This window comes from Pituophis catenifer, unplaced genomic scaffold (assembly GCF_029215685.1).
Source record: "Pituophis catenifer annectens isolate HBS135680 unplaced genomic scaffold, rPitCat1.0.hap2 SCAF_2, whole genome shotgun sequence".
Taxonomy (NCBI): domain Eukaryota; kingdom Metazoa; phylum Chordata; class Lepidosauria; order Squamata; family Colubridae; genus Pituophis; species Pituophis catenifer.
Window position 1 is genome coordinate 138,491,355 of NW_027256882.1, and position 240,223 is coordinate 138,731,577.

The window sequence follows — 240,223 nt, forward strand, 5'->3', positions numbered from 1 at the left end:
CAACAGTGCCCCAAAGGGCCACATTGCCTATCCCTGATGTGTTGGGCTTAGAAACATACTATAAACCAGAATAGCTAGTACAACAGAGATGTCATATGATCAGCCATTTTTTTAAATATCAAGCTTCCTTAAAACGAATACATCCAAATATATTATATAATCCATCTTGGCGTCTTTAGAGCTTGGACAACTATATCCACACCTGCCCTCTTCAGATAAGGTTGCAATTAGTGTATTAACCTATAATAATAACTCCTGGCTATCTTAGTCACTTGATGTTTTGTAGTCAGCAATATGTCCAGGAGAACTCAGAAACCAAATACTTGAATCCCCTTGCAAAGAGTTGTAAGTCACCCTTCAGTTTGGTAGAATTTCCTTCCCACTTTGTATTACTTGCCAATTTGTCTATCCTCATCCAGCTTGAGGATTCTACTATCTACTTAAAATCAGTACAAAATGTAGTACTAGTAGGAATAGCGCAATACAAATGTATCTTGCCACATTTGATAAAACTACATTAATTTGTTACTAATGTGCTAGTACAATTCAAACTGTCATAATGTGGAAATTCAATACTGCAGCAACTTTTTTTTCCAGTAACAATCTGCTTTTTAAAATTAAATGTTTTTACTAAAATCTTTCACAGAGACAAGGGTTTCTACATGATGTAAAACAATCTAGAAGCTACATTTGCATCTCACTTTAACCTTGATTAATTTTAATCATGGTTGGAAGAGGCCTTAGACTGATGTGCAAAACTCAGCCTTTTTTATTTGGTGTGTAGTGTGAAGCCAGAAAAAGGGTCAAATCAGTTCAGTATGTTGTGTGAAAACAAGTAGTGTCACAATAAGTGGGTTACCACAAGAGGAACTATATTTTGAACCCTAAGACACAGGTGTTTTGCTGATATCAGGACTGAAATAACAAGGCTTTATGGATTTTTTGCTAGATAACAGATGGGATATGAAATAAAGAAAAGATAATTTGTGTTATTTTAAGTGAAGGTGATAAGTTACTAAAATTGTTTCTACTTGTGATGAAAGGAAAAGTCACTTGTTATGTATATTCTACTATTTCTCTTCCTATTTTTTCTATCTTTTCTGAATTTTTTTACTTTATTGTTTTTAGCTTGTATTAGTTTGTTGTTGTTGCAATGATACTTTTCATAAAACTACTCTACAAAAAAGAAAATCTACAAATTTAGCATAGAAAGTTTATTGTGCTTGCTTATGTAAAAAATATTTATGTGTCGATAACAGCTGTTTTTCACCAGTTTCTGAAAAGTTCAGGGATATATTTATGAAGAATGTTAGAGAAGTTTTGTAAAGCTTTCCTGATCAAGTGTGTGTGATTTTTTTTCTCCTGTTGATGCTGCAATCCTTGATTGGTGGTGCTAAAAGGTTGGAAAAGCCCTTTATTCCTTTCATCCCCTTTTTTTTTACAACTTTTCTTTCTTTCCCAAAATGCTAACTGTGATGTAGGAACAAAGAACTCTCCTTGAAGAGACCTTTTTCAAAGCACATATGAAATTAAATGCAGCTCACCAACACTGCTCTAGGCCATTGGTCTTTACCAGGTAGGTTAGAAATAAGTAGGTTTAGATCTGACCTTTAGGTGGCTGTATCTATCAGTGTCACAATGAATTAAGTGAGCTGCCCACATGCTGCTCCTTTTATTTATTTATTTTGCTATCAGTTAGCTGAAAAACAACTAGAGAATGGCTACATCTAAGTGGAAATAAATTAAATCTCCTGTATATCTAGCTTGACTCCTGAGGCATACAGTACATGGAAATATTCCATGTTGCTTCTTGATATCAGCCTGGAAATAGTTTGCTTTCTTCCTGCATTGGTTTTTTTCAACTTTCCTATCCAGTCAATGATCCTAAAATTTCCTGGTAGTCTCCCATTCAAGTGCCAACTAGATCTGACCCTAGATCAACTTTTTCAAGATCAACCAAGATCATCTAGGCTTCTAAAACCTGTGAGGTGGCATTGATTTCCAAAAAGGAATTCTTTACTGACAAAGAATGTAGTGAAATGAACTATGACTTGCTTTCTAATCGTATGATTCTAGAATTCCAAGATTTTCACAGCAAGCTGCTGTGTTTCTCCGAAAATAAGACCCTGTCTTATATTTTTCTGAACCCTGAAATAAGCGTTTGGCCTTATTGCCATGCGCTAAAAAGCCCTTTTTGAGGGGATGTCTTATTTTCAGGGAAACAGGGTACCTCTGCTGAAAATTCCTCCCCCCTCCCCTTTACATTATAGGAATTATATTGTGTTTCTTTGAACTTATTCATCCTAGAAAACTGCAAGAATATATAGTACTTAAACTGAGCAACATGCTGAAGTCTGAAAGTAGAAGATTTCTATTTTGGGAGTACGTATAGTATTCACCTTACGGGCGAAAGCGATAGACTTTTGGGGAAAATAATCAAAGGGTTAGTTTGGGCTGCAAAATCCTCTACTGTTGAATATGATATCTGAGAAGCTGTTGAAAAATTCTGGACTCTGATCTGGGAAATAAGAAAAATGATGTCCATGTCTTTGTGTGCAGTGAAAGCATCTTTATTGCCTATTTGTTAAATATGGTCCTCCTTTTCTCCCAGATATACTTCTATTTCTGAGACCATTCATAATTTCCCACTGCTAAAGGGCAACATTTATATTTTAAAAATGGCACATTTCCCCCCTGGGTAATAGAAACTATCTAGAATCCAGTTGTGTGAAAGTCTTTGACAATAGATACGTTATATATAGATATGGTATATATAGATAAGACCCATTTTCAGTGACAGTGTTCTACTCTGGCATATGCATTTTTCCACATTTTAAAAGATGGGTTATGACTGAAAAGTGCTACACCTCTCATTCTAACTCTTTCTCCTACTCCATCCATTGCATCACTTTACCATGATGTTATACTATCATGTGACCTCAAGAAAAAAGAATTGCACATAAAATATAGCAATGGTACACTTTACTTGAACTTGTGTTTGTAGTCAGCAGCAAAGACAAAAGCATTTTTTTTCTCCTTGTGAAACCACTGGAGGCCATTTGAGACAGTTTCTTTAAGAAAGAAGACACTTGGCACATGGTGCCTCCAAATTAGCTGTTCCCAGCTGTTTTGTCTAAAATAGAGGCTGGTTGTCTTTTAGATCTTCAATGAGGAGCTGAGTAGGTGAAACACACCAGTATTGAGGTTTAAAGCCTCTCTTCCAATAACTGAAGTATAGATAGTTGAAATACAGGTAGTGCACATTACATATGCAAGATGGGAAGTTAGGGCAGATCTTCCAAGAAATGCAGGAGAAACTAAATGGCCACCTCTTTGACTTTAAGGGAGCATGTCTCTGAATGTTGCTTCGTGGAAACACTGCCTTTGACTTCCCCAGAACAACCTTGTTAGTAGATGGAGCCTTGGGGGCTCGGTTAGTTTGCTTGGTTAGCAAAGAGCCCTTATAAAGCTCAAATAAAAAGCACAAGCTGGTCAGTTTGGGGCCATTCTCATACATGATCCTGCTGTTATTAAAGCAAATATAACCTGCCTAAAAATGAGGAGTGACATTGCGATAACCCTTCAAATTGTGGTGATTGCAAAGTCCTTTCTTCACAGGATTTGTCTTTTCCTTGCGAAGAAGTCTCCATAATGAAAGCAGGCATTTAACAGCACACTGGACCCATGCTAAGACAGCATGTTCATTTGGGGAGCATTGAGTTACCATCTGCCAGGAACATTCTGTTCCACTGTTTTACCTTTCCAGCACAAGGAAATCATATTCTCAGCTGGTCCTATGAGGCTATTGGTAAATGATTTTAGATTCTGTGGGGTAAACGCCCACCTGCGTCCTTCCTAACCAGAGGTTAAAGGATGGATTGGTACAAAGCCAAAGTTTCAGCTATTCTTCCCTTATATGTGCTGCTTTCTGCACTAAGAACAAGAGCCTGTTCTTAATTTTAAAGCAGATAATAAAATTTCTGCATGCCGAAAGAGAGGTAAGATTGGCAACAGGGTAAATAAATCACGGAGCATTTTCAGGGGGCAAGAATTTAAAAGCTGCCATAGATTACTGCTCACGGCCAAAAGAGAAGTGAGTTTGGGTTTGTGGCTGTGTTCGTACATACAGATGAGCCTATTTCTAGGAAATGGGTGGGGGGAGCACGATTCACTCCATCCCTATAGGAAGACTTGCAGGCAAGCAGCAATCTGGGACTAAAAAATGCCTTGTCTCAGCTATCTGGCCACTCCCCAGAGGACCCATCTATAACAAATCCATCTCAACAAAACATTGAGATGGATTTGGACACATCTGTAACAATTGCAATTACAAGAACTGCACTTAATTGGGACAAAGTTTATCCTTTATAGCAGTTGGGCTTTATGATTGAGGCCATACTTCTCTCATACTATTTGAATAACTCAACCATACATTTTTATGGCTTTCAACTCTTTGAAGCTCGTTCATAAGGATGCATTCCAGAATATACAAGGACATTATATTGACAATTAATAGCCTAACGGAGAGGGGAGACTCCTCCTGCACACAGTTCAGCATTAGAGGAAGCTCTCCTTGCCATTCTTCCTGAGGCTGGAAGAAGAGATGCTAGATGGAAAGAGAACCAGTGACCTCATAACCCATGATGGCCACCGATATCCTGCGGAAGGAAGGATTCTCAGACCAAGTCAGGAATATTCATTATTCATAGTTGACATTACTATAGGAAATGCAATAAAGTAGTAAAATTTAAGCATGATAGGGAGGGATCCTACCCCTTAATAGTGTCATACAACAACAATGGTGAGCTGGATTTTAGTATAAACAAACAACCAAACCTAAATGGGTACCTGTTTGCAAACAGAAGGGAAAATACGTTCATTGTAAATTGATAAGCAGGATAGTTTCCAGTTCCAGAAACACTAACCGAGGCAAGGGCAGTAGATCGGTATCATCTCGGAGCTCAACCTATTCACATTTGCTGCTGTTTTAAGTAACAGTTTAGTCAATACAAATACATTCATAAACATATCTTATTGTTAGAAAGTACACCTCATTTAGCTAATCGGATTTCTGCGTATACAGATGCACAAACTGTACTAGTTCAGCTCTTCAGAAAGTCTCATTACACGTTCCATACCATTAATATATATTTGGGAAGCACTCTGCTCTGGTATTTGTATAATTACATACTAAGGGACAATTAGGCAATTTTTGGCATAATAACATGGCCCGTGATGTGCATGGCAGAATCTCTCACCTTTTTCTGTTGACATACTAATTGTATATACAGCATTCCCATCTCTCTAGCATTTTATACAAGAAATGTGAGGGATGTTTCTTCTTCTTCTGGGTCTATATCAATGAATGATAGCCATCTTCTTGGCTTTGTCATTGGCCAAAAATAAGTCACTATTGGTACATTTCTGGTAGTAGCTGACATACCAGCAGATGGTCCGGGCTTTGTGTCTCTCTACAGTGCGTTGTCATCCACTAAGAGGCTCCACTTGAGCATATTTACACTTAGGCATTCCAACTCTCAACCTCTTCAGGGTCCTCCAAGTAGTATAAGGGAGGTCAGATTCTTCAACCATATCCTCCTTTAATGTTATTCCTTGCTGGTAGACTCCTTCCTCCATCTTTTAATTTGATTTTGTTCTTGTGTACTCTCAAGAATGTTTGTTCTTGCCATGAAAGTGTTCCTAGGTCTGAGTCAGTGGGCTTTGGGCATATGTCCATTCACAGGACATCAAGGATCCTTCTCTTGCTTAGTTCTCTTGGCATCTACTGCTATTTCTCTCCTGAACTTAGGTGGGGCAATGCCAGGAAGAGGATATATTTTCTCAATTGTTAGAGGTCACTAAGTGTACTGAGGGATGGTTGAACACCATCTATTCTAACTAAACAATAAGACATATTTAGGAATGTACTCTTACTGACAGAATTGATGCTTAAATTTGTGGAGTAATTGTTAAGCACTATGGTTAAGCACCAACAATATACAAACATCTACTTAACAGAGCAACTAGGGGAGGTAAGGCCGCTTTCAACTCCAGACTAATCTCTTGCACAGTATTTTAAGCACAAAAATTGAGAGGCTTCTTATCTTGTCTTAGTATTCCTAGAATATAATTCATCTCAAAAACCTGTCCCATCATTAGGTACCATCTTCTGTGGAAAAGGTTGTCCGGTGAAATACATTTGCATGAGCCCATTAGCAATATTCCCTTTTTTAGAGTAACAGTACACATTTATAGAACAATCCTAACATGTGCTCTTATGTTGTTTAAACATTGGCAATGGCAGCTACCATCTTTTAAAAAATGCAATAATCATCATCATCATCATCATCATCATCATCATCATCATCATCAATGCAAACTCAGGCTGACAGCTGGTGTAACAAAGCACTGCATGGACAGTTCCTTGAGAAGATCCAAGGAAAAGTAGATAAAGAAAAGACCTGGTTATGGCTGACCAACAGAACACTGAAGAAAGAAACAGAAGGCCTGATTTTTGCAGCCCAGGAACAAGCCATCAGAACGAATGTAATCAAAGCCAGAATAGAAAAATCTGCTGATGACCCCAAATGCAGACTCTGCAAAGAAGTGGATGAAATCATTTATCACATACTGAGCGGTTGCAAGACAATAGCTCAGACTGACTACAAACGTCACAACACAGTCGCTCAGATGGTCCACTGGAATTGTGTCACAACTACCATCTGCCTGTAGCAAAGAACTGGTGGGATCATAAGCCTGAAAAAGTGGTCGAAAACAAGCATGCAAAACTACTGTGGGACTTCCGAATATAGACTGATAAAGTTTTGGAACACAATACCCTGGATATCACGATTGTGGAGAAGAAAAAAGTGTGGATCATCAACATTGCCATACCTGGTGACAGCAGCTTGAAAAAGTCACCAGATATCAGGACTTGAGAATCAAACTGCAGAGACTCTGGCATAAACCAGTGCAGGTGGTTCCAGTGGTACTCGGCACACTGGGCGCTGTGCCTAAAGACCTAGGCAAGCACTTAAAAACAATTGGCACTGACAAGATCACCATTGGTCAGCTGCAGAAGGCCACCTTACTGGGATCTGCTCGCATAATCCGCCGATACATCATGCAGTCCTAAACGCTTGGGAAGTGTTCGACTAGTGATTTGAGATACGAAATCCAGCATGGTTATCTTGTTTGCTGTGTATACTGTCAAGTTTGTGTTAATAATAATAATAATAATAATAATAATAATAATAATAATAATAATAATAATAATAATAATAATAATAATATAATATTGGAGCAATACCCAAAGGGCTACCCCGCTATTTAGAAATTCTAAATTTGCCGGACTTGAACATTTTGACTCTACAAAAAACCACCTTACTCGGAACAGCTTACATCCTCCGACGATACCTTAACAGTTCCTAGGTCCTTGGTTAGGACTCGAGCTGCTGAGCTATTAACCAGCCTCAAAGGCTGTGAATCTCACTAAAGATTAACTAATAATAATAATAATAATAATAATAATAATAATAATAATAGTAATAGTAATAATAGTAATAATAATAATACTGTGATATAGAGTCAGCTCAACTGTGGCCAGTAGCCAGAAGGATGTTTGTGCTGGAATTACACCACAGTGTAATTATCTGTAAAGGGGGGGGGGCAGGAGGTAGGTGTAAATAGTGTAAAGGGGGTCGGGGGACGCGGAACTATCATAACTTTACATCCCGTGGACTTCGGCTCCCAGAATTCCTGAGCCAGCATGGTAGGCTCAGGAATTCTGGAAGTTGAAGTCCACAGGTTGTAAACTTGCCATAGTTGCCCACCGCGCCATAGCATAATCACCACTGAGCAGTAGAGCTTGCAGACAGTAGGTGGTGCTGTGTTCCTGTGACCTCCAGGAGATGTGAAGGAGGCCAACCCATAATATATTCCCTACCCAATGCAAGGGAAGCTGCTCCTTCAGAAATCTCTCTCTCACAGCCATCTCCAGCATGGCAGGGCTGAAATGAAATTAAAACAGCTCTTTCCCTCCTGACCTTGAAATCTGAAGAGCTTCCCCCTCCTCTCCCCCTCGGCCTCCCTCCCCATTTCTGTTGATATATGCAAACACAACCCCTTTGCTCCGATGACAAAGACAGGCTTGAATTTCTGTGAAGGAAGGAGAGGCTACAGGCAAACTGCTTTCAGATACATCAGGAATGCCTAAGGAAGGATTGGGATCCAGGCCTCCTCTCACTTGTCCCTGGTGACAAAGAATGGCTTAAATTGCAAATTCAGGAGCTGAGAAACAGATCCTGAAACAAACAGTGATACAGTAAAGAGGCTTCCATGCCAAACAACAACAACAAAAAAACCTCCCTTTGGTGGAGCTTCTGGGCCCCACCTCCTTTCACAGGACTCCCAAATCCCCTAGGAACACTTTAGAACAGGGTCCCCAACCTCTGGTCTGTGGCCTGGTGCTAGGCCTCAGACTGTTTGGAACTGGGCTGTGGAAATGCTGGGGGAGCGCACTTGAACCAGAAAGGTTGGAGACCGTTGCTTGAGAAAACTCAACTTTTATTGATTGCACCAAGAGCACATTCATGTTGTTTCTTAGCCATGACATGGAGTTGGTTCATCGTTCCTTTTTCAACTTCGTTCTCCTAGCTTGCCACTGTGGGATTTCCTGGTGGTCTCCCCTCCAGGTGCTAATCAGGTCTTAGCTTACTTAGCCTTTTCAAGGTCAGCCAATACATGCTGCCACCTGCTATGGTTTCTCATACCGTTTATTATTTCTCGGAGGGAGACCACCCCACCTGACCACCCCAATTCCTGTAGAGCAAGTGTTGAGACTTTTAAAAGCATCGACAAAAAACTTGGATGTGGACAAGAGGGCAGGGCGTTAAAGCACCAATGGTCATCTGTTCTCCAAGCGATCTGCTAATCCCCATTGATGGGGATGGTTGTGGGAAAGGGTCCTCAAGATGTAAGCAGCAACTGAAAAAGTTGAAAACAGCACTAGCATAAAGGACAGGCTACCTCAGCTCCGTTACAAGTGCAAAATGTGACTAATTCAGGTTTTCACACAGTATTTAGCTTCAGTCAGAGTCTAGATGCAACACCTTCTGCATGCAGGAGTAACAAGGAAGGGCCAGACTGCCAAAACCTGCATTCCAGTTTTCTGCCTTCAATTAGGTAGAAGATGCTGAAATTCACTGCAGAGTTGTTGATACTCTTGTTTTGGCCGCTGCTCCAGTTCAGATGCAATTTAAGCTACTGTGTTTAGTTCTGCTTCAGTTCAATAAATGTGCAGCGATTGATCTGGGATACAAAACATACCGGTTCACGTATGAGAATTAGGATATGAATTCATTTGCAAAATGGGGCAAAGAAAGCCAACGCTCTCTAAAGTCATTGCAGCAAATTTCCGCTCCACAGTCTATATAGCTGTGATGGCGAACCTATGGCACGTCTGCCCCAAGTGGCACGTGGAGCCATGTCGCCTGGCATGCGCCGCATCACCCGTTCCTCTTCTGGGTTTCTTGGGCACATGCGCATGTGATGACTGAGAACCCAGAAGAGTAGCTGGCAGAAACTGGAAGTTCAGTAGCTGAAACCGGAAGTTCATTTTCAGGCGCACACATGCGCGCTGGGCAACTCCTCTTCCGGGTTGTGGCCCAGACACGCACGCTCCCTTTTCGCCACTCGGTGCCAAAAAGGTATCGCCATCACTGCTACATAGGAAGAAAGACAAAAAAATAATCTCTGTGTTCTTAATAAATACAAGATTTTATTCAAATTTATTTGTACAATCGGAAACATGTGCAAATGAAGATGCCACTAAACCAATGTTAAAGAGGAAAAAAGGCGTCATTAAAGAATTACAGTGATTAATTGATTTAAATAAAACTAGAGGAATAAAAGTTACCAGCTTTCAACAAATTTAAAAGTTGCAATTTGTATATCGACCAGAACAGAACCCATCACAAAGCATAAGCTGGCCTTCAGTTTGACTCCAACCAAATACTGTACATCTCAGGCTGAAACTGAACTCATTAAAGAGGGAAAGTTGTGCTGTACAAATCCCAAATAACTGAGCTTCCCAGATGTACAATTTATTTTACAGGCTCCTTCTAATTCCTGTAGAGACAGTTAAGTATACACACGCAAGTCTTTTATTTCCTTCTAAAGTGGCAACCGGGAATTCTTCTGGTCCAAGTTGATTAGGGAATTTCAATAACGTTCCAAGTTCTGCTCTGGTTCAGTTGAAAAAAAATCCTGGTTTTTGTTTCCCAGTGAAAGTAACTCCTTAGTCTGCTGTGGGCTATACTCCTCCCTGCAATACAGGGATGGATCTGTCAAATTCACCCTATCAGTCTGCCACTGGGATTTCAATCTTAAAAAAATATACAGAGAAACCAGGCAAAACACTCAAATTCTGACTTGCAGCATTCATGTCAAATTATACTGTATTGCAAAGCTTCTTTATTTATCTTATCTGTTTTTAATTTATTTAATTTATATGCTGCTCATCTCACTCAGAAAAGCAAATCTGGGTGGCTTAGCAAGCTGTTAGAAACTACTCTTGCAATACAGCCCACTTACTGCCACAATTTGATGACAATTAAATTGCATTTGTTATGAAATGTCCATGCTGTTTTTTTAAAAATACCGTTTCTGGACAAAACACTGAAAAAAGATTTTATAACCCAGCCACCAGATTCCTTTCAGCTAGATTTGGAAATATTCCTCTTTTTCAAATGATAGATAATCTAATGTATCTGAAAGCTAAATATGACTCTTTTTTTTTGGTCATCTGTTTTTTTTTTTTTAAAAACAGGTGAAATTATCAGCACTTGGCAATTCCCATTTCCATATAAAGTAACAGGCTGCCTTTGGCTGAGGTGGGAAGGTGTTGTAAATTTTGCTGGTTTTGCTAGGGTTATAAAGGGGACAGCTGTGGCTTTTAACAAAGGTATTACTTCATATCTCTGAAAACACCTCACACTTCGCAACCTGTGTGAAGAGCCTTGTAGCTCATTCAGTGCAAGGCCTACATTTCAAAGCAACAGGTCCCAAGAGCTAGGTGGAGCTTCTCTCTTACAAGTTTTAATAGATTTAAAAAAAAACAAAAAAACAAAACCCAAGTAGCTGCCTTTGCTCACCCCTCTAGCTTGTGGATTTCCCCTAGGCCTAGATCCAAGTGTCCCCTTTGGGACAGATGTAGCAAGAACAGCTTCACTGACTTGCTATTTGACGATGAGCCAATTTTAAGGGCTGAAAATGTATATTGGCAATAATAGTGGGTACTATCTTTTTAGCTTGGCCTTCCTTCCTCTTTTATTTTTAAACAGTTAGTTAATTGTTTTCTTCTATACTGGTCTTCAACCTAAATAACTTTTGAACTGAACTAAGTGACTGAAATAATCCTCACGTTATTCAGGAAGGCATTCATTTCACCACCTCAGTATTTCAGGATGATCCTACCACTTGCAGTAAAGTGGTTTTTTATTGTTATTTTAAATAGGAAACAGTTAAATCAACAGCAGTAAAACTGGAGGAGGGTAGCTAAATGTAGGCTACTGGTTTGAAAGGAGAACGCAATGGGTCTGAAATTTGTAGCCGCCTTTCTCTGACCCCCAAGTCCTCACCGGAGAAGTTCTTAATGAAGCTAAATGAATCATAAAGTGATTCTTCTCACTGGGATACGGAGAAGAACTTTTTCCAGTTTGTTTTATTTGAGAAGTTTAAATCAAACAGACCATCTTGTATGAGGTGTGGTTTTGCATAATTTACATTCACAGTGAAGCTGTTGATTTTCACTTTCCTAATGCCGAATGTTTGATGTGTATATGGAGAAAAACTAAAGGCTTTTAAAATACAGTGACCAAGGTTTACACACACACACACACACACTGTAATGTTTCCTTTGGGAACCACAAAGTTTGTATTTTTATTGTTTTTTTTTTGGCAGACTATACTCCAGGTGGTCATCGTGGCTTTACATAAAGCCAGTGAGTGGTGCATTTTGGTTAAAGCAGTATCTGCATGCATAGGTGTGTGGGTGCACCTGGGCAAAGGGGCAAGGTTGACCCTGTCCCTTCACCTACCATCAGGGTTGCTGGTTGTGGATTCATTTTCTAAAGCAGTCACTATTCCCTACATGACAAGGGGGGGGGGCAGGGAATCCCGGGTCACTTTTGACTCCAATTTGCCAGCCTCAGCCTCTCTCTCCATTTGTTTCAAACTACAAAGCACCTCCATAGTCTGATCAACTCGCTTCCTGGTACGATGCACATCAAAATCCAGCTCTGATCACAAAGCAGGAAACTCTTCCATTCTGTATCGTTCCTGGTCTCCTCCCATGACCAGCTTTATTTTTGGATCAGAAGAAAAACTTTTTGTTCATTTTTTTGCTTGCCAGGCCCCGACTGTGCTGAGTTTTCTGTGCCCACTGCTGTGTAGTCCTCGAGTAGCTGATATACGATCCTGAACAGTCATTTCCGGAAAGCAAAAACCTCTCGTGTTTTAAGTCCCCTTCTGCAATCATTTCCTGACTTGGGAGATGGCTCATCCACCATGCCTCCATATGGGCAGCTATCTGAGTCAGGGTGATTTCCAGTACATTCCACGGCAGGGATATAGCCGCTGTCCCACATGCCTGTTCCGCAGAGTTTGCACAGGTCATGCAGACTGCAGGGGATCCGGGGTAGCAGGCGGAACTGATAGAGCAAACTCCTAGCCTGGAAGAGAGAGACAGCAGGAGATGTTTAGGTCCAATAAAGACAGCTATCTGGAATGGCTGAGCTTGTCTAAACCATGCCTATTGTAAGTTATAATGAAGGCTGATCACCAGGGGTGGTATTCACTTACTTTCCCTACCGGTTTGCACGCTTTGCTCGCACGCCGTCCATGCATGCACCCAGCTTCCTTGCATGCGCTTTGCTGGTGCAAGCGCCTTCCGCACTTACACCTGGCCTCAAAAACATGCCTAAATAGGATGGCATAGAGCCAGGGCGGGGGTGGGTGGATGGGTCCACCTGCAATTTCTGCTACCGGTTCAGATGAACCGGCTGAATACCACCTCTGCTGATCACACATAGACACTCCAAAATCCCCCTCACATTGGACACAATGTTGCATGTACTCCTTTAAGGCCTATACATTTCTTCCCAGAAGTTTTCACTTGAACCCTGGACATTGATTTACCTTCCTGAGTATGAGCTCCCCATTCATGTGCATGGCGAGGTTCCCAAAGTGTAGCAGCATCTGGTCCGTAGCCAGTTGCTGTTCAATGACATCATCCCCATAGATCACCACAATAGCCACACAGATGAAGAGATGGAAATAGTCTGTCTGCAGCAAAAGTAACCAAGAAGACAGTTTAGTACCAACAATGCTTTGAAGAGGTTTCTTGGGCTAAGAGAAAGCACCCAAAAAATGGCAACAGAATGAAAAGCAATTTATGGTGATCGTGAATTATAGGACAAGATGGAAGGGATACATTATTGCTCTTCTAATATAGCAGAAACTTTAAGACAAAAGAAAGCACTTCATGTAATGCAGAACTTGTGGGATGTTATGGCTTGAATTTCAGACTATGAATACAGTAGATTAATCCAGAGCTTTCATTTGCATTTCCGATTTTTTTTTCTCCTGTCCAATGAGGACAGCAAACTATTTTCTTTAAGGAAATACGGGGGGGGGGGGGGGGGGGGGGGCGGGGACGGGGGACGATCCACGGGAAAACAAATGTTTTGGAAAACTGGTTTTGGAGTCTGCAATCTCCAGCACAGGCACCATTGGCACTGTTTCCATCAGGGATATGTATCACTGAGTGGATGCTATATAGTCTAAGAATTTTTAACCTCTAGGATCCCCAGAGCAAAGGATGAATAAAACATTAGCTCGAATCTTGGGACCATGTGAAGGAAGGTTTTACACACTGGCTTTCCTTAAGCTGCTGCTTTCTGGCTGACTGGGGATCAAGGGAGATGGTGGCCATCCAGGTGAAGGACATCATTAGAGCAAGGCTGCTCACACACTAACTTGAGCCCCACTGAATTCAAAGGTATCTTCAGCTGAGAAGGCAGGTACCCAATTGTGCTGGAGATTGCATTAGGAAAGATCAGACCTGAAAGACAGTCAGCAATGACTAAGGGAAACTGAAGACTGCCATTCTGTCACACTGCTAACAATGAGTAGGATGTTATAAATGTCCACCCTGCTTTGACTGCAGCTTCTCTGAAATATTTCTGCAGCCACAATTAGCAGGAAACATGAAGGTTGCAATGCTGCCCCCTGCTGTCAGCTGAAGGAATCAAAACCAGGTGCCTCCAAAGCGTGAGTAGGCAACTACAGCTCATTTACAAGCCGTGGACTTCAATTCCCAGAATTCCTGAGCCAGCTGGGAATTGAAAACCACAGGTCACAAAAGGGCCGTAGTTGCCCACCCCTACTCAGAGGCAACACACCCATTTCATAATAGTCAAGCAACTGGAATGAGCTTCCACAGGGATTTTTAGAGAGTGCTATCAAAAGTATCGGAAATCTTACTTGAATGAGAGTTTAGGGGAGGGAGAGGGAAGCTAAAACTGGTAAATCAAGCTATAAAGCCTGGTGTAAGTAAGTAAAAAATAAGTTAAAAAATAATAATGATATACTTGAATAGAATGCAAATGTGACCACAACTTTATTAGATTTTTTTATCCTGCCTTTATTATTTTATAAATAACTTAAGGTGGTGAACATACATAATATCCCTTCCTCTTTTCCCCAAAACAACCATCCTATGAGGTGGGTTGGGCTGAAAGAGAATGACTGGTCCAAAATCACCCAACCAGCTTTCATGGCTAAGGCGGGACTAGAACTCACTGTCTCCTATGAAATCGATGCAGGATTTAACAGTCAGATTTATTTTTTTTAAGCCTATCAGTCTTTAGGGCTGGCCCCATACTTAAGAACTTTGGCATTTAACATCATATGCTTTATTAATGTATGATCAAAGCTCTGATCTTTCCCTTCTGAATTAGGTTTGGCTGCAGGATTCAGTTCGTCTTCGGTAACATGTTATTCCCACAGAAGTCTAGATCAGGCAGCTAAGAGGCAGCGAAGCCAGAGCTGGAGCCAAGAAGAGCAACCTTCCTGGCTGCTGCTCTGTGCTAATTTGAGGCAAGCTTGCTCCAGGCATTTTCTCCCCCCTTCACCTCCCCCTCCTTGGACCACCACCAGAGAGCAACTATTTGGCAGAGAGAAATGAGAGTTAGCAGCATATGGTGAACGTGGTTTGGTGGCAGCCTCCGTTTACAGGACAAGACCAGGTCCGACACAAACCATACGCTTGTTTTCCTGCTGTTGGGACCTGGGGCTAACCTCACAAGAGACGCTGTGGAAGTAGGGTAGGCCTGGCGCTGTCCATCTCTCTCTCTCTCTCTCTCTCTGGAGAGAGCTTGCACAGAGCAGGCATCAACGTTTACGCTTGGGAGGGGCAGGGCAGCCAAACTGCGGAGGCAACTGCACAGCAAGCAGAAGGCCTGTCAGGTTGATGGGTGGCCACAGCAACAAGAAAGGCCCAGGAGCTTCAAAATGAATCATCAGGAGGGAAATTTACATCCGTTTGTGTAATGTCAGAGGAGACAAAGGGGGCAGAGGGCACGGAAGGGAGGGCCAGAAGATCACTCAGAGGAGATCAGGAAGCATGTTCAGCTTATCCCCATCAAGACTGGGACAGGGAGCTGGAAAGCAGGGACTGCAACGGGCAGCAGAATGCAGGGCCCAGAGCAAGCTGCTCCCAGGCCTCACCTGATAATGAGCCCAGCAGGCTTCCCACATGCGCAGGGCTTCAGCATCCGGAAACTCTCGCTTAAAGCACAGGAGGATCCAGCGGTGACAAAAAAGCATCTGAAGGCCATCCTCCCCAAGGGAAGCCAGGTGCTGGTAAAAGCGTACGTGCATCAACCGCATCAGTTCTCGCAGGTACATCTGCAAAGAGACAATGGTGCTCGGCTCAGCCACAGCCAGGGAAGAAGAGAAAGAGGGACAGCCACAGTTGCGCCTTCTGGTTTTCCTAACATTCCTCTTTACACCCTCCTGGATCAATAGAAGCTCACAGGCCTACCCGGAGCTGGCTGCATCGGTTGTTGGATCCACCAATTCAAAAAATAACATGCTGACAACAAGAATGCTTGATCTGGGCAGGAAGCCCTGGGAGCTGCCAGGAAGTGGATATTTCTGCATTGCCAGGGCTTCTTGCGAGCACAACCTCCCCGTTTCTGCTTTTCTGACAGAACTCCTCACACCCTTCTGTTTTTCCTGTGGGGTACACAGGTGGTCTTTGGCAGCCCCAGGTATAGATTCCATGCTTGGGATTTCTTGGGGAATGACAGGGAAGGGAATGGAAAGGAAACAGAGAAGGCCCTCAGCTCCAAGCCTCACCAGCTGCTTCTCCATATCCTCATCCCGCGGGGAGCTGATAAAGATCGTGTTCTGCATCAAACCAACAAAGCACCAGAAAGTATCCGATTCATCCAGAACCTCAGCAAGGATGGGGGCCACGAGGTCAGACATTCCCTGGGAATAGCCAATGGCTGGGTTGTACACTGCATAGTTCAGCAAGATCCGCCTAAGAAGAGGACAATTTTAAAAAAAGAAAGAAAAAACAGAAAGTGAGATTAGGGATAATGGAAGTCATAGAGTTCCATTCTTCTCTTCCCAAGGAACCATTGGCCAGAAGTTTCTCTTAAAATGAAAGAAAATGGGGAGAAAAGGACAACCACGGCACAGAAAGTACATAACTTCCAGGAGAACAGGAACCCCTGAGCTACCTAGAGGCCTGAGGCAAAGCATTCTCTCTCTGTTTTAATCCTCCCCTGCAGTATTTTATTTATTTGTACTGGGCATAAAACTCACATCTTCCTAGGTTGCTGTCCAGCAGCCTTTCCCAACCTAATGCCCTTCTGTTAATGGCCTACAGCCCCCTTAATTCCCAGCCAGAACATAATTGGAACCTGCTAGCTACAAATTCAGAGACAGGCAAGCCATATTTGGAAGGCCTCAGAATGTGAAAGGCTTTTTAAAGAGACAAAGCATCCAAAACATTTGAAACTGCTTTACACTGAGTAAGATTAGCCACTTCAAGAGAAAAAGCCTGTGACTTTCTCAGTTTGCCTAGACATCCCTTTGAAGGATTTTCTCTAAGCAAGAATGAATTTGGATTTACCAATAAAGTGCACTCAGTTTGGTACTAATTGGGAAAAATGATCACCTCATAGTCTCCACGTTGGGGTTGTTCTCTCCTCGGAAAAACTGGTTACTGCGGTCAGTCCTCACCACATCTTTATCAACAGTGAACTGCACATTCCTCCAGAAGGCCTTTTGCTCATCTGGTGCCAGGGAGAGCCTGAGGAACACAGGAATTATTGCACACCTATGCTAGAACTTTGCAGTGTGTCAGATTCAATTGGAAAGAGATGCTTTGGAATGCTTGGGAGTATGTATCCAGCCCCTGCTGCTACTCATTAAAGCACCCGTATCTTTCTTTTAGGCCGCTGCAAAGCGTTTCCAATGCAGCTATGCCATCCTAGAAACTTCTTGAATGAGCTGCAGATGGGGGTGATGTTTGCATTCGAAAGCACTCTCTTCCTGATACAAAGCACTGCACAGCCCTAATGTGTACTACGAGGGCACACCGGAGTATAAACCAAACACAGCACACAAAATGATAAATAGCCTGATTTTTTTAAAAAAATAGTGATGCCTTTAAACAGTTTTGCATCAGCTTAAAATCGGTAAATACCATTCTCAAAATTAAACTCATCTGATTGTTGGCGGTGGAATGATCCCTGGCTCCTTTTGCAGGCTGCTACAAAAACAGCCAAAACAGCTTTCTTTTCAATTGCACCTAAATGTGCTTCTGATGATGACGATGGGACCAAGGGAAAAGCTTTGCCTGTTAAACCTAGGCAGTTCTAAAGCGAAGAATGCAGCCCTTCAACTAACCAAGTCCCAAAATATAATCCAATAAACTGAAAAATAGACCATGCAATAAGGGAGGCACGTGCATCCTACAACTCACCCTTGTCAATAGCCTGAATGAAGGGTTCTATATTTGCTGAAATTTCCAAATACTTTTCAAAGGCAGACCCATGAACAGTGTGCTACTATAACCCAAATAGGACAAAATATGTCAGGGTGCAAATCAAAGTGCTAATTTTCATTGTGTAAATACACTCCTGGTTGGGTTCAGTGGTGAGTTCACCATATGCAAATAGAAAAGCTTGAATTTTCACAGTGTATGTCACCTAACTAACAGTCTGAAACTGATTCCCTGTTCTTCCTTCCAATTGATCACAAAGCTTCAGGTTCTTCTTTTCAGCCCCTTTTGAAAAATATGTTCAGATACCTTGGAATTTGATAGAAAGTAGAGACAGACTGGCTGTCATCAGAGATTATGGATACTATCAAGCCCTAAAACTTTGGATGACTTTGCCAGCAGTTGTTGGTGTGTGTAAATACAGTCAGCACCTTAGATTTAACCGTTATGTCTGGATATTTATGATTTGGCATGTGTGATTTATTCAACACATCATATTTAAAGAAATTATGACTCAATGTGACATATGAATAAGGTCTGTGAAATACTTCACTTGGAATTCTTTCCCAGCCAAATCTCCCTCTCTCCACTAATATGGTACTGAGTATTCCCTACTCCTGTTTCTAATAACACAGATGCTTTTGTCCTTAGTTATGAGAGAATCAGTTTGGTATAATGGTCAAGGTGTTGGCCTAGAAACCAGGAGGTTGGGAGTTCTAGCCCTGCCTTAGGCATAATAGGCAGCAAGGGTGACTTTTGGACAAGGGTGACTTCATCTCAGCCCAACGCACCATACAGGGTTGGGGAAAAAACAGACATATCACCTTGAGGGATTTTGTATGTATGTACTGTAGATATGTGTTGGTAGCCCTCAATTTACAACAAAATTAGATTCCCGGTTGTTGCTACAGTCTGTGATTGCTAATTGGGTTCTAAGTAAAATCCTATTCTTTCAAATGGATGTTTTTCCCCCTGAAAGCTGGCTAAAATAGCAATAGCACTTAGACTTATATACCGCTTCACAGTGCTTTACAGTCCTCTCTAAGCAGTTTACAGAGTCAGCATATTGCCCCCAACAATCTGGGTCCTCATTTTACCGACCTCGAAAGGCTGGAAGGCTGAGTCTACCTTGCAAATCATGGTCATGTGTTCGCAAGACACTGCAACTGGATGTAAAGGTGAGATAGTTGCTTGAAATGTGGTCATGGCACTGTGTGTGTATTGGGGGGGGCACAACATTTTATGACAGAAGTGTTTTACTGTAAAACATCCATTATAGGCCTATCATAATTTTGGAAAGTTGAGAACTATATATGTGTGTGTGTGTAAAATATATAAATGAAAGGTGGTATAGAAAGATGATGAGGACGAGCATGAGGATAAGAGGATGGGAGAAGAGCAGGGCAAGGTAATTTTACAACAGTCTCTTGAGCCGTTAGTCATCTCTTCCTGGCCACCTTTTCTGTTGGATCTGAAAATATTCCTCTCTCTTTGCAATGCGGAGAGCCTCCCTCTCTTCCGAAGTGGATTCATAGCTATAGTAGCGCAACAAGAAGGGCCAAACTTCACCACGGATTGAGACATCGATCCCGCCAAAGAAAATAGCCTAGGGACAGAAGAAGAATGAGAACCTCGTTCAGAGAAAAGTGTCAGCCGTTTCTGAAACGGGAGCTCTTTTTACTCTGCCTGACAAGAGCTCCCTTGATTCAGGAGCCCACAATCTGCATATGCTGGGAGGGAAAGCAGAGCCCTCCCATTTCCCAGGGGAGATACAAATCAAGCTCATTTCAATGTCAATAAGTCCCCTGGAGGGCCCGTACAATTAACGCATCATTCTCACGTCATAGCTTAATCCCCAATCTTGGAAACGGTACACTTGGACCCAGCCTTGCACAGATATTCCACCACCTCCTATTTATTCGAAGCCAAACAGTTTTGAGCGCTTTCTTGGGGCCTGAGGAGAGAGGCACAAGCACCCGTGGCAATAGGTGCAGATCCTCCTAACTGACAGAGCAGTGATCAACAACGGTTTAGCAGCAATCTGACTTAGGAAGGAGGTTGTGTGTGTGTGTGTGTGTGTGTGTGTGTGTGTGTGTGTGTGTGTTTTCTGCTGCACTTAACTAGCTCCTTCCCTCTTGCCAGGATTAGGCCCAAACCAAGGACAATGGGCAGAATTCCTTAAACTGCAGGGTCTGGCAGAGGGAGGCTCTCTGTTGGAACCCGCAGAGCAAAACATGCCACCGTTGAGTCGCTTCTCACCTTCCTCAGCTTGTACTCTTCTTCGACTTGTCCAGCCTTGTTTAAATGACGAAGCCACCCAGAGACATCTAAGCGTTTATAAGCATTCTCCTCCGGGTGGGTCTCGGAGGAGGGGAGCTTGGGCCGGCGAATGGAGAACTGCATGCAGGTCTTCATGTCAGTGAGCTGCTAATTGGAAACAAAAAGAGGAAAGAGAAGGCTCGTGTCATGGCTGCATCGGCCTTAGGTCTCCAGCTCATCTTGATACCATTCCTGGAAAAACAGCCAACCAGGCAACCTCTGGAAACTGGGGGAAAGCCACTGGCTTGGAGGAATTAAGGTTCTGAGTCCCCTTAAAACTGCTTTGTGGTTGGCTTCCTTTCTCACCCCTCCTTGTCCAAGATCAGAGTTCACCCAGCTTGCAGCCATATCTTGAGTCTGCCCAGGAATGCATGTAATAAATTACATCTGATTGGCCACATACAAAAGCCCTGCTGTTAGGGAAGAGTGAAGCAGCGGTGCCAGGCTCTCTGAGGACGCTTGCCATTCCAGGGCAAAAACTGCAGCTGACATTTAATTTAAAAATCAAAAGGTTGCTCCACACAAATGCAAGCCCCTGTGGCACTATAATGAGAGGAAAGCAGCAGGAGAAATGTGTGTTGGGGGGAGGAGGTAGGGAATTTAGAAACCCTGTTTCTAACAAGCATCTCCGGTACCTTTAAACACATAATTAAGACCTTTGCAAAGTCTTTGTGCCAATTAAAGGAAGATATGGCAGTGGGTCTTGTCAAAACAGGATTGGAATGGACTGTAAAGAGCCACAGAATGAACAATTTCCAGAAGGGGCAGCTGTGCCATTTTGCCTCAACAATGAGTTTTGTAGCATATTAATGACTAATTTATTATAGTATAAGCTTTCATGAAGTACATCTGCTGGCATCAGCATACATCTAATGTTCAAGACCGTGAGGGGAGTGGGAGTTGAGGGACTTCTGGGGACAAAATGACAAACTGAAGTTTGTGGAGCTGACACTGCAGTGAATGAAAAACTAGTGAGGAGGATCAGCTCTTCGTTATTCCTCTCTGGACAAGATGATGACTTGAGATTGCCCACAAATGCTCTAAATTGTTATACCTTGCAAGGAGATTGCAAGACAGCAATCTTCGGTGGGTTTAGAGCTCTAGGAAACAAGGGAATAGCCATCTTGATCAAAGCGGGGTCAGCTTTGAAAGGACTCTGGGTTCACATATTTCCTTTTCTAATCACTTTCTGAAATGGATTGTTAATTGTTTTTCAGCTTTAGGAACTTTTGGACTAACATGTTTTACAGCACTAAGTGAGTTTCCTCCAAACCTTAGCAAAAGAAACTTTAAATACAACTTTAAGGACTGAAAAAAAATTGGAGGGGGGAATAAATACAAAAGGGTATCTTTGATTTTGTAAAGTTTTAGAAAGTTACAAATGGACTAAAGGTCCAGATAAATTTTAAATAAGATTATGGAAACATCCTTCCTGTGGGAAAACACTTTTGTATTGAATTCTTTTGTTAAAACTGTAAAATAAGGCTTTAAAAATTGGACACTATATACAACTGGAATGAGCTAAAGATTACAATTAAAGCAGAACAGTCAAATTTGACTTACAGATAGTCCTCAATCTATCGCCATTTGTTTAGTGACTATTCAGTATTTACAGTGGTGCTGAAAAAAAGTGACTAGCAACTGGTCCTTGCACTTACAAGCATCACGATAGTCCCATGATCACAATGATCATGATTTGGCCACTTAGCAACCTGCATGTATTTATGATGGTTGCAGAGTCCCAGGCTTATGTGATTGCTATTTGCAACCTTCCCAGCTGGCATGCACATCCGGCAAGCAAAGTTAATAGAGGAAGCCAGATTCGCTTCATGATTTTGTGATTTCCTTAATAACCATGGAAAAGAAGATAATAAAATCAGGTGTGGTCACAACTCATTTAATGACTGTATCGCTTAGCAAGTAGTTCTAATTCCAATTGCGGTTGTTAGTTGAGGACTACCTAAACAAATACAGAATGAGGCAAAATGTTTTAACATTGGACCTACTGAAGGATAGTTTTGAAAAATGGGGCCAGAAATTAACCTTAATAGTGTCGGCCTCTATAGACAGATTGTGCCTAAAAGATGTAATGGGAATAAATTCTCCCTCACAAGATTGAGACTGATTTGAAACTGGATTTAAAAATGATAGGCTAAAAGAATGATACAGCAAAAGATGTTACATTGGACATGCAAAGGAAAAAACAACAACAAACAAGCCAAGAGAGGATAATTTTCTTACATTGGATTTACTGAAGAGGCACGTTAAAGCTGTGAAGAATGTTATATGAAGGGACAAAGAAAAATGAAATCATAGTTCTAGGACATTTTGAAGAACCTAAAGATCAAAAGGGTTAGAAATAAAAGGAAGGAATATAAAGTTGGTTTAGTTGATCCAGGTTAAAAATAGATTATGTTGTTTTCTCTGATAAGACTTAATGGCCTTTTGCTGACATCGGTATTAAAATGACAGGGCTTAAAGGATTTGGCTATAGATAAGGAGATATCGGAAGAATGTATTTGTTGTATTTAAGAAAAGGTGATACGTTATTAAAATTGTAATTGTAACTTTTTTTCTCTACTACTGTATATTCTATTTTTTCTTTCTCTTCTATTTTTCTTTCAATTTATTCTCTTTTTTTCTTTTCTGAATCTTTTTTTATTTTTATTTTTGAGGGTTTTTTTTTAGTTTGTATTAGTTTTTAATTGTTGTCAATTGTAACCTTTAAAATAAATTACTATTAAAAAAGACCTTGTGCGCAGTAAACATGCTGATACATCCTAGACAGGAATTCAAATCCTTCCCCCTCCCCCTCCCAAGGATGCATGTTTTTCATCTCTCCTCACATCAAGCAAAATGGAAAAGACAAATGATTGCTTGTGCTGCTGTGCCCATGTTTATATATAGCCAACCTGTCATGCCCAATCACTGAGAGCAAATGGAACTAGGCTCAAATCTTCAACATCCAATAAAGCGTTCTAAGCCCCCCCTGCCCACCCCTCCCTAACCTTCTTTGGCATGTCTGTAGGCATGTTTATAATCCTGCCAGTTTACTCCAGTTATGTAAGGTGTTCTCTTTCCAGCCCAATTTTAGAAGAAATGAGCATTTTGGATGCCTCCATTATATCTAAAAGGAAGCCAGGAACTGCTGCTGTTCTTACTTCTCCAGTATAAGTTCTAGCTGAGCTTTCTGAGTTTACAAACCCAGAAATTATCCAGAGGCTTATGTCAGAAAGAAGGAGGGAATCTACTGAAGTTGATGGCCATCAGGTGAATTGGGGGTTTTCCTGCACCCCTCTGCCTGCTCTAGCCTAACTTACCTGGTCTTTGAGATGCGTCTCTGTGCAATACTTCCATTGCTGAAACACTTCGGAGAGTTTATCCAGGCCACCATGGTGAAAGTGAAAAATCTTATACTGACTCTCCCGGCTAGCAACCACCAACTGCCCGCTGGTGCAGGCCTCATCACTGAAGGAAAAGGTGCAGACAGAGATACAGGAGAGAGTCAGCAAAATTTATTAGCTAGGTGCCTTGTGCTTACTATGTTAACTGTATGCATTTTTTGTAGGCTTAAAAAGACTAAAAAATGTAAACATAGACGGTAACAGGAAAGGACCATGTGAAAAGGCCATGATAAGAAAGAAGGGTTTGCTAATAGAAGAGTAAAATTAATCAATCGATCTTATTTATCCAAAAAGGCCCAAAACCAAGTGACAAGCATAATCTATAGTTGACATAGAATAAAAAAAATATTAAGTACAATATTTAATAAATATTACATAACAGTCTTTAAACCCAAGTTCATTGACTGGTTATTCAAAGCCTTTTTTTTTAATAGCCATAGTTAAAAATCTGGCTTCTGCCACTGTAATCTTAGGATTTTCATCAACAAGTAGAATTTTTACATGCTCAAAAGTATTTCCTCCTGGTTTAGATTTTAAAAGAGGCCCAATAACTTCTACCGTTCCATCCCCCCTCCCACCATCAGAACTGATGAAGCTTCTTGGATGAGAAGTGAAATGTTTTCTTCTTCTTCCTCAAGGAGGAAAAAACAGCCCAGTTGCCTTTTGAAGAAGAAAAAAAAGCACCTTTGAGACAACTATGACTTGGATGACTGGGGAATCCACAGACATTCCTGCTGAAAACTTTTACAAAATTCACAATACAATAAAATATGTTCTAAAACCATTACAGACAACACATTTAATCTGGCTTTTAGAACTGCTGCCACAAACTAATGTTTGAGAAAGAAAACAGATGCTACTACCTGTCCAGCAGAGTCAGAAGCTTGGGTCCAAAGTAGTTCCTTCCCATTAGTGCCACGGTGCCACCCCTCCCCCCCCATCTCTTCCAAGGCCTCTCCTCATTCACCCGCTTGTTTTATCATCATTTCCCTGTGGAATGTGCCAGCAAAGACTGAAACAGCAAATTTCCTTGAGAACTCCAAACCGCAATCAAAATGAATTATGGAAATAATCTGACCTTACTTTGCATAATATATTCTGAGCACACACTTTGATTCCAGCCCCCCCTCCCCCCGGGGTTAGACGTTGCTTTTCATTTTCTCCCCTGCAGAGCACACACGGCTCTGATTATGAACCAGCATAGCCAAATTGTAGCTTGTGAGGTCTTGAAGAATCAGGGCATGCCACACACTTCTTGGTACCCAAGGAAGGGCCTGGCCTCCATCTGGTAGTACTTACCAGATTGTTTATGGCAATCAACCTGAGCCTTGGTATGCTCAGCAAATCCTACCAACATGGATCTGGGCAAAAGAACTGAGGGAGTGGCTGCCAAGGTCAGTTTGCTTCTCCCTTAAACTCCTCCTGGCAAGGCATACATAATTATCATGCTAGACGGACCTACAAGCGAGATAACAGGTGGATCCAAAGGATGATTGGATAGAAAATTACTCCTTTTAACCTTAAGCTTTTTTGGGTTAATGGTGGATAAGGAAGAATCTTGTGACAGTGGGACCACTGGATCCTGTGACTCATCAAATACCCAGCTTTGTTGGGAAAGAAGGCAACATGTTTCTAGCCCTTATGTTTTAACATGTCATCACTGGGACTGGTGACAATACAACTAAATAATGATAGTCAGAGATCAAGGGAGTGAAAAAAGAGAGAAAAATTAACTTGCTTGATAGTTCAACATTATAATTTTTGAAGTTTACATAATTATATTTTTTTAAATCTGAACTTTATGTGGATACGTATTTAAGAACAGCAGAAGAATCCTGTAGTATGAAAAACGTCTTCATATTTGTTTCCTGAAACGTGCACACCAATATTGTTAATTACCTGAAAATAATAAAAAGTTAACGTTTTTCAGTTCTCCCTGCTTTTAAATGAAAAGACTTCACCTTCTCATAGATTGCATTGGTTCTGGTTGTTATGGACCTGTCTTCTTTGTTTGTTTGTTTATATTTCACACTTTTTAACTGCCCATTTGCTTCAGAGAAGGGCTGGGGTTGGTTTACATGGCTTGCCTGGACCATGTCAACCTTATCTGCTCAAATGCATAGTCACTAGAGATCAAAGCAAAAAGGGAAAAGGATGACAGAGAAAGGATGAAGGGGCAGCGCTATAAATCTATATGAAATATTTAGGGCAAAGAGACCAGGGGTGGGTTCTACTTACCTTTACTACCGGTTCATAAAGGGGCCGCGCACGGTAGTAAAACCGGTAGTAAAACCTCCCGCCAGTTTTACTACCGGTTCTATAGCAGTGGTCCCCAACCTTTTTATCGCCGCGGACCAATCAGCCTTTGATAATTTTACCGTGGCCCGCTGAGCGCGCGCAGGGGTGGGGGCTTTGGGCCACACGTGCGTACCTGCGCAGGGCTCTCTTCCCTGGAGCCTTTGCGCACGGCCCAGGAGCTTTTGCGCACGGCCCAGGAGCTTTTGCGCACGGCCCAGGAGCCTTTGCGCTGCAGCGTTCATGTCCCCCGGCCGCTGCGCGGCCCGGTGCCAGGTACTCCACAGCCCGGCACCGGTCCGCGGACCGGGGGTTGGGAACCACTGTTCTATAGAACCGGTGCAAACCGGGGCAACCCACCACTGAAAGAGACCACCAAAACCTGTAGACAGGAAGGCAAGAAGCTAATCCCACAGCTGGGAAACAGAATGGATTGTATTGTTCCCAATTCTCAGCCATAATCATTAAGCAACAGCTAAGGTAATACGGCCTTTCACAGTGATGGCGCACCTTTTCGGCACCGAGTAACCAAACCGGAACACAGACACACACGTGCACGCATGCTCACTTGCCAGCTGGTCTTCATTCATGCGTGCCAGCCAACTGGTCTTCACACACGACAGAGCGCCGGAAACCCGAAGACCAGTTGATCAGTACGTGCATGTGCACCGGCCAACTGGTCTTCAGGTTTCCGGTGAAGGTCTTTGTGTTTCTGGCACTCCAGCGCCTGCGAAGACCTGCTGGCCAGCGTGCATGCGCATGCCGGAAACCAGAAGAGCAGCTGGCGATGGTGCATGTGCCCATAGAGAGAGCCACCTGTGTGCCACCTCTATTGCCATCATCTATTTTTATTTATTTATTTATTTTATTTTGAATTTGTATACCGCCCTTCTCCCTGAGGACTCAGGGCGGTGAACAGCCAAGTAAAAACATCAAGTACAAATATTAAAATACAGTTAAAATATACATATATAAATTTGGCCCCATTAATTAAAAACAATAAACAAAACACTTAAAAACACTTAAAAAATTAGGCCAGCCCGGCTTGCTGGAAAAGGAAGGTTTTAAGGGCACGGCGGAAGGCACCGAGGTCTTGGATTCTCCTTATCTCTGGAGGCAATTGATTCCAGAGGGTAGATGCCCCCACAGAGAAGGCCCTCCCCCTGGGGGTCACCAGCCTGCACTGTTTGGCTGATGGCACCCCGAGGAGGCCCTCTCTGTGGGAGCGCACGGGTCGATGGGAGATCGTCGGTGGCAGCAGGCGGTCTCGAAGATAGCTAGGCCCTATGCCATGGAGCGTTTTAAAGGTGATAACCAACACCTTGAAGCGCACCCGGAAGACCACTGGGAGCCAGTGCAGCTCGCGCAGGAGCGGTGTTACATGGGAGCGCCAGGCTGCTCCCGTCACTACCCGCGCTGCTGCATTTTGGACCAGTTGGAGCCTCCGGGTGCTCCTCAAGGGGAGCCCCATGTAGAGAGCGTTGCAGTAGTCAAGGCGAGAGGTGACGAGGGCATGAGTGACTGTGCACAGGGAATCCCGATCAAGAAAGGGCCGCAACTGGCGGATCAGGCGAACCTGACAAAAGGTCCCCCTGGTTACAGCCATCAGATGTTCCTCCAAGGACAGCTGCCTATCCAGGAGGACTCCCAGATTGCGAGCCCTCTTTGTGGGGGCCAACGACTCGCCCCCAATAGTCAGTGATGGAGTCAACTGACTATATCGGGATGCCGGGAGCCACAGCCACTCAGTCTTGGAAGGGTTGAGCTTGAGCCTGTTCCTCCCCATCCAGATCCGCACAGCCTCCAGGCACTGGGACATCACTTCAAGGGCATCGTTGGGGTGGCCTGGGGTGGAGATGTACAGCTGGGTGTCATCAGCGTACTGGTGGTATCTCACCCCAAAGCCACGGATGATCTCGCCCAGCGGCTTCACATAAATGTTGAACAGGAGGGGCGAGAGGACCGACCCCTGAGGCACTCCACATATAAGAGGCCTTGAGGTTGACCTCTGCCCCCCTGCCAACACGAACTGCGACCGGTTGGAGAGAAAGGAGGAGAACCACCGTAATACGGTGCCCCCCATCCCCAACTCTTCCAACCGGTGCAGCATGATACCATGGTCGATGGTATCAAAAGCCGCTGAGAGGTCTAACAGGACCAGAACAGAGGAACAACCCCTGTCCCGATCCCTCCAGAGATCATCAACCAACGCGACCAATGCCGTTTCTGTGCTGTGTCCAGGCCTGAAACCCGACTGGAACGGATCTAGATAGGATGTTTCCTCCAAGAATTGTGGAAACTGTCGCGCGACCACACTCTCAACAACCTTCGCCAGGAAGCGAAGGTTGGAGACAGGACGATAGTCCTGTCATGAGCCTATCACTTACCTGCCAGCCCATACAAAATAATTGTACCCATGTGGCACCCTCTGATGCATTGAACTACAATTTCAAAAGTTATCTCTTTGAACCTGAAGAATTTGGGGGACTTTTGTTCAGCATAACTGGGAGGACACGTTAAGAGAAACATGGCAAAAAAACATCCTAAATTTAAAATAGCACAGACTATATATTATTTAGGAAAATTATCAGGAAGTTATTTTCTTGTGCATTCAGACAAATCAGCCATCAATAGAGACATAGAAATAAACAATATTTGCACACCATTTTGCAACCCAGACCAGTCTTTCTCGGTCACTTATTCAAAATACACAAGAACACAGGGTAAATGTAGTTGGAAAGCCAACAGGTGAGTATAGATAATATCATCACTGTAAGGAACCATGATATTGGTTTTAACCTATGTGGCAGCATGAAATCTTTTTAAGCAACGTTCTCCAAAAGAAAAGCCAAGAATGAAAACTCATTCTGGTTTTGTTGTTGATATCACTTGTCTAGGTAACAGGGCAATGCCTGTCATGTCCGGACATAGTCAAATCTTACCTGAAAAAAAGGCGAAGAGATCTCATCTGTCCCAAGTCAACTCTGAAGACCCCACAGATCTGTTCCAAGGCAAAGACCTTCTGTTGCTCATCCCATCTGGAGGCCTGGACCTGCCCATTATTCTCCTGGAACTGGGAACTAGGGTCAAGGCTTGAACTGGAACTGGTTGAGCGAGTCATGTGGCTTTCACATGGGTCTCTACACCAAATGTAGAAATGGACAAATAAAAGAAAGGAGGTGGTGTGAGGCAGATCACTACTAATTGCAAGAAGCACTGGTACAGTTGAAAGGTGAATGGAGGAAATCCAGGTGGACTCCATTTTGCTACAAAGCCTGTTCTATTATCCTGTCTAGAAACCTCAACCTAAATTCACCCAGGAACATGCACGCATGCATATATATCTACTCACATGAAAAAATGCTCCTGGAAATTTGGAAACAAAATTATCTAACCCTACACGAATCATTAAATTTTATTTGAGTAGATAAAAGTTGTGAAGTAAATGTACATATGGAATCTATACAGCTTAGTTAATTGCTATTGCACATGAACACTGCTAATTCCACAAATAAACTTTTGTTATTTATTTCTCAACATTCTCTTTCCAACCCTAAATCAATAAACTACTCTGCTCAGTAAATATCTTTTCAAATAGATGAGGATTTAGTTCAACTTCAGACTGAAATAAAGAGTTACAAGGACAAAATAAAAAATATTGTAGTGGATGTCTCAACTACCTTTGCAAAGTTGGGAGCAAGAGACATGAAAAAGAGTGTGATTTCATGTCATTTCTTAATTGTGAATGGACAGGAGAATTTCAGTTTGTTCCATTTCTGCCACGGGGTCAGTGGACAAGTTTGGGTAAGCTTCCCAGTTATAGCAAAAGCTGCATTTTATAAAAGTGGCAATTTCTCAAAAAAGATGTTCCTAGTTGCCTTTTACACAAGATGGGTGAAACACAAATCTAATAAATAAATAACCTCCTGACAAAGAAAAAACAGTGCAGCTTTGGGCAGAACTATGAAACAACTGAAAGAAATACAACAAAAATGCAGTTTGGATAAAATAGATGGATAAGAGAGGAATCTTTCAAGGAGACCCACCAACAACATTATTGTTTGTCATTGTGTTGATTCCTCTGTCAACAATACCAAACAGGTCAAGCTATGGCTATCAAACCTCAAAAATATCTGCCAGGCTATCCATCTCCTTTACGTGGATGATCTGAAGTTGTATGGCAAAACACTTTCTGAAATAGAACTAAAAGACCTGGACAGGAAGACCAGAAAAATGACAATGAATCATATTCCTTCATCCACACAGCAATGTTGACAGATTTTACTTACTAAGGCACATACAATGGTATGGAACGTTGCAAATACACCTGACAGTTGAAGAAGAAGAAAAGACATTGGAAAAATATCTGAAGTGAAGATGAAACTAGTGAAGGCTTATTGAGTACTGAAAAGACCAAACTAGCCTATAAGTAAGACCAAATGAAGAATAGAAAAGTGACATGGTAAGGCAAAGTATTACACAGCCACTAGCAGATAACAAGAACTGGTAATGGTTTGAAGCAGGAAAGTTAAAAAAAAAAAGAGGGGCTAATTCTGGCCAAGTAAGGCCAAGCCTTGAGGATAAATGCATATTTAGTCAGACAGCAATAGATAGCAAATGCCATCTCTGCAAAAAAGCTGAAGAAACACTGGACCATATAGTTTAGCTGCTGCAAGAAGATTGCCCAGACGGACTTCAAACAATAAAATGACAAAATAGCAACAATGCATGAGATATATCTGCAAGAAATACTATTGCCTATAAGGAGGAACTACTAGTGGGACCACAAAATAGACAAAGTAATAGAAAATTAAGATGCCAAAGAGCTCTGGGATTTTAGAATTCAACTAGACAAACATGTGCTGCATAATTTCCCAGACTTAACAACTTTTGATAAAATAAAAAAGTCTGGACAGTGGCTGTTGTAGTATCTAGAGACAGCAGTATAGAAGAGAAAGAACTGAAAAAAAATTACAAAATACAAAGACCTGCAAATAGAAGTAGAACGACTATGGCAAAAGAAAGCAAACATAGTACCAATACTTGAATGTGCCTTGGGTGCAATTCCCAAACCACTGGAGCATCACTTGAGTACCACTGACATTGACAAAAACACCATCTGTCAATTGTAAAAATCAGCTTTACTTGGAATCGCAATGGTTCTTTTAAGTGCATCAAACAACAATATCTACCTATCCCAGGTCTTTGGGAATGACTTGATAGGCAAATAAAAATGCCAATTCCAATCTAAACAACTGTCTCTGTGTGACAACCATAATTGTTTAATAACTTTTTATTGTTATTACATCACCCAGAGTCTCATGTTGTGTGATAGGTAGCTATATAAATTTAGTAAATAAATAAATTATGCCAAACAGTTTCCCAGACAACACACACATACACACCAAGTTGTCACATCGTTATTTTTCCTATTTTTGCATCAAGCAAGATATCTGGAAAATATAGCGGCATACTTGCTTATTTAAGCATTTCTTAGCACATTCTCTTCCTATCAAAAGCTTTGTGAAGCACACAAAGAATCCCCGAACAGCCATTATTGTTCAATTGTCTTAATTATGTCAGCAGATGCTAAGCTGCCAGAGAATTTGCATTCACTTTTACCAAGGAATAGCAGCAACCCTGTTTATGTGTGGCCTGCATTGATTTTCATCGGGCTTCTGAAAGAACAGCAACAACTGCAACTCACAAATGTTCCACTGTCTCCATGCCTTTTAGAAAGGAAAATTAAAACAATCTACTTTTCAACGTCTCTCCAATTTAACTCTACGAAAATCTGGGACATGTCGACCTTTTGAGAAGCCATCTTAAAAATCAGAAAAGCTTCTAGCTTTTGTCTGTCATATCCCTGAAAGATGCAATTCAGGAAATACTTTTGGCTACTCCTTGTTGTAGCAATTTCAAATACCATTTTAAAGGCCATTTTCCCTTGTGGCTACTGTATCATATTTGGGGTACACGAAATGCTGCTACAGTGGAATGAACAAGAAGGGTAAAAAAAAATGATTTAAGAACAAAATTCTGCTGCTGTAGCTCCAAAACAGAGCAGAGTTTAAGTTTCAGAAATCTGTCCATTCCCACCCCTGTAAAATGCTAGTCCTCCTCCCGAAGAAAAATAAGAAAACCAGTAGTATGCTGGGAAATCAGTGAATCTGAAACTGTGACCTCCAGGATCTGGAAAAGGCCAATCTATTTGAGCAATCTGAAAGAGCTCTCTTGCAAAATGATGGATTGCAAAACAAGGGAAGGAGAAAATATAAAAGCAGCTCCCTGAAAGGTCAGTTTATGCAATGTTTTCTAATCCGCTTACTGAACAATGCAGGTGCTAAATGCTGAAGAAATCACACACTCAGCATGCCAGTGTGAACCTTTCTAACCTGACAACAATGCTCCCTGAGCAGGGGCCACATGAGGCCATTGGAAGAGCCTTATTTTTAGCATTCCCCAGCAGCTGGGGTCCCTTAGGCATTCTCCATAGTCAGCTGGAAGACCGCATTGTTCACAGAGCCCTTGGGAGAAGACCAAGTTCACCTCTGCAGCCAGAAACCAGACTCTGCATACACAGCTCCAGTACAGCCGCACTATTAGATGCAGCAGTTGATGCCCAATGTCCGCAAATGCGAGCTCTTTTCATTAAAATCAAGCTAATTTGGACTTTAAGTGACATGGTCTTATTTCTGGCAGATTCAAACTCTTGATTTTAGGGGCCACTGATGACGCTGCCCTTTTCCCATAACCAGGACAGAACTCATGTCTTTCTGTTCTATAGAAAGAGTTTCCTCTACTCCTAAACCTACCTAAACTTCACAGCACTATGACCAGGTGAACAAAAGCAGAAATCTATCTACATGCTCTACTACTAAAACTCTCGTTGTCATAAGGTTTAAGTGGGTGAATGGTACATCACAGGGCAACAATTTTCGAAGGAAGTACAGGTAATCCTTGATTTACAACAGTTCATTAACTGACCGTTTTCTCTTTTTTTTTAATTTAATTTTTTATTTTCAAATTACATAACAATAAACATTTTTTACTGTGTCATGTGTCTCTTACGGGTATTTACATTTATTCCTATACATTTTTATTTCTCTGTTCTAACCAGTTATACCACTTATCCCACACCTCATAAAATTCTTACTGTTTTATACCTACCTATGACTGGATCGAGACTTTGCTCTTGAAAGATATATTTTGTTTTATGTTGGAAAAAAATAAAAAAATACTTTTCAAAAAAAAATATTTTTTTTACTGTTTTCAAAGTTGCAATGGCTCTGAAAAAAAGTGACTTGTGACCATTTTTCCACACTTACGACCGCTGCAGCATCCCCATGATCATGTGATTATAATTTGTACGCTTGGCAATTGATTCATATTTATAGCCGTAGCAGTGTCCCGGGATCATGCGCACAGCTTTTGCAACCGTCTGAGAAGCAAAGTCAATGGGGAAGCCAAATTTACTTAACAATTGTGTTACTAATTTAACAACTGCAATGATTCACTTAACAAGTGTGGCTAGAAAGGTCGTAAAATGGGTCAAAACTCACTTTACAAATATCTCACTTAACAACATAAATTTTGGGCTCAATTGTGGTCATAAGTCGAGGACAGCCTGTATCTCAAAGTGGGCTAACTTTCAGAATGTCTTCAAAATCCATGACCCATGATTCCCAAGGGAATGAAATGTGGTGAAGCTACTGGCTGCTGCAGTCATGTGATTTTCATTTTCAAAAATTCTGTGACAATTTACCAGCCAGGCTTTTATTTTATTTTTTTTTAATTTGATTTATATGCCGCCCTTCTCAGGGCGGCTTACAATGTGTTCAGCAATATGTTCACTGCAAGCAAGGCTTGCAGTGCTTTGCTCCCTTCCCCAGCCAGCAGCAGCCACTTAGCTGGAAAGGGGAAGGAAAGGAAAGGAAGGGACTGAGGAAGATAATGAGAGACTGACAAGGAGCGAGGGAAATTTCTGATGCTCTCTGCCAGTTTCCTTCAACTCAGTGGGGAGGTTGGCAGGAAAACGGAAGTTCTTCCTGTTCCCACTGCTTTTTTGCCAATCTGTGATCATTCTGATTCTATGTTTAGCTAAGGAAATATCTCTTAAAATGATGACCTGTCAGAGTCTAGTGACAGATAAATCCAGCATTATACTGTAATTCAAGTACATATGGTGCTGCATCATGACTACACTATATCTAAATATTACTATTTATGTTTAGTCTAAACAGCATTTTTCTCCCTGCAAAGACCTGGAATAGGCCTCTTGATCTGTAGATGAATGAAATCACTCTCTGCTGAAGTTTTGTGAGAAACATTACTGTATAGCATAAAATCCCTTCCTTATATTCCTCAGGCTGGAATAAATGGCCAAGAATTATGGTGCTATGTAGCTTGGAAAAGACACAACACTTCTTTCCTGTAGCTGGCATATAATGTCATCTTTACAATGACAGTATTACATAAAAGCGGGCTGGAATACAGGTAGTTCTCGAGTTACGAGGATTCATTTAGTGACTGTTCAAAAGTTACAACAGCACTGAAAAAAGTGACTTATGATCGGTCCTTTAGTAGGTGATTCACTTAACAACCATGGCAAAAAATCAGATGTGATTCAATTAACAACCACCTTGCTTAGCAATGGAAATTCTGGGCCCAATTGTGGCCATAAATCGAGGACTGCCTGTATTAATTCCTTGTGGTCCAAAGAGGAAGAAACAACTTAAAATGCTATTACAGACAGGTTGTGGGAAAAGGCCATCTTTGTATCAGGGTTCCCACTTGTTCTACAACACTCTATATTTTCTATTATTGTCAAGCAGATCAATTAAAGATTTCTTGACTATATTTTAAAATGTGTTAATCTTGGTTAGTTTTACAGGCTCACTTGCATTGCATTACTGTTTCTTCTGGGGGCTAGATGTTATCAGCTTACAAGACTTCAAAAATAATAATAAAATAAAATAAAATAAAATAAAATAAAATAAAATAAAATAAAATAAAATAAAATAAAATAAAATAAAATAAAATAAAATAATAAAATAAAATAAAATAAAATAAAATAAAATAATAAAATAAATAACATAAAATAAAATAAAATAAAATAAAAAATAAAATAAAATAAAATTAAAATAAAATAAAATAAAATAAAATAAAATAAAATAAAATAAAATAAAATAAAATAAAATAAAATAAAATAAAATAAAATAAAATAAAATAAAATAAAATAAAATAAATTTCTGGCAGAGAGCCTTGGCAAACTAATGACCATAAGGCCATAAGGAGCTGGCAGTATTTGAATGACTGAACAATGGCAACAATATTAAATGAGTTGCCTGCTTTCTGAAAAACCTGCTGACCTATGAATATAGAAAATGTAAAAAAAGAACAGTACATGCAGTATCTGCCATTTGCCTTGCTAATCCAATTAACTCAGTTGGATTTCATGAAGAATCCAAAATGGCTCTTGAATCATTCAGAAGCTTGCTTACTAGCTAAGGACTCTCTAGAGCAGGGGTCAGGAACGATAGCCCTTTTATGACTTGTGGACTTCAACTCCCAGAATTAATGAGCTAATGGTTGGTTCAGGAATTCTGGGAATTGAAGTCCACAAGTCATAAAGGGGGTCATTGTTCCCCACTCTGCTCTAGAGATTATCTGTTTATTTCTTTATTTGATTACTATAGCCACTCATAATTCCACTGGAGTTGGGTAGCCAATATATTTAAACAAAAAAATAAATAATCTTACACAAGTGACTGTGGATGGCTTATAAGATTAAAACAGACAAACCCACCACATATAACAATGCTCTCCCATGTTACCACTCACCATCAAAGCTCATCATGACGCATTTGTTGATATGCACTATTTATATCCCCATAATCGAGAACTTGTTCATATTATGAAACACATTCAGAAAACAATTGCACGAGACAGTTTTATGAACACTCGGAATAAAGTACTGTATTAAAATTCTGCCTGGCACCATGGTGGACATTCCTATACCTCACCCTTTTGACAATGAAAAGGATTTACTATGGTAATCCAGGTCATGATGCTCTTATTGCTGCTAACTCATTAAAACAAGAGTACACAACTTTCATGCACTCTGCCTATTTGTTCAGCCAAAATAAACATTATGATTGGCTGCAGATCCTATGAAGATCTGCTGCCCTTTCTGGGATTTTGAAAGTGCCACAAACAAAGAAAGGAGGAAAGGAGAAGGAGGAAAATTTTATAACTATAATACCCAGATAATACAGAGATGTTTCAGTGTAATTTTTTTTAGGCAAAACATTTAAGGAACAAAACGAAAAGGAACCAAGCATACCTACCCAGACCACAAATGCAATTAGAATTTTAATGATTTCAAACATTTCCAATCATTCAAATAAACAAAATAAGATAAACTAAGCTAATTCATCCTTTTCATGAATCAGAGCCTTGATAGTACAAGGGTTTAGTGCACCCTGTTATTAACACAGCTGCCTGCAATTTCTGCTGGTTCGAATCTCTCCAAGGCTCAAGGTTGACTCAGCCTTCCATCCTTTCTAAGGTAGGTGAAATGAGGACCCAGTTTGTGGGGGCAATAAGCTGACTTTGTATAAAATATACAAAAGAATGAAGGCTATTGCTTAAAGCATTGTAAGCCGCCCTGAGTCTCCGGAGAAGGGCGGCATATAAATCAAATTTAAAAAAAAAAAATTAACCTTTAGACCAGGGGTCCCCTACCCCTACCCCTGGGCCGTGGACTGCTACCGATCTGTGATATGTTAGGAACTGGGCCGCGCAAGCGATGAGCGAGCAAATCTTCATCTGCACATACGTGGGATCTAACTTGCATGCAACACACACAAACACACACAGCGCCTGGAAGAACTGTCTTCTATGAAATTGGTCCCTGGTGCCAGAAAGATTGGGGACTGCTGCTTTAGACTACTTTTCCAGCTGATATTTTAGAGGCAAGCAGGGCCAATCATAGCCCTTGGACAGCTTTGTGGATCTATACCCAGAATTCCTTAAGACCCAGCTCACTGAAATTTGCCTGCGAATCTCTGAAAAACTGTGCTATCCTCCCCCACGAAATTTAAGGAAAGAAAAGCTCTCAGCATCTGAAAGGATCAATGCATGTCTTGGGGAATTTAAAAAATTCTAACTCCTCCCAAAATAGAAAAAAATATATCAGAAAATTCTACCTCTGACATTCTTACAGAAATCAATACATCACTGCTTGCCCTCTTCTTCTTTCTAGGGATCCCAGATGCTGAAAATGTTACAGGAAAAGAAAAGCTTTTGCATGCAACAAGGCTGTCCAACCATCTCTAAAGCGGAAGCAGTATGCTCCATCCCATAATTGGGTAGATCAGATTGCCCTGATAGACTGGTCTCACTGGAAAAAACACTTAACCATCTCTAAAATTCTCAATGGTTTGAAGACAGATGAAATTTCAGGTAAGTCATATAACAATATTATTTTTATTGCTTGCTGTGGTAGGAAAAGGCAGAGATCCTGGCAACTTTCCGAGGCAGGAACCATTCCTCTTCCTTACTATCTCACTAGCTCCTGGAACACCAGCAGAACATTTGTGATGTTGCCCCTAGGATCAAGATGCTGTGTTGTTTTTCTTTCTATTAAATTTATATGAAACAGCATCAGTACTGGTCAAACTCATGCATCGTTTTGGTACAAGGATTTTGTTGTCTTCTCCTCCTTTCAATTTCGAAGTTTAACTGCAGAAATTACAGATAGTAACTGGAAAACAAAATTGGCTGGAATCTTCCTTGAAATACAGCCAATAGCACACCTCCCTGTGGACTGACACGTAATTAGGTGTGGTGTATCAATATCCTTTTGTAATACTATGGTATACCAATTTCAGAAGGCTCCTTCTGTGCTCTCTTGCCCCAGGGCCCTTTCTATTAGCAGCCACATCAAATGGGAAGTTCATCAAAGCATCCACATCTTTGGTACATCCTTCTTCCCTAAGCTGCGGCGTGAGGCAATATGCCTGAATTTTGATGTCATACATTTATATATGGTTCAGGAAAATCTGGATTGTCCTGATAGTTTGTAATCAACTAGAAATGGGAAGTTAGGTAGGTCTGAAAAAATTGAACCAGACATCTCTAGGCTGGAATCTCACGTCATTCTAATCTTTAAAAAGTCTGGCTTAATCAATCTCTTCTTGCGAGTGGAAGTGGATTAACCAATAATATTTCCAAATCTGGTTTATAAGGCCAGAACAAAAATGGATCTAAGTTAGGCTGCCACAATAAATAATAAATAGAGATTCTGTGGTTGGTTTATCTTCCCCTGTTGCAGGGGGGAATAAGCAAAAGCAGTCAAGCAAATCAAGAACCAGAAATGGTGGTCTTTTTTGATGAATGCTAAAAAGTCTGGCTTAAAGTCATATGAAATCATAGACTGGACCAACTATTTCTTATTTGGGGTGGGATTTTATTATCAATCACTTTGAATATGTAAATGAAACATGAAAAAGGGTAAAATAATATAATACAAATGAATACATCAGGGATTTAAAGTGTCACGGCGATTATAGCTTTTAAAAATATCATTATGAGGATACATATGTGTTATACATATTAAGGGACTAAGAAACATTACTTAAATGTGAGCTAAAATGAGTCACAAAATCCATGGGCCACAACAATATAAATCATTGAATTGAACTTACAGCTTAGTAACTTCAGCCCATATGATTAAAAATAGATTCTGATTTAGATATTGCTGACTAACTATATCAACCTGAAAGGCAAAATATTTTAGGGTACCATTGCTGCATAAAGTGTATATACTGCTTTCCAGGAGAAAACAGATTCAGGTCTTCGCCCCAGACTGTTTGGAACCAGATATTTAATCAGTGATCTATAGAAGATGAGTACAGGTAGCCCAAAACATATATTGCCAGGCGAAATATTTGTTATTTGTGAATCACTGCAGTCATTAAATTAGTAACACAGTTGTTAAGTGAATCTAGTTTCCCCACTCTCTTTGCTTGTCAGAAGGTCACAAAAGATGATCACATGACCCCAGGACACTACAACCGTCATAAATATGAACCAGTTGCCAAGCATCCAAATTCTGATCATTTGACCATGAGGGCAATGCAACCTGTTGTAACCTTGAACAGTCACTAAATGAATGGTTGTAAGTCAAGGACCACTTATAATTTGGGTTGTATGCAGTAAGGGCGTTTTGCTTCCAAAGACACTTGGCTGGATTGGGAGGTGGAAAAAAAAACACCCCAGAAGAGAGCAATGGAAAAACCTCTTCCATATGAATGGATAGAAAACTAAATTACCAGCTGTACCTTGGTAATCTCTAGAAGTCAGAGATGACTGGGGATATCCTCCTTTTTTCATCCCCCCCCCCCCGCCATTTTTTTCCAAAATGAACCCAGATACATCTGAAAAGGAGAATGGAGGCATGGTCTATTACTGTCTCTTCTCCTATCACTAACCAAATGCATGCCTTTCTTCTGAAGAAGCACTGAAGCTCAAGAAGGCCAGCACAGATTAGCCCCTCCTCCCTCCTGCACAAATACACATGCACGCACACACACACAATGTGACCATTTCCCCCTAGCCAGTGGCACTAAACACTATTTAAGTAGCTAATTAACTTTCTGGGCTAGAAAAGCTTCTGTAATTGCGTTTCTTTCACCTTTATAGCTCCCCTCCCTCAAGGGAGCTAGAGCTGTCCTCTGGCATTTGTTCTGCTCCTTCCTACCACTCAGGCACAACTTCTACCTTGACAGCAGCCTGCCAATCACGGGCCGCAGAGGTCGCTGGGGACTAAATTAGGAAGATGCTTGTGATGGACAAATCCGCCTAGCTATGCACAAAGACAGTGCAAAAAGAAAATATGCTTACAAGTAATTTCTACATTACATTAGAACGTGGCTTCCACAGCCCCCATCAGAGCCAAAGATTTCTCCATCGTTGACTCCTTTTTCTTTTGTAAAGTAGATGGCAGAGATGTTCAAAACTTAGGACCGTTTATGTTTTGTTTGCACTGGCATCTGCTCCTCATCAAACTGAGGGGGGAAGGGCATAGAAAATATAAATACTTTGATGTTTCAAGCCATGACAGTCATATTTGGTTCCAAGGTGCTACATTAAGCACTTTGCATCTAACCTTAGTCGCTTGATCCAAAACTGCATATGTACACACACAGGCATAGACCAGGAACCAGAAGGTTCTCCTTTGGGGAGGACACAAGTGTCATAATCCTTGGTATTCTGACCCTGGTTTAAGCTTTTCAAGATTCTCGCTTCAAGCACACCTACGCCCACAATAACCGTGGCTGTACATTTTGGGTGGCACAGGTATTTCATGACAGACTAGAATCTCTGTCTTATTTTATTAAAAGAGAGCACCTACTGCAGCTCTGGTCAAGCTTAATGACACAGTTGTGCAAAATAAGGAAGTGAGGGAGGGAGAGACAAGAGCAGCAGCTGTTGTGGCATCCTAATTTCTCTCTAAATTAAAAATGAGAGGAGCCGGGGAAACAATACGAAAGAGCAATTTTACAGGAAACCACTTAACTAGGGTGAAGGGTTTTTTTCCCCTTCCATCTATTGGGTCATTTCAATGGTCACACTACATAGAAACTTTCAGCACCTTCTCTGTCCTGGCCACCCTCTTCCCAAGATTTTGGACTACAGTGCCTATCATCCACAGTCAAAAAACCTATGATGCTGGTTTGATATGAGAGGCGCTGTAGTCCAACACATTTGGCTATCACCGAATTAAGGACACTCTTCAATATGGAAGAAATAGAATGCAGCATTTGCTTCTATGAGGATATATATTAAGTTACTGCTAAACAAAGCGAGAAGTCCTTATTATTGGGTTTTTTAAAAACAATATGGACAACTTCTGCCAATACAACAGAATCCTGAAATAAAATTGCACATTTTTCTTCCCTATCTCCTAAAGATACCTTCTTGTTGTCCAGCAGGAATATTCACCCAAATGGAAGAAAAGCAGTTACTTTGCTTAATTCATGCTATACACTACATATTTTTTAGTAATTATTAACAGCTTAAAGGTCCTCTAAATTGAAACATCACCACCCTAAACCGAATATACAAGTTCCATAATGTACTCAATGAAAAGCATCTGCTTGCTACAAAATAGAAGCTAAGACTAAAAGTATTAATCTGTTGAGAAATGATCATTTAATCTGTTTTATCCTGTCAAATGCATCTATGTATATCCGAATATAGATGCTGCTTTTTGTCAGAGGAAAGAGAAAGAGAGAGGGAGGGAGAGGGAGAGGGAGGGAGATTTGAGATTAAAAATATTACCTAAACAGGTAAGGTATATTTTGGAAAATCCATAGAAAGGATTTTCTGAACATTTCTGTGGTACAGTTGTTTCATGGCGACAGGTTTGGTTGTTTCATACTTATGAATAAACACGCTCACACTGCCCTAAGCAGCTTAACACAGCTAACCATTGAGGGAAAACCCTGGGCATGAACCTGGCCTTTCTTTTAAAACAAGGCAAGTATTGCAAAAGCTCAATGATATATCTTTATGTTCAGGAGAGAAAGGTGGTTTTCAATCAATCGGTGAATGTGTATAAACTCCCACCCGCCCCAATCCTAGAGATGGAAAATGTGATTTCTTAGTGCAGCATGAAGACAAATGTTTACCTTCCAGCTGGACAAATCTGGAAAAGGAGAGCTTTCTTAGTAGTGTTTATTTTTATTTTTTTAAAAAGAATCAATGGGTCATTTTGCTTCGCTTTCCCTGCTGCCCTTCTCCCCATCCCTCCATGCAAAAGTAAAAGTCAACGCTCATTATGCTAATTACAATCAAGCCATCAGAAACCCAAGTCACTGGAAATCCCTGAAGATCCATTTTGTTTGGAGATGCTTGGCATTTAGCAGCGAATCTCTCAAAAGGTCTTTTGCCTGGCAAATTAAAGCAACGGCACTAAGGCCAATTCTGCGGAGACTTCTATCACTTACTGAGGCAATGCCATCCAAAGAGATTGGCATTCCTGTTCAAACCTACTAGAATAAGACACACAGTGTTTCCCAAGCAGAAAGAGGAATAAAAATGAGGAATGCAGGATACTGATGGTATTTCAAAAGCTGCATTCAGGGAAAAAGTCAGTTTTTGCTTACAGTACAAGTACCCCAGACAGAGGATCTCTTCTTAACCTCTGAATGTGGATTACACTTCCTACAATACCAGTAATTCTCTGCCTGGTGCTTTCCAAATATCCCAGATTAAGTCAGCCTTGCCCAAAGCACTGTCTCCCCCCCCCGCCCCCCCATATGTATTGCTTACATTTCCCATCATCCTTAATTGCATCTGGAGGATGGCTTATTCTGTCTAAAGATATTGTGGCAATAGGGCAAGAGTGGAGATTTTGAGTCAAATATCCCTTTGGGAATAAGGCAGCAGAGAAATTGAAGGAGATAAATAAGTAAGTAGATTTTGCATTGTGAAAGGAGTTTTTTTTTTTAAAAAAAAAATGAACTGAAGTAGCATAGGAAATTATGTTGCAATTGAAGGCTTAAAAAACAGCCATTCATCCTGAAAATAGGAACTGAGTCTGAATGATTGGCCAGGATATTTTGGTAAGTCTAATTATTTATTAATTAAGAAAATGTAAAAAGGGCCAAAATATGCATAAGGATACATAAGGCAAGGGCACTGATAAATATTGCTATTGGTCAGTACAAGTAAGTCCTCAATTTACAATCACAATAGGGATCAGAAAATTCATTGTTATGTGGTTGTTAGGCGAGATATCATGTGGCTGCACCTGATTTTTTGTCATGGTTGTTAAGTGAGTTATGTGACCATGAGTTGCAAACTTCTGCCGTCTTCCTCAACAACCTTGCTTGCCAGAAGCCAACTGGGAAGGTCACAAATGACAATCATGTGCCTGCAGAATGCTGCAATCAGTTGCCAAGTGCCTGGATTACAATCATGTGACTGTGGACATGTTGTGACAGTCGTAAGGTGTGAGGGCCATTTGTAACTAACTTTTTTCAGTGATGTTGTAACTTTGAACAGTCATTCAAATGAATGGTTGTTAAACAAGAAGTAGCTTTTTTTGTTCTGTAAGGTCCTATTAATTGGAAGGTCAGAGAAACTGAAAGAGGCAACAATCTATTGGTGGTAGTTTAGCCATTACAAAGTTGCAACAATGAATTTCATGAGTAGTTGTTGTTGTTCAGTCACTAAGTCATGTCTGATTCTTCATGACTCCATTGGCCATAGCACACCAGGCTCCCCTGTCCTCCATTATCTTCTGGAGTTTGCCTAATCATCTCATCCTCTGATATTGCCTTCTTCTTTTGCCTTCAATCATTCCCAACAACAGTGCTTTTTCCAGTGAGTCCTCTCTTCTCATTAGGTGGCCAAAGTATTTCAGCTTCAGTATCTGCCCTTCCAAAGAATTCACTAGCAGAGGCAAGGGTAAAGAAGAACAAGAAATGCCATTGTAAGGACACAAGGATACAAAGAAAATTCCAAGATTATGAGGGAATCATATCATTCAAAGAGAGCAGACTGATTGAATGAATTTGAGAAGCCATGCAGCTGAGACAAGGAAGAGGTGCTTCCATCCCCATTAGAGGCTTAAACCTATAATGGAGATAATTTCTTCATCCCACAGATTCCTGCCAATAGCCCAGATGATAGTTTGACCAAATTTGAATTGTTATTCCAATTTACACATGGCAGCTTTAGAGCAATTTTATTTTTCCCATTGTAACACAGTTCTTTCAATACTACCGGTAGGCTGGTCTAAAGCTGTTGCCATTCCAGGCCTGGAGCTGGTTTTCTTGATGTGTACATAATCCAGACTTCTCTTTATACTTCTCTTTTCCTTCCACCCTTAAGGTGGAATCCTCTGCTGATTTATCCAGGCTTCTTACTGATTTCTTCTGTTAATTGCAGCTCAGCAGGGAAAGGAATAAAAAATACCTTCAGTTTCCCTGTTATTCAACCAAGGTCAAATATCCTGTCGGAAAGAAGTAGGAGCAAAGGAAAGGCAGAGATGAAACTTAATAGGTAAATAAATAAAATTCCTGTCTTCTAACCGCTTCCAAACCCCGCTGATAGGCACTGATTCTTAAAGGCTCAAGATGCTGTTAAATATAATAGTAATTTGTTTTTCTTTTTCTCTTGATCCCCTCAAAAGCCAAGCCTCTAAAAGGTTGTGCATCTATCAGGACAACTCTATGAAAAATCAGGCTGATATCCTAGAGCTAGTAGCACCAATCACTGCCCCACAAGCCATCAAACAAGCCACCATGCAGCCTCATTCTTTCTGTGGATGCAACGATGGTCCTTCATAAACTCTGTCAGATATCAAGAATGAGGGGCACATGGTTACATTACATCAAACAGCACATTTTCTTGCTCCCCCCCCAGTCTTCTCTTTAAAGTGCACTTAGTTACTCATGTGGTTATTTAATCTTCGGTGAGCTTCCTGGGTTGATCAGTAAAATACACAGGTAACTGTTTCCTAAGTGATTTCTTACCACAGCATTTGTAGGTAACCACTAACTAAGCCAGCTGTCTTCATTAATCACCCTCATTGGACCTGCACAGGCCTGCACAGCAGAGACTGGGGCCATTCAAGAGGCTTCCTGAAATTTTGGATAAGATGCAGAGAGAGGATATGGGATCTCCATCAGCAGCAAAATTAGCAGACCGCTCAAGTTCTTCACTGCTGTTCCAGAGAAAATCACTCATAACAGCTCTCTCTATTACTGTGGCTTATACTTTCTGTTTTTTTTTTTAAATGTTAGGCTTAGCAAAGGAGTAGGGCCTATTTTGAGAAAGACACCCAGAGCTAGAAGTTCAAAGGGACAAAGGGAAAAAATCCCAGATGGCAGACCAGAATCTGGAAGAATCTGCCTAATTGCTTACATATAGCATTGTGAATTAAATTAAAGGGTGTGTGATTGGATTCCAGTTATATGTCAAAGCCAACTTGACTTGTGAATTTATCTAGTTGTGTTTCCACTTGGAAACCACTTCTGGATGTTGTACTCAAAAACTGGGGGGGGGGAATGAAAACTTAATTTTACACTTTGATGATTAGCATGATTTTGATGTTTTAGAAATAGTTTGAAACATTTAGAAATGTAAATCAAAAGATTGAGGCTATAATATTTTTTTGTATTCCACAGCCCTGAAAATTGTCGGAAGTCACTTCTTCTTTCTGCTCTTTTCTTTTTTATCTTTCTAATCTTCTTAATGTTTGTTTGTATTTGTATTTTATCCTAGGGCAATAACTTGGAGTTAGACCAGAATGACCTTATTTAATTCCATCGTTGCAAAATCTCTATGCAGAAATGACTTAAATATTCCTTAAACTATATAACCTCATTTAACAGAAACTAAATCAAAACTAATATAGACAAAGAAAGAATTGGCTGTTCTGAAAGAGAAAATAATGAGAGTCTGAACTGCCAAATAGGGAGGAAAGATAGCTAATATATTTAGATGTTGTTACAAAGCCAAATGTAATAAACTGAATAACTGAATGACAAAAAAAGAACAGTTGCCCTGGCACCATCGAATACTTCTATTAAATAATTAATAGCCTACACCATTCTCTTTTTCTTCAGGCATAGATCCATAACTTTCTTACAAGATTTTACATTAGAGCCCATGGCAGACTATGAGACAAATTGGCAATACTGACAGGAACAAACACAGAGAAAGGATCTTTAATCACCCTGTCCCTCATCCCACAAATGCTGAATTAGTTTTCTTCCAATGATATCAGTAATTAGATGAACTGGATTATTTATCCTCTAAATTCTTGCATGTCAGTTTTCTACACACAGATATTCCTTCCAAGCGAGGCATTCTAGGTCCTCTTACAAACATTGCCCTATCTCTCACTCAACTATATCAAGAATTGTCAACCTGTAGGCCACATACAACCCACAAACCCTCAGGATCACATTCTTTAGATTTGGCAGCAAATGGGAGGGGCATGTAGTTTCCACCAATTTTCTTCAGGAAACCAAGGAAATTAAACTTTCACATATGCAAAATTCATCTAGAACACTTTTTTTTTTTGAGAAATCATCCCCACTCAGTTGTATGACATCATGCTATCAACACTCCTCTGCCCAATTCTAAAAAGGTCAGCACCCTGCCAGGCTAAAATAGTGTAGCTCAAGAATAATGGGGTCCCATACAATCTGCCATGCACTCCCAACAGGATCCCATATGCTCTCACAGAAATTATAAATGCTTCCTACTTACTTTAAAATAAAACAATTACCTCAACCCTAAGGGCTAGAAACTTGTGTCTTTTAGATGTACAAACAGTGAAAGCAGCAAAGGAATCTGATGCAGCCGTCCAATTTTGTGCTGTGCAAATTGATGACATGCAAATTTCTAGACCCCCTGCAATGAGTCTCCATTAAAATGCACATACATCATGCTTTGAAAGCTTTCATGTTTAGACCATCTATTATCCAAGCTTCTATGGTATCCTATGGGAGAAAAGGAAATCAGGGGATTCTGCATTGTCCTCTGTTTGAAGGCACAGACACACTCCGGCTCTCTCAATCATCCTTTCTCCTAGGACAGGAGGTCAGAGGCCATGTCCCGAGAGAAGAATATGTTAGCCAACCACAGCACTGCAAGAAGGCTCTTGGATCAGCAAATTTGTTTAAGCATCAGAAGCCAGTTTTATCTTATAGTCTTCCTGCAGAAAATAGGAGGTACAGATATTGAGACTGGCTACTTATGAGGAGAGACACGATAATGTGCACAGAGAGGGCAAGAATGGTCATCAGCAACTGGACCTTCCAAACTGGAAAAAGCATCATGGATACCATTAGATGACATCAAGACTGAGGTCTGAAGCATTATCTATCATCCATCTATCTATCTATCTATCTATCTATCTATCTATCTATCTACCTACCTACCTACCTACCTACCTACCTACCTACCTACCTATCCCAGCTTCTAGATTCTTCTGAAGCAAAGCAGAAGGTTGGGACAATCCCCAGATATTTGTCATTTTAATGTAGATACCAGCTTCTTTCACCAGTTGTGCTAAGAAAAGTGTGCCATCTACTGGACTGACGAACAAGTTACCTCTTTCAAGAGCCCGGCAAAACAATTTAACACATGATGTGTGAGAAGGTAGGAAACGAGGTCACCCTTTTAATAAAGAGGTCAAGGGAAATCATGGAAAACAACTTAAGTTCATCAACATTCTAAAAACGTCATGGAGCAAAATGACAATAATAATATTTTACCTTCTTTATTTGCACTTTGGATATTCCCAGATCTACACAAAGATATCCAGAGGAAATCTTTTTGAGGAAAGGGGATATTCTGAGGTTAAATAAAGCCTGAGAACAGCCTTGTTCAAATAAATTATATACCTCATGCAAATTCACAATGGATCTAAGTCATGAGTATAGAAAAATTCAGGCTAGCAATTTAAGAAAGAACAAAGCAAACTCACAAGGGCCAAAATAACAGATTCAAGAAATTTCCACACTTTTAAAAGAATTTAAGAAAGACAGTTGTATCTACAAGTTGTGTCTACAAGAGGGCCCTGTAAGATCACCATATGGCAAATTATGACTTGCTGTTCTGTCAAGAGTGTGGTCTTATCTGTGAAGTGACTCCAAATGTTTGGGATTAATTGCCATAATCTCCAGCCAGAATGGCAAAAGGAGACACTGGACTGGGAAGTTGTTCTAGAAAAAGGAATGGTTAGGTTTTAAGTACTGCATTGTATTGATAACTGAGTTAATTTATTGTAAAATAATTGTCCATTATTTTATCTTTTTAAAAAATTTGCTAGCCAATGAAGAAGACGGAAAACTCACAGCCCAACAAATGTGGCTAAACTTCAATTTCCATAAACCGCAGCACCCTAGCCAATTCTGAAGATCATGCAGTTCAACATCTGGAGAGGTAAGGGTACTTTATGCCTGCTACAGAACACTGAAAAAATTAGTTGTAAATCCAATTCAAAATTAGTACTGTAACTGAAATGAAGAGAATATATAAATAAACTTGCCTTGATCATATTATTTTTGACCTTTTTATGAAAATTATCTTGCTTCCTCTTGAGATACTGGTAATTAGCCTAGATAAATTTCCCTATCCTATGGTAAAGGAAACCTGCAGTTTGTATTGCTCTGAAGAGTGAAAATGTTAGTCTCTATCTTTCCTTGTCTTCTGAATTTCCTAAGTCAAGATGTAACTTTTTCTTATCTGCCACCTTTATTTGTCCTTTATGTCCCATTTTGGCGCTAAGACACACAGCCACTGATGTAATGATGATACTGAGACAAACAAGAATTTTGAGATCTTAAAAACCTATTTTGTGCGTTCTTTTTACTCTAGAACAAATGTGGTCCAGCCCACAACCAACAGGCCACATGAAGTCCTGGACAGCTAGTAGTGTGGCCCCACAAGATAATAAAAATATTAAACAATAAAGGAAGTTTGTTATTTATATACATTAACTATATTACATATTTTATATGCAGCCCAAAACAATTCCTTTTCATTTAATATGTCCCAAGCAAGCCAAAAGGTTGGACAACCAACAGGGGTTCCCAAACCCTGGTCCGTGGACCAGTACTGGGCTGCATCATGTCAGAAACCGGTCCCCGTAAACAAGTGAAGTCCCATCCGCGAGATGCAGGCAGCACACGAAATCACGCCCCCTTTGGTCTGTGGAAAAACCCGTCTCTACTAAACCGGTCCCTGGTGCCCAAAAGGTTAAAGCAACCACTGCATCAGATTATATTTATAAACTAATAAATTATTGCACAAAACCAAGCTCCAAGCCATTGACCTTGCCCATTCAGAAAGACTCTGGGATCACAAATGGAGTACTACATCTTGTCACCAGCCACAGCTTGCCGATCTGTGCCTTAAGCACAAATTGCATTTGTGCTGCGATATACATTTCAACCCTCAGATGACAAAAGAATATGCAGACAAAGATTTACACAATATTACATTGCAAAAACAGGGCATAGCCAGAAAAAAAGCCAAATTTAAGAACAATTTGAACAAATGCCCTCCTCTTTTGTCATGTTCAAAATGACGATTCAGAAGCAATTTTTGAAGGGACAATTGGAGGGCCACACAAGGCCATTATAGAGAGTTGGAATTCATGTGTCACATGCATATCAGATTAGGACACTGAATCCTGTCATACATATCTATAATTCTGATGGAAGAATGTTGTCACCAGACCCCTCGGGTTATTTCTGCAGAAAGTCCCCCATTATTTGCCCCTCTCCCATATAGCAAAAGTAACAGCAACCGAAGAGAGTTGACATAAGCACTCCTCATTTTAAGATAGATTGAAGTATTCACATATTACCATAATGGATTTATAAAGCAAGGCTAAGCTTAATGTACCCTCTATATAGATGTTCATTCCTTCTTGTCCCTATTTCGTTTCTTTAGTAAGCATATCTATTAAGGAAAGACTATAAATTATACTGGTTTATTCAGGAGAATAGGCAGGGAGTGGGAAAGGCTTACAAACAAGAGGAGGAAGAACAGCCTCCCCTATGGTTTTCTGATCCATATTCAAATTGTATTTTTATTGTGTTTTATTGTAAACTGCCTAGCCAGTTTTGGCTTTTTTGAGCGACCTAAAACAATAAATGAATAAATCTGGAGGGCAAATATCTCTGACTACAGTCAGCTGGGCTAAGGGACCATATGGGAGAAGGCTGAACAAAGTCAAAAGAGCAAAGATAACAGAGACAGATGCAAAAGATGGAACGAAATAGAGCTTGTTGTCTGTCCTATTAAGGTCCAGAAATCCTGGAGGTCACCACGTTGGTGACCTCCCATGGCTTGATTTAAGATCAATTTTAATACTGGTTTGCTATTAATAAAATGAGAAATCAACCGCAATTATCATCTATGCTGCAGTTTATGTTAACAATCCAATGAAAACTGCCACTGCTTCCTTGTTATAGGAACTCAGGTATATATAAAGAGAAGTCACATGAAAAAGAGCCCAGCTAAAATAATCCTCCTGTCATTTAAATGTTTATCCTATCCATCACATTCCTCTGACATTTCCTGGTTTTGATGCCAGTTCCTTGAAGGGCATCAGTGACTGTCTTCTACTCCTTTTTCCCCCTTCCCCTGATAGACAAATATCAGCCCTGGCAAAGCCACAAACAGCTGCTCAACATATAAAAGAGGCAATATTTAAAACATGAATCAAAATGGATAGGCACTTAAAATCAAGGTTACACTTCTCAAAAATTCAAGAGTTCATAGAGTCACCCATATCAGAGGTGGAATAGGGGATAAAGGGCTGGAGATGGATTACACTTGTACAAAGTATAATTAAAAAACATAAAGATTGGAAAAGATTCATTTGCCGATTGAACTACTGATACCAGCACAGAATTCCTTTCAACAACAAAAAAATGCTCCCTTTACTGAATCTATTATTTGTTCTGCAAGTACCGTAACATTATTTATTTATTTTATATCATCATATTTCTGCAAGGAGTTGTTATACAGATTTCTGTCTGAAGGACGCCATCAGAGTGGATTACAAAATCCATATGTCTTTAGTTTATAGGCAAGTTAAGGACACAAAAATTCCACAGATAAGGCTGTAAAACGGGCTGGCTCATCTGCAAGCCAGTTGGAATTCATAAAGCAAAGCAAGGCCTCAGTTTGAAACAAAATTGAATGAAGTAAATACCATATTATTTGCATGTCTGTACCACTTTTTTCTCCAATTGCTCTGCCCATAATTCTGTCTCTTGCTTATTCTGCAGGGAGCCAAGCCACACCAACCTCTCAAGTGGATTGGCACAACAACATGATGCAAGGCCACAAGTCGTCTTGCTGCAAAGGAAGCAGCCAGTGGGAACCCCTCAGACGCTTGCCTACTCCCTTTCCAGTACACGCCCTGAACAAGAAAGCAATTTAATAATGAGAAAGGCAGCACAAAAAAAAAAAAAAAAAAAAAAAAAGCAAGGATCATGCAAGGATTTCATCAAGCCAAACTCAAGAGGGGCTGCCTCTGCAGGATAGCATTTTCTAGGCCTACGTCAATTCCTGCTCTCTGAATTGATGCCAATGGTTCTGCTAGAAACTACCAATGTAACACTACTGCAAGACTGCCATTGGTTGATCAGTCCAATCAACTGAATACCTGTGACTCTAAATACAATAACTCATTAGCAGGCTTTTTTAAAAGCAGCCTACCTTTCTTCCAGGTGACATATGCACAGATTGTGGTAGAGTCTAAAATACCACCTGCCACCTTGATTTCCATTCAAAAGTGATTTTGGAGCAAGCTATAGAATTACCTGCTGAAAATAACTCTCTTTTTTTTTTTTGCTGAATAGTGCCTCGTTTTTCTCTTAAGTTGCTTGCACGCAGCAGCCCTACTTGCTAAAGAAGCACCTTTAGCTACTTAGCTTGCTATTTGCTTTTGTCCAATTTTGTGTTCCACACACACACACACAAAATTAAAATTAGAGGATGTGCTCACAACCTCACATAAGAAAAATAGACCATATTCATATCCTCTTACTAATCAGGTTTGGTACACAGAATGGGTCTCCACCCACTTTCGTATGAGCCATCTGCATGTGTGGATGGTCCTCAATTTATGACAATTGACCCCAAAATATCTGTTGCTAAGTGAGACATTTGTTAAATGAATTTTCTCCATTTTATGACTTTTCTTGCCACAGCTGAATCACTGCGGATGTTAAAATTGGTAACACTGTTGCTAAGTGAGTCTGGCTTCCCCTTTGACTTTGACTGGCAGAAAATTGCAAAATGGGATTACATGACCCCAGGACACTGTAACCGTCATAAATATGAGTCAGTTGCCAAGGATCTGAAATTCACGTGACTATGGGGATCCTGAAATTATCATAAGTATGAAAAATGATCATAAGTCACTCTTTTCGGTGCCATTGTAACTTGGAACAATCATTAAATGAACTGTTGTAAGTCGAGGACTACCTGTGCAAGTAAAAAGGACATGGTGATCAGGAGCCAGGGGTGAACTCCAGCAGGTTCTGACAGGTTTTGGAGAACCGGTAGCGGAAATTTTGAGTAGTTTGGAGAACCGGCAAATACAATCTCTGGCTGGCCTCAGTGGGGTGGGAATGGAGATTTTGCAGTATCCTTCCCCTGCCATGCCCACCAAGCCACGCCCACCAAGCCACACCACGCCCACCAAGCCACGCTCACAGAACCGGTAGTAAAAAAAATTGGATTTCACCACTGTCAGGAGCTGCTATTTCCCCTCAGAATTCCCATGGTTATTTTGATTGGTTTTAGACTGTCCTAAATCTGGATTCTTTGGGAGGCTTACAGGTAACTTCAGCATAATAAACCATGAAAGAATGTTTAAAAAATGCTTGACAAAATGAATTTCAGAAAAACAAAGCACAGCTAGCATGAAAAGTTTTCAGCTGGAATGGACCGCCTCATGGACTCAGCATTGAGTAGGCAGGAATAGCAGCTGACGGTCCTTCAGGTAGTTTGACTCCAAGTTGTGGATGGCTTTAAAGTAGAAACAGGCAGCATTTTTAAAACTTTAAACCATTTTCTGGGAGGGGAGACTTCTAAGGAAAGGCCTCTGACAAATACAGAAGGAACAATATTGAAGTCAGTGAAATTTTTATCTGGTTTTTTTAAGCCTGCTTTCCTCCCATTGATATGTTAAAACCTATGGAAGCCTAATATACTATATATATGTATGTATGTATGTATGTATGTATGTATGTATGTATGTATGTATATATATATATATATATATATGTTGACAGCTTGCTGCCCAGTTTTATCAGTTTACGTTTGAGGGCTTCAGGCATCAGGAATCAATACGGTGTTGGGGGACCCACTCCCAATTTAAAAGGTTAAATGCAATACTTTACACTGAACTTGGACACATGTGAAGTAGATTGCCAAGGACAAGCATAATTGTACAGATCACTTCCAATTAAGTTTGGTTCCCCATTTTAAAGACTTAAAGTTTCCGACTACTTAATTAATTGGGCTTACATGTCAGTTCAATCCTTAGATTCTGTGCAACTAAACACTCTATAAAATAATTAGATTAAAAAATTACCAAAGAGAAACACTATAGCTCACTACTGTCCATCTAGTGTATTCCAACCTTAACATGGGGGCAGTTTCCACTAATGTCTCATGTTCCATTCACAAAAGCCCTGAGAACAACTAAGACTTAACCACCTTCAGAAATACCAAAAAAGGCAATTTTGTCTTTGGTGGCAAGCTGTTGCGGGAGGACGGGAGGGGGGTATAAAAAAGAAGACTCACCTCTGGAGCCCCTCCCATCAAAACCCATAACAAGGAGGAAGCACCCATAACATACCCTTTCAGATAGATATTTACCAGAAAGTCAGATTCCATGTGGAACAGACTTTCTTATAGATAGCCATGTCAAGTCATATAGGACTTTACAGGTGAAACTAGTGGTGGACTGCTGCAGATTGCAACAACTGGTTCACCCAGCACCAAAAATGCCAGCGCACGGCTTCAAAAACACGGCGATATCAGACGGGATAGCGCCGGGGCTAGTGGGCAGGCCCAACTGCGGGTCACAACTTCCGGTTTGTCCAAACTGGTCCGAACCACCAGCAGCCCACCTCTGGGTGAAACCTGACCCAAAGTTGCTCCTGGAGGCCAATTTTCAAGAGCAGCTCCAAGTACAGGTAATCCTTGATTTATGACTATAATTGGAACTGGAACTTCTGTTGCTAAGTGATGTAGTTATTGAGTGAGTTACATCCTATTTTATTGCTCTTACCACAGTTATTATTAGGTGAATCACACAGTCATTAAGTGAATCACAGTCATTAAGCAAATCCAGCTTCCCCCATTGACTTTGCTTGTCAGAAGGTCATAAATAGTGATTCACTGGGGCATGGCAATTGTTCTAAATATATGCCAGTTACCAAGAGCCTGAATTTTGATCACATGTCCAAGAGGATGTTGCAACAGTCATAAGGGCGAGGACTGATTGTCACTAACTGTTTTCAATGCTGTCAAAACTTCAAACGGTTGTAAAATGAATGGTCATAAATTAAAGACTACCTGTATAATAAACTACAATAGTCCAAGGTAAAACAGGTGATTGCTAGAACCAGAATATCAATTGCAAGATTATATACGCAACCTGACTCAAAAATTGTATTATAGGCTAAGTTATGACAGTTAGAACTACTGAAAGTATCTGTATTTCAAGAGGTAGCAATGAATCTAAGAGCACCTGCAGTTTATGAACCTAATCCTAATACATATCTCTTATGAGCTAATATTTTCATTTCCCCTGGATTTGCTTCACTTGCCCATCTGGGGCATTGCTGAGAAGTACAAGCAAAACATTATGAGCAAAAAGCCTACTGTCCTGTTTCACAAGCAAGTTCCTCAGATGTGTAGAACCGGATCCTTTCAAGAGAGCCATAGGGCTGCCTTGTGGGACATCAGCATAACTAAATGCTACCCTTCTAAGCACAGGGCCAATTAAGTCTGTCTTTCCCAATTCTGAGATTGTGGCTCAAGAACATAGAGGAGAGCAGTCTCAAATTAGAAATCCAAATTTTGGGGGGAGGGGGGCTTAGCACCCCAAGAGACGCACTGCACACCAGAACAACTAGACACAAGGACAGTTTTTTCCTGAATGCCATCACTCTGCTTAACAACTAATTCCTACAACACTGTCAAATAATTTACTAAAACTGTATTATTATTATTCTCTTCCTTCCTAGTATCTATCTCTTCCCACTTATTACTATAACCATTTGCTTGTATCTTTCAATTTATATTGTTTTTACTTGTTTCCTAGTACGATTTGATAGCTTATTAGTAACCTTGACTATCACTAAGTGTTGTATCTTTTTATTCTTGATGAATGTATTTTATTCTCCTTATGTACACTGGGAGCATATACACCAATGACAAATTCCTTGTGTGTCCAATCAGACTTGGCCAATAAAGAATTCTATTCTATTCTATTCTATTCTATTCTATTCTATTCTATTCTATTCTATTCTATTCTATTCTATTCTATTCTATTCTATTCTATCCTATCCTATCCTATCCTATCCTATCCTATCCTATCCTATCCTATCCTATTCTTGAAAAGAGGCAAGATGTTTCTTCCTTATGCTAGATTTTCATAAACAATCGAATGACTGTACTAGAAAACAATGGGGTCAATGTAATATTTCAATACTCTATGAATCGACTTAAATGGAAATACATACAGTAGCAGCACTTTCTCCATGCACTTGGTTGTCTGTTATTACTATTAGCTTTGGAACAATTTATCATAAGACATAATTTGGTACAGGTCTTAAGTTCTGTAACCCAGAAGTTCTGGTTAAAGACTTTTCTAAATTAATTGTGGCTCACGTGAAGAAAAAAAAAGGATAGGAAAAAACATCTTGATTAATAAAATTAAAAGATTACAATCAGAATGAGATGATTACTTTATTGTTTACATCTGTGCAATTACGGTGAGAGCAAAGAGATGTTGACCATTTTATTCAAAAAATCCCTTTGAAATCTTACTGTAACGTGGTCAACCACAAGAGGGCTTGTTTTGCTGAAAAACAAAAGGAGTAAAGGAGAACAAGCTAAAATCTGGCTTCCCCATTGACTTTGCTTGTTAGAAGCAAAGGTGATTGCATAATCTTGGGACACAGAAACGGTCATAAATATGAACCAATTGCCAAGCATATGAATTTTGATCATATGATCATGAGGATGCTGCAAAGGTCGTAACTTGGAAAAATGGTCATAAGTAGCTTTTTTTTCAGTGCCGTTGTAACTTTGAACAGTGACCGAATGACCTGCTGTAAGTCAAGGACCTCATGTACTTCTGCCAGATTGCTACTTTTTACCTTGAGGGTTTTCCTGACACCCAGAATTTACTAATTTGCGGAGCTTGAGATCATAATAAAAGTTCCCCTGTTGTAGGAATAAGTTATACCTACCAAATAATGCAGGTGCTGAGACGTGTCATTGATTACGCCTAAATTTCTTTCATTTTAAAATCAATAACTTAGCTTTTGTTTTGATATACAGTAGCGGTGTTTATTTTCCCCTCTCTGTAGAAGTTTGCTTTGATTGTAATTTGTCCAGTTTCATGGGTTATTTATTCTTGTGGTGTTTACCCAGCACGGCATTTGCATCATTCAAGATATATGTTGTTCATCTTGTCACTCCCACCATCCCAAACCCAGGTGGTCTCTTTCATGGAGATAGGTTATGTACCTCCCTCATCAGTGTGTGGTTTAACTATTCTAGGCTGAAAGGGGAGAGAGAGTTATTGTTTCCCCCCCACACACACATCTGTGTTCCTCTTTAGCATCCTTAGAGTAGCCAGTGCTCTACAAATAAACCTTCATTCACTTAACAACTGGGTTACTAACTTATCAACTGTAGTGACTCACTTAACAACTGAGGCAAGGAAGGTCATAAAATGAGGCAAAACTCACTTAACACCACAAATTTTGGGCTCAATTGTGGTCATAAGTCGAGGACTACCTGTATGCATATACAGGTTGTCCTTGTCTTACCCCATTTCTTTAGTGACCATTGAAGCTTACAGTGGCCCTGAAGAAAATGACTTACGATTGTTTTCACATTTACGACATTCTTGCAGTTTTGTGTGAAAGGGAACAGCATTTTAGATTTTGCATTTGGATGACCTACTTAACCAGTGCTAATGTGCAAGCCTGGTTTGGAAGCCTGACATCTCTTGGGCAAAGCCAGAGAAGCAGGTGGCAGTCTCAGGGCACCAGTGCAGTGGGTGTGCTTCTTAAACTGCTTGTGATTACATGCCATGGCCAGTGCAATAATTTTTAATCTAACCTTGAATGTAATCATTGAATACATGTAGTGCATTTAATAGGTGTAGTTCATTCATCTTTATAGGGGTATTTTTTAAAAATCCCTTATACCACAAAGAATATTAGTAGGACTTTGGTCTGTTCCAACACAAATCTTTTTAAAGTCTTCACTCAGTTTGAATGCTTAGGAGAAGCACAGGAAAAATCATCCCCTAATTAGAGTAGACTTCATCTACTCATCTACTTCCAAATATATATATTTTTCCTAAAACTCGTCTATTAGAGAGCATGGTAATTTTCATTCTTTTCAAAAGAGCCGAAATAGCCACGGTGGCCATGAGAAAAATACCACATATTATTAAATACATTCCATCTTTCATAGTCTATCTTTCATTGCCTATCAAGGCAATCTATAAAGCACTTTCTTCTATCTCCATGCCCACCCCCAACAATTTAATCCTGGGGGATAAGATGAGCTGAGAGAGTGACTGGCCCATCAGCTAGAGTAGTCACCAAGAGAGTTTCCTGCTTTGAATGTGGATTAGAATATGGGTATCCCTAGTCCCAGTCCAACAATCACCACTACACCAGCAATATTATAATCACCACACCAAATATTGATTATTTGGATTAAATTATGATTTTATTGTACTTGTTTCTTAACTTGTGTTCGCCGCCCTGAGTCCTTTGGGAGAATGACGGCATATAAATACATGTAATAAAAATAAATAAATAAATAAATATCTTTCTTTATTCACCCAACTGAAGTTTAAAAATAGTATAAAGGTAATCCTCGATTTATGACAAGTAACCCCAAAATTTCTGTTGTTAAGTGAAACATTTGTTAAGTGAGTTTTGCCCCATTTTATGACCTTTTTTGCCACAGTTGTTAAGTGAATCACTGCAGTTAGTAACCTGGTTCTTAAGTGAATCTGGCTTCCGCACTGACCTTGCTTGTGAGAAAAGCTGATCACATGACCTTGGGACACAGCAATGGTCATAAATGTGAACCAGCTGCCAAGCATCTGAATTTTGATGACAGGATCATGGGAATGCTGCAAAAGTCATAATTGTGAAAAATGGTCATAAGTCACATTTTTCAGTGCCGTTGTAACTTTGAATGGTCACTAAACAAACTAAATCAAGGATTACCTGCATAAGTTTTTAAGGCAATCAGTTGTGGGAACTTCATCACTGGAAGCTTTCAAGAAGAGACTGGACTGTCTTCTGTCAAAAATGGTGTAGGGTCTCCTGCTTGGGCGGGGAGGTTGGACTAGATGACCTACAAGGTCCCTTCCAACTCTGTTATTCTGTTCTGTTCTAAGAGTACTTATGTGGTAAAAAAAGTAATAACTTGGAGAAAATGGATGATAGGATGGAAGAAGATAGCATCCAAGTCACTCCTAGTCTAGGTTATAGTCTTGGATTGTGGGAATCCTCTATATGGACTGTTAATCAGCTACATTCTTGGCTTAACATGGATTTTCATTCTTTTCAAATAAGCAGGTTTTGCATTCTGCCTTGGCCTTTCCAAGGCTATTATCATATAAACCAAGGCAGTCTGGTGAATAAATATCAAGAAGATCTTAGAGCAACTGCTTGGGGGGGGGGGGAACTATAACCTGCATCAAAAACCCCATTTCCAATTAGCCATTTTGCAATATAACTGGTAGGCCGCATGAGGGCACTCGCCTCTTACACCGAACGTGAATAAACTCACAAGCAGGCAAGTGTATGACCCGGCACTAAATTGAAGCATTGCGACTTCAGTCACATTCTACAAATAAAATATACATCTTCACCCTAGAACAGCAGATGCTCAGTTCACCCCAGGCAAATTGTATTAGGAGAAGATCACAGCATTGAAACAATAATATGCCAAGCCACGGCATTGTAGCTCTGGAGGAAAGCAGAGAGAAATCAGCGAAGTCATTTTTATAAACCTGGCTGTCTAGACTACATAGTTGGGTAGTATTTATATAACCAAAATAGTTCAGAAGAGTGTGTAAATAACAGCGATCTTCTTGATTAGATGAGAAGTTACAAAATGCAACACAAAGGGAAGAAACAAGAAGGCCCTCAGAATAGATGAAATGCTCCGTGAGGCAAAGTCATACAACTCTTTTTAAAGTTACGCAGGTAACAGCATAATGAACATAAATCATAAAAACATATGCAGGGCAATGAACTATAATAATTATATTTTTTCATAAAAGTAAAAGTTATGTTGTACCATAGAACAGAAATTTCTCCAACATGGAATAATAGTTGCTTATAATCACAAAGGAATCGAGACAGCCATATAGAAATTATTTTTCATGTGAGGCTAATAATAATAATGGCAGGACCATAAAATATAGAAAGTAATAGAAAACAAAGAAGCTAAAATGCTCTGGGACTTTTGAATTCAACAGACAAGCATCTGTCCCATACACGCCAGACTTAATAACTGTTGATAACAAAAACAAAAAAAGTCTGGATGGTGGACATAGCAATACCTGAAGACAGCAGAATAAAAAGAGAAAACACCGGGGGGGGGGGGGTGTCACAAAATAAAAGACCTGCAAATAGAAGTAGAACAACTGTGGCAAAAGAAAGCAAAGATAGTGCCAATAGGTGCTTTGGGTGCAATCCCTAAACAACTGGAGCATCACTTGAATATTATCACCATTGACAAAATCACCATTAGTCAATTGCAAAAGGCAGCTTACATTCTGCAACCATACTCTTAACACCATCGAACAGCGACATTTGCTTATCCCAGGTCCTTGGGAAGAACTCAGTCGGTGGATGAAAATAAAGATCACTTTCTGATTGATAAAATTGTTTTGGAGAATTGCAAAAGGCAAAAAAACCAATTTGCACATGGTCTGGTTTGCTTATAAAAAGGCATTTGATTCTTTACCAGATAGCTGGACCATCAAATATCTGGAAACAATTAGTATCAGTAAAAACATTAGAATGTTTATAGAAAAAAATAATGAAACAGTGAAAGATGAATTGTGGGGGGGAATGAAAAATGTCGGCATCTTAACATTAGGAGAGGCATCTTCCAGGGTTACTCATTATCACCCTTATTATTTGTCGTTACTATGTTCCTGCTTTTAGTGATTTTAAAGAAAACAAATCTTGGCTACCACACAGCAAAAATGAACAGAATCTCACATTGGTTATATATGGATGAACTGAAACTTCATGGAAAATCAGAAATCCAATCATTGACAATTACAAGGATTTTTAGCACAGGTATAGCAGTGGAATTTGGCCGAGAGAAATGTGCTACACTAGCAATAAATTGGATAAAATCGTGAACAATAATAGAATTGAAATGCCAAATGGCCAAATCATTAGGATGAAGCCTACAGGTATTTAAGCATTTTACAGTTGGATAATATCAAGCATAGACAAGTTAAAAATGTGATTAGTAAGAAATGCATCCACATAAGGAACTTCTCCACAAGGGACCTTCTATGGCTGGGTACAGAAACAAAGCTCTAATCTTAAGGATCCAAGTTTCATTTCTGCAGCCCACTTTAGGATTTCCCCTCAGCTCCATGCACAGAAGAGAACTCCTGCAGTGGACTAGTGAAGTGAAGCTTGGGATTCTGGAGATTTGAGATTTCATTTCTGCAGCTGTCAGAGGAGTTTTTCTCCCCTTGATGTGGGGGAAGAGAACTACCCTGGCAGGCTGCAGGAACAGAGCTGGGATCTTCAGGATTTGAAGCTTCATTTCACTAGTCCATTGCAGGAGTTCCCTTCTGTGCATGGAGCTGAGGGGAAATCCTAAGGTGGGCTGCATTAATGATGAATTAAACCAGGGTGAAAATATATTAAGAGAGTGGGAAGATATGTTTGAAAGGAAGATAGGGACTTGGGTAGAAATTTTAGAAATTAGGCAGTGGAAGAGGGTAGAGGTGGGAGGAATGCCTAGATTGAACATCCAGAAGCAGACATAGACAGAGACAAAGATTTAAGAGAGGAATTTGGGAGGCAAGAAAAAAAAAAGCTTAGCAATTAAAGTATTAAAGCAGGCAAGAGATGACGGATAGATTTCGTATTAAATTATTCAATTTAATACAATCAAGGCCAGAATTGAAAAATCATCAAATGATTCAAAATGCAGATTGCGGAAACAGACAAAAGAAACAGTAGATCATATGCTTAGCTCATGCAAGAAGATCACATAAACTATGTATGTATAAACAATGACATAAAAGTCACCAAAATAGTTCCCCGGGCCATCTGTAAAATTATCATGTGCCAATAATGAAAAATTGGTGGGAACATAGAATTGAAAAAATAGCTGAAAATAAATAGGTTAAATTTCCAAATATAAGGTCTTGGTTCATAACACACCAGATTTGACTGTGATTGAAAAGAAGGAAGTATGGATAATTGATGTGGCAAAACCAGAACATAGAACAGAAGATAAAGATTTGGAGAAGATCAGAAAATATCAAGACCTGAAAATTGAAATGAAAGATTATGGCAAAAACCAGCCTGATGGTCCCAATTGTTATCAGCACACAATAAGATCTTGGACAGCACTTAAATGAAATTGATGTGAGTAGATGAAAATTCTACCTGTCAATTACAAAAGACCACACTGCAAAGATCCACATATATACTACACCAATATATTACAATATCCTAGATTCTTGGGAATGACTTGATGCATATGAAGGCCAAAAAAACTGGCTCAAGGTTGACTCAGCCTTCCATCCTTCCGAGGTGGGTAAAATGAGGACCCAGATTGTTGGGGGCAATATGCTATTTAGTATACTGTCTTTGGTGTAAGCTGCCCAGAGTCCTCGGAGAGTGGGCAGCATAGAAATATGACTAATAAAATAAAATAAATAAAATAAAATGAGCTAAAGGGCAACTGCAAATTCATTTTTCTATGTACACAATAATGACTTATTAAATTTGTATGCCACTGAACACTCAACAGTTCTGGGTGACTCACAACAATCATAGAAATTCCAATAAAATCAACAAAACATAAAAGATAAAGATAAAAGATGGCAAACATGATGAGGCAAGATGGTCTCATTTTCCTTGCAAAAGGTTTGGGTGAAGAATGAGGTCTTCATAGCTCTTCTAAATAAACTTTTTTTTTTAATCAATTAGGTATATTTGCTATGAAAATGTATGAAATACATATTTAAATAATTGTTGTGTGGTAAGCAGAACACCTTCAGACAATGTCTGGAATTGTATTTTCTTTGAAATGGACATCTCAAAACAAGTAAGTTGACAGCACCCCTGGCAGTATTTGATCTTCTGTCTACTGCATTAAAGGAATCACTAAGTTGAATGACAAGTTGATTCAGTCCTTTGATTTCTCTGTAGAATTCTTAAGACAGATTTCCATGGTAATCTTATAATCTTTTCATGAAGTAAACCTCAATGAGCTCAACAGAATTTACATCTGGGTAAGCATGTGTACTTGCTCTAATGAAAGCCACTATACCTCTCTGCATATAACTCAGAACAAATGATTCTAGAATCGGGTGACCTATATTTGTGGGCCTTACCCATTTTGTTTTGAACTGAACTCTGTTTGAGTAGCACAGGAAGGAACGTCAACTCACCGGTTTTCATTAACCAGGAACATAGAGCTAACATTTTCCACAAGTGCTTCGCTTATGGGTGAGAGGCAGAACGGAGAAGAAAAGGCATCTGAATCCGAGTCAAACGTGCTATCTTTGCTAACATCATCGGCAGACAACTCCAAAGAGCCTTCATCTTCTCCTGTCTCCAAATGGCCCTCCAGCCCTTCCTCTACGGACTCCTCTAATCGGTTCTGTTCATCCTGAGAACTGATTGTCGATAAAATTCCTGAGTCACTGTGAGCAGGCTGAGCGGAGCTGTGGATGTTGCATGTGGCCGAGCAGCTGTGGGACAATTTGTCCCCCTCTTCTGAAGGCGGGCTGACATGAGCCACATCCCTCATCAGCTGTGACACAGTCAAAATGTCCTCCTCATCCTTTGGGGTCTCAGCTTGCTTCTGCTCAACAGAAGAAGCCTGCATAGGGATGCCAAAACCCTGAGTGTGTCGGTTGCGCTTGCGGGGAGCCTTGCGGACAGGGGAGCTCTCGGGGGTGATGTAACGGAGAGCTTCTTCATCCTGCCTCTGAATACGGGAGTTGGGGACCCAGGCCAGGATAAGTGTGGTTCCAAGCAGCTCATCCTTCTCCATGTACAAGCACAAGTAGCCTGCAAAAGAAGACAAGGACTTAGACTTACAGTCAACCCTCAGCTTTCCAGACTTCAGATGATGTGGAAACACAGCTATTCCTTTAATTACTAGCAAGTGACTGACCTCTTCTCAATGCTACAAGTTTTCCCTCCTCATATAAGAGTACCCCTGAAGACGTCCTACATCAATATTTTCACTGACAGATTCCTTAATGATGTGTTTCCGATTATCCAAATAAACACACAGAACAAGCCAGTAACAATAACAGAGTTGGAAGGGACCTTGGAGGGCATCTAGTCCAACCCCCTGCTCACGCAGGAGACCTATAGTAGGGATTTGAATCGCCGAACTGCCGACCTTTCTGATTGACAAGCTCAGCGTCTTAGCCACTGAGCCACCTAGGCTCTGAGCCACCTAGGCAGTTGGAGTACGGGATGAGATTACATATTAGTCTTGATTCTTTCTACTGTTGTTTCTGCTGTTACTCTAAATTATTGTACGCATCATTTCATGATTCTTAATGCTTTTTTTTATGCTGTTGGCTACTTTGAGCAACTCCTTTCTGATCAAGTGCAACCTAGGTATTTAGGATGCAAATACCATGTATTAATTCACAATGTGTGTCATGTGTGTGTATCACAAGAACTTTTATTGATTTTTTTTTTCCTCTTCCGTTAGTTAGCTGCAAATTAGCCCTGTCAAAAACAAGCGACATGTTTCTTCTATAAGAGGAAAAATCACAGTAATCTTTGTTAAAATCAGTGAAATAGCTAATATTGTTGCGAATAAGGATGACACTGCGTGCTTTCCCAAGCTGTTCTAATTGGTACAATGGCTGCAATGGAGCTCTTTCATAGCTGTTCCACTTCTAAAGACTCACCTCTTTTTTATACAGAGGGTGACCTCTTGCTCCATAGAGGTACAGAAATCTTTTCCTTGAAATCCCCTGTACACAGAGTATCTGGCCAATATAAAACAATTTCCTGCTTCTAATTTTTCTTACTAAAATATACATAATATCTTTAAACTTTCTTTCTGATAAATACAGGTAGTCCTTGACTTACGGCCATTTGTTTTGTGACTGTTCAAAGTTACAAAAGCACTGAAAAAAGTGAACTATGACCATATTTCATACTTATGACCTCTGCAGCATCCCCATGGTCATATGATCAAAATTTAGATATTTGGCAATTGGCTCATATTTATACAATGTCCCATGATTATATGATTATCTTTTGGGACTTTCTGACACTCAAAATCAATGGGGAAGCCAGATTCACTTAACAACCATGTTACTAACTTAACAACTGCAGTGATTCACTTACCAACTGTGGCAAGAAAAGTTGTAAAATGGGGCAAAATTCACTTAACAAATGTCTTGCTTAGCAATAGAAATTCCAGACTCAATTGTGGTTATAAATCTAGGACTACCTGTAATGTTCTTTTTGGGTTTTTTTTTAAAGTAAGAATTAAAATAAATCTATTAAGCTCTATACACCCAGTGGTGGGTTGTTACTGGTTCGCTCCGGATCGGGTGAACTGGTAGCGGTGGCAGCGGGAGGCTCCACCCACCAGCTCAGACACTTCTGTGCATTGCATGCTCACGTGAGCGCACAAGCAAACCAGTAGCAAACTAAATTGAAACCCACTACTACATACACCCTAATGTTTTTCTTAAAATTCAGTCTATCCCAACAGTATAGGCACTTAACCACAATGACTTCAAAGTCATTGCACCTACTATCTGGAATGAGCTCCCCCCGGAGATACGTAGGATCCCGGACCTGCGCACTTTCCGCCGCGCTCTAAAGACCTTTCTATTTCAGCAAGCAGGCCTGGCCTGACCTTTTCCCCTTTTAATTTTAATTTTTAAATTTTTAAATTTAAATTGAAATTTTAAATTTGTTTTAAATTTTTGGGATGTTTTAAATTGTCTTGGACTCAAATATTTAATTTGGTTTTAATTCTGCTCTTAACTTTTGTATCTATGTGTTTTATTTTGTGCCTGTTCACCGCCCTGAGTCCTTCGCGAGTAGGGCGGTATACAAATTTGATCAAATAAAATAAATTAAAATAAATAAAGTGAAATGTGCACTCTGATGTTATGATCCAACCTCTGCCCCTTCATATTTATATCATCATTTCACAAGATATAAACATCTATAGAGTAGAGAGACCTGCTACCAAGGCAACGGTTAGATAAGCAGGGCTTGAGCCCAGGCCAAGGAAATAAGCTAAGAAAACAAGCCCCTCCTTCATTCATGGAAAGGGAGGGAGGGGAAGCACAACCTGACTTGCAAACTTCTGTTTATTAGAGCTGTTACAATAAAAGTACTCCTGACCTATATAATTATTGGTTTCTTGGTCTGGTCTTCCTTCTTGGGCTGTCAAAGGCAGTCTGAATTGCAATGCAAGTTTCATCACTTGCTCACTTTGTAGTTGCCTATGCCAAAGAAGGCCAAAATTTTGGGTTCTGTGGATGAGGTTGTCTTGTCCTGCAATACTCGGAAATTGATTAATAATAATAATAATAATAAAGAATGGCCTCTGTACACAAAAAGCTGGTTGCATTTGCTCTGAAGCAAAGCCAAGTGCTAGAAAGGTAATCAGAATCTAAACAAAATAAATACAGATAGTCCTCAAATTACAATGGCAATTGGGACCATTGCCACCGTTACCGTTGCTAAGTGATACGCTCATAAAATGCAACATCAAGTGACCGTATCACTTAGCAAAGAGAATCCAGGCAGTCCAAGTTGTCCCAAGAGATATAGGTCATTAAGCAGGAAATGGAGGGTGTCCCCAGTCAGGGCTGCCATGGGACGGGAGGCTATCATGGGAGAGGGAGGCCCTGACAGGTCTGGAACAGATCATGTGCAGGTTGTGGGATGATGCAGTGCACCATGAACTCAGGAAGGCAGGGAAAGAAGGCACTGGGTGCATACATGCATGTATGTGGACACAGGGAGTCCTGGAGAAAAAGAAAGTGGGGTACATACATGTGTTCAAGTGCAGGGAGAACAAGAAAAAAGGTCACAATGTGTGTCTGTGCAAGCACAGGGAAGCTGAGAAAAGAGAGTGTGAAGTGCATGTGTGTGGATACAGGGAAGCTGGGGAAAGACAGCAGGGGTTCATGTGTGCAAGAGCAGCAGGGAGACCAAGAAAAAAGGATATGGAGTGTGTACGTGCATGTTCAGGGCAACGGGGCTGGGGGAAGACTTATCCAACTGATTTGCAACCATACAAAATTTTGGTTGTATGAAGCTGTCAGAAATTGTCAGTAAGGTGATCATGTGACTGCAGGATGCTGCAACTGGCTGTAAGTGTGAGCTGGTACCTGAATTTGTTCACATGACTGCAAAGAGCATTGCAGCAGCCGGAACTTTGTTGAGATGGGTGGCTATAGAAATCAGTCTGTCAATCAATCAATCAATCAACCAATCAATCATATAAATAAATAAATACTCTGAGGACCGATTAAGTCCCTTTAGTCAGTCCCATCTTAACTTCTAACAGTCGCTAAACTCAACTAACTTGTGAACTACTTGTATGTCATATTCAAAGGAATATATGAAAAATATGAATTCATTTCAAATTCTACCTACTTTCTACACAAAACTATGCACAAGTAATTGGGGAACCAATATAAAACATTAACTTACATTTTACTAATACAAGAATTTTGATAAATGAAATGAGAACTTATAGTAGATACTTCTACTGCTGCTGATCTGTATCATAGCCAGTGCTACTAACTACATGTACTAAGAATAATCATCACGCTTTGAATTTATATGCCTGCTATAAAAGGCAGCCACTAACATGGAAACAAATGGGGTGAATACTAAATGCCACAAATGCACTGGGTTAGAATGCAAGAGACTGTGAGTTCAAGTCCCACATTAATTTTTTATTTATTTAATTAAAAACATTTAATTAATTTTAAATTATGTTTTTAATTATAAAAAGTAATATGTTTTCCCCCTTCAAGTTGCCTAATACGGCAAGTGAACAGTGGAATGGGTTTTATACAGGTATAAATTTTATTGTACACCATCCAGAGTCCCTCTGTAAAGGACATGGTCGGTTCTTAGATATGACATATAAATGAATAAAAATAAATTAAAATTTCATTTGTATTTTTCTGATATTTGCAAAATCACATAAAGATACTTGCTGGCTGAAAACATTCTTCTTTGTGTTAAAGCTTATGAAAGCAAAACAAACATTTCAAAATCTAATTCTGGATCTTCTTAATATACTTTAATCCTATAACGAGGTTCCCCTTTTAGAAGTTCTAATATAGCACATGCCACCTCATATCCAAGCTACAAAAACACCAAGGGAAGGAAATATTTTACACTGAACTAGGAAACTCAGACAAGGAATAGCTGAGACACACTATCTTGCTGGCAAGATTTAGCCACTCCCCCTGGATCCATAAACAAAGGAAATAGCAGCTGAAGGTACACAGGGTGAGAGATGAAATAGGCAGTAAGGAAAATTTAAGGAAATAGCTCAGAGGTATTCAAACTTGGCAGCTTTAAGACTTGTGGACTTCAACTCCCAGAATTCTCCAGCCAGCATAGCTTCATTCCTAACAGTCCGTGCTGATAGGGAAGGCTTGAAAAGGAATTACTCGCAACCCTACTGACTTAGCTCCAGTTCTCCAATCCCCAAGAGAACAGCAACTGTATTTAGAGTTATGCATTAACACTAGTCTTGAATATTGCTGATAACAAAGGGAGATCAGAGAGGAGCAGAGCAGGATTGAAGTGCATGCCTCAGTTCCCTCTACACTTAACAAGCATTAGATGCCTGAAGAGGGCTTCAGAGATTCTGCTACACACATAGTCCTAAAGAGACTTCTTGATGTTTGCTAGCCATCCTCACCTGGATGATGTTCCACAACACCTTGCAGCATCTCAGGGGGGTGGACACAAACATTGTTCTTGGAATAGATAATCTCTCCATCCAAGATGGAAGACGAACCACCACAGCTGCTGCTGGCATTTAAGGTCAGGAGATCAGATGCTTTGGAAGAGGCACGACGGAGGAGTCTTCCCAGAGACATTGCCAAGGAAATTTTTCCATTCTCTATCAGCTTCAGTCAAGCACTTAATTCAGAGAGTAAGGTCTGCCCAGGGAAAACAAAAAGCAAAACCACACACATACACAAATTAGAATAGATGCAATGAATAGGTAACAACAGAAAGACACATTCTCCCCTCTCCTCATTCAAATGAAGTACTTTGGTTGGGATGGTCTAAGAAGCTTCTGACTTTTATGGTGTCACTCACCCTACTAAAACTTGGTAAAGAAAACTCAACATTAAAGTAAAGTCTTCATAAAACAATTCCTATTTACAACTTTAGGTGACCTCTTGTACCTAACAAGTGCTCCCCAAGGCTTATAACATGAGCCTTTCTGAATTTGCCACATGTTTTACTGATTTTCCTTCAAGGTATTAGACTTGCCATTGATCTGGATTGTACAATATTAACCCCCATTTTTCTCATTCAAGCACTGCTAAACAAAATACCGCTTCACTTCTAGGTGTATGGCTTCAACCTCAGATTTTTAGTGCTACGTTTGACATAGACTTATTTTTTATCCTGCAGTTGAGCTGAGATGCAAAGACGCAAACTAATTTAGGAAATGTGTGAAACTCTCTCATAAATTAGTCATATAAGAAATAAATAAAAAACAGGCATTATGCAAAAGAAATTCCTTTGAATGCTGCAATAGTCTCTGAAACAAATATCCCCAGTGAAAAGTTAATTTTAGCTCAAAAAGATATTGACAGTAAACACATTTGCATCTGTTATTTATTTGCTTTGGTTCTTTATTGGATGAATTTGGGGAAGTGCCTTCAGACAATACCTTAAATGGATCAGCATAAGGATGTAGCCTGAACCCTAATGTAACTGCTCTAGCATAGCAACAAAGCTTTGTGAGCATTGCCTTTGAGTCCTGTTGAATATAGGCCTGAAATAGCTCACACCTGCCATCACCTGCACAATATATGAATTGACAAGTGGAAGGAAAGGTTGCCTCTTGAAGGCAGACGCAACCTTCCTCTTGTGCTCTAGAGAGTGCCAGCCTAGCTTCTTCTAATTTCCATGGCCTTTAAAGCAACCGTAAGATTTGGAGATACCAACCAAGGCACTGCAAAGCAGAAAGACCTTTTTGGCTTAAGAATGGCAAACCAAAAGAGGCAAGAAAAAGACAAACAGAAAAATACTGGCTTTAATTAAACTGTACTGTGTGTCTGACTTGTTAAATAATTCACAAGAAAGCCAGCTAAAGAGAATGGAGCTATAACTAAGAGATAGAAAGAATATAGTGTCTTGCCTGTGAGATGGGCAGTTATAATTAATAACTAACTGTATCACACTTTGTACAGGAATGAAAGAAGTAGGCATGTAGGAGCAAAAAGAGAGGTATATGGGTACAAAGAGAGAGGCATTCACAGCAATACTCCCCTTCAAATCAACAAAGCAATAAAAGAGGTCGTCCTTGTTTAATGACACTTGTTCTGCGCTGAATGAGTGGTAGCTACAACTGGGTACTCATGGTTATTTTCTCATGAGGCCTATACTTGAAAACCCATGCAGTCCTTGCTTAATGATGGCAACTGCCATCACTAAGTGGAGCAGTCACATGTTATGACTTTTGACAATGTCACTTAACAATGGACTTTCCATCCTGAATTAGCATCTTTAAGTGAGGTCTACCTATAGTGAAGATGTACTAATAAACAAATATTTCCTGCCCAAACTTTAATCTATGACCAGTTTTCTTCTTCTTCCAGGCACTTTCCCTCTTAAACCTTGCCAATCTTAACACCTAGCAGTTAATTTATGCAAACCCAAAGATGAAGCAGGAGGCTGTATCTTTTCTTCAGTATCCTTTCAGAGGTAGTGTTTGCTTAACTTAGTTACTGAATTAACCCTTCTTCTTCCAGGTTTATGGATTATTACAATGAACCGTCAAATAAAATGGGTTTGCATAAGGCACCAAGTTGTGAGAGAGCAAACCAAGGTTAAAATTAGCTTAATGTCCAAATGCAGCCCTTGGGTCTTTAGTAGACTTTGTTAAATGCATGGTGGGAATGCACAGACCACAGCATCTCAATCATCACTACTAAAATGAAGAAAGAAAGCTGCACAGGTTTGAGTGTAAATTCTTAGATATATTCTGGTTCTCAAAACTTAGGGCTTTGTAATGAGCTTTCAAAATTCTCCATCAAATGTATGGGAAGAGAAACTGAATGGAAGCAATGGCATATTGTAGGCTGGTTGACGTACATTCTGGAAAATATAATGAAATAAAGAAGTAAACATAAAGAAATATTGGGCCTTCCAAGAAGTAACCCAATTGGATTTCTGCAGTTGTTTCCCTAGATTCTTTTTTAAGAGGTCAGCCAGCGTGTAAATCCAAACTTTCAAGAAAAAGACGTCATCAAAGATACCTGAGCAAACTTCATGAACCATGAGATGGGATGGGTTATTCCTCACTAAAAACTAACTATGCATTGCCTAAATTGGCCCTGACATCTTGTTTCTGTTGATTCCATGACGCCATCTTCACCTCATCCACAGCACACCTAAGACAGGTTTAAGTTACTCTTAGCTGCTCCTAAAGTACACTTCCCCTCTTGTCACAAAAGCATCCAAAAGTACAGGGACTCCTTGACTTACAACCACAGATAAGCCCAACTTTTCCATTGCTGAGCCAGGCAATTGTTAAGAAAGCTGCACCTCATTTTATGACCTTTTTTGCCAATTGTTAAGCAAATCACTGCAGTTGTGAATTGTGAGGTTGTTAAGCAACCTCTGGCTTCTCCCACTGACTTTGTCAAAAGCCGGCTGGGAAGGTTACAAATGGTGATCATATGATCGTGGAGGCTGTAACCACTTTGGTAAATATATGACCCAAATTTTGATCATATGATCATGGGGATGCTGCAACACTGGTGGAAGCCAGTGACTTACACTTTTTAGTGCTGTTGTAACTTCGAACAGTCATTAAACGAATGTTTGTAAGTGGAGGACTACCTGTAGCCTCAAAATGTGTAAAATTTGTGATGTTTTGCCACGTTATACCAGAGGCAAGGTCAGAGAACCATGAACAGAAACAACAGAGGCAGAATATGGATCAACCACAATTTTCATACTAATACATTTTTTTTTGGCCAGTTCAAGGACAGTGACATTGTACCCTGGTTTAATAGTGGACAAAAAAACAACAACCCTGTCCCCAGGGCTCAACAGAACCAACAAGTTTTTACAGACTTTCTGAAAGTCTTTTCAAAGTAATAAAACAAAAACCAAAAATCATCTCCAAACTGGATAAATGAACCTTAAAATGGCAAAGGGAAACCAGAGAGTATTAACAATAAAACTCACATTTCTCAAATAAATTTTAATAAATGGCATCTGCGCTGGCTATGAGCAATCAGGAAAGGATATTGGATAAAATTGGAGGTTAAATGTACTTTTAGTGCAGTGTTTCTCAACCTTTGTCAATTTGAAGATCTGTGAACTTCATGTTCTGACCCAGCCTTAGCAGAACCAATAAACAGACTCCTTGTCCTACTGTGAATTCATGGCATTCACGCACAGAAAAGTCTAGGCAATAATCCTTCCAAGGATTAATTGCAGTAACAGACCTTATCAGTTCCTTGGATAATTGCCAGGCCGAGAGCTTCCAATCTGGCAAGCAGTCTCTGAGGCACGAACCATGATAAGCAACTTTTCCAAAAGAAATACAAATTGTTTCCTGCAACCACCACTCCCCTTTTGCTTCTATTTATTCCCCAGCCAGGGAGGGGTCATTCAGCGTCCATATCTGCCTTTCTTCCTGAGTCGGCTCCTGTTCCTCAGTTGTTCTTCTCTCCTGACAGCTCTGCGCATATGCGTATCTGGAACAAGCCCCAGCTGTTCTTCCTCCCCACTTATCTCCCACTCCAAAGACAGCTGGGAAATGTCGGAAGGCCCTGGCTCTATCTCTGCTTCCCACGCAGAGCATCCATCAGAGCCTTCCCCAGACTCCAGGACTGGCCCAAGTTCCTCCGCAACCTCCTCATTGTCTGAGTCTGCTGCCAGCTCCGCTTGGCAGCTGGCGGGTCATAACACTTCAACTCTCAGAATTGTGGCAGTTGAAGTTCACAGATGCTACAATTATTTGGTGCATGATTCCTATAAGGCAAATGCTACAAATTATTAGGAATAGAATAAAACTGAAAGAACTTGCAATACGGTAAAGGTAAAGGTTCCCCTTGCACATATGTGCTAGTCGTTCCTGACTCTAAGGGATGGTGCTCATCTCCATTTCAAAGCCAAAGAGTCACCACTGTCTCCGTGGTCATGTGGCCGGCATGACTAACTGCCAAAGGCGCATGAAACACTGTTACCTTCCCACCAAAGGTCGTTGGCAGAAGCTGGGACAAGTAACGGGAGCTCACCCCACTACGCGGCACTAGGAATTCGAACCACTCAACTGCCGACCTTTTGATCGACAAGCTCAGTGTCTTAGTCACTGAGCCACCGTGTCCCTCTTCCAATCTATATATATAAAAGTGAAAACCACTCACGCATTAATCACGAAATCTCCAGAACCATAAAGCCTACAAACCTGAAATTTGCCACGGATGTTCCTCTTGGCTTCTAGGTACTCACTAAGAAAGGATTTTTCGAAATGACCATCAGAGTATTAGTATTTACTATATTATTATAACATGCTCTGATGCTAGTTAGACGTTCTAGTCCCCCTCCCAACTTGAAAATAACTCTGGAGAGAATGGGATAGCATAGGACAGGCTTCTGTGGGGCAAGCCTCATGGAAAGAAGGGGCTAGAAAGCCTGAGGGAGAGAAGGGGATAGGATAGGGGAGGCTTCTGTGGTGCCAGCCTGAGGGAGAGAAGGGGATAGGAGAGGATCTATGGGGCCAGCCTGAGGGAGAGAAGGGGAGAGGAGAGGATCTATGGGGCCAGCCTAAGGGAGAGAACAGGAGAGGAGGCCGATCGTAACTACTCATTAATTTTCAAATTAATGAGTAGTCAGTAATCAATTTAATTTTAAATTGATAAGTCTCAATTTATCAAGCCCCATCACATAGTTTCGTAGCACGGGTATCCAGCTAGTACATTATAAATCCACAATATGACCATACTCTCAATGGGTCTCTTACAACAAAAGACTTAATTGTAGTTGGGTGTTTTACAATAGAATAAAGGAAGGTATGGAGAGCTATTACAATTTAAGTTGGGTCCAAATAAAAAGTGTTTGCTTTACACGGGCCAAAGTATAGCCAAAAATTTGTTTTGAGTGGGAAAAAAAAAAGATTACCAAGCCAGCTTGGCAGGAAGCAGCCTACATTCCTCACTTTTTTTTTTTTTTGCCTGAAATCTTGATCAGTAAAAACAGGAAAGGCTAATAAAATATAGGATGTTAAACCCCCTACGTACTTTATACATTCTTTAGCTATTCTGACCTTGAAGGAAAATGATAATCCCTTGTAAAAGGCAATGGAGGGATATTCCAGCAGCGGCATCATGTTATCTGTATAGCTCATTTCAGAATTGATAAAAATGCTTGACATTAGAATATTGTATGTGCAAAAATTGTATTATCTTATTCTTTTCTTTAATTTTGGTCAAACATGAGACAGGAATTAGCAAGTAAACAAATTATTTTTTTTAAAAAAGATTAAAGACAGAATAGAGGATAATGTCATTGCAATTCTCCAACTGAAGAAGGAAAGTTCTGTTTTCCTCTTCACCATTCCCTGGTGGTGCAGTGGTTAGAATGCAGTATTGCAGGCTAATTCTGCTGACTGCCAGCAGTTCAATTCTGACCAGCTCAAGATTGACCTTCTATCCTTCTAAGGTCGGTAAAATAAGGACCCAGATTGCTGGGGGGCAATATGCTGACTCTATAAACCGCTTAGAGAGGGCTGTAAAACACTAAGATGCGGTATATAAATCTAAGCGTTATTGCTATTGCCATTGTGTATAGATAGTCCTCACTTTATAACCACAATGGGCCCAAAATTTTGGTTATAAGTCATTGCAGTCATTAAACATGTGATGTGATCTAACTTGATTTTATGACTGTGTGAGAAGAGGACAAAGGGGTCGTGATTTTTGCTAAAATTGTATAAGCCTCAATATGATAGTAGGCCTCAAATGAATTGCTATATATTAAAGTACCAGCCAGAATGATTGCTCAAGAATAACACAATATATGTAATCAGCTATACTAAAGCAATTTTGTAATATGTATTTGCAAAGTAAATAGTTTTAGAGGCTATTTTGGCCTAGGAACATTAAGACGTGTTGGAAATAAGGAACTGAAATTAGCAGCTGATAGGAGATTTCACATGTACACGCAAGTATGTGCTAATTAATGAAATACAGGGAAGTAATTACAGTAAAATTCCATCTACTGAGGGGCTGTCTGAATAAAGGTATAAAAGAAGAAGGTGGGTCTCAGATCAGGGTCACTAGCTGTAGCTATTCCTTGCTGGACTTAGCTATCGTCTCTGGACCTCATTGCAATGGGTAATGGGTAATTGATGTAAGTGCCGTATTTTTTGGAGTATAAGACGCTCCAGACTATAAGACGCACCTACTTTTTTGGGGGAGGAAAACAAGAAAAAAACCTCTGCCTCTGCCTCCTAGCAATTTGCCTCCTTGCAGCAAACAGCCTGCTTTAGTTTCATTTTTATTTTCAGCACAGCCTAATTAGCACAAGAAAAAAAAATCTGCTTCTGCCTCCCAGCAATTTGCCTCCTTGCAGCAAATGGGGCACGTGGCAATAGAAAATGGCAATCCCTGCAGCCTGAAACTGCAGGGTTGGGAGGCTGATCCAACCGACAAATCAGCTGCTTGTGCTAATCAGGCTGTGCTGAAGCTGAAACAGGCTGTTTGCTGCAAGGAGGTAAATTGCTGGGAGGCAGAGGCCAAATGGTGGGGGCCAGTGGGTGCGCGGGGTTACATTTGGTATATAAGATGCACCCAAATTTTCACCCTCTTTTAGGAGGTAAAGTGCGTCTTATACTCTGAAAAATACGGTAATGTGATGGTTTTTCATGTTCCAAATTGCTCATGAAATAAACCTCTGAATCGTAAAGTAAGAATTGTTTCTTACTTTACGATTTCTGCTGGAAAATGACAAAAAAGTTTCAAATAATAGTCAGGTGACTAAAGATGGTCATAAATGAGTCGGCTGCCAAGCACCCAAAATTATGTGACTACAGAGTGTGTGTGTGTGTGTGTGTGTGTGTGTGTGTGTGTGTGTGTGTGTGAAGCAGTTGTAATTTTGAGCATGAGTCATATCTTTTTTTAACAGTCATAACTTTGAATGGTCTTTACATAATGGTCATTAAGTGAAGTCTACTTTGCAATGAGTCTCTTCATAGACCTTGATGTAAAAATGTGTCATTGACAAGACTATATCCTCATGTTCAACTATCTAATCTTTTGCTATGAGCATAGCAAACATAAAACATAGAATATAACAGATTTTAGCTTTAATCAACAGACTGTACAGGTAATTGATTTCTGATATCTGAGACTTTGGAAGATTACTTCAATATAGAGTAGCGAAGCAATACCTAGCACAGTGATGGCTAACCTTTTTGCCGTCGCGTGCCAAAGGCAGGGGAAGTGCGGGGGGGTTGCGCGCACATGTGCCCACACCCATAATTCAATGTGGCCAGCCCCCCGCATATGCATGTGCAACACCCTCCCCGCGCTCCCCCCGCTTTTGGCACGCGATGTCACGGTGGGACTGGGAGGCCTGTTTTTGCCCTCCCCAGGCTTCAAAGCCTTTCTAGGTGCCTGGGGAGGGCAAAAACTGCTTTCCTCAACCCCCTGGAGGCCCTCCGGAGGCCAGAAACAGCCCATTATCCAACTTCCAGTGAGTCCAGAAGGCCTGAAAATTAGCTGGCTGGCATGCACATGCGCGATGGAGCTGAGCTAGGGCAATGTTCACGTGCCCAGAGATATGACTCTGTGTGCCACCTGTGGCACGTGTGCCGTAGGTTTGCCATCACGGACCTAGTAATACCCCTACCTGGGCTCTGGGCAGTCTCCTCAGCATATTTACATGACACACTTCTTATGGCTCTGAAAACCTCATGACAATAATGTGTGAACCTTCAAGCTACAAGGTTCAGATGTGCTGCTTATTTACACAGTAAGTAGCAGCATTTCTATATTTGGGGAGGAAAGGGACATATAACCTGACAGCAATGACAAGATATTTTGTGCCTGAATCTCATAGAACCGTGATGGCGAACCTATGGCACACGTTCCACAGGTGGCACACAGAGCCATCTTTCCAGGCATGCGAGCTGTCGTCCAACTTACCTGCAGCTGCGCATATGCACGCACCCCATTTGGTGTTTAGGCCGATACGCATGCGCACAATTCAGGGGACCCAGCTGGTCGTCTGAGCTCTCCTGTGCATGCACGCGTGTTTGCACATGTGCACGTGAGTATTTGCGTGCAGCGAGTGCATGCATAGACAGTGTTCGTGCACATGCATTGCGCGTGTGAAAACCGTGCGCATGCGCAGATGGTGTGATTGTGCAATCAGTGCACAGGGGTGTCGTGTGTAACTTGCACGCACAACACAGGGGGGAGCCGCGTGTAAGACACACGCATGTGCAGATGGTGTGGTTGAGCATGCAGCGCATGGGGCACATGCACAAAAGCCATGCGCATGTGCAGATGGTGCAGTTGCGTGTGCAGCACACAGGGAAGGAGCCGCACATTAGCGCGGATAGCACAAGCACGTGCAAAGCACATACCTGTTCGGCATTCAGTGAGTAAAAGGTTCACCACCACTGTCGTAAAAGAACACTTACTTGAGGTATGAGTAAAGCAGTCTCAATATTATAAAGTCTGGACAATAAGTGTGATTGTATGCACCCTTTTCAAAATCCATGGGGATCCCTTAAGTACACATGGTTACAAAGTAGACAAAGTTTAAGGAACACTGAGGAAAAGCAACTTCAATTTTACAATCTAAATTACCGATTTCTCTCAATCTGGATTAGGAATTCAGACTTTCCAAAATAGAAGCAGCTCATTCTGAACATTAACTCGCATGGCACAAACTTCACCCTTCCACACTCCTTCGATATATATATATATAAGGATATCTGATTCGAAATGTTCCAGCTGCTATTTTAACAAATATTATGCAGTCTTTATTCAGACTTTTTCCGCATGACAACTCTTGTCCCTGAACAGCTCAACACTGTGGGGGTTTTAATCCATCCATCAGCTGTTTCATGGACCAAGCCCAAGACTGCCAGCACCCAGGCCAAGATAAACTGAGTCGCCAGCTGATTTGATCACATTCTCATTAAGTATTCAGTCAGCACAATCTCCCCCCCCCCACCCCACAAGCCTTTCCCTCCAGAACAAAAGGCCACAGGGCAACATCCCATTGGCAGGTTTTCTGCCACAATCTCCACTTGCTCCAATTGTGCCGTTTCTCCTTATCAGTGGGAACAATGGAGGAAAGCCTTTTGATAATGACTTGGCTGAAAGCATGATTTCTGATTGACGGCTTGGCAACCGTTACAAGGACCCAACCAGGACAGGCAGAAACTAGTTCTTCATAGAAAAACCCTGAAGATTTGCATAATTTGGTGAAAGGCATAAAAGATGCATGGCTGGAGAAGGGGTAGAACTATACACAGTCTTGAGAAAATACGCAAAACTCTTTCCTAGAACCATAATCTCAAGTAAAGAAACAGCGGGATTAAAAAAAAAAGGGGGGATAACGGAAGGGATAAAACATTGGACAGTGGCTCTTATCAAATTTTAATGCATAAACTGATTTTTCATGTTTCTTAAACAACTCTGTTTTTTTAGATATATATAGGCCACTTAATCTCCAGGAAAGAGAATGCAACACTTCTCCATTTTTCTTCACAGGTTTGGGAGTTAAACTAAGACAAATCAGAGGTTTATCTGCCTCATTAGAGCTCTTCAACAGGAACTGCCATAGTAGGTTAGAAGTTTTAGGAACATATTCCAAGGAAGGAAGCCATGACTGAGTTTAGCTGTCTGAGAACTGTAATGGGGATAATGCTCAGCAATAAACATGGATCAAGTAGCAAATCTCTAGCAAGTATGTGGGATTTTTGAGTTCCCACATCACTTTATATTATAGTGGAATTTGTTTAAACCCAGCAAGCTTAGGTCAATGGGCTTCATTAAGAAACTGTTCAAATCGCAACAATCTAAACACCAATCACTATAGCATTTTAGCACTTCCATAGTAAAAACAAAAGCCTTAAACGGGACTACTATCTGCAATCTTTATTTAAAATGCACTTTTTCAAAAAAAGGCCTTAAGGGATTCTTGTAGCTGCCATTTAAGCCATAAAATCCATATATAGGTAGTCCTCATCTTACAACAGTTCATTTAAGAATCGTTTGAAATTACAACGGCACTGAAAAAAAGGGATTTATATCAGTGGTGGGTTGCTACCGGTTTGCCCCGGATTGGGCAAACCTGTAGTGGCAGCGGGAGGCACTACCCACCTGCCCGGACGTCTCTGTGCATGCGCAGAAGTGTCGTGCACGCAGATGAGTGCCCGTGAGCAAACCAGTAGCAACCGCAATTGAAACCCACTACTGATTTATATCCTTTTTCACACTTATATACCATTGCAGCATCCCCATGGGCATGCGATCAGGTTGGCATCTGACTCATATTTATGATGGTTGCAGTGTCCCGGGATCATGTGATCACCTTTTGCAACCTTCTGACACACAAAGTCAATGGGGAAGCCAGATTCACTTAACAACCATGTTACTAACTTAATAACTGCAGTGATTCACTTAACAACTGTGGCACGAAAGATCATAAGATGGGGGAAAACTCACTTAACAAATGTTTCGCTTAGCAACATACGTTTTGGGCTCAGTTGTGGTCATAAGTCAAGGACTACCTGTAATACAAAACAGCAACTATAAAAATAAAGATTCTCTTGAAGTGACCACATGGAAGTCAATGTAATTTTTTTCAAAGGCTACAGAGAATGAGCCATAATGGAGTAGGCAATGAGTACAATTATAGAAGGAAAATCAAATTACACCTGCCATAATTCTAACAAAAACAAACACTTGAGCATGTCATCTGTAGATATTTTCATTATAGCAGATATCCATGAGCGCTTGAGAGACACTTGATAGATCGCTGAGGTTTTTCCAAAGCCACATAACTACACTCCAGATTTAGCTGCTGTTATGTGACAAATGCACCGTAACTTTAAAAGTACTTCCATAAAAGGATTCTGGAAAGAGACCTGCAGAAGATGTACCAGTATATTATCAACCATGTATACAAAGAATGATGATTATTCTGGAAAAGCCTGAGCATTTCATAACTTCAGATAGTCCTCAACTTACAACCATTCGTTTAGTCTCCATTTGAAATTATAAAAGCCCAGAAAAGAGTGATTTATGACTGTTTTTCACACTTAGGACTGTGGTAGCATCCCCATGGTCATGAGATCAAAATTCGGACATTTGGTAAGTGGCATGTATTCAATGTATTTAAGACTATCTTTACGCCAACTAACATAATAATAATGGTTTCATTATTCAAGGAAGAAACACGGAAGAATTTCAGAATTTCACTTAAGTCTATACAACTACACTTCAGAAGAGAATTTATCAATATTTGTTCTGCAAAGCAAACTTCCTGCTATGGGCAGTCTTGTCTTATACAGATATTGCACTTCTCTCTAACTCAGCTATTGTGATTTGACCAGATCAATGTTTGCACTTCTTGAGAAATGTACTGCATTCCTTAACAAAGTAGTTTTCAAACTGTGTCAGGAGAAGGTGAGAAGCCACCACTATTACATGCAATTGTAAAGGTTTGGGGGTATATTCTGAAGCACCTATTTTGGAAAAGACGGGAACAGTATAGCCCAAACTTCTGGCGGTCAGTTACTATCACAGAATATAAAGTGTGCCCTACTATAACGGTTCCATACCACCGGGCTGTGGCCCGTTCTGAACTGGGCTGCATAAGTGGCGGGTGCTTGCACGAGCATGTGAACCTCTATTTGTGTGAATGGCAGGCGCGCAAGCTTGCTGCTGGTGCAATTAGAGCTACGCAGCTACCACTCTCCCCCCCCCCCCGTTCTGTCACCACCAGTTTGCAAAACCGGAAAGGCTGCCCTACAGGACACATTCTCCATTAATACACAGAACTTTCTTGGAAGTTTCTCAAGTGACAGAATATCCTGGTTCACACATACTAAACTGTATTATGGTTCACTTGGTTAGGTGAAATCAGGAATAGTGTGCTGCTCAAAATTTCCACTACCGGTTCTCCAGAACCTGTCAGAACCTGCTGGATTTCACCCCTGGTGCAGATCCTGATTATGTGTGAGACAGATCACAAATAACTCATCAATTAGCAATGTGTTAAACAGCTATTGTGCTGCAAAGCAGACATCTAGGTTTGTTGTAGGCTAATTCAGGTCCCTCACAATTAACAGCACAATCGCAAGCCCAACAAACTCCCAAATGAGATGAGAGGTTCCCTCATCTGCTCTGTCTCTCATGTAATCTATGCCATTATCCGCTGGGAATGCTCCTTTGAATTTCATTTAAGGCAAACAGGGTCACACCAATTTTCATGGAAATAATAGACACAAGATGAAAACAAGATTCCAAATCAGGACCAAGTAATTTCAGAGCATTTCAACCTCCCAGGACACTCCATTACATTTCAGTAGCCATTTTAGAAAAAAAGAAACTTCACTTTCATAGTAGTACAAGATGTTCAACTCATATACATCAAAATACATCACATTACACCTGTCTCAGGAGGTCTCAATAGGTTTTTAACACATTACAGTTGTTAATTGATAAGGTGCTTGTAATATGAATTATAAATAACCTGTATCTGCATAATCACTCTTTTCCCCCAAAGCCCAACTTGAATCTTACCTGTGAAAATGAGAAAGGAGCAACAGCTCACAAAAAATTACATAATGACGACCTTGGTACTCAAAAGCAACTCAATTGCTTTGAAACTCATCGAATTTGATACTCAACTCATTTGACAAGAAAATTTTGTCCCAGTACTCGTTTGTTTGGTATTCAACGCACAAGCTAGAACTTGTGACTTGGCCGCCTTGTGACTCACTATATTATGCCTTATGGAAAAAAATTACGTGTTACTCATCATTTTTGGTACTCATTACACCTCTTGGAACCAACGAATACCTCTTAACAACGAATACCAAGATACTACTGTATTTTCATAAAATTAGTTAGCTGAAAAGGTGCTAAGTACTCCGCCTCTCACTTTGTAGTGCATGCATGCACTCATGAGCTTGCCTGCTGCCTCCACACCCTCCCCTGCCCAGCCACACTCCCTAGCACTCACCTATCTGCTGGCCTTCTTACAAGCTTCCATATTTGCGATTTTCCACCAGCAACCCCATTGACTTTGCTTGTTGAAAGGTGGCAGGGAAGTCACAAGCTGCAAAAATGCCAAGTCCTCACTTAACAACCAGATCCCTTACCAATGGAAATTCTGGTCCAAATTACTGTCATCCAGCAAGGACTACCTGTATATTATACTTAACACAGTGTATGATTGTAGGCATTTGAACATAGGTGTTCAGTACAAGCCAAAATGATGTCAAGTGCATCATATCATTATGCAAGTATTGTGATTAATATAATCTGAATATTTGAAAGTGACATTATGACATGTTTAATATCACTTGCTCCCCATCCTCTCCTGAAGATCCCCATGATATTGAGATCTGCCCAAGGCCCCTCCTGTTGTAGGTGCTGCAGGGTTTTACTCTCTCCCCTGTCTTTTTCAACTCTCTCCCCTGTCTTTTTCAACATCTACATGAAGACATTGAGGTCATCCCTGGATTGGGTTTGGTATCATCAGTATGCTGATAATACTCAATTGTATCTTTTGACTCTGGGTCAGCCTAGTGAAGATCTCAGTACCTTGATCCTGGCGGCTGGAGTGCCTGGAGACTATGTGGGTTTGGATGGGGAAAAACCATCTCTAAGTCAATCGTACCAAGACCAAGTGGCTGTTTGACCTGGCTGTCTTTGTCCTTGGATGGGGTTGCACTTCCCCCTTTAAGGTTGATACACATTATTGGGGACTTCCTGGATTTCCATCTGCTACTCAAAGAGCAGGTGTCAGCTGTGGCTACGACAGACTTTGCATAACTCCAACTAGTGTGTCTGTTATAGCATTTCCTAGATTACAGAGCCTTCAGGCAATCACTCGTGCCTAGTTACCTTGAGACTTGACTACTGCAATGCTTTCTACATATGCTTCCCTTGAAGATTATCCAGGCTCTTCAACAAGTCCAGAACATAGCACACATAACACATCTCACAAGCTATGCGGTTGCCATTTTGTTTCTGGATATGACTCAAGATGCTGGTTACCTGTAAAGCTCTAAATGGCATAAGGCCTTGTTATTTGAGGGACCACCAATCTCCCATAACATCACCCTGGCTGATTTGATCCTGCAGTGTTGGTGTACTTCAAGTTCGTTCAATTAAACAATGTCATCTATCAGGATTCTGGAAGCATTTTCTGCACTCAGGAAAGAGTGAGGAAAAGAACAACTAAGATAATTAGGGGCCTGGAATTTAAAATTTATGAGGAGTAGTTGCAAAAATTGGGTGTGGCTAGTCTAGTGAAAGAAGGACTAGGAGTGACATGATAACAGTGTTCAAATATTTGAGGGGCTGCCACAAAAAAGAGGGGGTCAATCTATTTTCCAAAGCACCAGAAGACAAGAAACAATGGATAGAAACTAATCAAGGAAAGAATAAACCTAGAACTAAGGAAACATTTCCTAACTGTGAGAACAATGATCCAGTGGAAAAGCTTGCCTTCGGAAGTTCTTGGTACGCCATCACTGGAGGTTTTTAAGAAGAGTCTGGACAGCCACTTGTCTGGAATGGTTTATATTTTATTTATTTATTTTATTTATTGGATTTATATACCGCCCTACTCCCGAAGGACTCAGGGCGGTGAACAGCCACAGAATAAAACACATAAATACAAAAATTTAAAATAGAATAAAAACGAATTAAATAATTTGGCTGAGACAAATTTAAAATACCCAATAATTTAAAAAACAGATTAAAATTTACATTCAAAAGGGGAAAAGATTTAGGCCAGGCCAGCTTGATGAAAGGTTTAAGGTCTCCTACTTGAGCAGTGAGTTTGACTAAAAGAGGTCCAAGGTCCCTTCCAACTCTATTACCTTTTCTGTAGCGAGTTTAGTCTCCCTGGTGTTCAATAAGCCTTTGTGGTGTACTAGCTTTAGAGCAGGGTGTCAAACTCAAGGCCCGCAGGCCGCATCCGGCCTGCAAGGTGCTTAAATCCAGCCTATGGGGCCAGCCTGGAAATATTAAAGGATCGGCCTGCGGTGCCTCTGGTGGCTAAAACAAGCCACATGTGCCCCCCCATGCCTCGTTTTCACCCTCCATGGCCTCTGCACCACTCTGCTGGCCAAAAATGGGCCAAAAAATGGGCCAAAAGCAGGGCCAAAAATGGGCCAGAAACGGCCCTGAAAACAGGCCGAAAACGGCCCTGAAAACGGGCCGAAAACAGGGCCGATAACGGTCGGCAGACTGCTGGAGGAGGCCATGGAGGGTGAAAATGAGGCACAGGGGGGCCGCACGCGGACCCCTATGCCCTGTTTTGGCCAGCAGGGTGCTGCAGGAGGCATCTGTCCCACCCCCTGCCCCCACCCCCAGCCCGTGGAGAACTACAATCCTGATCCAGCCCTCGAAGAAATCCAGTTCAACACTCCTGCTTTAGAGCATCTTCTTCATGGTCCTTCAGATATTCTTTCAATGCCTTTTTTCCCCCTTCAGCTGGCTGGTATACTTCCAACATTCCACTTCCACTTATTTTCCTTGGTAATTAGAGTCTATCAACATCTCTGCATGGAAGGGCATAATTTGTTGTCATTTTTCTAGTCTTCCTATTCAAGACTTTTAGTTCTTGAGTCCAATTCACTATTTTAGCTGTGTATTTAATGACTGGAATATCCCAAGTGTTAATTGCCTTCATATCATTTTCTCTATTGAGTTGGGACTTTAAGATCTTCTTCACTCTCATGATGTATTATCTTCTAATCTTCTTCTTGCCTTCAGTGTGCCAGCTTGATGTTGCCAGCTTGAAGGATGCCCAGGTATTAGTAGTAGTCATCTTCATCCAGACTTTTGATGTTATCTTCAAAGGCCATCTAGATTTCTTCAGTTTTCACTATTTTTTTTATTTTGGTATGTTGTACTATATTAATTTATTTGATTCTTTTTGTTAGTTTTTATTGTTTTAAATGTGGTTTTATATTCTGTAAGCCGCTTTGAGTCGCCATGGGCGAATAGGCAGCAATATTAAATAAATAAATAAATAAATAAATAAATAAATAAATAAATAAATAAATAAATAAATAAATAAATAAATAAATAAATTTTTCCTCTACTGATGGTAAGGGTGGCACATTTATCCAGTCCAAACACCATTGCAATATATTGTCTATATATATGGACATAATTCTGATGGTATTTTTCCATACAATCTTGTCCATGTTATTATCCCCTACCCATTAAGGCAATATCTCACTTTGCTGAGGTGCAAACTGAGTCAGGCTATTTTAATCTGGAGCTCATGCAATAATCAGCACTACAGCCTTAACTGAGTCTCAATTCCTGTAGGTATTGTCCTGGAGCCAAGTTTCAAGAGAGGCATATTGTCCCATGCACTAAACTTGTTTTCTCTGCAAATGCCCTCATCAACATGCAGCCACAATTTACTTCCACTGATTTTGCACATTTCCTTACTGGAAGGCATTTTTTAAATTATTGCCTAAACCAAAACTATGCTGCCGTTTGCCTTTTTTTTTCCTGACACACAAACCAGTGATTTGATCCAGCAATTTCAAACATTCCCTTCAAGTCTAACTTGTCATACTTGTTTTCAAAATCTGATCCAAGTCTTCCTTCTTTTTCTGTAACTTTAGAGAGTGTACCACCTATTTTCATAAAATTGTCTCAAAGCGCTTGATTAACAACTTTATTTCCTGATCGGTCAGTAGCTGCATAGGAATCTGGAGAGGGGGAGGGTGAAGTCATTATGCAAATAACAGAATTGATATAATTTGCGCCACACACATCAAATGACTGACACAAATTATATGATTTATGTCATTTATGCTATGACATCAAGGTTCGATTATTACGGTTTCTATGGCACACCATCTAGTTCACATATGGCACTAAGCCATAGCACTGCTTCCTTGGTTTGTGCCATATGTAAATTCAGTATATTAAATTGCACTGTATTATATGCTTTTATTATATCTCACCAAATGTTAAAATAAATAAAGCCTCTACTCTTGAATTCCATGGTGGTCACCATCTAATTACAGGTAGTCCTCAATTTACAATAGTTCATTTAGTGACCACTCAAAGTTACAATGGCACTGAAAAAAGTGACTTACGGCTGCATACTTATTACTATTGCAGTATCGCCATCGTCACATGATCAAAATTCGGATGCTTGGCAACTAGTTCATATTTATAATGGTTCCAGTGTCCCAGGGTCATATGATCCCCTTTTGTGATCTTCTGACAAGCAAAGCCAATGAGGAAGCCAGATTCACTTAACAACTGTGTTACTAATTTAACAACTGCAGTGATTCACTTAACAAGTATGGCAAGAAAAGTCATTAAATGGAGCAAAACTCATTTAGCAAATGTTTCATTTAGTAACTTAAATTTGGGCTCAGTTGTGATCAGAAGTTAAGGACCATCTGTAATAGCTTCAGCCCTAAACCTGCTTAACTTCCAAATCCAGGCAAGACTAGCCAGATACTGCTATCTGAGACATTGTTAAAAACAGTAAAAACATTACCCCATATAAAAGCTAGTCAATATGTTCTACTCTAGTCACACCACTGAAAGTCTCTCTGACCCTTTACAATAATATGCTTTGCAATTTGCTAAAGTAATAGCTTCTTCAAAAGCTATTATTTTATGCAGACAGGCTGATTCCAAGTGCCATGTTCCTCCTGATACGTACTAAAGCTATTCCCTTGGGAGATTCCTTTTTCTAAAGGAATTGCCTTTGAAGAGAAAATGCACATGGTGAAAATACCATTTTTCCCATCAGACACACATCACTGGAACAAGAGCGCAATCTGAAACAATGCAATGAAATGCTTCGGTTATTTTTTCATTTAAACAGAGTAGTTTAGGAGTATGAAGAAACTATGTAGAATAATTGAAAGGAAAAAAATGAGACAAAAACAGTAGGAGATTACCTGTTTATTGTGCTTGCATTTTATTAGACTAAAGATGATCTGCATTTTGGCAGGAATTCAAAGCACAGACCACATATGATATGTGATCCATACTTTATGGCCACCACTGAGCCAATATGAATTATTCATTGGTTTTGAGTGGGGGAGGTAGAGGAAGAGAAAGATGCAATCTCTTTCATAGCTGGCAGCATTACTGTAAATTAAGAAGTGAACAGAGCACACTGCTTCTTAACAACTTGATCCTATGCAGAGTTAAGCATGCGTGGCATTGACACGCCCAACACCTCAGAAGATTAATAGGCTGCTAGCTGTACTTCCAGATTCATTATTTTCATCAGGGTTTTCCCTTTCCTTTATTGACTCAATAATGAAAGGTTTTAAAATAAGTAGAACATGAAACACAGAGATCATCTGTCATTTAAAAAAAAGTCATATCTGCTATATCCTACCAAAAAAATTGGAACAGTTCTATGTTCACCATTATATTGGGGGGGAGGGGTAAGGGAAGATTACAGGCAAAAAAAATCCTTTCTAATTAAGAGCTTTTCCCTAATCAAACAGCTTGACATTGTATTATTCCTGATAAATTGGGTGGTTTTATTCATCAACTGAGGAAATTTTCCAGTAAGAATGCAGCTCAGGATGCTAACCTGGGAAAATGTAGCATGGACCTGATATTCTCACTCATTCCTTTTGCTGATTACAATAGTTAGGAAGCATCTTCAAAATGCCCTTCAAAGAGAGCCAAGAAGCAAAGAACATATGTTTAAGTGAAGGGAAGTACTGAAGGGAAAGCATGTCCGATACAGCCATCATCATCCAGATAGGTACAATAAGATGGTATTTTGTTAGTCAGGATGAGTAAAGGACCGCATGTTTGAAAGACTTGAGAAGCCCTGACACAACTGACTTCCTTGAGTGAATCTTTAGTCTCTTCTGCACACCACGACCCTTGCCTCGTTCCCTGGTGCAGTAATTCCCCCCATTGCGCACGCATAATCCTAAATAGTGCCCCACATCCTATCCCTCTACAGTCATCTGGAGTGCAAGATCCCTTCACAGCATTGACCGGTATGAGCAGCTGAGCAGGTGAACTCCACCAGGATGCCCTGCCCCGTAACCCTTTCTCCAAAGCAGGCAGCCCATAGGGCCTCGTCTCCTCCCGCGCAAGCAGCACCTTCCACGCAATCCACGCGAAGAACCCCTCTCAGGGCCTCAGCGAAGACCCCACCCCAAGATCCACCCTGCTTTCCCAACGCCAGAACTTCCCTCCTAAGCTTTCCCATCAAAGACTGAGATACCTTCACCCCAGCCCCCACCCTGGGACCAGCCTCGCCCACCCAGCCCGATGCCCAGCGGGGCAAGTTCTCACCCAGAGGCCACCGTCGCCGCCGCTGCCTCCTCCTAGATCAGCGCCGTGCGAGAGGATTTGCAGGGAAAGTAGGCGCGGCCAAACGTGGTCACACCCAACTCGATCTGCTTAACCCTGCCTTTATTATACTCTGGCCGGATCCGCTCAGGATTTGGAGGTGGAGCAAGCGGGAACGTGAATCGGGCGTGAGCCATTCTTACTATCCTCGCTCACAATGTGCTTTTGCTGCGCAACGCCAGCTCTGTTCTGATCGGCGGTTCCCCAGCCTTTTGCGGAGAGAACAGGCGCTTACCAAAATTGCGCTGCCAAAATGGTTCCCTTACATTGGAGTCTTTTTTTTTTTTCACTCCCAGCACTGACCCCGATATGCATCTTAAACTACTACATTAAAAGGTGATCTGAAAAGTGGGTTCAGAAGTGCCAACAAAAGGCCTTAATTATATCACATTACATTATGTCTCTACATTAGAGATATTAATATTACATTAATTATATTACTACAGATGTTCAGATTGTGAGATTTCATTTTAATTCACAGCATTTAAAGAGCTTACCCAAAATGTCCGCAAGCCTGCTTCATGAATTGGAATAAATATTCTCTCTCTACCAACAGCATACAATACTTCAAATATTGTCCAGTGTCAATTCACATTTCCAAGCTTTTGCTAAAACCAATAACGTTTGTACATTTGGAATTATTGTAGCTGCATTGCTCATAAATTATTAACATGTTGCGAATCTTGCTTGAATCTTATCCCTACTTTGGATATGGGAAGATATGGCTTTGTTTAATATTCTACTGGCTGTCTTCAACAGACACATTCATACAACATGCTAAGCTTGGCTAATAACACTGTAACTTCGCAGGCTTTTTTGTAATTGGTGTGAATCACCCTGTTCAGTTAGTCTGTGATTATATATTGTATGAACCCCAAACAAGAATTTAGTGATCAGTTAAATGTGTGAACACAGCATTGAATCAGATCTAGATGTCCATCCATCAAGCTCAGTTTGCTAGCTTCAACATAACTATTTAAGAAGTCTCTCAAAAGTAATAGAGTGGCCTGTCGAAAGATATTAGACTGCAATTCTTCACATATTATCCTGCCAGTAAACTTTAATGGCAATATTCATTTAGTCCACATCAATGTGCATTCTTCCAGTCCTTGAGTTGGCAGCAAAATATGCAGGCCTTAAGTAAATTGCGATGCCACAACCCTACTCATGAGTGAAGCTGACAGATGAAGGCATTTTAAGAGTTTTTATTAATTTTATTCCCTCCCACCTATCATTGCCTGCCACCTAAACACCAACTGCTGTTTTTAACACATGGCAGAGTGGCCTTGGCAGCTGTGGGTGGGCATTTGAGATAAAAGCTTTGGCCACATTTCAAATGGCTCAAGTGACATGCATGGATGAATTTCAAGTTGCAAAATGGCACTACCCCCCCTCACAAACAATAGAAAGTCCAGCCATGCAAAACCCTTTTCAGCAGAAGACTGAATAACATCTAAAGCAAACAAACATCTGACAGAACCCGGCTTTTTCCCATTTAAATTGATCTTCTGTATGACAGGATTGGCACTGTTGTCAAAAACTAAAATCCTGTATACGGGTCTAGAACTCTTTCAAAAGAATGCTAATTCAAGAATATAAGGAGCTTGCATAATGCCTGATGGATGCTTTTTGAAACATCCTACATCCAGGGTGCTTTTAGATACATAGAGTTTCTCCTGTAACCCAAGCCAAAATGACTATGGAAGGCAGTATCTAGTGATCAGAGCAAAGTGGGTATGCATACATCTGTTTCAAAGAGCCAGTGAAATCTCATCAACCAGAAGTTGTAGATTATTTGGCAAGACTTGTTTTGGGGAGACAGAAGACACTATAAATATTTTGAAAATAGAATTTTGTAAAATGAATCAAATGTTTCTCTATGGTGGGCACCTTGGAGGTAATTTCATGAAACAAGAAGATGTCTGGAAGTTGAGTCATGGCAACTGTCCCTTTCATTTTAGTTCAAAATATTTTGCTGCTTATTCAAATAGCTTCTTCAGTCCAAGCAAGTTGGTTAGGGGGATCCTATATATGTCCTCCAGGGAGATTTCATTTCTCACAATTTGGATAGGCTCCTTAAGTGAATAGGCAGCAAGTTGTTGGAATGTAAAATGCTCCAACTCCTAAATCCTTTACATAAGTGGATCATTAAGTGTTGCCTTCCTGGCGAACCTGTCATTTTAATCTTCCTGGGGACTGACGCAAGAGCAGCATTAAAAAATGGGAGACAGGTGTCTGAGGCCTCCACCTTTATTAAGGGAAGAATTTTCCACTTTGACATAAATGGATTCCTTCACTGCTTTCTCAAGCCATCTATCTTCCTGTCCAAAATGTGAACTTTAATACATATGAATAATAAACATAGATTAAAACAACAAAAGAAGCGGAAAAAGATAGAGGAGGAAATAAAAAAGAAAGAACGGTTACTCATACTTAATCCAGGTGATAAGAGAGTAAAAGAAACAATAAATATACTACAAGAGCAATTTAATGTTGATGGCTGATCAAGTGGCAGCAAGCTTACAATATGCTAAACACAATACATTTTGTAATGCTAATAAACCAGGCAGGTGGTTGGCCTATGTGTTGAGGAAAAAACAGAAATCACGAGTTATTGGTAAGATAGAATTTAGAGGTAAGGAAGTTTATCAACAGAATATGGTCAAAAAGGCTTTTTTAGAATATTATACAAAGCTATATGCTAGTGATTCAACACAAGGCATAGATATAGATAGATACCTAAAGGAAGAGAATATTCCTGAATTAACGCTAGAACAGAGGGAAGGACTGAATCAGCCAATAACTTCTGAGGAGATTATTTCAGCAATTAAGCAGTTAAAAACAGGTAAAGCTCTGGGAACAGATGGATTAACAGCTGTTTATTACAAGTACTTACAGTCTGAAATGGTAGAACCGCTTAGAGCTTTATTTTGTAAAATTCCACCCTCTTGGAGAATGGCTTTTATTTCACTGATCCCAAAGGAAGATCAAAACTGTATCAAACCTGAAAATTTTAGGCCAATATCACTTTTGAACACTGACTATAAAGTTTTTGCCAAGATATTAGTGAATAGACTAATGCCAGTTATGCAACAAACAATTCATAATGACCAATCAGGGTTTATAAAAGGGAGGCAAATGAAATATAATGTTAGACAAACTGTAAATTTATTGGAATATTTGGAAAAAAAACAACCAGGTCCCTGCTGCATTCGTATTTTTGGATGCAGAGAAGGCATTTGATCGATTGAATTGGCAATTTTTGTTTAAGATAATAGAAAAAAATGCATTTTGGAGAGTATTTTATACAATCAATTAGAGCAATATATCAGGAACAAACAGCACAAATAATAGTTAATGGAGGTTTGACAGATTCTTTTAAAATTGAGAAAGGTACAAGGCAGGGCTGTCCATTGTCTCCATTGCTGTTTATTTTAACTTTAGAAGCTTTGTTAAACAAGATATGTGACTCTGATAAAATAAAAGGAATTGTAATTAGACAGCAAGATTATAGATTAAGAGCGTTTGCAGATGACTTGGTTGTTACTTTATCTCAACCTATAGAATCGGCACCACATATGTTGGACATAATAGGTCAATATGGTAAGGTATCTGGATTTAAAGTAAATCAACATAAGACAAAGATGATAACTAAAAATATGTCCATATCTCAAAGAGAAGATTTAGGGAGGATAACGGGTTTTGAAATAGTTAAAAAGGTTAAATATCTAGGAGTATATATTGCAGCCTCAAATACGAAATTATTTAAAAACAATTATGAAGTTCTCTGGCAAAAAGTGCAGAAAGAAATGGAAAATTGGAAAAAGTTACAACTATCTCTACTGGGAAGGATAGCAGTAATAAAAATGAATGTATTACCTAGGTTCTTACTTTTGTTTCAAATGATATCGGTGCTTAAGAAAGATAGAAACTTGAGAGAGTGGCAGAAAGGGGTTAATACTTTTATTTGGGGTGGGAAGAAACCAAGAGTGAAACTGAAAATTATACAGGATGTACGTGAGAGAGGTCTTAAAATGCCTAATTTAAGATTATACTATGAAGCAGCTGTTTTATCACAAATTAATGACTGGTTTAATTTAACTGAAGAGAGAATGTTAAATATAGAAGGTTATGATTTGTTATATGGATGGCATGCTTACTTGTTATATGAAAAAAAAGTGGATAAGGTGTTTAAGGGTCACATACTTAGAAATGCCTTGCTGAGGGTTTGGAAAAAGTATCAATATAAGTTAAACTACAAGATATCTATATGGGCAAATCCCAGACATGCAATAGAAAACATAAGTATAGAACAAAAACAGGAGGTGATTACTTATAAAGAGCTTCTTTTTATGGAAAGGGGTAAATTGCAATTGAAACCTTTAAATGTATTAAAAGAAGGGATAATTTACACTTGGTTTCAGTATGGTCAGCTTCAAGCTAGATGGAGGAAAGACCAAAAAATTGGTGTTATGCAAAATGAGGAAAATTTGGTAAAACAGATTAGAGATCAAAGTCAAATGCATATTAAAAGGCTGAATAATGCATTACTGGAAATAGATTCAGAAACGGAATTGGTTAAGGATTGTATGATAAAATGGGCACTTTCAGGAACCATTGATGATAGAAACATGGGAAAAGATTTGGGTTAGAAATGTTAAATTTACGCAAGCACATAACCTAAGAGAAAATTTTTATAAAACGTTTTATAGATGGCATTTAGACCCTAAACAATTGTCATGTATGTATCCAAATTTGCAAGCTAAATGTTGGAGATGTGAATGTGACGATGCAACTTATTATCATATATGGTGGACTTGTAAGAAATTCAAAGCATTTTGGATAAAAATTTGGTGGGTGATGCAGAACATCTTGAAAAAAAGGTTGAAATTTACTCCACAATTGTTTTTATTGGGTATAATTACGGACTGTACAGCATTAGAGACTAAACTGATTTTAAATTTAATATCAGCAGCTAGGCTGTTGGTAGTGCAATATTGGAAGAAGGATTTTTTGCCTACTATTGAAGAGTGGACACTGAAAGTAACGAATTTAGCAGAAATGGCGAAAATTTCAGCGTATTTGAAGGACTATACACAAGAAAGATACGTATTGGAATGGAGAAGATGGATTGATTATATTCAAAATAAGTATCAGACAAGAAAATATCAAATAGCTTATGAATGAATGTTAAGTTTTAGAAGTATTACGTTATTTATAGTGGAGTTAAGGTTTCGGGGGGGGGATTTTGTAGTCTAAGGATAGATAGGTTAATTTAGCTTATGATTGTTAACTGAAATACCCTGTATTTTGTTCTGGGAAGTCTGGGGGGGAGGGGGGAAGCGGGGAAGGGGTGTGGGGTGGTGGGGGGAGGGAAAAAGGGTGGGGGGAATATTGGGGGGGAAATCTTTTTTTTTTGTAAAACTTTTCAATAAAAAAGAGTGTCCTTTTTCTTTTAAATGAAGTATACTGATGATTCTGGTTCTATAGTGTTGATTTTCCTTTGCTGGGCCATCCTCTTACGTAAAAGCTGCTTGGTTTCTCCAATATAGAACTCTGAACACTCATTGCACTGGACAGCATACACATTACTCTATGTTTTGATGTCTGATCTTTAGGGTAAACAAGCCTCTGTCTCAGTACGTTGTGCGTTTGAAGAACACAGGTATGTGGTGTTTTCCAAATACGTTTTAGCTTCTCTGATACACTAGCCATATAAGGAATGACCTGTTGACTCTTACTCAGCTCTGTCTGCCTTTCATTGGATCCAGATGCTGATTTAATAAAGGCCCAATCAGATATCCAGAGACCTTAAGAGCTGTCCTTAGATGTCTGCTTTCCTTCTTTTGGCCATTCCTGGACATGGGGATGTTTTCTGCCCTATAATAGTTTCCTGATGACTCCTAGCTTGTGTTGAAGTGGATGGTGGGAGTAAAACAGCAGGTACTCTGGGTGTGGGTTTCCTGTAGATCTCGATTTCTAGGTTACCACAGATCCTAATCAGAATGTCTAGGGATGCGAGCTTGTTGTCCTTGGTGTCTTCCCTGATGAACTTGATATTTGGACAGTGTTTATATGGTCTGTGAAGGCCTGTACTTCCTGGACCTTGATTTTTTTGTGCAGGTGTCATCCACATACTTGAATCAGTGGGTTGGTGCCATCCCCTAGAAGGAGCTGAGTGCTTTCTTCTCCACTTCTTCCATGTATAGGTTAGCAACAATGGGGGAACTCACAACTCAGCCATATTTCTATCTGTAAAAGTCACCTCTGAAGGTGAAATAAGTGGTATTCAGCCACAGGTCCAGGGGTCATATATGGGGTCCCCGTAACCAACTTGCTCAGACTGAAGAAGCTACTTGGATAAGCAGCAAAACGTTTTGAACCAACAAGAAGTACAACTCACCTTCCAGTCAACTCTACCTGGATGACTGAGAATCTTTATTGAGATATGAAACAGGAAGATATTCTTTAAAAATTGTCAGCAAGGAGTTTTCATGCCGAATTTATTGAGATATGAGAATGAACACTATCCCATTATTTAATCTTGTCTTGCGAATTTATATCTAAATGATTCGAACAGAACTACATTCTAGAAGCACCCTTCAAGTATTGCATATGCCAAATGTCCAAGAATGTATGTTTTTCAGTTTATATTCAGTATTACTCTGAACAAGTGAAACCCAAGAAATTCCACAAAATCTGTACTATCTTGAATTAAAAGACTAAATGTAATTCTAACTAGCAAGAGGGTACTAGATAAATAGCTGTCCAAAGCAGAATATATTTTTATACTATACTGGGAATGCCAGGTGCTTTTTGCATTTTTCAGATTATCAAAATAACATGCTGGAAGACAAAAATATAAAATGTCTGAGGCACTGTAGCTATTTTCAAACTTCAGGACAATTCTACCATTGAAGGTTCCAATAGCAAATTTTTTAAAAATAATGCATGGAATATATTTTATTTCCATTAAGTGTGTCATCAAGAGTCTAGTTATTTACTATCCAAGAACATTAAACCAGAAACTCCAGTAATATATGCAGATTTTATTGTGATATAGTATAATTTTATCACCCAATTTTTCTCTGAACTATTGCTATATTGGGGAGATGCTGTCCATCTCTCAGTCTGACTTGAAGCATTTACATTATGCATTAAAAACAAGCCTTCAAATTAACATTATCCATTGTTATCAAAACAGCTTTATCCTAGAATTGTAAATCTTTCGGGTGGATCGAATCATTATTTTAAAAGTCTTTGCATATGTTAAATAGTAATGTCTGAAGTCAGATGTCTGTAGTGAATTCTGTAGCACAGTACTCCTTTAATGGAAGTCCAGTCTGAAGAAAGAAGAGCAGTCTCCACAATGGGGCAATGAATATACTCAATATAGATGTTTTATCTTGGCAACAATCCATGTGCCTCAAGTATAAAAGATTACTTTGCACAAGCTAATCCAGCGGGAAATAATCCACGCTTTCTAAACAATGCAGGCATTTCCATCCCATTTTTTTTGTTGCTGCGAGACGTGCAGCAAAGGATTCCCATTTTGACATGCCAGCTTCATTCACGAGATGAGGCTTCGCTGCAAATCTTCCACTTCCAACTCCCACATAGTCCTGTGCAGGGCATTACCCGAAAGATCCGTCATCTTCACGGCTTGAAGGACAGGTTCTGGGATGCAACCCTGCACCAAGCCCATCACCATCACATACTTTCCAGGGCTGAGGCAAGGTTTTCCCTTAGGGACTCTCTCCACGCCGGAAACCACGAAAGTGCCGCTCTCGTCCAGCAACTTCACAGTCGAACCATCCTGCTCTACGGCCAATACTTTGCCCTGCATCCAGACCAGAGACACGGCCAAAGCCGGACGTCCGTACTCTTCCCGGTCCAACAACCACGAGCCTCCAGGGACTTGGCGGCACCGCTTCAGCTGCGCAGCCAGGACCTTCACCGGCGGCGACTGTAAGCAAGACTTCTCCATCATTACGCCAACCTCTTTCCCGCCAAATTTCAAGGAAACGCTGAGAATGATGGTTCTGAAGAGGCTTACGACTATTGTAATATCGCGAGAGTTACCTCTATTTTCTGAACATGGGGAAAAAACGAATTAGAGTCACGTAAAATTATTTGGTCCCTCAACAAGCCAATAACAGCTTTTGCTTGTTCTAGCCATGAATGAGTCTAATCTTTCCTAACTCTATGTTTGCTTCACGGAACCTCGGTCTTTTCACCCTCTACGCTTTGTCTAGTACAGTAGTTGCTTCCCATCTATTGCGTTTTCCAGATAGGTGGACTTCAGTTCCCAGAATCTTCATTCATTTAGCTGTACTGGCTGTGGAATTGTGGGAGTTGAAGTCCACACACCTGGGAACGGCTAAGGTTGAGAAATAACGCCGCGGCTTTGTCACTAAAGGCAATGTTGAGAAATGGTTCTGTCCAGATTTTCACCCACCCCCTTTTCTCAGTTTGGCATCATCCGAGAAGAAGTCAGGGCGGGGTAGCGAGGAGAAGGAAGCCCGCGGACTGTTGATAAGCGTCGCTTAGCAACGGAAGACAGCATGGAGCAGAGTGCGGGGTGAGCAAAGGGAAAAAAAGGGAACCAAAAGCCTTTTTTTAAATATAAAGAGGGTGCAAAAAAAAGGACTTACGTGGGAGTAGAGGGTTCCGCTGGAAAAGAGGAATAAGCTAAAAAAAAAATCATATAGTTATTCATTGGGAAATGGCATATGTAGGAAGCAGTAGCAGTTGTCATTCTACATGAAGGTTTCAAATTTCACGGTTTTCAATAAAATCTGGGAATAGATGCCAGCCATCTAAGCAGAATTTTTTTGCATGCATTTTTCAACTTCTAGATAGACATATTACTGCAAATTATGCTTGTTATATTTAGGAAACCTGAAATGTAGGGGAGTGGACATTTATATCTTTTTCTTTCTTTCTTTCTTTCTTTCTTTCTTTCTTTCTTTCTTTCTTTCTTTCTTTCTTTCATTCTCTCTCTCTCTCTCTCTCTCTCTCTCTCTCTCTCTCTCTCTTTCTTTCCATCTTTAATACCTTTAAAAATAACTCAAGACCATGCTGATGTCCAACTTACCTTTCTCCTATTATCCCCACAATAACAACCCTCTGAAAGGGGTTGAGTTGAGAATGACTGACGCAAAGTCACCCAATTGGCTTTCATGGCTAAGGTGGCTCTAGAACACAGTCTCATTGTTTCTAGCCTGGTGCCTTAACCCCTGGACCAAACTGGCTCTTTCTTTTTGGAAAGAAAGTGAAGAAAATGAGTTTTATATAAATAATGCATAAGATTGCTGTGCATTTTCAAGATGAAAAAAATTTCAGCATGACAAATTGTTCTTTCTCTCACTTCAAATATGTCTTGATTAAGAAAGGATTATGAGCATGCTGGCCTTCTACAGAAAAATAGGTGCCCTCCTTTTCATTTTAATCAGTTTATTTTAATAATTTATCCTGGTACCATATTTCTTTGGGGTTTTAGCACCCCAGTTTTCTTCCCAAAATTTTAATCCTATTTTAATTTATGGCTCTTCTATTATTTAAAGAAAGCTCTTATCCTGTTCCTTATAACCTAAACATATTCATATATTCTCCATTCTCTCTTCTCAAATCTGAGGAAGTTATATTGTTATATCCCATATGTTTATTACTATTCCCAGTTTCAATATCCTTTTTCTCACCTGCTTCTTTGGATATAGTATTATTATTCCTTCAGTTTGTTCTAATCAACCAACTTTCACTTGTGTTAAATTTGTCATATCAGTCAGTTCTTTACACCTCTTAGTTTGAAATGATGCTTGTTATATTAATTTTATATTTGGTACATTGGCATGATCTCTTTTTCCTATGTGAATGATTTAAACATCTGCATGAATTGGTATTAAATAATTTCTTTTCTTTACATTTAAATGAAGTGATGAATTGGAGAGTAGACAAATTCCAGAAGAAGAAAATAAAGAAGATAAGAAAGAAGATAATAAAAAAGATGGAGAAGATAAAGGGGTAATGTTATCAGTGTGAAAATTTTGAGAAAATGAAAATCAAATGCAGATTAAATCAGAAGTTTTCAATACATGCAATACATGTTAAATTGGGGAAAAAGAAAGCAAAATATATGGTTATAAATTTTAGAAAAGCAAGGTGGGATACATACCACATACCTTCTCAGAATCACCCTCACTTTGTTTTGGGTGGAAGATATATTCTTGTGCTCATTCTAGGAGAACTAACTGAGGACTTTAGGTATCAGTGAAGCTTCCTCACAGAATTTAGGAATGCTCTTCTCATAACATGAAACAGGAGTAATGCTTGTGGTTAATAAAGATTTGCATTCCAAAGGCCCCAAGATAGGTTGGGTTAAGTAGGAAGATTTTTTTAAAAAACTGGGTTGAAAAGAGACTCAGTTGGATTGTTCACTTTGGCTTTTGTGAGCCTGCAGGACTTCAAATGTGGCAGTCTATTTTTTAATCCTCCATCTTCAAGTAGAAGATTCTTATAGAATGATTCTGTGCTGTGATGCGTTATACAGAAACCTGCTGAGCAGTTCCAGCAGTATACAAATTGCAAGGAACATATAACATTTATTGTTATATTTCTTCTCTTACTGGTTGTTCTCCCCATCTTTACAACAAACAAATTCCCAGCCCCCCACTATAAGCAAAAGAAGATTTGAATGTATGACAATGTCAGGGCTGATTTTGTGCTGATTTGGGTAAATGTGAATGTGAATGAGCCAAAGAAGTTTAGAATTTCATTGAAAAGCATAAATACACTTTTTATTCTATTCTACTTCTTCAAAATCCAACTAGTGCTTCCGCATATGTCACAAGAAAAGTCATTCCCTGCATGATTCTGATCTTTGTAGGTATACCTGTTCTAAGCCTTTTGTTGCTACCTTATAAAGTGCTAATCTGTAGCATATTATTTGACTGCTGGATTCTGTACTATTGATAGTTAATCCTATATATACTATTTCGTCATTGGTTGCATTGTATCCTGTTACTATCTAATCCTTCCTGACTATGAATGCAGCACTGTTCTTTCTTGGTTTTTTACGTCCTATGTATGAGACAGCACAATCTTCTGATTGAAAGTATCCAGTCCTTGTACATTTCAGTCTGCTCATGCCTAAGATGTCAATATATTCTTGATTCATTTTTCATTGTGTTGAGTTTTCCCATATTCATGAATCTTACATTCTATGTTCACATTATAAATCTTTCTTTGCAGCTTTGAATATTCCTGTTAACAATGTCAACAACTATATATTCTGAAAGTTATAATCTAGCCGTTATAAACACCACTAGCATTCTGAAAGTTCCTTAGCTTTTCCTTGTCAGCATCCAAGTGCCATTCAACCTCTTAAAATGTCCGACATCCAGCATTACATGACCAGTTTTCTTGAAAAAAATTCATCTATGTAGTTGTTTTAGAAAAATACAGGATTTTTCCCATATAGTATCAAACTACTCGATGTATTTTCCATTGTCCCTAAAGTGGTGATCCATCTCTAGAATCTTCTTATTTGTTGCTGCTTTTAGCTAGCCAGCTGGAATGTCCTTCACCCTTTGGGTTATTCTGCTGGGAATATATATGTGTGTGTGTGTGTGTTTACTTCCAGCATTCTTTGCTCTTCCCTCCCAGGAATATTGCTTTGGAATATTGCTTTGCCATATTGAGGCAGCATAAGAGGACTTGAATGGGATTCCAATTATAGACAATGGAAAATAAGATTGTGCTAGAAGTCAGCAGAACAAAATACAAAGCTTAACTTTTAGTTTGTTTCACTTTTTGTAGCCAGAAGACAAAAATGCAACAGAGGAAGGAGCAGCTATTACTCCCGTGATAACCATAGAAAAAACAGGAGGAGTTCCTCCTACACTGGCTATGGAAGAGGGAACAATTAGTGGCATGGAGGCCACTGAGGAAGGAGAGGGAAGTGCTGCCATGATAACCAAAGAGGAAGCAACAAAAGATACTCTCATTATGCCCACAGAAGAAATAGCAGGCAGTGTATCCATGGTATCCATGGTATCCATGGGAGGAAGGTCAAAGGGTGCTCTTATAACAACCTCTGAGGAGAAATTCTCAGGACAGACGGATATGTCAAGTATGTCATTGGTAAGCATTTCTGAGCAAATAGGACCGTCTCTCATCCAGGTAACTGATGCTTCTTGTAGAATGTAGGAATTTAATATTTTTCTCTGTGTGTGTGTATTATTATTATTATTATTATTATTATTATTATTATTATTATTATTATTATTATTATTATTAATTTAATTTGTATACCGCCCTTCTCCAACAGGACTCAGGGTGGTGAACAGCCAGAATAAAACAGAACATACAAAATTTAAAAAACAATTTAAAAATAATTAAATATTTTTGGCCGCAATTTAAAACAAACCCAATTAGAATCTATTTAAAATTAACCAAAAACTATGGGGTCAAGCCAGCCCGGCTAGGTGAAATAAATAAGTTTTTAGGGCCCGACGAAAAGTCTGGAGGTCTGGTATTGTACGTATCTCTGGGGGAAGGTTGTTCCAGAGGGCAGGCGCCACCACAGAGAAGGCTCTCCCCCTGGGGGTTGCCAGCCGACACTGTTTGGCGGACGGCACCCTGAGGAGGCCCTCTGTGCGAGCGTACTGGCCGGTGGGAGGCTATTGGTGGCAGAAGGTGGTCTCGTAAGTACCCCGGCCCTAAGCCATGGAGCGCTTTAAAGATGGTCACCAACACCTTGAAGCGCACCTGGAAGACCACCGGGAGCCAGTGCAGCTCGCGCAGGAGAGGTGTCACATGGGAGCGCCCCGTCGCTCCCATAATCCCCTGCGTGCCGCATTCTGGACCAGCTGGAGCCTCCGGGTGCACCCCAGGGGGAGCCCCATGTAGAGAGCATTGCAGTAGTCCAGGTGGGAGGTGACGAGTGCCTGAGTGACCGTGCGTAAGGAGTCTCGATCTAGAAAGGGATGCAACTGGCATATCAGGCGAATCTGATAAAAAGCCCCCCTGGCCACGGCTGTCATATGCTCTTCTAAAGACAGCCGTGCATCCAGGAGGACGCCCAAGTTGCGAGCCTCTCCATGGGGGCCAGCAATTCGCCCCCAATAGCCAGTGATGGCACCAGCTGGCTATATCGGGACGCCGGAAGCCACAGCCACTCGGTCTTGGAAGGGTTGAGTCGGAGCCTGTTTCTCCCCATCCAGGCCCACACAGCCACCAGGCACTGGGACATCACTTCAAGGGCATCGTTGGGGTGGCCTGGGGTGGAGATGTACAGCTGGGTGTTGTCAGCGTACTGATGGAACTCCACCCCGAAGTCACGGATGATCTCGCCCAGCGGCTTTACATAAATGTTGAACAGAAGGGGTGAGAGGACCGACCCTTGTGGCACCCCACAAGCAAGGCGCCTCTGGGTCGACCACTGCCCCCCTGTCAACACAGATTGCGACCGGTCAGAGAGGTAGGAGGAGAACCACCGCAGAACGGTGCCCCCCACCCCCAGCCCCTTCAACCGGTGCAACATGATACCGTGGTCGATGGTATCAAAAGCCACTGAGAGATCTAACAGGACCAGGATAGAGGAGCAACCCCTATCCTGAGCCCTCCAGAGATTATCCACCAACGCGACCAATGCCGTTTCCGTGCTGTACCCAGGCCGGAAGCCAGACTGGAGCGGGTTGATCAGTATTGACTCTGATTCAGTCTTCTTAAAGTAGCTGTGCTAGAGCAGGCAACGAGAAAGCCTAACGTTTCATTAGGTTCACAATTTAGCCTTATTGTATCTCAGAAAACCTGCCTGAAACAACAAAGAGGAAACTTGGTCTCAGATTAACCAAGGGAGCAAATAAAATGCAAATAAACATTAAGAAAAATAATGTTTAAACCTATTTAGATGACGCTAATATATAGACTGTGTCAAAATGCATATTGATAATTCAGACGTAGTAGCCAACTTCAGTGAGTTGATGATAAAGGTGCATGGCTTGAGATTTTAGAGCCATATCAGAATGTATCAAAATATCAGGCCCTGAAGGCCAATCACAGAGCCTTCAGTTATAGTGCTATGGTTTAGATGTTTCCTGGATGGTTATTATTACTGCTGTGTAATTCCCATTGTCATGGCAGCTACAGTACATTAGCGATTAATGTTTCCAGTGCAATACAAGATGCTACTTATTGTCTGTAAAGTATTCTGTATGAGGGCTTCCACTTTTAGGGCCTCTGGGAAACTTGTAAAAATGTAAGTGTTGTAGAACTTCAGTGGTAGACATACTTATAAATAGATAATAGAATTTAGAATTTTTTATTGGCCAAGTGTGATTAGACACACAAGGAATTTGTCTTGTGTAATGGAAACCTAATAAATTATTATATTTGATTATATTTGATTTCATTTCATTGTTTATGAAGTTGTAAATAAATAAATATTTTTGTGAGCTGTCTAAAAGCATTTGGAAGTAAATGGCACACAAGTTTGTAAAATAAAATAAAAAGGGCATCAAAAGCCACCTATTTTCCATATTAATTACATTTTTAAACCAGTGTCCCATTCCTTCAGGAAATCGTAAGTAACTTTCATTCTTATTTCCTATGACAAATTCAAGTAGAAACTATATAGTATCAGTCATTCTTACCATGAACACTTCTTTTTGAAGTTGTCTTCTGATAACAGTTTTTTCTGTTTTGAAAAAGCTTGATGTTTCTGGAGAGAAAAGTATGGAGAGTGCTCTTTCTAGTGAAGTAACAATCTCTCTGCCATCTTCTGGAGTCAGCAGTGTAAAATCTGAATTTCCAATGCACGTGGACCACTCTGCATTGTCAGGTTAGCTCCTATTTTGCTAGAATGATATTATAGCAATAGTACTTAGACTTATATACCGCTTTACAGTGCTTTACAGCTCTCTCTAAGTGGTTTACAGAGTCAGCATATTGCCCCCAATAATTTGGGTCCTCATTTTACCCACCTTGGAAGGATGGAAGGCTGAGTCAACCTTGAACTTGGTGAGATTTGAACTGCCAAATTGTCGTCAGCTGCCAGTCAGCAGAAGTAGCCTGCAGTACTGCACTCTAACCACTGCACCACCATGACTCATAGTATTGTTATATAGTACTAATGTATTTCTTAGATCCAACTGAATCTTTGCCATTGAGGCACAGTTCAAAAATCTTTACTCCTGCTTATTCCTGCTTGAAAAGAACACTAAATCAAATTCTCCATTATTGGTTGCTTTATTTTATTGTTATTAAAATATGATGTCTGGTATTTGAAAGTGTTTTGAGAATCTTGATAATTTGGAAAAGAATTAATAGATATTACATTCTTATCTACCTATATACTGAATATATAGGACAGTGATGGCTAACCTTTTTGCCATTGCGTGCCAAAAGCAGGGGGAACGCGGAGGAGTTGCGTGCGTGAGTGCCCACACCCATAATTCAATGCATCCCAGAGGCTTTCTAGGAGCCTGGGGAGGGCGAAAACGGCCTTCCTCACCACCCCGGAGGCCCTCCAGAGGCCGGAAACAACCCGTTTCCTGACTTCTGGTGAGCCCGGAAATCAGCTGGAGGCCAAACTAGGGCAACACTCGCGTGCCCACAGATATGGCTCCGTGTGCCATCTGTGGCACACGTGCCATAGGTTCGCCATCACGGATATAGGAGGTCAGGAATTCAACTAAGAGTTTTGTGTAAGTGAACATGAATAGCATACACATTGATGTTTCTTTATGTTAGCATGTACAGTATTTATACTCACACTAAGCTACATAAAGCAGTATAGATCAAATTTCAAAAATAGCAATAATCAATATAATATAATAAAAATATATAGTAAATAGATGAATAGAAATGAAATAAAAATAGGCAAGTGGAAAATAATGCAATAAAAATAGAACAAGGAATTTTGTTCATGTATAATCCAGAAGAATCATTAGAAAAAGATACATTGTTTAATATATGTAGGATTTGTATATTTATTGAATTCAATTTATTTCTATTCTATCTACTTAAAATGAATTATGATAATCATAAAAATAAATAGAACATTCTGTATAGCATTTGAAAACACAGCAACTAAAACAGAGCAAAGTGTCACTAAATGTCATTAATATATATATATATATTACAATGAAATTATATATTCTTTTAAACAATTGACATTTAATTAATGCCTACCTAACAATTTAATACAAAATCAGGTTCAAATAACCGGCAAACAAACTATACCTCCACACAAACTAAAAAATTCCTATTTTGTCATCCTGAATTCTAAAAAGCTCCAACAATTCAGTCTAATAACTGTTTAAGATCATGAGATGGGAGCCTGGATTGCAACAGGTTTCCCTTTCTTTCTTCCAAAAAAATGAAGCATGGCAAAATGCACTTTTGTCAAAGTGACACAAATTGTATCTATTTTCAGTTCCCCTGTATTAATGGCCTTCTTTGATTATGCTTTATATTTGTTATAATATCATAATCATGACATAAATGAATGTTATTTGAAGCAAAGCATTTTTGGAGAATTTTCATGTGTAAACTAAAGAGCTTGCTGTCTCTGGTATTATTCCTTTTTTCTTTATATACAGAGGTCACTCGATCAACCGTTTTCCCTTCCCATCTTGATTCTGCTGTTCAGCAGATGGCTTCTGAAATCAGTAGGCTTGGCCCCACAGAACAGTCGGATGGAGAATTTATGGCACATTATGCAGGGCAGGAACTGGGCATCGAAGAGGCAGGGGGAGAAATTCAGCTGGTTGTGTTAGATCCAAATCACGTAAGAAAACTCTATAAAGACTATAGTGCTAATAATTACAAAATGGACAGCAAATGTCATAAAAATTTTTCAAGTTAAACTTAATATAGAAAGTAGTGCTATACTATCCTTCCAAAGGGGTGGGAGAGGAATTAAAGGATTTCACGCCCATGGTGTGACACCACTAATTATCAGTGAAGTATGACATGGCTTTTGGTGGCACACCGCATAATTTCCTTCATGTAGACCAATGTTTCTCAACTTCATCAATTTTAAGACATATTTAAGCAACTTTAGGATGCTGGCTGGGGAATTTTGGGAATTGAAGCACCCACATCTTAAAGTTGCTGAGGTTGAAAAACACTGATCTAGGCCAAGATAGGCTATAGGGATGCTAGCTGAAAGCTTCTACTGCCACAACATATTCTTATCGTCTCCCCCATCCTAAACGACTAGTCATCACTGGTAGAGATGCTACCATAGTTTTAGAATATGACCTTATTTTGCTTTAATGAAGTTATCATTTATTTTTGAAATTTGTTACAAAATTATGATGACCTCTGAACCTGTGAAGACCATGTCTTCCAACTGCAACATTTTGGAAGAAACATTTTTAGCTTGGGTAATTCTTTATTGCAATGAATATATTATCAATTTGTCATAAGTGAAAATGGGAAGATGGGAAAGCTGGTTCTTCAGTGTGATCCTAAGCTATTCAGTCTAGTTTTTATTTTGTCATGCGAACAAACTATTGCCATTCATGAGATTGGGACCAAGAAACTATCCAGAAGAAAATATTTGTTAAAATACAGTTATTTGCATTGGAGTCATTTTTTTTTTTTGCTTGGGAAATATATTAATATATTCTTCCTTGTTTCTTTAGCCCTTAATGAAAAGATTCCAGTCTGCTTTGAAAACCTATCTCAGCAAACAAAAAGGAAAGCTTACTGATGAAATGCAAGAGTTGGTATGATTTTTTTGCTTGGAACTTATTTCTGCTCATATCTTGGCATTTTTGCTGGCTCATTTCCTCTTTCTCCTGATTGCAGGCAGTAGCCATAAAGAGTGGAAAAAAGCAGAGGGAAGAACTTGGTGTGCTCCTGTATGGCTTTCAGCAGCATTTGGCCCGGCTGCAGATGGAATTAGAAAAGAACCACAGTTGCCATTCTCAGATTGCCATGGCACGGCGACAGCTAGAGGAGGAGTTGCATGACCTTAGAGATGCATATAAGAAGACATTCCATGGCACCCAGGAGGAACGGAAAACAGGTGATCAATTCCACTGTTGCAAAGTTGTCTTATTCTACATTAGCTACTGCTTAATAAATTTTAATTCAATAATTTGGGGATTGATCTGTTGTGAAATGGAAACATGCTCTGAATATATAGAATTCCTAATCAGTTGTGTTTGTCTCAAAGCAAACCAGAATATGATTGTATTTATTTTGTATAACATAGCAGTGTAATTATAATTAAAAGTTAGCTATACTTATCTTGCAAAAACACATGCTTTATCCGGGAGGAAAATATGTTAATGTTTGGAGAGTATATAATAGTTTGTTTTTGTCTTATATATTATATAAGCTTGAATCTATATTTCAGTCTTTATATAATGTATAAAATATTATACACAAACACATATACAATATAATTTTATATAATTCTTACTTTGAAGCTGAAATCTAAGAGTCATGTCCTTCTCCTGTATATTAAGTTTCCATGGCATGCTGCTTTCCTTAGTTCTTTCATCATTAGAAGGGGCTTGACACAAGCTCCAAAGGTTTGGGTGCGTGTGCATATGTGTGTAATTTCTCAATTTTTCCCCTTAGTTTCATTAGTTCAGATGGAGATCGAAAATCTGTCCCTGCGCCTTTTCTACATGCAGAATATGGACCAAGATGTCCGTGATGATATAGCTGTAATGAAGAGAACTGTAAAAAAGGCTGAAGTGGAGAGGATGTATGCGGAAGTGGAAAAACAAAAGCAGGTATTTAGCAATAGTCCCATTTTAGAACTCTCCTTTCTGTGCACCTTGCCTTTTCCTCTCTTAAACCTGCTCAGGTTTATTTTCTGTTAGCCGCTTCTCATATCATTTGTATTTCATGCTCTCTGTTCTTAGAGATGGCTTTGTTTGTCGTTACTGTTCCATAGAAATCAACCTCAGGACTTATTTCTTTGGTGAACTTTATTGACCCATTCAAGTCTTGTGCCATCTTCATTTGGCATCTATTACAAGCCATGAGAATATTTTGTACAAATGATGTTGTTGCGCAAATGACAACACTGTGTAATGGCATCATTTGTATTAGTTTCATTATGACTCACACAGTTATGTTTATATAATAATAAAGGCTGCATTTGCCTCTCTTGTATCATTGCGTAAGTCTTAGCTGCACTTCACTGCACTTTAATTGTCATCTTTATAGTGTGATTCCTGAGAATTATCACAATCTATATTAATTTTAGTTTACAAATTACAAGAACAGGAAAAATGTCTAGTGCTGTCCAGTATTTCTTCAGACAAAATTAATCTGTTATTATATACGCTGCAAAAGGAATTAACTAGAGTTCAGATCTTGTAGAATAAATACTACTGTTTTAGGTTGCAAGTGTATCCCCTGCAAAATAAAAGTACAGCATGTTATACTTAAGGGGGGCATTTTAAATGTAAGTTGCATTCAGAATCATGACATTGATATTTTACTCTCTAATGCAACTGTCCTTTAAAGTGACAACATGCATAGTGATAAGGCTTGACTTCATTTCATGTATTAGCAGATCTGTATGTATGTATTTTTTGCCTCCAGTGCTATTAAACGGAAATTAATAAATTTTATAATTTTAATTATCAACATATCACTTCTAATTGATTGAACTGATTTCACCTATTTTTAAAACAATCATATCAAACAGGAAAAAAAGTCCTATTTAGAGCTAATGTTGGGAGAGTTTGACTGCAAAGAGAGTACGTGTACTGTATTTTTGAACCTTTTGAACCTAAGTTTTTTCTCCATCTTTTAGTTCATATGGAATTACAAACTCTCCTAGTGCCAAAATATTGTAGATATAAATGTTATACAATTAGAAAGTCCTATGACTTTATTACTTATTTTGACATGGCTTTTGCTAATGATCTAAAGCTGTGAGTCTCTCTAAGCAAGCCTTCCATTGGCACCTGGCCACTGTGTTGGGACCTCACTTCACAAACAACTAATAATTGTGTATAAGACTGCAAAGGTATTTTGTCTGTAAAGCTTACTTCATTAAAATGAATACGGGCAAAAAAACCTATAAAGAATACTGAAAAAGTCCCCAGAGAGTATAGTAGTTATTCAAACATACTGAACATACAGGTAGTCCTTGTTTTATGACCATAATTGGACCATAATTTTGATCACTAAAAGATGCAGTCATTGAGTCATCATGTGACCAGACCTAATTTTATGACTATTTTTACTTCTGACATTAAGAAAATCATGTGGTCATTAAGGGAATCACATGGTCATTAAGGGACCCTTGCTTCCCTAATTGACTTTGCTTGTCAGAAACTGGCTGGGAAGGTTGCAAATCATAATCACGTGACTGCAAGAATCTTCATTGTAAATTGTGCTCAAATTGTGATCATGTGATTGTGGAGCTGGGACAACAGTTGTAACTTTGAGGACAGGTCATAAATTACTTTTTCTGAGGCCATCATAAATTCTGATCTATTGTTAAGTGAAGACTCAAAAATCATAGACTACCTGTGGGGCATATAGAGAGCATGCATGCAGCTGTTTCTCTTATCTTGCTCATTATCTAGACTAAGTGCATAGGAAGAGTGCCCATGCTAGTATCATGAGATGATCTGAATTTCCTAGGACCTTCATGTCGACCGCTTAACAAGAAGAGCTAATGAACTAGAGGAACAGATTGCTCTTTATGATGCACAGTACATGGCTCAGGCAGAAGATACCAGGATAACACGGCAAGAAGTAGGAGAGGTAAGAAGTTATCTCATTTTTTCCCCTACAGCTAGAACTTCTTTAATGAATTACAGATTACAGTAATGCTTAATAGGATTACTTTGTTATAATCCCTGAGTGAGATAGAGACTGATGGAGATGGTAGAGATAGCAACTGTCTAGATGAGGCTTTAAGTGACACCTATTTATCAAACCACATTTAGTATATTTTAAATGTACACTGCCTTCATAATCTGTCTTTCAGTTAAAAGTTGAAAATATGTGTACGCATGTTGCCATAGTAGTTTATAATCCTCTGGGGCAAACTATATCTTGCTGTGCATACAAGGAGACCAGATGGATGATTATTTGGGAATCTATGGATTGATTAGTAGAGAAACAAAGCAGACATGTTAAATCCTTCTCATAATATGATTGCCACCATCTGCCTACTTGTAGCAGCAGCCAGCACTGTGCAGGATATAATAGGTATTTTTAATTCCTTCAATTTTTAGATATAAATTTGTGTTTGTTGCTGATTAGGTTTAATTTCATCTTATCTAAAATATGAAAATGCAGATAATAAGAATTTACAACTCTGGCATTGAGCTCTATAGAAAGAGAAGAGGCAGAAGTCAGCAGAAAGAAAATTTATATTTTCTCACATAGCCCTATAGTGTTTCATTACCTTGTCTTTGCAGGCAAGTATAGAGATCCAAGCTATTAACTTGGAGAAAAAGCAACTAATGCACCAATGGACTGTCAGTTTGACTGGGATGAAGCGCCGTGATGAGGCATATGCTGCCATGCAAGAAGCGTTAAGGTAATTATGTTAATAAGCAGTTTCTTGGAGTGTTAGTTACCTTCCAGAAAGACAGAAGAAAACTTAAGCATCTAGAATATTCTCAAGATAGCTACAAAGGCATAGCTGTTGGCCATCTCTTTCTTAATTGCAGAAAAGTAAGTGGAGAAAGAAAATAAGCAGATTCTTAACAGATCATTGCTGTGGGAAAAAAAACAGTCTGAGAAAAAAGATATTCCTTCAAACTTTATTCATCAAACATATGGCTCTATTTAGTAAATTGCCTGCCCCATTTTTCTTTAAGGATGTCTGTTATTTGGGTGGTGGTTAAATTTGGTATAAAGCTTAGCTTTAGAACAACTTTAATAGTGGCTTTAGTTTGTTTTACATTGGGATTGTTTGCCAGGATAACTTTTAGGGAAGAAAATTTCTATTGCCAGTACAGTAGTGAGAAAGTAAAATTAGAGTTAGGCTTCCTTGTCGTCTAGGCTGCAATTTGGCATGAGGCTAATTTCAGGCAAAGTTATATACATATATACACAAACACACATGCACACATAGTTGCATTTATACATACAAAGTTAAATTGAAATATTATTTATAGAAAGTTGAATAAAATATTTTAATTACTATATTTCATTTATAAGGATGTTTTAACCCTGCTTTTGCCTTGCCTTTTGTAATAGTACATAGATCTTGTTTTATAAGTGAAATGTTGCTGCAGAAATGTTGTTTTATGGGAATAGTGATGATAATGAAGATAATAATTTCTTTCCAAGTTTCCTTCTCCTTTTCCAAGATCTGATAATTAGTAGTTCTGTGTTATTCAACTCCAATCAGACTTATTTGGAATACTTAATCTGGATGTTCTATTTTTTAAAAAAATTCTGAGTGGTGTCAGAAAGGGCTGAATACACTCACCAAAATTGTGGCAAACAAGTCACGTTGCTTGGGCTTAACCTGAGCAAAGCAAAGTGTCGACCCTGAAGATGATGAGGCTGCAGAGGTATTATTCAAATGTTTCATAAAAGAAGGCACAGTCTTTTTTAAAAAAATCCAGGAACTAGGATAGATATAAAGGGCTTAAATTGTTTATTATAAATTTAAAAAGTAGTTTTCAGTTGAAAGATTTTCTACTGGAAATCTTGAGGGAGAACCTGAACAGTTGCCATGTAGGGATACTATATTCTACTTTTGATTTCCTGGATATGTAGTAACAGAATTTGTTCTATGTGGTTACAAGAATTACTGGAATCTAGAAATGCATATAACTATTAGATGCTTGTACTGTAGAATCTCAGCATATGGCAGCACTTGATTGACTGTGTGGACTTGGAAGTTACGCAGGTTGGGCTGACTGATATTTGGAATGGAGAGCATCAGGAAACATCTGAGTTGTAGACCAAACTGGGGAGTCAAAACAATATCCCAAAAGAAAACAATAGGAAATAATTTACATACTTCTACCAAAAAACCTTTTACTGATGTTTTCTATGAAATCACTAGAGTTCAAGATATAGATTTTATTTTGCATTTTATTATATTACTGTTTATAATACAAGTTAAAGACAGAACAATACCTTTGTATCATGGGTGGGTTCTACTTATCTTTACTACCGGTTCGCAATGGGAACACATGCACAGATCGTCAATTATGACATCTGGGCAGGTGGGCAGAGCCTCCCGCCGCTTTTACTACTGGTTCTATAGAACCTGACAGAACCGGGAGAAACCCACCACTGCTTTGTTTGCCTGACTTCAAAGAAGCAGTGGCCTAGGAAGATGTTGAAAGAGCCACTGTGGTTTTCTAATTATTTCCAAAATAATTTATTTGAAAGCAGAGACATTTGTAGAAATTATTTTGCTCCAAATTATTCTTTTTTTTTTTTTTTTGCCCCGCAGAGATTCCAGACATAAACTCAAATCTTTGGAGGCTGAAATTGAGGTCTATAAGAAGTCTATCACCAAGGAGGAAGAGAGGAATGAATTGTTGGCTTCTATCCTGAACCGTTCAGAGAACGATGCCAACACAAGCAGAAAGCTGATAGCACAGAACTTGTCTAAACAAGATGCCATGAAAGTGGAATTTGGCACTTATACCCGTACCCTTCAGGAGACAGAGCAGGCCCTCAATAGGACATCTGCAGTAAGATTTCGAGACTAACATTTGCTATTTGTTTACTTGTAGTGTTTGACTGGACAGCCAGGACTGAAATGGTTCTTCCAAAGATCTTTCAAAACATCATTGCTGCAAATTAGGCCACACGTTTTCTGCCATTTTAAATATTAATATAAGCTTCCCAATAGTTTCAATATATTTTCATAAAAAAGCAACAATAGAGAAAGAAAGATAAAGCTGAAATTCTGGCCCAGAACATTGGTATAGCATGTTTCTGGTCATTTTATATAATTGCCTCTCCTACTAGAGGGTACAGTAGGAGAGGCAATTATATAAATTGTGGTAATAATTAAGTGTGGTTTCTTACCATCAAATATGGCTCATCATAATTCATAATTCTGCCCTCTACTCTGTTTACAGTCATCTGCTTTCTAAAAGTTTCCTATTTCCCATTCCAGGATCGAGCAGCTCGCATGAATGAATTGGTGGTTCTTCGCAGAGAACTTGAGAAAGGATCACAAACCAAGCAGGATAAGGAAAATGAGATCATGGCCCAGTTGCAGGAACAGATGATATCGAATAAAGCAGCAAAATATTTTTTACAACTAAGAGCTAAACTTCAGAATACAATGTTGACTTTGGTATGTAAAGCATCTCCATATTTGGGGCTGACGGGAACGAGGTATTTAAATATGTGAAGTTTCTCTCTCTCTCTCTCTCTCTCTCTTATCATGTTCATAATTCATAATATTTTCAGATTGAAGTATAGTTCCACTTACCACCAAATAAAGATATGTTCTTAAAACAATACTTCCTGCTTTGCTACTGGAAGCCCTGTTCAATCAATTTTAAAAAATGATTTTGTTCCTTCTAGCTTTAGATTTAATCTCTGATGGCTTTCAATTTCAAGAACAGAAAGCATCAGATGAAACATGAAAATAAAGTTTGATTAGCTTAAAGATATCACCCTTTTTCACCAAAAAAAGTACAAAGTGGAGAAATATTCTTAGTGGAAGTTGCAATGATTACAGTGGTGCTAGAGTATGGTAATTTTTCCTATTGTGCATGAACATACAGTAGTTTTCCTTATTATACAATGAAAAAGTATTTGCATTTGTATTTACCTATAAGTAGTGGTATAGTTGGCAGGAATTCTCCTGTTAGTTGACTTTCTATTTTACTAAACCTGGATTGTTTTAAAGCAGGGGTGTCAAACTCACGTCCTGCAGGCCAGATCCGTCAAGCACTGGCCACGCCCACCACCATTTTAGCGAAAGGGAAAAAAGTTGCGATACGTCACATGACGACGTGTTGTCGCAAGTTTGACACCCCTGTGATTAACGCAAGGAAAACATTACCAAAATATGAATTATTTGCCGGTTTGAATTATTGTCTTCTTGCAGATGAAGATGCTAGAACAGGTGCTCCATAAGAATAACTCTCATTAACAAAGAATTGTAGGTAGTTCTCACTTACTGTCCCCAAATGGGAGTGGCAACTCCATCACTAAGCAGTACAGTTGTTATATGAAATGTCATGTGACCATGCCAACTTGTATTAGATCTAGCTGCAGTTGTTAAGTGAATCACTGTGGGTCATTAAGTATGACATGACATGCCCATGGCTTGCAACTTCCTTCCCTGTTGACTTTGCTGGCTGTGAAGGTTGCAGTTGGGCAGGACACTGAAATATTGTAAATACTCACTGGTTGCTGGGCACCCAAATCATGATCATGTCCATGATGGCCACAACTTAAAGGACTAGTTGTAAGTCTCCTTTTTCAGTGCCATCATAATTTTGAAGTGATTGATAACTGAGGATTATGTTTTATTGATAAAGAAAAGATCCACAATGAAGTTTGAGACACTTGTGTCAGAAACTTTATTATTTGGGGCTGGAACCATGCTCTGAGCAAGCTTTTGTGATCTCAGGGCCCAACTGACACAAATAAGGCTTTGCAATTTCTGCAAGTAGAATGAAGATTCTGAATTGACCAGTTCTGATATAAAAATTAAAACCATGATCTTTCTGATAAACAGAATACTATCTTCTATGGATAAAACTTCAAGAAACAGCATAAACCTCACCACTAGTACCAATATTGGAGATAATAAAAGAAACATCCTTAAACTGGTATCTGAGCTAGTGCTTGAGTCCCCGATGCTTATGATTCTTGGGGATTTTAAACCTCCTGAGTGGGAACTTTTCTCAGGATTTCATGGCAGCCATAACAACCATGGGTTTGACCTTGTAGTATCTAGTCCAATCCATAAAGGTACACGCTTGATCTAGTTTTAATTTTGGGACAGTTGATTTATCATTTCCATATAGGGTCTTTTTTTTAAAAAAAATCCTTCACCATGGACAGTCCTTTGTCACTTTTTGGTCATCCAGAACCTTGCTCCATTACCAACCATTGCAAGAAAGGAAGACAAATTAATTTGGTCACTTCTGACACTTTATGGATTCTATTAGTTTCCAACTGGTGCTTGGGGAGTTTTTGAATGACCAGTTCAACCAGTTTTGCCACTCCTCTTACCAAACTCTGAAAAAGAAAATTGGCAAGAACGTTGGATGAAATCATTCCTGAGTATCCCCTCCAGTGTGCAGGTCTAAATATGCCCTGTGGTTCATAGAGGAACTCTGGAAGGTAAAGTGACAGAAGACACATCAGAAGTGTGAACATGACTAGACAGAGGTATGAGTTTAGATTTGGGCTCACATATTGGCAATAAGATACTGAAATATAATTATTTCTCTAACCTTATTGCATCTGCAGTGTGCTATCCATCATCCTTATTTAAACTAACCCAGACCTTTTGTGGAATTGTAGGTTGAAAAAATATTCCCCAAGGCCACCATGACTAAAAGTGAAATTAATCAGATTTGTCCTGATTTGTATTCACAATGTACATAATAGTGTCTTGCAATATTATCTGGGATTCTTTTGAGTCTGTGTGGTTTAAGGAAGTGGACAGCATCCACTATAGTGTGAGTCCTGGCTCTCCTGGCTTTTTATGGTTACAGGCTAACCTAAATTTGTGATAGAGATTTATTTACAGTAATATTATTATATTATTGTGATTTATTATTTATTATTGGCTCTCAAATAACATTTGTTAAAATGTACCCAGTGAAACCAATGTGTGCAGTTACATATTGGAAAGAGTAAGTGGATATTTTTTATCTCTCAGTATTCTAGCATTGTGCTTTTTTTCCTGCCCTTTTGTGTTCTTCTTGCTATGATTTGGGAAATTTTTGTTCAGCTACAGTCTAAAGTAATACTGTGACTGCAGCCAGGCTTTCCATTAGTAATACATATTTGTTAACAGCACTGAAATACTTATTTAGCTATCCGTACAGAGATGTCTTTTTCTGATCTCCCTTTTCTTGTAATCCCTAGGATGCACAGCTTACCAAACTTGAAAATGAAACGGCTCAAACTTCATTGGACATAACAAATACAAATAATAGGCTGAACATGTTTCAGAAGACTCTTTCAGAACTGGACAAGGAATTGGATGAGTTAAACAGCGAGATCAGTCATAGCGAGACTGAAATTGCTAAACGTAACCTCCTGATTGGACGCAAACAGGGTGCCATCAACTTGTACAATAAGAAATTGGAAATGATGATTTCTCAACTTGGGGTATGTTTTTTTCTTGGGTTGCTCAGGGTAATATATATGGCTTGCTCTCTCATTTTTTATATCAATTCTGTTGAGCTTAAAGATAGCACTAGCCCATAAATATCCAGTATATTCATTAATTAGTAAGGATATTTAAAGGTATCCCCTATTCAGTTCTACACTCTAACCATCACACAGTAACCTTTCTTTATGTTGGCATTTATTCTTTCCAACTGCTAAGCAAATCAAGGTGAAAACATTATTAAAGCAACCAATACCTGAGTAGTCCCTGTTATTCAGTATACAGCAGGAATAATTAAATGAATCCAGATGGAACTTGATAACTTGCATTGGAAACTGAGAAAACCAATGACACTGTACCTTTCTCTCCATTTGAAAAGTGATACTGATTGCCTGTATTTGTCAAGAGCTAAAGGAGAGAGATGACTCCTACAGATGAAAAAAAATTGTGGAAGAAGCAAAGCATGGTTTGAAATGATTACACGAAGAAAAGTGAAGAACCCTTATTGAAAGAAGTCCATCAAGGAAAGCATTTGAAAACAAGGGTGAAGGCTGATTATAAAAAAGAAATAAATCAATTTGTTAATTGGAAGAATATGCCAATACATAGTCAATGCTTGAAGAATGTAGAAGGAAAATCCAATAAAAACTCCACAGAATTGGTTAAGTTCAGGAGTATTAAAGAAACTCAAAGCTTTATTTTAGTGGCTCAATACCAAGCTTTGCCAACTAATTGCATGAAAGTGAAAATTCAGCCTGTAACAAACAACAGCAAATGCCATCTTTGTAGTAAAAAGGATGGAACAATTGACCATCTGATCTGTGACTGCCACAGATTACACAAACTGATTATAAACATTGTTATGATCAACTTGCCAAAATTATTCATTGGAAACTTTCTCAGAAGTTTGGATATGAATGTAGCAAGACCCACTAGGACCATCAAGTTGAGAAGGTTTTAAAAAATAAGTGGCCTAAGATCTTATGGGACTTTAAGATCCAAACAAGCTTCTTGCGCTTAATATGCCTGATATAATAGTTATCAAAAAGAAAAAAGTCTGAATCATCAATGTTCCTGTGATATTAAAATTGAGGAAAAACAATTGGAAAATTATGAAATACAGGGCTTGCAGATCAAAGCTGAATGCTTGTGGAAAACCAATTGTAATTGAAACCTTTGGAGCAAACATCAGGTTAATTTTCCTAAAACTAAACAGAGCTGAGAATTGGACCAATATTTGCCAGCAAATGAAAGAAGTTGGAAATGGGATGGATTCAGCTTGAGGCTATGGAGAGCAACATCAATGAATCCCTATGGAAGAGATAGATAAGCACTTAGAATACTCCTGACTATGTTATTCTAAGCCACCTCCCTCTTTTTCCCATTGATTCAGAACACAGCTGTGATTAAGGGACTGGAATGAATATTGGATGCCAAACAATTTAGCTTTCCCTTCTATACTTTGTTTTTCATTCTTCTAGGGTCCTTGATAAATGTATCCAGTGCACATGGGGTAATTTTCTATTTTTGGGAAGAATTCCCTAACTAAGACAAAGTATTTTATAGTAAATTAAAAAAAAAGATGTTCACGAGTGAACTTTAGGTATTAATGGAAAATAATGTATGTAGTTCAGGGTTGAACTCTGGAGTCCTTGGTGTTCTCTGAGCTTGATTGTTTGCTTGCAGACATTTTGTTACCTGAGTAGTGAAGATGTTTTTCAAACTGTATTGAATTGCAAGTAACTAAACCTAAATCATTATATATTCTTGATTCAAGGGACAAGAATTGGGGCCTTTGGAAATTGAAATTAAAAAACTCACCAAACAAATAGATGAAATGGAATGGGAGGTAGTGAAGCTCCAAAGACACTGGATGAAGCAACAGAGGGAATTAGTGAAGCTTACTCAAGAACGAGAAGAGCAGCTGGTTTCCTTAGATATGCTAAAGAAAGAGATCACAATCAAGGAGCAAAAGAAAGTACGCATTGAGAGTAAGTGCAGCGCTCTTGATATCTGATTGGATGATTAGGTAATTACATTGCTTCAATGATTTTGCAGTCCCTTTGAAATTGCTTATGCTAAACAAAAAGCATAATTGAAATGGTGGCTGCTGAATAAGAACTTTATTATGGAAAGCAAGCTTCCATATCTTAGTGATAAAATCTATCAAAGATCTTTGCAAGCATTTGAAGTATTTTCAGTATAGTCCAGGGGTCAGCAACCTGCAGCTCTGGAGCCGCATGTGGCTCTTTCACCCCTCTACTGCGGCTCCCTGTCACTCAAAATATGCATAACAACCGCCAATGTGTGACACCCACCGGCATGAGATTTAGTGAACTTTTCAACCCCCAGTAAGCCAACCATGGATAAATCGAAGAAAAGAAAAGTTTCAGAAGAAAACAGAATGTTTAATTCAACTACATATGCTAGTTTTTTGGCCACTCCATAAAGGCACGGGAAGGGTTTTGTGGCTCCCGGTGGTTTTTTTTCTGTGGGAAAGGGGTCCAAATGGCTCTTTGAGTGTTTAAGGTTGCAGTTAAACTCTCAGACAAATGTTGCCACATCAGATTCTATTTATAATCACCCACTGTTTGCTGCATCCCTGAAGCCACATTTCACAACAAAGTAATGCATCTGAGCTTTCTAAACTTAGTTTTCTGTTTACCAAATCTGAATTTGCATTCTGAAAGAAATTGAAATTCTTGACTGCAAACATTTATACAACTTTGCTTAATAACAGCTGGAAAAATATTTTGCTGTTCACAGCTATTTTGAACAAGGGGTATAAAAATACTTCACTCATGGAGAGGAGGCATCTTTCCCACGCAGTTACTTAGGGATGGTCAAATCAATTTGTTTCAAGGCCAATTCATTTTTACATACATTTAATCCAACATTTGTCTGATTCTTAAACTGGGATTTTAAAAAGCACATTTATTTTTATACTGTATGCAGATTTTGAGTGTGCAGACTTAATTCCCCCCCTCCAATTTCTGCTGATAGAATTGATTTTCCCATATATATTGCACATTTTATTCCAACCATTCCAACTCTCATGTTATTTGCCCCATTTTACATCTTAAAGAATTGTTACCTTTTTATCCTATCCTTTCAGATGATATCCAGCAGGAGAAAAATGAACTGAAGGACATTGAGCGACACATGAAGAATATGTCTAATGATCTGGTGAAACTGCATTTATTGATCAATAAGAATAGTGAGAATTCTAATGAGTTACAGCAAGGAAACACCATCATGGAAAATGAATTTGTGCGCTCCCTCAAGGTATTCCTTGGTCTAGATGTATTTCTCACAAAGTCAGGGTTTGATTCTGTTGTTCAGTACTACTAAAACTACAAAAAAGAGGAGGTTTTGATAACTAGCCTGCAATCCCTTTGTGAACAGAGAAGCAATGATAATACTTCACAGGAAAAGACTGCATAATATAAATAGTTGGTCTAGATCACAGGTGTCAAACTCGCTGCGTCACATTGCCATCACATGACGTTTCACAATGTTTTTCCCATTCGCGGAGCTGGGGTGGGTGTGGCCTGCGTGTGATGCATAAGGCCCGCGGGCCGCCAGTTTGACACCTCTGGTCTAGATCATTCAGTTTCTAGAGAAGGAGGCAGGAAGGAGACCCTCAGAAAAAAATACAGATAGTCCTTGACTTACAACCATGATTGAGCCCAACATTTCTGTTGCTAAGTGAGATAGTAGTTAAGTGAGTCTTGCCCCACTTTACGACCTTTTTGCCACAGTTGTTAAGTGAATCACTACAGTAGTTAAGTTAGTAGCATGGTTGTTAAGTGAATCTGCCTTCTCCATTGACTTTGCTTGTCAGAAGGTCACAAAAGGTGATCCCATAATCCTGGGACACTGCAACTGTCATAAATATGAGTCAGTTGCCAAGCATCTGAATTTTGATCACGTGACCATGAGGATGCTGTAATGGTTGTAACTGTGAAAAATGGTCATACATCACTTTTTCCCATGCTATTATAACTTTGAATGGTTACTAAATGAACTGTTATAAGTCAAGGACTATCTGTAGGTAACTTATTTCTCAATAAGCTTGACTGGTTTGGTGATGACATCAAATCATCAGTTCTTTGGAAATAATTATAAGGAAAGCATATTGAAACAGCCAAACTTCACAAAACTACTATCTGCTTTGTTTTGACAGCCATATCAGGAATAGACTTCCAAGACCACAAGCTCTGATATGTGAATGTATGTAAAGAAGGCAATGAAACCACTATAAAAAAATACTAATGAGACAATTCTCTACTGGAGAATCTTTTAAAAGGGGATTAAAAATAAGATTGCCAACATATAATGGCCACATATAAATCTACAACATGGTGCCATACATTAAATTCTATGCACACTGTTCGTTACTGCACCTAGATACTGTAAAATTCAAAAAGGTAAAATAAAGGCAACCAAATTGTTATGGGACTTAAATGATTTACTTTAAAGGAAAAAGCTAAAAAAAGTACTAGAAGATAAAACTCTGCAAATGATGGAAATACGAAGAGAAAGGGGAAATTGTTCTCCCTGTCTTCTTGTGTTACCATTGTTGCCATGAAATGAAATTATATGCAAGATTTAAGAGCAATAAAAATGCTTCTATACACTATTAGGTGTAGTAGCCATTACTAAATTTTAAATGTTTTTTAAAAGAGAATTGGGCAAATTTAGAGACAGAGCTGCCCATAAGTTGAATTGGCTGTATCTTGCCCCCTACACCAAAAGCAGGACTATTTCAACCATATTAACAAAGAGAAATACTTGAAAGAAAGTTATTGTAATCCCACCCTGCTTGTAAGCATCTTGGAAGCATTTAATTGGCCCTTGTGCAACACAGAGACTTGAATTAGGTGGGCCTTTGGCAGACGTAGCAAAGCTTTTCTTATATTCTGTTGCTAGCCCAGTCTGATAATTATCCTTGTTCTGGATCATTTGTTTATTAGAAGTAAATAAAAGATACAATGCACATATTCCTGGCTCTAGATATCAGAGAGAGAATCAATTGAGATGCAAGAGAAACTGGACCGACTCCATGAGGAAAAAGAGAGGCTCATCAACAGTCTAGTTGAGGCAGAGTGAGTTCTGATTTATCATATCGGGTCTGAATGCATAAATAGTGCAGGTAGAAAATATTCGTGACTTTTTTTTTTTGAGAGTCCCGTTTTCTAGGTTGGGTCATCAACTATATCAGAGCATAGATACATGGAATGTAAATCAGATTTCCTTCTTGTGTTGCAGTTTGAGAGATAAGCAGAGAGCAGCCTCTGCACCTAGAATAATTGAAGGTAATTCATAAATTATTACCACACAGGTGTATAGTGGAGAAAATAAATGGAGGAAATAAAATGGAGTGGCATCCTTTTTCCTCTCTGTCTTTTGGACATGATCAGAGTCCAATCCAGCTCCTCTCTTTGTCTACCTCCAGACAAAGCCCCATGAGACACCATCAAAAGAGTATAAGCCTTGCTCACCCACTCACAGTACAGCCTAAGTGCAGCCCTAATAGGGAACTGCAACACAGTAACAAGGCAAGAAAGCCCAACTTCCATTCTTGATCAGCCTAATCAGCATAGCATTCCATCTCCTTAACAATGGACTTCCCCCAGCTTTGCTGCCCTCCTGAAAGAGCCACTTTGCCTAACAATAGAAATAACTCCAGGGGCATGGTCAAGGACCTGCTTTGATTCTCCAGAAGTTGCCAGCCAATCAGATGCCTGGGATTTCCTGCCCTGTATTACAGCCCTCAACCTCTGTAAAGACCTTTGCTTTCCCTTTGTTCAAGGTCCCCCTTTTTTGTAAAGCAGTCATCCAAGGTCCTTGCAATAAACAATAAGCAAGGTCCTTGCAAGGCTCCTTCTCCTCATTGTTGTGCTCTGTACTTCTGAATTTTCCACAAGCTGAAATGCCTCTCTAGATTACATTTTAATGTCATAATTTTTATTGTCTTCTTGGGTTTTTGTGTGGAATCTATATTTTCATGACATAATGTTGGGAAAATATAATTCTTTCTGGCAACAAATTCCTGGCATTCTTTGTACATAAAAACTAATCATGTCGTGATTGTGTTCTTTTGTTTTGATAGAATATGATTTGCATGAGTGTTTTGAGGGGCAATTTGATAATGCTACTAATGATGACAAATGGCACACCTCCTGTTTCCATATATACTATCCTCTGCTAAGGTTCTGCTAGCTTCTTTCTTGTTTTACTCTTCTCTGGCATTTCAGATGTCAGATGATGCAGTGGGAGAAGAAGATACAAATAGCCAAAGAGATGCGTGCTGCAGTGGACTCAGAAGCTGAGCAGACTGAGATCAGAGCCATGAAGGCAGAGATTCACAGGATGCAGGTGAGACAGGAAGTGCTGGGTAGGCAAATCTGCTGGTTACCCAGATTGGCAAATGCACCACTGATTTCAATCAAACTAGTCTAAGGTTTTGTATCATAAATATGCTTAACCCAAATAATTATAGCCACAGGACCTGATGATATCCCAGTAGAAATTTTAAAATTGCTGGAAGACAATGGGAAGAAATTTTTACTGCAGCTCTTCAATCGAATGTGTGAAACAGGAAAGATACCAAATCATTGGCTAAAGTCAACCTTTGTGACAATCCCCCCAAAAATAAATGCAAAGAAGTGTACCGAATACAGAACAATAAGCTTAATGAGTCATGCCCTGAAAATCTTCCTGAGAATAATTCACAGAAGAATATACAACAAAATTGAGGAGTGTCTAAGTAACACACAATTTGGTTTCAGAAACAATCTTGGTACATGGGATGCCGTATTCAGCATTCAAGTTCTTGTACAGCGCTGTAGAGATGTCAATCACAGTTTTTACATGTGCTTCATCGATTTTGAAAAAGCATTTGATAAAATAAGACACAGCAAACTATTACAAATCCTGAAACAAGTGGGGCTAGATGACAAAGACATCCGAATCATAAAGAATCTATATTGGCATCAGGTAGCAAATGTGAGACTAGGCCAAAAATACTCAGATGATGCAGAAATACGAAGAGGGATCAGACAGGGCTGTATTCTGTCTCTGCTGTTATTTAATATCTACTCTGAGTCAATTTTCAACGAAGCACTGGAAAACATTGATGCTGGCCTCAAACTAAACGGTGTTCAAATCAGCAATTTAAGATATGCTGATGATACAGTTCTGCTTGCCAGTAAGCATGAAGACCTTTAGCTCCTCATCAACAGAGTCTCAGAAATATCTGAAAAATATGGCTTGAAGCTTAACACCTCAAAAACCAAGATCATGGTCGTCAGCAAACAACCCATTAATTTACCACTGATAAATTTGGAAGGAATACCATTAGAAAAAATTGAAAGGATCACGTACCTCAGTTTTAATTTACATGAAAGCTGGGACATGATCAGTGAAGTAAAGACAAGGATAGAGAAAGCTCAAACAGCATTCTTCAAAATGAAAAAAGGTCTTCTGCAGTCACAACATAAGCCTAAAACTGAAAATCAGGCTTGTCAGATGTTACATCTTTTCTATCCTGCTCTACGGAGTAGAGAGTTGGTCTCTGACAGAAAACCACTTAAAGAAACTAGAAGCATTCGAAATGTGGATTTACAGATGGCTGTTACGTATAAGCTGGGTTAACAAAATCACAAATGAGGAGGTGGTAAGCCGCCTGGGAAAGCAAAGGGAAATAATCAAAGCCATTAAAAAGCGAAGGTTAGAGTATTTTGGACATCTGATGTGACATCTAGAAAAATACAGCATCCTTCACTTAATCCTCCAGGGAAAGATTGAAGGCAAACGAGGCCCAGGCAGAAGAAGAACATCATGACTTCAAAACCTAAGGGATTGGTTTGGACAAAACTCAGCAGCACTTTTTCATACGGCTGTTGACAAAAATAGGATTGTCAACATGATTGCCAATGTCCGAGACATGGCACGAGAAGAAGAAGAAATAATTATACTGGTATGATCTGTATTTATCCAATCTGTTTTTTTCCTTTCTTGATGTACTTATATATTGAAGAAAAGATTGCGTAGAATAAAAAAGTGGGCCTGGGAAATATTTTGGCAGATTTAGTTCCATGATTTGTAACAAGCATAAAGGTATTTTGGATACAATAAAAAGATAGTGTCTCTCTTGACTCAACTTTTAGTCACTTCATGTAGACTTATTGAGAGCAGTACAGAAATGTTTGCCATTATCTTTTTCCTGAATGGTTTTTCAATGTTCCAGTCTAGTCTGATTTTCTGGTGATCTCCCGTCCTTACCAATCCTGCTTCGTTTATAAATCCAGATAAAATAACTAGTTCCTGCCACTCACTGAGACATTTTTAATACCGAGTGTTACACGGTAGAGATTTCTAAATTCCAGTAACCCTTGCACACAGTCCAAATCCTGATAGATGTAGGGAATCCAGACTGCAGAATCATTAAAGGGCAACTACTCAGATTCTGCTTGCAAATCTTTAGTGGATGAGAGTCTATTACTTTGTGAATACTTTTTTTTTTTTTGCTGAACTTAAGCTGCTCTCTGTTTATCTTTATAAGATTGGCTAGATGCTGCCACCTGCTGTGAAGCTGAACTAGGATATAAAATGTAAATTAATTTTTAGATATATTACCTAAGTAACTATAATCCTGACTTTGATTTAATATTTCAGAAAAAAATATCGTGTTGAATCCAGACAATAGCTAATATTGTGATAGGAAAGGCAGTAAGAACTGCTAAGAAACTCAGCAGGTCAGCTGTTTATCAGAAATGTGGATTAACATTTACTAGGCCCTATTTACATGATGTTTTACAGGCGTCAGCAAGGTGCTTCAAGTATTCTGTGTGGTCTGTTGAGTTCACTAATAGCCCCAAAGATTTGTAGATTCTGCTGATCAGTGTGGTGGTAGACTAGTTTTAGATTTTTTTTGAACCATGTTATGCAAAGCTTTTGGCTATAGATGATAATGTATCCATGTCTACAAGGATGTAGAAATATAACCTCTGACTCTTTTATGATGTCCCAATACATTCAGTTGACTTGCTTCCTTTCTGCCATATAGGTAAGGTACCAACAGCTGATGAAGCAGCAGGAGAAGTTAATGAGAAATATGGAGGCAGCAGTTTCCCGCCGAGAAACAATTGTGGTTCGTGCTGAGGGTCAGAGCAAAATGAATAAGCAAGTGCTGACAAAGGGTGACTTCTACTACAAGAGGTTGGAGCTTAAAAAAAAGATCAAAGAGACCCAGAAGGTCAGCAAGTAAAAATTGATATTACAGATCATTAGGGAATTACACACACACACACACACACACAGAGAGAGAGAGACAGAGACAGAGACAGAGACAGAGACAGAGACAGAGACAGAGACAGAGACAGAGAAAGAGTATCTGAACAACTGATTATTTGTAGAATATTTCCTGAAATAGTCTGGAGACCGTAGTTGGTAACTCTGTTGTTCTCTCTTATAAATTAATGCTCTACTTTCAGCTTTCTAATATGGAAATTAACAGAGCTCCTTAATTCATCAACAATACCATGGCTCACTGTATCTCTAGTGCAGGGCTGTCAAACTCAAGGCCGGATCTAGCCCACGGAGTGCTTAAATCTGGCCCACAAGGCCGTCCTGGAAATAGCAAAGGATTGGCCCATGGTTTAGGTTTAGGTTTTAGGTTTTATTAAATTTCTATACCGCCCTTCTCCCGAGGGACTCAGGGCAGTGTACAGCCATATTAAAACACATGAATTTATAAAATTTAAAACCAATTAAAATCAGATATATAAAATTTGGCCCTCAATTTAAAACACGCATACACCCATTTAAAATTCATATTAGACCAGTCCGGCTTGCTGAAACAGAAGGGTCTTAAGGGCGTGGCAAAAAGTGCGCAGTCAGGGCTAAGACGAAGCTCTAGGGGCAGCTCATTCCAAAGGGCTGGTGCCCCCACAGAGAAGGCTCTCCCCCTGGGTGTCGCCAGTAGGCATTGTTTGGCCGACGGCACCCTGAGGAGCCCCTCTCTGTGGGAGTGTATTGGCCAGTGGGAAGTTGTTGCTGGCAGAAGGCGGTCTCTTATGTGCAGCTGCCACCGAAAATGGAGTTCGGGAGGGCCACACACAGTCCCCCTGAGCTCCATTTTTGCTGGCAGAGGACTGCAGGAGGCCGTTGTGGCTGAAAATGGGGCTTCTGGAACCCTGCATGGTCCTCCCCGGGCTTCGTTCTCACTGGCAGAGGGCTATCAAAACAAACTAAAAAAAAGAGGAGAAATGGTTCCCCCTTTGCATTTGAGCATGCAAAAAGGGACAGGAAAGGAGAAAGGGAAAGAGGAAAGACGAGAAAAAGAAGAAAAGATAGGAAGAGAGCAAGGGAGGAGAAATAAGGAAAGAGGGGAAAGAAGAAGAAAGGAGAATAAAGAGAGAAGGAAACAGAAGAGAAGAAGATTATAATGAGAGTGAGGAAAACCCTGCCTTAGCATTTGGCCACCACAGGTGCCCCCAACATGAGTGATGAAATCGAGTTTGACACCCTTGTTCTAGTGGGACTGATTATGCCATCCTGGACATATTTTTGCTCCTGTTTAAATACAAGATTCACTAAAACTATAAGTGTCAGTTTAAACTGCTATAAGTCAAAACAGTAACAAGGAATCTCTTAAAATCAAAAAGAGTATTTGGTGAGCAGGAACAGTCAATTTTTTCAGAATCACAGCAGTGACTTGAATAATTTGGATACATAGATTTATTCTAGTCAGATGAGGTGAAATGGGGGGGAAAAGCCCTTCTCTATAACATCATCTATGAAAGGAATATTTAAACTTGATCAGTCAACTGGATTTAATTTATCAATCTAGACAGAAAGCAAAACCAGCAGCATCTGCAAGAAGCAAAAAGGATTTGCAAGATGGCAGATACAACATTGCAGCACAAGTGAAGCAGTGGCCATTTTGTACGTGTGTGATACATATAGAAAAAGGCCCTTCTGGCCTCAAGAATTTGCACTCACCATCTTGCAGTTTTTGACCAATGTACCCTGAAGACATTGCTAGCAGGAACACTATATTTAGAAAAGTTAAACTGAGTGATAAATCTGGAGTGAGGTTTTCCCCTCTCAAATAATTTTTTAACAAGAAGAGGAGAAATTCGTTTTTGTCTTTGTTCTGTATTTCTTTCTCTCAAGGGAGATACAATGCATCTCTTCACAGGCTAATTCCAGGCCAGGGGAACAGAAAATTTCCAGGAATTGAGGTTGGGGGATTCAAGAAAAATATAGCAGTCTGGAAATTAAGGAGCTAAATGCAGATTAGAATTTTATTCTATGGAAAATGATTTAGTTGTGCCATAGTTTTACTTTGCTGCCTTTATTATACCTTGCTGTATTTTGTTCTGCCAAATTCCTCTAGACAATGCTGGTGGAGCCTGTTTTTGAAATATCTACAGAGGCAAGGCATTGCTTAAAATGGTGTGTGTGTGTGTCAACCCCCACCCCTAGACACAAACAAGGAAGCAAGAATTACTCAGATTTCTATAGGGTGTTTTTAATGTCAATGTGTTGAAAACTATGATAGATTTTCCAGTCATTTAATTGATGATATATTTCTACCCAGCTTCAATACAGAGCTGTATTGAAACACAGGCACTATTGAACCATTATTTAGAAGTATACCTTGAGCTTTACTGAGGGAACATAGATTCACAACTGCTAACTAGTTATATATTAAGTGGAAAATAAATGTTTCTGTTGAGCATGTAGATGTATTTTCTTACATCATGAACATCAAGGAGGTTGGGGAAGGGGGAGAATAACTTATTAAGGGTAGTATAATGTATGAAGTTGCTCTGAGAATTTACAGTATGCAGTTCTCTCACAGGACCATTAGGCAAATGATTGGTCCTGAGAAAGAGGGTTGATTTTTTTTTCTTTCTTTTCTGATATTCCCATAGAATGCTGAGGAATGCAACAAAACCATAATTCAGCTTGAACGATCACAGCAGAACCTCAACTTAGCTATTTTGGAGAAGGAGAGAATACTTTCTGGGATGAATTTTGAAGCAGAAGAATTTGATGAAAAAATCGATCAGTTGCAAGCAAAGAAACGGCAGGTAACGAGTGGTCATTTGTGCAATGCATGTTCCAACTCTCTTTAGGACTAATCTACAGGACAGTAACCTTGTATACTCAACTTGGGGTAACTGCTCCATGCTGAGGAAAAATATACTTATTCTTACATGGACTCCCAGTAACGGATTTGGGTACTGGCTAAAGCATCCCACCCAGTTTTTAACTTTTTATTTCTTTACCGTTTAGCAAAATATAATATATCATGATAATTTGTATTATTGAAACAATAATGCTTAATATCAAACACAAATTCTCTGAGTTTACCTAGGTGAGCTATGTGTCTGAACAGACAGGGATTAAAATCAACTACTGTATAGTAATCTACTTGTCCATACAAATCTGCAGGAATATTAGTGTTTAATTTTATTTTGGGGTTTCATTGACAGTTCCCACAATGCAAATTATTTTTCTCTGACCCTGTCTATTAAAAAAAAAAGGTTTAACCTTATATGAAGCCCAGGTTATCTAGATTTTTGCTCATCAGTTGATTCAGTCTCAAGATGCAGCAGAAGGGATTCTTTCCTTCCTGCCTTGACTGCAGCCTTTTGTCTCTAATAGCAAATTCAATGTTGCTTTTCTAAGAATCTTTCAGATATTGTGTCCAATCAGACACGCGTGAAGCACATGCAGGCCGTGAAGGAAGGGAAGTACAGCCTACTATGTCGTTCTGAGATAATGGCCCGTGTTGAACATCATAAGGTGGAGGAGAGACTGCAGATTCTTAACACCGTTCTCCATCAGATTGAGCAGGAATATCCTTATTATCACAAGGCATTGCGCAGAATTACCCAAGTAATAACTCAGAAACTGGAAGAACTGAGTGCCCAGGAGCAAGCCGAAGGAAAATAGAGCTGAACATTTTCAAAATATAGATGTGAGAATATCAACATTTTCAAAATATAGATGTGAGAATAATCCTGAAAGTTTGTCAGTGGATGGTATACAAGAAAGAGAAAGATGGGGGATGGACAGGGTAGCTCTGTTTTATATTCAAATTTTGCTTTTTCCATTGCACTGTTGTTGTTTTTTTGTCCTAAATAAAAAGACTAAGTTGGATTCCTTATTTTCTTAGTTCTGTTTAATCTAGGGATTCAGCAAACTTTCAATTCTTAATTGTTGGAAGGAATGTTGAAATTTTCCACAGGATAAAGAATCCTTCAGAAGAACATTCAGATTCCGTGAGAGAAAATTATGGCAAAATGTAACTGCAGAGTTTTCCATTTAATTCTTCTCCCAAGGTCTTTTCCTCAACCCCTGCTTCTTAGACAATGCTAAGACAGCTTCTCTGTTCAGTTGATAAGATAAAAGCTCATTTAAGGAAAGTTTACATTCTCAACACATTCCAATCAGCAGTCAACAGGGGTTAAGATTTCCTTTTTCTGGGCAAGGATGTTCATCCCTCATGACATTGGAGGATGGGGGGAATATTAAACCTCAATATGGAATAAAAATTCTCCCATTTTCATTTAAACTCCAGGGATCAGCTGAGAAGGTAGCTGTAATTAGAGGTGCATGATGATGTGCCTGTTTGCAGATGAACTTCGGGAGATTTCATTGGAGTTAATTCCACCCTCAGGTCAAAACTATATTTATACTGCTGCTTTAAGACTGATACTTAGATTCACATGTAATTTAAACCATGGATTGTTGGCATAATGGCATCTTTACACATAATCTGAAATTGCAATGAGTAGATACATACATACACAAAGGAAAAAAAACAGATCATAGCTTAATACTCTGTATAAAACCAGAGACGGAGCCCTGAGGCAGGGGTCCCCAACCCTGGGCTGCAGCCCACTACTGGGCCGTGAGCTATTCGGGACTGGGCAGGGGTCCCCAACCCTGGGCTGCAGCCCACTACTGGGCCGTGAGCTGTTCGGGACTGGGCTGCGGAAGTGATGGGCGAGCATGCAGGCACCCCCACTTTCACAGGCAGCAGCTGAGCATGTGCGTATGTGCTCCATTTGCACAAGCAATGAGCGTGCTTGCCCCCCACTCACACAAATGGAGCTGCACACGCACGCTTGCCTGCTGCTCACTCAAATACAATTGCACGCACATGCACTTAACCACAGATTGCGCAAATGTAGCTGTGCAGACGCTTAACTGCCGCTTGTGCGGAACCATCCCCTCTCTCCCCCACCAGTCCGCAAAGCTGGAAAGATTGGGGAACTCTGTCCTAAGGTGACTTTTTTTTTCATTTTAGTCAAGTTAACAAAAACTTGGTGGATAGAGTTATATCTGCTATATTATACCTAGAGATAAGCAATCTGATGCTGTTGCAACTTCATAATTCCTTGCCACTGATTGGAGCTGATTGTACTTAACCCTGAAGGAAGTGGAGGAATACTGTATTAAATCTCAATGTAGATTAAAACACCCTGTACCTGTCTCTCTCTTCTCCCCTTCTCAGCTACCCACCCAGCCCATGCAATGTTATCTTGGCCCTGGAGGCCTTGGGCTGCTCCCTGGCCACTTCTTTCCAACCCACACCTGAGTCCCCTTATCTCTGCATTGTTCTGCAGCTGCCGACAGGCACACCCAAGACAATGCAAGGCACAGCTTCCTATGGAGGTTCCATTCTTTACTCAACAACCACAATTGGGAGATCCAAGATTATGGTCACTGACAGCTTCACTCAATGACCAAGAATCTGATCACAACTGAAGTTAAGTCAAGAACTACCTGTAGTCTTATCAGATTTTTTTGTACATATTAGTTCTGCAAAATCATTAATTTAAAACAATGACAGCTGCAATTTCAAAATGTAGCTTATTATTTTAGAGAAAGTTGTGGAACTGGCTTATTTCAGTCAAGCTTTTTCAATCGTAGAAATTTCCCCCCTCCCCCCCAAAAAGCATCCTTAGTCTTTAAACCCTATACTTTAAACTTGATGCAAAATTATACCACAATGAAAACTTGGTGTAAGAACGTGCTCCAATTTGCAGGACTTGTTAAATAGTTACAGAATTTGAATGCAGTTACAGATCTGAAATGAAGGACATTTTAATGGGAAAACATTAATCTTCTTCCATGTATTATGGAACAAGATGGCATGTTTATTGTTGGTGCATTGTTGGCATATTATTCCAGCTCTCATTGCTAAAAAGGACATATTCTATGAAATGTCGGAAATGTAATGACCAGGTGAAATCATGCTTTTATATTCGGTGACAATATTGTAAAACTCAAGTTTTGGAAACTGATTTATAGTAGAATGAAACAACTCTTAAAAGCTGATATTCCCTTTTCAACCTACAATATTTTTGTTAACCTTCCTAAACATAAATCCTTTCAAAGTATATTGAATTAGCTTTGTATGTGCTGTTACAATGATATTATATCCTTTTTATGGAAATCTCATTTGATTCTCTTGGAACAATGATGAACTAATTTCTGGAAGTATGCTGGATGTCTGGAATAAACTTGTATTTTAAAAGTAAATTGACATAGAACTAACAATATACTGGAGAATCATCTTCATAACATGCTAAAATCCTGCATTTATTCACTTAAGTTTATGTATCTTCTTTAAAATGTTTAAAGCAATGGCCCCATTTGGATTTTAAATCTCTTGTATGTCCCAAGCTTCATTGTTATTTTATCAATAAATCAAATTCCAGAAGCAATTTTAATCAAGCCCACTCATAATCATTCAATGATCTGAATGAATCTCAGGGACAGTTAAATTCATACAATTTTAAGCCAAAATAATACTTTATTTTACATATAACCCATTTTAATAACTACCTGTGTATTTTCCATCTCCAATATTCCAAAATACAAGTGTTCTACATAATGGATGTTTTCATTATTACCACCCAAACCTCACCTAAACTCTAAAAGAAACCCAAGATTTGGAAACAGCTGCGGGGAGGATGTGTCTTTGTTAACTGGGTGATAACCTGTGTGCAAGTCGTCAAAATCCTCCTTTCTCTATGAAATATACTCCTATCTTCTAAATGTTTGCACGGGAGAAGCTCTTCCAAGGCGCGCCCTTATATGTCGTCGCCTCATTTAAAGAATTCTTAATAGAGAAACCCAAGACCGGACCCTTCCAATCGAAGCCCTGTTCTGTGAGCCTGCCATCTCCGGGCAAAAAAAAATCCGGACGACAACGAGAAAAACCCGGATGGCAGCGAGAGAAAGCAAAAGCCTAAGCCCTTGCTGTCATCTGGGGGATGTCCGGATGTTTGCAGGGAGCCCAGCTCCGGCGAATCCAACCCATTCGGCGAGCCCGCCTCAGAGGGTAAAAAGGTACGAAATCCAGACCGTCCTGAAAGGAGGAGAATTGGTCACGTGACCCGCCGTTCACGTGATCCGGTGGAAACTCTTGTATCTTCCTGCTTCTTTCGCGTTGTGCTGATTGCGGGGCTTTCTGCCTGTTAGAGTAAGTGAATATTTACTCTAGAAAAGGGGTGGCCTGTGCACAGATAATGATAATTGTGAATGAGGGGGTGGGGTGAGGCTCGGCGACAAGACTGCTGTGGGATTTACTTTGGCCAGTGTCAACGGGTAGGGAACCCCCCCCCCCCTACTGTATATTTTCACACTAATTCGAAGGAATCTGGTAGCACTTCTTCAGGCTAACAAATGTTATGGCAGAAGCTTTCGTCAGATGCAGCTGAGGAAGTCAGCTGTAGCTCACAAAGGCTTAATTATATCTTTTAATAACATTTGTCAATTTGAAAAGATGCTGTCAGGTTCCTGATTGTTAGCTACTGCAGAAGAATATGGCTCTCCTCTTACACTGGCCACATTTTCACAAATTTATTTGTTTGTTTGTATCCTGCCTTTATTATTTTCACAAATGGTTCAAGACAGTGAATATATCCAGCACATGTTCCTCCTCCTTTATTCCCCACAACAGCAACCCAGTGAGGTGGATTGGGCTGAGAGTCCGTGACTGGTCCAAGATTACCCAGCTGGCTTTTGTGCCTAAAGTGAAACTTGAAGTCACAATCTCCCACTTTCTAGCCTGGTACCTCCAGCCACTGGACCAAATCAGCACTGAGAAACCAAAAATGTAGTTAGAAATTTATGCTTGGAAAAACAGCACCCTCAATTGTAATTAATATTGATAGAACATTTTTGTATTATCATCACTATGTTTTCTAAATAATAAAACAATAATCTCCAATTAATATTGTATCACTCTTGAAATAATAGATTGTATCCTGAGTCATAACATAATGATAATAATATCTCTATAGGCAACATGGGGTCTGTTTTGCCTATAGGGAAATTCTAACTGTCATCTTGGTTTCTCTTTTCCAAATAATGCCCATGTTTTCAAGACTGTTGTCAGATTTCCTGACACAGGAAATTTGTTCCTGTAGGAAATCAGTACCTGTAGTTTTACAGGAATGATACAGCATAGAAGGAAAAATGAGCACTAGACCTGTTGCCTTTTGAGCCACAACAGTGGGATATCATTGTTTTGATGGGATTCAATGTTGAATATAGAAGAGTAACTTTCAGATTTTCTAGGCCTGACATCCATCCATCTGGGACTTCCCAACTTGAATAGAAGGGTTAGGTTCTGAAGAATAGTCAATTTGGACAATGTATCTTAGCACAAGCCAGGAATTAATGTGTCTGATCTGCATTTTCTCTGCAGCTTGAGATGACTGGTCATATACTTCCTGAGGAACAAACTTCTGCTTGTTGAACCACATGAATCACTCCATGGTGATTCAATGCCTGACAGAGGTTGTGGTGGAAGAAGAAGCGCACAACAATGCTGGTGATTTCAACTCTAACATTTGCGATCACTCTGCTTGGACTATCTAGGACCTCAGAGGCAGCCATAGCTGCTTCTAAAAGAGAGAATGATCACTGGGATAAGAATCATGGCAGGATTTCAGATGTACCCCAACAGAAAGTAGAACAACAGTTGGAACCCCTGTTGCTGTCTAAGCAATGCAACATCCCTCCAGACAACCGCTTTGACTGTGCCCCAGAGAAGCTTCTCTCTCAAGATGAATGCCAAGCTCGGGGATGTTGTTATGTTCCTGTCTCTTCCAAAGAGCCATGGTGTTTCTTTCCTACCAATTACTCTAGTTACAAAATGACAAACCTAACTGCCACCCAGACTGGCTACACTGCCCATTTGATCCGCAGTGCTCCTTCTTTCATGCCAGATGACATCATGAATGTGCAGCTGGATGTGATCTTTGAAACCAAGGGGAGGCTTCACTTCACGGTGAGTAAGGACTATTGGGGGGGGGGGGTTGGTTTTTTTTAAAAGGAAGTCCAAGATACTCTGACATTAACCAAAGATGGAAGATCTTTATAACTCTCCAGCTCTCTGAGATTGTGACATTAAAACTTGGTGGCAAAATGACCACATTGTGATAGAATGAACTTTGTTTTCTTATTTTCTAAGAACAGAAAACCGCAAAAATAAAAAATGGGCACACAAGATCTAAAGGAGATAAACCTTAAAGGACATGAGATTTATTTATTTATTTATTTATTAGTCCAATTTATATACTGCCGTTCTCCGTAGACTCAGGGCGGCTTACAATGCATTATAGCAATAGCCTGCATACTTTTATGTATATACCTGCTTATTAGGGCTTTCGGCCCCCACTAAGCGGTGGTGTTCTATACAAAGCTGGCTTATTGCCTCCACAATCCGGATCCTCAATTTACCTACCTTGAAAGAATGGAAGGCTGAGTCAACCTTGAGCCTGGTGAGATTTGAACTCGCACTAATTGCAGGCAGCTGGCAGCTAAGTGCTAGCACTTAACAGCACTTAGTCCGCTGCACCACCGAGGCTCTTCCCAAACCTTTGCCAAAGCCAAAAATTGATTTTAATCCATGTTATGGGGAAGGGGATTAGAGAATGAGAATGGAAGAGGGAAGCTTTTGTGAAGCAAATTGTTCCTGTGCCTTCTCTTAATGCCACCATCCCTCATCATTTTTCAAAGTTGGGCTACTTAACATTAGAGATGGAGCAATTTCCCCTCTCCATTGGGAGCTTCTAACTCCCATTTCCACTCTTAATTTCTCACTGAACCTATATCTTAGGCTTTTTCTTATAATTTTATTATATCATAATAAACTATAGGGAAGAGAACAGGGAAGAAAAGAAGTGTAGGCTAAAAGTGGGGGGGAAGCATTGACTTCCAACTCTTTTTAGCACAGTAGAATAAAATAATAATATCACAGCATCAATTTTTTATTTTTGCATACTTACTATGTAGTAGCCATTTCTATAACAAAAATGTATCTAATCCACAAAACCCAAAGTCAAACTTTCATTTTTTTTCAATCTCAAGCATAAAATCCAGAAATGGTTTCCAAAGAAAAATAAAGTTGGGTGTATTCTTTCCTTTGATTAGAGCAGTGAATTTAGCCATCTCTACTAGTCCATCAGTTTTTCCAGCCATTCACCCAATGGAAATTTTTCCGTTTTTGTGCATAAAGCGTTCTTGCTACTATCAACATATGTAACAGCAAGGTTCTAGATTTTTTTTCAAGTTCTTTGTCCCTAACCTATCTCTTAGTGACATCAGGATTAAAGCCCATGATCCTCAAATTTTGCTTTTTCCTGCTCTAATCCTAGGATAAAACCCTTTTGAGTTAAATAGAGATGGTAATTGCCAGGCTATGTGCCTTTGGCAATTCTGCCAGGACCAGAATTCACTTTCTTAAGTATCTTAGAATTTAAAAAATATTTTCAAATGCTAACGAGGTGATTAAGTGGCTGGGTACATACATCAGGTTAATGTATTACGTGATTTATTTGGCTTTAACTTAATAGTTTGCAGAAACTCAGTTAGTATACTGTATGAAGCATAATTATGGTCTAGCTAGGATTGCTCTACCTAGCCCAGGCTATCACTAGATGGCAGCAAAGAACTGAAGTTTTTGATATTGCTTTGCTGATATTGAGCCAATGACAATATGTGTAAATCCAGCTAATTATGGTTTATTTAATAAATCACAATAATGCATAGCATGGCTTTATGTGATTGGTGACTCTTAGATACATAATTAATTCCTTGCTTTTCTCTGTGATCAAAACACATCCAGCATATGCTAATACTTCAAATACATTATGTAGATATTGTAGATATGTATGATGTAAGTATCTAAATTATTCATTATGTATATATTTTCTGAAATCTAAAAACAGAAATTATAAATGAAAGGCATTGCTACAAATTCAGAAGTGATTGACGCTTATTTCCAAGCAAAATCATATAAGAGTGCAGCCTTGAATTTATTTTATATAGTTTATAAATGGCTCTGCTTATAGACGTCTGTTTTAGAAATAACAGTCAGGTTGCAGGAATATCAAATGTCATATTAGATCAATTGAAAGGTGAGAAATCAATTAGCCAGGCAATAAAAAGCCCTCTTGAACCAAAGAGCTGGATTTCATTGTAACTTCAAACTTCATGCTAACCTCCTTTCTTTCATCTCACAAATGATTTAGAAGTAGAAGCCAAGTCCCTTTGAAACTTGACTGGATTTTTCTGACCACCAATTTTTGGAGTAGCATCACATAGTTTTTGTGTCTCTTCCACTGCAGCTTAAGGATCCAGCTAGGAAACGCTATGAAGTTCCTTTAGAAACCCCCAAGACAATCAGTAAGGAATCCTCGACTCTCTATTCTGTGCAGTTCTCTGCTGATCCCTTTGGCCTCATTGTTTTTCGACAGTCCAATGGCCAAGTTCTGTAAGTAGCTCTGGACTTTGTTCCTCCCAAGTATTCCTCCAGTACAGTGTATTTAACTAAGAGAAAATCATCAGTGGTGGGTTCCAACTAGTGTTACCACCGGTTCTTTTCACGCACGTGCTTTGCGTGCGATTGCCATGCGCGTGCTCACCTCGCTTGCACATGCGCCAAACTTACGCTCCACGCAAGCACATTAGGTTTCTGCCCAGCTGAGGTGCGGCAATCCACTCTGCGGTGCCTATCAGCTGGGCTAAAAACCAAGAAATAAAGGTAGGAATAAAGCGGGGGCGGGTGGGAGGGCCTACCTCCCAGTCACAGAGAATTGGTTCGGTGACGTCACATTGTCACCACTACTGGCTCGGCTGAACTGGGAGCAACCCACCACTGAAAATCACCCTAATGAAGGTTGAATAGCTGTATGGCAATAATATAGGGAAACCTGAATGTGTGTGTGTGTGTGTGTGTGTGTGTGCGAGAGAGAGAGAGAGAGGGAGGGAGGGAGAGAGCGAGAGCACTAAATTAGTGTTTCTGTTCTGGATGTTGAAGGACCATTTTCATATTATACTCCAGGGTTTGCCTTCACCTAAAAGGCAAATGGGTATCTGTATCATTTGTGAATTTATATTTTGCATATAAAGCACTGCACCTAATGTAGAATATGTGAAATAGCCTTTAATGACTACATCTCTAACCAGCATTATTGAGGCACTGAGTTGAATTTTATCTTTTCTGACATGCAGTTTCTCTAACTCCAGATTTCCTTCTTCCAGTCTTTCCCTCAGATACTTTAATCAGGCCAATTCTGGGCTATGTACCAAAAATAGAAAACCGCAAATAGAACCTTTTACAAACAATTTAGAAACCACTCCAGAAATAATCATAAATAGATGAATGTCCACAATCATCCCGAAGGTTTGTTGAAACAAAATAGTTTTATTGAACAATCCTGAACAATAGGAGATAGGAGCATCTCTGGGAACCTCATGTTTCATAATTGAATTTTTAAAAAATGAATTCAGGCATGCAGTAGCATCCTCTTGGATGGGGACACCTACCTAGTTCATCATGCAACCAGTGACTGGGTTAGATTAGATTAGATTAGATTAGATTAGATTAGATTAGATTAGATTACGACTTTGGAAGTAGCTTCCAAGATAGATTGAGATAAATCAAAGAAAAAAGGAACCTTATTTGTAAACTACTGGTGGATGTGTCCACTTTCTCCCAATAGGCTGAATACTACTGTGGCTCCTCTGTTCTATGCTGACCAGTTCCTTCAAATCTCCACTGCTCTGCCATCAAGTTTCATCTCTGGACTGGGTGAACATATGACCCCTCTTACTCTGAATGTCAATTGGACCAAAATTACTTTGTGGAATCGGGACGTATCACCTGCGGTAAATGACAGGAGGGTGGCAAGGTTTCCTGAAAAGGCAGGGTCTCTTAAGAATTTAATCAGGATGCTATGCAATCATCATTTGATCTTAAGCTCGTACGCTCAGTGCTAAGGATCAGATTTAGCATGCACTGATGCACAAATTTCATAGGAATAATTCCAGTATTTTGTGCAAAGTTGGCAAAAACTTATAAATAATGATGGGTAAGAAAAACCGCACAAGCATACAGTTACCTGGTGAAATGTGAGTTATATTCAATGGCCATATGATAGTAGGGCCTTTTGAAGAAAAAATAATGACAAATAGAATTAAGTTGTGTGGTTTGTCTGGAATTCTGAATAGTGTCACATTGCAAGATTAGGTGACAGATCTCATCTGGGCATTCTACTGTTTAATCGGCTTTAGTCTGCAATTTCGCCTTCCTATGGGAACCGTAGTTCTCTGCAAAGCTTTTGAGAGCTCTGGAGAGCATTCTCAGCATCTCATTTGCCTGTGAAATCCCACATTCTTGGCAAGAACCATGACAGATATAATCCTGTACTGGAGATTGGCCCTCTCTCTGTAGAAGTCTGGAAACAGAGTCAAAAGCTTGCTTGATCCAATTGCTTGATAGACTTTTTAGGTTGTCATTTAATTGGCACTTGAATAAAAAAAAAATAATGAAAAGGGGCCATCATGGAAAAAGTATTTGCTTGTTTGAGACTACCAAAGAGGTGCTAAAGCTCAAGGCATTGCTGAAGTGTTCCTGTCGTCCAATACAGCGTTGACCTTATTACAGTATTATTTCTGTGTTTCTAGCCCTCTGTCAATTTGTATGGTTCACACCCTTTCTATGTGGCTTTAGAAAAGGGCGGCTTGGCCCACGGAGTCTTCTTACTGAACAGCAATGCAATGGGTAGGTATTGTATCACATTCCTAATAGGCCAAGCTTAGATATGATCAAAATAACCTAACAATGATTTGTGTGTGCCAAAGCCATGTGTATTTGAAGGAACCATTTTATGATCTGGAGCAGAGATTCTGACTTTTTAATTTTTATTTGTGAGGCGAGTTGGGCTGAGAGAGAGTGACTGGCCCAAGGTCACCCAGCTGGCTTTCATGGCTAAGGCAGGATTTGATCTCACACCTTCCTGGCTTCTAGCCTGGTCCCTTAACCAGTAAACCAGGGGTCAGCAACCCATGGCTCTGGAGCCGCATGTGGCTCTTTCATCCCTCTACTGTGGCTGCCGGTCAGCTCCACAATTGATAGGGCTTTCGGTTAGGATAGGTAGAGGAAAAAGGATGCTGCGCTAGGAGGAGACTATAGTGGGGGAACCAGACTTCCGGTCGGCAGAGGAAAAAGGAGACCACGCTAGGAGGAGACACTATGGTGAGGGAATCAGACTTCTGGTCAGCTCCAGAATTGAACAGAGGGCTTCTAGTTAGGACCTTTGTGGCTCTTTGAGTATTTAGGGTTGCCTACCCCTGCAGTAAACCACTAGTCTACTAATCAAACTGGTCTACTAATTAAGGTTTGGATCATGTAATTGCTTTTTAGCCTCAGCAATTTAGCTTGTTCTATTAATTGCTATTTTGTGATTACTTACACTGTATAATAGCGTAACCCTGACTATTTATGTTGAGAATTAAGGCCGTTCATGATGCTAATTGCACTAAGACTCCGATCTGACAAATACTATTTAAGTTTCCTGTTCTTTCCTCAATAGTTAAGCACGGGCTGAATGTAAAAGGACAATATTTGTATCTCTTTCTATTAAAGGGAACTGGCTATAATGTGGGCAACAGTCTCATTGTCAGCATAGAGGCAGGAGTAGCCATTAAGCAGCAAACCAAGGCTGGGTGTATGATAATGGAATATGATGGATGTTGTGGGAGTAAAATCTTGCCAGTATCTCTGCAATGTACAGATGGTATGCTGTGTCCTTCAGCATACCATCCGCATACTAGTAGTGTTTCCAAGCCACTGTTTGTCTTGTAGATGTGTTACTGCAGCCCAGTCCAGCTCTGACATGGAGAACTACGGGGGGTATCTTGGATTTCTATGTCTTCTTGGGCCCAGATCCAAGCAGTGTGGTGCGCCAGTACATGGACGTTATCGGTAAGCATTTGCACCTTCCCTTACGTGAAGCTAGGCAGCGTTTTGAGGACTGGCTTCCTTTCAAGAACTACTACTTCTTTAGTAGTACTAAAGATTGGTACTAAACACTTCTGAAGGCACTGGCCACTTTTGTCATTAATACTGAGGTGTTCTGCCAGAAGATCTTTAGACAAACCGGCTGTTCTAACTTCTGGACTTCTATCAGAGTGTGGTGTGTTGGTGCTGGAACGTCTGAGAGATGGGAGAAATAACAGTATCCTGCTTCAGGTTTCTTTTGCACTGATTAGAAGCCTTACCCAACCTGGATGTTCTCCCATAATAGCATTTAGGCTTATATACTTCCCCAAGCGCTTTACAGGACTCTTCTGGGAGGTTTACAATGTAGAAGTCTTATTTGTGTATTGCTCCCAACAATCTGGGCAGTAATATGGACTTAAAGCTCCAGGGTTCTTAACAGTGGCCTGCAGAATTCTGGGATTTGAAGTCCACATATCTGGATGGTGCTCAGGAAAGAATAGATCAGTGTTTCTGAACCTTGGCACCTTTAAGATGTATGGACTTCAACTGCCAAGGTTGAGAAACATTGGAATAGTTGAAAATGTATCATTCATGAAGAACTCCCTCCAACAGTTACAATGGTAGAATAGTTTGGGGTAGATAGGATATCTTTTTTTATTTTTAATTTCTGAACTCCCAAAGGCTGGGATAAGAGATTTGAGAAGAGCCTTTGAACAGCCCTTTTGAAGTTTTTTTTTTTTTAATGCTTAGCATCTTTAGTTCCCAGAAATTCCCAGCCGATACATTGTACAAAACATAAGCAAGGCATCAGATCAAGAAAGGTTTCCCTGAAGAAATGTTAATCCACAGTTTGATAATAATGTGCTAAATCTATTTTATCTGTCCTTCGTACGTTTTTTTTTTTTAAAAAATCATTTTATCTTTGAAGAGTCTAAATCACAGGGCCTGCAATGACATTTTTCTCTCTCTTTCTACTCCATATGCCAACTTAATTTACATATTAGAAGCAGCCTTTTATATACCTAAGCGGCAACCCAAAACAGGGTCTTGGATATCAGCATAACCTTTAAAATAGCTATACTAGGTTGGGCTTGTGTTGAAAGGTTCAGATATATTGTGAGTATTTTATTGAAATTCTTTTTCTTATAATAGATTTGGGAATGCCGATGGTTTTGAGAGGCTTTGAATGTTGATTCCTCTCTCTCTCTCTCAAAATTCCTCCAGGCTACCCATTCATGCCTCCTTATTGGGCTCTCGGATTCCATCTCTGTCGCTGGGGTTACACTTCCACTGCTATTACTCGGGAAGTGGTAAAAAACATGACTGCAGCTCTTTTTCCCCTGGTAGGTGCTTTCTCTGAATTTTATCTGACTATCGCTTCTCTCTGACCCTTGGACTGGTTCATATATTTCCCTGAGCCATAATGTGGTTTATTTTGTAAAGTTCAGAGGTCCTTTTCCAATGCCCAGTCTATTGCTCAGGCAATCTCCTGCAATCAGAGATTAAGAAACACGATTGATGCAACAGCAAAATCATTATAAATGAATGGCGATAGGCCCAAGTTCATCTTAATGAATGCATAAAGGAGAAGGCAAGTTAAACGATACAGTTCAGCAAATATTTCTACACAAAAGAGAGCCAGTTTAGTCTAGTGGTTAAGGCATCAGGCTAGAAAGTGGGAGACCATGAATTCTAGTCCTGCCTTAGCCATAAAAGCCAGCTGAGTGACTTTGGGCCATTCACTGTCTCTTAGCCCAACCCACAACACAGGATTGTTGTTATTGGGAAAATAGAAGGAGGAGGAAGGTGTGTTGGATATGTTTGCTATCTTGAGTTATTTGTAATAATAAAGGCAGGGTATAAATAAATAGTTAAAATAAAGCCTACATATTACAATAAAATAAAATAGGATTCTACCAAAACTTCTGAGTTGGTTTTAGCTTGGTATGTTTTCTGAATTCAGACATCAATTTTTGTAAATGAGGATGAATGGATTGTGTCAACTCAGCTAATTGTAATTTACTTAATAAACCATTATAAAACAGATTATGGGCTAATGTAGTATGGATACCCATAAAGTGCCGAGGTGGTACAGTGGTTAGAATGCAGTACTGCAGGCTACTTCAGCTGACTGCTAGTTGCAGTTTGGCAGTTCCAAATCTCACCGGCTCAAGGTTGACTCAGCCTTCCATCCTTCCAAAGTGGGTAAAATGAGGACCCAGATTGTTGGGGGCAATATGCTGATGCTATAAACCACTTAGAGAAGGCTGTAAAAGCACTATGAAGCAGTATATAAGTCTTAAGTGCTATTGCTAGTGCTATTGCTACCCAACCTGTTTGAAGTAGTACAGCTTCCATGTCAGTGTAACACTCAAAGAGAATACTTGTTCATAGAGAAAAGTGAGGTGGGACGCAAATCTGCCCTCATCAGAATCTCATTCTTGGGCTCATAGGACGTACAATGGAATGATCTGGATTATATGGATGCTAAGCGAGACTTCACCTTCAACAAGGATGGTTTCAGGGACATGCCAGACATGGTGAATGATTTCCATCGTAATGGTCGGAGGTATGTCATGATTGTGGTAAGTTAATGAATCCTGAATTCTCCTTTGAGGTGCTTCCATGTAATGGTTCAAAATATTGCTGTATTGAAGTTGGCCTAGATTAGACTTCAGATTCTGATACTGCTGGTCTCTCCCAAAAGAGGTAGATACTGGTAACATTGAACGTAATTCCAGAAATGATACTAATTATAATATTCTGTCTTTGCTTTGTACCATCTCATATGTTGTATGTCCTTGAAAAGTTTGCAAAATCTGCTAGTTTTGTCCCACAGAAGTAGATGATGCAGTTCTAGGTCCAGCCCTCCCTAATGCAGGAGCAAGTCTTTTTGAAGGAAAATGCAATCTAGGGCAGTGGTGAAATCCAATTTTTTTTACTACCGATTCTGTGGGCGTGGCTTGGTGGGCTTAGTGTGGCTTGGTGGGCATGGCAGGGGAAGGATACTGCAAAATCTCCATTTCCACCCCACTCTGGGGCCAGCCAGAGGTGGTATTTGCTGGTTCTCCGAACTGCTCAAAATTTCCGCTACCGGTTCTCCAGAACCTGTCAGAACCTGCTGGATTTCACCCTGATCTAGGGTCTTCCGGTTTAGGAAGGATTCCTAGTTTGGTTGGAGATTCTCTAAGGCAGAATTCCTTGTCATATGTCAGCCTGTATTTGAGAAAGCCCGATCAGTTGCTAGAAGTATTGGAATGTAATTTAATGCATTTAGGGTAATTAGACAAAATCTTGAAAGCTTGTCAGTATTTCAAGCTTATACCTAACACAATCAAGGCAAAGTTGTTTTGAACTGCTTTCCAGCTTTCTGCATTTACAGGACTCAAATATATTTTCTCAGTATTCTTCCCCGTCTCTGAGTCAAACTAATACAGGTGATCCTCAACTTACAACAGTTCGTTTAGTGACTGCTCGAAGTTACAACAGCACTGAAAAAAGTTACAAATGACCATGTCAGAGTTCCAGAATACCCCTGACTCCCAGTAAAGACACTGAAGCAGGCATTTTCCAAAGTTCTCTTTACTAGCAATAGGTAAACTGGGACATCTGAGAAATCCCGAATCTGAAAAACCCAGGCTTTCCTTCAATAATACAAAGCTCCCAAAACCAACCCCTTTCTCCCCTTTCGGTCACATGCTCCAATCACCGTCGGTTTCACCTCGGCCCAGCCCCTGACCACTCCTCCTCCAGATGCTGGCTCACCCTGACCTTGACTGATAGTAAAAAATGCTATTTTGTCTACTAACTCCCGTCTCCTAAATCTCCCCTCCTACTTTCCCAAACATGAGGAGGTGGTAGCATTGAAGCTTCCGGCCTAATATGGCTTCCAAGGCTGACAGACCATTTTTCACACTTACAACCATTGCATCATCCCTATGGTCATGTGATCAAAATTCAGGAGCTTGGTAACTGACTCCTATTGATGACGGTTACAGTGTCCCGGGGTCATGTGATCACCTTTTGCGATCTTCTGACAAGCAAAGTCAGTGAGCAAGCCAGATTCACTTAACAACCGTGTTACTAATTTAACAAATGCAGTGATTCACTTAACAACAGTGGCAAGGAAGGTCGTAAAATGGGGCAAAATTCTCTTAGCAAATGTCTCGCTTAGCAACAGAAATCTTGGGCTCAATTAAAGTTGTAAGTCAAGGACTACCTGTGTTCTGCCACATTTGCAATCTTTTAATAGGTGGGGTCAAATGAATGGAAAAGTTATTTGTGTTCGGGGCAATGAAGAAAGTAGCTTTGTCAAAGGAGCCTCTACTGAAAATTTGGAAGGGAGACAGACAGGTGATAGTACAATATCAGTGTGGCGTTCTTATGTTTCAGTAAGATTGGGATGGTCCGATTATTTTTTCCTCCCCCAAGGGATTTTGGAGTTCTTGTTAAATTGCAAAGGGACTAGGTCTCTGTTTCCAATGGCAGGAATCAACATTGTAGGCTTTTAAAAATAATGGAATAAAGGGTTGGGAAACTGCATTCAGCCCTGAGGCCTCAGATTGTCTATTTCTACTTTTTAGAGTAAAAAGGGAAATTATACAGATTTAGAAAGCACGGAGAACTTTACATGTTCATGTATTTAGACTTTTAGAAAAGCAACAGCGGCACGAATGGCTTTCCGTACTTACATAACGGGTTGCTCTCTTTATGACCTTTTAATGTTCCATCCATGTTTTGCATTTAGAATGTGATAATCCACAAGCTGTGTGCTGTTGCCCAACTTCAGAAATGGCTGTTCCTCTTCCTCCTAAAATGTCAAGTTTGCTTCTGTTTTTCACCCTGTGAAAATGTCATAATCTGGACTCTCCACGTATAAATAAAGGCATGTTCATTTCCTATGCCTCGTGTGCTTTTTTGACAATCTGTCTCCCAACTCTGAAGTACTGCCAAGGTTTCGAAGAGTGTGGGGTTTGTTCCCTTGCTTGAGACAACTGTGTCCTGTGCCCTTCACATTTTCATATTCCTCTCAGATCCATTATGGCTAAACAGATGTCTCTCCCTCTGTTTCCTTGTAGGATCCAGGGATCAGCAGCGCCAGCCCCCCTGGCACTTATAGGCCCTATGATGAAGGCCTGAAACGGGGAGTCTTCATCGTAAATGCAACAGGACAACCGTTGATTGGAAGGGTGAGACTTGGGATCACCCATGAACAGGGGCCTGTGCAGAAGCAGTCACTGGGTTCAAATTGGCAGGAGTGACTGGCCAGTCAAAGCCCTGTTCCTGTTTACATGTATGCAATGAAACACACTGAAAAGTAATGGGCTTCATTTGCACAGTCCGCCCTACCATCTTGAAGCCAGTGACCAGTTCTATGGATACTCCTGCCATGAGCCTTGGTAGAGAAAGGATAAAGCTTCGGTGAGGAAGGTGCCATATGGTGAGATGTAAATCTGTAATCTAGTAGACCATGAAAGAAGAATAGAACAAAGGGAGGTGGGGAATATATTGTTTGTTTCCCTTATCAGCATTTCTCACATATTTCATGTCTTCCGTTGATCTTAAATCATTGAAATCCAGATATGAAGATACACATGTTGAATGCAGCTGCATTTGTAGTTTCACTATTATACAACATCATGAAAGGGCAATGGGTTCAACTTCCAAACAAGTGTATTTTTATTCTGACAATTAGCCTGTTAACTTTTTTATTGCTCCATCTCCAAAGATACACTAAAATGCATAACCGTAGCCTATTCAGAAGGTTTACTGATTTAGACGCATAGCTCTGGTTTTTATTTTCCAGGTTTGGCCAGGGCCCACTGCCTTCCCTGATTTCACCAACCCAGAGACTCACCTGTGGTGGTATGACATGGTCAAGGATTTCCATGACAAAGTGCCCTTTGATGGCATGTGGATAGTGAGTTTCCAATCCTGGGACTTGAATGTTGAACAGTTGGGAGACTTTCTCTTTGGTTGATGATGCTTTTGGTTCTTTAAAATGACTTTCCTGTCTTGGAAGTTCTAAATTAGAAAAATATAACACATGAATCTCCTTCTCTTCCTTTTTCTAGGACATGAATGAGCCATCAAATTTTGTAGATGGTTCCTTGGAAGACTGTCCAAACAACAAGCTTGAGAACCCCCCATATGTACCAGGTAAAAGGGGGAGCAGCTTGTTTGGGGGCGATGCTTCTGGCAAACATGGTCTAGTTCACAGATGTCAAACTCATGGTGTCATGTGACATTTTGTGACATTTTCCCCCTTTGCGGAGCTAGGGTGGGTGTGGCCTGTGTGTGAGGCATCTGGCCCGCAGGCCACCAGTTTGACACCCCTGGTCTAGTTGGACAACTAAGAAAAAAAGTGAAATCAAATTTGAGGGATAGAAAAAGACAAAGTGGGATAAAGTCCATACACGAAATACTTACTATATTCATTTTTTTGAAATTTAAATTTGTTAAAACATGGTTCCAGTTTAGTTCAGTTAAGAGTCATCTTGATAAATATGATAATTAAGATGGAAATCTTTCTTCCCACTCAGTGACTCTTAGGGGTGTGTGTGTGTGTGTGCATGTTTGTGTCTGGCTTTTTATATTGCCTTAAACCATAGTTTATTAGGACGCAGTGGCTCAGTGGCTAAGACACTGAGCTTGTTGATCAAAAGATCAGCAGTTCAGCGATTCAAATCCCTAGTACCATGTAACAGGGTGAGGTCCTGTTACTTGTCCCAGCTTCTGCCAATCTAGCAGTTCGAAAGCATGTAAAAAAAAATGCAAGTAGAAAAATAGGGAACATCTTTGGTGGGAAGGTAACAGCGTTCCATGCGCCTTTGGCGTTTAGACATGCCGGCCATATGACCATGGAGACGTCTTTGGACAGCGCTGGCTCTTCAGCTTTGAAACGGAGATGAGCACCATCCCCTAGAGTTAGGAATGACTAGCACATCTGTGTGAGGTGAACCTTTACCTTTAAACCATAGTTTGTTTTAATTATAATTTAACAAATCAGAGTGTTCTGATTTATATATAATATTAAATCTGAACTATATTTTATAAACTGCAGTGACTGAATTAACACATCTTATCATGATCAAATGAAACAGATTACCGTATTTTCCGGCGTATAAGATGACTTTTTAACACATGAAAATCTTCTCAAAAGCCGGGGGTCGTCTTATACGCCGGGGGTCATTCTCCTGTAACCAGGCAGACCAGCCCGAAAGGCTCTGACGAGCCTTAAATGGCTCTGGCGATCCAAGCTCTGACGATCTGCTAATCAGGCAACGCAGTTGGGATCGCCAGAGCCATGTAAAAAGAAAAAAGTTTTCCCCCTCCAGCTTGCTTCCCTTAGCTGCTAGTCGCAACGCTTGCCTTGCTTCACTTGCCTGAATCCATTCCATCAGCAAGCCACTCCCTGCCTGCAATCAAGCAAGCAGGGAGTTGTGGACTTCAACTCCCAGAATTCCTCAGCCAGCAAAGCAAAGCTGGCTGAGGAATTCTGGGAGTTGAAGTCTACAAGTCTTAAAGTTGCCAAGGTTAGAGACCCCTGTTCTATTGGATAAGTTTTTTTCCCCTTTGGGAGCTTAAAAAAATAGTTAATTGGGGGTTTTTTTAGTTGTTCTTTTTTAGACCTAGCCATTTAAAGTTTAGGAAGTTTTAAATTTAGTTTTCATATAAAAATAAAAATAAAATAAAATAAAATAATATTTGTGCAGCTTTCTGAGATTTAGTGTGTTTCTGTAGTGTTTCACTCTAACTACACAAACACACAAAATCTCACAAAGCTGTATGTGGAATTTTGTGTGTGTAAAGTGTGAAAGTTGGGTTTTGGGCTTTTTGTGGCTATGTGAGGTTCCTGCTTGTTGCAGGGGCCATTTTGGGTCTAGCACAGCTGCTTTTACATTGTGGGTGAGCCAGTTGATGTTTTTTAATTTTTGTTTGGTGTTCGTTGGAAGAGGGGTAGTCTTATACGGCGAGTATAGCCCAAACCCTATATTTTAACAGGAAAAGTCGGGGGTCGTCTTATACGCCCAGTCGTCTTATACACTGGAAAATGCGGTACCTATTGGCTTAGGATACTCTATGAACCAGCCATTGCGGATTTAAGAGGCTCTTTAAGTAATTTGATGGACCTGTGATTCAATGCGTGCTGGGCTTTTGTTTTTTTTCTTTTTGAGCACAGTACCTAAATAAATATGCAGACAACTAATTGTTTCTAATAAAACAGGACATTGCAAAAATTCTGGCAAATACCTGCCAGGTAGTTGAACAATAAATAGTTGCTAAATAACCTACAGTGATGAAGTTTTGGAGTACAATTTACAAAGATTTAAATAAAATTGAAAGAATATACTTAATAGCATAATTCCTACTGGTTTTCAGTATGGAAAATAAACATTGTTTACTGAAATACATTGTAGACATATGCATGTGGCTTTTAAAAAATGCAAGAGCTGACTCAAGTCTAGTTGGATTGAGACTGGATCATGGGTGGGTTGCTGGGGGTTCGCAGGGGTTCAGGAGAACCTCTAGCTAAGATTCTGTGCAGTTCGTAGAACCCCCAAATCCCACTCCTGGCTGGCCCCGCCCACCGGACCCCGCCCCTCCCAGGAGTCCCCATGCAGCCCATTTTGGATACAGGTAAGTACAGGGCACGTGTGGAGGCTCAGGGAGGGCGAAAAACAGGCCTACTGGAAGTTCAAGAAGGCTGGAAATGGGCACGTTTCCGGCCTCCAGAGGGCCTCTGGAGCCTGGGCTGGCAGTTTTCGCCCTCCCGGAGGCTCGAAAAAAGCCTCCAGAGCCCAGGTAAGGCAAAAATGCTTCCCCCCCTTCATGGTGCAGGAGACCGACTAGGCGACGCCCACCATGGCCTCACCCACCCAGCAATCAGGCAGAGAACCCCTTGCTAAAATTTTTGAAGTCTGAACTAGATGTGGAATAATTTCTTAGTGAACTTAATGAGCTCTGTATGAATCTTCTAGCCTCCTCCCTATAAGACCCAAGACGCAAGTAATCAAGACGGGATGTCTTTATACCACGAACAAGGGATCCAAAGCTCCCTGTCACATGTAAAAAAAACTTCACATCTTGCACAGCTTTGCCTTGCGGCCTCCACAATTTCATTGGCTATATAGTATTTCTCCTCCTAAATTTGCAGGTATGCTGGGTGGAACCTTGAAGTCAAAAACCCTCTGTGCCTCTAGTAAGCAGTACCTGTCTTCCCATTATAACTTGCACAGCCTTTATGGGTTGACTGAAACCATTGCAACACATGAGTGAGTATGAAAGGGAAATTCTGCCAGATAGATAATTGTTCCTCTGATCCTGCCCAAGAAATGGAGTTTTATACAAATTAAGGATAATACAGGTAGTCTGTTTAGTGATGGTTCAAAGTTGCAGCGACATTGAAAAAAACGATTTACAACAGGCCCTGACACTTACAACCAACGCAGCATTGCCACAATCATGTGATCAAAATTTGGTTGCTTGGCCATCAACATGTATTTACAACAGTTGTAGTGTCCTGGAGTCATGTGATTACCATTTGCGACCTTCCTAGTTGGTTTCCAGCAAGCAAAATCAAGGGGGGAGGGTGTTTAAGGTGGATTTACTTAATGACCGCATGATTCACTTAATAATAGTGTTTTGCTTAACAGCCATGGCAAAAAAGGTTGTAAAATTGGACGCAACTCACTTAACAAGCCCCTTGCTTAACAACAAAAAGGTTGGTCTCCTTTGTAATCATAAGTTGAGGACTATCTGTAATGCATTTTGGTATGGTGGACAGGAATTAACTATCTCAAGTTGCAAGTAAGCTACTAATTGAAAGGCAATGATTTATTATTGGCAGAATCTATGACTCCAGTGTTTTCAACATTTTCTAAACCTTTTGCAGTTAGCAATAGCATATACCACTTTATAGTGCTTTACAGCGGTAAAGCGCTATGCAGTTTACAGAGTCAGCATATTGCTCCCAACAGTCTGGGTCTTCATTTTATAAACCTCAGAAGGATGGAAGACTGAGTCAATCTTGAGCCAGTCAGGATTGAACTGATGGCAGTCAGCAGAGCCAGCCTGCAATACTGCATTCCAACCACTGTGCCACCATGGCTTAGTTAGAAGTGGGAAAGCTCCAGGTTCCAGATCCATTGAAGTCCTTCGATTACTTCTCTTCTGTTCTCAGTGCTTTGGTGAAAGTGCGAGGGAAGCGTCCGTTTGTGATCTCTCGTTCCACTTTTGCCAGCCATGGACGCTATGCTGGCCATTGGACCGGGGACATCATAAGCGTTTGGGAGCATCTATACTACAGTATACCAGGTACAAGTATTTTTAGAAACCACTTTGTGAACTTCTCCAAGTTTGTACCTGCCTATTGTGGATATTTTTTTCCCATATTCCTTCGGAATATATCAGAAGAAGATATTATCTGGAAAGATATAATACTGTGGTTCCTCCAGGTTTCTCAGCATCTCTCCTATTGCTTTCTAGAGTTTACCATTCAAGGTCTTTCCTAATCCACACTATCTGTCTTCTTAAAGCAATGCTGCTCTTCAATCTCTATGGAGTGCCATTAGTCGGGGCTGACATCTGTGGATTTCTGAACAGCACGACGGAAGAGCTGTGTGTGCGTTGGACCCAACTGGGCGCATTCTACCCTTTCATGCGAAACCACAATGACCGGGGAAGTAAGGTAAGCATGATGTCTCTGCGTATGCCTGGCCATTGTTTTCATTGGAGAAGGCTGGGACAAAATGGAACAAAGCAGCAGGTTGGCAGGCCATTCTGGGAGTGATCATCTCCCTACATCTAGAGGCACCAGGTTTAGGGAATTTATTTAGAAAGTTTAAATAGGATCTATGGGAAATCAGGTGGTACTGAACCATTTCTTAGAATTTGATTGATCTCTCTTATAACATCAGGTACAAAGATAGGTTGTTAAGGAAAGTCCATGAACTTTTCAACGTTCAAAATTGAAATAGACTTCAATTTATTAGGATTTTTCCTGTTAAGCTTGTAGCCAAGGCTAGTGTTCTTACTTCCATTGTAAATCAATGATGATGTAGCCTTTAGATTGAAATCACTGCAAGCAAGCATATAATAAATGATGTTTATGTGTTTGTGTTTTTCCCTCTTCTTTCTTAAAACTGAAAATAAATTACAGTCTTCTTTGTATTTGGAGCATACTATAAAATCTAGCTTTATAATAAGAAAAGTTTTAAAAAATGGTATGTAATGTGCATTTATCCAGTTGATGCACCAAAAGTTGATTTAGTGATCCAAGAATATTGGCTGAGAACTCTTAAGGCAGTATAATATTTGAAAATCAAAGAAATACAAATTTCCATAGGAAGCCATAACGATAGGCTTTATACTTCTTATGGACAAAAATAATAATCTCTCTTTCCACATACCTTCTTAATTGCAGGGCATCATAATTCTGTTTTAGTCAATCCTACATTAACTAGATCACAAAAAAACATAGGATTCATTTCATTTACTCATATGCACACTTACTTATTCAGAAGAAAATCCACCATCTTGCCACATGAACAACTGAATTAGTATGTAGTGTCTAAATTGTGTTCCTGCTGATACAGCACTGCAAGTTCAGTGGCTTTAATACTATCACTACTATGGCACCAAGCTGTGGGATAATGCCATAAGAGATATTCTGTGATCTGGTTTAACACTATATCAAGTTAAGGCTTCTTGATGGATATGGAATAAGCATCCCTGGCTGAATCCCAACCTTAAAATAAACCATAAAGTAGAGCCTTCTGGACTGATTTTATATACCATATTTCCCCCAAAATAAGACCCTGTGTTATACTTTTTTGAACCCCGAAATAACCACTTGGCCTTATTTTCGGGGAGGTCTTATTATTTTGGGGCGCGTGGAGCAAGACGGGGCTCCTCTTGCCATCTTACCTGATTTCCAGCTCTGAGTTTAAATATTTTTGGGGAGGGCTTATTTTCGGGGAGAGGCTTATTTTAGCGCATGCACTCAAAAGCCCGATTTATTAATATAAATATAAATATTATCAGGAGACGTCTTATTTTCAGGAAAACAGGTTATATTAAACTAGAACCAAGTGAACCAGATGATGGTTATGGTATGAACTAGGCCTTAATGCCTCAATTCTTGTTACTTTATTCTTTTTTTTAGTGTCATATAAGGGAGAACGTGCTAATAGCAGGTAGAAAAAAGATTCAGTATGAAAAAGAACTTCCTGAATCCCTTCTTAGAAGAAATAGAAGAAATGTCATTTATGCCTCAGGAACCTGGTAACATGATTGCTCTCATTTTTTGCCTTTCTGTTTTGCAGTCTCAGGAGCCATATGCCTTCAGCCTGCAAGCCCAACAAGCCATGAGGAAAGCCTTTTCCCTGCGCTACTCCCTGTTGCCCTATCTTTATACCCTGTTCCACAAGGCCCACTCCACAGGCGAGACAGTAGCCCGTCCTCTTTATTTTGAGTAAGTCAGGGGCTGGCTGTGTTGTGAGGGAGGATGTGGCCTGGTGGATCTCAGCTAGCATTTGATTGAAATGCTCTGGAGCAAAAGCTTCTGAATTATTATAAAATAGCCTTCAGCGATGATCTTCCAAGTGAATTTTAAGGTAACTGCCATCGTGGTGGGAATTCAACATCAGGTAAGACTTGGAGGAAGTGTGGGATACAAGGCCGAAAGACAATTTCAAAATCTTTTACCTGTCCTCAAATAAAGATGTGGTGGTACTCTTGCTCAATTCTGGCTGAAGAAAATAGATCTACACGTGGGAGAAAGATCTTTTGTAATGACTTTTTTTCCCCCTTGATTGCCAGAGGTTCTTTGAAGTCCTGTGGTCATGTTCTTTTATCATTCTTGCAGATTCCCACAAGACACATATACATGGACCATTGATAGACAGTTCATGTGGGGAGCTGGGCTCCTCATTACTCCTGTGTTAGAAGAAGGGATAAGAAAAATGGCTGGCTATTTTCCTTTGGGGTCATGGTATGACATCACCACGGTGAGTGTGGGTTTTGGCATTCACAGAGGCTCAGATGGAATGTCTGTGACACTTTGCCTTAAGCAGCCATTAAACTTTACATACATGGCTGCAATTGATCTATTTATTCCTGTTCTGTCATCTTGTGCCTGCTCTTCTGCTAAGAGAAGTTGTTCTGAATACTCTTCTATAGTGTCAGCCCTATAGGTTAGGCAAGGCTAAAAAAAACCAATGCCATATGGGCCTAAAACTTCTTTAATTAGAACAGCCACAGTAGCAGAATTTTGTAAGTTTGGATGTGCTCACTGCTTGAGATTTCTGTCAATTTAGTTTTTTGGAATGGATGCAAGCCTCCCTTGTCTGATTCTTGCTTTGGTAGCACAAGCCCTGTCTTACATGACTTTTATATCTGTGGGCCTTCAGGGGTCTGTCATCCACAGCAAGGGACAGTGGATTCTCCTACCAGCTCCACTTGACACGATCAATGTCCATATCCATGGAGGTCACATTCTTCCTTTACAGGTCGGTCTAATATACCAATTCTTCTCCTGCCACTTTGCTGGAAAATAAGAGAATGGCAGCCCAATATTGCTGCAAGATTCTCTGGATAGAATGTTTTGTTTTGGTGTTTTGTTTTTTTTTTAAAAAAAGATTTGCTTGGGACGTGAGGAGGAGGGGAGGGAACGTACTAAGGTAAAGAAGGCTTTTAGGCCTTTCTGCTTTGATAGAGCTTCTTTCTCTACTGCAAATCTCTTCAGGAACCTGCTCTCACAACCACAGAGTCGCGCTCAAATGGAATGACTCTCATCGTGGCTTTGACACTGGATGGGGTGGCCAGAGGGGATTTGTTCTGGGATGATGGTGAAGGGCTGCTGACCTTTGAGAAGGGCGATTACACACAGATCTTCTTTCTGGCAAGAAATGTGAGTCTGGAAGTAACACATCTGATCATGGTAGCTAAACTACGCTAGCCAGAGCATATTAAATTTTAACCAGTTATTCCATATTTTGGATTACTTCAAGTACATATAGTTCTCAACTTACAACCATTTGCTTAGTGATCAAAGTTATAATGGCCCTGAAAAATGTGATTTATGACAGTTTTTCATACAATCGTTGCAGCATCCCCCATGGTCATGTGATCAAAATTTTGGACACTTGACAACTGGCGTGTATTTATGACAGTTGTTAGTGTCCCTGGGTCATGTGATCACCTTTTACAATCTTCTGACAAGCAAAGTCAACAGAGAAGCCAGATTCACTTAACGATCCTGTTACTTACTTAACAACTATGGTGATTCATTTAAATGTGGCAAGGAAAGTCATAAAATGGGGGCAAAGCTCACTTAACAACTGTCTTGCTTTGCAATGCAAGTTTTGGTCTCAATTGTGGTCATAAGTACTTTGTTTCCTTTCCTTTCATATCTGTGTAATAGTGTCATAGCAGGGCAGTAGATGAAATGGCGAGGCACAATATGCTGAAAACCCCTGTAGACATTCTAAGTCCATTTGAATACAAGAATTGCTTTCTCACTGGCCAAGTTGCTTTTCATTGGTGCCCTTCTACAGCTGAGTTATGACCCCAATAATAGCAGGGATCTGCCATTTTTTGTGGCCAAGGGCCACACTTGAATTTTGGCAGGTGTACTCTTGGCCACACTGAAAAAAGTAGGAAAGTCAGGGGTGCCTGAGCTTTGGGTATTAAATACTTTATATTAAGTGCAATTGATAAGATTTCCAGTAGTTGATGTTCACTTCAGAAAAGGCTCTTAGGACTTCCATGGGTTTGTCTATTTATTTATTTAAGAAAATTTATATTGCCACCCACCTCACTCTTGGTGATTCCAGACGACTTACAAAGATAAACCCTGATAATAATAAAAACAGTAACACTTCCTGACAACAACAAACATATGAGCCACTTGATGAGGTCCATATCACTCAGAGATCCCCAGGCCCACTGGCAGGGCCATATCTTCAGGATCTTGTGGAAGAGTGTCAAAGTGAGGGCCAATCTTATCGATGCAGGGATGATGTTCTACAAGGGTGGAGGGTTGCAGGTTGTACTTTAAAGGGCAGACTGATCAGTTATGGTGAGATTGGATAGGAAGACGCAGTGGGCAGAATCAGTTGTCTTCAAGGATAGACTGATTAGCACATAGACACCACCTTAATAACCTTAATAAATGTGCCTTCTTGTAGCAATGTTATCCAAAACATGAAAATAAAGCTGAGAGTGGTGTAAATCTTCACACATTATTTCTTAGCTAGATGTTTCTTTCTAAAGATCATTCTTAACCAGGCACCCTGTAAACATGCAGCCCTATATCTCCAGTGACTATTTGGTAAAAGCTGTTTCTGCAGCTGTCAGGGTTCCAGGTAACACCCCCAACGAAATCAAACTCCAAGGCTTGAAGTTCCTCAAAGCTAACTTTTATTAGAGATGTCATATTGGCACATCTGGGAAAACCCAAATCTGACAGCTTCCGGGATTTCCACACCAAAAAGAAAGTTCAGGACCTTGCCCCTCTCCCACATGTCCACCCCACATCCAATCAGGTACCGTCTGGAACAGAAGATACCTCCTCATTCTTCTCAGCACAGCTGCAGGGCCCCATGGCCTTGACTTTCTATAAAGAATTTTATTGTGACTACATATCTTCTTCCCTCTATGCAACACCCCCTCCCAATTTCCCACAGTAGGATTTGTGGCAGGCCTGAAGCCTGAAGGCACAAAGGTAGAAAGATGGCTTCCAGGTCTGACAGCAGCTGCTGTGCAGTTCTAGGAAAAGGGACACGTTTACAAGGTTGTAGACAGGTGCTCCTTGGCCACTTTTTCACCCTACTTGAAGTATATACTATTGGTTGTTAATAATCGAACCTTTTCTTACTCTTATATTTCAGTCCTGTCAGTTTTTTAAAAAATTCCTCTCCCCTTGTCCTGATCCTTTGAGGATCAAGCTGCTTGCTGCTTATAAGTGTTTTACTTGCACTGCCAATTATATAGAAAAAAACAGAAAGACCTCGTGGGATCTCACTACCTTGCCATGTCACATCAAATCTGGAAGTTGTATTCAGCTGCACTACAGCAGGACGACATACATCACTGTGACAATGCAGAAAAAAAAATTCATGCAGCAATACTTCTAAAAATAATAATGCTCAAAAAAATCTAGATATTATTTAATATGCATCTAAGTATCATGACTCCCATCAAATTTGCATCGTGGTTCCACCCGCTGTGTCCCTTGCCCTCTCCAAAAGTTTGATCCCTGACCTCTGAAGGTTGCCTATTGCTGCACTACTTGCATCAACTTCTCCTTTTCTTCTTGTTGCAGGGTGTGCTAGTGAATGAGATTGTGCGACTCAGCAGCCACATAGATGGGCTCCTTCTGATACAGGTGCTAGTGTTAGGTGTCCCCAGACCTCCCCAGCGGGTCCTGGCAAATGATACCCCGGTCTTGGATTTTTCTTACCGTACTGACACCAAGGTAAGCATGTCCCTTGCACTGCAGATTTCTGCATGGGAACCCAGTCCCAACAATTGTGGATTCTTTCATCAATATAATTTATTGTTTTCAAAACATTCTTACTGTATTTTTTGGAGTATAAGATGCTCTGGACAATAAGACACACCTACCTTTTTTGGTGAGGAAAACAAGAAAAAGAAATCTGCCTCTGCCTCCCAGCAATTTTGCCTCATTGCAGCAAACAGCAAATAGCCTGCTTTACTTTCATTTTTGTTTTCAGCATAGCTTGATTAGCACAAGAAAAAACAAATCTGCTCCCAGCAATGTACCTCCTTGCAGCAAGCAGCAGAGGCCAGTGCAAAACAGCTGAGAACAAAACAGCTGAGAATCGGGAGGCCGATCCAATCAACTTGTGCTAATTAGGCTGTGCTGAAGCTGAAATGAGCTGTTTCTTCTTGCTGCTTGCTGCAAGGGGGTAAACTGTTGGGATGTAGAGGCCAAAGGGTGGGTCCAGTAGGTGGGTGGGGCCACATTCGATGTATAAGACGCACCTAAATTTTCACCCCCTTTTAGGGGGGGAAAGCGTCTTATACTCTGAAAAATACGGTAATTGTTTTTATGGTTTTTGGACTTGTAACCTGCCCAGAGTCATTGATTGAGCTAGGCAGCTGCAGAAATTGAATACATAAATAAAAAAATAACAACTTGCAGTGGTATCTTGCAAAGATTTTAGAGACAAAAATGGATTTGGAGACGATAGTTACGAATCTTCCTAGGATTCTCAAAACTAATTCCACTGTTGAAACAAGAGGTGGGAAACTCACCCACGGAAAGCAAGCCTCCTCCAGCTTTAGTGAAACTCCCAAAACTCTTTCCTTCTGTGACACTGAAGTAGCAAACTGCCTGGCTATTTATTGGTGACCATCTGCTTGGAAACTGAGTGTATTTCAGAGTTAAGAAACAAAGGTTGACAAATATTCTAGCTACCTTTCAAAACCTGATGGGGAATTTCATATAAAGTTAAACTTGACATTTCTTGAATTGGTTTATCTTCTCAATGCTTTTTCTTCCATTAAAATGTTCTATTCGATAATAAATTAGTTTTTTCTTCTATTAAAATGTTCTACTCGATAATAAAATAGGTTGAGTGTGTTTGGAGATTCCTAGGAAAAAAAGTGGTTTGGAGCAATTGAAAATAAAGGAAAATCTTCTCCTTCCAAGTCCCCTAGAACAGGGGTCCCCAACCAGCATCGGGCCGCAGCATAGCATCAACCGGGCCATGCAAACAAGCGAAGCCCCATCTGTAGGATGCAGGCAGCATGCAAACTCACGCCCCCTCTGGTCCACGGAAAACGTTTCTCCATGGAACGGGTCCCTGGTGCCCAAGAAAGTGGGGACCGCTGCCCTAGAAAACACTGCTACACTGCTACAGCCAGAATGTATATATTTATTTTGCATTTTATTATTTTTTTAGCTTGATTTTCCCCCCTTTCTTGCTGCATAAGGCTGAATATGGCCCTCAGCCCCAGTAATGGCTGCCCTGTCCGGCATTAATGCAGCATCTTTTCTGTACCTCCCACCCAGCTAGCAACAGGCCAATACAGGTAGTCCTCGACTTACATGCATTCGTTTAGTGACCATTCAAAGATACAACAGCACTGAAAATGTGACTTATTGAATCTTTTTCACACAACAATTGCAGCATCCTCATTGGTCACATGATCACAATTTGGACACTTGGCAACTGACTCATTTTTGTGAGGGTTGCGGGGTCATGTGATCACCATTTGCAATTTTCTGACAAGCAAAATCAATGGGGAAAGCCAGATTCACTTAACAGCTGTGTTACTGAGTTAACAGCTGTAGTGATCCACTTAACAACTGTGGCAAGAAAGATCATAAAATGGATCAAAACTCACTTAACAATTGTCTTGCTTAACGGCAGATATTTTGGGCTCGTTTGTGATTCTTAGTCGAGGATTGCCTGTGTTTCAAATGATATAAAGTGTAGATGAAGAGAGTTTGCACACCTCCTTTTTATTCATCAATTTGGATATGTATTTTTGTTTAGTTTTGTAAGGTAATTACTGTCACTAGATGATTTTCTTAAGTGCTAAGCAATAACTTCCATTAATTGCTGAGGACACATTTAATGCAGAAATTTTGCAGAATTCACATGGGAGGAGCTTATGTGTGGTTTGTGATACCCCAATTGCAGTTCAGTGCAGATAAGAACTTTGGTGTATTGAAGAAGCACCAGTGTACCATCTAAAGCAGGGGTCTCCAATCTTGGCAACTTTAAGACCTGTGGACTTCAACTCCCAGAATTCCTCAGCCAGCAAAGCAGAGCTGGCTGAGGAATTCTGGGAGTTGAAGTCCACAGGTTTTAAAGTTTCCAAGATTGGAGACCCCTGATCTAAAGCTCCATTCTCTCCTCTGCTTTTTAGGGCCATTCATAGCCGCATAAGTTATATTACTGCATAATATTTCTCACATTGATGACAGGATACTGTTTTGAGCAACTGTAGCTAACTTCCCTTGTCACTTCTCCAGGTCCTTACTATTCCACTCTCTTTGCTGATGGGGAAGGAATTTGTCATCACTTGGTCCTGAAAAGAAAAAAAAAAGATGGACAGACAATCTGAATGCAAGATAAACTTCTCTAAAATGTAAATGGAAAAAAAATTATTTGACGAACAAGATCCTTTGCTGTGGTGTTCTAGTAGGATCAGTAGGGCCTGCAGGAGATCTCCTATGCTCTATATCCAAGTTCAATATGTAACAATATTTGGGTTGGGTTGGATGCTACCAGCTTTCATGACTAGATTCACTAATGGTTTGAATGATCACATTTTTCAAATGTCACCTTCCCCTCCTAGAGAAGAATAAATAATTTCTGTTAGGAATGTTATAATATTTCCCGGAATTGCACAAGGAGTTGGAGTAGAGTAGCTGATCTTCAAGTGCCATTGGTTATATTCTGTAATTTTATAAAATTAAGGATGGGGAAAAGATCTCAGTGTAGAAAAAATGAAAGTGCCAAATGTCCTAACCAATGTACTGATTACATGCTACTGCATTAAGACAATAATTTGACAAACATGTCTATGTGTTAATGCTTTATACATTTATATAAAACCATTTGAAATAGGTCCTTGATCCAGACATTTTGACCAAAGTTTTCCTCAGTGTCAGATAGATGTTCTCACAGTAGCCTCAGGGGAGAATGCTTAAGCAGTTCTTTCTCTTGACAATCGATTGTTTCCCAGTTGCAATCTTTTGTTGAGGGAATAGCTTAGTTCTCCATCAGAAAAATGAGTTGTTCCAAAACCAGGCCTCTTTGAAACCTCTTCTCTATTCAAATTAGACAAATTATTGACTTGCCTGAATAGAGAAATCCAGGAATAAAATAGCTTCCTTTTTTTTTAAAAAAAATTGTTTGATTCCTTGCTGGCCCATCCTTTTCTTTCACTTCCAAAGACCTACCTTCTTACTTTCTATACATTTTTAAGCACTAAATCCAGAAATATTCATCTCCTGGAAATCTTCATTGTTCCAAATGAAGTTGGTGTGCTCCCTATACTATATTCATCTGCATAGTTGAGAGTTGCTTCTTGTTCGAAATCATGCAAGGATATCTAATGTAGGAGTTAGACAAAATGTTCTATAGAATTGTGTTAAAATAATATAACATGAGATCAGGGGTGGATTCTACTTACCTTTACTACCGGTTCGCTACGGGACCGCGTGCGCGCATACTCAGAAGCTTCTGTGCATGCACAGATCATCCATGATGATGTCCAGGCAGGTGGGCGGAGCTTCCCGCCGCTTTTACTACTGGTTAGCAAGAACTGGACCGAACCAGGAGCAACCCACCACTGCTTGGGATGCCATATAGTCTTACAAAGATTTACAGTGCAGCATTTTTGTCAGATGGTTATATTAAGAAAAAATAACTTAAAGTTCATTGGTTGGACAATTTGGTATGTTTTATATATTTGTTTTAAAGCAAGCAATGTGCTTTTGGCACTGATTAAAAGAGTTTGTGTGCTCCAGGAACAGTTCATAATTTCTCAGTTGGAACATGGAATAGGAAAATCAAGGAAAAGTTGAAATTGTCAAAATGGATATGATGTATGCTATTTTGGATGTCCTAGGAATGAGGGAATGTTTATGAACCAGAATGGGCCAATTTAATTCAGGCAATTAGATGTTTTGTGGTTCAGCCCATAAAATGGACCTGCCATGATACCTAAAAAGGACATATTTAAGTATCTGCTCAGCTACAATAAAATAAGAGACAAAATCATATCAAAATTAATGGCTATCAAGTAAATATCAATGACGGACAACAGTGGAATCAAATAGATTACAAATCAGGAAACAGAAGATGGAGAAGCACAATCCAACTGCCTATGAGTTTCCAGATTTATACTTTAGAACATACCATGAATTGCTGGTTTCAAATATTCAGGTAAAACATAGAACATTATAGAGAAAAGTATGTCAAAAAATAGGTTATAGAGAATATACATTGATCTTATAGTCTGACTGTAACAGCTTCTGTGTGTCTAATTTGTATGAGAAAGAACATGAATTGCTATGAGAAGAGCCAAGAGACATTGCAATAACTGAATAGATATTGAATAACTGAACCAAAAAAAAAATCCCAAGATTTCAAAGAGAAAAAAACAACAACTCTAGTGGCTTTCAGAACAATCAATTGTTATAGCCAGGCAAAAAACAAAGGATGAAACAGTTGGGCAGCTAAAAGAATGTAATAGTGACTGAAGACAGACTTCCAAAGTCAAGCAAGAAAGAATTAAAGGTATTTTTTTCAAGAATGTCAACCGAAGAATAAATATAAAAAGAAAATGTAAAAAGAAGAGTACTTACAGAGTATGTTGGTTGCATCGGGGGAATGTGCCAGGTTTTTATGTTTTGGAGTTACTGGTTTTATTGTTTCTTGTTTTTATTATGTATATGTTGCTTTATTCTTGAGTGGAAGCTGACCAGTTAGCAAGCTATGCAAAAGTTTTAAATAAATAAATAAGAAACATTACAACTACAGTGAAAATTCTTAAGGGTAATCATGAAAGAGGCCTAAATGGTGCAAAGGATACGGAGTAAAAAGATTTTTACAAACTGGATTAAAGGATGATGGAAACATTTATAAAGAGATTTAGGAACTTACTCTAAAAACTGACATCTCGGACAAGAAATCAACTGTTCAGTAACAAAACACCTGATGAATTGCCCTGTTGCACTTCTTAAAACATCAGGAGAAGTCAAATCAAAGATAAGACCAGGTGCACTTTGAAAATATTTAGAAAAAATGTTTCATACCTTAAATAGACCCCAACATGTTTTCGTTATTAATTCATCAAAATAGCCTGTTGTTTTTCAGGCTTCTACTGAAATCTGAAAAGAGTTGTGGCTACTGTAAGAGATGGGCTAAATTTAATAAATTCAAAGCACAGGCAACACTACTTTAGAATAGAATAGAATAGAATAGAATAGAATAGAATAGAATAGAATAGAATAGAATAGAATAGAATAGAATTATTTATTGGCCAAGTGTGATTGGATACACAAGGAATTTGTCTTGGTGCATATGCTCTCAGTGTACATAAAATAAAAGATACATTCATCAAGAGTCATAAGGTACAACACTTAATGATAGTCATAGGGTACAAATAAGCAATCAAATCATATTAGGAAACACTCTCTGGTCTGTGGAAAGGTCTGTGTTTATAAATACAGAATGAAGCTGTGTGTTAGAGGTGAAGACTGGCATTCCTTCCTTCTAGGGAAGGAGAGATGTAGGAGAATGTCCAAATTACTAGAACTACACTGATTTCTTATCCAAGGAAAGCCTTGTTTAAAGGCTGATAAGGGAGAATACAGAATGGAAAGAAAAATGCTAAATGAACAGGCACGTTTCAGAAAAGGCAGAGGGACGTGACATCTAACAAAAATGGATAATGGAGATAGAATGAGTATAAGAAGATTTACCTTTGCTACATTGACTACAATAAAGGTCAACCTCTGTACTGACCAGAAGATGTTAGAATGTGAAATACATCGCTAATGGGAATGCCAGAACACTAGCTTGTTTTGAAGGACGTGAATTGAAGAATCTCTTAGGAATTGAGCCTGAAGAAAGGGAGTGGTTCAGAATAGAGAAGGGAGTGAGTCAACATACAATTTGTCTCTTAATTGCTTAACTCAGCATGCTGGCTGGGGAATTCTAGGAGTTGAATGTCTATGAAGATTCTCAGTCATCCAGGTCATGGTTGTCCCAAAAATGCTTTTTCAAGAGGCAGCTGGACTTCCTGTTTTTTCTGTGAAGACATTTCCCTTCTCATCCAAGAAGCTTCTTCAAAGCTTTTTCAAAGAAGCTGCTTGGATGAGAAGTGAAACGTCTTCAAAGAAAAACCAGAAAGTTCAGTTGCCTCTTGAAAAAACACTTTTGGGACGTCTAGGAGTTGAAATTCACACATCTAAGAAACACTGGTTTAATGTATGCAGCAAATCTCAGGATTGAAAATGACAGCAGGAGTTAAGTGTACAATGTTTTAACCATCAGTTTTGTTCCAAAGTGATTATTATTGTAAAAGATACTTTCCTGTCCCCCTAGCAAATAGAAAAATCATACAACTTACCTATTGCATTATTGCTGAAAGTATAATACGCTACCTGCCTGCACGGAATAAATTAAGCCAGGACTTGGCCCTAGGATCTCTTTTTAATTCTATGATTCATTAAATCTGGATTGCTAGAAATTCTTTTTTTCTGATCTGGAATTGAAGACAAGCATTTCAGAACTAGGCGTTATGGAACACCATTGTACTTCAGTGTTCAGGAGAAGTTCATAGTTAAGCATGAACGTTTCGCCCTGGATTCTTTGAGACTATTTTTAGTACATTGTTAAAAAAGGAGCTGTTCTGTCATTTCCTCTCCCAAGCTTTGGAATCGCACCTCTTAGGGGTTTTTTTCCCCTTGCCTGTCTGCAATTATGGGTTTTCCAGTAATGTAACTTGATCCGCCTTTTCCTACCAACCCAGGTGAGGCCTCTCTGACTGGCTCTGCAAGTCTCATGAGCAGCTTCTTCCGCTTGAATAACTGGAGTAGCTGTCACCAAAGCAAGTAACATTTCGTCACACAAAATTCCGGTCTGTTACTGACATAGAGGGCCACAGTCATGTGAAAAACGGTTATCAAACACTTTTTTCAATACCGTTGTAACTTCGAATGCTCACTAAACAAATGCTTCGAATGCTCACTAGATTAACAGTCAAGGACTACCTGTACTAAATCAGAAGACCTAATTCTAACATCTAAGACATTTCTGACACATCCTGCAACTTTGCTGTTGGAGAACCCTGCTGTTCAACTCAGAAGCTTGAACAGGTTGCTTTATGGTAGGCTTGTGAAAGCAGATTGAGGGACCCGTGTGTTCATTTCAACCATACCCTTGGTCGTCCCACAAAGAAAAGCATTTTTCTGCTTTATGATCTCTTCCATAAAGTTCAAATTCATCCTTGAAAGTCATCAGAATGATTTTCAAGGTCATTTCAAGTAAGTTCCTTCAGACTGTGCATATTCATTTGATGTTGGGTGAAGTACCACATGTCTTTCTCAGGATATGAATGAATGCATGAACTTAATAAGGCTTATGGTGGCTATTTCTCTGCTTATTAAAAAGTATAGAAATATCCATCACAATCCTTATAATTTAAGATGTCACTTAAAATTATATTTTATATTAAAATCTCCTTTCGTTCTCTTCTGTTCTTGCTGCAGAGGCTTGTATTTTCCTACGTATGCTAAGATGCAAAGATTTTAAGTACCAGCCCAGAGGATGTGATGCATTTATACACTCTTCTGGCTGTCCTGCACACAACAACAAGCTGCTAAGGTCAAGTCTAACTTCCCAAACCTGGACTTCAACACTTAGAAATTCAACACTGTTCCACATGCCAAATAGTTGCAGTTAAGGTTATTTTGCAATTGTTATCTTGGTTATGAAATTAAGCTGACGTTACTAGGAAGCGTTTCAGAAGTAAAAATAAGAATCAGAGGTGATGCATAGACTTTCTCCAAGATTTGGCTGCCCAAAAGTATTAAACTAATTAATGGAAACTCAACTTCTCTGTGGATAAGGGTGAAATTTCAGAGGAAGGAAGAATTAACCATCCTATCTTTCTTCCTTAAACTTCCATTAAAAAGTTTTCAGCATATTTTTCCATTGATAAGCAAAAAAAAAAAAGTTTATTCACTGCCTTCCTAACAGATTAGAAAGATGAAACAATTAAAGTTTAGGGTGATTGCAGGCCTTTCTCTAGATATCCTAAATGTCTGCAAAATCCAATACATTTAAGAAAAATTGGTCTCTTTTTATATTCTCTAGGCTAGGGGAACTTATAACTATTTCCTTTGAGGGAGACATTTTGACAAAAAGACAAGTAGTGGATTCATTTACTTATTTAATTAGTTTGCAGTTTGTCATCTGACACCGAGATCAGGGGTGGGTTCTACTTACCTTTACTACCGGTTTGCATCACGCCAGCGCACATTCTTCTGCGCATGCACAGATCAACTTTGATGACATTTGGGTCAGTGGGCGGAGCCTCCTGCCGGTTTTACTACCGGTTCATGTGAACCGGTCCGAACTGGGAGCAACCCACCACTGACCGAGATGTATGGATTTTCAGTTTCAATTTTTGTCATCATGAACATTATATTTAACAGCCAGTAATCCATGAACAGATTTAAGTCTTTGCAGGCCTAACTAACCAAATAGATACCCAACTTTTTAATGTTTTTAATCTGTTTATACATCAGCATATTTTTATGCTGATGTAAGTTTTGATTGAGAGCCGCCCAGAGTTGGTTATAAGATGGGTGGCTATATAAATATTTTAAATAATTAACTATGACCATTGCCATTGCATAAAACTATATGAAGAAATACTTCCTTTTTTGCCTACAGTCTCCGTATCATAAGCAACAGTCTGTGGTATATATTTGCACACCAAGGTAAGAAATCTAGTTTTCTATTGCTCTTTTCTTCAAAAGCTTAAGTAAAATTTACAGCACAATACTTTTCATGTCCAGTCACTGAACTCAATGGCTAGTAAGAATGCCTTAAATAAATGTTGTTTTATTACTATACACAGTCAATCATTTCCATACTTTTAAGATAAAAATAATCAAACTGATGTCTTCAAGGTGCTTCAGACGACGATACTCCTAAATATTGAAGCCCGGAGATGATAGGAATTGTAATTAAACTCAAGAGGAAGGCACAGTTTGGGAAGCATTGCTATAAGCTACAACAAACAATGGAATGCTATGTCTTAGTAGAACTAACAATTTTTTTATTTCATCCAAGTCTAAATAAATAACTTATTTTTGATTTGGGAAAGAGTTCCCCTTGTTTCTGAAATGCATATTTCTGTTTCACTTGGTTAGCAGTATTTTAATCTGTTAACGTTAGAATACACTGCCATTCTATTTCTATTGATTTAAATATAGGGTTTATTATCCATAATATTTACTGTTGTGCTTGCTGTATTTCTATAAGAATGAAATTGTAATTAGTCCCTTCCCTTCCCAATCCTCAAGATAATTCTCAGGACATTCTGATTTTAACTTTCAATCAAACTAAACTCCAAGCTGAGCTAAGAAGCAAAAAATGTTTGCACATGTTGCAAATAAACTTACAAGATGTCTGAACCATGGATTTCAACATGTTATTTTCATGGAAGCATCCTTTTGGCCATTGTGATCATTGTTAAATAGAAATCTCTGTGCTTGCTATTCCATCCACAGATAAGAAAGCAGTGGCTATCTTTATATGTTGCTACGAGAATTGAGTCACCATGGCATTAATCTTTGAACTTTGGTTGTGTGATTATTTTTCTCTGTGGCTAAAACCAAGAGAGGACTGGTTATCTCCCAAGCCAAAGAGATCTTTGGATGTTACAATAAAGGTGTATATTTCTGTTGCACATTTGGCTTGGTCCTGAGCCAAAAGGAAGAACTTGTATTGGATAAAGAAAATCTCCCAGGCAGGCAGAACTAGCCCTCCCGAAAAACCAGTTTGTCAGCTGCTGCTCAAAAATCAGTTTCCCTCTAAGACATGCTGTGACAACATGCCCACAACAACGTTTAACTCTGTTGATCAACAGGAACAGGTAAGACGAGCGAGGGGGGGGTCTCTGGTTTTGCTTTGACCGGCCAGCGGGAAGACTGGCCTGAAGGAGGAGGAAAGGGCTCCTAGGTCTTTAGTGAGAGGATTTGTAACTCGGTTATTTGAAATTGAGCCCAAGGGCAAAGTGAGGATGAAGCAGTAGTTCGTTCAGGGTTTCGAAGTACTGAGCCAGAACAATAGTCTCCTCTGATTCCATTCAGGTAACTGACCAGAAGCAAGACTTTAATAGGGATGTCTAGAAAACCTGGGTGGTCATTCGTACGATGTTGAGTTAGGACTGAATGATCCTAGTTTAAATCTCTACTCATACAAACGTTCATCTCTTTGGCCATCACACTTCACAAAGTTGCTGTAAGGATATCGTTGAGAGAAGATTGTGTTTGTCATCCTAACAGAACGTAACTACAATAAATAGCAGTCACAAAAGAAAAAGAGGCTTAAAATATTGTAACCTGGTAGATTTCACCACCTATACTTTATTACTGCTCTTGTTTTATCCAACTGCAGGTAGCCCTTGACTTAGAACCATTTGTTTAATGACTGTTCAAAGTTATAATGCCATTGGAAAAAAGGGACTTACAACTGTTTTTCATACTTATGAACCTTGCAGGATCCCAATTCAAAATTCGGACACTTGGCAACCGACTCATATTTATGATGGTTGTAGTGTTCCTGAGTCATCTGATCACCTTTTGCAACCTTCTGACAAGCAAAGTCAATGGGGAAGCCAGATTCATTTAATAACTGCGTTACTAATTTTAACAACTACAGTGATTCACTATTGTGGCCAGAAAAGTTCTAAATGGGGCAAAACTCACTTAACCTTGCTTAACTAACTAACTTAACTAAGCCTTGTTTAACAACAGAAATTTTGCTCTCAATTGTTGCCCTTAGTCAAGGACTACAGGTAGTTCTCAACTTGCAACAGTTCATTTAGTGACCGTTCAAAGTGACAATGATACTGAAAAAAAGTGACTTATGATCATTTTTCACACTTACGACCATTGCAGCATCCCCATGATCACGTGATCAAAATTCAGGTGCTTGGCAACTGACTCATACTTATGACAGTGACAGTGTCCCGAGGTCATGTGATCACTTTTCGCAAACCTTCTGGCAAGCAAAGTCAATGGGCAAGCCAGGTTCACTTAACCATGTTACTAACTTAATAACTACAGTGATTCATTTAACATCTGAAGCAAGGAAGGTCGTAAAATGGGGCAAAACACACTTAACAAATGCCTCCACAACAGAAATCTCAGGCTCAATTATAGTCATAAATCGAGGATTACCTGTACCTCTAATCTCACTTCTAAATTACTGAAGAGGTAGAATTCCAAGTTAAGGGATTGAATGTCTAAAGGCCTAATTCCCATGTTATGAACCTGTTCAGTCATTTAGATTTGTAGCCAGACAGTTGTCTCAGTGGTGGGTTGCTACTGGTTCACCCCGGATCAGGCAAACCAGTAGCGGCGGCCGCAGGAGGCTCTGCCCCAGACGCTTCTGCGCATGCGCAGAAGCATCACACGTGCGTCCAAGCGTGCATGTGCCCACAAGCAAACCGGTAGCAATGGGATTTGAAACCCACTACTGATTTTTGTATGTCAGGGGTGTCAAACTCGATTTCATTGAGGGGCGCATCAGGATTGTGTTTGACCTCAGGGGCCGGGCTGGGCATGGCCAGCTTAATGTCACTTGTATCAGGACTGCTTTTGATGGTCCAGGCCAGGGGTGGGTTCTACTTACCTTTACTACCAGTTCGCAACAGGAAGCATTTTGATGATGTCGGGGTCAGTGGGCGGAGCCTCCTGCTGGTTTTACTACCGGTTCTATAGAACCGGTGTGAACCGGGGGCAACCCACCACTGGCCCAAGCGCTCTGCCAATGAAAACATGCGCCCAAGCTCCATTTTCAACTGCAATGGCCTCCTGCAACCCTCTGCTAGTGAAAACGGAGCTCAGGAGGGCAGTCCACCCCAGCTCCATTTTCGCTGGCAGAGATACTGCAGGCTGGTCTTTCACTGTTTCCAGGGCAACCCCACAAGCCAGATCTAAGCATCCTGTAGGCCGGATCCAGCTCACTGGCCTTGAGTTTGATACCCCTGGTCTATGTGATGTTCAGTAGAGGGCTTTAGTCCTGGCTAAGCATCCTCTTCCTTAAGAGGTGTGTTTGGCCTTTCCAACCCTCCCTCATTAAAAATAAACTACCGATAGCAAACATTGGAAGATCACTGTGCAAGACTAATTAAAATGTATTGATTTTTAAATAAACGTATTTTTTATTTAATATTTTTTAATAAAATCTGGGAAAGGCAGTCAAGCCAAATGCTGTCTGGAATAAACGGGTTTCTATTGCCTTGGGAGAAGATAAATCAGGGAGTCTTAACTCATCAAATTATCATATTCTGGCCATTTATGCTAACTGAACTCTTGATGCTAGAGACAAAAAAGAAATAATTTTTGGAATATAGAATTTTGCATCAAGGTTCACTTTGTTATTTTATTATGCATGTATGTATTTATGGGGCTGTATTTGTATTTTATACACATATGCACATGCAAAGAATAGATAGAGCTCTGACTGTAGACTATGTTATTTTGAGTAATAACTAACAGTAACAGATTTGAAATAGAGAGAACCCAATCTAGATCTCAACAGTTCATTTTTAGCCTTAAAGCGATCAATCAATTAAATTACCGGTTAAAAGTTTCTATAGGCATTGTATGTTTATTTAAAAATAGAACAATACAATTTCAAACCAAAGCAATAGTAATACAATGCAGTCTAATGTAGCAAAGATCAATAACTACAGTCAGACCAGAAATAAAATGAAGCTGAAATAATGTAATTTGGATAAAACAGCAAAATTGTAAAACATTTTAAAAGCTAAAATGCCACTTCCTTTAGGATTTAATTTCTGCCCTGCTTCATGTCAGTGTAGAATCAAAGATAGATTTTATGAAGTACAGTTACTCTTTCATTACTGGCTTCCAAAACTATCAACATCTCTTATCCTTTTAGGTTTCCATTATGGGGGAGACGGGAGTAGATGATCCCAGCCTCGTTGATCAAGAACTTCGGGATATGGATGAAGATCGCTTATGGGAGATGGTGGAGGGCCATCGTTACAGAATTGTGAGGGGCGTCTCCCCCAGTCGTCTTACCCCCTATTTACGGCAGGCCAAGGTGCTGGGTCAACTGGATGAGGAAGAAATCTTGCACAGCCCCCAGTTCACAAATAGAGCCATGAGAGTCGGTAAGCACCCTGGATACTGTATTGGAACGTTTATGGCAGTGTGGTGTATGGTACTGTAACATGTCCAGAGCAGAGAAAAGCTTTAGACAATGGAGAAACAGTTATAAAGACTTGTGATGTTTAGTGGGATTATATCTTGGCTCCATCACTACTCTGTCAAAGGGCACCAAGAAGCTGATGCATAGTAGTCAAAGCTAGCCAAATTACTTTGGGACATGGGGCAATAAATTCCTTGCCCTTCCTATTCCTCACAATATAAATATCACAAATTAATGTTTTGCTGCTACCCAAAATCTGGTATCAGAAAGAGCCACCTCATTCTATCTAAAGTAGCACTGATTTGATCTGGGAGGAGGGGAAGGGGAAGAGAAAGAGACAGAGAAATTATTTTCTTGGATAGATATAGTAGAACACTATGGAATCTAGTCTATTCTATAAACTATAGAATAATAAACTTGATTACATACAAAATTTATAATGTTGTAGCTCCATCACAGGTAAATGGAGAAGTATTCCTGTTTAAGTGGCAAGCTTGTTCTTTATTTACAGGTTAAGACATATAGGGTAACAACCAGGGTGGGTTTTACTTACCTTTATTACCAGTTTGCAACAGGGCCGCGCACATGCGCAGAAGCATTTTGGTAATGTCAGGGTAGGTGGGCGGGGCCTCCTGCTGGTTTTACTACCAGTTCTATAGAACCGGTGGAAACTGGGGGCAACCCCCCACTGGTAACAACACTGCACTTAAAAGGTAATGCTTTTAGTGAAACCAAAGGAGATTTGCAAGTACGTTTTCTCAAATACTGTTAAATTACAGTGTTATTCCTGGAGAAAGGGTGAACTATATGGCATACTATATGTCCTTTAAGTTTCTCTGCCTGGGTAACTTTGGGCTGTTGGACTTTTAGTTCTCATCATTTTACATTATTGATCTTCCTGCTTTCTTATAGGCCACATGCTGGATCTCTTGAAATCCCGTGGGAAAAATGGGGCTCTTGCTTTTCTGGAAAGCTTGAAACTTCACAATCCTGATATTTATGTGCTCATTACTGGCTTGGAGCCTTCCATAGACCACAACAATTTTAGCGGTGAGCTTTTCCCACCCTTCCTACCTCACCCATTCTTACCTGCTTTGTATTTCTAGGCAAAACTGATGAAACTGTAAGCTCCACTAATCACTTTGTGGTGATCTGGTTTGATTGTCAATATTTGATTCCCCAGGGGAGATAATTCAGAATTATCTGAATTACTTACAAGTTTTTCTTCGGTACATGCACAATATATTCTCAGTGTGCAGCAAATAATCATAATATATAGCCGAGCCTTTGATACCTTAGTGCTATCATTCTGCTGATTGAAGTAGAAGCTTTATGGTGTTCAGGTCTGGGTGTTGAAAAAGGTCTAAGCATTTTGTCCCAAAGGTGCTTTTTCAAAAGGCAACTGGATTTTGCTTTTTCCTTGAAGAAGTTTTGCTTCTCATTCAAGAAGCTTCTTCAGTTCTGACTTTAGAACTGACCTCAATTCTGACGGCAGAACTGAAGAAGCTTCTTGGATGGGAAGCGAAACATCTTCAAGGAAAAACCAAAGTCCAGTTGCCTCTTGAAAAAGCACTTTTGGGACAACCATGACCTGGATGTCTGAGAATCTCCATAGACACCTAAGCTTGTTCTTCTTTTCTCTAGATCTGATTGAAAGTTCCCAGCTGACAGAATGCTTGGCCAAAGCAGTTAGCAGCCTGCAAGAGGAGCTGAGCCAGGAGAAACGCCAGAAGGTGTCCCTCCTTCAACACTGCCGCAGACTCAAGGAAAACACTGCCCGACTGGAAGCTAAGGCTGAAAGCCTGCGGGGCATTGAAACTGAGTGTAACCGGATGAAGAGGGAACTCAGTGCTCACTTCCATGAGGCCCTCAAGCTTAAAGATGAACTTTATGGGCTCTCTTTGCGCTACAGCAGTGCCCTTCAAGAGAAGGACCTAGCTATTACCCGCTGCCGGAGTTTGCAGGAAGAGGTGTGAGAGAAGAAGGGTGCATGAAGCTTTTCAGGGTTTGTGACATCATATTAGCAGGTCCTGAGTGCCATTGGTAGAGTGATTGTAGATGGTCTGATCTGCTGAACTTACCATGGCATTTTGCAGGTCAAGAGGAGGATAATTCTAGGCAAAATGCTTGCTAGAGCACCAGAATGGTTTTGCTTGTAACCTGCAGTCATCTGTAGCTGTCCACTTTTGTTTGGAAGTGCAATAGAATATGAGAAATGTTAGCTCGCATGGAGCATCTATCTCAATATCCTGTTTCCATGGATACTGCTGCTGCTGCTGCTGAAGATGAAAGATGCAGCCTAACCAACAAATGGAAAACCCAACAGAGAAAATCTAGCTTAATCTGAATGACAGGAATGCATGTCTAGTGAACCATAATAGAATTGATGGGCTTTTAGTTATATACCAATTTGGGACTATATTTCAGACTATTTTTTTAAAAAAAATCATTCTGATGCCTGAAAATCAGGAGTGTGGAGGGCTGTTCATTACAATTGAATCTTCGGGTATTATTGACCAAGATGAATCTTGTTTGGTTGCGAGATAAGTTCAAGAAAATAGAAGAATAATTGGCTATTATGATTTCCCTAGCATTTGCCCCCCCTTTTTTTTATTCCTCCTGTGTTGCGATCAATTGGATCTTTATTGCAATTTAGCTGTGTTTGCGGGCTATCACTACCCTTGGGCTGTAGACAGCTTCCATTTAGCACTTAGTAATGGGATGTGTAACAAATTGAGGATATGGAAAATAGGAAGAGGAGAAATTATTAGGTATTTTTTTTTATTTATTATTTAAATTTCTATACCGCCCTTCTCCTTTCGGACTCAGGGCAGTGAGCAGCCAAAATAAAACATTTGTACACAAAAGTTAAAATAGTTTTAAAATAATTAAATAAAGTTTGGCCCATAATTTAAAACATTCCAATTAAAATCAGTATCAATTTTAAAAACCAATATAAAATCAGGCCAGCCCAGCTAACTGAAAGAAATAGGTTTTAAGGGCCCGACGAAAAGTCCGGAGGTCTGGGATCACTCATATCTCTGGGGGTAGATTGTTCCAGAGGGTAGGCGCCATCACAGAGAAGGCTCTCCCCCTGGGGGTCGCCAGCCAACATTGTCTGGCTGACGGCACCCTGAGGAGGCCCTCTCTGTGAGAGCAAACTGGCCGGTGGGAGGCAATTGGTGGCAGAAGGCGGTCCCGTTAGTACCCCGGCCCTAAGCCATGGAGCGCTTTAAAGGTGATCACCAACACCTTGAAGCGCACCCGGAAGTCCACCGGAAGCCAATGCAGCTTGCGCAGGATGTTTGCCACTTTGAGTTACCAATAAAGTAATGAAGCGGGATAAAATCTAATGAATACATTCTTAAAGCAAGAAGCTCAGGACTGATGTTGTGGAGGGAACTGCACAAATAATATAGGTAGTCCTCAATTTACAGCAGTTCATTTAGTGACTGTTTAGTGACTGCCGGCACTGAAAAAAAGTGACTTTTCACACTTATTACCGTTGCAGCATTCCCATAGTCACGTGATCAAAATTTGGATAATGGAAACTGGTTCATGTTTATGATGGTTGCAATGTTCTGGGGTCATATAATCAATCACCTTTTGCAACCTTCTGACAAGCAAAATCAATAGGGAGATCAGATTCACTTAACGACTGTGTTACTAACTTAACAACTACAGTGATTAATTTAACAACTGTGGCAAGAAAGGCTGTAAAATGGAACAAAAGTCCCTTAACAAACATCTCGCTTAGCAACAGAAATTTTGGGCTCAATTGCAGTCATACGTTGAGGATTACCTGTTAATTTTTGTTTCAGCTCCGCTAGCCTTGTTCACAGCTTCTTTTTTTTCTTTCTGTGTACCTGTCCATGGTAGTTCTACCTGATGAAGCAAGAACTGCAGCGAGCCCAAGTATCATCGTGCCATCAAAGGGAAAGATCCTCGAGAATTTCTGGGGATACGCAGATGCAGACAGATGAGCTCTTAAAGCTGATGGAAGAGAACGAGCATCTCAAGTCACTGTTGGAGCTGGAAACCTTCAGTGTGGTAAAAGAAGTTGTCAGCTATGCTCCTATTCATCCTTTCCTAATAATCCTAGGAATAATAGGGTGGATAAGAGATCCGCAACACATAATTATTCATAATTTTACCAGATTACAATTTCAGGCTTCTTTGGGACAAACTAGGAGAGGTAATTTATGAAGAAAACCACACGAGTTTACAGGAGGTAGTATGTCTAAAGCTTGCTTGGCCAAGGGTAGCTTCTTGCAAAGGGAAGCCAAAGACTTTTGCACAATGGGTGAAGGATTTTCCCCCCAGCCCGTTTAATCAAGATTTAGCATGCCTTTGTGTAAGTCTCCTACAACTGCACAATGTTCTTTTCAGGCTGCCGTTATGTGGCAGTACAGAGGTGGGTTTCAGCAGGTTCTGACCAGTTCTGGAGAACCGGTAGCGGAAATTTTGAGTACTTCGGAGAACCGGTAGTAAAAATTCTGACTGGCCTCACACCCATCTATTCTCTGCCTCCTGAGTCCCAGCTGATCGGGAGGAAATGGAGACTTTGCAGTAAACTTCCCCTGGAGTGGGGTGGGAATGGAGATTTTACAGTATCCTTCCCCTGGAGTGGGGTGGGAATGGAGATTTTACAGTATCCTTTCCCTGCCACGCCCACCAAGCCATGTCCACCAAGCCATGCCATGCCTCGCCCACCAAGCCACGCCCACAGAACCAGTAGTAAAAAAAATTGAAACCCACCACTGTGGCAGTAGCACAGCTTGAGAGCCTCTTTCATATGGGTACCCCTATCTGTCTCTAGGTGTGGCGTGGAACAGGGGTTGGGATAGAAAAGCTTCTCTAATGAGCCTGCCTTACCTGTCCAGGTGCAGAAAGATATTCTAGAGCAAAACCTTGATGATGCTCTGGAGGGCAAACAGGAATTGCTAAATCGACTTCACTCACTGAGAGAGCAAGCAGCTCTTGCTGAGAATCAGCGAAAACAGGTGAGAATGCCGTGCTACCTGAAGTTACCTGCTCCTATGCAAGAGGGAGGGAGAAAGTGTCTTTCTGTGCCTAGGAGAGGCATCTTCTATACTTTCAGGAATTGTCACCCTCCTATGTGCCTACCTACACCCCTGGGGATCAGGAAGTAGCTTGTCTCTTATGTATATCGCAGCAGCTGTGTGAAAATTAAAAGTATATTAACTGCAGTAAGACCAGTCCTTCTTCAGTGTTCAAGGACAACGACCTAATTTGATCTTTAGCCCTTTATCTAAAAGGGCTAAAGAAGAGTAGATATTTTGTAATGTTGGTTTTACATACAGAATTAAGCGCATTATAATCCTAATAGAGTAGCCAGTAATCTTGAGCTACTAATCCCGAAGTCTCCAACAGCATTGCTGCCTTGTGCTTGTAGGGTGGTTATAGGCAAATTGTTTTTTTTTTTAATTTATTTATTAAATTTCTATGTCACCCATTTCCCCTACAAGATGACTCTTCATATACAAATTATATAAAGTTTTCATCTTGGTTCTGAGACATCAGTTTGTAATAGGAGGTTAAAGAGAATTTAGGCCACATTAGACTACTGCTTTTGTAAGATTTGCCAATATTACATGTAATAAGAGCAATGGGCCCTAAATAGGAAAAAAAATATATATGATACCAAGACTATATACTTTCATCTTGCTGTATTTGTGTTTTTGTGCAGTGTTGGGAAGAAAAGGAAAATACCTTGATTGAATGTCAAAAGATGAAGGTGGACTGTGAGATCTACAAGGAGCAAATCAGTGCCCTTCAGGCTCAAATAGCTGATCTACAGAAAGAAAGAGATCAGGTATTAGAAAATGTGATTAGCATGGAATGAGAGCTTTTCAATCCAAGTGACAAAAAGGTTGTCAAAAGATGAGAGAGACTGTCTTGCTGGCAGAGATCTTAACATGATTGAACCTTGCAGATTGAACTGCCAACTTAAATACTTTGAGTCATGTAAAGTCCACTGGTAGAATTCAGTACCTCGGAACCCCTAAAAGAGATTTTTATTTAATTTTGTACTTTGCAAACTAGGCTTCATGCAGCTTTCCAGTGGTTCACTATGTTCAATGCTACAGCCATTGCAGGTAGTCCTCGACTTAACGACCACAATTGAGCCCAAAAGTTCTGTTGCTAAGTGAGACATCTATTAAGTGAATTTTGTCCCATTTTGTGACCATTCTTGCCACAGTTGTTAAGTGGATCACTGTAGTTGTTAAGTTAGTAAGATGGTCGTTAAGGGAATCTGATTTTCCCATTGACTTTGCTTGTCAGAAGGTTGCAAAAGGTGATCACAAGACCCCAGAACACTGCAACCGTCATAAACATGAAACAGTTGTCAAGCATCTGAATTTTGATCTTGTGACTATGGGAGGATGCTGCAATGGTCATGAAGTGTGAAAAGTGTTCATAAGTCACTTTTGTCAGTGCTGTTGTAACTTTAAGACGATCACTAAATGAACTGTTGTAAGTCGAGGACTACCTGTGTTTTTAAAATTACTACAGTATTATTGGTTACTATAGTTCTATAGTATGTCCCTTTCTTTGGATTGATTCTCACCATTCCTACCTTAATTACTAAAGCCATTTTAATTACTACATGAAATGTGCTTCACGTTGCCTATATAGCTTATTTCTGTCATTTTTCTAAAATCTCAAAACCTTCATATGTAGTGGTCTCTATTTAATTCCTGTAGGCCTACAATGCCAGGGACACTGCTCAGTTGGAAATTTCCCAAAGCCTCCTGGATAAAGATTCTCTTCGCCGTAAAGTCTTTGAGCTCACAAACGAAATTTGTGAAGTCAGGAAAAAAGCCAGCATGGGAGATTCAGTGCTTACTGTAAGTTATGATCGTGGTTGGGCCAGTGGTGAAATCTGAATTGGTTTGCCACTGGTTTGCTGGTTGCACATGCGTGGTGTGCACCAAGCATGCACTGCAAGCGCATGTGTAGTGTGCACCAAATGCACGCTGCGTGTGCATGCATGCACAGTACACACCAAATGCGCGCTTCACACAGAAAAAGGAGGCTTGGGAAGGTAAGTAGAACAGCGAGGGGGGGAAACAGCTGTGCCGCGCGATTTTAAATCACGCGGCACAGGTGATCGTTGGAAATACCAGTTCGGAGAAACCGATAGCTTTTTTTTTACTACTGGTTCGCCTGAACCGGTAGTTTTTATCACTGGTTTGCCTGAATTGGTGCGAATCGGTAGAAGTTCACCACTGGGCTGGGCTTAGGAGAAAAAGGGATAAATCTGTGCTTCCCCAAAATGCCTCCTAATATTTGAAAGCCTGCTTCATAAAATCCAAAATGCAGTTATTACACAATAAATAGAATTTTATTTTGTGTTCTCAATTTTCCCATCTGATTCAGGGGTGGGTTCTACTTACCTTTACTACCGGTTCACAACAGGACCGTGCATGCTCGCTTTGCTCGTGCATGCGCAGAAGCTTCTGCGCATGTGCAGATCGCTGATGACGACATCCAGGGTGGTAGGCGGGGCCTCCCGCCGGTTTTACTACCAGTTCTTAAGAACTGGTCCAAACTGGGGGCAACCCATCACTGATCTGATTCCTTTTTAAGTAGCCATTTCTTTCAAGACAAGGACCACAAACTATAGATACTAACATTGCCTTTATTGCTAGATCACACTAACAGAATCTTGCAAATCTGAAAGTATTTCTCCCCTCTTTTACTTCCCAGGAAACTAGGGAGGGTCCTTTTTGCTTCTGTGGGCGGAAATATATCTTTTGTATGATGGTTGTCTTACCTGCAGCTCTTCCTCCTATCTCCTAAGGTCATTCCCATCTCCACTCTTTCTATCTTTGTGTGACTCACTGAATTACACTTTTATCAGACGGGATATTAATGCACTGTTTGTATCTCCTAGGTGATTTGCAAAGTATACTGACTTGCAACATTTGAACTAGATTATATATTTTTATGATATACTGCCCAATATGTGTTAGAACTGATACTATCCTTATTATTAGCAGTAAATACTTCATGTAGCAAGGATACAGCTAAGGCTGTTGACTTAATCTACAGCAGTTTATTTTACAAAAAAAAAAAAAAGCATTACGTGAAATCCTCAGTTGATCTCAACAATTGTGAGAAGTGAAAGCCAGTATCTATGGGTCATCTGTTGGCAGTCATGGCATATGAAAGATAGTGGTTTGGCATATAAACCCCACAGATTCTTCTCTGTCTTGTAAACCAAGATATTTTCCTGAGGGGACACTTTCTATTTCCTTAGCAGGTACCAAGAAGTGGCCCTCCCATCACTGAATCCAAGGACCATTGTCCAAAGAAAAAGCAGCCCCTAGTACGAATGCATGCCATCTGTCCTCGGGAGGACAGTCAGGACAGCTTGATCAGCATATCAGAGGTGTGCATTTCAATCCTCCACCCATCTCACACCTTTGTATCTTCTTTAAGTTCAAGATCTTGGGTAAGGAGGGATGGTGAGATATGGAATAGGCCTGCTCATGAAGTTGACCAAAGGTCTGCTAGGCAAAGCTTTACAAGAAAACCTGGGAATAGCTCTGAATGGGGAAATTTGAGTTCAGTCACACTGGAGGATACTTATGACCTGACTGTCCTTTTATTTCGTAGTCTTGGTCAAGTCATGATCAAATGGACAGTTTCCGATCGTGCAGCCCAATCCCACCTTGTAAACTTTCTCTACAGAGAAGAGCCATGCAAGACAGCTCGCTTTCTTGGAGGTAACTATTTCGGGGTTTTGTGGAGATATCTCATATTTTGTGCTAGACTGAATTTGCAGATGTGACAAAGAACACTTCTAGGTTTTTTCAAGTGCTGGGAGCAAGTGTTTCACACAAAGTGTCTCACACAATGCTGAGAGGTAAAAACTGACTCCTTTAAGGTTTTCATGTTCCATTGGATTCAGTAAAATAAAATCTAGTCTCCAATCATGCAGGTGTTTAGTTCCACTAGAGTTAAATGGACCTGTTCTAATAGAAAGACCTCTTAGGTCCCTTCCAACTCTGTTATTCTATTAAGTGTTATTTATGACAGGTTAAGAACAAGGTGGGTAACCTTGTACTTGTGCATGATGAATACCCTGTGTGGGGCTATGATTTCCAGTTTTGTTTCTGGAGGAGCCATGGTGCAGTGGTGGGTTCTACCTGGATTGGTGAACCGGTAGCGGCAGTAGCGGGAGGCTCCGCCCACCTGCGCTGGATGCTTCTGTGCATGTGCAGAAGCGTGTGTGTGCGCAAGCGTGTGCACGAGCAAATTGGTAGCAATGGGTTTTGCAACCCACTACTGCCGTGGTGGCGCAGTGGTTAGAATGCAGCATTGCAAGCTAACTCTGCCCACAGCTAGGAGTTCAATCCTGACCGGCTCAAGGTTAACTCAGCCTTCCATCCTTCTGAGATCAGTAAAATGAGGACCCAGATTGTTGGGGGCAATATGCTGACTCTGTAAACCTTGCAGAGAGTGCTGTAAAGCACTGTGGAGTAGTATATAAGTCTAAGTGCTATTGCCATTGCTATTTTCCCTCATCTTGGAAGGGTTTAACAAGTTAAAAATATCCTAAAGCTGCATACAGTGATGCTATGTTTCTTAACAGCCCATTTCACTGCAATGTAATGGAAAAGGTTTGTGAGAGGTGGATGCTCCCAAATACTGTTTGGAAGCTGCATGCAACACTTAAAATTTAGGATGCCCATTTTTGGCACAGAGGAAATAAGAGAATGTTGAAAGTAATCATGCAAATTGAATTGCTATTTTTTACAAACAATCTAAATAGTAACAATTCTTTGTCAGTCTGTTGCATTTCTAAAGCTTTTATTTATATAATACAAAATAACACGTAACATAAAATAATATATGTCAAATTATATTTTCAATCAAATAAATAATACAGAGATTTGATTAAGATTTCCCCTGGCTCATATCTGAAATAGCTATGCTGATCTTTTGAACTTTAAAATAAGTCTCAAGAGGCCAAACCGCACCCTTTATCCTTTGAACTAGATCAATGAGGAAAATCTCTTGGTCTTGACATTTCAAAAATTCAGAAAATGCCTAACTTGACTCTGCTGGAGTGTCACCTCCCTCCACCCCACCCCCCACCCCCACACAAAAGAGAAATAAATCTTGACATATTCATTCATTTTTTAAAAAATACAATCCAATCATGTATGGTGTTACATGTTTCATAAACAAATGTCCAATAATTACAAAAATGAAATACAAGTAAAACAAATTCAGACACATATAAAATAATAATAATGAAAAAACAGATTCATCATTTTTCTATAAGTAATTGAGATAGGGTATGGTTGGAAGGAAAGACACAGCTCAAAGGACTTGAATGTCTTTCCCATCATTCTACCTGATTTAGAGGAGTGTCAGTCATTTAGCTATGGTGAATTTCACTTTCAATTAAACATTTTGAAAGACAATGGTTTGCTAAGAACTTGAAAAAGGGGAAAAGAGAGCAAGTGCCCTGGCCCATACTTCTGAAGTATTCGATATAGGTAATCCTCAATTTACGACCATAAATGACTCCCAATTTTCTGTGGCTAAGCAAGACAGTTGTTAAGTGAATTTTGCACCATTTTATGACCTTTCTTGCCACAGTTGTTAAATGAATCACTTCAGTTTTAAGTTAATAACATGGTTGTTAAGTGAACCTGGTTTCCCTATTGACTTTACTGGTCAGAGGGTTGTAAAAAGTTATCACATGACCCTGGGACACTACAACTGTCACAAATACATGCCAGTTGCCAAGCAGCTGAATTTTGATCATGTGACCATGGGGATGCTGTAATGGTGTGAAAAACGTTCATAAGTCACTTTTTTTTAATGCCATTGTAACTTCAAACAGTCATTAAACGAATGGTTGTAAGTTGAGGACTACTTGTACAATAGATTGTCAAATAAGAGCCTTGATAGTACAGTGGTCTACGCACCCTGTTATTAACACAGCTGCCTGCAGTTTACTGCTGGTTCGAATCTCTCCAAGGCTCAAGGTTGACTCAGCCTTCCATCCTTTCTAAGGTAGGTGAAATGAGGACCCAGTTTGTGGGGGCAATAAGCTGACTTTGTATAAATATACAAAAGTGTGAAGGCTATTGCTTAACGCATTGTAAGCCGCCCTGAGTCTCTGGAGAAGGGCGGCATATAAATCAAATTAAAAAAAAAAAAAAGGTTCTGCCCCAGGCCCAGGTAACTCTCAGAATAAAATGTCCATCTAAGGCAGCTCCGAGTCACACCAGGTCTTCATTCTGGAAATAACTTCAGAAAATGCTCTTGACTGGCCTTGCAGCCTCCAAAAGGAATGGGAAAACTCTGGGAGCTTTTATTTTTTCCATTCACAAGTTGTAGTTTCTTTCTCTTTTATGTCTCTTCTTGAAACAGTTCTCAGGAGTTCCTGGACGAGGAATTTTCTGTCACCTCAGCTGAAGAGAAAGGGAGGGATCCCTCTTTTGAATATGACATGGGGAGAGATGGTAAGAGTTTCCCCCAGGGGAAACATTTTCTGTTGTATAGTGGGTGATTGAAGAGACAGAGGCAGATCTTCGGCTTCAACTCTTTATTAGAACAAGCAATAACCCAGCAACTGCTTGTCTGACAGCTTGCCCTTTTATACGGAGCTGTCAGACGTCTTAGCCAATCGGCTTAAACTGTTTTTCCCGCCTAGACGGCGGACCTGAGTGAAGCCTATTTCTTCGGCTTTACTCCTTTATTGAATATTCAACATTTTCCTTGTATTTTCTAGCCTGTGGAAGAGGAAGGAAAACATTCCCTCATTAATGTATTTGTAAACCTGCTTTGTTTTTTTAGTCCAATAATTATTCTAGCAGTGCCATTTGGAAAGATCTATTTGCTAAAGCCCACATAATGTTAAGGCAAATCCATAACATAAATAACAGCAAGGCATTAAATTAGTTTTAAAGATATTGTTGAAATTTAAATTTTGATTAAAGAGGAAAAAAGAAGGGAAGGTACAAATCAGTCTGGTTCTTTCCAGGGCTTTTGGACTTCTGGATACTTAGCCAGGTTGGCCAAAATTTGGGAAATCCTGGAAATCCTATTGCTTCCCTTTTTCTCCTACTATAACCCCCTACAATATGGAAAACTTATTTCCACTTTTGCTCTTGAAAACCATGTTCAATTTTCCTCCCCTTGTTTTTCCTCCTTAAGGAGAAAAAAATTGGGAATTCATATCGTAACAAGGCAGGGAAAATACAATGAGAATGTGTTGAAGATTATTTACTAGCCATAAAGGCAATTTTGCTTGATTTCAGGGAGGCCTGGACTAGAAACCAACCACTGATTGCTTTGGTCTCATGTGTTTGAATGTATCTTTCTTACAGATGGCTCTTCCCTATGGCTCCACGTAGACCCTTGCATCTCTGAGAGGTAAATACAGTCCCCAGCGAAGTGGTTTTATTTTATAATGCTTTATGGTATCCAAAGACAAGGAATATGAAGCGAAATAATTTATAGTTAGATTTTTATAGTATCTGTGTATATGTTTTGTATAATTTTATCCATTTAATATTGTAAATAAAAGGATATTGGTAATATTGGTAATAAAAGGATATAGTTTTATCTTTTTTTAATATTGTAAGCCACCCAGAGCTACTCTATAGTAAGTCAGGTGGTCAATAAATTTAATAAATAAAAATAAATAAATAAATAAATAATGGAAAGAAGGTTTTAGCTGCCAAACTTCCCACTTGGCAATCTAGACAGGAAAGAATCAAGAATCTCAGAGCTTTGATGACTAGAATTGACTGGAAGACACAACACAAAGATCCCAACAAGTATCTTACAGTACTTTCAAATGAGACATCAATATATAGGCAATTCAGAGAGGCAAAAATTGTGTCCCAAGGTTTTTTTCATATAGGAAGCCAGAAGCTTGCTTTTAAAAAAAAAAAAAAAAAGTGAAGGGAGGCAATCTGTATCTGTCACTGTTTTGACAACTATCACACCCATCAGTGTGAGAGGAGTAACTCAAAGACAAACTGTGATTGTTAGCTAAGGAATCTACAGAAGGCAAATATTAGAGAAAGGTATAAAATAAACTTTTATTCAGGCAAAAAAAAATATATGGGCATAATTACTTGTATTTAAGAGTAATTCAGAATTATGGGTCTATATACATATGTACAGGTCAAGGGTGGGTTCTTCTTGCCTTTACTACCGGTTCACAATGGGATCGTGCATGTGCGCTTGCTTCGCTCGCACGTGCGCGCACCAAGCTTTTGCACATGCACAGATTGCCTATGATGACATCCAGGTTGGTGGGAGAGCTTCCCACTGGTTTTATTACTGGTTCTTGCGAACCGGGGGCAACCTACCACTAGTACAGGTAATCCTCAATTTACAACCATTCATTTAGCGACCATTTCAATGCACTGAAAAAAAGTGACTTAGGACCATTTTTCACACTTACAATGGTTATAGCATCCCTGTGGTCACGTGATCAAAATTTAGATACTTGGCAACTGGTATGTGTTTATGATGGTTGCAGTGTCCCAGGGTCATGTGATCACTTTTTGCGACCTTCCAACAAGCAAAGTCAGTCAGTGGGGAAGCCAGATTCACTTAACAACCATGTTACTAACTTAACAACTGCAGTGATTCATTTAACAACTGTGGCCTCACGAAAGAAACAAGAAAGATTGTAAAATGGGACAAAATTCACTTAACAACTGTCTTGCTTAGCAACAGAAATTTTGGACTCAATTTTGGTTGTAAGTTAAGGATCACCTACATATGCTCACAGAAGGTCTCTTTAAGGGGTAAAATGTGAGACCTTAGAAATGACTTTGTATTCTGGTTATTTCCTCTGATCCTTGGAGGCACTATTGGTGCCTCCATTGGTGTCCTTTTATGTTTATTAATGTGTGGCAAAGAGATGGTCTTTTATTTCAAGTCTCCGACATACCCTTTTCCATTGTGGCTATTTTCTGCAAATGAATAAGCCTGGTTTAAATAAAAGCATGCCTGCAGGCCATTGCACTGCTCTCTTGACTGTTGCCTGTTCATCAGTAGTGGGTTTCAATTTTGGCTGCTACTGGTTTGCTTGTGGGCGTGTGCACGCTCGCGCATGCGCACACTGCTTCTGCACATGTGCAGAAGCTTCTGCACATGCACAGATACATCCAGGCGGGTGGACGGAGCCTTCCGCTGACACCACTATTGGTTTGCCCAATCCGGGGCGAACCAGTAGCAACCCACCACTGTTTTTCATGTCCAAGTAGAAATTAGAGGTGTGTTATTTTCTTGGTTTATGTAGAACAACTGCCAAGGCACTGTGACATTACTTAAAACTAGAGTGGGCAGCAAAATCTGGTAGCCACTAGATGGCAGGAAAATATTACACGTTTTATATTTACAGTGGCCAAAGCACCTGCTTAGTTTTCTTCCTCTGCCCCATATTTTTAAAAGCTATTCAAATATTTTTAATAGGAAGACGACATCCTGCAGAATAGAGTGAAGCACTACTTTTAGTTTAAATATTGTCTCTGGCCCTTTCAGCATTCTAAAAAAATAAAAATAAAAAAGACAAATGCTGCAAACAGCCCAACAAAAAAGACAAGAATAAAATAGCAAGAGTAAACTGGAGTGACAGAGCCTACACACAGTAGGGAGTAACCATCTACCGCTTTGTCATAGGTAAACAGATATTTGTAATTGGCCATACATACTATTTTATTATAGGCAACTATTATAGCCATTTCATGGAAATATTCATAACATATTATAAAAATTCAAATATATACATCAATCCTAAAATATTCCCTACCACTGATTTATAATATCTGATGATAGACATTTCAAGCCCATAACGGCTTTCCTTGATCTAAATTTGTTTTAATCTTCACATTGAATAGCCACAGATAAGTGTTTCTGCTCAGGTAAGACCAGCATAGAAGCCAGTCTAAAGTTGGAGAGATGCATTAGTGGGAGGAGCCAGAACCTATATGGACTTTATCCTGTCTGCTTTGTCCTCTTCTTAGTGTACCCATGCGCCGCCGACTTGCACAGCGCTTCCCAAGCCGTATCACAACTATTGCCTTCCAAGCCAATGCTTTGTTGGAGCACATCAGCATCATTGGGGGCAACCAGACTGGCATCTTCATTCATCGAGTCACTCCTGGATCCATTGCTGATGAGATGTCTTTGTCACCAGGCCAGCAGATTGTGCTGGTAAGACATTCCTACATCTTCGTTGTATGTCGTGTTCTACCATCCTGCAAAATCTCTAAAGCAGCAGCCCCCAACCTTTGGGGTACCAGGGACCGGTTCCGTGGAGAGAGGTTTTTCCGTAGGCCAGAGGGGGCGTGGTTTTGTATGCTGCCTGCATCCTGCGAATGGGGCTTTGCTTGTTTGTATGGCCCAGTTTCTGGCATGACAAAGTCCAGTGCTGATTCCCAGACTGGGGGTTGGGGACCCCCTTCTCTAAAGGACAGTGGGCTCTACCAAATAATGCAATGATGGTACTAGAGCAGCATGACCACACCTGAGCTGGGCTTTGCAGTTTGGGAGTATCGTGTCATTAGTGCAGTTTCAACAGTTTAAATTTCAACATGTTTAAGGTGACCAGACGTCCCGCTTTTGGCGGGACAGTCCCGCTTTTGAGCAATTTGTCCCGCGTCCCGCGGCGTTTCAAAAAAGTCCCGATTTTTCTTGAGCCCCAGCTGATGGCTAGAAGAAAAAAAAAACTGTTTAAACTCTTGCCCGGGGCTTCAAAGGGCCGCCCTACAGGCAATCAGTGTAAAGCAGTTTTTTTTTCCCCTAGCTAAGCTTCAGAAACGAAAACGAAACCAGGGTCTTTGGTGCAGCGTGACAAAATGAGGCAGAGAGAGATTTATTTTTATTTTTATTTTTCCTCCCCAAAAAAGGTAGGTGAAAAACTGCAAACAATGGGAAATTTAGGAGGAGAGTTCAAGATTTTAAAACACAAAGGAAAAAAAGCTGTATTTAACTAGGGAATTGTAATAATTGAGATACTATTACTTGTATATTGTGTTGAAAGCAGAAATGGTTAAGTTGTGGTTCGGAGGAATATATGGGAGAAATTATTTGGTTTATTATTATTGGTAAATATAATTAATTGATTTGTAAGAAATTGGATTGCATGGAAATAATTGGAATATTCATGTTCATATTGATTAATATACAAAAAAGATAGTTTTATAACTAATTGATTTATATTAAAATGTTGAATTTGTATTAAACAACTGTATTACATAATTACATAATTAAACAATGTGAGGATGGATATAAAAATAGATGACAATGGGAAGGGGTATAATATAGAATAGAAGGGAAAAATTGAATTTGATTAAGATTAGAGATGAGGATGAAGGGTAATATTGGTTTTTTAAAAAAATAGATGAGGAATAAATATGGCAAAAAGGAAATATAGAAATTGTAAATTTAATTGAAATGACTAAACGCTGTTTAAATTTGTGAACCAGCCAAATATTCTGTTCAAAGAAAATACATTGTATGTTTGTATGTGTGTTTCTAATTATTGCTATTTATTCATATTTGTTCTCTTTTATTCTTTAAAGTTTAACAATTCATTCTTTATCTTAATATCTTTATATTTGCTTGGGGTTGGCTTTCTTCCCTTTCATCTTTTTTATTGTACAGCAATCTTTCTCCTCAAACCTACCACCTCTCTCTTTTCTTTCCTTCTTACTTTCTCTTCCCCCCACCCTCTTTTTCTCCTCCCTACTTCCTCTTTCTTTCTCCTTCTCCTCCTCTCTTCCTCCCTCTCTTACCCTCACTCCTACTCTAATTTCCATTCCTTCATCCCTCTCTATTGCTGTAATCCTTTAATGCATATGGACTACTCAGAGGGCTGAAAAAGTTATTTTTGACTGGTCCTCACACTTTTGACCAGTCCTCGAACTTACGACTGTCCTCACATTTTACATTTTTGCCCTATCTTGTCACCATGTTGAAGAGAAGCAGTTGTGAAATGAGTGACATGGTTGTTAAGAATGCTGCACGGGCATAAATGTGAGGATGGTCATAAGTGTGAGGACCAGTCAAAAGTGCGAGGACCTGTCAGAAATGACTTTTTTCAGCCCTCTGGTTAGTCCTTTTGTGCATATGGACTACTCGGAGGGCTGAAAAAGTTATTTTTGACTGGTCCTCACACTTTTGACCAGTCCTCGAACTTACGACTGTCCTCACATTTTACATTTTTGCCCTATCTTGTCACCTTGTTGAAGAGAAGCAGTTGTGAAATGAGTGACATGGTTGTTAAGAATGCTGCACGGGCATAAATGTGAGGACCAGTCAAAAGTGTGAGGACCAGTCAAAAGTGTGAGGACCTGTCAGAAATGACTTTTCAGCCCTCTGAGTAGTCCCTATACACATAGCCATGGCCACCCGGTCACATGACCAGGTAGCCACGCCCACCCAGTCACATGGCCTCCAAGCCACGCCCACACAATAAGCCACGCCCACAATGGTGTCCTTCTTACCAATGTTAAAATCTGTTCACCTTACCCTATAGACATAGCCATGGCCACCCGGTCACATGACCAGCTAGCCACGCCCACCCAGTCACATGACCAGCTAGCCACGCCCACAAAATAAGCCACGCCCACAATGTCCCTCTTTACCAATGTTAAAATCTGGTCACCTTAAACATGTTGCTACCTTGTGCTTTAAGGAATAGTCTGATCTCCCATTGGAGGGGATTTTTTTCACCCCACATCACATCTTGCTGACTTCCCTTATAGATTCTATCAAAGTTAAGATAAGGGGTTCAAATCAGGGTGGATTTGATTTAAATCAAGCCCATTTAAATCACAATTTAAATCACTAGTAAAAAGGCTTGATTTAAATGGACTCAATTTAAATCATAATTTTTAAAGAGCAACTGTCATCTCTGTCCTGCAGCAGCTCCTCCTCTGACCTGCTATTGACTCACCGACAGTCCCAATATTGCAGAATATACAGCCTCATGCTATGTACTAAGCTCCACTTCATGCTGAATAAACGAAATTATTAATGTATCTTAAATAGAAAACTATCTTTAGATAGATGTTTACGCCGAAAGCATTTTATTAAAACAAATTTGATAAAACATTTTAAAAATCCGATTTAATTTTTTAAAAAATCCGATGTTTTTGATTTTTTTTTAAAAAAATCATCGATTCTTATCCACCTTGGTTCAAATGCAGAATGCTAATAAGACAACATTACAGGTTACAGGGGTTTACAATAATGTAAGTTTGCCACTATAGTCACCGATAATAAACTTTTGAAGGTTTTTAAAGGTTTGGTTATTTTTGCAATCTCCTTGTGTTTGTGCTGCTTCCCTTCAAATTACCTCTAGGATTTTCCCCAAACAATGGATAAACGTTCATTAAAAAAAATAGTGCAGTATACATCATGAAACATGGAATTAGAAGAGGTTGCATGGTAATTATTTTATTTTCCGGTTGAGAAAAAAGGGAAAGGATTTGTTTAAGCTGTTGACTTAATGGAATCGAAGGAGGCAAGGACAAGGCATCCAATAATGGGGCAATTTGAAAGGGCAGCTAACAAACACTGATTGTGGCAGTTCTCTGTGCTCTGTTCTGAGTCAGACAGGGACAGTGCTCACAGTGTTTGGTTGGCTGAAAAGATGTGCAAATCGCCCTAATAGCCAGGAACAATCTCAAGTGTGTTTTAACTAGATCGAGAAGTGTAGGGAAACAGAAAAGCTGCTCATCTGGGGTGGGGGTAGGGGAACTCCACAGTGTGTGTATTTGTGTAAAGATGACATATTTCTCTCTGGAGAACATTTCTCATTCTAACGCCATCTCTGTCCCTATCCCGTTTAAAGGAAATGCTCAAGATTTTATATCGGCTGACATGCCATCAGTCCCTGAGAAAGAAAACAAAATAGAAAAAGTCAAGCATTCTAAGTGGTGCTGAAGGTACTTCCAGCAAGCCTGCAGCATTAGCACCTAGAATGATCATGGTTGCTATAAAAATTCCCTAGTAGTTCTCCAGCGATTCATTAGCAGTTTTAGGGCTGGGAAAATATGATCTCTGTACTGGAAAGTCTTGTCAGTCTTTTCCATTTCTGGATATCTTTCAGCTGCGTAGACTTTAGTTCCCTGAATTCCCCTGCCAATCTGGCCATTTCTGAAACAAGATAACTTTGCTAGCATTCATTGAACTAGAATCACAGCGTCTGAAAAGCTCAGAATTTACTCAGCCAGTCTGAGCAGTGATAGTGAAATGTTCAGGGTGGCACAACACCCGGAATACTTCAGGGTAATTTTTTTTACAACTAGCTTGGAACAAATTAATTTATTTGAAAATAAAGTAAGCCAGAATAAGCCAGTTTATTACAGAAGCTTATTGCTTAACTGCTTTTGCATAGTTTTATCTACCATGTGAGTGGTTCAACAAGCCAGGGTATCACCTCCCATAGTTTGTTTAGTTTTTATATCTCAATGTACTCAAATAGGAATAGAGCTGGAAGGGACCTTGGAGGTCTTCTAGTCCAGCCCCCTGCTCAAGCAGGAGAGCCTATACCATTTCTGACAGGTGACTGTCCAGTCTCTTCTTAAAAACCTCCAGTGATGAAGTACCCACAACTTCTGAAGGCAAGCTGTTCCACTGGTTAATATCTGAAATGTAACGGTTGACTGTTGCTTTCCTATTAAGTCAAGGAGCACAAAGGCCACAAATCCCAGTTCAGATATCATACTAAGCAAACCATAGGCAAAAATCCATAGTTTTGCTTTGCTATTTTTGCTTATATGAGGATCAAATGGGAATGATTGGGCAGAATGTACTAGAATGTGCTAGAAGAGAGCCAATTTGGTGCAGTGGTGAAGGTGCTGCCCTGGAAACCAGGAAACTGAATTCTAGGCCTCCCTTAGGCAGAAAAGCTGGCTGAGTGGCTTTGTGCCAGTTACTCTCTCTTAGCCCAACTCACCTCACAGGGTTGTTGTTTAGGGGAAAATAAAAGGCAGAAAGATTAGCTGTAGTAGCTTTGTACATATAGTATCAACCTTGTTAATTCTCAAGAGTCTTTTTTTTGCTATGTATTCAAAATGACTATGATTATATGTGTGTGTGTGTGTGTGTGTGTGTGTGTGTGTGTTTGTATGTATATATACAGCATATGTATTTGTGTAGGTGTGTGGGTGTGTATTTATATTTAATTAATATAATCGCTCACAAATTATGAAGGATTTAGATTTATTCATACATCCAAACTGATCTAATTTCAAGGCAGTAGTTGAACAATTATCAGAATAAGATTTTACTGAATAGTGAATCATGTCCCATAATTTTGTATCCCATGTCTCACTATATGTCCCATAAAATGACTGAAACTCTTCTCTAAGCTATATAGTTCAGCTGCCAGTTCCATTATAAACCCCCCTTCACTGTCAAGCGGTTACTATTTCTGTAAAAGTATCATTAATATGGGAAAGTTCTTTCCGGTCTCTGAGCTGAGCTAGATTGCAACTCTTTGATTTCTTCAAACTGTGTCTCTTTGATCAACATTTCAAGTTCTTTGGATGTATAGGTGGATTATGGAGTCATGGAACCAGGTTTCAAAGCTGTCCTAGAAGATGCAACTCTTGAGGAGGCTCTTTGGGTCCTGGAAAAAGTGAATGGATTTTGTTGCTTGTCTGTGAAGCACAACATGGAAGGTAAGGATATTTGCTTGCCTTGGAGATGGGCTACCATCTGTCTCTCTAAAGGTTGCTATGACTTCCATTAGACCTCATGATAAGCCATACAGTTAATAGAAATTGGGCTTTGTTGACAAGTCATATCATCTATCCCTGGTGTACATGATAGCTTCAAAGTGTAAAAGTCATAATTTATGATCCAAGAATGCTGGTGATCAGGTATTTCTCCCTCTTAGTGGGATCCTACAATGAAGTAAGGCGAATAGTAGATTTGTGAGTACCCCTAAGAGTTGCATACTGGAAAACAAGAAGAAACTTTTCTGTACTATACCACTCAAGTTAATGTAAAAGATGTAATCATAATTGAGATGGGGGAGTGGATTGTGTTCCATTGTAATTAGTATGAAGGAGGATCAACTTGGTGTTTCCATGCAGGAATACCTTCCCAGCATTTATGTTTTTCCAAATCCTAAGAAAATCAGTTGAGGAATCAAGAAAATGAGAGATAGTATTACCCAGGATAAGCACTGACAATGCTAGCCAGAAGGTGCCCTCTTCCATTCTGGTTGTGGCTTTTGGAAAGTGGGGTAGCTTTCTGATCGGTCTTAATAAACAAAGTTGTGAGAAACCTTTTGCTTGGGGCTTCCAGCATCCAAGTTGGTACAACAGATGCCATTGACAGATCCCGTGTATGCAGGGAGTAACCAGAGCCAATTTAAGAGGTCCTCAGCTTTGGTAACAATTCAATGGCTTTGAGTGTGCACAGTGCCTTTTGGTTACATATTATGAAAAAAACCCAGAATAATGTGATTTTGGAAATTCCTGAACATTCCTGGGATTTCCAGTTCCCCATCCCTGAATCCTAAATGTGAATTCTAAATTGTACATAGAGTGATTGCGCATCAAATAGTATTCCCCTGATTTTGGTATCTCACTGGACATGAATATGAAATGCAAAGGATCTGTTTGGGAAGTAATTGTGCTCTCACATATTTATCCTCAGCCCCACCTGACTCGGGCTTTTGCTGTACTTTGATTCACAGTTTCCAACAAACTTCATCTTACTAGGTTACAAGAAACTATTGACTGACCTGAACTCCAAGCTGGTGACATCTGGTGACTCCTTCTATATCCGATCCAACCTATGCCTTGAGAAACAAGATCCTGGGGAACTTTTGGTTGGATGCCATAACATTCTGCATGTCACGGACACTGTATATCAAGGCCAAAATCAATGGAGTGCTTGCCAGGTGAATCCTTATACCATGAAAGACATGGATGCTGGTACCATCCCCAACTACTTCCAGTGAGTATGATCATCTCAATAGGTCCAAAGGGAGGACAATCTTGTCTATCTAATACAGAGGTGCACATCTGCTTTCTTCTGCCTTATACATTTCTGTCCCCATTTCTTTGATATAGGGCACAACAGCAACTCATTGCCCTCATTCAAGAATTGGCCCAAAAGAACATGGTCTCCCAGAAGGTAATGAGACAATCTTTCACTCTGCTTTAGGAAATTAAATTTGCAAGTTGATTCAGACTGCAAACTAAATTACAAAAATGCATCTCTACTAAGCTGGATCAAGATGGGCATAAGGAAGAGGAACTCCATACTGCATTACATCACTGATCTCCCTCCACACAAACAACCTAGGAAATAGATGGGAATAGCAATTTTAGAATTATCAAAAAATCCAAAAGAATTCTTTGAATCATGGCACTCCAACCAAGGGGTAATCAACAGATGTAGACTTAACCCTATAAAAGAAATGCAATTAAAGACTTCAATCACATACAAAATAATTGGCATCCATAGAACTCAGTACTATACAGTACTATACTATGTCTCTACAGTAACTGACATAGTAGAAAGTTGTATACTGCATAACCTCACATCCCCCACATCTCCTGCACTGGTGATATCACAGAAGTAATCCAACATTGCAGGCCAGAGAACTCTAACAATACAATAGGCCAACCCAGAGCACCAGATACTGTATACTGCACTAACATAGGACTTGTTTTCCTACTAATATGTGGGAGACATCTGGGTGAGAATTACTTGAGTCAAAGGCTTGGCATGAAAGTCCTTTGGGGACATTGTTCTAAAGCAACTTCCCCAAGGTGGTGATCCCAAGCTTAGCTCCTATAATTGCCCAGCTAGCTGTTAAGTCCAGACACAAAAAGAGAGGCAGGATGATCATAGTGAAGTAAAACAACCATTTATTGCAGGCAACAGGGAACAACAACAAAATAACTACGAACTGAGGACTGCCTGAGGCTGCAGCTCCTTTTACCGGGGGCTGTCCAGCCTGTCAGCCACTGACGTTTGTTCATTTTCCCGCTGGGGAAAATGAACCAATGAATAAAGGCTGATGTAAGACTCACTCCTACTTGTATATTCAACACTAACTACTGCCATAACTCCTGGGCTAGCTCTATACATTCTGGGTTTAATATAATGCCTTTCCTTTTGACCATAGAATTCCAGTTTTCAACGCAAGTTGGTCCGTATTGTGAGTACAAGTAACAGGATCAATCCACTTTGGTCCACTATGGAATGTAGTTTCTCAGATTCAAACAAGCCGAAAGGTAAGTTCAACTACTGCAATATTGTTTATTGTTGCTGAAAGTTATGATTACAACCTACAAATGTTTGACCATTTTCTAGAAAAAATATCTTTCTGTAGTAACCAGATTACTTATCATAGGCCCACTGCAGCTATTATGTTTCTGGCTTTTTATGTTCCTGACAGTAATTCTAAAGAATCTTTAATTGGGGCAATTTAATAAATGTCTTCAAATATGCTTTCTTAAAACATAGCTAGGAATAAAAAACAAACAGTGGTTTTATTTCTCTGATTGCTTTACTCTTTCCTTTCTAGTGAGTCCCAGGAATTGTGTCAGTCTGATGCCATATACTTTTGTCAGGCATTACAGACCTGGGCAGCCACGTCCAGTACTTGTGGTGCCAGCACTTTTGAGGAAGATCCTGGCTGACAAGCTATGCCTTTCCAGGGAATTCGAAAAATGTCCCTCAGGTATACAAGAATCAGCTGGTTTGGTGGAATTTTGCAGGGAAATATTGTTTTAAGTCCTGGAAACCTCAGCATATGAACTTGAGACAAAGTTAGTGGAAATGTCTAGCTCAGAGGTGTCAAACTTGATTTCATTGAGGGCCACATCAGGATTGTGTTTTACTTCGGGGGGGGGGACATGGCCAGGGTGGGCATGGTCAGTTCAATGTCACTCATGTTGGGAGTGCCTGTGGTGGCCCAAGCACTCTGCCAGCGAAAATGGACTCCCGAGCTGTTTTCGGCTGCAATGGCCTCCTGCAACCCTCTGCCAGCGAAAATTGAGCTCGAGAGGGCCGTATGCGGTCCTCCTGAGCTCCCTTTTCACTGGTAGAGGCACTGCGGGCCAGTCCTTTGCTGTTTCCAGGGTGGCCCCATGGGCCAGATCTAAGCACTCCATGGCCTGGATCCAGCCTGCAGGCATTGAGTTTGACACCCCTGGTCTAGCTGAACTAGAAGACAGCTCATTTGCTCACAGTAAACTTCATGAGTTCATGTCTGTGGAGATTCTCAGCCATCCCTCAGGTCATGCTTGTCTCAAATGTTATTTTTCAAAAGGCCACTGGACTAACATAGTGCAGTTGCTTTTTGAAAAAGCACCTTTGAGTTCATCAATTCCTGTTGAAATGGTTGTCTTGAACATAGAATATTTCTTGGTACTGGATTTTCTCGTTCTCTCATGTATCCAAACATTACTTCTAACAAAACATAAGAAAAAGAGATTTGGTTTGGATTCAGAACTATGCCCTCTCATTTTTTTCCCCCTTCCTGCCCCTGCAGACACTCAGAACACAGAATCCTTCCATGAAAACAAAGATTTGAATGGCAGCTCTTGTATTCCTCGATGGGATCTGGAACAGTTAATGCAAAAGGTACTAGAGGCTGCAAAAACAGATGTTGTACTTGGGTACAGATGCAATTATATCGGGTGAGGGATTAGGATGCATATACCTTTAGCATTAGCACTGCAAATATTGTTCAGTAGTATCCATACATTTATACATCTCACTCTATCTCTAGAATGTGCATGCCTGGATGGATCTGGGCCTGGAGAGTGTGCAAGAACTTCTGGCAATGGACATTTATCCCATCATTATTCTTATCACCATCGGTGAGAAGAATGCCAAGAAAATCAAGTAAGTACTGATATTTTGATGACTTGCATTTCTCTCTGGCCAAATTGGTACCCAATTATTTTTAATCATCAAAGATGCACCTAAAATCATTTCACCTAGCACACAGTTTTGTGTTTATCCACTGTATCTTTATCTTGGCAATTCTTTCTCCTGTGGCCATCATTCTTCAGCCTTTCCTTAGCACCAAGACAAACATACTTTGTGAGTAAGCTCCCAAATTCTGATTCCCATACCTAAATGGCTTGAATTTCAGGAAAGTTCTTCAGCGCCTTGGAGCAACTGAGGACCAACTTTTGGAGAGTGCCCGGAAAGATGAGGCCCAGCTGGAGACAGTGTCCTGCCTTTATCGCACTATTGCTCCCGATGCCTGGGGTGACCTTGATGCTCTCAACAGCTGTGTCCGTGTGGCTGTCGCTGATGAGCAGAAGAAAGTAGTGTGGGTGGAACAAGTTACTCACCGACCTTTTTAAACCAATAGATGGGACTTAAGGCAATTGTCTCACCCGAGCCTAAGAAAAACTGAATGTGCTACTGTTTGTTCTGGCAGGAAATAGAACATATTCCAAGCCTATCAGCTGCATACTTACTATTTAGAGAGTTACCATTTATTTTCTCATGGTCTCCATCCCTCCTCATCCAACCTCTTTCAAACTGACTTTATCTTCCCTCACCATCCCTTTGAATTCCTGGCAATACATCAATCATATGCTGGCTAAACGTACCACAAACTGTTTTATGTGGGATGTATACGCAGAAGTTTGCTATAATGAATTTTTTAAACTCTTGGGTGGAGTTGGTACTCAAATCAGAAATGCATGGAGACTGGACTGAACCATGTGGAGCACACAGTTCCTTATAAGCACGAGCATACAGTATATTGAACGTTGAGCATGAAAATAATGGATGCATTTCATTTTTTTTAAATAACAGAATTCCTCACAGGAGAGAAGACTACCATTGCATTGTTTTTAAAAAGTTATCAAACACGAGACTTCCGGTGGCACCGCAGGCACTGAGGACGCTCTTCTCTTGAGCGCCAGCCCCGCGATCTCGTAAAGCCGCTAGAACAGCACAAATCAGCTGTCTAGTGGCTTGAAAACTTTCTCCCCGGGAAAAGGGGAGGAAGAGAGCAGATGGGTGTAGGTAGAGCTCCCCTAGGAGCCCCAGGAACAATTCTGGGGCTCGAAGGGTGAGAGCTCCCTGGAAGCCCAACAGAGCTCCGGATCCGGGATGTTTTTGCTTTAAGCAGAAGAAGACGCTGCGACCACCCCTGCAAACAACGCTTGAATAAACATCATTCAGAAGCGGGCTGAGCAAACTCAGGAGAGATAAGAACTGCAAGTACTGAACTTTAACTCCAAATGTGTATTACTTCCTTCGGATTTATTAAGGGGAGAAAGTGAAACCAAGATGGCGATTGAGTTTTAATGGGGCGTGAAAGCGAAACTTAAAAAGGAAAATTTTTTTTTTCCCTCAGCGTTGGCAGCCCCTGTGCAAAATTAGAGACTTGTGCTTTTAAAAATAAAGGGGAAAAAAAGGAGAAGATTAAAGAATTATTTAAAGACTGATTTTTGGATTTGGTGGACCTATTGTTCTGGCAGCTGAGTAAATTTAAATTGGAAACTAAAGATGGCTTCAAAACAAATTAAGGCTATTGTCCCTAAAAGTGCTGGCTCTTCGCCAGCTCACACATCCAGATTGCAATCTCTCTCTGTTCCAACGGAAGCAACAACATTAACACTTAAATGTTGCAGGAAGCCCTCAAAACTCTTTAAACTCTTGGGTGGAGTTGGTACTCAAATCAGAAATGCATGGAGACTGGACTGAACCATGTGGAGCACACAGCTTTGCTGTCTCAGGAATTCTGGGAGTTGAAGTCCACAGGTTGTAAAAGAGCTACATTTGCCCATTTCTGACTTAGGCTAACAGGGCTTTGTAAGTATAACATGGAGATGGGGGAAGAAGCCAGATATTGTCTATGGGCTGCCTACCCTTGTTTTAATAAAGGAATAAAACCACTCACAAACAAAAAAACTAGTTAAAAACAATATTTCATTTCTTTATTGTATAAAAGTGGGCTTTAGCCGTATTATGCATATTCTGGAGAACTAGCTTTAAATTGGAGCAACTGCTTCGCAGATCTATGCCATCCCAGCAGGCAAACCAAAAGCTGTTTCTAGTCATCTCAGTATTCCGTGGTAGAATAATGATGAAATGTGGAGGCTACAAAATCTAAAGATAAATATTCATTTCTACTCTTTCAACTGGTTTTAAACTTGGCCAGTTTCTATCCCTGCCCTATGTGTAACAACTGATATGGGACCAGCCCATCTACATTTTTGTGATACCACAATTTGGGTGAGGACACTTATAGAAGTGATCAACTCACCTCTTCAACCAGACATCTCCAGTTATTTTAATCTGGACTACAACTTTCCATCATTTTCGCAGTGTGTGGCCATTATCCATTCTTATAGGGAAACATGGCAAGTGTGGTCATCCATCTGGAAGATGCTTGTGGCATTCTTATGGCAGCAAATGTTTAAAAAATATGGCATAACTTCATTCTTGCATGGCAAACACCTCCTTGCGTTTTACTCAAATTCTTCCCTCAAGTGCAACTTCATCATAGTATTTACTTCTGTAAACTGCAATCATTGCATCAGCATCCGCTGGACTTGCACATCTTTTCCTGCTGCAGACGGCTGAGTAACAGCAACCAAAACAGGAAGGCAAAAAGAAAATCACAGCTCATTATGGAGCGGCCAACACCTGGGGACAGGCTTATCCTCCAAGACACCATCAGGAGCACATACCCAGGGGTCACTGGTCTCCCACTGCCACTTCAACAGCATCCGCTGCAGCTCTTCAAGAGCTTGTGCATAGCGGGGATCAGAAGCCACATTGTGGCTTTCGGTAGGATCGGTGCTGTGATCGTACAATTCCCAGCGATCCCGATAATAGTAGCTACGCAAAGTCTTATTCCAATGAGTTGGTTGCCCTGCCTGAGTTCTGTTCAGCAGGTCCTGGAACGTAGGTGAAACGTAGAAATCTTGATCAATGGGAAAGGAGGTTCGGTTCTGTAGATTGTGAATGAAATGCAGGGAGCCATGCTGCACAGCTCGCATGGGATAGTGCATGGTCACCTCATGCAGGCTCTGACTGGCAAACACAGTTCTCCATTTTGGCTCCAGTGATAATGCTGGCAGCAGAGACTTCCCAGTGAGCTGCACTATCCGCTTCCCAAACAGACTGTACCTGGGATATGGCACAGAAAACCAGTCCAGAATGGTGGGAGTGATATCTGCAGAGAGAGAAGGGAAAGCTGAAGCAGAAAACTTGCATCTGAGCCATGGTGGCACAATGGTTAGAATGCAGTACTGCGGGCTACTTCTGCTGACTGCCAGCTGCCTGCAATTTGGCAGATTGAATCTCACCAGGCTCAAGGTTGACTCAGCCTTCCATCCTTCCGAGGTGGGTAAATTGAGGACCCAGATTGTTGGGGGCAATAGGCTGACTCTAAACTGCTCAGAAATGACTGTAAAAGCACTGTGAAGCGGTATATAAGTCTAAGTGCTATTGCTATCTGATGCAGAGGGAAGAGACAGGAAGGAACCTTTGGCTGCAGGTGTTACCTAGTATGGAACAATATTTCTAAGTCCTATAAAAAAAACCAGCTGTTTCTTTCTAAGGTTACACCAGTTTCTAGGTTACACCAGTTAGCTCCAGTTCTATACCTTCTACATGCATCTGCTCAATAGAATTTAGGTTCGATAAAAATGGTAAGGTAGGAACCAACAGGTCAAACATCATATATATTCAGGGGTAAATCTCTACTCGGGGATAAATTCAACGCAACAGCAGAAGCTGACTTCTCTGATACAATGACTAAACGAGTTGCTTTAATACAGACATGAAAGAAATCATAACTAAGCAGCCCACAGAAATTTCTCTCTCTCAACCTAAATCTTAAGCCACTTTTTTCTCCCTTTTTAAGTCAGGAAACTTTTGGCTGTTCCTTGCTGATTCAGGAGATTGAGAAGCGCTTGCCTAAGGTTTACACAACAGTTCTGTCTGGTCTCAGCATTATGGTTCCCTCCTTCAGCCCTTACACTATACTGGTTTTCCATTCTTCCACTTTGTTTCCCTTTTTTGCTGTTTAAATGAGGGAACAAGAAAAGAGAAATGTGACCTAGGCTGCCTTCTGCCATCCCCATGTGCATCCAATCACTTAGTAGGTGGGTTCCCACTTTTGCCATGACTTATTTAACCACAGTTTGTTGAATAAACCCTATATGGAAAGCCAGCATATAAGACATTTAAGGCATTTGTTTACTCCAATCCTTTAAATAAGTATTAAATAAGAATAAGTTCTGTATAACAGAACTGTTTGGAAGGGTTGGTAAAGCATATATATTTCTGAAAATATACTAGGGAAAGAGCTGAGAAGGACATCCACATAGACGAAACTGGCAGACACGTCAGTTGCAACCATAATTAACCCCCCACACTCCAAAGAGGAAAATCTTCAGAAAAGGCTAATAGCAATAGCAATAGCACTTTGCTATTAGCCTTTAGACCTATATACTGTTTCACAGTGCTTTACAGCCCTCTCTAAGCAGTTTACAGAGTGAGCATATTCTCCCCAACAATCTGGGTCCTCATTTTACCGACCTTGGAAGGATGGAAGGCTAAATCAACCTTAAGTTAAGCCTGGTGAGATTTGATCTGCCAAACTGCTGGCAGCCGGTGATCAGCAGAAGTAGCCTGCAGTACTGTACTCTAACCACTGCGCCACCGTGGTCAATATGCAAAGTGCAAAGTGCAATAATGCAAAGTGGAAAGTGTGTTATGGTTTGCTTTAGCACATCCCAGCCTCCTCCATGGGACAAATCCACCAGTTCATCTCTCAGCTGCTCTTACCCAACAGGCTGATGTAGGCACTGCTGACTTGGCCCCAACGTGAAGGATGCTCAGGAGAGGAGATTAGGAGGGGCTCAGCTGTGCCCGGCCAGTATAGGTTGGTTCTGCCACTGGGAAAGGGGATGCCATTGTCTGAAGTATAGATCACAAGAGTGCTGTTGTGGAAGCCTGCATGGTGGAGCTCCTCTAGGACAAGACCAAGGCCTACAGAAATAGTATACAATAAATATGTATATAGAGAGAGAGCCCTTACCCAGAACTAGCCTTGACCCACATGAAGGCTCAAAGGAACACTCCTTTCTATCCTCCTCCTTGTTGAGACATAGCATGTGCATTGCACAAATCTCAGGAAGTAGTACAGGTTCTTTCTCCAGGTACTACACAGCAGGCATTAAAAGATTGTTAAGTGTTAATCAATCATCTCACTCCCATTAAGTTCCACTCAGTTAACGTAATTATGCATATTTTGCTAAGGATGGATGGATTATTGTTGCTTTGCTTCCTTATCATTAAAACATATTGCCATAAGACCAGTTCAGTATAGTGATTGAAGGTGAGGGCCTGGAAACTGGGAGATTATTGAGTCTTAGGCCTCTCTCTGGCATGAAAGCTGGCCGGGTGACTTTTGGCTGGTCGTTCTCTCTCAGTCCAACTTACCTCATGGGCTTGTTGTTGTGGAGAACATAGGAAATGGTATCTTGTATAAAAGATACCTTGTATAAAAGATGCAAATAAAAGCTACTAGATAGTAGTAGCAAGGCTACTATGTGTAAGAGATAGAAAGAGTATTTAGAAACACCTCTTAAGAGCCCACACAATGAAATGCATAGGGTTCTAAAAACTAGAGATGTATTCTTTTCTTTTCTAATAAACAGAAGATGATTACCGTCTGCTCTCTCAAAACTACAGTAATATTTATGCCTTTATGGTCATAAAGCAAAATCAGACTGACTCTCAAGTATACAAAAATGCACTATCATTAATTAATCATTAATTAAAGGTCGTGTTCCTTTTCAGAAGTACCAAGCCTTTTGTCCCACTCCTGTTGGCAGAACTACCTGGTTCTGTAATCAACTACCTTGATCCATGCGCCCGACAGTTGTATATTGAGCTGCCAAATCCTCACGAGCAGCTGGGGTGTCTTGTACAAAATAAGGGACCTGAAGGCCAAAAGGAGATACAGCTGAAGCTAGCAGCTACCCTAGGAAAGACCTCTAGGTAACAAAGTTGAATTATTATGACAAGCACTGGAGGAGCTATTGCCACTTGCAGGTACTGCTGGAACCCAGGTGGAGAAGAAAATCCTAGACCTCACCTGCACTTGATCTGGATGGTAGAACTCAGGTTTCCAATCTGGGATCCAGCCCATTCCAGGCTCCCCATTGCCAAATTTCTCACAGAAGACTCCATACTGCGGCTGGGAATGACCACAGCGATGGGGATCATGGAAAGCCACATAAAGGAAAAAAGGCCTATAGATTGGGGGAAAAAAGGGCAAAAACACTGTTAAGGGCTCTTGATAATGCTGCAGCAGTGCTTCTTCTCCACTATTTAAAGCAATACTTTGGGTGCCTCTAGCTTTGCTACGTTCCATTTTCACCTTCTCCATAAACCCCCGAGTTTGGCTTCTTTTTCATTTTGATCCTCTATCTTGGTACACAGAACCATTTTATCTCCCCAAACAATCTCTTGGGATCTCTGCTGGGTCTGCCAAATATGAGTGAAAGATGGGTCCGAAGGGCCCGGTCCTGGATACTCCACAGAGACTTAAGGAAGGGATGCACCTGGGTCATTCCAGTACCAGATCTTACTTTTCATCCACACTCTGGAGGAATTTCCGAACAAGCAATTTGATTCGGGTGATGTTTCTGCCCACTTGCAGGACAGAACTGTTTTCCTCAGTGTAGGCAAAGTCAAATGGATACACAGCCTCTGGCCCAACGTGCTTCTTGCCAATGATTCCTGAAAGAGACAAGGAGCCAGAGTAACTCAAAAAAAGGATATTAATATTAGCCTGTAAATTAGGATAGTGCCCACATTAGATGTACAAAATAGACCAATGATGAAAACCAAATTATTTTACTACCGGTTCTGTGGGCATGGCATGGTGTGGCTTGGTGGGCGTGGCAGGGGAAAGATACTGCAAAATCTCCATTCCCACCCCACTCCAGGGGAAGGATACTGCAAAATATACGACAAATATATCTAACACTCCTTCCTCCTCCTATTTTCCCTACAACAACAACAACCCTGTGAGGTGGGTTGGGCAGAGACAGAATGACTGGCCCAAGGTCACTCAGTTGATTTTCATAGCTAAGGTGGCCATGAAATTTGAACTCATTGTCTCCTAGTTTCTAGCCTGGTGCCTTAACTACTAGACCAAACTGGCTCTCAGAAATATTTTTTCTCTGTTGGAGTGGGACTAAATGAGGCAAAGGCATATCTGAGGGAGACAATCCACAAGACAACCCTTTTCTAATGACCTTATCAGCACTGACCCCTCCAAAAAATGGCAATAAAGCATTAGATAAGAGTAATGTAAGTTCTGTTGATTTTAATTGAGCAGTTAAATCAAGTGTCTATTCTGCTTTCAACAGCAACAACCAACTGTCTCAGAATTAACATATGCAAATAACATTTATCATTGCTAACATTTTCTTACTGGGCTGCAAAGGAGAGAGAGACACCAAAAGTCTTTCTTAAACTTGCAGGTTCTTCTCATCCAAACCCCAAACAGAAAGAGTTCCAGCTGATCTGAGGAAGTGAAAGGAGGAATTCTGCTCTCCTCTGCTTACCTGTCCGTATCCCAGCCTGGTTAAGCAACAAGGGGAGGCTCTGGACACTATCAAAGGAGTTAAAGTGGTGCACATCTTGATGCAATCCGTACATCCCATTTTGGTGCTATATGGTTGGACAGAAATCATTTGCAATAATGTGGGATCCACAATTTGGTGGCAATCATAATTTTCAAAGAAAAGGACAGAACCATGCCATGGCATGCCCCCTGCTCCCAGGGTGTGGGGTGTGTTACCTGAGGCAGGCCCGTCAAGAGGCTGGCCCGGCTGGGGGAGCAGCTGCTGACAGAAGTGAAGGCATTCTGGAAGATCAAGCTCCGCTGGGCCAAAGCATCCAGGTTTGGGGTCTTTATGACTGTGTTGTTATACACGCCACTCTCAAAACCACCATCGTCCGCTGCCACGGAAAGGAAGAGCACAAGTCAAGGGGTGAGATCTGTATTCTATTCCTGTTCCCTATGAACATTTGCTACAATCTTCTGGGACCCACAAATCTTCTGGGACCCACAAATCTATTGTATTTGTGGGTGGAAAATATCTGGAGGTTGCTGGAGCGTGTAAAACTGCTCTCCTAGCTGGGGCAGGGTTTAGTTTTTTAATACAGACTTAAAGAGGTTTCAGCCTCTGAAATTCTAAAGTGTTATGCTCCAAGACAGACTCAAGTCATTTATCCAATAAATGCTATTTTAAACAGAGCTTTTTTGTCCACCGTTAATATTAACATCTGATGTTTAAAAAGCTTTGCCCATCATGGATATGATTGATGCAATATCTTTGTGATTCCAGTGTGGACACATAAATTTGAGGGGTAACTGGCAACCACTGATTGAAAACCTTAATCCTAATCCATGGGGGGGAGCGTAAATCTGTGAAAATAGAATATAACGTGTGCAAAACTCAGCGAGCAGTGAGCAAAAAAGGAACAAGAGCCCTATATTGCATTTCAACCCAGGAAGCCTGCAATCACAGCTGAAAAGGGAGAATTTTGGATTCTGAGCCATGCTATGGTTCTGCAAACAGAGGTTCCACTAATTTAGCTAAATGCACACAACACAAAATTATACTACAAAATTATGTGGAAATACACCAGACATCTCACAGTCCTGTTAATTCTGTCACACCTTATCAAAAGTGGCCTAAGTCGGGCTCTATGTATTTCAACAATATTTGGTTCTTCATTCTTTCACAAGCAATAAGCTGAGACCTGGCACCATAACCAAATTACTCAATGCCCATTATTACGTCATTTAGGGTGCATATGTAAGTTTTTCTTATTTGTGGCAGAATTATTGGCAGACTTCCCACCACAGCTCAAAAAGTCTGCACCTGTTGAATGTTTGCCTATCCTACAGAAATTTACCAACCACGCGGAGCTCAGTCTGCGGAATATGTGGGAAACAGAGTTTCTGCCAACCCAAACCAAGAGGGGTGTGACTGTGACCCAGAAGACTTGTTATTACTTGTCTGAAGTGGTGTAGGGTTTCCTGCCTAAGCAGGGGGTTGGACTAGAAGACCTCCAAGATCCCTTCCAACTCTGTTATTATATTATATTATATTATATTATATTACTCTCCTGTAGAACACAGAGGGGAACACTGGCTGTCCCATCTTCTAAAAAGAGAAGATTCAGTTGAGGTTTTTTTTTTAATTTGATTTATATGCCGCCCTTCTCCAGAGACTCAGGGCGGCTTACAATGCGCTAAGCAATAGCCTTCATCCTTTTGTATATTTTATACAAAGTCATCTTATTGCCCCCACAACTGGGTCCTCAATTTACCTACCTTAGAAAGGATGGAAGGCTGAGTCAACCTTGAGCCTGGTGAGATTCGAACCTGCAGTAATTGCAGGCAGCTGGTGTTAATAACAGGGTGCTTTAGACCACTGTACTACCAAGGCTCTTGTTTATCTCATCAACACAATTTTATCTCATCAACACAATCACGAAGCTGTCACAGCAATAATACTAGAACGTTTTATCCATGCCTCTTTCCCTTCTCCTTTTTCGACTTCCCTATAGCTCTGGACTTTCCCGATTGCCTGCCATCCAAATATTTCCCCAAGCCCGATTTTTAACTTGCTTCAGAACCACCCGAAGTTTGCTTAGGTGATCCCACCTCCTTAAAGCAGCTCCTAACGAAAGCCAAAAGTGGGCAAAACATATCGCGCCAGGGATCCCAACGCAGAAGGGTCTAAAGTGCTCCCCTAGGATTGCTTTGCTCACCCACAATCAGCAGGACGTTGCGGGACCTGTTGGTGGGGTCCCCCTTTCTAGCGTTACAGAGCCCCAGAAGGAGGAGCGCCACCATGCACTTCTGTACGGGCGACTGCATGGCAAACTCGCCTCGCCCGGGCCTGCGCCCGGCAGACGGTCCCCGAACCGAGCAATCCTCGCATTCACCGCAGCTGGAAACTAGGAAGGAGCTAATCACTGCCCGGCTCCGCCTCCGCTTCCACGTAAAGCCCGGATCACGTGAGGCGAGAAGGAGTCGGGACTCGGCCGCTTGGAATCTGAGGTTAATTTGGGTTTTGTTTGCCGGTCGATGAGCCTGAATTGTGGGATTAGAGGAATTAGACATCGACCGGCAAACATGCAGACGCCCTCCGGAAGGGGCCGCTAGGTATCTTTGGAGAGCTGGTCAGCTTGTGCCTGGTAATATTCCACAATCATCTTTCATCGCGACCCAGGACCTACCATACTAATGTAAGTTTTTTCTGGTCTTGATGACTAACTCCTTTTTCCCCGCCTAGCCTTGCTCCTCCACTTGGAACTCTCCTAAATTACTTTTGATCTCCTAATTTTAAGTCGCTTGCCCGATTTGAGCGGTCCTTGCCCTGTTTTTCATGCCAACTCTTATGAAGCGCAGGAGTACACAACAACGGTACACCAACAATTGGATCGCAAATATTTAAATACCAAATGTGCTTAAGTCCATGTCCTCTACGGAAATTAGAATATGTTGTGGCAATTGTTTACTGTTAAGGGAGGGACAATATTATTGTAAGGCGGGATATTCTGTTCCTATACAAAATGGAGAATTGGTAGTGTTGCCTAATTGCGATCCTATTCCTTTTCCAGGGATACTTATGAACTTGTGCTGCCAGTTTGTGATCTACTCCAGCAAAACCATTTGCTATGACAGCTGTGTTTGCCTGTGACTTTGCCTTGATAGTGCTTTGATCGTGGTTGAGATGGTGGATCCCAAGTGAATTAGTCTGAACCACAAAGCGTCCAGCCATGTCGGAAAGAAACCGGGAGCGTTGGAAGCAATGTTGCAGAGCAACTGCAAAGAGATTGCCAGTGCTAACTTGGCTTCCCAAGTATTCTTTGCAGTGGCTACAGCTGGATCTTATGGCCGGGCTGACTGTGGGAATGACAGTCGTGCCACAAGCTCTTGCGTATGCTGTGGTGGCTGGTCTCCCCGTGCAGGTGAGGTTATTCATGCAGCAGTGGCTATACTTAACATAATGCTGTATTTGTACAACTCCAAAGTACTTCTCCTCAGTCAGTATTCACATTAACAGTCTGACTGGCCTTACTGCAGAAAAGGGGCCTCATCTAATTGGAGAGTGAAGAGGAAAAGGATAGAAACCGAGTTCAAATTCAATTCCTTTTTTTAAAGGAACTCTTGGTCTGACAATACCATTTGATATTTGTTTTAGGGAATGAAAGATTAGACTAGCGTTTCTGGATGCCACAAGGGCAAGGGCTGGGGGCTGCAGGAATGGATGTTTGTGGAAAAAATGGCTATTATAGGCAGTCTTTTGTGTTTTAAGCTTTAGCCTGGGATCTGATAATTTATTCATACAAGTCTATTATTTGGCACTCTTACAGAGAGATAAAGGAAATTCACATGTGTTATATCCATATGCTTTTGTTTTCTCACCTATCCGAGCCAAGGGAGAAATTGCAAGTGGGCTAGAACAGGAACACGGCAAAAGGTGATAGAGAAGTTGCTGTATACCAAGTCAAAATATACTTACAGATGTGGGCAATGTGCTGCCCATTACCATCTGCCTGGTATAATCCCATATGATTTTTTTAAAAAAGGATTACAGGTAATTCTCAACATGACCACAATTGAGCCCCAAATTTCTGTTGCTAAGCAAAACATTGGGTTAAGTGAGTTTTGCCCCATTTTACGACCTTTTTGGCCAGAGTTTTTAAGTGAATCACTGCAGTTGTTAAGTTAGTAACATGGTTGTTAAATGAATCTGGCTTCCTCATTGATGTTGCTTGTCAGAAGGTCGCAAAAGGTGATCACATGACCCTAGGACACTGCAACCATCATAAATACAAATCAGTTGTCAAGCATCTGAATTCTGATCACATGACCACGGAATACTGCAGTGGTCATAAGTTGCTGTGGTCTGCCAGCAACCAGCAGAGCTGGCGACAGACAGTGAGGACGTTGGGGAGGAACATAGGCCAGTCCTGGAGTCTGGGGAAGGCTCTGATGAGGGCTCTGCATCAGAGGCAGAGATGGGGCCAGGCTGTCCGACAGTTATCAACTGCCTTCGGAGTTGGAGATAAGTGGGGCAAAAGACAGCTGGAGCCTGTTCCAGATGCGCACATGCGCAGAGCTGTCAGGAGAAGGGAACAATTAAGGAACAGAGGTCAACTCGGGAGTAAAAGCACAAGTGGACACTGAATGGCCCCTCCCATAGGGAATAAATAGAAGCAAAAGGGGAGTGGTGTTTGCAGGAGACAATTAGTTCATTTAATAGTGAGAAGATTTGCTTATCTGAGATCCTGCCTCACAGAGGCTCCTTGCCAAGTATTTCATTGTACAGCATTGCACTTGGAAGCTATCGGCCTGATAACTATCCAAGGACTGATAAGGTCTGTTGTTGCAATTCACCCTTGAAAGGCTTATTGCAAGAACTTTTCTGTATGTGAATGCTAGGAATTCACATTAGCCAAATAAAAAGGGTTTTTTTCAGGACAAGGAGTCTATTTTGTGATTTTACGAAGCCTAGGTCAGAACATAAGTGTGCAAAATAGTCATAAGTCTTTTTTTCAGTGCTGTTGTAACTTCAAATGGTCACTAAACTAACTGTTGTAAGCCAAGGACCACCTGTATTTAAAAATATTAATTTAGAAGGTGATGCTTTATTTTCTTTGTGCCCTTGCATATGTACAGTTGTTTCTCTGGAAAGGCAGTGCTTACTCAGGAAGAGAAAGACAAACATAAACAGTAGTAGTAGATTTCTACGGTCTAGAGCTATAAAAGGAACAACATCCTATAGTTTTCCTTCCAGTAAATGAGTATTTTGTATCTGGCTAAGCCCATTGTGGCAGCCATTTTGTGGATGCCCACATTCCATGGGAAGTCAGTTTGAGATAATGATTTTCTGTCACAGACAAAGCCCTACGTGCATCTACCAGACTAAAAAAAGATTGCTTGCCCTAGTTATACTCTGGCAGATATTTGTTTTCAGAGTTCATTTTCTAAAGTGGTTGCTAAGTGAAATTGCAACTGTGTTTATAATTTGACTTCAGCTTTCTTTTGCTTTGCAGACCTGTGAAGGTAATAAATGTGTAGATTTGTTATTTTTTCAATACCTTTTAAATTGTGACTGTTCCCTAAATAAGACAGTTGCTAACCGACAACTGCCTGTACTCCTTTTAAAAATAATTCAGCAAATTTTCCGTTGAATGCAATTTGTATTTTGTAGGCCTTTCATAACCTTTGTGGTCTTATTGGCTTACAGTTCTTCAAGTACCTATGATTAGTCTCTGACATTGCCTTCCCCTCTCCTTCACAGTATGGTCTGTACTCTTCCTTTATGGGTTGTTTCATCTACTGCTTTTTGGGGACCTCCAAAGATATAACCCTTGGCCCAACAGCCATCATGTCCCTCTTGGTTTCTTCCTATGCATTCGATGATCCCGACTTGGCCGTTCTCCTCGCCTTTCTTTCAGGTTGCATCCAGTTAGCTATGGGACTCCTCCATCTTGGTAAGACTTGGTTGCTTTTATATTGGTCGTCTAAGTCCATTGCCCTGTTGCTATTATTGGCCAAAGAAGATAATTGGGAGTCAGGTCTGGCAAAAAAGTAGAAATGAGTTCCCCTGTTTTTGTATCCTCAACTTTCTATCAATTACAGGGCATTTTTTCCAAATATCTGTGCAAAAGTACATCTCATTGAGTTCATTGCGGTATCTGCCAGATAAGTGAGTACAGGATTACAGGCTCATTCAAACTCTTTTTATTAAGGTGATTTATGAATTATTCTTCACCTTCTGGTAGACTCTGATACTGTCTGCCTATATTTTTTTGAACTGGATATCCACGTGTAATTATGAAGAGAGATTCACACATGTTTCAATTAAATGCCAGGTGTACTTTATTTAAAGTACTTTGGGATGGCAATGCTTAAATGATATGAACTCCATAGTAAAAAAATGACTCCACAGATTATGCATTCAAATCATTTTGTCCTTCTTAATCTAGTTTTGACTTTACAGCTAAATGGACAGGTTTCCTCCTAAAATAGGACTTGATGCATGCAAAAGTCCTTATTTTAAGTTATAGCTGGAAAGTGTTTCTCTCTCTCTAGTCCCCAGCTTTATCTAGTTAGTTGCCAGGTGGTTTTCTGCTTTAGAAAGGGAAGATCCTACAAAGGAAAGAGAAGAGGACATGATGCAAAAGTGTCTGAGGAATGGATAAGAAATCCAGCTGGTCTAATTCCCAGGGTGAAATAAAAAACTAAGGGATTTTTTCCCCATTCCTGGCAGGTTTCATTTTGGACTTTATCTCATATCCGGTCATTAAAGGGTTTACTTCAGCTGCTGCAGTCACCATTGGCTTCAACCAAGTTAAGGTAAGTTGTCTCTGTCTGCCCTTGGCCTTTACATTACAATTTTAGGTGAAGGGGCTTCTGTAGGAATAGGATAGAGGCCAGGCCAGCCAATTAAGTAAAGGCACCTGTGATAGAATGTAGTGAGGATGTGTGTGTGTGTGTGTGTGTGTTATAGAGGAGTAAGAGCAGTTTGGCCCATATGTGTGAGAGAAAGAGGGTGAAGACAACCCCTCCCTAATAGTTCGCAGAGTATATTGTAGATGCATATGGTAGAGTAGAATCTTGCTCAGTCTAGCAAGATTTTGTCTGTAGATTTGAAACAATAAAGAAATCAGCTTGGAAAAATTGCCATGTGTTATTCTTGGTTTGGGGACTGACAGTCACTGACCTCTGATGGTTGGGAAGTTTATAGGAGATTTTAATAGAGAGAGAGAGAGAGAGAGAGAGAAAAGGGGGGTGGTTACATTCCAACATTTCTGCAGTTACTTCCTTAAAACTACTGAAAACTGCCCTTAACTTTGTTCTGTTTTCATTTCCTACTTCTTAGTTTCAAAAGCAAAGAGGTTGATTTCTTGAGCTTTCCAAAATTCTTAAGTTTATATAATTGTAGCGCTCAACAGCTTCCTTTCCCCCAGACCCATTTTCTGTAAGCATTGCTGAGGATTGTGCACCATTGAATTCTAGGTCTCTTATAACATCAATATTTCCTCTGTGGTTGACCACAGTCAGCTATTTGCAAGAGGCTGAGATGATAGCAATCACAGATACAGTTCTTTGTGCTTGCGAGTGTCCAAAAAGAAGCCTCAGATCTTTTTGTATAGAAGGTTTTGCTTTAGTTCACTAAAAAACCTTTTCTGGCTTATTACAAAATATTGGTGGAAGCAGTCTAGGCCATCCCTTCAGATCCATCTTGGAAATTGTTTACTAGGCCCTAATAATTTTTTAAAGAATATCAAAAACAAAAGGTGGGGAATAAAGTAACAAATTAGAATTGTGAAATGTTTTAAAATTTACAGATTGGCTGTTATGACTATACAGTATATTATATTTTTTTATGCCAAAAAGGTATCAAACATTTTACATGTATGAAAATATTATCTTTGCATTTGCAAGAACTTTAGTATATATACTATAATTTAAAATGGTTTGTAATTAAGTGGAAAGTTGTACTAATGTACATTGCAAACCTGTGTTTCTTGAGAAGCTATCTAAGCCTCATGGAATATATTATTCTCTAGTACAGTATCAAAGACTACTGTATTTTTCAGACTATAAGACGCACCTAAATTTACAGGAGGAAAACAAGAAAAAAATAGTTTTTGGCCTCTACATGTTGCGTTTTTGCCCTCCCTGGCCCCAGAAGCTCTCTTCAGTGCTCCGCACGGCCCGTTTTCATCAAAAATGGGCGCGTTTTTGGCGAAAACGGGCTGTGCAGAGCACTGCAGAATGCTTCTGGGGGCTGGGGGGAGCAAAAACATGACACACGGATGGTTCAGGAGGCCAAAAACGGCAGTATTCAGTCTAAAAGATGCACCTAAATTTTCTCCCACTTTTAGGTGCGTCTTATACTCTGAAAAATATGGTATCTTGTTTCAAATGGCTTCTAGATTCATTTCATTCATATAGTATACCTTCCATAATGTGTGTGTCTGCCTGCCTGCCTGCCTGCCTGCCTGCCTGCCTCCCTGTGTGTTTGTTTTACCAACTCGTTTCTTGTGCGTATTTAATTTTCCATAGACACTTCTGGGTCTGCAGCACATTCCAAAGCAGTTTATCCTACAAGTGTATTATACCTTCTGCAGAATTAGTGAGACAAGGTAAAAAAGTGTTTATCTTTTTTTTTAATTCCTCTTCTTCCTATTTAGAAAAATGGGAAATTAGTGCAAAAATAGTATGTAGAATTAGAATCTGGGAATTATAAACATTTTTAGAGTGTTACACCTCAAGATCTTTAAACATTCATATACCCTGAAATATTGTGCAAGCTCAAATATTGCTTGGGGAATCTTAGAACGGAGCTAAAAGCTGGAATGCTGATGAGTTTGAGGCATATCCATTTTTTTCATCACACTTTAGGGCCAAATTTTTTTTTTCAATGAAGGCAGAGAATAAATGAGCCTGACAAATACCCATCTGATCTTTTATGCTTAACTGGGTTATTTTTGAGTGGGTTATGTTTACTTTGAAATTAACATTATTGTTCTTAACAAAAGTTAAACTATATATGCTTACAGGAAATCTGGGTTTAGGTTTTTCAGGCTTTTATATCTCATACTTCATATTTCCTTTAGCTTATTAAAAATCTAATTCACCAGCAGGGGAGCATGTGTGTTACTTCAATATAAAAAATACAGGTATCTTGCTGGCTGAATAAAGCGATGCACAAATTGGAGAAGAGTCCATGCTTAAAAAAGCAAATAGGACGGAGGTCTTTTATCTGTACAGAGTTGTTGCAGACCAATGTCATGATTATCTGCAGGGCTGGAGATGCCATCCTTGGGGTCTGCTGCCTAATAGTGCTTATGGTCCTGCAACAAATGAAAAAAAGCATCCCCAGGACCCATCTGATGGAAACCTTGCCTGTCAGAATCAGTCGATATATAATTTGGACAACAGCTACAGGTTTGTCTGTCCTGTCCTCTAAGCAGTTGTTTGAATTTCTTCTTCTTGGAAGTATTTTTGTAAGGTCATGTCATGATTATAGAATCCATGCCTATCGTTTGACTGTGCAGAAATTTATTTAAGACTCTCTTCCTTACAGCCCGTAATGCTCTTGTGGTTCTCTTGGCTGGTCTTGTGGCCTATTCTTTCCAAGTGACTGGCTCTCAGCCTTTCAGCCTGACAGGAACGATTCCCCAGGGACTCCCTCTGTTCCAGCCACCACCATTCTCCATCATCACACCCAATCAGACTATTGATTTTAAGGAAATGGTGCAGGTGTGTATTTCTTTTTTATTGCTTCAATTTCTGCCTCTCTGTTTATGTCAGCCCTTCTAGATAGATCAGACTTAAGAAACCAATGCCATGTACTTCAGAATTACTTTTATTGTAACAGAATCTTGTAAGTCTGAATGCACTCTCCTTACCTCTTTATCTCTGTGTAAACTAGGGAAGGACTTGTTTGAGAAGTTTTCTCAGTTTATTTTCTTGGCCAGGGCTTCAGGCCCCTTTTATCTGATCACTGCTTTGATAGCAATACTTCCTCCTGTCCTTCAAGGCCATTCCTTGTGCACTCTGTAGTTTGATCACAACTTCACAAATAAATACAGTTAAACTTACAACAATTTGGTTTTAGTCACTCTCAAAAATGAAGCAGTAGAGTTTAAACATATTCATCAATATTCATCAATACCTGTTACAAATGTCTTTCTTCCATTCACACGAAACAAGTGCTCCACTAGCAAAGTAACAACCCAATCTTTTACAAGAGTAGCTGTGCAAGAACATTATTCAGACAGGCACAAATGCATTTAGCAATCCTGGACACTGGAAAAGCAAAACAGACCACCTATACAACATCTTCCAACAAAATGGATTTTTTTTAAAAAAAAAACCAATAATTGAATAAAAGTTACATGCAACTTCATCAAAAAGTGCCTCACCACTCAACTCACCACAGCACAACCAACACAAACTGTGAAAAGTATAACATTGCTATATATCAAAAAACATCTCAGAAACAACCAACAGACTATTACAATCACACGGCATCACCATAGTATACAAACTAGATAAAGCCCTCCAAAATATCTTAAGGAAAAAAAAAACCCAAGAAGAAGAAAAAACTGGAGTCATCTATCACATATAGTATAAGGACCATAACAGCCACTATGTAAGCCAGACAGGCAGAAGACTAGCAGAGTGCATCAGTCAGAAGACACAATGAAAACTTAATTTCACAACACATGGACAGATCTAACCATAGTTTCAATTGGAAACTGTGAGCATCCTAGATCCAAAAATGTTAGGGAATTCCTGGAAGCTTGGCACTAATCAGCCATCAATAGATAAACCTCAATTACAATCCACTTAAAAGAGACAATAAAAAAGCTAAGAAGAAAAGCAAAAGTACAGAACACTTCCAGAACACCAGCAGGGCAAGTTACTGCATATAAAAAGAGAACAAAACTTAACACCACTGATGATGTTACCTCATTGGGTTTATGAGATGTCTGCAAGCAAATAATCAGAGAGTGGCAAGGACTCCACAGTTCAACCCTGAACTTCATATATTCTGTTCTATTGTATTAGTGTAATTTGATTGATGATAAGATACTGAAATATTGGACTTTTTCTTAGAGTTGTGGAAAGAACTGGGTTCAAAGCCCAAAATGTATCCAAGTAATATGGGGAGTGCACAGATAGGACCTGTTAGGAGCACCTTAAAGACCACATTTTCTCCTGGTCTAGGGTGGTTGCCCTCTACATTTGATGCACCATCTTGAGGAAAGACACATTTGATTTAAGATATTTCTTCCCAATCACATAATGTCTTTTGAATCCAGATCTCTGCACAACTCTAGGATTTATTCTTATCTCTCTGTTACATTTCCTCCATTGGTATGGGACATTCCTTTTGTGGCCGTAGTTCCCTCTTCTTGATCAAAATTGCAGTGAAATACAGCTTCCCTCTTCCATCCGTGCAGGACATTGGACCTGGCTTGGCGGTGGTGCCTCTCATGGGACTGCTGGAGACGGTTGCTATTGCCAGAGCATTTGGTAAGATCATTATCTTCTTTGCCCATTGAGGTGGAGGGAGGGAAGGAAGGCAGGATTATACTTTCCTGCACACCTGACACCTGAAATGAAGTTTTACTTCTATTGGAAAATAGTGGCCTCTGATCACAAATCATAGTAAGTCATAGTCTGTTTCACAGTGGGTTATTGTATAATATTTTTTATTAGTTTATAATGCAGCATACAAAGAAAATACAAAAGTAAATAATAGGAAAAATAGGGAAGGGAAAAGGGAAGAGAAAAATGGGGAAAAGAAGTGGGGAGGAGAAAAGACATTGATTTCCGACTCCCTTCGTGCAATAAAATAAGGCATTAACTTCAAACCTCAACTTTTTACTTTTACATAATAGTTTAAATTAGCCATTTCTATAACAACAAATCTATGTTGCACAGTGGATTATTGAGTAAATCACATTAGCTGGGAATGGGATACAGTTGATTGGGAGCCACCCAGAATTAGTTATAAGATGGTTGGCTATATAAATGTTTTAAATAACTTAAATAAATAAATAAGGTGCACAGTGCACAAAACATACCAAAATCACAGGTGTGTGTGTGTGTGTGTGTTGAAACTATAGTTATGAGCAGAAATGGTGGATCTGTGGCTGTCCTTAAATTGGGGAATGATAGCTTTCAACCTCAGCTAGAATAGTCTCAGCTGACATAGCTCGGACATGTCAGCAACATCAGAAGGAAGCAGAAACTATACCCTTGGACTAAAATGTTCTTAGACTAATAGTAATTCAGCGTAAGAGGTAGCTATTTTCTTGTCTCTTCCTGTTTTGAAGGGATAGAAAGTCACTGTCAGTGGAAGGATTAGGTAAAGAAACAGAAGTCTGTTACCTGAAATCGTGAGTGGTTTTTTAAAGACAGTATTACTCTGCAGTGTAAATTTCAAAGGCCCTAACTAGCCTAGTTAAGATGATGGGTAGTTATATCAGCTACACTGCTTTAGGGAAGTATCATTTTCTAGGATCATCTACTCCGCATTACGATGTTTCTATTAGCTTTACTTATCCCTGCCTATAGTACCTTGCAAAGTTCTTTTCTGTGGATAATGCTGTAATAAATTATTCTTGGTCAGATGTGTATGTAACGATGCCTCTATTTTTTCTTATTAGCCTCTCAAAATAACTACCAGATTGATGCCAACCAGGAGCTGCTAGCCATGGGTAAGGATTTTGCACAAATGGCTTGGATGCATTTGACTGGATGAGGAGAAGCTAAACCAAGTGGGAATGAAGCAGGCCGAAGGTGGAGTGTGGAGTATGGGATTCTGGGAACTGCAGTTGTCAGGTGCAGTTATTCTAATTAGCGGGTAAGCAGAAAGAATCTTTGGAACAGGCTTCATTGGAGAAACCTCATTCTCATCACTTGCAGTTTTAGAATTTTGGGTTCAGAGTTGGAAGGCGTGTTGTGGACTAATCCATGCTCAACATAGGAAATCCAGAGGAATTGGGGAGAGTGATCCTAAGGCCTCTAAGAGTCCAGAAGAGAAGACAGCAAGTCTTGCAATCTCACTGATTCTGTTCCTGCCTTTCTTCCTCGATACTCTGTAGGATTTACCAACCTGCTGGGATCCTTTGTCTCATCCTATCCAGTCACAGGTAGTTTTGGCCGGTGAGGAAAACGCTTCCTTTTTCTCTCTCTCAATCTCTCTCTCTCTCTTTGGTAAATGCAGGATATTTACATAGCTTAATAAGGTAATTCGAAATAGTATTCTGCATGCATCACTTGCCATGGATTCATTACCTCTTAAAAACTCTTAAATCTAATGAAAAAAGCTTTTCATAATATTTTACTTTGTCCTTATGGAGGTAAGGTAGTTCATGTCCATTGCATGATAACGCATGCAGAACTTTAGAAAGATTGCATTTACTATAAAGTTATTTTTTTCCTTATTATTCAGATAGGCATAGCCATTCGAGGAACTCAGCTGAAGCTGGATATACAGTTTAATGTTCAAAAATGGTTGTGAGTTAATTAATAAGGTTAGAAAAAGATGATGCTTGAGGCCAATTTGGGAAGATATTTTTTGTTTTAGGAACAAGAGGAAGATGATTTACCCCCCAAAAAGTATCTTGTCTTGGAGTTGCCCTTTGGACTGAAAATATTTTTTCATAACTGCTCACAGTCTGGGAGTGTGATCTTACTCTCTTTGGCTGATTATTGACAAGGAGGATTTTTTTAGCCGAAAATCACATCCTTGTGGAATATGAAGGAGAAATATATAGGTGAGGCAGTGGAGAAATGTGGTTGTGGACACAACAAAATGAAAGCCACATTTTTATTAGAATCTCTTCATTTTTTAATTTTAAATAAGTTGATTTTTTTTCTTTAGCCTCTTCCATTTGATCTAGTCTTAAATCATAACTTGCAAACTGATAAGTGAAGAATGTGAGGAGAGAAATAAGGGAAGTATAGCCAACCTTGTGGAAAGAGCAGTAGGTTGTATGTATGCATGTCTTTGATACTTCTAGGCTTAAAATAAGGTTAATCCTTTGCTTATAATGGCCTTGTTCACATTGCAGGACAGCAGTGAATGCTCAGAGTGGTGTATGTACTCCTGCTGGAGGACTAATCACAGGTAGGAAAAAGAATAATGCCTTTGTTGGAGGAGAATAAACTGGAAGCAGAAAGTTATAAATGACAAATGTGCCAAGACAAATGTCACTTCTATAGCTCTTCTTCTTTTAGTAAGCCTGTCTCCTCCTTTCACTAAGCCCAAAGAGCCCTGGAAGACATGTAAATACTGCAGCTAAAATGCATCAAATGTCATGTCTTTGGAGATTCTCCGTCATCCAGGTCATGGTTGTCCCAAAGGTGCTTTTTCAAGAGGCAACTGGACTTTCTGATTTTTCTTTGAAGACATTTCGCTTCTTGGATGAGAAGCGAAGCACCCACCCAAAGCAGCAACAGCAGGCAAACTAAATTAAATAAACCAAGATTGTTAATGTGGCAGTGATGGTCATCTCCCAAGTCCCTTAGAATAGTTTGGTTTTTCACCAGTTTTTGGATGGCTGTCACAAGTTCACTTCTAACTCTTAGTTGTTTTTATCACTTCACTTCATGGAAAACCTCTGGCTTAGTAATGCGTCCAACCTTGTTCTGCCACCCAACCTAATTGGAGTTTATTATAAACTTGCATTTTCATTCATAATATGGATGTCTCTTTTCTTTTATAGGGGCCTTAGTACTCTTATCTCTAGCCTACCTTACGTCCCTGTTTTACTATATTCCCAAGGCAGCACTGGCAGCAGTCATCATCTGTGCTGTGGCTCCAATGTTCGATGCCAGGATCTTCCGCACATTATGGCAGGTTAAAAGTATGAGCATGGATTTCTTGTCTTTCCCAAAGAAGGTTACTTAGAAATCATTTAATACTTTCCTATAGACCAGACATGGCCAACCTTTTTGCCGTCACGTGCCAAAAGTAGGGAGAATGCGGGGAGGTCACCCACATGTGTGCCCACACCCATAATCCAATGCGCCCCGCCCCTGCACATGCGTGCCCCCCTGCTTTTAGCACATAATGGCCCGGTAGGCCCGTTTTTCACCCTCCCCAGGCTCCAGAGGCTTTCTAAGAGCCTGGGGAAGGTGAAAATGGCCTTCCCCACCACCCCCCGGGAGGCTGGAAACAGCCCATTTCCCAACTTCTGGTGGGACCGAAAGGCCCAAAAACCAGCTGGCCGGCACACACATGCGCGCTGGAGCTGAGCTACGACAACGCTCGTGTGCCCACTGATTTATTTAGTTATTTATTAGTTCGATTTATATGCTTTTCTAGAGACTTAGGGCGGCTTACAATGCATTAAGCAATAGCCTTCATACTTTTGTATATACCTGCTTAGTAGGGCTTTCGGCCCCCCCTAAGTGGTGTTCTTTTTATATTTATATATATATATACAAAGTCAGCTTAATGCCCCCACAATCCGGATCCTCATTTTACCTACCTCGAAAGGATGGAAGGCTGAGTCAACCTTGAGCCTGGTGAGATTTGAACTAAGTGGACTAAGTGCTACTTTAACAGCACTTAGTCCACTGAGCCACCAAGGCTGATATGGCTCCGTGTGCCATCTGTGGCACCCGTGCCATAGGTTCGCCATCACGGCTATAGACACTGAAGATGGTTAAAATTCAAACCTGAAGGATATGGGTGGGAAAAGGATTGGGAGAAGCAGAATGGAAAGTTCCTCCTTCTCTGTAGCTCTTCTTAGTGCTGACTTGGTATTGACTTTCTGAAATTGGATTAATCCGCTATTTCTCTATGAAGAAAGAAGGAGTTGACTTAGGACTCTGGCAAAATCGAGTTGCTTTTCATCGTTATACAGACTCTTAAACATTTAGGATGCAGGCTGAGGCTATCTTGGAAGCCATTTGAGCTCAGTCTTTTCTAAGAGCACATATATTGGATGGGGGTGAAGGAACTAATGGGTCATAAGACCTTGCAGCTTTGTGTTATAGCCAGTGACCTACAGTATTTAAGTTAGATCTAGAACTGGTTTGAGTTGCAAACTTCTTGTTTGTCCTGGTGCAAGGGACAGCACACTGTTTCTTAAAAACAGGAAAACATGATATCCTTAACCTGTCCCCAGACCATTGCAAAGACAACGTCAGATCATTTTTTGTCACTTTGTCAACATTAATTTCCTACCTCTGCCAGCAGATGGGGGCTGTGCAGTCTCCCTGCTAAGCTACATTTCCTTGTCTAATGTTGATCTTAGAAAAGGTAGAGTGGGAACCAGTGAGTTATGTATAAGTTGTCTTTTGAGCTTTAGTTATAATCACTTTCATGCACAACTTAAGTCTACACTCTTAAAACATCGGTACATAGGCCTAGAGCTAGTTTTCTTTGGAATTGCCTACTTGTTTTATCCACTTTTGCTGATGGGGTGGACATGCCCTTGATTGAATTCTCTGTTCTTTTTTCACAGGGCTAGATCTGGTGCCTCTTTGTGTTACGTTCTTTGTTTGTTTCTGGGAAGTGCAATATGGCATCATAGCAGGGGTGATGGTTTCCGGAATCTTCCTGCTCTACCCTCTCGCCAGGCCTCGGATAAAGGTTAGTTCTTAATTCACTGAGTCAGGCAGAGTTTGAAGAATACTATTTGGTTGGGCCAGAAAACAATACATGGTAGCCATACATAGCTGATCGTAGAATAAATTATGTTTTGCTTCTATCTGCTCTGATTGATTGGGATCTACTTAGGGGGAAACAGATAATGATTGACTTAGACAGTGCTAGATAATGATGTCAGCATTTATATATAACATAGAAATATGTAGACATTTGTATCTCTTTATTCCTGCCCAATTTTCAATTCTCCTGCCCAATTTTCAATTATACAAAGGTATAACTAACTTAATATAACTAAGAGATAATATTTAACCATTGAGACAATAAATGGTTCATAAGTACATCAAAAAGCATTGTAATGACTCAAATTACATACCTCCCTTGGATTCCTTCCCACAATACTTCTTCCACCTTTTTCTCCAGGTTGTGAGAGACAAGGCAATAGTCATAAAGCCTGAGAATGGCCTTCAATTCCCTGCAATTGATTTCCTCCGGGATACTGTACACAAACAAGCGCTATCAGGTAAATTGTATATGCAAACTTCCTGAAATGAGTCTTCAGTACATCTCATCTAAGAAGAGTTAATATTCCTCCTCTTGGGTGCCTCTGGAAAAATAATTGCTCCATGCGGTTACTTCCATGTATTTCAACAAAGATCAGATAGGATTTCAAGAATGTTTCAGTATATCGGTATGCCTTTCAAGGAAATGTCCATGATACATAGATATTAGGACCAAATGAGAAAGGTTTCTAGTTAGCAGTTCTTGAGCTGAACAGATGGAACTTCAGAATAGGTATTTAAACAAACATATGAAGTAGAATAAAGATTTTAATCTTAACAAAATGAACCATGTCCTTCATTGGTGAGAAAAGCACATAGCCTGGCCAGATTCTCTTGCAAATACCTTGTATAGCTTACTAGCTCTTTGACTGATCTCTTTCTTGCATTCTTGTTTTCTGGCTTCTTTTCTTTGAAGGACAGTGATTTGTTTGTGGTGGTGGTGCTGGGCAATGTGAGAAGGCTCATCTGCCTCACATTTACCAAGAGATGGAAGAGGCCTGAGGAAGAAAGTTGCAGCATCTTATTCATGTCTCTTTCAATGGTCTTCCTAAATCTCCCAAGTGCTAGAAAAAGTAGGATATGTGGCCTGCGAGGAATGCTGTGGGGGGGATGTCCTCTTCCCCATCATGGCCTTCTATGAAACAGTCTGTCTTCTTCCCAAACTGCACTCTCAAATGTCTTGGACCTCCCACAGGTCATAGACAGACAGTTCAACCAAGTATGCTGCTGTTAAGGAGGATTATAGTTCTAAAGTGCCAGAAAGGACGGGAAAGCCATAATATATGCAATGGCAGCCTGATCCAGGAATTTGTGTAGCTTCTCCAACTATCAACCTGACTACCTAAAGAGAAAATTCAGAATGATTTTGAGTTTTCTCCTCCCTCCTTTTCTATTTAGGAAGAGACCAACTCACTCTTCCTTTTGCAATTTTGTTTTATTATTTTTCTGGAAACACACCAAATTGTGATGACGATAAATCTGGACCTCATGATAATTTACAGAAGATCATCTTGATTTGTAAAATGTGTACTGTGTCCTGTTTGTCTATGGATGTTATTGTGCTTAGCTCTTGGTTTTCAGTAGCTAATTGCTTTTGTCCCTTGGCACCTGGTTCACTCAAGGTTCTTGTCAAAAACAAAGCACAACCCACAGCACGAAGACTGATATTTCTACAATAATATACAGGGTTCTTAATCTTTTCCTCTTTCCATTTTTTTTTCTTGGAACTGTAATTTGAGTAGATTAGGCTAAGATGTGTGGCCTGCTCTATATCAGTCGTGACTGTGGAGGGAGTTGAATTTGTGTCTCTATACAGATTCAGATTGTACATTTTCACAGTTTCATGCCCTCAAAGAATCAAACTTCAGCTTTCTGGATTGCTAATCAGCATGAATTGGTGGTATGACTCCTGAGAGTTGGAATCTAACACATTGTGGAGGCAAAGTTTGCGCCTATGTGATTTTATAATTTAGTCCATATTGGTCAACTTACATTTCTATACATTTATTGATATTAGTTCAATAAATTATATTATCTAAGCCTCTGAATGTATTTTTTTCTTTTAATTTCCAGTATTAATTGTTATAACTTCCTTCTACGCAGATCCAGTTTATATTGGAAAAAAATCTGCTAAAGACAGCTAATTTTATATTAAACAATAAAAGCAGGATGATTTGAATGTTAAAAAGGTTCTTTAATTTACATTAAAAATTATATAATTTGGGGGAGATGGATGCAAAACTTTATGAACCTAAAAGATTTATAAAATGCTCTTCCATTGTTTTATTTTTTCAAATCTGGACCAAAATATCAATCTGTTAATGCAGCTAGGAGTCGGACTGTATAAGGCCTTCATTCTTTCAGAACACATAATATTGTCTTTCTTCAGAGCCTCAGCAATACAATGTGATTCTGGACTGCAGCCACATCAGCAACATTGACTATACTGTGGTATTAGGTCTTTCGGAACTTCTGCAGGAATTTCAGCTCCAGGAACTTTGCTTGATCTTCATTGGCTTGCAGGTGGGAGTTTGCCTGGGAGTTGCGGGGTGGTAGGAGCAAGTATAAATTGTGGCTGGGTAATTTAACCTTAAAGAATCTTAGAGGCCTAAAAAATTTTATTTTTGTAAAAAGAAAATATTGTTTAGTGACAAAGTATATACTTTTCATGTAGAAGATTTTAACCCATGAATACAGGTAATCCTTGACTTACAACCACAATTGAGCCCCGAATTTCTGTTGCTAAATGAGATATTTGTTAGGTAAGTTTTGCCCCATTTTGCAACCTTCCTTGCCACAGTTAAGTGAATCACTGCGGTTAATTTATTAACAGAGATGTTAAGTGAATCTAGCTTCCCTCTTGACTTTGCTTGTCAGAAGGTGATCATATGACCCCAGGATACTGCAACTGTCATAAATATGAGTCAGTTGCCAAGCATCCGAATTTTGGTCATGTGAACATGGGGATGCTGCATTTTTTCATAAGTGTGAAAAATGGTCCTAACTCCCTTTTTTCAGTGCCGTTGTAACTTCAAACAATCACTAAATGAACTTTTGTAAGTCGAGGACTGCCTGTATAATAAACTAAGCTCTTGAAGAAATGCTCTCAATTAGCATCCCCTTTAGTTTTTATCAGGTGCTGGCTAGGAATATTGACATGTGCAACCCTAATGTATCTCCACAGCAGGATGGTGGGAATAGTTGTAGTGTTGTTTCCTATATAGTCTGATATAGAATAGCCACATATATTCATAAACATACCAACAATGCAAAGTTTCTGAAACACAAAATTCTCAACATCTCTCTAAAATATAGTCTGCACGTTCAAATTATATGGGCTGTCTTATACTGTGTCAGCCCACTTAGTTATCTAGCACTGTATTCTTTCCTTTGAAAGAATTTGTCTAATCCTACCTTCTAGCCAGAGAAACAAAGGGTGCAACTTGAAAATTTAGATAAGCAAGGGATCTGTTCTGTCCTTGAACCTACCCTCCCTCCCTCCCTTTCTCCCTCTTCGAAAAGCTGTTATGAAAAAAATAACTGATTAATTCTCTCATTGTCCTTCATGCCCACAGGCTCACGTGCTTGAAGTCTTCCAGGCTGCTGACTTGAAGGGTTTCCGTAATTTTTCCACCCTAAATGATGCAGGTAGGCAAAGATCTAAAGAAAGTTTACTCGGTCCTTTGCCATATAATCTGAAGTTTTCATCTTCAGGAAAAAAATATTTTCCAAACTGTAATCTATCACCTGAAAAGTCAGTATAGGTAGTCCTAGTTTAACAACTACAGTTGGGATTAACAGTTCTGTCATTAAGCCTTGTATCATAGTTGTTGAGCGAGACATCATGTGATCACAACTTAAAATTTTACTGCCAGCTTCTCCATTGACTCGGCTTGTTAGAATCTGGCTGGGAAGTATGCAAATAGCATTTGTGATGACTAGGATTGGTTAAAAGTTACTTTTTCAGCATAGTCCTAACTTTGAATGATTGTTAAACTGGTTAGTTGTTAAATGAAGTCTATCTAGCTATAATACACTCTTGGAAGAAGGTGCGTACTGTGAGGTGTAGTATAACGTCAGCCTGAACGATGAAACCGAATAAAAATAAACACAGGAGCAGAATGCAGACAGAAGTTGTGAATTATAAGAGACTGTTGGTGGGGGCCAGCCAAGACTTACTGGTTTCTTGTTGGGCAGGAGTGTTGCAACTACCTAGAGCCTCTTAAATGAATTGCTATGGCAGAGTCCAGCATTATTTTTTCCTTGCTTCTGCAGGAAAAAATAAGGTAAAGGAAGATCAGAACAGAAGTATTTTCTTATAGTGAGCTAAGCTCTATAGAAATCTTTTATTTTTTTTTTCTTGTGCTGTTCTTCTTCATATTAAAGGGGAAAACCTCCTTGTCATTTTCTCCCCAATGCAAAAATCTTCTGTTTTGTTCATCTATTGCTGGAGAAAGTTGAATGTGATGATCCCAGCAGGGAACTTAGCATTTTGAGGAATATCTTACTTGCCCTTAAGATAATTCAGATCCAAAAGCAACAAGAAGCTTCATTCAATCCAATATCAGATATTATCAGTTGACTTTAATGTTTTTTAACTCATCTGATTTTAATTTTTGTGGCTTAGAGATAATAGATCTCTCATAAACACAGTACACATGAATTCTATTTTTATATACGGTATTATTTATGTGTTCTCTTGGCTTTTAATCCTTAGATTGTCTAAAACAAGCAAGATTTGATTTATGGAAACTACAATGTATCAGATTCATAGCATAATGTATGTTTTCTGTTGTAGAAAAAAGTCTTGGAGAATTGCATGTTGCCACTGAAGACATGCTGGATGACAATAGCAGCATACTGACTACAACTGGGATCATCCAGTGAAGGAAATGAGCTCATTGAAGACTGTCTGTCCAATAGGAGAACCTCAGACTTAAGGATGAAGCTTTCGAGTCCAAAGGATGGCATAATAGAGTCTGCAGCCACTCTATGATTTATGGGCATTAATACACATCTCAGTCAGGATTCAGAATTCATAGGCACTTTGGAATTTTTTAAATAGGAAAAATGAGGAACTTCAACTCAGCAAATAAATATACAAACAAAGAGTTGAAAATCATTTCATGGATCTAGGAAAAACTTGTGAAATCAGTTTGGGTTGAATACTTCTATGACTGTAGCTTATCACATGGGTGCTTTTAACATTTCTAAAATTAATGATATTATTAATGGAACACTATTCTTCAGAATTGCACTGTCTATGGCAAATCGTTTCCAGCTATATACTCTAATCTCTAATATTCATTTCAGTAAAAACTGAAATGTTGGATGCCTTTCTTTTACGAAGTTTCTATTAAGCCAAATTACTTGCACATGTATAGATCAATCTATGTATCTGATACATTTGAACCACTTTTCCACTTGCCATTCCATTTTTTGTATAGTTGCTATCATCCACTTGTAGCATTCTGATGTGTCCTGCTTATTTATCTGGCTAGTCAGTTGTCAAGAACCTTCATACACCAGCAAGACATTGATTAAGTGTCATTAAGTAAATTATATCTTACAAAGTCTGTCTACTTGGTATCCACGTAGAACAGGCTTTGTCCGAGAAGATCTGTCTTCAACCTGGGCTTTTATGTCTTCTAATGGTACATTCATTGCTGCTATAATTAGGTCCATTCAGCTTGCTGTTACCTGTCCTCTTTGCTTTCTTTCTGTTTTTCCCAGCATCATGAACTTCTCAAAGGAGCTGGTTCTTGGCATAAATCTGTTCAAAATACTATCATTTGACTGTGATCATTTGTACATTGAGTGAGACCCTTGGATTAATTTGTACTATGACTTATTTGTTTTCTTGACTAGCCATCCATGGTATTATTAGAAGTCTTTTTCAGCATCAGAGTTCAAAAGCACAAATGTTCTATTTTGCTTCTTTAAAGTCCAGCCTTCATATCCATAGAGTGTCACATGGAAACTCAAGATTTGTACAGTTCAGGTATAGACATGACATGGCATCTAAGCATTTTTTCCAAGGCCTTTACTGCTTTCCTGTTGGTATGAGACTTATTTCTTGACTGCTGGTTCGTTTACTGTTGATAATGATAAAAAGCAGATACTATCCACCATTTCAGCACTGTCAGTCCTAAGACTGGATATTGTATCTATTGTCAGTAGCTTTTCTTTATTTTTAATTATCATCCCCATTTTTCTTCACTGTGCTCCTTGATTTTCAATACTAGAGCTTGCAGATAATTTGTATTTTTTTTTTTTTTTTGCTATCAGTATACTGTCACCAGCATACCACAGATAACTGATTTTTGTTCCTCCAACTTTAAAGCCATCCTCATCTAGCAGCCCAGCTTAGCCCTATAGATAGATATAGATATAGATAGATACATAATCAGCATATAGGTTGAATAAAAATGTAGTAGTATCTCAGTTTGCTGAACTGGAACAATCTGTTTCACAATGTTTCATCTTGTCTATGACTTCCTAATTTGTTACAGATTTTATTTGATGTCAATGAGGTGTTCTGAGATTCCCATTTTCCTAAGGTCATTTCACAACACGATATGGTTAACACACTCAAAGAAGCATATACTGACTTCTTTTTGCCTTTCTCAATTATCCAGTATACACTGGCAATAATGTATTGTGTTCCTTGGCTTTTTCTAAAGCCAATTTGAACATCTGGCATCTTCTTTCCACGTAGAGCTCTAATTTGAATTGAATGATCCTAAGAATTATTTTAGTAGCATTTAATATTAAGGATATTGTGCAATAGTTTGCACACTTGGTTAAGTCTCCTTTCTTTGATACCGATATGCAGAATGATCTCTTCCAATCTATTGTCTTCTGTAGCTTGTTGATTCATTCATCCCCAAAACTTGAACCTTAAACTGTCTACCATGGACCTCACTCCATTACTAAGAGGTCTGTAAGGGGGTGTACATAAGCGCACCAGCATACCTACCGTCCCTGTCTTACTGTTCCCATTTATTCGTACTCATTTAATATGTATATACTTATACCTGTATGTTATAAGTTATACTTATATGTTATGTTCATACTTATACTTGTTTTCTCATACATGCTTGACAACCTAAGTAACTAACTAAATCTTTTTGGGCTGAGCTAATAACAAGCCACAGGTGGAAAAGGTCATTGATCCCATAAGCAAAGAAGCTGAGGGAGAGAAGACTACAGTGATAAAATTGTAGTCTGTGAAAAAAAAATGATGCAAGTTTATAGGAGAGACCATAGCTACTCGCAGGTTGCACAAAAAAGAGTTGAAAACAGTGTTGGGATCCAGGGTGCCATATTGGAGCCTTCACGCAAACCTCATTCCAATAAATTTAAGTTTTTAATTACTGCAAAAAAAATCATTGTTTTCTAATAATTTGTTTCTATTCTTCATTTTTCACAAATACTGCAGAACCGATTGGAGAAGTGAAAATAGTAGCTATACCAGTTTCTATTTCCCTTTTCACTGTACAGTGCTGTTTCTCAGCCATGCTTCTTACTGCAATTTTTTAAAAGTTGATCTTTCATTCAATAAAACGGTGCTTCTTTATACCACCGTGGCAGCCTAAAGGGAAACTTACTGTGAGTTTCTTGGTTACTATTTGACCAGAATCCATGCATGTGAGATCAGTGTCCATATAAATCTGATCAATATGCTCACCGTAGAAGAAGTGGTATCTCAAAAAAAGAAAAAAAAATCACAGTGATACCTTTTGTAGATATCAATCTAACATTTATTTTTATTCATTCATTCACTTATTTATTTATTTAGTTTGTCAAACATGTATGAGATAAGAGGTATAAGTATAAACATGGACATGAGCACATGAAATGAATACATATAAATGGGGACAGTAGGACAGGGACAGTAGGCACGCTGCTGCACTTATGCACACCCCCTTGCAAAATGCAATTGTTAGAGAAATTGTATAAAACCCTGTATGTTATGTTCAGGAGCTTATTCCTGCAAACAAAATATTTCTGTAAAGAAAAATGTATGTTGAATGTTTTTTGTAGCAACCTCTGAACAATATTTATCGTTGGTTAAATCTGTATATGTTTTTGTACAATTACTGCAGTGGATATTGTAAGGATGGTATACATCCCAGAAGTCACTGAGGATAAAAATAGTTTTGATTTGCAGATCACATCCAGTAAACTGAACTCTTCTTTCTTCCTGTCCTTTGTCAGTGAGTCAAGGAAGAGGAAACCACTGTCATCAAACATAAATGAAAGTGATACCAAGATTAGCATGTAACATTTTCTTAAAGCAGATTTCCTTGTTTTTATCTCCTCCTCTCAGTTAGAAATCCATCTATTATTTCACCCCCTGATAGAAATGGCTGTTTCAATAAAGTTGAAACCATGCAACTAACATCCATATTATTGTGGGAAAAATCAGTTCTTAGATGAATGGGACCAATTAAATCAAGTTGATATATAGAGATATATAGGCCACAGTCTGTTATCTTATTTGAATCATCCTAAGGGTTTGTAACGGGAGATGTTTTCCTTTTTGCATCTGGCATTCTGAAACTGCCCCCTCCTCTTGATTTATGGGGGGATGATTTCCACACCCACCCACCTTTTATTGCTTTGTTCCTCTCTGCTCTTATTTATTGCTTCATTGCTCCCTCTAGCTTTCTGAGAATAAGCAAGCAGCAGGAAATAACATAAGCTCTTATTGCCTATAAACCTAAAAATCATTACCTATGAATATGTATGTTTATGCCATGCATTGCTTATGAATTAGTTTCCGCCTCCTTCATGAGATGCATATAAGTGCATCGCTTTGTGGAGTGAGATCTCTCACTATTCTTCAGAGCAACTTCCATCAGCACATTTAATGTTTAATAAATATGGTCTTTAACTTATCACCACAATTTCTGCTGTTAAGACAGATGATGGTTCAGTGAGTCACGCCCAATTTTACAACCTCTTTTGCCATGATTAAGCAAATCAGTAAAGTTGCTAAGTGAATTATGTGGTCCTTAAGTGGATCTGGCTTCTCCCATTGACTGGTTGGAAGCCAGCTGGGAAGGATACAAATGGTGATCACATGATCCCAGGATCCTACAACAGTTGTAAAAAATACCAATTGCCAATTGCCCAAATTTTTATCACATGACCATGGGGATCCTGCAGTGATTGTAAGTGTGAAGATCGATTGTAAGTCACTTTTTTCAGTGCCATTGTAACTTCAAATAATCAGTAAGTGGAAGATTGTAAATTGAGGGCTGCTTTTTGATTCCACACTGTATGCTTCCTTTGTCCTTCACAACACAGGGAGGTGGTTTAAAATACAGGGGAACCTGTGGAAAGTGATAAGTCTCCATCCTATCCATTTTCAAAACCTATTTGCCTACCAACTATCCTTAGTTTATCATATAATTCTATTCTCTCATTTAAACTTGACATTGTAATAACCAAGCTTGATCATCAAATGACTTACATATTTTTATGAACACCCACTTAAATTATGAATAAAGAGGCCATTCTACTTTTAACCTTGCTGTTGTGTTCTGAGTTGACATCCTTTGTCCCAGATTTTTACTGGGCTATCAACTTTTTCCTATCAGAAGTGACTAGTTTAAACTCGACAGGGCAATGCCTTTTGTACTACCACTGTGTTCAGCATCACCTTCCTTTTCTTATCCTTCCTTCCTGTTTGTTCTTTCAAACTGTGACTTCTCCTACCACAGCTTTTTGCTTGAGTCATAAGCCGGTAGCCTCTAGCCAGAGTTAGTGGGGGTAAAACTAGACTCCAGTTCTTGCATGGAGAGAAATGAGTTCATGGGAAAGCTGTACATAGAGCTGTAAACTGGAAAAGGCTCAGTAGTCCATCATCCAAGAGAGAAACTGAAGTCTCAACAAGACAGCTGCATGAATCTCATTACCTTTTCAATTAGGAAATGCCTGGAGCTTCTACAGATGCATATGCAGGTTTGGGTAATGTTGTTTCAGATTCTCCAGCTGGGCCCGTGATGATAAGCCATTTATATTTGAGCATCATTTTGCAGCAACAAGTATTCCTGAATTGCTGAGACAGCAGAAAACAGGGAAATGAAAACAAAAGGGATATATTTCTAAATAGGCTGTGTTGGAAGAATTTACTTGGTCTGATTTTCTGAGCTGGGTCATGAGTATAATGCAATAAACACAAATGGGTTGCTGCTAGAAGTAGAGTTTATTCATTCAACCACTTACAATGATTGAAGGTTGGTTACCTCCTTAGGGGTTTACCAGTAGAGGGGTTTATATAATGACAAGCAGACTTTAGGGTTTAAATATGCAGATTGAGCTGTTCCTCCCCTCGGCTTTAATCCTGAAGTGTATTGCCCTGAGGATGTGTAAAGTTCCAGAAGGAAGGTCCTTCCTAGATGTGGATTTTTGTGAGGGGATCTGGCATCTGCCCTTATTTTGAGGGGATTCTTTGATAGAGCCAGTGATGAGTATTAGTGTTAGGATTGTATGTTTCTGGAAGATCAAAGGGCTGCTAAAAGTGGGGGGGACCAAATCAAAGACTTCCTATGTTCTTTTTCTATTTAAATTCTGTCTTAAATTCTGTTTTTCTATTTAAATTCTATTTTAAATTCTGACAACTGCAACATGTTTCATTCCAACACTATCCAATCTTATAGTTTAATATTTTCTTCAAGTAGTTGTTGTATCTCACTTCTTTTAATAAGAAAAATAACACCTATGTATTACTATCATCAGCGCTAATCCCTTCAGGAATGAATATAACATAGGGACTTCAGATACAATGGCATTTTTACAAGGCTATATACACGATTTCTTGCTTTATTTTTGGTTTTTGTTACCTGATGCACAATTTCAATTTGTTACAACTGATTACTTGAATGGGCACAATGATTGTGAAATATTTTTTATGTCTGTTCTTTTTGCAATATATAATGAACATTGTTACAAAACACTGACTGGCTGGATATAACTGCTGCTTGCATTTCACTTTCCTGAAGTGAGCCAGGAATGAAGAAATACATAAACCACTGTGAGTGGTTAACTGTACTTGCAAAGTTAGAATGCTGGGAGTAGTAGCAACCTATATTATACATTAGGGGTATGTCAGGGGTGTCAAACGCGTATCGTCACGGCGTTGTCATGTGACATATCGCAACTCTCCCCCTTCGCTAAACTGGACGTGGGCATGGCCAGCGCATGATGCATCTGGCCCGTGAGTTGTGAGTTTGACAGTCCTAGGTTAGGTGCTTGTGTGTTTTACAAGGTGGGTTGCAAAATTAGTATCACAAAGTGATATCACAAATCACATTTTTTGATTTCTAACCCTGAAATGCCTATTTTTAAGGCTTAAGCTATAGTGGAAGATGAGCTATTAAGTTAATGAACTAAAAAACCTTTATTTGCACAAAGTTGTTTCAACAGTCTGAAAATCAGACCAAGGGTATAAATTTAGGTAAAGTAGGATAAGGATAGGGTGGAGGTGGGGAGCCTGGGATGAAGAAGTGAAGAGAGAGAGGGGGGAGGGGGGAGGGAGACAGAGAGAATCTATGAATTTTATCATGACCCAAGCATAATGGCAACCTGAAATTCATCTGCTCTGAATAAATAATTAAATTAGTTAATTTAGTTAACTAAAAAAATTAACTAAATAAAATTCTTAAAAGAGGTAAATCACAACTTCAGCACAAAGAGATGGATCCCACAGGCAATATTTTTCCAAACATGCTACACTGGTTTAGGGAAGGCAGAAAAATCTAGCTCTTGTGTTTGAGAGAGGAAAATTGTTTGCTTTCTTTAAAAATCTCACCATCTTTTTGATGAACCTAGGAACGATAGGACACCTGTGGCGATTACAAAGAATGCCATCCTCTGTTTTCATCCTCTCTGAAAACGTTTTGCTCAACAGTCAGCTTTCAAGGCCAACTTTTGAAGCATTGCAGATATTAAAAACAAACAGCAGAAGTGGCCTGAGAAACCTACTTAAATAAAGCAAAACAGAAAATTATCAGTGCTGTGAAGGACAAGATTAGGCAAGATTCTCATGTACTGAGAATATTTTAGTTTAGTCATACTCATGAACTGAACAGAAGGAAAGTGCAGTAGATGGAAGTTTTATTAATTTCTTTGTGACTCTTCCACAGAATAAGTTGTGGTCATACATTGGTAAACTGAATGGATAGAGAACAGAACAGAACAGAATACCAGAGTTGGAAGGGACCTTGGAGGTCTTCTAGTCCAACCCCCTGCTTAGGCAGGAAACATTATAAAGGCAAAGGCCAACAATGTGACTGACCTGCAGACCCCTCAGCCAATGGAAATTAATCCAGATGAAAAATACATTCATGGGGTGAAAATCCCTTTCCATATTAACTTTAGTCCTAAGCAGGACAGTGCAAATCAAATTGAAGAGCCACTGGGTCTTCGATTCCAAAGCTCTATCTAACACCAAGGGCTTCCATCAAAGCTTCTTTGTAGAAATTCATAAAACTTGCATGAAAATACAGTAATAGAGGAACCCATTAGATGATACCCATTAGATGAGAGAGAGGTTAAACCACTTGAAAACTAAGAATGAAGTTCTTGACATCCATCCAGCTATCCATTTTCCAGCAGAGCAACAAACCAGCCGCATTGCTTTTGCTCCCTTAGATGAAGCATTTGCATTCAAATTGTACAAACAAATTCCCTGGATCCAAACTGAGCATCTTCTTCAAAGGAAAAGCAGAAGAAACCACAGTGCTGGCTGAGCAGGGGTGGAATGATCCCATTAAGAAAAATAAAAAAATGTGTTCTGGGGACACAGTGGTTAGAATGCAGTATTGCAGGCTAATTCTGCTGACTGCCAGCAGTTTGGCAGTTCTAGTCTCAAGGTTGACTCAACCTTCCATCCTTCCAAGGTCGGTAAAATTAGGACCTGGATTATTGGAGGCAATATGCTGACTCTGTAAATCGCTTAGAAAGGGCTGTAAAAGCACTGTGAAGCAGTATATAAGTCTAAGTGCTATTGCTCATGCTATTATTTTGGGCTGAAATATAATCACTTCTAATGCTACCTGTTTCCAATGCTTTGAAGTTTTGGTAGCATTTGCTATCTGGAAGAATAAAAAGGAAGATATTTAAGGGTCAGTAGAGACCAAGAACCAAAGAAATTAGGTAGGTAATACTGGAAGATTAGCCATTTACGAGATTATCCAGTCAAACGTTTGGAGAAAACCATTATTGCTGAGTTCACACAACACAGAAAACCAAAATAAAATATATTACAATGTAGTATGATCTATGTTGAATCTTGGATAAAACAAAAATCTGCTTTTCAGAAGAAAATTCATCTGAACTCTTCTAGTGGACTGTAGAAACTGACTCTGCCTACAACTATCCTTGGTATGAGAAAGGGAGCAAAGTCACACTTTCAAGGTTCAGTTACTATAGTCTACGTTAATAGAATTCCAATATTTCTTGTGAAGTCTGACACAATGGCTTGCATTAGTTTGGAAAAATCATACTGATCCGTAGCATTCCACTAATGAGTTGTCTTAGAATAGTGTTTCTCAGCCTCAACTGCTTTAAGATGTGTGGATTTGGCTGGGGAATTCTGGGAGTTGAAGTCCACACCCCTTAAAGTTGCTGAGGTTGAGAAACACTACTAGACTGTAAACTGTATTTAATCTTTGATCAAGAAATTGAATGTAATTGTTGTTTTGTATACTGTTGCTTTCTGTGTTGATTATGCCCACTAGGTACAAAGATCTAGGGAGGGTAAAAGTGTTGTATGTGTTTATGCTCCCAAAACTGCAAAGAAACAATAATCAAACTAAAGATATTCTTATTGTCTTAAAATCCACTTTTAATTGTTCTTCCAATTAGTTAATTACATTTTCATTATTTGTTCTTCTGCCCAGAAGTATAAATCTGACCTTTAATTGTTTTTCTCCATACAACAGTTTGAGTCACATTTAGTGAGTTGACTTATGAATTGGGACTGGAATCTTGATCATTGAACAAAGCAGTCAATAAGTGAGATGCCCACATGATTGCTTTGTTCAATGACGGCAATCCCAAATTATGGCTGTTAAGCAATCTCCCATGTCATTAAGTGGGCAGAATGAAAGAACTGCCTGCCAGATCCATGTGAGAAGGGAAGGTCTCCACTGAACTGCAGAAACAGAGCTTTGACCTCCAGGGTCTGAGCCAGTAGTGGGTTCCTCCCGGTTCAGCTGAGCCGGTAGCGGTGACGATATGACGTTACTGAACTGGTTCTCTTTGTTCAGGAGCCGGGCCCTCTCCCCCCCTGCGTTACTCTTACCTTTTGTTTGGCCCCGCCCCAATCTATTTGCTGCCTCCCGAGTCCCAGCTGATCAGCTAGAAGTAAAAAAACTCTTTAAACTCTTGCCGCGGGGCTTCAAAGGGCCACCCTATAGCTGATCAGTGTTAAAAGGCAGTGTGGTGGTAGACCAGTGCACTCGAAAAACAAATGGGTAGACCGGTGCCTTGAAAAACAAATGGGTAAACCGGTGCCTCCAAAAACAAATGGGTAGACCAGAACGCTCCAAGAACAAATGGGTAGACTGGTACAGCTCTGCAAGCAGTTAAAAGCCTGGTAGACCAGTACCTCTGCTAAATCCTAAAGAATTGTCACATGACCATCAAACCATGCCCACAAAATAAGCCACGCCCACAGAACCGGTAGTAAAAATTTTTAGAACCCACCCCTGGTCTGAGCCCTATTTCTGCAGCCCGGTGTTGGAACAAATATCCTTCTGAGTTCAGTTCCAAGTGGGGAAAAAGACACTGGATGAAAACCAGTGGAAAGAAGGTTTATTGAAAGAAGGTTTATTGATAACAGGATCACATGGCTTGAGTTCCTGAGCAGAAAAAGGGCAGAGATGCTGAGAGTGCCTTGGTTTTATGCTGTCTGTTGAGCTTTGAATTTGAGCTTGTATTCTGATTGGTTGTCAGACTCCCATGGGGCCATACAGGCACAACTCTGTAGACCAGTGGTCACCAACTGGTGGTCCGTGGACCACTGGTGGTCCGCAAGAAAATTTTGGTGGTCTGCGGAGAAATTTTTGTATTTTTACATTTTTTATATTGCACTCATCCTCAAACTATGGCCCCTGGGCAGGATATAGTCCCCAAGAGCAATTAATCTGGCCTACGCGCGGGAACACACGGCTGCACCGCCCACATCACCCCACCCACACGCCAGCCCCCACTCTTAATGCCGAGCGCAAACCTCACCTAGAGTAGAGCCGTGAGAGCCACGCAAATTAGAACTGGAAGGTAAGACCAAGAGCTTGCCGCACTCCGCCGAATGGTTGCCTGGGATGGGGAGGTTCAGCCGCCTTTCGGGCCTACGTCTCTCCTTCTGCAAGGCCTCTGGAGGGACTGTAGTAGTCACAGAACTGGCCGATTGGTCATCCCGAAGCAGCTCCTCCACCAGGGTGCACCAGCCTGCCTGGCAGGGTGGAGGAACTGCTCCAGGATGACCAACAGGCAGTCCTGTGAGTGAGACTACTACAGCTCTGGAATATGGGACTGGCCGTGGTGGGGTTGGAAATCTCTGCCTTGGGGTGGCATGTGCAATGCGCAAAAAGGAGTGCAGCCCTTGCCGTCCGGAATGAAATAATGATGCTGTTGCAGTGACGGGGGAAGGGGCAGCACAAGGGGGCCAAAGCGGCGGTTTGTGATGGCTAAAAGCTGCGGGAGCGAAGCACTACTTTCATTTGCGTGGCAATAGCATTCCGCCTCGGTGTATTTGCAACAGCCGGTGGCGCAAGGCAGCCCTAGTCTCCTGCCGCTTGGGACTAGGAGCGGTAAACACCGTGTGGTCCAGGGAGCAGCTGGATTTTGCTCTCCATTGTGGATGCCAGATTGGCCCCCTGCAAGCTCTCATCTCTCGAGGAGCCCGGCCGAAGTTTCCCGCGCAGCTTCAGCGATCCTGATGCTGCACTACAACAGAGAGAAGAAGCTGGATTTTGCTCTCCATTGCGGATACCAGATTGGCCCCCTGCAAACTATTGTCTCTCGAGGAGCGCTCCCTGAAGCAGTGCGGGAAACTTTGGTCGGGCTCCTCGAGAGACGAGAGCTTGCAGGAGGCTTATCTGGCATCTGCAATGGAGAGCAAAATTCGGCTGCTCCCTGGACCAGTCGCCATTTACCGCTCTGAGTCCCAAGTGGCAGGAGACGAGGGCTGCTTTGCGCCATAGGCTGGAGCAAATATACTGAGGCGGAATGCTGATGCCGTGCAAGTTCAAGTAGTGCTTCACTCCCGCACTTCTTCCGGCCCTTGTTGGTGCTCCGCGCACCTCGGTCTCTCAGGGAGATGCTTGACTTCCTCTCAGCCCCAAAACACTGGCTGACCCATGAGATGAGAGAGAGAAAGAGAATGAGAGAGAGAGAGAGAATGAGAGAGGGAATGAAAGAGAGAGAATAAGAGAATGAAAGAGAGAGAGAGAAAAAGAGACAGAGAGAGAATCAGAGAGAGAGTGAGAGAAAGAGAATGAGAGAGAGAGAGAATGAAAGAGAGAATCAGAATGAGAGAGAGAGAGTGGGGGGAGAGAGAGAAAGAGATGAGAAAGAGAGAATGAGAGAGAATGAGTGGGAGAGAGAGAGAACGAGAGAGGGAGAGAGAGAGAGAGAAAGAGTGGGGGAGAGAGAGGAGAGAGAGTGCCTGAAGGACCCCATCCCATCACTGTGATTCCAGGCGCTTCAGCCAACGGCACGCTGGATTCGTATTAGTGGTCTGCAGGATTTAAAATTATGAACTTGGTGGTCCCTGAGATCCAAAAGGCTGGGGACCCCTGCTGTAGGCTGTCCTGAGTCCCAAGCTTGCTTGAGTCTTGCTGGGTGATGTAATCTTCCCAGGTGCCATGTGGCGAGTTCTGTTGTTAGATGGGTAGAGGCCTAATCCTACCTTTGTTGGATCTTGGGTGAGGGCAATTGCTACTATGGCTCTGCCTGCAGGAGGTAGATCTTTGTTATGCAGAATAGAATGCCACAGGCTGACAAAGGTGGGGCAGGGGGCTGAGTTTCTGCCTCCTTTTTAGGGGAAATATTCTGCCATTTTAATATTTCCTAAAATATCTTTAGGAGGGGTGGGTGCTAATTTCCTACAGGAAGTTCAGTTCTCTTTATCTGGCAATTTTTTAAATCAGCCCCCAGAGACAAGAGTGAAACCTCTCAGCAGGAGGCAGCAGCTTGCAACCTTCCTGTCTGGCTTCCCCATTGGCCTTCTTGGGGAAGCTGGTAAGGGAGATTGCAAATAGTGATCACAGGGCAACTTGACAATCAATCCTAAGGGCAAACAAACACCCCAAATGTGATCATATGACTGCAGTGTGACATTTCACAAGGGTCAGAAAGACTTTGTGGACCCTAAAGCACCCTTTTTCAAGGCTGTCCTAATTCTGAACTGTCATTAAACAGCTGATTGTAAGTCAAGGATTCTCTGTACAGCCTAAGACAGGGGTCTGCAACCTCAAAAACTCAAAGAGCTATTTGGACCAGTTTCCCACAGAAAACAAAACACTGGGAGCCACAAAACCTGGGTGGGTGTGGCCAACTCGATGCCACTCACTCCAGAGTCACATGACCCCCCCTCCCAGCCATGCCTAGTCAGGTTTTGTGGCTCTTGGTGTTTTCTTTTCTATGGGAAACAGGTATCTCTCTCTCTCCCTCATCTCTCTTTCGCCCTCTTTCTCCCTCTCTCCCTCCCTCTCTCCCATCTTTCTTTCTCCCTCTCATCACTTTCTCTCCCTCCCTCCCCCTCATCTCTCTCTTCATCTTTCTCTCTCTCTCTGCCTCTCATCTCACATGACCCCCTCAGCCACGCCTACTCAGGTTTTGTGGCTATGTTTTCTTTTCTATGGGAAATAGGTATCTCTCTTTCTCCCTCCCCTCTCATCACTTTCTCTTTCCCTCCTTCCCTCTCCCTTATCTCCCTCTCCCCTCTCTTTCTCTCATCTCAAAGTCACTCATTCCTCATGTAGTAACTATCATCTCCAGTCATAGTCATTAAAAATCATAGGAGCTGTATTTTATCCTTTACAGAGAGCATCATGAAGTTTGGGAGAAAGTATTCTAATGTAAAATGCCAAATGAAGAATAAATAGCAAGATATGGATTGTTGTGTTACAGATTTTATAAATCCCTGTCAGGTTTTTTTTTGTCTTCTTGTGTTTCTTGTTCGCGCGACTTTCTCCGCCCCGAGACACCGGCTGGAGCGCGCCTCCCCATATTCCTCTCGCCACCTCCATGGCTGCTTGCTGCTCTTGCACTTAAATTTAGCCCGCTGCACAATGGGAGACAGCGTCCCCTCCTCCTCCTCCTGGAGCCCATTAAAACACGCAGCATCGGCTGCAGCTGGCCGGCCCAGCCAATGTCACGGGGTGGAGAAAAGTCACGCGTCTCCCAACAAGGGCCTGAAAAAGAGGCAAGAAGAGTGGCGCTTCGCTTCCGCTCTGGAATACGGAGCGAGTCTCCATCCGCCGCAGTCGCCCTTCTCTTCTCAGGGCAGGCGAGGAGGGAGGGGAGAGGCCACCCAATGGTGGGATCATCTGTCAGGGAGCCGCAGGAGAGGGCCCAAAGAGCCGCACTTTGCCTACCCCCGGCCTAAAATTTGTAACAGTAACAGAGTTGGAAGGGATCTTGGAGGTCATCTAGTCCAACCCCCTGCTCACGCAGGAGACCTGTACTAGGGATTCGAACCGCCGATCTTTCTGATCGACAAGCTCAGTGTCTTAGCCACTGAGCCGCCTAGTCAGGCTATCTCTTCACGAAATGCAACAACATCTGTACTGTAATCTGTTTCCCCGATCGATTCTTTGGCAATGGAGGAGTTTCAATTGCCTCTCTTTATCAGATGGCTCGATAGAGAGGTCAACCTTAACAGTTCACTAATCTTCTTTCTAGGCTGTTCGCTTCCTCACATTCACCACCCGGGCAGCTCACCGCAAAAAAAAAAAAAAAAGCGGTGGAGACATTTTTCAGGCGCCTGCCCGTGGGGGTGGGGAGAGCAAATTCAGCCGGCTGAATCGAGTCCGGCTGGGTTGAGCTTTCCCGCTGTTAGCGCGGACAACGCTCAAATTTCCTCCTCCTCTCAAGCGCTTTCTGGAATTCCCCGCCTGCAAATCAGGCTTCGGTCCTTACAGCTGCCTGCAAGGTAAATAGAGAGGCGGGGCGCCAGCGTGACGTTTGGAAAGCGATACTTTGCGCAGCCCCCAATAAAAGGGGCAGGCAGCGGCGGAAAACGAAACTTTGCCGGGGACTCTTTCTTTAAGGCGGCCGCGTTTGCGGGTTGGAGAAGGAGAGTTTTGAGGGAAAGTGTTTCTTTCATTGCACGGCGCTGCTCTCGGGCCGCTGCATTCGTTTTGGATCTGGGCTGAGGTGAGTAACGCGTTCCGGAGATGCGTCCCTGCAGATAATTCCGCTTGTTTTACGGTGGAAGCCCCGTTAGCTCCTTCACAGCCCGGCTTAAAAAAGGATGGAGTTGCGACGCTCTCCTCTTCCGGTTGAGATGTGAAGCGCTTATTCGGGTTTAATGGCGCTGGGGGTGGGTGGGGGGGGGAAACAATCTGACTTTTTGTAACTCGTAGTGTCGCGGTAGGTCCGGGATCTCGGTCCGCTGGGAAAATGGAGAGACGTCTCTGCCTTGCACCGGAAAACGAGGGGCTGTGGCCCAAAGGGAAAGAAGGGAACCACCCTCCTTCCAAGATTGTTTTCCTAATGGGATATAATAACTTCCCAGGTTGGGGTTTGTGGTGGTTCTTTAGTTTCTTGCATTTGCAGCCCCTTCTGGGTGTGGCGCCGGTGATCCCGAAGTGAAGAACGGTTTGTGAAGATGGCAAAAGGGCTCGATCCGTCTATAGTTTCGTTTTTGGTGAAACGCTACTTATGCTATCCCTCCCTCCCTCCCTTTTCTGGGATCTGGCACTGTTATAAGTGACGCCCTAAGGAGTCACAAGGAGTGTAATACAGTAGTAGGCGCTTGCTATTCAAAACCGAAAGTTATATTTTAACGCAACAAAATGTCTTATTCCGAAAAACAAGCGTTTCGTGGTTACGATCCTTTGGGGAACGATGGCTTGGGATCCTTTAAGCAGGGAATCCTGGGTGTTAAAAGAGTAACCTGGCTTTCCTTTTTCTCAATGGTGAGACTGGGCGCCGGTGGCGGGAGAGGAAAACGAAAGTAATCGACACTCATTTGCATAGCGGGCGTTGATTGGACGTTGCCTCTGCGGGCTGCAGGGTTGCGCCTATCATAAAGTACCGAAAGCGTTTCCTTCTTCCGCTACTTTCTTTTTTGCCGCGGCTGCACAACTATCCGTCCTACTAGTATGAGTAATTCTCCCGTTTTTGTTTATATTTTTCTGCTTCCGGACAGGCTATAAAAAAACTCACCCTGGGTCGCCGATCCAACAAGAAGGGCATTAAATGCCCTAAATGTCACGACACTCAAAATGCATCCCACAAGTTCTGTAGTAATTGTGGAGAACACTTGACCCCGCCTTGCAGTGTGCAAAGTAAGTTTGTCGCAGTCCCAGCCACGAATCAAGTCGATCAGATGCAACTGTTTTTCAGTAAGAACTGGAACAGTAAATTATTTTTTTAAAACAGTCAAAATATGGTGTGTAGAAAAAAATACAAATTAGTTACAATTAGTTGCTCTCTGTCAAGTTCTGAATATGGTCGAGCAGTGGTTCTCAACCTTTTCTTCACCACGGACCTCATTGAAATACTTTTTGTTGCCATGCACTATGACCAGGGCCCTCAAGACTTAATTCAAGATTTAAATCATAACATTTCTATGGGTCTTCTTGGACCCCTTGTGATGACATCGTGGCCCAGCTGTCAGAGGACTACAGGTTAAGAACCACTGTGGTAGAGTATCCTACCAAGATTGGTTATTGTAAATGTACCACTAATTTGACACTGCAGATTAAAAAAAAAAACTTTAATATAATAAAATTATATAGGTTGCCTTTCTCTCTCCTATAACCTTTCTCTATTTCTTTTTTTTTAAAAAAAAAAACTCATTTCAGAATAAATGGTTGTTACTTACAGAACTGATTTCCTGTCACCTGGAGTATATTAACTTAAGAGTAGGGTACACAATAGAATAATAATTTAGTTTATTGAATTAGTTTCAGCTTGAAATTTAATTCAGCAAATCTTTTAATGTCTCTAATGAAACTAACCTAAAAACCTCTCTTAAAATATGTACCAGTCCTATAGAAACAGTGATAGCATTTGTAGACTCATGGACATACTTAGTTATCTGTGTCCCAATTAATATGTTCCCATCCAA

The 240,223-nt window shown here is 40.1% G+C and overlaps 7 protein-coding genes across 10 annotated transcripts; 4 read left to right on the forward strand and 3 right to left on the reverse strand.

The window, feature by feature from the left end:
- Positions 1-9,807: 9,807 nt before the first annotated feature.
- TBC1D16 (TBC1 domain family member 16) lies at positions 9,808-88,043 on the reverse strand. Of its 4 annotated transcripts, none has more exons than XM_070937682.1 (12): positions 87,956-88,043; positions 68,098-68,341; positions 62,597-63,221; positions 29,040-29,237; positions 23,719-23,866; positions 20,339-20,503; positions 19,537-19,685; positions 17,252-17,386; positions 16,423-16,609; positions 15,790-15,969; positions 13,198-13,344; positions 9,808-12,731 (listed from the first exon to the last, which is right to left on the reverse strand). In XM_070937682.1, exons 2-12 carry the CDS (start codon positions 68,276-68,278, stop codon positions 12,486-12,488), a joined length of 2,361 nt encoding a protein of 786 aa, XP_070793783.1. In that variant the 5' UTR covers positions 68,279-68,341; positions 87,956-88,043; the 3' UTR covers positions 9,808-12,485. The 4 variants fall into 4 exon arrangements, with proteins under 4 accessions (XP_070793783.1, XP_070793782.1, XP_070793784.1 ...); XM_070937681.1 differs by having other exon boundaries at positions 20,339-20,506; XM_070937683.1 differs by lacking the exons at positions 68,098-68,341; positions 87,956-88,043 and adding an exon at positions 65,547-65,630 and having other exon boundaries at positions 20,339-20,506.
- A 7,539-nt stretch (positions 88,044-95,582) lies between these two features.
- On the reverse strand, positions 95,583-96,017 carry RMI2 (RecQ mediated genome instability 2). The gene has a single exon (XM_070934700.1). It carries the CDS (start codon positions 96,000-96,002, stop codon positions 95,583-95,585), a length of 420 nt encoding a protein of 139 aa, XP_070790801.1. The 5' UTR covers positions 96,003-96,017.
- A 559-nt stretch (positions 96,018-96,576) lies between these two features.
- Positions 96,577-128,435, forward strand: CCDC40 (coiled-coil domain 40 molecular ruler complex subunit). The gene is made up of 20 exons (XM_070934702.1): positions 96,577-96,593; positions 97,948-98,035; positions 99,830-100,153; positions 102,725-102,854; positions 104,617-104,804; positions 105,667-105,750; positions 105,833-106,052; positions 106,613-106,770; positions 108,644-108,766; positions 109,429-109,550; positions 111,432-111,675; positions 112,107-112,289; positions 115,052-115,297; positions 117,076-117,289; positions 118,414-118,583; positions 120,315-120,406; positions 121,559-121,679; positions 124,372-124,560; positions 127,247-127,405; positions 128,007-128,435. The coding sequence occupies exons 1-20, from the start codon at positions 96,577-96,579 to the stop codon at positions 128,271-128,273; spliced, it is 3,339 nt and encodes a 1,112-aa protein (XP_070790803.1). The 3' UTR covers positions 128,274-128,435.
- A 4,618-nt stretch (positions 128,436-133,053) lies between these two features.
- GAA (alpha glucosidase) lies at positions 133,054-160,146 on the forward strand. Its single transcript, XM_070937685.1, has 19 exons — positions 133,054-133,632; positions 135,974-136,119; positions 137,351-137,516; positions 138,315-138,411; positions 139,495-139,614; positions 140,857-140,975; positions 142,086-142,217; positions 144,711-144,821; positions 145,439-145,552; positions 145,707-145,791; positions 148,790-148,907; positions 149,816-149,949; positions 150,171-150,322; positions 151,959-152,107; positions 152,501-152,642; positions 153,045-153,143; positions 153,380-153,544; positions 155,960-156,112; positions 158,645-160,146. Exons 1-19 carry the CDS (start codon positions 133,168-133,170, stop codon positions 158,702-158,704), a joined length of 2,727 nt encoding a protein of 908 aa, XP_070793786.1. The 5' UTR covers positions 133,054-133,167; the 3' UTR covers positions 158,705-160,146.
- A 6,105-nt stretch (positions 160,147-166,251) lies between these two features.
- On the forward strand, positions 166,252-195,001 carry CARD14 (caspase recruitment domain family member 14). Its single transcript, XM_070934703.1, has 21 exons — positions 166,252-166,293; positions 169,332-169,566; positions 170,517-170,654; positions 171,249-171,574; positions 173,484-173,654; positions 174,488-174,607; positions 175,315-175,440; positions 176,333-176,476; positions 177,892-178,086; positions 178,251-178,360; positions 181,026-181,117; positions 181,985-182,030; positions 184,643-184,832; positions 190,186-190,312; positions 191,363-191,600; positions 191,717-191,780; positions 192,781-192,889; positions 193,183-193,338; positions 194,152-194,243; positions 194,392-194,507; positions 194,761-195,001. The coding sequence occupies exons 1-21, from the start codon at positions 166,252-166,254 to the stop codon at positions 194,975-194,977; spliced, it is 3,054 nt and encodes a 1,017-aa protein (XP_070790804.1). The 3' UTR covers positions 194,978-195,001.
- A 1,549-nt stretch (positions 195,002-196,550) lies between these two features.
- Positions 196,551-204,555, reverse strand: SGSH (N-sulfoglucosamine sulfohydrolase). Its single transcript, XM_070934704.1, has 8 exons — positions 204,447-204,555; positions 202,462-202,622; positions 202,226-202,331; positions 201,242-201,392; positions 200,746-200,902; positions 200,509-200,590; positions 199,431-199,634; positions 196,551-197,811 (listed from the first exon to the last, which is right to left on the reverse strand). The coding sequence occupies exons 1-8, from the start codon at positions 204,553-204,555 to the stop codon at positions 197,252-197,254; spliced, it is 1,530 nt and encodes a 509-aa protein (XP_070790805.1). The 3' UTR covers positions 196,551-197,251.
- A 905-nt stretch (positions 204,556-205,460) lies between these two features.
- Positions 205,461-223,971, forward strand: SLC26A11 (solute carrier family 26 member 11). The gene is made up of 16 exons (XM_070934705.1): positions 205,461-205,652; positions 207,992-208,184; positions 208,964-209,049; positions 210,766-210,845; positions 211,508-211,650; positions 211,790-211,965; positions 213,675-213,747; positions 214,887-214,937; positions 215,325-215,385; positions 216,297-216,352; positions 216,951-217,091; positions 218,700-218,827; positions 219,266-219,365; positions 221,294-221,427; positions 222,480-222,552; positions 223,703-223,971. The coding sequence occupies exons 1-16, from the start codon at positions 205,461-205,463 to the stop codon at positions 223,789-223,791; spliced, it is 1,776 nt and encodes a 591-aa protein (XP_070790806.1). The 3' UTR covers positions 223,792-223,971.
- Positions 223,972-240,223: the final 16,252 nt, after the last annotated feature.

What these genes read in the sequence shown, in the direction of transcription:
- TBC1D16 (XM_070937681.1), bottom strand. Translation starts at nt 68,278, where the DNA reads ATGTCTCTGGGAAGACTCCTCCGTCGTGCCTCTTCCAAAGCATCTGAT. An exon ending in TCTCTTCGCCTTTTTTTCAG is followed by an intron (nt 23,867 to 29,039) that starts GTAAGATTTGAC and finishes CTTTTCCTTCAG; the next exon opens with TGATGAGGCCTGCACCAGCG. An exon ending in AGACGCATCTCAAAGACCAG is followed by an intron (nt 20,507 to 23,718) that starts GTAAGTTAGGCT and finishes GTTTCCAATTAG; the next exon opens with CAGCTCACTGACATGAAGAC.
- RMI2 (XM_070934700.1), bottom strand. Translation starts at nt 96,002, where the DNA reads ATGATGGAGAAGTCTTGCTTACAGTCGCCGCCGGTGAAGGTCCTGGCT.
- CCDC40 (XM_070934702.1), top strand. An exon ending in AAGTGGAAAAACAAAAGCAG is followed by an intron (nt 106,771 to 108,643) that starts GTATTTAGCAAT and finishes TGAATTTCCTAG; the next exon opens with GACCTTCATGTCGACCGCTT. An exon ending in AACAGTCTAGTTGAGGCAGA is followed by an intron (nt 120,407 to 121,558) that starts GTGAGTTCTGAT and finishes CTGGCATTTCAG; the next exon opens with ATGTCAGATGATGCAGTGGG.
- GAA (XM_070937685.1), top strand. Translation starts at nt 133,168, where the DNA reads ATGCTGGTGATTTCAACTCTAACATTTGCGATCACTCTGCTTGGACTA. An exon ending in ACAATGACCGGGGAAGTAAG is followed by an intron (nt 150,323 to 151,958) that starts GTAAGCATGATG and finishes TCTGTTTTGCAG; the next exon opens with TCTCAGGAGCCATATGCCTT. An exon ending in GCCCGTCCTCTTTATTTTGA is followed by an intron (nt 152,108 to 152,500) that starts GTAAGTCAGGGG and finishes TCATTCTTGCAG; the next exon opens with ATTCCCACAAGACACATATA.
- CARD14 (XM_070934703.1), top strand. Translation starts at nt 166,252, where the DNA reads ATGCCCACAACAACGTTTAACTCTGTTGATCAACAGGAACAG. An exon ending in CTGTTGATCAACAGGAACAG is followed by an intron (nt 166,294 to 169,331) that starts GTAAGACGAGCG and finishes TTATCCTTTTAG; the next exon opens with GTTTCCATTATGGGGGAGAC. An exon ending in GCCGGAGTTTGCAGGAAGAG is followed by an intron (nt 171,575 to 173,483) that starts GTGTGAGAGAAG and finishes TGTCCATGGTAG; the next exon opens with TTCTACCTGATGAAGCAAGA.
- SGSH (XM_070934704.1), bottom strand. Translation starts at nt 204,555, where the DNA reads ATGCAGTCGCCCGTACAGAAGTGCATGGTGGCGCTCCTCCTTCTGGGG. An exon ending in CCAGGCTGGGATACGGACAG is followed by an intron (nt 201,393 to 202,225) that starts GTAAGCAGAGGA and finishes TGTCTCTTTCAG; the next exon opens with GAATCATTGGCAAGAAGCAC. An exon ending in TGCCTACATCAGCCTGTTGG is followed by an intron (nt 197,812 to 199,430) that starts GTAAGAGCAGCT and finishes CTCTCTCTGCAG; the next exon opens with ATATCACTCCCACCATTCTG.
- SLC26A11 (XM_070934705.1), top strand. Translation starts at nt 205,461, where the DNA reads ATGTCGGAAAGAAACCGGGAGCGTTGGAAGCAATGTTGCAGAGCAACT. An exon ending in TGCAGAATTAGTGAGACAAG is followed by an intron (nt 210,846 to 211,507) that starts GTAAAAAAGTGT and finishes GATTATCTGCAG; the next exon opens with GGCTGGAGATGCCATCCTTG. An exon ending in AATTTGGACAACAGCTACAG is followed by an intron (nt 211,651 to 211,789) that starts GTTTGTCTGTCC and finishes TCTTCCTTACAG; the next exon opens with CCCGTAATGCTCTTGTGGTT.